Genomic DNA, 288,358 nt, shown 5'->3' with positions numbered 1-288,358 from the left:
GAAACCAAGGCTGAAATACTATGGGCACTTAGCACACAAGCCAGTTTCATTGAACCCTGTGAGACTTACTTCCCAGTATGTTTGTGTTGGAATTCTGGATTGCAGTTTAGGATCGCGTCAGGTCAAACTTGCCAAACTCACAACCATGTTTGGTATCAAGGCATTGACACAAATGTCTAAGCGTAATCTCAAAAGGATGTATTTCATGAAAGGCAGGCCGATCCTTAAGTACTCACTTATTGCCTCTTAAGAGGGCCTGAGACAATGTCTCAATGGATGCATAAACTACCGCAAATAAGGGCCAGTGGGTTCCCTGGGATTTAGTTCTGAGCAAATATGGTGTTGGATAAGGCTTAGGCTCTGATCCTAAGTATAGCTGTCAACTTTTCCCTTTTCTTGCGAGGAATCCTATTCGGAATAAGGGAATTTCCCTTTTAAAAAGGGAAAAGTTGACAGCTATGATCCTAAGTCAATTTACCCGAGTGAGCTGAATAAAATATTGTGGGGGGGGGGAAGGTAAGTCCCGCCCACATAATCGATCACATAATGCGGTGCACACACACCATTTAAATAGCAATGCCCATCAATTTGGGGGGGGGCGTCCCCTCAAATATTTTATTGGGGGGTTGAAGACCCTCAGCACCTATGATTTGGTTCCTATGCGTGAGCCCTACTGAATTCAATGGGACTTACTTCTAAGTAGCCATAGTTAGGACTGCAGCCCAAGTTTATCAAGTATCACTGATTTGGGGGCGGGGAAAAGAGAAGGAACGCTGACGTTTTAAAGACTCTTAACTAGGGAGTTAGTCCCCCAGTGAACACAGTGGGCTTACTTCCAAGTACGCATGCCTAGGCTTGCTCTGCAATTGTCCCATTGAAAGCAATGCGGCTGCTGAGGAGAAGAGAAACCCGCCTGACTTTGTCTAGAGGGGAAAGAAAAAAGGCGCGGGATCCCGGTGGCCCATGTAAAAAAAAAAAGTGTCCGAGGAGCGCAAGGGAGGGGGCGGGTCAGCAGAGGGCAAAGGGCAGGGTTTGATCACTCCTCGGGGTAAGTACTAGAGGATGAAAGGCACATGTCAATCAGCGCTCTCCGTGAGCTAAACAAATACAAACAGATGATGGTAAATCTCGAGGACTTTCCTTTCTTCCTCTCTGACTCTCCTTTTCGCCCCCACAAAGGAGAGAGATATTGATTGTCAAGAGAAAGGGCACGGCAGGGTCTTTCTGTCTCTCCCAGGGCCTCGGATTCGCAGGGCAGAGAAAGGAGGAGGAGGAGGGTGCCTGGACGTAGGAATGGAGATGCAGGAAGGCAAAGCCTGGGCTTGTTGCAGCTGCTCTCTCTCAGGAAGGGCTCCCCCAATTTGCTTAAGGAGTAGACAGGAGAAGATTTCCGTTCCCCAAGTAACTTTGGCCACAAGCACACGCGCGCACACACGAAAGAAAGAAAGAAAGAAAGAAAGAAAGAAAGAAAGAAAGAAAGAAAGAAAGAGTGCGCTAATTTCCAGACAGTGCCCTCCGGGGAAGTTTGCAGGAGAAACTGGCTCTCGGTGACTTTATCCGGCTGCAAAACTTTTGTGTGCTGCAAAGCTAGATTCGCTGCGAGCCTCTCTCCTCCCTCTTTGAAGACTGTCCCAGCAAAGAGGGGGTCCTCCCTCTCTGCCTTCCCCAGGCACTCTGCCAAAGTCTCAGGCCATCATCACCCTTCCTTCTGGAGATGGTGAGGAGAGCAGATCGGATGGCGTTTGGTGGGTGGGTTGGGAGAGAGGGAAGGAGGGCTGGCCGCCGCGTTGCAAACCTTAGTAGCAATTTTCAGAAGGGTTCTCCAGAGGAGACAGGGGAGCAGCGCTCGTGGGAATGCGGCGGGGATGCGGAGTGAGTGAGCGGGGTTGCGCCGGCACAGGGATGGGAGGGAGCTGGGCAAAGTTCCTCAACTCCACCCCCCGACACCATTCCCGGGGCTGGGAAAAGGTCTGCCTTGGATTAATCCTGGTACGATCTAGAACAGCTGACCCGAAAGCTCTAATTCTAGACCTTGTTTGGGACGGGAAGTCGCTTTGCACACGATCAGAGGCACCCAGGCCAGCCTAGTTTCGCCACAGGCTGCCAAGCTGACTCGTGCTATTGGCAACAGGTTCCTGGGCTGAGCTCTATCTAGCTCAAGCCAAGGCCTTGTTGGGGGGAAGGTTTGCGATGTTTTATGGCGCTGCTTTCTTGCTGAGACTCTCACCCTGCAAATCCCCAAAGGAGCTTGGGGAGTCCATCCAAAGTTGAGTTGGAGGTACTTATCACAGAGGAATGACGGCGTGGGGAAGAGGGTTGCGTGAACTCGGGACCCAGCGGGACAGGCGGTGAACTGGCAGCCCGTTCCCTGACTTGAGACGGACAATGGGGAATATTCACGTCTTAATCGAGCCTTTGAAGCTGTGGGGGAAGGGTGGGAGGAATGGAAACAAAGGAAAAACTAGGCCTGGGGGCTGTTTTGCACCGACCCCGCCGTTTTTTCTATTCACACAAACAAGCACAGACACGTGTCCTTCCTCCCCGCCTCCAGCTGAATTTAGAGGAATGTTGGCCCAAAAAATATGGGAGAAGGAAACAAGGCTGGTTTGTTCCTCGCACTGTAAATTCCAGTATCCCTCAACCCACGCGCGTATGTAACATCTCGTGCATATACAGGTATCATTCCCTCAGTCTACTTTCTGCAGAAATAAGCTAGGGAAAACTCGTAACAAGCCACGCCCCTTCTAAGGGACTGGATGTTTTTGCCTAACTTCATCCAGTTGCTCTAAAGGGAGCCAAACTGGTGTCGTAAAGAGCAGGAGCTACTGACCTAGGCGGTTAAGGATATGCAAAGCGCTATACTACTAGTAGTCTTAAAAATCGTCCCCCCCTCCCCCTCGCTATTTGAAAGCTAATAAATTGGATAGACTCAAGGGAAAAAGAGGGCGAGCATTACTACTGTTAATTTTTTTAAGAAATAAATAAAACGCAATAGGGATTTTGTAATCTCAGCTTTAATTGATTGCAAGTCGCTTTGGACAAGATAAAGCGACTAACAAATTTAACATATAATAATTATAAAAATACCCCTTCCTCCAAAAAAGGGCACGATTAACAAGAGCCATTTACATCTGCCAGGTTTTCTTCCAGGTACAGCTGTCACCTGTGTAGTTTTTGGAAGAGGGCAGGAGAAGGAGGCAAAGAGGAAAAGGTGGAGCAGGGAAAAAATAAAAGAGAATTGCTGGGTCGAAACCGAGAACGAATGTAAGGCGCGCAGAGAGAAGAAATAGTACCTAGACCCCAAGGCATCCGTTCGGATTTGGATGCCAACGCCCTGGCCTTCCTTTCCAAGCCAGGGTGCTGGAAGGGGTGGCGGTGTCTGCATTAAGTGGTCCTCTAGCGCGCAAAGTGTGGCAGTGCTTGAAGTGCGCCATCGACAGCCAACCCATCAGGGAACCGAGCCAGCCTTCTTGTGTGGCAGCACCAGAGATGGGCAAGGGCTGTGCGCGCCAGCCAGCCTGAGCGCACATTCGCTGGGAGGCAAATTCCATGGAAACTACGGAGACTTACCTTCCGTTCGCCTTAGGAGGAGAGAGAGAGAAAACCCGTAACCGGTCCCTTAACCGGAAGAGGAGAACTTGAGCCAGGCAGTCAATCGCACGTGCCTCGATTCGCTTCCCCTTATTAGCTCTCAAAAACACAGAACAACTCTTTAGGCCTCTCGTCTCCCCGCCTGGACAGAAAGTAGACAGCTGCCCTTTTGTTGCGAAGACAGACAGACACACACACCCCGTTTGTGGACTGGATAAGACATGTACTACTCTTAAGTAAGTCTCCTTAGACCTTCTTTCTGAGTAAAAGTGCTCAGGGTGAGAGGGAAGATCGCCAGTTACAAATTGCCCCTAAAACTCTACTCCTAGTAGTACTTCCGGTAACTAATAGGAAAGTAATTAGTGGTGCTACAAGTGCTTTCTAGTAGTACTAATGATAGGTCTGTTACTCCTACTACTGTACTAAACTATGGTGGTGGTTATGGAAAGTGTTTAGGTTTTTAACAAAGATGGAAAGAGATTGTAAGCTGTTAAATCAAGATGCAAGGGGGGGGGATTGCTAGGAGCACGGTTGCGCCAAGGTGATTTCTCGCCCCGGTTCCAGTGTGTGCTTTGGGTAGGAGGAGACACTGAGGAAGCCCTGAGGAAGCGAACGAGAACGCGAACCAATCCGGCAGCTCGTTTCAACTGGGTCAAGCTGTCGGTGCGCGCGTTTCTGCGGACTTTCCGCGCGCGCGCTACCCTGCCGGAGCAGAGCCCCGCCCTTGATTTGACGCCCCGGTGTGGCTGCGGGTCACATCTGCTGCCTCGCGTGAATCCGATCTCACTCGGGTGTATGCGCGCGGTGTTTGCTATATTGCTCTTCAGTCCTCCTCCAAAATCTGACCCGACAGACACGCCTTCAGAGAGCGCTCCCCTGGCACGAGCGTGCAACCGGAGTGACTCTGGAGCGATCGATATTAAAAAGAGGGGCGTGTGCCAGCCGTAGGGGGAGAGGGAAACGGGCAGAAAATTGTTGGAGTTTAAACCCTCCGTGTCTCTTTGTGTGCGTGTCACACATACACACACAGCTGGAAGGGGGAGAAGGGACATGCAAGAGAAAGTTCTTGACCGAGAGAAAGTTCAGGTACCATTAATAAGAAATTGATTTTATAAAAATAAATTACAACAGACCTGGCTACCGGGTAATCTTTTTATTAGTTCGGCTTTTGCCAATGACTTTGTGTAATCAGGATTTCCAGATTGTAAAGGCTTCAGCGGGCAGAAATTGCTCCAGAGGAATTGTTGAGACTGCCCTTGGCTTTTCTCCATTTGAAAGCAGCCCAAGGCTGGGCGCGGTTTGAAATGGGGCACCTCCTTCGAAGAGGGGGTCCCATCCGGAAGGGCGAGCGCCTCCTTGTAGCCAGATCCGCGCTGGTCGTAGCAAAACAGCCCAGCCGAGCGCAGCTGGAAGTTAGAGTCCAGTCCCTCTTCCCCTTCACTGGAGCCCTCGGAGACGAACCTGGAGCCCCCAGGGGGGGACTTGTCTCTAGAAACCCTCATTGGCTTCTTGGGAGAGTCACTGGTTTAAACCCAAGAAGCCCTTCGCTGTGCCACTGAGCGGAGGAAGGCGAGAGTTTGCTTCTCTCTCTGGGATCAGACAGACAGGTCACTCGGAACTGGATGTCCGGGTGGGGGGCTATTGAGAGCGGGGAAAATACCCGGAGAAAGTTGTACTCGATGCGCAGGCAGTGTTTCACTTTCCAGTTTCACTTATTCCCATCGGATTTTTAGATGCACCAATTAGGACCTCATCGGGCCCCATCCCTGGGAACATTTTTTCTGCGCAACACCTGAAAAACATAAGGGAAGGCGCTTAAGAAGGAGAAATTAAGAGTTCAGGTGCGTAGGCGCAAAGAAAGAGTCCCGCCCTTCCAAATTTGAGACGACCCAAACAAACTCTTCTTTTATGCCATCTGCTTATGGGATAAATATTCCCTGGATCAGGGAAGTAGCTGGCGTGGTGCGCGCATCCTGTCTGGAGCGAGCACGCGCAGGCCAACAGAACTCGGAACCATTTCACACGCAACGCAAGGATCCTCTACACACCTTTCTGTTGCAAACTGGCTCGGACTCCGTGCCTTGTGACATTTTAAAGTCTAAAAAAGATGGATCATCCGGGTCCGGCGCATGTTTGCTCAATAAAAATATCCTACTGATTTCACTGGGACTTGCTCCCAACCACTTAAGTCAGATGGGGTTCAGCAGGGGTGCCGACTTGAATAAAAAATTGGGATGGTGGATTGGTAAGCCCCGCCCCGCCTAATCGATCCCAAGATGTTGAGCACGCGCAGCATCTGAGTGGCAAGGCATCAACTTAGGGGGGGCTCAAATATATTTGGGGGGGTTGTAATGGATCTCGGCCCCTAGGAGTTGGCTATTGTGCAGGGTTTTATTTGCCTCCTTAGTTCGTGGAGTAGAGGAGTCAGTCTTCCTGTCATCACCATCGTGATTTGTTTGATGACTAGGGTGGCACAGTCAAAACACCTTGGGGAGTCACCGCTCCCCTTGAAAACCGACGAGATTCACTTCCAGGGGCAACACGGTGCCCCTTCATTGACCACCCATATCCCTGTGAAAGCGGAGACCCTTCTCAGCTCTCTCTCGCACCCAGCTCAAGGTGTGTGGATGGGTGGGTGGGGTGTAAAGTTTTAATTTGGGGCTGCCTTGTGTAAGTCTGAGACACGCGTCGTTGTCTGCGTTTAGGAGCTAATTCTGTTTAATAACGCAACACTGGTGGGAAGGAAAGAATTCCCCCCCCCCCAAGTTCCCGGTTTTTCCTTAAAGAAATGCTGTGAAATAGTGTGCTTTCCAGTTCGTTTCCTGCTCGGGGCATCTAAAGTGTTCTTTCCCACAACCGAGTTATCCGGGAGTAGCATTTAATGGGTTCATTGCGCTCCGACGTTCCGTTGAAAGGCGCGAATCAAGACGCTCTGTGTCCAAGTGCGGCGCATTGAGCGTTTGGCTACCGATCGGTTTTAATAGGAGGATAATGTAAACCGGTAACAACCACAGAATCTGGAATCTGGCTGCGGGGAAAGCAACCGAGCAAAACCATTGGTCTACTTGTGTAAAAATGACATTCACCTGTTCTAGTTAAAGCCAGGATATATGAGTGTCATCTCATGCGATTGGCCACGTTTTTTGGTGGGTGGATCGTGGACGGGGATAAAATAACCTATTTAAAATTACAAACCTCTCCCTCTTCAGAGAACGTTTCCTATATATATTTATGTTCGAACTGGAGCGAGTTCTTCACGTTTACCGGTCCCAAGAAGAAAAAGCCAGAATTTTGAGCGCAGGGAAAACAAAGAAATCTATTTAGGTGATGTCAGGATAATTAGCACGGAGTTTATGAAACCGTTTACATAAATGCTTGATGGGGAAACGCGGGATCTTGTTAACAAGTCTGTACCGTTTGATGGGTAATACATGGGATATTTCAGAGGAGGCAAATCTAGACTCTTAAAATCGGTGGCATTTTCTGCTGCAGCTTGCCCCGTCCACTTATTTCCCCCTCTCCACTAGCGAGATGCATTAAAACGGAGCGAGACCAGCTTGGCAGGATCTGTCCTAAGCCGAGTCACGTGTCTGCGGGCTTCCAAATAAACAGAGGGAGATCAAAAGTCGCGCACATGCTGAACAAGAATTTGGGGAAAGTAGGAGGGAGGAGAGACGACATTCCTCCCCCCCTTTTTTCCGCCTTTTTCTTTTTAAATGCGCTTTCAAAACAACAACCGGTTAAAATGAGCTGGGGGCCGGAGAGAGAAGAGGCGAGGTCGAAAGCGGTATGGGGAACTTCGTGGGAATGACACGACCTCTTCTGAAATTCCCCCCTCGCCAGGCCAAAATGAATCTGGAAACGCTGCTTCTTCGATCCTAAGCGCCTTTACTCGGTAGCCATTTCTCTCCCGGTGCTCTTAAGGGATCCCAGTGAGGGGCAACATAAAAATAGAGATAATTAAAAAAAATAATTTCTGGCCCTTCCCCAAAGGGTAAGGATTCAAACGGTACGGGGGGGAAAACAAGGAAGAGACGGATATTTCAAAATAATAATACAAGAAATATGGAAAAAAGGATAGGATCCTAAGCACCTCGCTTTGCTTACCTACCAGTCCCTGAACCTCGTGCGCTCTCGGGCCAAACCTCGTGCGCTCTCGGGGGCGCAAAGAGAATAAACGAGACAAGGGAGGTCGCTTCATTTTACGTCTCCATCTCTTTAGGAGGAAGCGACTCCCCCCTCCCCCCAAATAAACTCCCTGGAACAAAATAATAAAGTGGGGGCAGGGAGCGAGAGGGTCCCACTATCCTTATGAAAAGTGCTCCCCGAGGAACAAAATTGTGGTTGAAAAAATATAAAGATGCGCAAAGCGGAGCTGGCGCAGAACGACCCACATACTGTATGGACTAGGGCGGGGATGCGATTGTGGTTTTGGGGGGCTTTCCCTCATTCTGCTTCAGCTTCCCACTGCAAAACCGCGAGGCAAATTTGGTGAGGCGGGTCTCTGGGCTGGTGTGTTCCTCCTCCCTCCCTCTCTGTGTCTCTCCCTTTTCTCTCTTCCCCCTCCCCAGTAACTGGGACGGTGCCCCGGGATAACCTGTTGCTCTCCTTCATCTTCCCAAACTCTTGAGCCCGGGACAGATTTACAAGCCGGCCATTCTATCCTCTGGGTAATTTAGTCCCTAAAGAATCTTCTTCCTCTTCCATCGCCTCCCCCGCCCCCCCAAACTTTCTCTTTTTAGGCCCCCCCTCCCCCACCAGTTCTTGCCCTTTGATAGAGGAAAGGAGGGGGCGAAATAAATGTAAACGAAAGACGGCGGCGAATCTGCTCCAACCCCGCGCTAAGGGTATCAGGTTTCTTATAGAGATCCCCACATCGAGCTACAATTCCCATAGCAAACTACAGTTCCCAGGATTCTTTGCGGGGAAGCCATGACGGTTAAAGTGGTGTCAGAGCGCTTTCAGCGTATGGAGTGGGTGGGACCAAAGTGCCTGCTTTCAAAGGCTTCTTGACACGTCTTCTTCTCTTTCTCCTCCTATTATTATCATCGTTATTATTAGCATTTGTATTAGCATTAGCATAAATACCTTCCAGAAGGGTACCCGTGTTACTCTCTCGAACAAAAGCAACAGTCCTGTTGCATCTTAAAGCCTAAGAAATTTATTACGCCCTGCGCTTCCGTGGACTTGCATCTCAAGAAGTGTACCATGAAAAAAACGGATCAGTCTTTGAGGCTGATGCCATCAGGCTTGATATTGTTGTTATTAATACATTTGTTTTGTAATTCCATCGGCGCACAAGGGGGGAACATTCTCGTCCAAATTAAACGCGCAGAAGTCCCATTCATTTCCGTGGGGAGAATTTAAGCACCTTGTTCCTTCTCTAGCTGGACTCAATGGCGCTTAAATTGGCTTCCTTGGCCTGGGTCCTTTTTTAAAGAGGTGAGGGAAGTAAAACGTGGGAAGCTGAAATGCATCCCGCAGATTCGTCGGCGCTTAGGCGTCTAGCATTCACTACTGTATTTGGCATTCTCCGGCTTCTGCATCCAGCAGATTCGTCGGTATTAATTCTTAAGCAGCTCAACGTTTGCCCAGCTTTACACTGTTCTACGCGGTATCTTGGATTTCAGCCGCTCGTTTTTATCTTTGAAATGGAACGAAACTGGTTTAAAGGCGGGGTATTCAAAGCTACTTGGAGCAGATTTATTTTACTCTTTTAAAAATACATATTAAAAAGGGACTGTTTAACTGACAAGACAATGTTACTTTTTTTAATGGTGCAACGCTTTTGCCAAAAAGACCGGGGATCTATGCCCATGACGCCCGCGCGAACGCGCGAGCGCGCGCTTGCAGGCACTCGAGACCCCCCACTTTCTATATCGCTTTTGTGCCTTGTGTAAACAAATTGCGGCTCAAATTCTAAAGGCGGCGTTAATGGGCTGGATCCAGCTCATTGACCCTTTGCTAACAAATTGGTTTTTAACTGGGATTGGGGTAAAATGCACGGATTTCCCTGCCCCTCCCTCGCGGTGCTTTCAACTATCTCTCTCTCTCTCCCCCCCCCTTCTTATCACGTCTCTCCAAATACCTTAATATGCACTCGGTCCTTAACTAATAGGTTTCAGTAGTGAGAGAGGATGCATAACGATTCAGTCTCATTACAAATCAAGAAACTTGGCTTAACGCTGAAAAAACAAACAAACAGAAAGACACCTTCACCCCACCCCCACCCCCCAAATATATCCTGGCATGTCCCAAATCTACAGTGTATTAGGTATATTAAAGACACCTTTTCTTAACTAGTAAAATAATTAGATCTATGAAGTTAATTGTAGATCAGCTATATAAAGTCTGGTTCTATTTCCAATGTATTTTCTTGTTCTTAACACACTGTTCGCCCGTCACTATTCTCTGTCTAGTTCTCTAATGCATAATCTAGCCAGCTGTATCTCAACGTACGTATATAAACAGATGCTGTTTAATTAAGATACAGTGGTACCTCGGGTTACATACGCTTCAGGTTACAGACTCCGCTAACCTAGAAATAGTGCTTCAGGTTAAGAACTTTGCTTCAGGATGAGAACAGAAATCGTGCTGCGGTGGCGCGGCAGCAGCCGGAGGCCCCATTAGCTAAAGTGGTGCTTCAGGTTAAGAACAGTTTCAGGTTAAGAACGGACCTCTGGAATGAATTAAGTACTTAACCTGAGGTACCACTGTATATTATTAAGGCATTTGTCTTGTTTGACAGAGGATTTTAGAACCATTTAAGAGAGTTTCTTTCTCATTCTCTTGCTCTGAATAAACCCTTAGCATTTATTGAACTTGTTCAGAGAGCTTCTCCTAGTAATCTTTAACAACGGCTCTGTAAGGTAGGCCAGTATTCTTTGCCTCATATTATTGAATGGGGGGGGGGAAGGTTAACTAACAGTGGCATACCTAAGACCACCCAATGAGTCTGAGCACAGATTTGAAGTGGTGACTCTGCAAGCTTATAGTGTGTACTATATAAGCTTATGGTTTATAGCTCATGCTACCCATAAGAAAAGGTTTAGATTAAGTGCTTGAATTGGCGGGGGGAGGTAGGGGCCTTAATGAAATCAACAAGCGCCATCCTCTCTCCCCACAATTTTAGCCATATTATGTCCCTGCTGGTAGCTTTCAAAAACAGTAGCTAAGGGAGCTAGCAGAGAAGGTTAGGGGGCTGTTTCCCTTTTAGTCCCACTGTAATTAAAGCACTAGTCTTCCCACTTTTCCCCAAATACGCTGCTGAGACCCCCATTTTCTTTTGGATGTTCCATTCCACCTTTGTTTTCATTTTTTTAAATCTTCGTTTGGTGAGACAGAAGCCTAGAAAGTTTGTGCTATGAGGTTTCCTGGCTGAACGTTCAGCATCTAACCTGCATCTCAGCAGCTGCTTAACATTTCCTTGCCTTGTTATTAAATGCGAAAGGCATGGAAATGGCAGAGGAAAACGAATTAAAAGCCATCTTTTGCTCTCCACCAAGGGACAGTGTCTAATTAAGGAATACTGGAATCCCACAAAAGAAAAAAGAAAAATTGCAGACTCTCCACGGTGAAATAAAAGTTCCCTTTTTAAAAGCAGGAACGAAAACAATAACAACCGAGCTAGGGCCAGACCTAAAGGGCTGGTCTTTAAAGTCTCTAGTCTTTAAAAACAAAAACATAAGGAGAATTTCTTTCTTTCTTTCTTTTTTTGGAAAGCCTTTCGCATCCCTGGAGGGCTACTGTTTATTTTATGGGACTAAGGAGCATGAACCTAAAGCAAGTATTGTGAGTGTGTGTGTGTTGCGGAGGGGGGTGGCTGAGCCAGACTAGAAACCCAGACGGTGTTTTCTGCTGCACTGCAAATGCCAGCATAATTTTGAGAGTGGGAGGGGAAAGGCCATTTTATTTTGTTTCCCTCTCTTCATTCCGCCATAAAAAGCCTCTTCTCCTCTCCCCTGTGGGCATAGTTACAGGTGGGGGAGAGGCAGAGGACCAAAGGGACATCCCAGGATCTGGCCCTTTTGATTACAGAGGAATAAACAGAAACAGGCTTGCTGCAGAACTAGGTCCAGTTGTTCTCTTAAGAAGTCAGAGCTTGCTCCTAGGATGCTGCCCAGTGAATGAATTGCATTAGGAATATTGAGAAGAAAAGGAAAGATGAGGTCATCTGGAAACTGGTGTCCAATGAGGACGTGATTAGGAAAAATACGCTGAGATTGATTATGCCTGCTCTGCCCTTCCAAACTCAAATGCTTGCAAGTAAATTGGAAAAGCATAATTCAGTATTGGTGAGATACTGATTTGGTAGTTTTATTGCATAAAGGTCGTGGTGGTGGATTTCTGTGGCAGATAAGCCACCATTTATGCTGTCTGGGGCTGAAGGGATGGCAATCATATTTTTCTTGGCCTCAAAGGAGGAGGCAACATCAGCTATGCCAGTTTAAAAGTGCTGGTGACTATGTTAGGTTGATTAACTTCAGTGGGCCTGCTGTGAGTAAAACTTAGTTGAATCCAAAGAGATTGAAGAGGAGCGTAGGGCAACATTTATTCACAGCCACAAATGTTGTGCTCATGGCAAGCGAACAGGTGTGATGGCTCAGGTCCATCCCTGGCATCTCTAGGTATGGCTGGGAGAGAATCTGGCCTGAAATCCTGCAGACGTGTTGCCAGTCAGCAGTGGTGTAGCGTGGGTTGCTGGTGCTGGGGGTGGGCAAGCTGCCAATACTGCTAGAGCGACCCCTCCACCAGAGCCAAGCAGGGCTGTGCTGTGCAAATATTAACTTGGCTGACTGACACGGCCCTTGATGGGTGAATCCCCCTGGCACCTGCAGAGAGGAGCACTGTGCTGTGCTGGGGATGCCCCTTGCCCACCTCCCTTAATCTGCACCTGCTCACTGTGAGCATGGGCTGCTCCTGCCGCTGTCTGGGGAGTGCAGTGTGCTGAGTGAGGGAGCGCTGGCTGGGTGGCCATTCTGCGAGAGTGCCGGCCTTGGCATGGCCCAGCCTGGAGACCAAAGGGCAGCCCAGCCTCAGGAATGTGACCTTGGAATTGCATAGAATTGTAGAGTTGGAAGGGGTCCTGAGGATCATCCATCCCCTGCAATGCAGGAATATGCAGTTGCGCCCCATATGGGGATCAAACCTGCAACCTTGGCATTATCAGCACCACGCTTTAACCAACTAAGCTATCCAGGCAGATATAAAGCAGCTTCTTGGGTTCCTTTCAATGGACTCGGACTTCCCAGGAGCACAGTATCTCTGGCTTTGGGCCTCCCTCTGCCTTCCTGCTCCTTTCTCTTGCTCTCTTTTTCATCAGCCAATCACTGAAGACTGTGGCCTATTTTTTTTTAATGCAGTTCCACTGCTCTCAAAGCAAGGAGCCTCTTTCATTCCTGTTTACTCTGGTCAGTGCTCAAATCTCTCTGGACAAGGCAGGCACCATTATTGTGTCAGATACATTTGTTATGTCCTGCAGAGGCTGTGGAGAAATCTAAAAAATGATCCGTTTTCAGAGTGAATCCCAGCTTTTCTTTAATTGCCACTCCAGGCATCGGGTGGCTTGGCACTTTGAATCCTCCAAAATCCAAAGCATCCTCCTTTCCTTTCCTCAACCCCCTAAACCCACCCCTGCCAAAAAGCCTTGATAGAGGTTTATATTATGATGATCCTTCTGAAACAGGCGTATTTAGAGGAAACAGAAAAAAAGATGTGGTTTATCCGAAAAATGGAAGGCAGAAAGGACCTTTACAAACCTGACATTTGAAATGCCATTTTTACCAAAATGCATCACTTCTGAGTGATATAAACACAATATTATAGTGGAAGACTGTCTCTCTAAAATGGAAACATGTGGATCATTTTGCAAATGCAGACACCGTTCTCAAGCTGTTCTCATGCATGATAGATTGCATAAGAATACATGTCTGGAGGCTCTCAGTCCAAAGTTTGCATCAGGCTCAAGTTCACTTAGGCTATAGACATTTTTTTAAAAATTATTTGAATGGTGGGGCTCCTTCACAAAGAGCCCACCCATCACTCCCTGTGCAAATAAATTTCTCTCTGGGGTCCTGCTCTGTGTATAGCGAACATAACGCTGGTTAGTTGAAAATTTCACACCATAGTTCACCTTTCGTAGAACTGTAGAGTTGAAAGGGACCATGAGGGTCATCTAAGTTCAACCCCCTTAAATGCAAGAATCTTTTGCCCAATGTGGGGCTTAAATCCACAACACTGAAATTATGAGTCTCATGCTCTACCGACTGAGCTATCCCAGTTTTAATTCAGCCCAGTTTGTAAAAAGCTGGTTGATCTATCTGTCTGCCAGCCTATCATTATCATCATCTATCTGTATAACAGCACATGGATTTTTAATTGCATAAATGTGCAAGCATTGCCTTTAAAGGTAAAGGGACCCCTGACCATTAGGTCCAGTCGTGGCCGACTCTGGGGTTGCGGCGCACATCTCGCTTTATTGGCCGAGGGAGCCGGCGTACAGCTTCCAGGTCATGTGACCAGCATGACTAAGCTGCTTCTGGCGAACCAGAGCAGTGCACGGAAACGCCATTTACCTACCCGCCGGAGCGGTACCTATTTATCTACTTGTACTTTGACGTGCTTTCGAACTGCTAGGTTGGCAGGAGCAGGGACCGAACAACAGGAGCTCACCCTGTCGTCACGGGATTCGAACCGCCAACCCTTCTGATCAGCAAGTCCTAGGCTCTGTGGTTTAACCCACAGTGCCACCCGTGTCCCTAAGCATTGCCTTAATCCCACCCTATTCCCAATGTTGCACAGCCCACCTTAAGTAATAGGGGGAGAGCAAGATTGATAGCTGATCCAGCATTCACCTGAATGGTAGTGGAATGTGGGGTAGAGCCATCTGGACTCTTTCTTTCAGGCATCAAAATATTTTGAATCATCTCTGGTTTAACCCAAAGACTCATTGACTTTCCAGGGCTGTTTTGAAGGATCTGGGAATAGCAGGTGGTGAGAATGCTGTTGTCCTCATGACGTGCTCCTGAGCTTCCTGGTTGTCCACCATGAGAACAGAGTGCTGTATTAGATGGACCTTTGGCTAGCAGGACTCTTCTTATGTTTTATTATTTCTGAGAGAACCTCTGAAAGAGTGTCTGTGAAGGCATTGGAACATTGAGATGTGTTAGGTATGCACTAAGCATGATGACGATAGTGCATAAATCTCAGAGCATGGTCTGAGGGTGCGTGGCATTGTTACCTTGCTGAAGTTAAGCGGGTTTAAATCTGGTCAGTGTCTGGATGGAGGACCACTGGCTGCTACTTTGACTTCCACGATGGAAGAAAATCAGGCAATAAATGCTGTTTAAAGTTTGAGAGAGCCCCAGAAGCTCTCTCACTATTAAGAGTCATTTTGGTTGACTAATAAAAGTATTTCCCCGTTACAGTTTTTTTTCCTTATAAGTTTTCTTATGGATCAACATGTCTGCCTTTGTTTTCTTTCTGCATTTACCATGTCTCTAATTTAAACGCAATGCCAGCATTGTCTACAGTGTACATTTGATTTTAAAACTTACCGTACTCCTTTAAGTTTTGAAGTTTATCCCCCCTCTTAACTGCGGGACACAGGTGGCGCTGTGGGTTAAACCACAGAGCCTAGGGCTTGCCGATCAGAAGGTTGGCGGTTTGAATCCCCGCGATAGGGTGAGCTCCCGTTGTTCTGTCCCTGCTCCTGCCAACCTAGCAGTTAGGAAGCACGTCAAAGTGCAAGTAGATAAATAGGTATTGCTCCGGCGGGAAGGTAAACGGCGTTTCCGTGCCCTGCTCTGGTTCGCCAGAAGCGGCTTAGTCATGCTGTCCACATGACCCAGAAGCTGTACACCGGTTCCCTCGGCCAATAAAGCGAGATGAGCACCGCAACCCCAGAGTCATCCGCGACTGGACTTAACAGTCAGGGGTCCCTTTACCTTTACCCTTAACTGCAGTCTTACTTGTGCATGTATAGCAAAAGAGAAGCTCAGAGGCGCGTTCAGCACAGCATCTTTTCAGGGGCAGACTTTGGTATTATGGTGCCCTGAGCGAGGACAAAATGTGGTATCCCCCTTAAATATTTCTTATTTTTGCACCAGTTCCTTTTGGTACTGTTGCTTTGTTATGGCTCTTCTTGTGGGTGACTGTATAAATATAGGTTTCATTGTTGTTGTTATTGTTTTGTGCCCCCTCAGCTCTGCGCCCTGTGCAGGAGAACCACCTGAAACACCCTAAATCTGTCACTGCATGCATTGTTTGCAGACTCTCTAAGTGTCACTATTTTCCAGGATTTATAGAAGCTGTCCTGGTTTCTGCTTTGATCCCAGAATGTCCCGCTTTTCCTTAGGATGTCCCTATTTTCATTGGAGAAATGTTGGATGTTATGGAGTTATCCAACCCCCAAGCCATCTGAAGGCAGCCCTGTATAGGGAAGTTTTTAAATGTGTGTTTTATTATGTTTTTATATATTTTGGAAGCTGCCCAGAGTGGCTCGGGCAGCCCAGCCAGATGGGCAGGGTATTTTTATTCTTATTATTGAATAGGACATTTCATTGGATAAATGTTGGAGGGTATGTGCTTGTGAGACATTCCTGGTTCAGCACTCATGCCCTGCAGTGGGTTTCCTGGTGGTGTACTTGACAACGTTGGGAAACAAAATACTTCACTGCATTTTCTTAACATAGGACCTCCTGGCAGAAGGAGTCTGCAGGAATAGTTGCACTGCAGTCATAACAATCGTAGTGGTGATAGCGGCAAGAACAAGCCCCCCTTCTTCTGTTCTTCTTACACTGCGATAAAAAACAACAACCAAAGAGAATTGCCAGATTCCACTAAGCTTTGCCTCATAACCTTTTACGTGCAACATTCCCCATCTCAAACACCAGATGGGTCAAATGTGATCCAAATATCCTCGGGATCAGATTCATTAGAGATGCGGAACCGTGGCTGCAGTTCCAACAAGAAGATACATTAAAGAGAATGAACTGAGGCTGTTTTGTCAGCATCCATCAATATTATCCCCATGGCTGAGCCCAAGAGATGATTCCTCCCTGGAATGCCACTGAAAAGGTCCTGCAAAGGCCCAGCAAGCCTTGCAGGGAAACATCGCTTTCAGAGCAGATGCACAACTGTTGTCCCTCAATCGGCTGGGCCTGGAGAGTTGGCTTTATTGCTCTGCTGTTCAGCAAAGCGAGTCAATCCCTAGTTCAGGGCATCTTCTCTTCACCTCTCCCCTACACCCCCTCCCCCTTCTTCCTCACACACAATGGCTTAATTGCCGCAAGAGAAGTAAATGTTTTTACAATGGAAGCTTCTTTGATCTGGCTAGAAAAAGGGAGGGGGAAATAAAAAGAGAGGTTTCTCCTCCCCCTTAAAAAATAAAAATAAAGGAGACTTCAAACAACCGTTGTAAAGCTCAAATCAAAGAAATGGATGGCAAGGCAGAGTTTTTAACTAACTAACTAACTAACTAACTAACTAACTAACTACCACAGGGAAAGGAGTGAGGGAAGACATTATAGAAGCTGGCTTTTCCTAGCAACACATACAGACATACACACTGCTTAGCCCTCCCGGGCTACGTACGGTTTTACTGAAATAAACGCTGTCTGTAATCGGTACAAGTCTATGTGGTTGTACCAAGGCAACGTGAGAGTCGCGTCTTGCTTTCAGCCTCATGTCCAGACAGACAAATTATTGCCTCCAGACCTTGGGGTATTCTTAGCAAAGGCTCTTTGGGAGGAATATAGTATTTGCGATCCAGAGGCCCGAGGTCTGTTCCTCATTGCTTTGAAGTCTTGCTTGGCTGGGAGGCATGGCTTTGTGGCCAAATCTCTCTTTCCCTGCCCCCACTTCATTAGTACGGAGTTCTAGTAATTTCCTGAGGCTGAGAATGGGGCTGGAGAATGGGAAAGGGCCTAATAATTCATTAATAATAATAACAACTCATTATCTTAACATTCTACTGTATGCACCATTGACAGATTACCACTAACAGTTAAAGGAGGGATCGAGGAGACCACCTGGTTGTGTGGGGCAGTAGCTGAATGGGTGGGGGAAGGAACAAGGAATATAAATCATCACCTTCATCTTCATCATCATTTGTGCATTCTATTTCTTGCCAAATTCTGGTTGTGCTTAGGGCAGGGGTGATTAATGGCCACCCCATTCCAAGTCTTCCCGGAACCACATTTCAATTGTCAGCATGGTCCCCAAAGGGGATGTGGCCAAAAAAGTAGGGGCCTCCCTTAGGGCCTTAATGTGGTTTGATTGGTGCTTCTTGATTCCAGTTGAACATAACTGTTGGAGAGGCAACCATGTCATGTGACAAGGGCTTGCCTCATAGAGCGGTGAGGGCACACAGAGTGCCTCCCCGGACTTGTATCATGGCTCTGCCACCTGAAATGACAGCTTTTGAATGAAATCTAGGTGGGAGGTCAGTATGCGGATGATACCCAGCTCTACCTCTCTTTTAAATCAGAACCAGTGAAGGCGGTGAAGGTCCTGTGTGAGTGTCTGGAGGCGGTTGGAGGATGGATGGCGGCTAACAGATTGAGGTTGAATCCTGACAAGACAGAAGTACTGTTTTGGGGGGACAGGAGGCGGGCAGGTGTCGAGGATTCCCTGGTCCTGAATGGGGTAACTGTGCCCCTGAAGGACCAGGTGCACAGCCTAGGAGTCATTTTGGACTCACAGCTGTCCATGGAGGCACAGGTCAAATCTGTGTCTAGGGCAGCTGTTTACCAGCTCCATCTTGTACGTAGGCTGAGACCCTATCTGCCTGCAGACTGTCTCGCCAGAGTGGTGCATGCTCTGGTTATCTCCCGCTTAGACTACTGCAGTGCGCTCTACGTGGGGCTACCTTTGAAGGTGACTCGGAAACTACAACTAATCCAGAATGCGGCAGCTAGACTGGTGACTGGGGGCGGCCGCCGAGACCATATAACACCGGTCTTGAAAGACCTACATTGGCTCCCAGTACGTTTCCGAGCACAATTCAAAGTGTTGGTGCTGACCTTTAAAGCCCTAAACGACCTCGGTCCAGTATACCTGAAGGAGCGTCTCCACCCCCATCGTTCTGCCCGGACGCTGAGGTCCAGCGCCGAGGGCCTTCTGGCGGTTCCCTCATTGCGAGAAGCAAAGCTACAGGGAACCAGGCAGAGGGCCTTCTCGGTAGTGGCGCCCGCCCTGTGGAACGCCCTTCCAGCAGATGTCAAAGCAATAAACAACTGCCTGACATTCAGAAGACATCTTAAGGCAGCCCTGTTCAGGGAAGTTTTTAACATGTGATATTTTAGTGTATTTTTGGTTTCTATGAAAGCCGCCCAGAGTGGCTGGGGAGGCCCAGCCAGATGGGCGGGGTATAAATAATAAATTATTATTATTATTATGTCCTTCCATTGTGTCTTGTGGGGCTTTAGCACGCTTCCACCAGACTCTCAGATTGTCAACCATTCTCTTGTACTGTCTGCTTCTCGAGTTCTAATGAAATGTCAACAAGTTCCTTCCTTATTGTTGCCATATATAGGACACTGTGGAATGGCAAGAGTGAAGGGTAGGGGAGAACATCCTTGAGAATCTAGAAGTTCTGAAAGAGATCAAGGTGTATATGTGATGTCATGGTGGGTGCATCCAGATGGCCTGTTTATCAAACAATGTTCACGATACCTTTGCTGGGAGAGTAACCAACATTAGCTACTTGATGAGCGTCCACTCTGTGGGGAGGTTGGATGGCAGTTCCTTCAGTCCCACACTTTTAAGTGAATTTATTCATCACTTTCCTTCTTGCAAACAGCCTGATCTTTGAGGCAAGCTGGTTTGCTACATAAGACCTCTAAATCGGCTTTAACTGCACAACCCAAATTTGCCAGTTTGTGACTAAATCCTATCCCCAAAATACCAATAGCCTGGAAGTGCCCTGGCAGACAAATGCATCAAATTGTTTTACAAGGAGTTACTAGAGCTTCTACATCATGCAAAATGATTCCATGGCATGGAGAATCTAGTGCTGGAATAAATGTTACATCTTCTGGATTTAGGTAAGGAAATGTAGTTTACTTCCTCTGCTTATCTCTATATTCCTTCATGATTTTCACCTTGTGCCTTCTCAGTTAAATCATGATACAGGTGCTGTGTGTACTTTTAGATGCTTGCCGAAGAGAGGTGATCTGTTTGCCTTGAGTGTTAATCTTTGCATTTAGAGAAATCATATGTTACAGCTTTGTTGGTATGGTACCACTTCAAGGTTTTCTGCCCTTGGAAAGCTAGCACAGCAAGGTGAATGATGGGAGCCCATCTGAATGCTGGACTTAGACTGAGCTGTAGTCTTACTGGATAGCCTTGGTCCATTTGTGTTCTCTCAGCCTAACCTGCCTCACAGAGTTGTTATGAAGATATATAAATAATAAGTTAATAATCACTCCATCAATTATAATAGGAAAAATGCTAGAAACATGATTAGCAGTAGGTGAATAGGCTGGCTGGATAAGGAGGTGGAAACATGCCTGGAGCAAAGAGTTTGCAGAAATTGGAGAGAATATTTTTTTAGGAAGACCAGCATGTGGTTGTAGAAAAAAAATGAATAACCTGAAGCCCTCAATGCCCAGATTTGAATTTTTATATATGAGTTTTAACTTCTGAGTGAGTTATTAAATCTTTAAGTAGAGTCCATTCTTAAGGTAATGAGCCCCGAGTGCTCACTGGAAGGACAGATCCTGAAGCTGAGGCTCCAATACTTTGGCCACCTCATGAGAAGAGAAGACTCCCTGGAAAAGACCCTGATGCTGGAAAAGATTGAGGGCACAAGGAGAAGGGGACGACAGAGGACGAGATGGTTGGACGGTGTTCTCGAAGCTACGAACATGAGTTTGACCAAGCTGTGGGAGGCAGTGGAAGACAGGAGTGCCTGGCGTGCTCTGGTCCAGGGGGTCTCGAAGAGTTGGACGCGACTAAACGACTAAACAACAACATAAGTAGATTCCAGCTTTTGCTGAGTGTGTACTTTCAGTGCTCACATTTTGGTGATTGGGATTTCAAGAATAGCCTTAAAAAACAACAACAAATAATTTTCAGTCTCAAAACATCAACATCTCTCTGCTCTCGAACATCAGTTATCCCCCAGAAGCTTCTAAAATATTATTCTTCCTGATCAGGAAGGCAGGGATGCCAATGCTTTTTCAGTGACATCTGCTGTGTTCTCTGTTTTCAAAGTAGCAGTGAAACAAATTTAAGGAAGAAATTCTTGCTCAAATTCCAAGTTGGCAAAACATGCTGAATTTTGACTATGTTCAATGTTTTATTTTTGTCAGTTAATGTAAACCTCATACTGGGCCGGGGGAGGGGGAGGGAAAGGAATTTGTTTTTCATGTAGAATCATAGAATCATAGCATTGTAGAGTTGGAAGGGACCATAAGGGTCATCTAGTCCAACCCCCTACAATGCAGAAATCTCAACGAAAGCATCCATAACAGCTGGCCATTCAACCTCTGCTTAAAACAATCATTTTTAGTAAGGTTGAATTCTTTTTATTACAGTGTGATTGACTTCCAAATGTGTATGTTATGTGCACATACTTTTATCCAGGAGTAGGTCCCATTGAACTCAATAGGACTTAGTTCTGAGTAGACCTTCATTTGGATCATACTGTTAGGCTACCATCCTGTAGTATGCATGCTTACTTGGGAGTAAGACCCACCAACTTCCTTCTGGCTACATATACAGACATCTCTCTATGGATTATAGAGATTCTGTATTAAATGTATATAATGTTATGAGTTTGTGGGTGTCAGGCTCCCCTAAATTCCTGGATCCAGTAGGTGTTAAAATTTAATCATGGCTTGGGGAGTTAAACTGGATGCCAGGCTTGTAATCCCTGGACCCAGCTTCCTATGTCCTATGCTTGGGAGATGGGTCATTAAGAGAACAAAGGCTTTGGGCCAGATGACAAATGAGTGGGGCCCCTCTCTTCACTGGGAGTTACTTAGAAGAAGGGTCCGAGAGGTCAGATATGGAAGTGGGGGTGCAGGACAATCTAAAGCAAGAGGAAGAAGCTGTTCAGGCTGTGAGATATTTAAAATGCAGTCAAACCAACAATTCATGTTTTGCTAGATAGGCACATGGTAGGAGCTCATATTCCCTCAGAAAACGGGGTGAGGGGGGTGGGAATAATCTCACCGAGGTTCAAAATTTGCAAATGGAGTGTAATTGTTTAGCCTAGCTTTTTCATTGATGTAGTCCTCCTACCCTACCCAAAGCGCATTGAGATGCGTTAGCATTCGAATACGCAGCCTGAAGCCGGTTACTCCAAGAAGTTGCTTCCTACACAGATCTTTCTGCAATGTCTGATTGTTGCACCAGGGCAGCATAAGGAGACACCCAGGCTCACTGTGGCAGTTTGTCAAGCTGCTATCGGGGCTTTAATTGGCACACACTGTGGTTACGGCTGAGTTTTATCAGTCAGTTTTATAAGAGACGTTGCTACGCATGATTCTTTTAGCAAATGCCGTAAATTCCCTTAGAGAAAGGATGGGATAGAAACAAGATGTCTATAAATGCACAAGAGCCATTAGATCTTAATACTGAATTGTGTCAAAACATTCCAGGAGCCAAATAGTCATAGCTAAACTTTCACCAGGTGTAAAATGAGGAGGTAAAAAAAATCAAGGCATGACTTTGATCCACACGGCCCTTTTAATATTTTCCTAACAGAGTTCCTTCATAGAATCATTGGGTGAGCAACACAGCCAAGCAACACAGTTGGAGACTCCCTCCTCCCTGGCCAGCAGGGAGGGAGGGAGAGGAGCTGCTTCCTTTGAAACCCGGGAAATTTAAGGGACATCATCAATAAGGGACAGCAGCGGGACACAGCGCTGGGATAAGGGAGTTTCCTGCCAAATAAGGGACGGTTGACAGCTATGCTCATGGGCCAGTTAAGTGACCCTCATGGACTGCTTCCGGCCCATGGGCTTTAGGTTGCCGACCTCTGCTATAACAGCAGCCTCTCAACTGTATGGAAACAGGGATAGAACGCCTGTCTTCTTTATTACTTCATATGCTGCTTCATCAGCACCTCACATTTACCAGGAACAACGTTGAACTTACCCTTTTCTTGAATCTCCTTGAACTTATTCAAAAAAACAAGAAAAAACGAAAAACTGAGTCAAGAATTTGTAAGAACCTAGTTAAATCTGATAAATCTGATATAAATCTGATATAAAGTTCACTTTATTTTAGGTAGTTTGTAAGTTTTCATCGCACTTTGTAAGCAATTGTCTCTTTCTCGCATATTTGATAAATGGTGTAGAATTATTTTTGAACAATTGTGTGAACATTTGCTGCGACCTCTGCTATAAATCATCTGTCGGGCTGGCAGTGGCTGCCCAAGGACTCTTAATGGCAGGAGGCTGCCTGGTGTCAAAATGCAGAAGCGTCAACAGAAACCCCAAAGCAGCTATTTCAGGTGCTTTCACTCAGCACCCAGTGGGCTGGTGCATGAAGAAGAGAGACTCGTGGGAAGACCCTAAACAGCACTTGAAAGTGCATTTTCCTCTTCCTCAGAGAGCCTTTCAGAACTATGTCAGGGAGCTAACAAGAGAAAAGGGCCCTTTGATTCCTCCCCAGCCCCTCCTCCTCCCGTCTAAAACAAAGCACTGAAACTTTTGGTTCAAATATAATGAGGGGAGATGAATCGAAAGGGAAAGTGGGCCATAGCTTCCAACCTGGCTGCCTTAGCCATGCATTTCACAGCCTCCCATCTAAACCTGGGTTTGAGGGCAGCTATATGAAACCACACTGAGTATATCAAGCCTAGTGGATACAACGTGAGCCGTTGCTGTTGTTCTTATTCAGCAGCATCAGAGACAGTGTTTGGCATGGGCATTGGATGAAGAACGGATTAAAACTGGGGAATTCAGGTGTGTCACTTTCCTTACAGTTTAGCTATAAGATGAATGAAAAAAGATATTGGGAGAGGACTCAAGGTATAGCAATATTAGGACTGGATGTTATTAAGGAATATGTCCAGCATGATGCACACAGCTTCCTATGGAGATGCGAGAGTGTGCAAGGATTGAATTGTGCTTCTCCTGTGACTGCGGCATCCAATGCACTATGCCCCCAACAAAGTATATCTCTGCTATTTGGCTCTAGGCTACAGGGAAGGCCATGCACAGAGGAACATCAGAGGATGCAACTGCATACCTGGGAGAAAGGCTGGGAATTCATAGTGCTAAGAAATAAACCAAGCCGTGCTTTTTGTGCATGGGAGAAAGGACAATTCTTCCCAAAAGGGATGGAGAATCTCAGGCCTGGGCCCCAATCATGAACCTAGCCAGGATTTTTTTTTTGAGGGGGGGATGCAGAATAAATGGGATTGGTCAGTTAGTTAAGTATTTCTATTGTTTTACTTGATCTGGGGGTTGCTACGCCGCTGCTCATGATCCAATAGGATCTTCTGTAATGTTACAGGGATTGGGGGGAAAGGAAGTCTCAGGTCACAACATTGCTGTGTGAAGCCTGTTGGAAAGTTGTATTCAGCTTCCTCTGTGGTTTTTGCGCAGCAGCTACCAGATGGCACACTGCTTGCTTTGCCCCCCCCCCAAAGGGCTGCCACATGGGCACTTACAATGCTTCTGCATTCAGGCCGGCTTAGTTTGCACATCGCATGCCTCCATGCATGCACACATCTACACTCAAAACTTAAATTAGTCAGTGGGTCTTCTCTGTATTCCTAGTTGGATTTAGAGCGGGGCAGAAAAGCAGCCCATTTGGGAATCATCCCCCCCCACCCCGGTTTTGCAAGTTAATCTCTTTCATTTCCCATGCACTGTGGGGAGAACGGCTAGCATTTGCTGTTGCCCCCACCTCCCCAAGTTTCAGAAATAATTAAGAAAAATGCACCATCACCTCTTGTCTGATCTTAGATCCCCTGCAGTTTCCGACTTGTCAGTCTGACTTGTGAACCAGGCTTGAAGCATTAGCAGTTGTTCAAAAGAAATACCTTTAAACATAAATAAATTGTGGCTCGAGCTATATGTGTGGGAAACCACATATTCTGCATCTGGTAACGATTTTTATTTTTTTGGACCAGATGTTAGAAAGGCAACTTCACGATGATGTTGTGCCAAGAGCAGTAGCACAGGAAACGTGCAGCATGGGCTTTAAGCATCATTTGTATTGTAAATGCAACCCAGTTGGGTGATGTAGCCACAAATGCATTGGCTGGCCTCCGTTAAGGCATCTGTCTGCTATGGTGTCAAGAGAAAAGGGAAACAAATTGGATGGAGGAAATAAGAAATTAAGGAGAAGCAAAGAAGCAAAGAAGAAAGCAATTTCTAAATTGCTAAAAAAAAGAAAACAAGCAAAAAACAACAACCAACATGAATTTGGAGAAGGGTTGCCGAGGGGATATGGGGAGGTTTCTGTAGTCACTACAGAAGAGTGAGATTTAGATGCAGCAACATTGCGTTCTCTCAGCATGGATTCCAGGAAAAGCGAAGTACAGTGGTGCTGTTACGTAATACAGTGGTACCTCGGGTCACAAACACCTCAGGTTACAAACACTTCAGGTTACAGACCCCGCTAACCTGGAAGTAGTACCTTGGGTTAAGAACGTTACCTCAGGATGAGAACAGAAATTGCGCAGCGGCAGCAGTGGGAGGCCCCATTAGCTAAAGTGGTACCTCAGGTTAAGAACGGACTTCCGGAATGAATGATGTTCGTAACCAGAGGTACCACTGTATTAGATAGCAACAACAACATTTCTTATAATATTACATTTACATTTATTACCACCTTTATATTCCAAGGATCTCAAGGTGCTGTACATGGTTCTCCTCCCCATTTCATTCTCACAACAACTCTGGGGGGTAGGTTAGGCTAAGAAATGGTGACTGACCCAAGCTTCATGGCTGAGTCTCCCAGGTCCTAGTCCAACACTCGTAACCATTGTTGGGTGGCTTCCAACAAAATGTGTGTGTGTGCGGGGGAACCCTTATCAAATATCAAAGGCTTCTCAAAACAGGGCTGCCTTCAGATGTCTACGAAAAGTCATATAGTTGTTTAACTCTTCGACGGGAGGGTGTTCCACAGGGTGGGTGCCACTACCAAGAAGTCCCTCTACCTGGTTCCCTGTAATTTCACTTCTCGCAATGAGGGAACTGCCAGAAAGCCCTTGGAGTTGGATTTCAGTGTCTGGGCTGAACAATGGGGGTGGAGATACCCCTTCAGGTATACAGGGCCAGAAGGAGCAATGGACTTAATGGGCTTATGAGAATGCTCCTGTTTAGAAGGAATGTATATTACTTCAGAAGGTAGTGAAGTATCCCTGCTACATTTGAGAGCCCTCCTAATCACTCTTGTTGAGTGGGGCCATGCTCCTCTGCTCCAAAGTGACCTCTGCTCTGGGGGTGAAGTCAAACCACTGGATTAGATGCACCAAAGTGACATCCCCAGGGTACAAACCTAGGCAGTGTGTATGGAGATAACAAGACCTCCCTCTCTGCCTCACTGATGTGGTTCAAAGGAAATACCTTTGGCACCAGTTTAGCTGCAGGAGTTGCTGGAAGGAGGCCCCATCCAACCATCTTAGGGACTCCACTCTGGATTTGTGTAGGGTTTACTCCTTAGCCTTGTCTTCTCCCAAATATATCCCGCAAGGCAGCGGAGGTTTAGGATCAGAGAGTTTTCCTTCTCCTAGATGGGCTACGTTCCCAGGTTGACAAGCCCAATCTGCGCCTCACTTCCTTCTACAGCTTGTGCAGAAACCTTCTTCTTGACTGTTGGGTCTCATCTGCTCAATCTGCCAGAGCCTGTCTTTGTATGCAGGGGGAAGTCCCTAACTCATGGAGGGTTTAAGATCCATCAGCTACCCTCACCTGGTTTAGCTAGCTAGTTGAAACTGTTTCCTGGGGGTGGCTGCTGTTGCATGCCGACAGCTTCCAGGAGCCACAGGTGAGAGCTGAGTGCAGGGTGGGGACAAAGATGGACAAAGAAGGAGCACGACAAGTGGGTGGTGTTGTGGTCTAAGCCACTGAGCCTCTTGTGCTTGCTGATAGGAAGGTTGACGGTTCAAATTTGTGCGATGGAGTGAGCTCCCGTTGCTCTGTCCCAGCTTCTGCCAACCTAGCAGTTCAAAAGCACACCAATGTAACTACAGTGGTTAAGCACTTAATTCGTTCTGGAGGTCCGTTCTTAACCTGCAACTGTTCTTAACCTGAAGCACCACATTAGCTAATGGGGCCTCCTGCTGCCGCTGCGCCGCAGGAGCCCGATTTGTGTTCTTATCCTGAAGCAAAGTTCTTAACCTGAAGCACTATTTCTGGGTTAGCAGAGTATGTAACTTGAAGCTTATGTAACCTGAAGCGTATGTAACTCGAGGTACCACTGTAGATAGATAGGTATTGCTGCGGTGGGAAGGTAAACAGTGTTTCTGTGCACTTTGATTTCCGTCATGGTATTCCGTTTCACCAGAAGCAGTTTAGTCATGTTGGATACATGACCCCGAAAGCTGTCTGTGGACAAACGCTGGCTCCCTTAGCCTGAAGCAAGATGAGCGCCGCAACCCAATAGTTGCCTTTGATTGGACTTAAACATCCAGGGGTCCTTTACCTTTTACTACCCCTCCCTTAACACCCCTCCACTCTACACTATACATAACAAGATCCCTCCGATTATCACATCTTTTAACTTCTATGTTACAGTGCTGTATTTCATTGATTTCTTTATTTTTTCATCTGCTTTTCTCTTGTTGAGATTAGCTCTTATTGAGGTAGTAACCGGGATTTTCTTCAGCTATGTTAACTTCCTTGAGGTTTAAATAGAAATGTAATTCTGAGATATTTCTGCCTTTGACTGAGAAAATCGGCGCTTAGCAATTGGCAAATCCTGTTCTGCTCCTGCTGAATAAATTGGAGCTTGAGGTTGCAACCTGTTGTCTGAGGTTTTTAAGAGTACCCTTGATCCTTTTGCTCTATGCAGGCTTTGGAACACTCCCATCAGGGTACATGCTGCGTGCACAGTCATCCATTATGTTCACCCGATCTATTTCCTGTACATTGACATATCAATGAATACCTCAAATGGAAACCAAAGTACATATTAAAATTTCACCGAAGGGCTGCTAAAATAAAATTTTGAAAACCATGTTTTTAAAAAGGCAGATAAAAATGGGTAACAAGCAAGTTATTTTGCACTTTGGTCCTGCGGTTATATTCATAGTAGTGCTGGGTACCAATCTGGGTAACACAAAATTGTACAAAAGAGACATTGGCACAAATAGTAAAATGTCATATATATACACTGCCCCAGGTACAGAACATTAAGACTATATTCCTACGGATAAAAGTGTTCTATGGCTCTTTAAAGATCTTCTCACCTGACAAGGCAATAAATGCAATGTATTTTATCCGCAATTATATTGAAAATAAGGCTAACTAACCTAAAAGTGAAAGGTAAAATGCCCGTGAGAGTCTTTCCAGGCAACTCAGCTGAGATGTACAGAGAAGGCAGTTGTACTACAAGTATAATTTGTAAAGGCGTTCCTCCTCCTTTTGCAGCACTCAAACCACAATAGACTAAAACTCAAAGAAATGCAATTCTTTCCCCATTTTCATATGTCAGATGCAACTTGACACTGGGGCCAGAGATTGTGGTAGAGTACATATTCTGCATGCAGGAAGTCACTAATTCTAGAGTCCATCAAAGAAGGACTGAATAACTGCACCCTTCCAATTCAAAATATTGTTACAAAAGATGGGTGCCTCCTCCTCTCTCTGCTGAGTGGCAGAAAGAGTCCATGAGGTCCCAGGCATTCCCCTAGGGTCTGTGATCCTTTGGAGAATTGAGAAATGGCGGGGACTGTAGTCGCTTTAAGAAACATTGTTTATTCACCTATTTACACCTTCGGTCTGCATGGAGGGAGTCCAGATCTTACAACATGGTCATTTCAAGAGGGGTTTGTCCCCCACAACAGTGCAGCCCTGGAGTCCAAGCCAGGAGTCCCTCCCAGCCAATCTTCAGCCAGCCTGCCCAAGATGGATCCCAGTCTTTCTTTCTCCCCCCCTTCTTCCCAGTACACCTTGCTAAAAACTCTCTTTGCCTGTCACTTTGAACTCACACCCCATCACCTCAGCAACATCTGTCTCTCCAGGCCAAAGGATTCCTCTCAGATGGCCCATCAACCCCTTTTGCCATGTTAACAGATTTGCTCTTTGCTAGAACAGCCAGGCTGGTTTGACTAAGCCAGCTCAGGGATTCCTTGTCTGGCACAGCTCTGCAGCTTGTACTTTCATCCATATCCCAATTAATCAAAATCCTACCAGTTATTAATTTCCAGGGTTTAGGGGGGTTCCCTCCCCAAATCTACAACAATGCTAACCATCAGTGTATCTGAAGAAGTGTGCATGCACACGAAAACATTTATCAGAACAAACTTATTTGGTCTATAAGGTGCTACTGGACAATTTTTTATTTTTTTATTATTTTTAAATCAAAGAAATGTAATTCTTTCCCCATTTGCACATGTCAGATGCAATTTGACACTGGAGCCAGAGATTGTGGTAAAGTTCATGTTTTCATGCAGGAAGTCACTAATTTTGGAGCAGGGCCGTCTTAAGTATATCTGGCGCCGTGGTGCAAAGATCCCTCCAGTGCCCACCCCCCCATTTCCCAGAGTTGCTGACCTTTTTACGGCACTGACGGCAGCTTTTTGGGGCTGGAGGAGGTGGGCAGCGGCTGGAGGGCAGCTCCTCCAGCAGGGAAGAGGCAGAGGCTCCTGGTGCGGCGCTGCTTCAGCAAGGCAGGCGAGGGCAGCGAGCTGATGCCAGGAGGCACCGCGCCCAGCCTCCGCCTCTTCCCTGGCACCCTCCAGAACTTGGTGCCCCGGCGCCCCGTGCCACCAGCCTCTATGGGCAAGACGCCCCTGTTCTGGAGTCCATCAAAGGAGGACTGAATGACTGCACTTTTCCCATTCAAAATATATATCTAGTTAAAGCACAGGTGGGATCCTGTGGCCTGCAGACCACGCTTGGCACGCCAGGCCATTTATGGAGATGCTATGACCACCCATCCTACACCTGATTACCAGGCATGGGGCTGTTGGCTGTTTGCAGTATGGTAGCGCTGCAGAGAGCTTGCTGGGGAGACCATGCATTAAAAAAAAAAGGACTCAAAAATAACTTAAACAAGGTTTTAATAAGAAAAACAAAAACTCCTTTTACACTAAATACATTAACAACCAAACCAGACCCAACCACCAACCCATCCCCCAGGGTAATGGGAGAGCTAGGTGCTGCTCCTTATATACTACACCCAAATGCTGACACACCTTAATCAAATACAACTCAGCAGCACCTGCTATGTTTCACAGCTGTAAAGCTGGGTCTCGTTATCTTGCTCTGGCCCTTGCTCTGGCCCCTTAAAGACATACACATCGGGTGGAACAATGATGAACCTTTACATTTAAAGAAACCATTCAACAACTTAAGGCAGGGCCCCAGAGGAACAATTGGGCGCTTAAAATGGCTTCCCAATTGTTCCTTTGCTGGAGCAAGGCAGGCTCCAAACCACCCATCAGATGATGCCAACTGCTTAAAACCTCCCTGAAACCACAAATAGGAGCCACACAACAACCAGGGTTCATAATTAATCATTACTATGTTAGATCTCAGTTGGAATATATCTTAGGAAATAGTGCAGGAGTCAGCATTTTATAGAGCGCACCTGGATTATGAGGGGGGAAAGGGATCTTTAAACTCAAAACGAATTCCTCAAAAGAAAAGGAACGTTAATGTGTTGGCTGCGAGTTAATTGCAAAAGGTTCTGCTGAAAAGGTTTCTTTATGAGCTTGTGGTTTTTGCTTGGGGTGACAGGAGTCTGTAAACACCAGGAACTCTAGGATTTTGGCAGGGTTACGCTTCTCTCCTGCTCGCATATAACACAGTGATCAGCGTTTTAAGGTCACCCGAGCTTCAGTCTGGATCCTCACAAGCACCATATAAGCAGAGCATCCTTTTTAAATTGGTTGTGAATTTCTAAACCCTTAAACAACTGGGAGCTGCCCCAATACAGATTACTTCTTTCTCCTGTCAGAAATGGTAACACCGGGTTCCATGTGGCAGAAAGGTTCACGGATTTGTTTGTGGCCTTTGTATGGCCACTGAGTAACATTGTTCCCGGGGTGGATCACAAGCACAAAACCATAAAATGCAATATTAAAATACTAAAATATTGAATCCAAGAAAACCCAACAGATTATCAACAGAAAAGAAGATTAAAATGAGGTTTTCCGCATATATAACAACGGTGAGAAACCTATTTCAGGCAGAGGGCCAGAGTGGAACTTGCCTAATCTTCCAGGGGCCACGTATGAATGGTAAGCAGGGCCAAAGTGGATGGGGCAAACTACCTCCATCCCCACCCAAGAAGAAGAAAAATGCATGTTCCTCTATCTCCTTTCATTGTCATAGACACTTGACACACAACACTCTCCCTGCCATATACCGTGGTACCTCAGGTTAAGAACTTAATTCATTCTGGAGGTCCGTTCTTAACCTGAAACTGTTCTTAACCTGGGGCACCACTTTAGCTAATGCGGCCTCCCGCTGCCGCCACGTGATTTCTGTTCTCATCCTGAAGTGAAGTTCTTAACCCAAGGTACTATTTCTGAGATAGCGGAGTCTGTGACCTGAAGCGTCTGTAACCCAAGGTACCACTGTATATAATGTACATATGGTCACATCCTCACCTGTCTATTATCATTATCTACATTTCTATTATGCACCGAAATGAGCTTTTCTCAAACTTGGGTCTCCAGGTGTTGTTGGACTACAGCTTCCATCATCCATAGCTACCAGGACCAGTGGTCAGGGATGATGGGAGTTGTAGTCCAGCAACATCTGGGGACACAAGTTTGAGAAAAGCCAACAGTTCTGCTAGTGCAAGCACTTTTGTCTCGACAATGGAACTTCCTTTCTATTAACCAGGGGTGCCAACTTGAATAAAATATTGGGGTGTTGGCAGGTAAGCCCTGTCCCTTATAAATGATCACAATATGCAGTGCACACACACCATTTGAATGGCAATAAAGGTAAAGGTAAAGGGACCCCTGACCATTAAGTCCAGTCGTGACCGACTCTGGGGTTGCGGCGCTCATCTCGCTTTATTGGCCGAGGGAGCCGGCGTACAGCTTCCAGGTCATGTGGCCAGCATGACTAAGCCGCTTCTGGCGAACCAGAGCAGCGCACGGAAACACCGTTTACCTTCCCGCCAGAGCGGTACCTATTTATCTACTTGCACTTTGACGTGCTTTCGAACTACTAGGTTGGCAGAAGCAGGGACTGAGCAATGGGAGCTCACCCCGTCGCGGGGATTCGAAGCGCCAACCTTCTGATCGGCAAGTCCTAGGCTCTGTGGTTTAACCCACAGTGCCACCCGCATCCCTTGAATGGCAATGCCCATCAACTATTTGGGTGGGTGTGTGGCCCCCTCAAATGTTTTATTGGGGGCTCCAAAGGGATGCCAGCCCCTAGGAGTTGGATCCTATGCTAACAACTCTCCCCTGCGTGCCCCTTAAATATGTTCTGGGTTCTCCCCAAAACCCCTGGAGCACCTGAAGGGTGGGGGTGGCACATAGGGAGAGGAGAGGGATGGGATATTCCACTGTACAGTCAAAAGCGCTTTCACTAGCAGCGCTGTTTAGTTGGATACCCACTTTTGGTCTCCGCAGCCTTGGTCCCAGATATCCTTTTCAAAAGATATACATTCTTTTAGTTTCGTGTGTCTGTGTGTGTATTTAAAGCAATTCTAGCACCAGCTGGTTTTGAAAGAATGCAGGAACCGACTCCTGATTGTTTTGCAGCAAGGTTCTGATTTCTAAAGAGCAGGATGGGGCAAATTTGATTGAGAGCCTCCACCACAAACCTCCCCTGTTCCTGAGAGCGGTGCTAGAAATATCAGTTTTCAGCAAAAAATGGTAGCCGCCAGCAGGAACCTCGGCAATGCAGATTTTGATCACAAATACAATTCCAAATACAATTCACAGTTTGTCCGGGGTGAAAAGTGCCACTCGCTACTGGCCTCTGCTCTGAAGAAAATGAACTTGACATGCACTTTTCAGCTCAAGCCAACCTACTACAGAAGCACTCAGCACAGTTTTGCTGTGGTCAAAATAAAAGCCTGACAGATATATATAGAAAATAAAAACTCAGAATTACAATTTCACCAAGATAAATAAATATGTTGATGATTTTATCGCATGATTGAGTTTTATATTGAGTTTAGACTGAAACTGGCTGAACATTAACACTTGAATATGTCCAAGATAATCAAGTTTTTCTAGCTTGGCAAAGTGGAAGTAGACAGAAAATAACGGCAATCTAAACCATTAGGTGAACATAATTGCTGAATTTGAGAGAGGTTTTAAAAATTCATGCCACTGCAGCTGATGTTGGTAGGATGATTGGTAGGTTGAGTCATTCATATCCAGGCAGACCAAAAGAAGGACTCTGATTCCATACTAGGGTGATTTCTTTGGTAATATCAGAGGTATTGCCTTGTCAACTGGAACATTACAGTTCAGTGGTACCTTGGGTTACAGACTCTCCAGGTTACAGACGCTTCAGGTTACAGACTCCGCTAACCCAGAAATAGTACCTCGGGTTAAGAACTTTGCTTCAGGATGAGAGCAGAAATTGTGCTTCGGCAGCGCGACGGCAGCAGGAGGCCCCATTAGCTAAAGTGGTACCTCTGGTTAAGAACAGTTTCGGGTTAAGAACGGACCTCCAGAACGAATTAAGGTCAATCCCCACTAGTCCACAGTCTTGTACTGTACAAATTCCCAGATGATGAATCGGAAAATGACAAGGTTGCAATAAGTTTCTGCAGCTTCCTTTACAAATGTGTATACTTTGTCCAAAACCAGCAGAAAGGATTGGAGGGGGTCTTATGAGGAAGTGTAATCTGTGGTCTCATCCCTAAACAACATTTTTCTTCTTATAAAAACAGGTCTGGAACAAATGCATTTGTATACAAGCAGCTACCCTAACCTTTTCCTCTCTTCATTTGCAGCTAAAAGCATATTCTGATATTTTTACTGGTGCCTGACTGTCAATATTTTAAAGTGACCAGTTGATAAAGCTATAGATACCATGGAATTAACTGTGAGAAATTGCAGTCAAATATAACTAGCAATCTTAGGGCTAGTTAATGCATGAAGGGGTTAAGACCATAGACTCAGTTAGGTCATGCCTCCTCACCTCCTTTTGTTCATTCTCTTCCACCATGTGAAGCTAACCAGACAACAAATCTGGGCTTGGCTGATTCAAGCCCAAACTGCGTGCTCAGAAATGTTTTTCTGTACAGTCACACCTCATGTTATGTTAGGTTCATGTTGCGTCTTTTCAGCTTGCGAACACGGCAAACCTGGAAGTTTATACTTCTGGGTTTTGCTGCACGTGCAGAAGTGTTCTGCGTGCTTCGCGCATGCACATGCGCAGAAGCGTTCTGCACACTTTGCACATGCGCAGAAGCGCTCTAGCGCGCTCCACGCTTGCGCAGAAGCACCGCTCTAGTTGTGGACTTTTCAGGGTGCAAACGGCACCCCGGAACAGATCGTGTCCACAACTAGAGGTACCACTGTATTTTATAATCCAATGATTTTCTACCTGTGTTCTTCTTGCTGCTGCGTGGAATAGCACACGAATCTTACCTTCAGAGTTTGGAAGTATAGCATTTAAACATACTAACAGTGTGGTCTGTTCATCGTGAGAGGGGTAGAGAGGGGAAGCACTGTAAGCAGATTAAACGAGATATTTAAAGAGTCTAGAAAGCTATATTCCTCATGCTTCACTGTGCTGAATAATTCTGTGATTTTAATACTCTGCTGGGAGCTCTTTACAGTTTTATAAAAGGTAAAAATAACACTTACACAGTACAGTGGTACCTCGGGTTAAGTACTTAATTCATTCTGGAGGTCCGTTCTTAACCTGAAACTATTCTTAACCTGAAGCATCACTTTAGCTAATGGGGCCTCCTGCTGCTGCTGCGCCGCCGGAGCACGATTTCTGTTCTCATCCTGAAGCAAAGTTCTTAACCCGAGGTACTATTTCTGGGTTAGCGGAGTTTGTAACCTGAAGCGTATGTAACCTGAAGCGTATGTAACTCGAGGTACCACTGTACTCTCTTCCTGTCAGGGCAAAAAGGGAAGTGATCTCACAGAGTTCTCTCTAGTAGGATTACAGGAAAGCTCTGTGAGCCCCAGCCCCTTCATGCGCCCATCTGGCAAAACATTAATTGTTGGTTTGACTGCATCAAACATCCCACACAATCAACCATACCATACTGGCTCATATTTTGCACTGAGGATTTCCAGATGATTAGATTAGGGCAGGGCCTGTCCTGTAAAGAACCTTAACTTGGTTGATTTATCTTTGCTTTGTCATGTGCTACAAGCATTTTTGCCTAAACTTAAGTAAGGAAAATTACAACTTGGTTGTTCATCATATTAAGTCAAAAGAGACCAAGCCTGACAAATGGAACATGAAGGAAATCTCAATTTAGAGATGGGGGGCGGAGTTTATAACATATGAGTATTAAGATCATCAACAGGTGCCCTTCTGGGTGTCGCAATTTCACATTTGACCGGGGTTGTGGTTTGTTTTCAATCGAGAGGAATTGCACAAGGAAATGAAGAAAGCCTTTACATAATTTAGATTCTAGCAGATGCCAACCAGCAGATAGGTGGATAGCAGGCACTGACGTATCCCAATAAAGATAGAAATAGAAATGGTTGTATAGAGGATTTAGCTCATTTACTTCTCTTCCCACTAGACGCCAGTTCCAGAAATAAATTACCATGTTTGTGTTACGGTGCAGTGGGTGGTCGATACAGCATACAGTGCATCTTTTTTGTTGTTGTTTGGTAATCTGATGAGTGAGTATATATCTTACCTAGTTGCACACACTGTGTGTGTGTGTGTGTGTGTGTGTGTGTGTGTGTTTGCTTAGCTCCTGGTGCTGATGGGCTGGAGACTGTCTATCTACTAACCTGCCCAAGCGCTCAGCGCTCCACTCTAGGAGACTTGTCGCTGGAGAGAGACATTATTGTTGTACTGTAACGAGTCTGATTAACATGCTCTCCACACTTTCCTTTAGTTTTCCGGGCTCCTAGCAACAGCACACAAAAGCGGAGGGATTGTTCTCTGGCTCTGCAGGGACACGGGGCGATCCTTTGATCTGCCACCATTACACTCAAGACAGATACACGCAGATAGACACAGAGGCTGCTGGCACATCAGCCAGAAAGAGAGAGGCAATCCATCAGTATCTGGTTGATCACTGGAATAATCCCCAGAAAACACAGCCGTGGCCTGGCTAGGTGTGAGCTAGCAAACTCCCCGCTCTACCTCTGATGTAATTGAGGTAGGGGACACCTCTTGCATGTGCTTTCTTCTTGGAGCCTCGCCACCTCTTCTAGTCACAGCCATTTACTTCTTCTTCTTTGGTGATCACTCGTAGCTGAGTAAGATTGTCTTCCATAAACACTGTTTTAACAATGACTCCGTATGTGACTGCGGAGGCCAATTCTGGATCCACACATCCTTCCGCAGTGGGGACATTGGTTTCCGGGTGGGAGTTGATCACAGTGTGGATTTGCCAAGTGTGCCTTCCTCTTAGCACGTTTCTCCCTTGCGTCCTGAGTTTGAGCGTCTTCAAAGCCCATGACACCTTTGGTAAAGGCTGTTCTCCAATTGGAGCACTTGCAGGCAAGTGTTTCCCAACTGTGTTTATACTACATTATTAAAAATTTGCCTTGAGACAGTCTTTAAACCTCTTTCCATTTTTAAGTTCGGAATAGAGTAGTTGCTTTGAAAGACGATCATCAGGCATCCGCACAACATGACCAGTCCAACAAAGTTGATGTTGAAGAATCATTGCTTTGACACTGTTGATCTTTGCTTCTTCCAGTACACTGGTATTAGTTCGCCTGTCTTCCCAAGTGATGTGTAAAAATTTTCGGAGACACCATTGATGGAATCTTTCGAGGAGTTGTAGATGGTGATTATAAGTGTTCCACCCCTCTGGCCATGCCCTTTTCTAAAAATGGAGTGGGAGCAGTATTATGCAACAAACCTCTGAGCAGGTGCCCAAGTGGCTTTCTCTTCCTGCGGAGAAACTGCAGCCTATCTGACGCAGCATAAAAGAGAACAGGGTTTCTTCCTCCCGCAGAGAGGAACCTGCCTTATTCCCAAGGATGTTTACACGAAATTAAAGCCGCATTGGATACTGTAGGAATGTGAATGGAAGGTAGTAAAGGATATATTAGTTAGATATTATCCTTCCTTACTCACGTTTGTGAATAGAGCAGAGCACACCCTTTTGCAGCAAAATAGGAAACTGTTCATTAGCTGGTTTCAGCTTTTTGATGAAACAATCCAGGAAGCCTTGGTGCAGCTTGGATTCTTCCTGGTATTTTCTCCTTTTATCCTCCCTTAGAACAATAACCACACAAAAACAGTCTTCTTAGAATAAAAATACAGTGGTACCTCGAGTTAAGAACTTAATTCGTTCCGGAGGTCCGTTCTTAACCTGAAACTGTTCTTAACCTGAAGCACCACTTTAGCTAATGGGGCCTCCCGCTGCTGCTGTGCTGCCGCCACACAATTTCTGTTCTCATCCTGAAGCAAAGTTCTTAACCCGAGGTACTATTTCTGGGTTAGCGGAGTCTGCAACCTGAAGCGTCTGTAACCCGAGGTACCACTGTATAGAGTTAACTCACAGTTCACGTTCAGTAGCAATCTGAAGGCAGGCTTAGGTTGCAGTTATGCAGGTAGGTGTAGATTAAAGTGAAGTCTGAGCTAAGTCTTAGAACATGGGCCTACATCTCTGTAGAGATGCAGTACATGACGGAGAGTAGGACAGCAAGACGCAGAGGCAGGAGCAAGGGAAGGGACATGGCTATGTGTCCAGCCTTTTCTCTGAGTCATGCCCATCTACCTGGCCACACCCAGGGGGAAGTGGCTCCCACAGGTTTGACAGGAAGTCCTCCCTGTTGGAGTCACATTTTCCTAAGTGGCCATTCTAGCAAACAGGAAATGTTGGACTGCTCTTTCTGGATAACCAACAGATACACAGACTTTCACCCAAAGAATTCTGGGCACTGTAATCAGCCCCTCATGAAGTTACAATACCTCTCTCCATCTTCCTTGTCCAGCTGGATGCCAGTAGCGGGGCAGAGCTCTAAATTACTTGTCTGCAGAGGACTTTTTTAATGAGGCTGGGGGCTGCAGTTTGAGCAACCACAGTCTACTTTGACCATCTACTTTGACCCATGCACTCCAGCAAAGATCCTTGGCATCACCTACGACTTTATCCTTTTAACTGGAGAGGATCGAACCCGAAACTTTCTGTTTGAAAAAGAGATGCTCAGCCACAGACACGATGGTCCCTCTCTATAAACGGCAAGGTTTCTGCCTAGGCCCAAGTCCCAATATCTCTCTTTCTAGAAATGAAGGACTGTTCCCAGCTCCCTTGATAGCATTCACACCTCTAAAGCTTAAATTGGTTTTATTTCTGTACCACTACTACTAATCTTGTTCTTCTCACTGAAGATCACCACTCAACAAATGATCTTCCATCGCAGGAGGAGCATTTTCTCCTTTCTCCCTTTGGGAAGCTGTCTTCAACAGGGATAGAGTTTCAGAGAGGGGCTATCAGTGCCGGCTCAACCATGAGGCAAAGTGAGGCGACCACCTTGGACGGCAGTACCACAAAGGCAGCAAATTCCGATGTAGATATTTATCCCTCCTTTCTCCCGATGTAGCTCTTCATGCACCCCTTCTTCCCTGGTGAGAAGGGGGGCACCATTTTGTGGTTTGCTTCAGGTGCCAACAAGTCTTGGGCCAGCCCTGGGGACTACTAAGTTGCAGTGCCCATTTCAGACAAGTTGACCCACATTTTCCTTAAAGCAGGTTTAGGGTTGCCAAAATGGAATGATTTGTTGCCACTTTGGGGCCAGCCAGCTTGAAAGTTGTATTTTTTCAATAGGGCTTTTTGGTTCCTGAAATTCCGTCTGATGGTGCAGATAAAATATGACAGACAGAATTCTACAGGATGTGTTGCTAACTGTGTGAAAACAGTCCAGATCCGAGGATCCCCAGGCATGCACCTCCTGGTGGGTGGAGATGTCAGCTGCTATCCTGGCATCTGGGCATCTTCACCTGGTTGCAAGTGGCCTGGCAAATTTCGACCACTGTTTGGTTGCACCCACCTATGCTCCTTATAAGGCTAACTTCCCCCTCCTCCTTGCTCCATCTTTTTAATAGGTACAGTTTGAGAAGCTTGTGTGAGTTTGTATAACCTTGAAACAGCTAACAACCTTCCCGTTTTAATTCTCTGCTGGCAATGCAACCAAAAATGTAATTTTTCTTACTGCGTAAATAAAACAAATTATATTCATTTAATACTTGCATTTATTGGTTCTTGCTAATTTATCCAGGTGTTGGTGCTTGGGCGTAGGCAGGATTTATGTTGTGGGAGGGGAACAGGACCTCAGTTAAGTATTTTTATTGATTTACTTCATCTGGAGAGGGGCAGGAGGGCAGCTGTCCTGCGTAGGAGAGTTGAGATGGGTAGTACCCTAGCACACCACCATGGAACACAGTTGCCCCCAGAATTAAGGTGCCAGAGGGCTGCTTTCGAGAACAGTTTAACTTTCCTGTTTGGTCGCTGCTTCTTTAAGAAAGGATAGCAGAAGCGTCTCGATGCCCAACAAATCAGCCTTCCGGCGGTTCCAGCTTCATCAGTCGCAAATTATTCGGTCTTTTCCTGATATTTAATCGGTCGTTTGCTGATATTAGCCAAGGAACGCCGCTTAGGCTGAACGAAGGAGGCACACACCAGGCGCGACTGATCCGGCGTGAAGCACTTTCAAAATTCCACCAAGTTGATTCGGAGTCTGAGTACAGTACAAGGGATAAGGGTACCTCCCAGTGAAATCGACGGCGCGTGCCTTTGCTGGATCGTGCCCAGCAATGCGGGAGGAAGCAAGAAAGGTTTCCAAATGCAAAGGCTCCCCCAGCCCTGCCTAAATTCTCAGATTGATTTGCAAACTAAAGGGCACGCACGGGTCTTGATATGAATTCTATGAGGTGTGTGGAAATAGGAGGACGGTGTGTGTGTGTGTGTGTGGGCTTCTGCTGCTTTATTTTATTTTATTTTATTTTATTGTTTTACAGCCTTCTCGGTAGTGGCGCCCTCCCTGTGGAACGCCCTCCCACCAGATGTCAAAGAGAACAACAACTACCAGACTTTTAGAAAACATCTGAAGGCAGCCCTGTTTAGGGAAGCTTTTTAATGTTTGATGCATTACTGTATTTTAATATTTTTTTGGAAGCCGCGCAGAGTGGCTGGGGAAGCCCAACCAGATGGGCGGGGTATTATTATTGCGTGCCGGGGGTGTGTGTTTTGGCTTGCAAATTATAACGGGAGTCCTGAACTGGAAATTAAAATCCGGCTCCGTCCTTAAACTCGCTTACTTGCAATGCCCTGCCATTAAAAACAGGGGGTGCTTCGGAGATCGCAGCTTGCGGTTGGAAGCCTTTTCCAGAAATCAGAATCATAGGATTGTAGAGTGGGAAGGGACCACGAGGGTCATCTAGTCCAGCCCCGTGCGATGCCGGAATCCTGTCGGCAGTCATCCCAGAGGGGGCTCGAACCAACAACCTTCTAGTGGGAAAAGTCCCCCAATCCCCTGGAGGCGCTTCTAAGGCGCTGCTGCTGGTGTATCAGTCTGAGATTGGGGCGCAGATTTTTCTGCTGAGGCTGCACCGGCGACTAGGAGGAGGAGGATTAAGCTTATTTGGTTTAATCGGCCTGTAAAGTGCAAAAGGGGGCATTCTGACGCCTCGTTGACTTCAACGAGTCCAATGTGCTATGTTGGCTAGGCGCTGGAAATATTAAGCTCGCCACTCCAAGTACGCTTACTCGGAAGTAAAGCCGCACGTGCTTCCGTGGGGCTGCCCCCCAGGTGCGCAGCGGGATCGCAGGCTTCAAAGGTCTTAAACGCTGGCAGATCTTCAGGGACTCGTTTCTGCCGGCTTCCTTTGAGTGAGTTGCAATGGGGGGGAAACAAAGCCTTGCACATTTTTCAAACCCCGGCTTGCCAAATCGAGGAAGGCAGAAAAGTTCAAATCCTAAAGGATGACTCAGTGGGGAGTAGCAAGGCTTGGTGGCCCTCGTCTGAAGCCGCCCAGAGCGGCTGGGGAAACCCAGCCAGATGGACGGAGTATAAAAATATTATTTATTATTATTAAAATGGACAGCCTCGTTCAGCTCGCGCTTTCTTGATTTAGTGCGCGCGTCCTTTGATGTAAGAGGAGATTAAGGCGCTGGGAAGGAACCAGAGCAAGCAACAGAAGAAACGGGGGAATAGGTTTGTTTTCTATTAAATAAACCTCAGAAACATTTCAAACACGAACACAATGCATTGTAATCCCTGCCCTTTCTAATCCCCTCTGTTGTTTCCCTCTAAAAAGCTGGTCGTTGCGAAAACTCTATAATTAAGAAACAAGTTTGCTTTCCCCTCCTCCTCCTCTCTCCCCGTCCCTTTTTCCTTTTGTGCTGTGTCATTTAGATTCTATACCTGAGGACAGGGGAGAACTGTTTTATGACTGCTTTATTAGCTGTTTTATTAGCTGCTTAAGAAGCCTCTGCTGAAAACTGGGCTAAAAATGATTGGGGATATGATAAAATAGAACAAAACAACCCGTCTCACTCACGTTCGAACAGCTTTTAATGTGAAAATATTAGGCGAAATTCAGTCTCGGGGTTTCCTCCTGAGCAAAACTCCTATATCCGTGTTTGCGTGAGCATCCTTACTTTCAAGGGCAATTGCTAGTTCCTACACGCGTGCGCGCACGGTCTTCTGTCGCTTTAACCACCCTGCAATTGTCTGCATGCAAACAGAAGCTGAGGCTGATCTGCTTTCCTGGACTCTGGGAGTTGAGGACCACAACTCGCATCATTCCTGACCATTATCCGGGCTGGCTGACCAGGAGCTCAACAGCAAGGCACAGGTTGAGGAAGAGATGGGGGAAACTTAACCCACTGATTCTTCTACTAAAGGTGTGGAGCTCTAGAGAAAGGCTGTAACCCTCACGCCCCCTCTCTCTCCCCATTTCCAAATTACTCTGGGCGACCCTGAAGAGACCTACTTAGAGAGAATTCCCATTAAAATGGATAGGACCTGCGAGTCCAAGCGCAGATGGGAAAGCAGAACTTTTTGGAACAACGTTTCCCTGGGGGCCCCAAGCCATTTCAGATCGCCTAAAAAATTACCCAACTTTTCATTGGTTTAAAAACGGCTCTCTCGACTAACTATGCGACGTGAGAAACGCGTTGTCCGTTTTGGCATCTTCCGAAAAAGAAAAGAAAAGGCAGCGACTGTAGGTCCACCCCCCCAATCCCAGATTCAACGAGACTTGCGCGCGCCTAACCCAACTCTCCATGCTCATTAGTTGTCATCCGTTATTTATTTATTTGCATTTTAATGATAAATCCTGCTGCTTAATCCTATAATCTGTTTTGTTTCACCAATTGGATTCGTAGCAATAAGTATAACGGAAAAAGGGGGGGCGAAACGATTTAAAACAGACACACTAAAGTCTTTGAAACCTTCTTTCTGTGCGGGAAAAAATCGGAAGGGGCTGAGAAGGAAGTTGGGGGGCATCGTAAAGAAAACTTAAAAAGTATGTACAACGCACAGCTCCATCCAAATACACTCCGAAAGTTGAGGGCGCGATCCAGCCGAAGTTATGCACGTTCCGTTCCCGTTAATTTCAACAGGACAGTAAAGCTTTCAGCACCTTCAGTGCACCTTCTCTGCGAAATCAGAAACTACATAAATTTGGCTAGAACCTCTGCTTTCTTCCTGTCGCCTTTAATGATTATCTGGAGTTCTTTTTTTAAAAGTATCCCATTATATTTTTTTGCAAACCAAAACCTGGTAGGGAACGCAGGTTTTAGAAACCTTCTCAGCACCCAGAAATTCTAACCATTCCACATAAAAGGCTATATTTTAACTCTACGGTCCCTGTCCCATATTTTGCCGCCTTCTGGAAAAAACATTCCTTCCATATGCAAGAAAAGCAGGGTTTCACGCCTTCCCGCCCCCTATAAATGCACCCATTGCTTGCTGTTGAAGTAAAGACGGAATGTCCCAGGACAGTCCTCAACCTTGCAAAAACCCTTGCAAAAATTCCACCATTGCTCATATGCCCCCTTTTGCTCCTGCAGTTAAATGAGGGATGTCCCCAGTTGTCATTAAGTTCTCCAAAAAACAATGAAGACATGATGTGGTGTTTTGTTTTTTTGCGGGGGAGGAAATAACCCCACCAGGCAAGGGATTAGGAGAATACCACAATCAGTATCTCCAGGGTACAATTGAGAATAATGAAGAAGAGAAAGGAAGACAAGGAGGGGAGAGGAGAAAAAAAAATCCATTTTCATTTCCTGTTCCCTGTGGGGTGCCTTACCTCCTCACAGTCTGCGATGAGAGGGAGGCTGACAGAGGCTGCAAAGCGGATCACCTATATCAGTCTTTGCCAACCTGGTGCCCTCCACATGCTTTGGACTACACCTCCCATCAGCACATACTGGTGGGGAGGAGGGGCTGTTGGGAGTTATAAAACATATGGAGGGTGCTAGGTTGGCGAAGGCTGACCTATCTTAGAAGTAATCTGCATTGATAATTTGATGGCAGTTACCGTAATTCTAAGAAACTAAACAGGTACAGAATCGCCTTCCAAGGAGAAGAAGAAGAAGAAGAGGAGTTTGGATTTGATATCCCACTTTATCACTACCCGAAGGAGTCTCAAAGCAGCTAACATTCTCCTTTCCCTTCCTCCCCCACAACAAACACTCTGTGAGGTGAATGGAGCTGAGAGACTTCAGAGAAGTGTGACTAGCCCAAGGTCACCCAGCAGCTGCATGTGGAGAAGCGGGGAATCAAACCCAGTTCACCAGATTATGAGTCTACCACTCTTAACCACTACACCACACTGGCTCTCTAGAAATTATTCCTAGAATAATTTACCCCCTCCCCTGAGTCAATACTAAACGAATAAGGCGGGACAGGGGGGAAACGGTCCAGGGAAGATCAGAAAAGTGCTTACACCTCTGCTGCAGGAATATGTCCCAGTGATTTTGAAATTGGCAGGCTCAGTGATTACGGAGGGTAAGCAGGTAATGTTTTTATGGCACAGTGACACCCAAACCATATTTCACCAGACATCACCTTATTTCCATATTAACAGAATTCTGGACTCCAAGGGCCTTTTTCATTCATGGGCCTGGGTTCTGATACCAAACATCTCATATATATAACCCCCGAAGTGCTGTATAACTAATTTAAGGTGATGGTGTTAACAATCAAAAGCCTAAGATTTTGGGACCAGGCAATCTGAAGGACTGCCTGCATTGATGTGTGATTGCCCCAGAACCAGATGCCCTGCCCTCTGGCCCAGCACTGAGAACTAGTGACTATCGGGGGCAGGGCTTTTTCTGCAGGGGCCCTGCATCTCTGAAGGAACTGCAGACACCTCCAGCCCAGTTGGTTTAATCTGCTGTGTTATTTTTATCAGTTGAAATAGTTGCTGCTGCTGTTTTAAATGAGGTTTTTGTTGCTTTTGTGCAATCTTATCCCAGGTTACATCTGCATCAAACATTTGAAGCACAAGGATGCTTTAGCTGAGATTCATGCACTGCAGGGGGTTGGACTGGATGACCCTTGGGGTCCCTTCCAGATCTACAATTTGCTCTTTTACCACTTTTCAGTGCCCAAGAGTCTCCATGATTGTTCATTTGTTAAAGGTGCTGGGAATTGTAGGTCTGTAAGATTGGTACTATTAACAAAGTGTTATTATTATCGTCGTCATTTTTAAAAAAACTGAAAGAAGCTTACAAACCACTGCAAGATATCATTCTCTCTCCCCCCCACTCCCCACTTCTCTCTCCCACCAACCACCAATGTAGAAAGGACTCTATGAATTGAAAACAAGAGTCAGGTGTACCTTTGTTATCCATGATGAAAATCTTTCAATGAAAACATTTTTTTAAAGAATCCACTTACAAAAAACAATTCCCAGAATTCTTTGGGGGATGCAATGATTGTTAAAGTGTGCTTTAAATGTGTGTTGAGGATGTGGGAACATTGTTTTACTGCCTATTGTAAACCACCTTTGGGAGGGTAATTTATCCCGAAAGGCAGGTTTTCAAATCCATTAAATAAACAAATAATTTCCAAGCCGTGGTTTGTAAACTAGTCCTCAGTGAGGTGGAAAATCACAAGTCGCGGCTGTATCACTTCAGTCTGTACCACAAGGACAGGGATCCCATTCAGTCCATGCATAAAACTGTGATGAGCCTGTTACCGCTTCTCATGAATTCCCAAAATCTTAAAAATTAGGATGACAAAGCAACTGTTTTTATTAGACATGAAGAAAACACATGATCAAGAAGGAAGCTTTTTGAATAGCCTAAAAAGCAGGAAGAAACCACTAACCAAGGACCCCTCTAGTAATGTTGGACTCTTGCAGCTGAGTATGCACTCTGCTTCCATTAAAATAAGTACTGTAAATGAAAACGACTTTTTTTCAGGGGGGTTCCTGCACACTGCAGATCCTCTGTACCAAGAAAGCAGCCCATTACTGAAGATGAAGAAGAGCACGTGACGTTACTTTTGTAATTGGAGCGACGTGGGACACACCACCACTTGGGTAAACGCGAGAAACGTGTTAAGCCAGTAAAATTTTCGTGTGAACTTGGGTTGGCCCATCCACACATTCCACCACTGCAAACTTACATGATTTGCTGTCCTTCAGTCGACAAAGGAACAGCAGCCAATCCCAACCCTCTCTGAATCTGGACTGGAGGAATCTACTCAAAAACACCTGGGTGCCAAATGGGGCGCATCACTTGCCCAGGGAAGGAGGCGACACCCCGGGATTGGACCGGGTCTGTATAATATATTTTTTTTCCTCCGGCTGGTGCAGAGCTCGCTCTCCTCGCCTCAAAATAACCTTCGGCAAAGTTTGTCGGGACTTATTGAGGCCTTGGCGCGCGTTTTGGCCCTTTCGCCCGGTAGGCGCCTTGCTGCGCTTGAGTCGACGACGCCACCTCCTTTCCCCCCCCCCTGAAGGCGCGAACGCCTTTGAGAAGACACGGCCAAAACAACGACGCCAGAGCCAAGGGGGCAGGCAGGAATTAACTGCTTAGCTCGGTAACTTAGCAAGCCAGTCAGTCCATGGTTGAGGTGGAGGAGCCCAAATTATCATGGCCACAAAACCCTATAATAATAATAATAAACTCTGCAACCCAGACAAAACATTTATCTCCTCGCTGCTCTGCCACAAGGACCCGCGTGGTCAGGATTAATGGCGACCCTCCGATTCTGTGGAGAATTGTCTTTCCTCATGCGCGTGTGAGAGAAAAAGAGAAGGAAAGGTGGAACCGTATTTCGGACACTTTAATAAAGACTAGTTAAACTCTGGCAAGGGCTTGCGGCGCCATCTTGGATTGCGTCCAACAAGGGCTTAGGCAGGACGCAGGAGCGGCCTCACAAACTAGTGGGAGACATTGCCCTGGTCCAGGGGTTCCCAAACTTGGGTCGCCAGCTGCTTTTGGACTACAATTCCCATCATCCCTGGTCTTGCTAGCTAGGGATGATGGGAGTTGTAGTCCAAAAGCAGCTTGCGACCCAAATTTGGGAAACCATGCCTAGTCGGTGCCTTTTTTTCCCCTTCTTCTTGCAAATCGTTCGTTAGGATCATCCAGATCAGCCCCCCTTCTTCATTTCCCTTTCCCCAGCCGCCTTTATTTCTGGCACCGGGATGGCTGGTTCTCCTCTGCTCTCAGTTTCCTCCTTGCTAGTAGGCCAACGCTGGTGCAGCATATTTTACAAGAGGTTACTCGAAAGGACGCCCCTTCCACTTCAGTGGGACTTACCCCTAAGCGTTCATAAGATCGAGACTTTTAAAAACAGCCGGTTTTTAAAGCGGGGGGAGGAAAGGAGGCGATGTGGCCGACGTCCTTTGGAAGGCTACACCCTCCTTCGTTAAAGCCCCACCTTTTACGCTAAATGTCTCTAGGGATTGGCCACTCAGAGCTGAAGGCGCTCTGTGCATGCCCAGGAACATTCAACTGCAGATAACTAAGAACAGGTTCATGGTGCTCACATTCAGCGTTGTTTCCCTAACACGTGTGCGTGTGTGTGTTTTTAGGGCGGGGGAGCCACTTTAAATTTAATCAGTCGACAGGCTCAATGACTCCTCCCCCCGCAAGTGTTTTCTATTTACCCGTTTAAGCAAACAGAGCAGCTTTCCCGGAGCGCCCGTCTTAAGCGCAGCTTGTAGGTCATGAAAAGGTTGGGGCCCGGTTTGCAACTCCGCATTCTGCTAATTTCTTAAGGAACACTCTTTGCGGGGCCCCCGCACAAAAGGCGATGATTTAATGAGGAGGAGAAACAAACTGGCTGATTGTTGGCGCTCGCAACTTCCTCGGGAGTCCCCCTGGCAGCCACAAGCTGATCTCTGCGCCTTCAATGCGGCTCGCCTTCGGGAGGAGAGGCCGGCCTGAATAGAGGACAAAGGCGGCTTGTTCTGTTTATTTACCCTCCCTACAAGCTGGGTTAACCTCTCCCAAACAGCCCAGGCTAAGCCCGTTAGCCGCACAGCCCAGATGACCCGCTGCAGAATCGCCACTGTCATGCAAACGAGCCTCCTCGGGCCCCGACGAGAAGATCCACCAGCTCCACCCTCTCCCCAAGCAAGCTGGAGGCGGGGCACCCAGGGGTGGGACAGCGAGGATGCCTCGCGGGTAAGTCAACAGCCCTTTCCCACGTGCTTGAGATCACATTCCCTCTATGGGGGAAGAAACGATGGTTGCTTTATTGGGGAGAAGGTGTGGCAGCTCCCAGGGTTCATCTCCAGGTGAGAAAGACTGAAAACCTGGAGGGAGTTGCTGCCAGTTAGTGGATACAATGGTAGCCTGCTTCCTGAGTTTCTACTGTTTTAGGGGAAGGTCTTAGGTCAGCAGTGGACCATTTGCTTTTACACCCAAAAGTCCCCAGGTTCAAATCTCCAAACCCATCCACCTACAACTCTGGGAAGGATATAAGAGATAATCTGAGTACTGGAGCAAGTTCAGGGTCCCAGCCACAACACTATTTTAATCCTAAAATTGTAGAATTGAAAAAGGACCCCTAGGGTCATCTAGTCCAACCCCCTGCAATCTTGTTTACTCATTAATCATTACTACTAAAGACAGTGGGGTTTTCTTCTTAGTGAGCGTGTTTAAGCTTCTGACTTTAAATAGGTCTGACCGTAAAACACTTTGAACTTGCCCCCTTTTTATTTAGATGATGCTTAGAGAAGCAAAGGTCTGTCAACGCCTCCAGCTCAAATGCTCTTAAAAGAGGACTCTTGACTGCATTAAAGATAGCCTGGATGGAGGCTAGAGAGGAAGGTGTGAATAAATTAGCATTTGTGGCTCCACCCACTTTTACTTTCCCCGCCCACCACTGCCCTGTGGTCTCTGGAAGGTTGCCTACAAGGGAAAGTGGCCATGGGTTGGAGAAGGTTCCCTGCCCCGGCGTCATAGTTGGGCTCTTGCGTGGGTTGTCTGGCCAAGCAGCAAGGCAAGGTGACATGCTTCAGACAAGCCCGTTAGAGTGGGGCTAGATGAAGGCAGTAACTGGTGCATGAATGGCCTAGCGAGTCTGTTTAAAAGTGTTGGTCCTAGCAAAGGTGTGTTTGGGCTCTGACTGCGGTAGCAAAATGCCTTGGGCTGGCCTTGAACTCTTGGCCTGGTTCTATCTGGCATTGGAGGGGAGCTCTGGTGGTGGTGGTGATCTGTCTTGGGAGGCAATGGAGGAGTGCGCCTTTGCGGGTGGAATCAGGCTGTTGGATGGTAGAGACCGACATGGGAGAGACATGTTTTGTCACAGCTGGGGCAGATGAAGGCGTCCGGTTGTGCTGCTGCAGATGCACCATGGTCTTTCTTCTCTCTGCACTCCTCCCAGTGGTCATTCCTCCTCTGGTCACTGATATGGATGCTCGACTTGCCAGTCTCCAGGCACTGCAGTCATCTGCAAGGGCAGAGTTGATGTTGCCAGCCTTTGTGTCACGTTCAGTGTTCAAAATTAGCCAGACGCATTTTGCACCTGGCTTTCAACCACTTGCAACCAAGTGAAGATGCCTGGGTACCAGGATGGTGCCTGACATATTCACCACCTGGGGATCCTTGGAACACAGTCCAGTGTTCACACACCAGTACTCCATCCTGTAGAATTCTATCTGTTATATTTTATCTGCGTAATCAGAATGAAGTTCTGGTACCAAATTGCTTTTTCTGTGTAGCCTGAGCAGGAGCAATCACCATTAAGAAAGAGGTCGGAGTAGGCCAATATATATGTGGACTGTCCCTGGATCATTACTTTTCTCCTTTAAGTTCTCAAAGATCATAACCTAGCTCATGGGCGTAGACAGGATTCATGTTGGGGGGTGGGGCAGAACCAAGCTACCTGCAATGTGTTTGGTTAATTATTTTTATATACCGTATTTTTTGCTCTATAAGACTCACTATTTCTCTCCTAAAAAGTAAGGGGAAATGTGTGTGCATCTTATGGAGCGAATGCAGGCTGCGCAGCTATCCCAGAAGCCAGGAACAGCAAGAGGGATTGCTGCTTTCGCTGCGCAGTGATCCCTCTTGCTGTTCTGACTTCTGGAATTCAGAATATTTTTTTTCTTATTTTCCTCCTCCAAAAACTAGGTGCGTCTTATGGTCTGGTGCGTCTTATAGAGCGAAAAATACAGTACTTGATTTGGAGGAAGACAGCTGCCCATGACCTAGCTCAAGGTTGTCCTCTGAACTAGCCAGATGTTTAACCGTGAATCAATCACAGGCAGTCCATTGTTTGAAATGCTCCTCAGTTTCAGCTCTGTTAAATCTGGTAGCAGGGCTGGGATGGAGTTCTGCCCCAGGCTGAAGGTACTACCTGTGAGAGCACATACTACTGGGCTAGATTCAGGATGGGAAACACCTGGCACTCCAGATGTTGCTGGCCTGTAACGCACATCGTCCCTGACCCACTGGCCATGTTGGGGGCTGATGGGAGCTGGAGCACCACAATATCTGCAGGCCACAGGTTCCCTACTCCCAGCCGAGGTGGATCAAGGATCTGATAGTAGTCAGGCAGTCTCATGTGTTATGCTTCTGGATCTTTAATCTCTCTTTCCACAAAATGTTTCTGAGTACATACACAAGGTCACGCACTGCTACCATGGATTAATCAATATTGAGCAATTACCACCCATAGTTCTCTACTCCCAATTGTTTATGCATTTCGGAATCTGCCCTTGCCAATAAACTTTAATGGAAAAGCAGACCAAAGAACTGTTTCCCCACAAGGTTTGGGAGGTACTGCAGTCTGGCTATCTGGAGGGGCTTAAGTGGCATGAAAGTTTGGAAAATGCTACTGAGCCCTAGTTTTCAGAAAGCTAGGAAAAAGTGCCTACCAACCATTGGAACTTTTGAGATTCAGCGGCTCTTTACTTTTGCGGGAATTGTGAAAAAAAAGCAGGAGATGTTGAGGGAAACCTGATGGTTTGACTTAACGGGCAGAATAGTTATCTTTAAAGGCTGATTTTAAAAACCTTTTCCCATGTACATTATTAGAGAGCGAATTGCTTGCCATGTACGGATCATGCAATGATTCGAATTGCTTAATGTGTGTCTGTCGCGGCAGAATGGTGAAAATGTGCTGCTTCCAGGTCTGAGTGTTCAAAATTAGCCAGGCACCAGATGCATTTTGAACCTGGCTATTGGCCACTTGAGACCAAGTGAAGATGTCTGGGCGCCAGGATAGCACCTGATACCTCCATCTTCTGGAGGTGCATGCCTGGGGATCATTGGGTCTGGACTGTTTTCACACACTAATACCCAATTCTTTGGAATTCTATCAATTATATTCTATCTGCATGATTGGAATGAATTTCTGGAACCAAAATGCTTTTTCTGTGCAGCCTGAGCAGGAACAGTGAAAAGCTTATAGTTAGTAGTTGTAGCTTGTCTTCACTTACCTCACCCCACTGCCCTGCTCACAGATGTGAATAATATTCTTATGTTATGAATGATCCTTTTCACCATTAAGAAAGATTGGTAGGAATAAGCCAATATCTTTGTGGACTGTGCCTGGATAAAGTGACTTTTCTTTAAGTTCTCCAAGTTCTTAACCTAGCTCAAGGTAGTCCTCTGAATGTTTAACTGAGAATCAATCAGTCAGTCCATCATTTGAAAAATAAGACTTTAGAACTGTCTTACCCCCAAAATGGCAACTAGATATTCCATTTTGGCGACTGTAACCTTGGTTTAAAGAGCCATTTGGTGCCTAACTCACATATCTGAGCTTCTAACACTGTTCCTGACTCAAAAGCACTGTCGTGGGCAACGCTAATTCCGCTCTAGCTCCCTTGTGATGCATCTCCAGTAAAGCAACATTCGTGACGCACCCATCATCGGGAAGGATTAGAGGCAAAGGGGGTTGGTTGCAGGCTTCTGAAGGGGTTAGCTAATCCATATTAAGTGGATTTGAGTTTGCACGCTTGGTCTTAATTGCACGGATGGTGAATCAAATCCATTAGTGGTGATCATTACAGAAGCAAGTGGTGGTTTATTTTGGATTAATCCAACAGGCAACGGGCCTTCAGATTTAAGTGACTTAAATTGGGAAGAACTATGGAGGGCAGAAACCTAGTGGATTCCTCTACCTTCAAAAGTTGCAGTGTGGAACTTCTATAAATATGGCCTCCCTCTCTGAATTCCCCCCTTTGCAACTTTTAAAGAGATTGCAGGAGTCCACTTGGGCTGGAGTTGGGAAACAGCTTACCATGGCTTCAAAGGAATCTATGAAGGAAACTGCAAAATGTTGCAGCGTGGACTGCTCCTCTTCAGGGTTCCAGCGAGCCATTCCTTTCCCCAGGATACTCCATTCCATTCTGCAGCCCCCTAGCATCCTGTTTTCTGTCCTCCCTGCTGCAACAAACTGTCAGCATTCCGTGACCCACTGAGCATGCTCAATTTTCATTTGGTTTCTCCCCACCCCCTGGCTGCTTTCCCCCCGTAAGTTTTAAACTACTGCTGCAAACCAAGTCCCCCCAAACCTGCTAATGCCTCCCTCTTATATGTGGATGGGGCCGTTCTGGTTGCATACAGACCAGCACCCCGAGAGCTCAGATCACTATTTCTATGTACTTAGGTCCTGGTTTCCTTCTGATAAGTGCTGCTGTGGCCAAATGTATTGCTGTTTTCCACTGGAGTGATTGGCTGCAAAGGAAAACAGAACTCTTGTAGTTTTCATACACTGCAGTCCTATACAGTACATGTCTAGTGGTGGTTCCCTCACTGCGAGAAGTGAAGTTACAGGGAAGCAGGCAGAGGGTCTTCTCATTAGTGACGTCTACCCTGTGGAACACCCTCCCATCCAATGTCAAGGAGATAAATACGGTAACTATACAACTTTTAGAAGGCAGCACTATATAGAGAAGTTCTTAATGTTTAATGTTTTCTTATCCTCTATATTGGAAGCTGCCCACATTGGCTGGGGCAAACCAGTCAGATGGGTGGGGTACAAATAATAAACTCACTCCCAGATAAGGGAGTGTAGAATGAGGTGCAGAACCTGTGACCCTCCCAGATGTTGTTGGGACTCCAACTAACTCTTCTCATCCCTACCCAGCATGGGATGATGGGATTTGTAGTTCCACATCATCTGGCGGGCCACAGGTTCCCTACCCCTGGTGTACAGGATTGCTGCCACTGTTGTACAGAAGAAGGACTTTTTGGAGGGATTGGTTTTCTCTTTTGTATGACAAACTCTACTTCCCCCTTCTATGCCTATACAGTCGTACCTCGGTTGTCGAACGGAATCCGTTCCAAAAACGTTTGACAACCGAGATGCTGCTTCTGATTGGCTGCAGGAGCTTCCTACACCCAATCAGAAGCCACATCGGACGTTTGGCTTCCAAAGAACATTTGCAAGCCGGAACACTCACTTCTGGGTTTGTGGCATTCAGGAGCTGAAACATTTGAGTCGCAAGGCGTTTGGGATCCAAGGTACGATTGTAAAGGGTATGAGAACTCTGCCCTCTTTTTTTTTTTTTTTTTGCCGCTCATCATTCCCCTTCGCCTGGAAATCTTACAGTAAAAAATTAATCACACTTGGGTTTCTGCACCAATTTCATTGGTTGTTGTTTTTAATGGATCCGTTCCCCACACAAGTCAATCTCTGTTTTCAGCCGAGTCTTAACAAGTGAGTACAATGGGAAAAGGGCTCTGATCTTTCCAATATATGGTCCATGACAAGGAAGAAAAATATATGGCAATGTTCAAGGGCAGGTAAACAGTGTTTTGTCGAAGTGTGAACGGTTGCATTTTTCTTCCTCCCAGTTATCATATTATCCGCCTTCAAATCGCTCCTGGAGCCTCTCTAGGGGGAAGCTTCATTTAGCAGATCATTTTTTCTGAATGGCTGTGGCAAGACTAACAATGTTCTGGGCTTGCTTCAGTAATGGCATGTCTATCATGCTGCCGCGGAAAGTGAAGGCACCCTGGAAAAAGAAAAAAGGAGAAACAGAAAGAAAATACCAAATGCCAGACCATCAGCATCTTAAAAGGGACCTTGGGAAAGGAAAATTGCAGGCTTGGGTTAGCTTTTCATACATTGCCGCAAGACAAGAATCATTAGATCCCACATGAATCAAACCGCGTGGTCTTCTGCTGGCTTTAGAAAAAAAGCCAAGAGGCACTGACAATAATAAAAGGGAAATGTACGAAAAACAAACAAAAGATGTGAGCGTGTGAAAGACCAAAACAAAAAACCACTGTGCGTAGAAAAAGACATATATTTACCTCCGAGCCAGAGTCAGAAATGACCCATAGGATGAAAGACACTGGCTTTTGGGATGGGGTGGTGGAACTGGGGGTTGGAGGACTCATATAATTGATCCTGTCCCTTTCTTGAAGAGGGGGAAGCAAAGAGCACACTGCTGGCCTGGACCCCCGAGTCAGGGAGCTCTCCCTTCATACTCCCCAGGAAAAACTGAGCTGAGATGGGTGAACGAGAACAGTAGCTCGCAATTATCACAGATGATGTCTAGCCCATGCCAGCGTTAAGGTGTCCTGGCAATTCTCTCCCCTCCTGCGGCAAAGTACCTGTCTTTACCAATTGGGAAAGTGACGTTTAATAATATACTACTGCTACCCACAGGGAGCATTTTCTCCAGCAACAGAACTTTGAACTAGTTAGAAGGCTGGCGAAGCTGTGTTGCCATGCAAAAATCTGCCGCGGGATTGGAACCGGCAGGAATAAGGGGACTTGGTACTCTGTTCCAAGGCGCAGTGTTGTTGCTGCCAATTTGCGATTTTCAAACTGGTTTGCTGGTTACCTGTTGTATTAACATTACTGATTACCTGCAACTCAGCAATTACAGGGCAGGCGTGGGGAATGTGTTGCTCTTGAGGTGTTACTGGACTGCAACTCCCATCATCCTTGGCCATTGGCCATGTTGGCTGGGGCTGTCCAACATCATCTGAAGAGTCTTGGGTTCCCTGTTTCTGTTTTAGAAGGGTGTTTGGGGGTTTGTCTAATATTTATGAACCTGGTGAAATTTCTAGATTGGTATACAGTGAATCTTCCCTGCCCAATATGTTGCCATTGTACATACCAGGCCTTGCGAATGGCTAAATTTAGATTGTGGGCTCCCAAATGAGTTCAAGCATAGAAAACTCTGGTTGGATTTCAGTCGGCTTCTTTCTATAAATAGCTATGAGTGTGGTTCATTGATAATGCTGATCTCTTTCTCAATGTAAGAGAAAAAGTTTTGCCACAGTTGGAAAAGGAAACAAGCCACATCTTGTGAATCATGGAATTGTAGAGTTGGAAGGGACTAAAAGGATCATCTAATCCAGTGATGGCCAAACTTGGCCCTCCAGCTGTTTTGGGACTACAACTCCCATCGTCCCTAGCTAACAGGACCAGTGGTCAGGGATAATGGGAATTGTAGTCCCAAAACAGCTGGAGGGCCAAGTTTGGCCATTACCGATCTAATCCAACCCAACCCTCTGCAATACCCTACTGTTTTGAAAAGGCACAGGGCTAAGGCACATCAGTGGCATAGCATGGGTTTCCAAACTGCTTAGAAAAGCCAAATGGCTAATGCAGATGGATAACCTACAATTTCCTAAAATGGGTGCACAATAAAAAATAAAAATTATGAAAAACAGCACAACTGAACGTAATTCACTTTATCCAAATGACTATTTAATGCAAGATGTTTTGAAGTTTATTTTATTTTTTCCCAAGTGCACATTTTTTGTAGATCACAATTATCATTTAGTATGCAATAATCATTTATTACTGCTATATTAAGACATAAAATCATAGAACTGTAGAGTTGGAAAGGGACCATGAGGATCATCATATCTCTCTCTTCTTTCCTTTCCTCTCTCTTACTGGATTTTTATCATTATTTAACATTCTTGTTTGAATACAAAGAAATACAAATAAATCCTTAAGCCTAGCTGGATTACTACAACAAAAAGTTAGCCTGAAACAAAATATTATAAAATAGATTTTTAGTTGCACACACCTTCAGAACAATGCACAGATCTACAGATAGGAAGAACAATCATTATTCATTATTATTTATCTCTGCCTTTCTAGGCATTGTACGTTCAAGACGGCTAAATCTTGCCCTCATAAGTACAACTGGAAATTTTGCTGTAAATCCTCACTTCAGTAGCTGAGACTGTTTTGTTTTTCTTTTTTGTGGGTGGTAGTGGGGAACGTTGCAAGAATTCACATGCAATGTAACAGTGAAAACTTGATCCCAGTAGTATCTGCCGTTTTAGAAAGCACCAATTTAAGCAAACTGCACTCCTGGAACCATATTACTAAAATAATAGGTTGGAAACCTAAAGGAGGAAACTGTAGTGTAGAAAACATCAAGGAAATCAAATGAGGGTTAAAGTGCATACATGTTCGGTTTTCTGGTGGGTTTAGATAAGTTTGCTGGGGGGCGGAAATCACTAAAAATCCTAATAAGAGAGTAGGAAATATATTTTCCTAGCATTGATCTGCAGTATTGAGAAGGTTGAGTCAATAATGTTTTAAGTTTTGTTTCCTGCAGCAAACTCAATTAAATTTATTTACAGTGCAATCCTATGACTATCTACTCAGAAGTAAGTCCTATTAAATATAATAAGAATCATATAATTGTACAGTTGGAAGAGACCACGAGGATCATCTAGTCTAACTCTGCAATGCAGGAATCTTTTGGCCCAACATGAGGCTCAAACCCACCACCCTGAGATTAAGAGTTTCATGCTGTATGGACTTAGCTATATATTTTAGTGTTGCAAACCGCTTTTGAGACCTACATTTTGAGAAGTGGGATAGACATTTGTAAGTACAGTGGTACCTCCGGTTGCAGATGGGATCCGTTCCGGAGGTCTGGTCAGATCCCAAGGTTTCCGCAACCTGAGGACCGCTTCTGTGCAATTGCAGACCGCTTCTGCACATGCGCGTGGGGCGAACCCCGGTAAAATACTTCTGGGTTTGCCGTGCGTGCATCCCAAAGGTTACTTAAACAGAGGGTTACATAAACGGAGGTACGACTGTAAACTAAGTGCCAGTGACATTGTCCGCTTGGGCCTTTTGGGCACTTTCCTTGGTAGATTCTACCAAAATTGAAATGCTACCATTTGAGATAAAAGACTGGGATCATGGGTGCTGCTGTTGGGTTCTAAGCACAAATGTATTTAATCATAACTGCAGGCTGCCCAAAGGGCATTCAAGTGCCACTGATCATGGCTGAACCAATACTACATCTGGGACACATTGAATGGTGAAAAGGTTCCTACAAAAAGCCAGATTTCGATAAAGGGAGCAGTATTGTACAAAATCAAAAAGATGTTATATTTTTACATTGGCATAATAGGAGTATCAATGGTGGTACATGATATGGATTTCAGGGCAAAAAGCATAAGATTAGCACGGAGAAGGGAATTAGGTGGAAATAATGCTTCTAGGAACTGAACTCAGGGAGTTTCTACAAATTCCATAAGAGAAACTAGCAAAATACACGGATTGTAATTTGTGTTTATTAGGGATCTCCTATAAGTGATTAAACTGCTTCTAGGAACTCCACCCTGAACTTCTGTTTAACATAAATTGATCTATGAATGACTCAAGGTTTTGAAGCTTGAGATTCTAAACATTATTGCTTATTTACATAATCCTACCTTAAAGCCAACTGGCTTTAGGTGGGGGAACTGGTCCTTCAGTCGTTGTTGGGCATCAGCTCCAGCCAGCATGGCCGATGGCCAGGGACGAGGGAGGCCACCCGGAGGGGTTCAGCGCCCCCATCCCTAATCCAGGCCAGAGACCCAATGAAAGCATATAGGGCATGCTCTTTTTGAAGAGGTGCCAGTATAGGCAGTGCACAGAATCTGAACATCAATATTAGTTTCCCATAACTGGACTGTTTTTATTCACACGTGTGCACCTAAATTATGAATGTAACAGGGGTAGGAAGTTAGCAGTTGAGGGTGGGATTCGAGCTCAATGCAGACCGCCAATGGTTTTGTTCTAACCCTGTCCTGCAGTAACACTGCCTCTCATGTATACTTCTGGATCTCAGCTACTGTTTTATTTTGTAACCCTCATTGAGGTGGTTTTTATCTTCTCAAGGTGGTATAAATATATAGGAAATAGGTATACATCTTAAGGATCCCAGTCCCCAAAATTTAAACTATTGATAGTGTTATTCCAGGGGGGCTGAGATAGGGATGGGGTTCAAGGAAATAAGGCTAAAGTAGTGACAGGCAGGACAAATGTCTTTGTAAGCCATTCTGAGTCTCCTCTAGCTTCAGAGTCATCTTCTGAACCACAAAACCGAATGTGAACAAAACGTTGCAATTTTCGGCCGATAAAGCTTTGTGGCAGGCGCGGGCGCTTAATTCTAGCGAAACCCATGCCAAATACAGTGAAATGAAAAAAACAACGCAGGATTGCTGCCACTTAAATTAGCTGAAATGATATTTAGGCTGTATTGCTTTCCTTTGAGTGCTCTCAGTATGCCCCGAAGAAGGCCATCTGGCCAGAACATTAGTTCTTTTGTTACACCCTGCATTGGAGGAAGAAAGAAAGAAGGCAGCTGAGCACCATTGTACCTGTGAGCACTGGGGGGAAAAACACACCAGATATTTAAGGTTTGGAAGGTATGCTTTTCCAGCGCTCTTGCTGCAAGCCAAATCTATATCCTATCATGCTCAGCAGCTCAGCCTGCCGCCATGAGCAGAGTGTGAAATACACATTTCCACCCCCACACCCTTGATATTTCTCCAGTCCTTCAGGGATCCAAGTTTGGAGGCAAGGGAGGGATAGAGGGAAACAATATCAGGGTGAATACATTTTGCATGGTTCCTCCGTATTTAGGCTCAATGAGTTTGCATGCAGAAGGGCTCAGGTTCAATTGCTATTAAAATGGCCAGATAGCCAGCGCTATGAAATGCTGAGAACTTGGAGGACTGTTGCCAGCAATGCTGGCATAGATGGATCCATGGGTTCACTGGCATAAAGCAGTTTCACATGGTAATCTTTGCTACCTGAGGCCAGTTAACCCATTACCCTACTGTATAGAATAGGGCACCAAGCAGATTGTGGTTTCAGTTTCCTGGGTGTGTTTCTCTTTGTTGATGAGTGTTTCTCAGAAAGTAGTGGCTGGTCCATTATGAGATAAGGAGAGCAGTGGCCATCCTGGGATTTAAGAGTAGATCACTGGTACCCTGGTCATGGTTTTAGCTTAGAAACAAGGTTTTCCAAATACAATGAAAACCATGTATTTTGGATTCAGCCATCCAGGTATGATGGAAGTGGTTGTTGGTTTCAAGCAAAGGTTGTATGGTGGCTTGTTCAGTCCCACCACACCAGTTCCCTTCATTCTTCTGTGAGCCTCTGAAGCCTAGTAGGCAAACGAACCTTGACTTGGATAGACCACATTGAAGAGAAGCTTGCAAACACTTTGCTCCTATAAAAATGTAAATGGACCCCTGACCATTAGGTTCAGTCGTGGCCGACTGTGGGGTTGCGGCGCTCATCTCGCTTTATTGGCTGAGGGAGCCGGCATACAGCTTCTGGGTCATGTGGCCAGCATGACTAAGCCACTTCTGGCGAACCAGAGCAGCGCACAGAAATGCCGTTTACCTTCCCGCCGGAGCGGTACCTATTTATCTACTTGCACTTTGACGTGCTTTCGAACTGCTAGGTTGGCAGGAGCAGGGACTGAGCAACGGGAGCTCACCTTGTCACGGGGATTTGAACCGCCGACCTTCTGATTGGCAAGTCCTAGGCTCTGTGGTTTAACCCACAGCACCACCCATGTCCCTTTGCTCCTACCTTGTCCTTTTTGCTGTCCTGAGCTAAGCCAAGGTTTGGCTTACTGTATCATCTGAACTGGAACTCAGGGTTAAGCTGCATGAATGAATATAATTGTTGGACCAGTATCCAGGAGATACGGGTGTGAAACACCTTTCACTGTGGATGTGTTTGTGTAAAAACTACTTTCTCGTCTTCTGTCAAGAAGAGGTAATGTAGAACATGCTGAAGAAGGCAGAAAGGTATGATAAAGTGGCAAGTCAGGGTATGACTCCACAAGTGGTAACAGGATTCAGTATTCAATTGTCTCTCCCAGATTTAACAGAAAGCAATAGTGGGGCTGGCTTTCCATGTACCCCCAGAAGTATGGCACAACCCTCTAACTAGCAGCTGATAAAGCGATTATCCTTTATATATCTTCCCACACCACAGTGACTCCCGTATGTATTATTTTATTTGTGAAGACGTAGAACCAACTCCATCCGTAAGGATCAGAGTGGTTCATAATTATTATTTCCCTTATTTATAATTTTCATAGCTCACCAGTGTGGCAATTATTTCCATTTTACAGATGGGAAACTAAGATTATAAGATTGCCTGTTGCCCATTGCTACCCAGTTTCTCTGTGGCTGAGTTGCCCCAAGGCTGTGTGCACCCCAAACAAAAAGCAAGTTTTTGAGCTAAAATGGATGGATTCTGTAACCAATATATATTATACAGATTAAGTTCATTTACTGCATCTGCATTATTTTGTATAATGTATTCTGTTGTTTTTACTCAGTTACATAATTTAGTTTGAGAACTTTAATCTTGGGGAAGGACAAGGATCTGTGTGGAGCCCTGAAACCTTACTTAGTGATCACACAAAATCTTACTTGGCCAAGTATTCAAGAACTTGCCCCATATCTCCTGGTGTCCGGCTCACTGTAGGAACAAATGTGTGTTACTTGACTGACATGGTACCATTTGTCATAAAGTTACCTACATATTTCCATTGTAGGTTTTTATTTTACTGGAGGTACTTTGGTTTAAGTGAGCAGAATCTACTTGTCAAATGATAGTTACACTACCTTGCTTCTAAGCTTTTTCTGTCACCACGTATTTTCCAACTTTCACTTTAGATTGTTAGAGTCTTAGGCACAACTGTCAACGTTTCCCTTTTTTAAAAGGGAAATTCCCTTATTCCGAATAGGATTCCTCGCAGTTGACAGCTATGGTCTTAGGATCCTGGTCTGCATTCATATCTAAGACTTTCTTCCTCAGAATAATGGCCCTGATCCATCCCTAGTCAGGTGTAAATAAGTTTGCTAGTATATTATGCAGGTAAGGGAGTACAAATTCAGATTAACATCAGAATGCTCATCCTCTCTTTGTAAACAGCTTTGATAATTTTTATGAAATAAAAATAAATAAATGTGACTGTTCCTCTGATTTACGTCTATGGCTCCCAAAATATAAACCTGTTTCTGCATGAAAACCTTCTTAGCTGGACTAGCAAATGATAACTTTTGGTCAACCCGAGCGCATTGCTGTTCTCTGTTGAAAATGAGTGACAATTGATTCAAAAATAGATTTTAAAACTTTATTTCAAAAGGTAACGGGTATGAGTCTGTGTAGTTATAAAGGTTATTAAAGATGAAAACAGAATAGAACATGCATAAATAACACAATTTTTTTTTATAAAAAAAGCATAATTGCATATTCTTTTCTAATTAAAAAATTATTCTTGCACTTCTATTGTGCATTCCTATCATAGTGAAAGGCAGTACAAATTATTACAAATAAAATTCTTTAAAATGCTTAGTAATATTACCTCTGAATATATTTATCACTGTATTGCTTACAGCTTAACAGAATTTGTACTGTGATGTTTTTATGAGCTTTAAAAAAAAAGGAAAAGGGAGAACTAAGCAAAATTAGTACTATAATACAGGTGAAATATAGTGTTTGTTTATTGATCTCTGTCAATATGGGGGGGAAGCTATGTGAATATGGGATATAATGAAATATATGAGCTATAAATGAAACACAGACATAAGTGATACATTAGTGTATAAACATTTCAATATTTTGTTAAAAGTAACTGACTGGTTTGGCTGAATGATGGGTTGAATTTTTCCAACATTCAAAGAAACAAAAACATTTTTTTTTAATCCCATTTACATCAAATCTGAAGTTGCTACCTGAACATAATGTAAGTCGTCTTCTGTTACTGTAATAGCCATTTATTTCTTACTCAATTTCTTTCTGATTTCCGTTAGTACTTCTTACTACACCAAATCTTTCAGTCACCTAAGAGGCAGGAGGGTAGCTTGGATTCTTTCAACAACGGCTGCTCTGTACTTTCCAAACTCTGATAAATTGTGTTACCCGATTGCTGTGTGTTAATATAAACTATTGTTGACTGAGGGCATCAAACTTTGTTCACTAAGAACTTTCAATTAACAACAAACTGTGATCCCAGAGGCTCAAGACCAGCAATTTATCTCTGAGCAAACTAGTCACTCTAATCCTTTGCATTTCAGGTTTTCTTTTCCAGGCTTTCAGTTTTGATTAATAACACACAGACACACCATGGAAAGCTTAACAGTGTCAAGCCAGAACAGTATTTTAGCTCTGCTGAAATTAAAGATTTTGTTTCGTGAAAGGAACAGGAAGGAATAAGGTGGAGACTGCAGAATTGTTGGCAATGTGGTATCTATGCATTGGTTTTCTTGTAAGGAAAATAAAGTAATATATTAGCAATACATAACTAGAACCTTTCAGGACCAGGAGGCTCAAATCATGATGAAAATTTTAATGCCTTCTTTGGACATGCCACACAAGTCTCCTGTTGTGAGAAGTAGTTCTTTTGGAAAATTAAGCAATCATACGTAACCAGATTTCTTCTTAAGTGTCAGGTTTTTCAATATAGCAATACACACACTGATAAGATGTTTTAAGGAAATGTTGAGCAAGCAGCAGCCTCTATCTTCTCACTGGCTGAGAACAGGTCTTTGCTGAAGTCAATGGCAGAGCTCTCACTCGCTTTGATGAGGTCAAAATTTAATCCTACAGTGAATGGTCAGTGTCATATTTATAAATACTGGGAGTTAAAGGTGGGGTGGCAAAGAACTTGCGTATTTCCACAAATTGCATTCAATTGTCAGCAGGCTAAACAGGGTTGTGTGCATTGCAAAAGTGTTTCTGAACTATCAGTCTACCCTAACTGCGTGCCACATTCCTCAATTGATTCTAAGATCGTTGCAAATGAGTTGCTGCATCTAAGAAGCAATTAGGGTGGTGAGTACAAAAGTCTTTGGAAGAACTTAGGAAAAACAATGCAAGTTTCTTCTATGTCAGGTGTGTAGTGGTATAAAATGATAGCCCAGCAAGGCTTTTCATATGGAAAATGTTTATGGCTCCCCAGTGCAAAAGCAGTAAATATAAAGATTTTGCCCCCTTGATCACTCCCCACATTGTCTTTCTGTGTAGTCTTCATAAGTCCCTGGAAAATGTTAGCTGCCATATGTACACCCTATTGGCACTGTACACACACAGATGGGTATAGAGAGATGGCTGCTAACAGGTGTACAGAGAAAATGCAAAAAAATAAAATTAAAAAGCTGTTAGCATATATATTTTTTAAAAAATGTTTCACTCATTAGAGGCTTTAAACATATGAAATAAGGTGATCAAAACGAAAGTTATGCAAATTGATATTTCTATAAACCTTAATATAGCATCTGGGTTTGACATTAGAGTTATAGTTATGTGATAAACTATGGCTTAAGACAGAAGGGAAGCTTCCTTATGGGTATATGGCAATCAGTTTATCCTAAGGAGCAGGTCTGATGATAAAATGGAAATATGGTGGATTTCTGAAACAAAGTCATATTGCGGGAATGGGTCATTTGGCACGCACTAGCAGGATAGAAACATGTGAAACTATCGCCATATATTTTCGCAATGCAATCTATGCGTTAGTGGGATTTGTAAGGGACGGAGAAGTGCATACGCATATACACACACAAATATCTCTTGTGTGCGTTCAGATTTGCTAAAGATGTTTCCTTGGCAATTAAATATTGTGTAAATTGCACAGAAAGAATCACACGTTCTCTGCTGCACTTCTGGACACTGAAACTTCACTGGCTTGATAACCATTTCAGATTTTGGCTCTTGCTAGAAGAATCACATTTAATTGCAACTTTCCCCTGCCCCTCCCCCCCCCCAAAGTGGCAAACTACATTATAGCAAATAACCTTTAAGATAATTAGCCGACAATGCTGCAACGAGCATAAAATTTTCCTTCAGGCGACCCCTAATTTAAGTGTTACTGGCACAAAGTGAAGACAGATTGTGCTTCACCACCGCAATGTTTACATAGCAGAAACCCACAGAGCAGGAAACAGGAGACTCAATGATGCACTAAATTAGGAACAATCATATTCAAGAAGTAATTTGCTTTCTTTTCTATCCAAAAAAACCCCTCCAGTCCAAAAATAAGTTCTGAAAAATAATAATTCCAAATTTCCACCTGTACTTTGCAATCAGCTGATGTCCAGTTCTGTAAGGAGTCTTGTAGCATGGAAAACTTGACTCACAAATGAGCTTTACACCCAGAAGTTTCTCAAAGTGTGAAAAACAATAATTGGTCTCTCCTATTTAGGAGTTGGGTGGGAAGAAGACAAAGAAAACCCAAACATGATTGTTTTCTTGAAGTTAGATGGAAATGAAAGCCGTCTGAGGAATTAATAAATAATACAGCGGCACAGAATTAGTGGGGTTTTTTTCTTCCTTTTTTCCTTTATAAAAGATCTTAGTCAGATATAGTATTATTTGAGTTGATTAAACTAACTAGATCCCTAGGTGCACTATCTACATTGTTTATTTACTTAAAAGCATTTATAAACCGCTTAATATTTTTTAAAAGAATCTCTTAAGTGGTATACAAGATAAAAACAAAAAATAAAACCACTAAAACAAAAATGCAACGCAATACGACTTTTATACTGAACAGTAGTATAAAAAGCATTGGAAACAAATGAAAAGAAGAACCCAGCTAATTCCAACAAATCTTATGCATCAGGGAAATCACAGAGAAAAAGGCATGTTGTTAGAATGCATCTGAATTTAAGGTGTATCATTTAAAGGACGAACGACAAGAAGCAAAACTCAGGACACATGACTGAAACTGCCATTTAACATGAACAAGTCATAGGTTTTGATAGAAAACTGCTTTTCTCTCAACAAAATGCAAGTTACTTATTTTTTTGAGTAAATATATGCTAGTGTATATTCTATATAATACATGTTATGTAATGTACCCTTTATGATAACTTGAAAACACTTTTAAATTTTCTTCCATTTGAAACATTACATATAAAGGAAACATAGTATGAAAAAAGGGGTTTACCTTCCCTATGCGCTGATGCTCTTCAAATGCTGTGATAAGTTCTTCTGCCCACATAATTTTTTCAGGGCTTGGTGAGAACTGTTCCTGGACAACAGCAACTTGATTAGGGTGAATCACCTGCTTACCTACAAAGAAGATTAATAACCCCAGAGTTAAGCATTTACTAACAGATGCTCCAGCAAAATGTTCCAATCACTTGAGGCTTTCAAATACTGCACCGACTCTCATTTTTCGATGGTTCTTTTTTAAAAAAAACACCACACCATTCATTGTTAAATTATGCATTTCCTTACCCTAAATGAGCTAAAAATAGACATAACAACTCTGTTTTTTTTAAATAGATGTGATTAGCATTTCAGGGTTTTTTTTCCTCCCTGCCAGCTATTCAAACATAGTATAAAAGATATAGCCAGACTTTAGAAGATCCTTATTCCTGTTAAAAAGGGAAATGATGGAAATAAGATCTATCACCAAAGCATAAAGCTTTTATGTGGTTTGCACGTTTTTCTATTTCCAAATAATTATTCTCTAGCAGTGCAATCTTAATACATGACTAAGTTCCATTATTCCCAGTGGGGCATATTCCCAGGTTCATGTTTACAGGATTGCAGCCTAAATTGTCCTCGTGTTAGGATTTACATTTTAGCAACATTCTGCACCAACTTATTATTTATTAAATTTATAGATTGCCCCATCTGCAAGTCAAATTCGCCTTTACAAATATGGGCTATAATCCACCAAAAAGTTCTCCTTCATAAGCCCCATTGAAATGAATGGGAGGTGCTCAAGAATTTGGCTATCACCAGTGAGTGAAATCCAACTTTGTTGCCCACCAGTGAAATTGACATCGGTGATGGAACAGATTCCTTGTGAAACCCCTGCCCTTGCCTAAAATCTAATGGATCCTCTAGAACAGGTCTGGGCGAACAAGGTGGTGAGATCAAATAGAAGTCTTTTTGTATGAAGTTGCATGTCACCCAGTGGGGTTTGCACAGAGGAAGTTTCCCTGTGGGCTTGTGTCTTTTAAAATGTGACCCCCATTCCAGTCCCATCCTACTGGCTCAGAAAAGTTAAATAAAATTAAATAAAAAGGAATCCACATTTATTTGAATTTTTCATTTGACAATTTTATTAGTTTCTCTAAGATATTCTGTGCTCTCCTCGCCATGTGTTTATCTTTTAAACTGAGTAATAAGTACTGTGCTACTATAATGCTTTTCTTGTGGAAGTGAGGCTAAAAAGAAGAAACAAAAATCTTTTAGAACTACATTAAACTGGTCTATGCTGTGCTGTAGTTTAAGAAAGCCTTAACAGACAGTACCCATTACAAGTAATACGATTTGATGTTCAATGAGAAAAATATAGATTTCTTTAATAAATGGAATTCCTGTAGATCCTTACAACATTTTTATTCTTCTAACAGTGAATAATTGTAGAGGGGAAATCATACAGTAACTTTTTAAAAAATGCTACACCTCTTCATGTGAAAGGGACTTGGCTTCAAAAAAAAAAAAATCAAAATAAGAAAAATAGCAACAAAATCAGAACTCAGGTTGAGCTTTCTTTTCTGCATACATGTTTGCATATCATGAGTATCCTAATATTTTATTTGGTTGCATTAAAATGGATTCTTACACCCACACCTGAATCTTTTTCAATAGACTCTTAGAAAGGTTTTACAAAGAACTGTCAATAGATTTGCCCTCATTAAAAATTTTATAACGACATGGCTCATTATATTGAGCATTAAACTCAAACTCTTATTTTTGGGCGCAAACAATATTTCAGAAATTTCCAGTTGCCATAAATGAGTTGTGTGTGTTTTGCAGAAGTACTTTACATTAATGTGCAAGTCCCAAAACTGTTTTGAAATGTGCTCATTTTCAGCTGGTACAAAACCAGGGAAGCAATTAGCAAAAAGTCATAATCTGTTAATTCATTTAAAAATTTTGCAGCTCAGGGAGAGGCACATTTAAGCAACACAAAATTAGAAGCTCAATGAAAACTGGAAATTACTATGAATAAGAAAGTAAAGAAAAAGAACTGCAAGAATGTGTGCCTTCATTTCTACGATGTGTTGTTCAATGAATTTTGATGTTTTCCAGTTTTATTCTTGCTAATAAAAATAAAACTGAAATCAATTCTATGCAAATAAGGTACTTTTTGTAGCTGCAGCACATAGTTTAGAAAGTTACACCACAAGATGCTTCATCATATTTCATTTTTAATTACATTTTCACTTTTCGCAACCTGAATATTCATAACGTGCACTTGAGATGCTCTCATAAGTTTCACATCTTTAAAAATCCTAATTTTAAAAAAGAAATTACATTGAATAAATTAGTGTAATTCAATAATCTGTTCTATCTGCAGAAAGAAGTGTCATTTTCTAAAATTGAGAGAAATTTCAAATTACGACTATGGTGAATATATCATAGTTTTTAGTTTTTATTCTGCTTTACTTGTAATAGACAAAATGTAAATTTAGAAACTGAATTTCATATAAGTAGTTCATTACAAAATATAGAAAATATACATTTAAAGACAAAGTTCAGCACTGTGAGAAAGAAGGCCTGAAATACTGGTCAATTAGTTTTTTAAAAAAGGTATATTGCAGTGATGGTATATAATGTAAGGGCTTTAACCTGTTTAAATGTGTGACCTCAGTAAAAAAAATAAAACGCCATTTGATTTATGGCCTCGGTTGCCTTTTGTTACACCTTGTGTACCCAAACAAGTGTATAATGGACGTTAGTGTCATGGAGAAACAAGGGAAATATTATAAACCAAACAGTTGTTATTGACAAGTTAGAGAGAGATTGCAGAGTGGGAAGGCATTAAAATTTATGGCCATGAAATCCTTTTTGCAGTACCATTTGATATATCATGCTTTAAATCAATACCTGTCAAGTCTTTTATGTAATTCTATGATGGTGTCATTTTTTGTCTTCTACAAAAGCTTGTAAAAAAAGGGGGGGAACCCTATAGTGTTTCATATTTATATCTAGCTTCCCAGCATGTTGCAATGGAGTAGCTATAATGACTAAGTCAGCTGCTAAAGTGTCATTCCAGGGTTTACAATTTTTATGTATGTAAACATGATTACAGCCGATAAGACATTTATACAGAGAGCATCCCGAAATAAAACTCGTGGGTTATGCAGACTCGTAAGTGGTAAACAAGACCCTTTAAAAACAATGACTGCTCTTCAAAATGATGGCTGAAAACATGGGTGCAATCCTATGGCAAGATCGGCTGGGTTGAGTAGCTTAGGATGCAGCGGACCTCGTGACTCAGCTGGGCAAGGATGCTGGAGTAGCAAGCTTATCCCAGCTCAGATGAAGCTTGGCTAAGACTGCTGTAAGTCCCCCCAAAAAGAGTGTTTCAGGGGTGTCCACTGGTTGGATCCTAAGGCAGAGCTGTAGCTATTGGGGGGGGGCTAGCCAGGTGTTTTTGCCCTGGGTTAAGCCTCCAGAGGGGTGCCACTGAGGCTCCCAGCCTGTGTGTGTGTGTGTGTGTGTGTGCAAATGCACAGGGGTGTGTGTGCCAAACTGGATATTTGAAATAAAGTGAAATAAAACCTAGTTTTGCCCCTGCCTAAGGCTGGACGCGGGTGGTGCTGTGGGTTAAACCACAGAGCCTAGGACTTGCCGGTCAAAAGGTCAGCGGTTCGAATCCCTGCCACGGGGTGAGCTCCTGTTGCTCGGTCCCTGCTCCTGCCAACCTAGCAGTTCGAAAGCACGTCAAAGTACAAGTAGATAAATAGGTACCGCTCTGGTGGGAAGGTAAACGGCGTTTCCGTGCGCTGCTCTGGTCCGCCAGAAGCGGCTTAGTCATGTTGGCCACATGACCCGGAAGCTGTACGCCGGCTCCCTCGGCCGATAAAGCGAGATGAGCGCCGCAACCCGAGTCGGCCACAACTGGACCTAATGGTCAGGGGTCCCTTTACCTTTACCTTTAAAGGTGTTCAGCTTCGTCACATGGCCTGGTATATAGCACTATTTTAAAGGCTTGTTTCCCCCCTGTGAGGATCAGGCAGAGCTGCAGCAGCCCCACTGTTGAACAGGTTTTGGATCTGGTATAAATTTACACTGGCTTAACTTAGACCGGCTTGCTTTAGGCCAGCTTCTCGTGCATAGGATTGCTCCGTATACAAGAAATGCATCGTTTATCGTTTAGGGGATGCCAAATGAAACTTCATGGTCACGTCGCATGAAGTCTACCATAGTCCTATTGTAAATATTTTACTAAGGCACTTCTGATTTTTGAGAAGTGATTCCTTTTGAACTGTTGTTGTGTGGACTAAACATTGTGAGAGATTGAATTTAGGCACTGTTGAATGTTTTGCTTGTAACGTTTGGAAAACACATTTCTATATCCTTTTGCATGAAAACCTGGGAGACAAATTCATATATTTCTTCAATGAGGTGTCGGAGCCATAATTCTGTGGCTTTTCCCAATGCTGATGTGGTTGTAGGGCCAATAATTAAGTTCTTTCCTACACAAATATAATTGCCATCCACACATTACCGGAGGGCATGGGAAGCAGAGAGCGCTGGCAACAACTCTACACCTGTCTGGATATAACATTGACTAATACAGCTAACTCACATTTAGCTTAATCCTAGAGTCAGAGAGGCCTAACGCTGCATAGGATTAAAGCCACATTTAAAAGCTATGAACATAACCAAGCAAGAGAGAGCAGGTAGAGGAGGTTTATGCTAAAGAGTTCTCCTTTGCGAGTACGTTTTAAATTTTGATTTAGGGATGGCTGGTTTGCTAATTATCCTGAACTGCTAGAGGTAAGATAACTCTTAGGGGCGGGTTTTCAAATGGCTAATCTGATTATTACATTACAGTGGACGCTCGGGTTGCGAACATGATCCATGCGGGATGCATGTTCACAACCCGCAGCACTCGCAACCTGTGTCTGCGCATGCGTGGGTTGCGATTCGACGCTTCTGCGCATGCGCAAAGAGCGATTGAGTGCTTCTACGCATGCGCGACCGCTGAAACCTGGAAGTAATCTGTTCCAGTACTTCTGGGTTTCGGCAGTCCGCAACCTGAAAAAACGCAACCTGAAGCGGCTGTAACCCGAGGTATGACTGTACAGGAGAATCTTTACATTAACCTTCCCCAACCTCAGGCCTTCCAGATGTTTAGGACCACAAGTTCAAAAACTCCTGAACGTTGGCCATGCCAGCTGGGGTTGATGTCCAGCAACGTTTTGGACAAACACTATCCCTGCCATCTTGCATTACACAGATGAACATTTATGAAATGCTTTGCTCATTCAGTTCTGCATGGCAAAAACATTGATAATGATAGGGATTGGTAGGAGGATATTTTATATTAATTATATTTAATCCTCTCGAGACCCACGTGTTTTTGCCTGCGAATATCCCACAGATAACAGCTAAGGGCACAATTTAGTGATCTTCTGTGCCCTTAATTCATACACAGGTGCCACTGGGATGAATGGGGATTCACTGAGTAAATAGCAACAACACCACTCATCTGTTTTTGCTTTAGATATCTTGCTTGTCAACATTTATTTACTGGTTTATTTTTTTTATTATAAAAAATTCTGTCTTGCCCTATAAGCAGATCTCTCAGAGCAGCTGCCACATGGACTCCACTTCAAATCACTGTAGGTGGTGGCTGTTATCATATGATGAGCCATTTGTGTAAAGCGGTTTACCCCACAGATGGTGTTAGTTTTTCCATGCCACGGCAAATGAGGGTAAAGAAAAGTTTGCAGTGGCATAGTGAAATGCATTTAATCCACACTGGAACAGCTCCTCATATGATAGCAGCTGCTACGTGGAGCAATGCTTATCACATAGAAATCCTAGTAACTTCAACAGAAAGTATTCATCATGCCTTTTAGCAACATAAGCTATTTTTAATTCCAATAGATGAAAATGCCAATATGTTCCTAGTAGAAAATTTAAATTTATGACTTTGGGACAGGCCATTTACAAGAGCATTTATGCAGATTGGTTACGGCTTAACACACTTTAGTCAAGATGATTTGAGGGAGGTGAAAAGGGAGAATTTGTTCCTTTCCAAATCCTTCAAAAACACCATCCTTCAAAATGGTGCTGAATTTGCAATGCGCCATATTAATTATTCTAGAATAAAAATTTATTACATAAAGGATTATATGCTCCCCAAAACATTAAGTGGAAGGCTGCTGGGGTCGGGGAATCCAGCCTTTTATCACATTTTAAATTGCTTTGATTGTGTGAGCACGAGGTTAACTAAAATTCACCTTCTCCACTTAACCTGGGTCTAGTGATCTTGATATTATATAGGCAGCTACATACTCCAAAACTGTGCACTTTGGAGATAGATTGCCTGCTTCATTTTCACAAGTAAAAAGTTATCATAATTTATTGTATTCACTCCAAAGCATGTGGAATAGTGACATTAGTGAATTTGAGATACATAACCAGAATACACTTTACTTAGTCTGGAATAAGATAGTTTGGGCTTGTCAACACTTAGTTCATCAAAAGCAGGTGATGGGCCGAGTGACCTATTACTACATTTTCAGTATTCAGGCTCTAAAGGGGCCTGTGCAAACATACAAAGCATTTCTGTGCTCAGAAGAGGAGATGATGAATAATTTTTAAAAAGCTTTCAGTAGCATTTCCTTGTCTCATGGGAAGGAACCATAGCTCAGTCATTTCCTGAAGGTTCCAGCTTCAACCCCTGGTATCTCCAGTTAAAAACAAACAAATAGGTGATGGCAAAGACCCAGAAGAGCTGTTGCCTCTTAGTACACAGTCCATACTGGTCTAGATGAACCAACACTCTGGCCTGATGGAAGACAGATTTCTGTGTTGGTATGGTCCAAAGGGCCTCCAACTTTTAGAGGGAGTCTTCAAGTGGTATTCTAATCTGCTGCAGACCGTTGAGAGCAAATAAGCTTTTGTGCATGTGTACTGTTTTGGATTTCAGCCATTGACTTTAACAGGAGTGTGACAAAGCCTTGAAAGTTGGTTGGTTGGGTAAAGGAAACAGCAGGCACTTTGATGCATGCCTTGTGTCTGGAAAGTGCCCCAAGTAATTCTCGTAGTAGTATTTGGGATGGAAGAGTATTAGCCTGTTGTTCTTGATAATATTTCTGGCAAGCAGTGATCTCTGGCGGCAAAAACAAGGAAGAGTCTTGTGGCACTTTAAAAACTTAACATATTTATTATGGCACAAGCTTTCAGGGACAGAAGCCGAAATGCATTAACACCATTAAGTTGCCACAAATCTCCTTCTCCTTGTTCATTATTGATAGCTAGGTTGGTGCTTTAAATGGTTCTTCAAGTTGCATTTCCTCCAGAAACCAAGAGGGATTTTGAACTTTTTATTTTAAGAATGCACTTCTTACTAGATTAAGAGCTTCAGAGAGATCCTTGCTCCCCAGTCTTACAGACCTGCCTATCTGTAAAAGTGTCACAAACCCATCCTGATTGAAAGGTATCGCTGAAACATTGGTACTGCTGTTCTTTAAAGAACGCTGTAATCTTTGTATGCAAGCCAAGTAGCTGATTCCTATCATAAAGCTGCAATCTTTGTTATGTATCGCATCTCATAGGGGCGCCTGCATGATCTAGCGCACCAATCATTGGCGAAATGTCTGTGTTACAGGGATTGGCTGCAAGAAGCCTGCTGATCACACTGCCTTGCCAGTACCATCAGGTGAACAGGCAATTACTGGGAAGCAAGCCAGAATTGGGGAAAGCAACTCAAAGGAAAGACTGACAAGAAAATAACTATCATAGCCTAATTAGCATATCGGGTTGTTGTTGTGGTGTGTGTGTGTTTTTTAAGCTCCAGCACTTCATAATAAAAATGTGGACTATCAGGATTTTTGACCATTTATTGAAATGAATGTATAGCTGCGATTAGCAGATGTTAGAAGTAGAGGAGGTTTTATTCAAATTTGTTAAAAACGCTTTTTAAAAAATGTGATTCCCAAAATGCAACGGCAGAATTATTTTATTTTTTGCATAAATGTACATACATGAATTGGAAACTGAGTGGTGTGCAAGGTTTTCAGCCGATATTGTGTTTCCTCTAACCTGCGAGAGCAGGAGGGTTCTATGTTTATACCGCAGCCTTCATTTATACTTTACATTCCCTAAATCATAAAAAGAGTAACGCACTTGGGTGTGACTTGTTGAAAGACTCTTTAAGGGCCTAGTTTTGCACTTGGAATTTTCCGCCTGCCGTTTTACAGGCAAAAGTAATTGTGAAAACGTTTTATAGCGTTTGGACTTCTCTGCTCCTCCACCAGTCAGCGTAAGGAGACGAACAGGGAGTCCGTGCTGCAGAACACGTCTGTTTTATGATTAAGGAGAAGAGATAATACATTTTAAACCAAGGGTGAAGGGAGTCTTCTTTTTAAATCTTTATGGGTAGTGTGGGGGCGGGGGAAGGGAAAGCAGGATGCTTTAAGGGGAGATATGTATAAACCACACCTCCTCCCATCTTTTAGTGCGAGTTTAAATTTGAGAACGTAGATGCAGAAGTGAGAATGCTGCAGCTCTCTATAAATATATTCTTGAATATTGGTTGGGTGGGGCTGGTTGTCCCTGCTGCATTTCAGTATTTTGGACCTGCTAGCAATTATTATGATTCCCATTGGTTAGTTATTTCAGTATAAAACACACACACCACACACGCGCGTGCACACACACACACACACATACAGAGTATATATATTTTTGTAAAAGCCATACCGGTAAAACCCATTAAGGCACCCTCTCTTGACTGCTTACGGAGTCCCTCTTCATCATGAAAGTCGATATATACAAGGTCAATGGCCTGCAAGCCAAAAGCCTTTGCTGTGACAACAATTTTTTGCCTGGCATATAGAATATCGTGGGTTTCTTTACTACTTGTTGAACCTGAAAAGAAATAGCAGACAGTTGAGAAAGCTGGTTTTTAAAAAACATTCGCAGCAGAAATTTACTTAACGTTACCTTTGTCGTCCTTTTCCCAAAAGACAGGCAGGAAAATATTGAAGAGCTTTGTTCCCCAAATTTCTGTGCAGCAGCTGCAAGGATAATATGCTGCTGGAGACAAAATATTAAAGCTGCTTCTGCCAAAAAAACCTTTTCTTTCTGTTTCTGAAATGAAACGTTGGTCGTTTTTTAAAAATCAAGCCTTGGTGCCCGAACATTAAGCTCTGTGTAGGGAGCAATCCTACGCACAAGAAGCCAGGCAGAGGGAAAACAAACCATTAAAATACTGTAGTATTTTATGCTGGATTGCCAAGGCACATGACTGACCTGAATGGACTTAGGATCCAGCCTGAATTCCTTTCTCTCTTGTCCTGCCCTTGCCATGCCCCAGAACGCCCTTTTGGGGGGACTTGCACAGGCCTTGGCTTGGCTGGCTGAGCAAGTCACACAGGACAGGAATGCCTTCAGCCGAGCTGGTTTGGGGGAACCTAAAGATGGTTGAGCCCAACTGAGCCACAAATAAGCGAGTTGAGTTGGAGATAAACTGCATCTGAAGATGCTCTTCCTTCTGGATCTTGCCAAAAGACTCCCCCCCCCCCCGTGCTTTTCTTTAATAGGAAATATGAATTAGGTTTTTCAGTTTATTTTACTGAAAACTTATTTCTATACTGCTTAATCAGCAAAGCCTCTAAGTGGGCATAAAATATATCTTTAAGAAAATCCGATGAGTTGACCTAGAAATTCTTAACGTGTAGATGTAATCAGCAGTATAAAAATATACGTAATAAAATGCACATTAAAATAAATGTCAAATTTATAGACTTGCCTAAATGAAGCTTTTAGCAAGTTTCAAAAACAAGACAGCAAAGGCACCTGTCTAATATCAATGGGCAGGGAGTTCCAGTGGATGGGTGCTGCCACACCGAACCATCATTGAGCATGTGGATTGAACGTTACGCGGCACTGATTTAGCAGATTGAAGGAGTTGAATGGACATATATAGGGGTAAGACAATCCTTCAGAGAAATTGGTCCCAAGCTGTTAACCACTTTATAGTTACTGGTACTAATAGTAACACCTTTAATTTGCTTTTGCATATCTGTAGCAATTTGCTGATATCTATAAGTGTTGCACCAAAAAGCACCAATTTGATGGCCACTGAGATGTTCCAACCTTTTAATCTAGAGTAGTCCCATTTATTTCAGTGGGGCTGAAATAAGTGGTAGAAATACAGCTTTAGGCGTTTTTTAAAAAAAGATTTCTGTCTCAGTCTAGTATTTTGATCTTACGCACATTACTTTGAAAGAAGTCCATTGAGTTAAAATTTTAGCCCAAGATAAATGTTCATGCTCAAATCCTTGGATGAAACATCCGATAACTATGATTGACGTCTGAGATTTTTTTAAAAAAGCATCCACAAAACCTGCTGAACCCAAAGAGTATCTGATACCTCCTAATGCATCTATTCTCACATGTACACTTGTGTGAAAAAATAATAATCTGTTCCCTTGTCTTGAGCATCACTGTTTTTGACCTTGCTTGCCACCTTATCGGGAATAAATGAAGGCTTTGTTATGCCTCATTATTTAAAATATTGCTTCCTTTTATGTGAATTGCACTCAGATAGTTGTGATTAGATGAACCAGATCAGAAGGTTGCATATTTAGCAGATATGTCTGTCATAGAAACGTAATACAGAAATGAGATTCTGACATTGACGTTGTTTTTGGAGAAGTTGTGACATCACAAGGCAGAAAGGCACTGACGTGTGGTTGCTTTCCTGGAGGAAGTATTAAGATGCATGCACTAAAACAGAACTAAGCATGCAAGAGATTGTTAAAACTATCTACAGTATTAACAATAGGCTTCTTTGTGCACCAAAATTACAAAATTAGTCTCGTGATTTCAACAGTCACTGCATTTAATTTTTTAGCTGGAGAGCAATAAGCAGAATATGTTTCTATAAAAGCACAGCTCTAATAGGTTTTAGATTTCAAAAAACGACAACTGAATTAGGAAGATGTACAGGAGACAACACAAATAAATGTATACCCGCTAAGTTAGTAAAGGCAGAGCAGTAGACTCCATTTTTTAAAATAATGGCCACAATTCTGCAAAGAGTTAGATGTATTTAATCCCGCTGATTTTAGTGGGCTAAATGAGACAGTACGTATAGGTCTGTGGCAGAATATCTTATTGTTGTTAGCACTGTGGCCGTTCTGTTATTATAATACTGTATTGTTAATTTAAAAGGGGGGGGGGAATGGGAGCACCTATGCTGGCACGGAAATCCTCGCCTCCAAAGACGACTCCATCCAAACGAAGGCCAATTTGGGGTCCTTTCCTCAGAGTTTCTTCACAAACTTCCTTTGAATGGAACAAAAATGTTAAACGCAAGCAGCAGGCTGTTTAAAATCATTTTCACTACCAGAAAGATACTAATCGTCAGTTACATTAATTCCTTGGGGAGAGGGTCTGCTGTCAAGACTCTTCTTGCATAATGTGCGAGAAATAAGTAATAATAACAAATTACACATCGGCACAAAAAGTATACTTTGAATGCAGATCTTTCCAGTATAGCTTAAAGCACAGAATACATATATACATTTTTGTCCTTGCATTTAGGACAAAGCTTTGTCATGTGCCAACAACCTCTGAATGATAACCGTAAACAGTGTGTTATATTTATGAAAGTGGACACTGCATATAGCTTAAGAATCCTTCCTGCACCCCATGAATACTACCTGCATAGAACCATGACTGGAGTATCTTTGGTTTAATACATTGCTGATGGACCGTCATGGCGGATGCAATCTTCTAATTGCTATTTAATCGGCAGCGTAGGGTGGGGCTCCTAACCAATGGTAAAACTGCACAATGAAACTAATACAATTCTAGGATATATAATGTGCAACAAGTAGCAAAGAAAATAATTTGAAAAGCATCACCTTGGGATTTGCTAAATGGATTAATCTTTGTGTAATCATTGTTCTTTTTTAAAAAAACATAATGTTGCAAACTTAAATGCTTCATAGCTAGCTAGAATTTGCCTGCCAAAGCACAGAGCTACAGTTTATTTTATTATGATCACTGTTGCAAAGATACCTATTTTTATACACTGTGGTTCATACAAATCATGTTGCACCGGGATATTGGATGCTAGCAGGTATTTTCCGGTGCTGACTTTACTAACGCTTTTTCCTTCTTTGTGTGTGTGAATTTGAAAATAAAAACCAGTAAAAAAAAACCAAACCAGTAAGTAAAATCTTGGCTAGATATGAACATGTATAATTAGAAATCCTTTAAATTTAAGCCGAAAACTATCTTTCAAACATGCTGTTAAAAATGCGGTGCCTATCAACATGGTGGCCACAAGGGCCTCCCAGCAGCTCCTTCTAATAGCACAAAACTTTTCCAGGAAACCTTGGCATGGCTGTGGCGCACTCTAGTTTCAATTTCATCATTGTTAATATCTTTCCTCCACAGAAACACACAGGCTGGATGCCAAGAATAGGAGGCCATTTGCATGTATTTGATCAACATCAAGTTCACGTTGCAAAAGATGGGGGAAGAGAAAAGAAAAAACATTTTTGGAGGGCAGATGAAGAAGAACTCCACAATCCTTAATGCCATTTTTTTGTGCATATCCAGTATTGGGCTGTAGAAAACAGAAGGTACATTTTTTTACCATTGACTGCAAAGGGCTCTCTGTGTGTGGTTGTAAATGTTATCAGTTCTCAGAACTTCATAGAAGAGGTGCTTTTAAGATATTAGAATAAGACTCCTGAAATAATAAAAAAAATTTGACAGCCGCTATATCTTTTCACACACGTTTATTGGATTTAAAGGAAATAAAAAAGAAATGCCAAAATAGGACAGCGAGAACTATTATGTAGGATGTGACTGTATTATGTGGCACTGGAATTTCAGCAAATATTTTGGATGATGAATGCATTCATATAAAATACAAAATGGAGTGGCGTTTTAACCCACCTTTTTCCAGTTATGTGACTTATTCAATGGATATATGGCTTTAAGGAGAAATGCCAGCTAAATTATATTGATGTTTCTTACCTTAAAATTGAGTAAGCCCATTGCTGTTTCCACAAAAGGGAGGAAATTCATAGGTTCTACAAGCACCCGGCCTTTTAAGTGGTGTGCAAATTTCTCTGTAAACTAAGCATCGCAGAGGGAAGTGATCAGTTTCGTTTTTATAAAAAAATAAAATCTATAAAATGGTACGACTATCTAAACTTTCCATTGAAGTGAAATACAAATAAACAAGAGAAAACAAAGCCTGGAGTGCTGAAATAAAGAAAACTGCCAAGCTTTCAAAGAGGTCTGTTCTCTTAGGCCTATCTTCTTTAGAATGCCCACATTACTGTATATTTTGAAGTGTGAAGTTTTAGTTGCAAAAATATTTGCCTAACACCTATCACCCTGACTTAGTTAAATGCAAATCAGCAGGCTCTTAAAAACAAAGTAGTATTGATATACCTGACATTCTGTTTTGTTTCATGTCTGACACTGACAACGGCTGTGAATGTTCCCCAGCCTTCCAAACTGGGACTCGCATTATTCATTATGGCACCGTCACCCTTTGTTCCAGAGGTCTTTTCTTCATAATTTTTTTTTAGCTTACCTAGGAAGGGCCTTTAAAAAGGAAGTTTAATTCTTTGAAGACCAAAGCTCTCCAATTTTTTCCATGAGACCAGTTCACAGCTAGCTCTGAGCTGCCGGTGGGGTAGCCCAAATTCCAAAATCTATCATCTGGAAACATTACAAAAGCTCTTGTACAGATTTTTTTTCTCCCCCTCTCTCTCCCTTTCAAAAGAGAAGGGAGGGGGAGGAAAAGCTACCTCTGTATATTGTAAATCTATTATGTCTGTCTAGATCTAGTAATGTGTTGGGAGATAAACATATCACAGGTATGCTAAAGAAATTTTAGTCAATAAAGACGGGGGGGAAATGCATCAATTTTATATTTAAGGAATATTTAACCATTAATGGATATCAAAGGAAAAGGGAATTTTAATCATCTCTCCATTCAGTCTCAGTTGGGTAAATCATATCTAAGAGATTTGCATAAATATAAACCATCAAAGACTTTTCATCTTCAAAGGGGGTTTCAAGACCCTATAAGCTTTGTACTGTAATCATCGCAGGTCACAACCCTGCAGGAATAAGGCTGCTATGGCAACATAAAAAACTAATGCTTAAGGCTTAGCATAATATTCTGACTAATAGAAAGGAAACTCATTTTAAAAGCTGGCAGCCTATTTACCAGAAGCTGGATTAGAGGTGTTATTTCCTCTTTTAGCTCCCCCTCCAACTTCACCCCTCCCCAAAAGAAAGGGAAATCTAATCACCGAAATCTTTAAAAAGCTTCCAACCAATTTGCAGTAACTTTACATTAAGCCCAAAATAAATCATACCTTGCTGCAATGCTGGGGGTTTTTTTGGAGGGTGAATCCTCACTCGTGTGTGTGTGTGTGTGTGTGTGTGTGTGTGTGTGCGTGCCTGTGCCTGTGGTGTCGTCATTGCTGCCACAGTTGCCTGTCAAACCTTTCCACAGGCCGGTGTGCAACAGAATATATATAAGGAATTAAGAGAGAGCCTGCCATTCAAATGTATGGCGTGAAATGCAAAGGAATTGCAAGAGGGGTGGGGAAGACACTTGCAGCCTGGCCTTACCCGTGTTTACGTGGCAGTAAGCCCCATTGTGTTCAGCTGGGCTTACTCCCAAGGAAAGGTGTACAAAATCACAGCACGATAATAATAAAACAAAGCCAACATATGCCTTTGTCCGGCCTTGATAATTAAAAAAAACAAAACAAAACAAAACAATTTAGCAGGTATGGTTAATTTTAAGTTGGCAACAATTTTGTGTGCTAAGCCATTGAAAGATAAAAAACACCCATCTGTTTGTTTGTTTAAATCTTTCTTTTTAATGCATTTTATTTTGCAACTTGCAAGGGAGAGTTTTTAATCAAGCAATGTTTGTCCTCCATTTCCTCCAATTTTTTAATTGTTTTTTTTTTTAGCACCAAATACAAAAGGCAACTAGTTGAGAAGTTTCAATTAATTTTTTTCAAAAGGAGACGATTAAATGTTTCCGGCCTGGTAAAGTGTTCATTTCAGTGAGAGGGGGTAGAGGAAAAAAGGGGGAGGGGGGAAAAACAAAGCTCTGGGAGGGGATGAAGTAGCAGCCTTAGCAATGCTTTCAATTCCAGTGCACACCCGATAGTGTGTGGGGAAGAATGCCCACTGTTCAGGATTTGTGGGAGAATTGTCCCATGACAAAGGAGCGAGAGTTACGCTTGTTATAGTCCAATAAGCCATGCCAGTCAAACAAGTACCCATACTAGGGACAAAAGGGAAGCAGGAGATTCTCACACAAAAGAAAACAAGTAAGCCCATCTTTTAGTTGTGCATCAGCCTCCAGGTTTTATGCTTCACATAAATAAAAATGAAGGGGAAAAAATAAACAGCAAAAAAAGAGGTAGCTTTCCATTTCACTAGCCACTTAAAACAAAGCCAGAAATATCACTGAACTTGATCGGTCTCCCTAGACAGAAGACTTTAACAGAGGTAGGGGAAGTGTCGAAAGGTTGACGCTGGTTTATTTCCAGAAGGGGAAACGGTTGGAAATTAAAAATCAGAGATGAGGAAACATGGAACATGTTCCTCTTAGCATGAATTAGAAAGAAAGCCTGAAGTTCTCACATCAAGGTAAAACATATTGGGTAACACCAAAGGCCTTCGCTGGAATGGCAAGATGAATATTCATAACCAGCAAACTCCAGAAGTGTTAGTCCGCTGTACAAAATCAACAAAGAGGCCTTGTGGATCTTCCTTAGTAAAAGATTGTGCCACTTTGGAGACAGTGTTACTGAAAACAGAACTATTCTTTTTGGATGTTTCTACGTAGCTGGACTTCAGTTTTCCCAGCCTCTGAAAAAGGTTGTGTTTCCTGCCCCCCACTAACATGTAATGAATTTAACAGCCGTCAATGGTAGTTCAATGTTACCCATAACGTCTTGGGTATGCAAAAACAGCCAAGAGCCTCATGGAACCTTAAAGGCTAATAAGATAAGTTTAGGGTTAGATGTGGAACTAGTTAGGATAGAAACTACCAGATTTGTCTAAGTTTGTTTTTCTTTATAGACCCTCTATGGATCTCTCCTCGCCATGCACTCAGTGTTCCCCAAACTATGAAAACAGGATAAAGAAGCCTTACGACTTTAGTGGTATTTTTCAGAAATAATGGTATCACTAAATAAAACTTATCCCTCCTTAACAATTTGAACAATTATAGCATAATTAGGCCCATTTCAAAGTTTTCTTAAGTAATTTGACATGCCAACCATTTACATTTCAGGTTTTTATAGGCTGAAAAGTCAGTCATGAAACGCAAGCACACCTGTCAGCAATTAAAAAGGAAGAAATAGAGAACTGGACAGGAAATAATATCTGTGCTAATTAAAAACACTAGTTAAAAGCTTCCTGTTTGTTCTTCTGGTTGCCCTAAGGAGTGACCTTTACTTTTTGTCTCCACCATAATTTTTTCATATGTTGCTAAAATGTTTCCTCCATCTACTTATGGTTTCCAACTTCCAGGGCATGTACGCTATACGTTTACATGACAGTCAGTGAGGTTGTACTACAATGAAAAAAACTGGTCTGATTTTAAAACATTTTTAGTTTGCCTTAATGGCAGCACAGCTTATTAAAGCAGTATGCTAGCCAGTTAATTCTACTTAAAAATTAAAATGTTTCACACACGTTCTGCATGTAATTTCAATCTACACCTCTTATCCTGAAATGGTTGATCTTTGAAATATGGGCCAAATTTGCTTAATATATGCAAGAGGCTTCTAGGATTAATTGATTAATTGCTTCTAGGAGTGATGTGATTGATTGATTGATTGATTGATTGATTAATGTTTACTAATAAGCAGATGATGGTGAGGATGAATTCAACTAGTGACTAGAGATATTTCTTACTTGCCTCATGAGCTAAATCCACAAGTCCCAAAGTTTCCTCTTTCTAAACAAAGTAGCAAAGATCTTAATCTAATGTTGAGATAGTGACGAATCCCAATTTACTCACCCATCTTATTTCTTCGACACTTTCAGTTTTTGGCAGCATCAGGCTTGTAGGGAGAACCTTGGATTGCAAAATGACCTTTATATCTTCTTCAGCAAGACCACTGGATACCGAATTGATCCTAACACACTTCTCAGTCCGACCAAACTCAAATTCTTCAAGTGCTTTCACACTAGTCGTTCTTGCTTCTGCCTAGAGTTGAGAGGGGATAAAAAGTAAAAAGAACCCTTAATTTCATTTATTGCAGTTTTCTGAATCTTGAGCATCTTTTAAATAATAATGAAAAGCCATTAAACTGATTCAGCGTGTTATGATTTTAATAGACCCAATGTCTTTAACATTCCATTTCTAAGTCATCATTACTAATTTTGTGGGGAAATATATACAATTACAAGACTGGAAAGAATCTAATATATACTCTGCTAACAGCACAATCTCCTGTATTTCTTCTCGGAAGTAGTCCTATTTAGTTCAATGGGACTTACTTCCAGGTAAGCATGCACAGGATTGTGGTCTGAGTTGTGTCCAAAAGGGAAAACTTAAATGTCAACATTAAGAGAATATTTCCTCCAGTATACTTTCTTGTAAATACTAGCAATATTACTATTTGTATTTATTTATGCATTTTGTTATATACACTCTCCTAACCTGCCCATACATGGACTTCTCTCCATCTTTCCATTAACTTATAACAGAAACATTGAAGGGAGAGAAGGATAATTGCAGGAGTAAAAAATCTCTCACAAAGGGCACACATGCATTCTGCTTTTACTGAAGCAATTTGAAATAAACAAATCCAAACATATATGCTCAAACTGACACACACAGAAGAAAACGTGGAAGAAAAAGTAAGCGTATCTGAACAATGTTTTCCTTCTGAATAATTGAGCAGTTGCTGAAATAAAACATTTTTATTGGGCCAGAGACAGAAATTCAGACAGACTGAAAGCAAGAAAGTGCCTGGACTCTCGACTTCCTGCCAATTTCAGTTTCAAAACACAAATTCCTTCAACTTGGCAACAGCCCTTAGCAAATTCTCATTGTCAAAATGAACACTTATCAAAAGCAATTTCATTTGTGAAGAGTTTTTTATAGTACTAATAAAACTTTAAAGCTTCTGACTGATGAATGTTTTAAAGAAAGGGGGTGGGGGGGAGAGAATGGATAATGGTGTTAACAATATGCAGCCATTTGCCCCCCAAAATACTTATCAAGGAAACAGGCAAACGAAAGGGAGGAGGGAGGGAAATCATCAAAGTTAGTATCCAGAGCAAAGCCAGTCAGCGAGACAACACAAAACATTAGATTTAAACCAGACGGATACCAATCCGACCTTGGGAGTAGAGGCAGAAGAGGCTGCAAAATGTGGTCCGAGTTAAACAGTGTGAGGAAACAGTAGCTTACAGTTGTCAGGACCGATCAGGATAAGGTCTCCAAGACCAGTTTAAGACAGCTGTATGGTGCACTGATTTACGAGACTAATAATTAGGATAAGTTTAGACAGAAGAAACCAATGGCCCCTCACCCGGTTAGTGTGACAGAGGGAGAAAGTTAATGACACCCAAAACAATCATCAGCTTGGAGCTACCACCCCTATATCCCCAAACACTGGCTTTAATATGTGCCTATCAGATGGATAGAGAATGGTAGTGCTTGTACATAGAATTAGGAGTGCAGCTCATTACGACATACTATGTCTGGGAGATGGCTCCCTTTGCTTTAAAAAACCCAGCAGCGGGGTTTCTTCCAATAAGAAAAAGCAGCACATTGTGATTTAACACTCAAATAACCCTCCCTCCAAAAAATCTTATTGTGAGATTGCTTCTCATTTGCACCGAACATTACGTGACATCTTATTTGGCATAAGATTAGCCACATGAGACAAAGTATGCTCCGAAGGATAAAACATGCCCTATTTTACTTTGCTAAAAAAGCAAAACAAAACAAGAAGCCAATCTGGTTTGATCACAAGTGGCGTTGAGCCCCCAAATGATATTTTTACAGTCTTGCTAGTGGTACCTCTGCCAAGTCTGGGACAATTCGTTTCTGCCACTGCAGTCCCCTGGGACATAGCCCGCACTCTTTAGGAGTGTCCTGGTCCTCTGGAACGGCTTTTTTTGGAGTCGTGCAGGGGGAAAGCAAGACATTTTGCTGCTTGAGTCAAAAGTGGGAGTAGGCTAGGCCATGAGGCCTGCACAACTCTGTTCTCAGACTGAGGAGAGCGGCAAGAGGGCTTAAAAGGAACAATGAGAGGGCTGCTGCCTGAGGCATTCGCCTCACTCTGTCTAATGGTAGAGCTGGACCTAGTCATCTTTCCACTTTGGATCCAATCTATTTAAAATATTTTTAATTTTAATTAAAAAGCATGTTGCCCAATTAATTGAGGGCAATTCAAAGTTTAATGGAAACAATTTAACAACTAAACGCTGCAGCCCTACCAATCTGCTACGCAGAAAGAATAGTTTTATATCGGGAAACATTTGATGATCAATTATTTTGGGCCCCCACCAGCAGTCAGAAGAATACAGCTCAGACCCAGGTTTACTGCCTTAGTAAGAACTACGGCCTCAGTCTGCTGTTGTGAGTAATTTTCATAAACCAAATATGTACATCCTCTGCTACATACCTCAAAATAACCAGCCAGCAATCAAGTTACTCTCCTACTCCATATTTCAGAAGAAAAATGTGTTACTGTGAGAGATTATACGCTCTTGCCATCTGTTGGGTGGATAATAGATTTTCATAGAAACATTATATTTTAGCTCTGTCCATTTAAAGAAAATTATTATTCCTTAGCAACAAGTCCCACTATCACTTTATCAGATGCAACTTTATGTGATTTACAAAATGTTTTTAAGCTCTAACCATAAGATTACACCGCTTCACAAGTTTGAGGATTTCAAAAGCTCCAGGTATGTTCAGCCTACATTCCTTTTTGTTATCTCCCCCTATAGATCACTCTGTATGGAGCGACTCATATGAAATGAACTTGAGAAATTCCATAGGGGGAGGCTTGAGGCTAGATCCTTCCATGTGTCATGGCTCCAAAAACTACTTGGTCATTGGTCTTCCATTGTAAACCTGAATTGGAACTGACTTTCCACACCATCAGGAGTTTTGAATCCCCCCCTGCCCAACGTGTACATTCTAAGGTGTTTTGTCCATAAAAGTGTTGAGGTTTAGCTGCTGTGGACGAGGGTGATTTGAAGCTCTTTGCCTGATTTACCAATGTGGTGAACATCTTTTCATGGTCCTGCTAAAATTTTTGAAATTATCTCTGCTGTTTCTTTCTATTTAAGTGTAAAAGAGGTATAGCACTATAACACGACAATACTATTTTTTTTTGTATTATGGTGTTACAGTGCCTAATAGTAATAGTAATTTATTTCTATGCCGCCCATTTGGCTGGGTTTCCCAGTCATAAGCATGCAATAAAACAACAACAACAAGAATTAGGGAAAGTTTCTGATCACTACCATTATTATTATTATTATTATTATTAATATTATTATTATTAATATTAATACCCCACCCATCTGGCTAGGTTTTCCCAGCCACTCTGGGCAGCTCCCAATACAATATTAAAAACACGATAAAACATCAAACATTAAAAACTTTCATAAACAGGGCTGCCTTCATATGTTTTCTGAAAGTCAGGTAGTTATATATTTCCTTGACATCAGATGGGAGGGCATTCCACAGGGCGGGCGCCACTACTGAAAAGGCCCTCTGCCTGGTTCTGCCATCTTAGCAATATAGTTAAAGGTAGTTAACAATTTTTTTTGTATAAATCATTTCAAAAATATGACACCATGGGTGAGATTGAATTATTATTATTAATTAAATGTATATGCTGCCAATTGTCAAAAGGCCGCAGAGTGGATTACAAAATGGAACACAAATGTCAATATGTAACAGAATACAGTGGTTCCTCGCAAGACGAAAAGAATCCGTTCCGCGAGTCTCTTCGTCTTGCGGTTTTTTCGTCTTGCGAAGCAAGCCCATTAGCGGCTTAGCGGATCAGCTGATAAGCGGCTTAGCGGATCAGCTGTTAAGCGGCTTAGCGGCTTGGGAAAAAGGGGGGGGGGAGGGAAAAAACCCCGCAGGAACTCGCAAGACATTTTCGTCTTGCGAAGCAAGCCCATAGGAAATTCGTTTTGCGAAGCACCTCCAAAACGGAAAACCCTTTCGTCTAGCGGGTTTTCCGTCTTGCGAGGCATTCGTCTTGTGGGGCACCACTGTATCTATACAGTATCAAAATCAAAACATTTATATAAGAACAATTACAATAACGAGAAATGCATAATAGAAGACATTCTCATAATAGCATCATCATCAAAAAATATAGGAGAAGAAAATCATCATCATCAGCAGCAGCAGCCAGCGTAACAGGGTTTTTCTTCAATTTTCCTGCATAACCGCAAAAAATGGTTTGGAGGGGTTGTGGAACCCCCCAGAACAGCATGCAGGGGGAGAATATGACTAATAGGAGAATTGTTTGAATGACAAGCTGAAAAACTTATGCTGATGGAACAATTGCCACACTGAATTTTCCCCTATAGATTTATGGTGTAATAGCTATACCTCTCTCTCCCTCTCCCCCCCCTCTCTCTCTCAGCCATTTTAGTGCTATTTAAACAATTGATTAAAAAATAATGAACAAGTTCATAATGAGAAACCCTCTGGAACAGGGTGCTGTGTTTTAATAGGGTCATTTTCTTGGCAGGTCACTTTCCTGCATCAAATTGCTCTCTAAAAAAAGATGGCAGATCAGTGCAAGAGGCATCTATACCTGCAGACATTGTGCTGCTCTTCCATTCTTAAAAAAGATGAGAGTTTCGGCATTCTGAAAAAAGTTGGAAGAACCATGTGGAAAACGCAAGACACACGCAGGTGTCTCGTATAAAAAGAGAGTTAATGAAAGAATGATGGTTCTGCATTTATTGATGACACAATTCTGCTGCCAAAGTTTATGGGTATATTTTCTGAATTATTGTACAGTGGTACCTCGGGTTAATAACTTAATTCATTCTGGAGTTCTGTTCTTAACCTAAAACTGTTCTTAACCTGAAGCACCACTTTAGCTAATGGGGCCTCCCGCTGCCGCCGCAGCACAATTTCTGTTCTCATCCTGAAGCAAAGTTCTTAACCCGAGGTACTATTTCTGGGTTAGCGGAGTCTGGAACCTGAAGCATATGTAACCTGAAGCGTCTGTAACCCGAGGTACCACTGTATAGTTTTTGTTGCAATGTATTTTTCCCCTGATTTTATGTTATGTTTATTGCTTATGCTTTTAAAATTTTGCAAGCCACTTAGAGGCTCAAAAATGAATAACAGTAATAGTATTAGTAGCAGTACAGTGGTACCTCGGTTGAGTACTTAATTCGTTCCGGAGGTCCGTACTTAACCTGAAACTGTTCTTAACCTGAAGCACCACTTTAGCTAATGGGGCCTCCTGCTGCTGCCACGCCGCCGGAGCACAATTTCTGTTCTCATCCTGAAGCAAAGTTCTTAACCCGAGGTACTATTTCTGGGTTAGCAGAGTCTGTAACCTGAAGTGTCTGTAACCCGAGGTACCACTGTAGTAAGAATAAATTCCATACTAAACACTCACTATGGATGCACCCTTTAATATAAATATATTTGAAACTCTCAGCTAAAAAGAGAACAGGAGTAGCCAACCTGATGCCTTCAATTCCTATCAAACCTGATGGTCAGGGATGATGGGAGTTACAGTCTGGAGGGCACCATGTTCACTAATCTGGATAAGAAAATGTGCTCATCAACTGTTTCATTGTCAGAACATTGCTTAGAGTAGAGTGGTCTTCAGCATCTGTCACTGTAGGGAGTATAACTGAAGCATCCTTCATAGAATGCTAATAGTGAGGACTGCGTCTTTCCCAACCCCCTCAAAGACACCAGAGGAAAATATTCCAATGCCTGTACTGTATAGCTACAGTTTATTTTTCCAGTCAGGGGGAAATGCAGAATATAGTCTAAGGCAGGGACTCTCAAGCTTTTTTCTCTAGGCCACACTTTCAGAATAAAAATTTGCGCACGCCACACCAATTTTTCATACATTTTGCAAAAATGTATAAATCTTGTGGGAAAATTGAAATGGAAGAAGGAAAGGTTAAACAATGCATGATTAAATGGGCAATTTTATTTGTTATATAATACAGATAGAACAGTGGGAACATATGTGGAGTAAGGGGCTAAAATTTAAATTGTGTTACAATCTTAAAGATAATTTTTGTAAAGTGATGTATCGGCCTTTAAGTCCTGAGAAACTATTCAGGAATTTGCTGGAAGAAATGCCAAGAACATGAAGGGACTTTTTATCATGCCTGGTTGACATGTAAAAAAGGCTAAAAAATACTGGATACAAATACCTAATTGATACAGCCGATTTTAAAGGTTAATACAGCTGTACCTTGGTTCGTGAATTTAATCCGTTCTGGGACTCCATTCGACTCCCAAAACGGTTCAAAAACCAAGGTGTGGCTTCCGATTGGCTGCAGGAGCTTCCTGCAGCCAATCGGAAGCTGCAGAAGCCGTGTCAGACATTTGGCTTCCAAAAAACGTTTGCAAACCAGAACACTCACTTCTGGGTTTCCGACATTTGGGAGCCGATTTGTTTGACAACTAAAGCATTCGACCACCAAGGTACCACTGTATTCAACTGAAGCCAGGGTTATTGGACATACAGTTAGAAAAGAAGAAGAAGAAGAGGAGGAGGAGTTTGGATTTGATATCCCGCTTTATCACCACTCTAAGGAGTCTCAAAGCAGCTAACAATCTCCTTTCCCTTCCTCCCCCACAACACACTCTGTGAGGTGAGTGGGGCTGAGAGACTTCAGAGAAGTGTGACTAGCCCAAGGTCACCCAGCAGCTGCATGTGGAGGAGCGGGGACATGAACCCGGTTCCCCAGATTACGAGTCTACCGCTCTTAACCACTATACCACACTGGCTATGGAAGATTACTCCAGTACATGTCTACAGTGCCGACACTGCTACATGCACAAAAATGGAAAGATACAGCCCTACCTGCTATAGAAGAATGGCTGATAAAATTATTGGATCTGGCTGAGATGGCAAAGTTAACATGTTTAATTAGAGAAAAATCATTACTGACATTTGTCAAGGATTGGAAATTTATCATGGATGTTTGTGTGAGAGAGAAAATGAACAGGCAATATTAGGATTTGAAGATTGAAGATTGAACATAGAGTGGTTGGATTTTAACGGATGAATATTAAATGCCACTGCAGAACAGAGAGCTGGAAGTCCTTTTACTTTTTTTACTCTTTTCAAATTTTCTTCACTTTCTCCTTCTTCCCTCTCCTTTTCTTGCTGTATCTTCTTTCTGACTTTGTTCTTTTTTAGGCTAAGTAGCTATTTTATCTTAGTACAGTGAAACCTCAACTTACGTGCACCTCTGGTTATGTATCCTTCGGGATACGCACATGGCAAACCCGGAAGTATTTTTCCGGGTTTTGCCGTGCACACATGCGCAGAAGCGCTCTACTGTGCCACGCGCATGTGCAGAACAGGCACCTCCAGTTGTGAAAATCTTGGGATCAGACCGGAGCTCTGGAACAGATCCCGTCTGCAACCAGAGGTACCACTGTATATTATATAAAATATATTTTGTAATGGGTTTGTATAGCTGTGAATAAGTATCAATAAATAAGTTAAAAAGGATACACTGGAAAACAAAAATAAACAACTCCTAGCAGTGCTTGATAAATAACATAGACCACAACTACTTTATAATATATGATCATGGGATATCAAGAAAGTATAAAGCCATGCAGCTACATAATAACATTAATAAGTGAGCCTCTTACATATGTACCTTTGGTATGCATACAAGCTGAATAAGAGGTGTGAGCTTGCATTTGTCAGGTAATCTCATTTATATTAGGTTTAATCTGAGACAATATGTCATGAAGAGCTGTAGAAGAATAGCCAATGCTCTTGAAGAGAGGCATGGATACTGTTTCTGGTTCTATATAATTTCTTAAAAATAAAAAAAGACTAGACTAGACTTTTACTCTACTACACTGAAATGTTTAAATGCTTCTTTGCTTATCCTTCAAACTTTCTTCCACACTTGCATACCCTCCAACATGTCTTCGGTGAAAATAGGGATGTCAATAATAATAATAAAATAATTATTATTATTATTATTAATAATAATAATATCCCACCCATGTGACTGGGTTGTTGCAGCCACTGTGGGCAGCTTCCAATATATATAAAAACATAAGAAGAAGAAGAAGAAGAAGAAGAAGAAGAAGAAGAAGAAGAAGAAGAAACAACAACATTAGAAAACTTCCCTATGCAGGGCCGCATTCAAAGGTCTAAAGGTTGTATAGTTACTTATCTCCTTGGCTTGGGGGTCACATAACTCCATACCCTCCAACATTTCTCCAATGAAAATAGGACACCCTGAGGAAAAGTGGAACATTCTGGGATCAAATCAGAAACTGGGACTGCTTCTGTTAATTCGGGACTGTCCCTGGGAAATAGGGATGCTTGCAGATTCTGCATTTGCCATCTTTTGCTGCTATGCCAGTGTGTCTTGCCACGCTCTTTGAGAACCACTGATCTAAGGCCTATTGATACTCTGGCTTAGAAGACACTTGTAGCTGCCTTATACACGTGTTGCTTCTTCTTCCACCACTTCCCAGCTCCTCCTCGCCCAGTCCACTGCTGGGGACAGCTGCTTTGCAGTATGCATTGTAACTCTGATGATGATTTGAGCAGCTGCAGTGTTTTGCATTGGGTTGGATCCTAAATATGTAGGCCTTGATTCTGGGCACATTTACAAAGCAAAGTCAGTGGGGCTTATTTCCCAGTAAATGTGTTTAGGATTAGGACGCCAGGAATGAACTGCTAGAAAACCGAGAGAAGTTCTTAACACAAAGGCTTTTTGAGTTTGCTCACAAGCATGCAACTGGAAGGACAAGCTTCTCAGCGCAGCAAGAAAATAACCCCGAGTTCTTTGCACAAAGGGTGAGACACAGATGTAAACGATAAAAAAAACAAAAACATTTCCCTCTAATTTTTACAGTTGCCAAGCTTTTGTGTCAACTTGTGTGTTATTTATTTTCCATTTACTGTATTTACAGGATTCCATTTCTATCCCTCTCTTATTCCCTGATGAAACCCATCACAGTCAACATGGAGTTTATGCTCTTCCATCCGGGCACTGAACAGTCCAGACCCAGATCTGCTTAGCTTCAGCAAAGAGGCCTTACCGCACTATTTAAGACCATTCTATTAAACTTAAGACTAAGCGCTACGCAATGGAGCAATTTAAAATTTGCCTATACTTAAATGAATCCATGTATACAAAAGAACAATGATCTTTCCCCTTTAAAACACTGAAGAAGTAACAGGAAATTCTAGTAGCGCATCTTGTAGGACCATTATTACAAAGGCAACGAAGGAATTGCTAAATGAGAGCTTTAGCTTTTGCTAAAGTTACCCAGGAGATTCTGATTTTGCCAGTGGCTTGCTTGCATACAAAACCGGCCAAATAGAGAAAAGCATGTTGTACAGGCAGAGAGCTCTTACTGCAATAAGACACTATTAGCATTATCTTATCCACACACAAGTTTCGGGTTTAAACCAGAATCAATGAAACCAGAGCTTTATACTCAGAGCTTACTCTGAAAAATGTTGCCTGCCTCCCATTCTATAGTCAATAAAGAACCCTTACCAGGACAGCTAGAATATATTTTATAGTTAGAAGAACTGTAAATTCTCCAAACAGCTTCATAGTGCTTCATCTAGCAGGTCAAATGACTGCAAGTTTAATTAATTGGGATGAGCCTATGAAAATCATCATCCTGGTTCCATACTCTATAAATGTGGAGATTGATGGCAAAGAAAATGTGAAGTATGCACATTCATCAGCACAATGTTTACTTATAATCTGTTTGAGGGGATCCTTAAAATGCAAATTTATACCAATAATCATATTAATTCCCTCATTTTAATACCTAACTCTGAATTGATGAGAAGCTTGGGTGATGAGAAGCCTGTGAGGTCTGTTACTAAATGGGGGGGGGGGGGGAACGCTGTGATTTTGGCCACATCGGCACTGCTGATAAATCAAGCATCGCTACAACGAACAGACACTGAAATTAAAAAAGAGAATATGCGTGCAGTTGGTTCAACTGGCATCCATTAAAGTTAATAACTAATCATCTTCACAAGTTACCAGCTCTGAATTATCAAATCTGCAAAGAAAACAACATCCGTCCACTTTTACACTCCAGTGGAAGAGGTGGTCCCTCGCAGCGGGGCAGCAGAGACTCGCCATCTGGAGAATAAATCGAGTGTGAAGTACAGTATAGCTTGGGACCAAGCTCCGTGGCAGCAGCTCAGCAGTTAGTTCATTAGTTCCAAACTTCTAGGGATTAGAGTAGTCTCAATTCTACTGTCGGATAGGATAAGACAGAATGCAAGATTGGGGGGAAGTAAGTGACAACTAAGACAGAGCCCCTTAGACTCATTTATAAAACTATAAAGGATAAACAACCCTAAACAAATGCCGGCAATGCACAAATGCATTATTACAAAGTCCAAATGTCTGAATTAGCATTTTGTAAAAATAAAACAAAACAGCAATGTAGTATGAGAGGACGGGTGTAGAACTGTAAAGGGAAATACAAACCGTAACTGTCATAAAGAAATGACTTGATAAAGATGTCTTTATTGAGAATTGTTTTCTGGACTTGGAACAAAAGGAGTATAGTCTCGTTTTCTGCTCTTGGATATATCACCCCGATACTTATGATTTGCCCCGCCTCACAGATGCTACAACAAAAAAGTGCCTTTATAAATACACCGTTATGTATTTGAGTTGTCTTTTCACAGGTGCTTTTCCTTCTCAACTAGAGTCTGTTGTTGTTTTTTACTATATAAAATCAAGTTGCAGGGGGAAATCCAAAAGACCATTCTATTCTTCTATTGCTGTGTAGCGAAAATGAGAGAAGACACGCATGTGCAAATGAACGAAGAACAATGTTGGTCTGCACCATGTGGCTTTTGCAAGGCTGAACGCAATAAGCACCATAAAGCCCTGGACAAATTAAAAGTGCTAAAAATAATAAAGCAACGTGGATTTAAAATCTAATTTTGTTGGGGTACTTAAGGACCAATTGCTGTACAAAGCACCACCCCAAGACTGGTTAATTACAGTACCTTTCAATTCATGTAATGTTAAAAATCTGATCTAGTACTGTGGCAAGCAGATTGTAGCTTCTGCCTGATAGTTAAGGGTAACTCCATATATTTCACATGGCAGTAGAAAATTAATTACTGTAGTCGCAGCCAGAGTTAGCTGTTTTGTGACAGTACTGACATGATAAAACATGCAATTATGATTTAATGTTAGTCCCCTGTAGTGGTTTGTTTATGCAGCCTGACATTGCTGATGCTTTTGTCTCTTGTCTGTACCGGGTGCCACCATACCCTGGGCTTTCCTTTGTCAAAGTCAGCCTACATATTTCTAAGGAGGGTCATTACTCTGGCAGGATTAGTTTGTGCCAAAGGAAGAGAACTTGGAACTTATTTTACAAGCTGTTCCCCTTCCCCAGAAATGCCAGTGTTGAAACAGGCTAGGCCGGGTCATTTTGTTTCAGGTTTTCAGCTGAGGATTCAACCAGGACAGATAATCGCTATTACTGTCAAAAGATGCTAAATGGGGGATGCTAAATTTATAGACCACTGTCTATAAATTTCTTCTGGAAAAATGTAGCGAAACAGAGTTTGTGATGGTTATTTCCTATCCTCCCTGTTATTCCAAACTGGAGACCTTGCCCCAATGGTGTGTGTGTGTGTGTGTGTGTGTGTGTGTGTGTGTGTGTGTGTACACACACACCCACACACCCACACCCACATATATTCTCCTCATTATTCCTGCAAACAATTGAATTACAGTGGTTCCTCGGGTTACAGATGCTTCAGGTTACAGACTCTGCTAACCCAGAAATAGTGCCTCGGGTTAAGAACTTTGCTTCAGGATGAGAACAGAAATTGCGAGGCGGTGTCGCGGTGCCAGCAGGAGGCCCCATTAGCTAAAGTGGTGCCTCAGGTTAAGAACAGTTTCAGGTTAAGAACGGAGCTCCAGAACGAATTAAGTTCTTAACCCGAGGTACCACTGTACAATTTGTTAAGGGATTCAATATTATCACTTGTGGGTTGAATTGGGACAAAGGATTTTTATTTTTTTTAAAATCACACTACAGGTGTTAATTGGCTTACCAATGACAAGATGTCTGTGTTATAAAACAACTTGCTCTTTTGTGAATGGCGTTGTTAATAACATAATTATACTTGTCTGTGCTTTTCTGCATTCCCTTTCCTTCTAACATCACTGTTTAGAAGCCCCCCCCCCCCGGGGGCGGAGGAAGGGGTGTGTGGTGGGTGCGGGCCGCCCCAGGTGTCACCACTGAGGGGGTGACAAAATGCCAGGCAGCACTCACTGCGGGGTTTGCAGCACGCCGGAGCCATCCGTCTCTCCTGGGAGTGACGTGGTGGCTTGGGCGCGCACAGGCTCTGTGCTGTCCAAACGGTCTGCCCGCTTCCTCCCCCCCCCCCCAGCTGTAGGGCGGCTGAGTGGGAGGAGGTAGGCAGAATCCGGAGGCCCTGTAGTGCGCCCAGCCCCCATGGGCGGCTCACCCCACCCTCACCCTGCCCCTATAGGCGGCTCCCGCTGCCCCAGGCACCTGAATGGCTTCTTCCACCACTGCCTCCCCCCACATGTGTTCCCCATGTAAATCAGGATAATACTTCATGCAGTAGATGATGTGGACTGTAGTCCACATAACCTTATGCTATAATACATTTGTTACTGCTTCAAGGTGCCACAAGACTATTGCTTTTGCTGTACCACTCCCATGGCTACGCCTCTGGGAATTCTTCCATTTGGTTGCTTTTTCTAGTGAAAACTCTTACAACTTTCGAGTCCTGAATTTTGTTCAGCAGCAGGGTAATAGGTGGCTCTTCCAAAATCATCACCAGACTAAATCAATCTTCCATATGGTTTTATTAAAACCTCCTCTCTCATTTCTCTCATACTTCAGTTAGTTACATGACCAATATGAATTCTTTTCACAGTTTTGCTTGCATTAACTTGTTCTTTCCCCCTTTTAAAATAGTAAGAAACACAGTAAGAAACCACACCGAGTAAGAATGGAATAAAAGAACCCCCCCCCCCAATGTATATGCCACTGACACAGGATGGCGGAACACAAGTGTAATGACGTGAACTATGCTGAACTACACATTACTGAAGGAAATGTGGCTGTTGCTTTCAATGGCAGTTCTGCTTTTTTTTTGCAACATGTCGTTCCAGAAATTAATTTTGGAAGTTGGAACTGGTAGCTTTCTCTCTGATAGCATGCAAGCTTATTCTCAGTTTTACAAACGCTCTGTTACATTAGCGCTTTGGTATCTCTTACAGATATAGCCCTTTTCCAAAACACAGTACAGTGGTACCTCAGGTTACATATGCTTCAGGTTACAGACTCCGCTAACCCAGAAATAGTGCTTGAGGTTAAGAACTTTGCTTCAGGATGAGAACAGAAATCGTGCTCTGGCGGCGCGGTGGCAGCAGGAGGCCCCATTAGCTAAAGTGGTGCTTCAGGTTAAGAACAGTTTCAGGTTAAGAACGGACCTCCGGAACGAATTAAGTACTTAACCCGAGGTACCACAGTATTGTGTCTTCATACTTTCCTCCGTCTGTAGCCCCTGCTTTTCCCGTGTTTGACCAATTTTGTGTGGAAAACGGACTATTGTCAGAATCAAGAATCCTAGGTTACCTTCAACAATACTTCAAAAAGCTTAAGTTCTCATTTAGCAGATTCTTCGTTGCCTTTATAATGGCCCCACAAGATGTGCTACTTTAATGAGTTCCTCAGTGCCTTTGGAAGCCTGAGCTTCCACCCACCTCCATTGCAGGATACTCTTGTTTGAACTGCAAGCAGGAATGGCAGGGCCACAGTGTGGGGGCACTGCCAGCTCCCAAGAGCATGGACTTGATGGGGACTTGATGGGAAGGGTATCTCCTACACAGGTTCCCAGGACATGGAGGGGACTAGCAGGAGCTGGCTCCCTCTAGTGGGGACTCCAGGACAGCCTCTCTAAAGAACACACCACCAAAGGACCCAGTTAATTCCAGGAACTCAGACATGTGACTCCTTGCCATATTCCCATGTGGTACTCACCCCTCATCTCCTCTGGTCCCCAGGGACACAAAAGTGGTAAACCAGGATGGAAGCATGAGATGGAACCCTTCACTGAGGTTCAGAGACATTTTTCTCATGTACAGGTGCCCCCCCTTTACGTGCTGTCAGGGGCTCGGGAGCAGGAGCACAGGGGAGAGAGGAAATGGAGAGCGAAGGGGAAGAATCCGAGGGCAGCGTAGGGGAGTATGACAGTGACCCGAGAGATTCCATGAGCTTCTCCAGCGAATCAGAAGATTCCCAGAAGGGGGCGCCGATGGTCAGGGCAAGGGGGGTCCCAGGGGGGACGCACCAAAACAAGGAGCCAGCGGGGAACCCCAAAGCAGCAGCGGGGGATCAGGACCAGTTTCCCCACCAGAGCGTAGTGGGGGGAAGAGTCACATGTGTCAGGACCAGCGTCTCCTCCAGCGGGGAGAGAAGATGAGTCAGGGCTGACCACGCCTCCATCGGAGAGTGGGGGAACGGAGGGGAGGTCAGTTGCAGCTAGCCTCCCCGAAGGGGGAAGCAGTGACAGCAGCAGTGAAACGGTCAGGAGGAAAGTTGCTGGCTGGGCGCGCGCGCCAAGTTCAAATGTACAGGCGCGGGGAACAGCAGGAGACCCGGATTGGGAACCAGCTCCTAAAGCCCGCCGGAGGGAGGGCGAAGGCTCAGGGGATTCAGTGTCAGAAGAGTCCAGAAAGGGCGAGACCCCGACGGACAGGCGGAACCAGAGGCGGAAAGAGCAGAGGAAGAGGTGGAGCAAAGCTAGAGTCTTAAACTGGTGTCTGGGGGGAGGAGACTCAGACGGAGCATCAGCGGTCTGAAGTTTGAGACGTAGAGCTGCACGCTGCGGCTCTGGAAGCGAAACTGAACTTCAATAAAGACTTTTGTACTTAACAACGAAGCAGCGTTGGTCCTTTGTGAGCTGGGACCTCGGGCAGCTCTGACACGTGCGGTCGGCTTGTACATGACCGTGTACATGTGTGGTGCTGAGAATAAACAAATAATTCAATTCAAACCCGGAAATGGTAGGACAGACCTGGAAAGTTCTTGTAACTTGTGAGGAGAGCCTCCCTGGAGACCGGAGAGGACATCCACGAGGGTGGAGGAAGCCCCAAAGAGACATGAGCCGCAGTGGGGCTTGCTTTATGATGCTCAGCCTCCCCACCTAACAGCCAATGTGCAGGGTAGTGTTGTAGCTGCAGCCATGTTCCTGCACAACATTCAGCCTTCTGCCAGCTCAAGTGCTTCACTTCTGGTTGTGAATATTTTTGGATACCGTATTTTTGGTCTGGACTGAAGAGAGCGCGACAGAGAGGGCATTTAAAGAGTGTTTGGAGGGTGCTCTCCAATTTTCACAATTTCACTTATGCATGTGGGGGCCCCAGAACGTAACTCCTGTGTAAGTGGAGGGACATCTATATTTCCAGGATCAGGCCCACCACTGATGAACTAGGATCAAGGCCTCCTATAAGGATGCTCAGTTCGTACTTGGACCAACATCTGTAATGCAAACTTTTAAGTGTGACATCAATCTACACAAGAGAAAAGTTCTCCTCTTATTGGTCTTGTAATTACCTCTTGTATTCTCCAAAGAAGCTGAAATACAGCTACAACTCTAAGCCTTCTCTCCCTCACCCTCAGTATTGCTTTATCAAGCACTTGTGTCTCTTTTCAAGCTCTGTATCTCACTGCAGGGCCCCAGAACGAGGACCACAACCATGTCTATGTTCTGTCCACAACTACACCTTTGCCACGGAATAGTTTAGTAGTAATAAACATTGTCGAATGAACAGACACCAGCAAGGAAAAGCAATGGCACAGATCCAATTTTGGTCACATATAAGAACAGGTGCCCCCAAACAAGGATGCATATTCTTATACATTTAAAAAGACCTACAAACTGCTTAACATTAGAAATACCAAAGTATGTAAGAAAAAAATAAAAATACACTACATTTCCACACTGTAATAATAATTTCACACAGAGATTAGCAGTGCGCTTGACCAACAAAACTCCCTGTAATCAGAAAAGTAGTCAGCATGTACCAAAAATAGTATTATTGGATGAAGAATGTTCCAATTAGTAGGTGCCGTCACAGTAAAGGCCCTGCTAATTCAAATCCAAAGGAAGAAACTCAGGACAACACTTCTGAGTTCTTGCCAAACAACCAGTATGTTGAAAATACTTCAGTTTGAATGCCGTTGTTAAATAATCTCTGTTCAAGTTCACATGCCTCCTCATCCCTTTGTGCGATGTTGTCGATGTGTGTTTTCCCTAGCTCCAGGGCCGTCTCACCCATAAGGATGGGTAAGGCAGCCGCCTCAGGTAGCAGGTGGGAAGGGCAGCAAATCCAGACTCCAAGGAGCATGCGGTTTCCTACCTCCTGCTCTGTAGCTGCTGTGGGATATGTCTTGTTTCTTCACACATCTACTGCTAAATGGCAGAAGTGCACAACATTGACTCATGCACCCATCTTTTCCCTTCCTCATATGATGTCCGCCTTTTAAAAAAATCATGAACTGCCTGACTGTTCATTTGTTCATCTATGTACATATCACCTTATTAAGAAAACATTTTTTATATATTAAAAAGTGCAATTTTTTTCCTGTTGACAGAGCCAACTAATCACCACCATGTATAGCTAGGTTTTCTTTCAAACTTTCAGGACTGCTTCCCCCGCCAGGTCAATCCTGGAGAGGAAAAGAGACTTTTAGACTTCATTTAGAGGGGCTATTCTGAAAGTGGCTCCACTTCTCTAAACATGTTACCTTTTGTCTTCTCTCAATTCAGTTCAACTCATTCAATTTGAAAATTGCTTCCCACAGAAAATAATAATAATAATAATAATCCTGAAGTGAATTACAGCAATGTACAATATTATTATAGGTTTTGTTTGAGAGGGAGAAACCCCAATAAATCAAGGAATCTCAGAATCTAGCTAATATCTGAGGATAGGAAGGGAAAGTGTAGAACTGTGCTAGACAAGGAATCCCTGGCAAACCAGCCTAGCTGGGCTACTTAAGAGCAAAGCCATTAGGCCATCAAAGGAAGGGTCCCAGGACTGTGAAAAACAGGGGTTGCCAACTGACAGGGAGGGTTGGGCCGTGACAGGAAAAAGCGCCATTTTACAGGAGGGTTGGGTTTGGGGGAGAGGTGTGCTGGGAAGAGGAAGGAGAACAAAGGTCAGACTTGCATGAGCTGCTGTGCAGGTCAGAACTCCACACAGGGGCTAGAAGTCAGGACCATCTTGGCTGCTGGCCGGAGAGGCTACAGCCGAGAGACCGGGAGCCATGCCTGACTGCTGCTTTAGACCCAAGCTTGCTGAAGCTACGAGAGGGGCAATGAGACGCACTCTTGGGGTATAACGTTCTGCACCCCCTCCATTGCAGACTTCCAGGTGTAAATGTGTGTTACTAAAACATGTTTCTTAAAGAAATTAGGCCCCATTTTGCTTCGATCTTCCCCACAGAAGCATAACCCAGGGTGAATGCCCAGAACCCCTGGGATTTCAGGTTACTCGTGGAGATTGGGATAGCCTGTAATAATATATACATAGTAAAAAAAATCCTAAGAAGCCCAAACATACTGAATGTGTTCATCTACAAAAGCCCACCTAATGACAGAAAAATATCATGACTTCCATCCCGTTTCTACTTGATCTTAGCCAGACTTGGGGCAACCTAATGAACCTAGGAGCAACCTTGAAAGGCCTCTCACTAAATACATTTAAAGCACATTTGTAGCACTTTAACAGTCATGGCTTTTCCCAAAGAATCCTGAGAACTGTAGTCTATCCGTCAAAGAGCTAAAGGTAAAGGGACCCCTGACCATTAGGTCCAATCGTGGCTGACTCTGGGGTTGCGGCGCTCATCTCGCTTTATTGGCCAAGGGAGCCGGCGTACAGCTTCCGGGTCATGTGGTCAGCATGACTAAGCCGCTTCTGGCAAACCAGAGCAGCGCACAGAAACACTGTTTACCTTCCCGCCGGAGCGGTACCTATTTATCTACTTGCATTTTGATGTACTTTTGAACTGCTAGGTTGGCAGGAGTCAAAGAGCTACAGCACCCTTAAAGAAAAGAAAAGTCCCCATGATTCTTTGGAGATAGCCCATGTGGTTTTAAAGGCATGGTGTGGCTGTAGCCCAACCCTGGAGAACTCAGTTTCTGTTCTGTGGGTAAAAACCTGCAGCAGAACCATATGAGTTAATTCGCTGTCAGTGAAGAACCCAACCCTGTACCTCTTCACCCTTATTCATTTTCACATTGCAGCGATACGTGATAAATACGCTTCCTAGGAAACGTTCCTTTCAAAAGGGAAGTGTGCTTCTGGGACACTCAAGAAAAGATCTTTCCATTCTTGAGCACTGTTGTGTGCTCTGAAGTTTGACAGTAATGTGTAACAGAAGAAGAAACAGAGTCAGCAAAAATATACCCTGGCTCTCTTTCTCTCCCTGCCTTTCCCAATTTCTTGCTTGAGCTGTTAACTTTCAAAGAGGTCTGCAAATCTTGGATAACCTTTAAAATCAGATGGAAAATGTAACCTTGCCCCACAAATAAATGCTTCATACCATTTCTGACCCCGGGACCCCCAGGAAGATGAAAACAGTTCTGCATGTTTTCAGTAAGGTCCAGTTTGAAAGAGGGCAGAATGGTCTTTGAAGGATACCAGTCAGTGCTGACATCAAAACTTGCAATTATCTTATGCAGATGTGCAAAAATTTCAAATGGCTCATATCAATTATGAAGAGACATCAGGAAGAGGCATCATCACTTCCTCCAGAAGCTCTTGTCTAAGTGCCTGTGATAACAGTGTCTCATACCAAATGTAAACAAACTGTGAAAACGACTCTATGAATTGAACGCTGTATGTACTTTTTTTGTTACACAAGAATTTTTTTTAATAAAAATAAAATTTAATAAAAATTTAATAAAAATTAAAAAGAAAAGCATACTGAGTGTCCAAAGTCTTCTAAATGCATGCACACAAAAGTTTTTTATTGCTAGCTCTGTTCATTCAGTAAAACTCTCATCGATTGCTGTGAACTGTTTTGACCAGACCAGTGTTTTGGTCTGGTGAAGAACTTCCCTATTTGGGTGAATTCTCTTGATTGTTTCTTGCAAACATTTCGTGTGGTCAGTCCTTTTCCCTATCCAAATCGAAAATGCTTTCTTTTCCCAGGGTGTTTGTTTTGCTGGCTACAGTTGAACTTCCAAGAAGCAGGGTGGGTTCAGTGCACTGAAACCAAACCATAAATCTCAGAGAGCAGACCCTCCAAATGTCCCTATTTTCCAGTGACAGTCCCAGATTTACAGAAGCCATTCTGGTTTCTGATTTGATCCCAGAATGTCCTGTTTTTCCTTAGGACATCCCTAATTTCATTGGAGTAATGTTGGAGGGTATGGAAGAGGACGTTCCCCAGGGCTTTTTATCAGCCAGAACTTGCCGGAACTCAGGTGGGCAGCATTGCCATTCTAAGAGAACGACGGAAGCGTTCATTGTGAGTTTCGGCATCTCTTTTTCTGGAAAAATAGCAATAGACATTCCTATTTTCATTGGAGAAATGTTGGAAGTATGAGAGAGCAATATGAAAATGCGCAGGCACGCAGCACCCTCAGTGCAGTTACACCAACTCTGCAAGCTGAGGGTGAACTCTTATGAAAGCACTAAGCTTTTTCTGTTAAGGAAGCTAAACAGGAAAGGAATGAGCTTTGCACAGATTAACCCTGCCAGCATCAGCCCCCATCAACCCCACCAATGGCGATATGGGGGAGGGGAGTGGCTAAATTGGCAAGCAAGCAAGCAAACAAACAAACAAACAAAATCCCCCCTGCTCCACTGATGGAGCTTCCCTTGGATCAAAGAGCCTCCCATTTGTGGAGGGACATACAACCCTGAGCTGGGTAATTGTTTGCAACTGTCTGTCTCAGGAGAAAATGGAGTGCGCCTCCAGGGATGAAGTCATACCGCATAGTGACTTCTATGGGGTGCAGTGCAAGCCTGGACAGTGTATATGGAGGTTCTGGGCTGCCCATAGGAGATTATCTCATCCATCACTACTGGTGACAGGCTAATAATATCTGTGATGTCACTACAGCACATTCCCAACCGTGCCTCATTTTTTAAAAAGTAAAATGAAGGATGCATGCATAAATCAATATATACTTTGCTTTTTAAAATTTGCAGTTTCAAACAGTAAGAAGCCTGCCTGAAGTAGGAGGAGAAGAGGACAAATCAAACATCTAAATCAGCATTCAGCTCACTGGTATCTATTGCCCATCCTGCGAATTGCAAGTCTGGACTCATTACACCACAGCTGAAAAACCATTGTGGCTGTTTCTTTAACATGATGCCAGTCTTCACTCTGAGATTTTATCAGGCATTTTTCTGCACCCCTTTCAGACATATATTTGCAGAGATAAAGGCCAGAAATCTGATTTTTTAAAAAAAATAAAAAGCAAACAAAAAACCAAACCTGAGATCCTTCAGACCCTGTATTCTAAACACCAATATCTGCAATATTGTGCAAAGGGATCCCGGCACTGTGAAGCACAAACAGGCTAGGTTTTAGTGTATCATCCTCGTCTCCTTCCTTTACAGCATTTTTATATCACTGTAGAACAGAATATTGACAGAACAGAGAAAAACACCTCCTACCCTGCAGAGTTGCAATCTATTCTGACTGCATTTTTCAGCTGCTACACATGTGACCTAAAAGCTCAGTTCAGCTCCGTTTATTTGATGCTTTCTGTGCTGCTGGTCTCACAGGTTGACAATGCTTGCAAGATCCACACTTTTAATTATTTTCTGGTGCAGCAGCCATTGAGTCTGCTTGTTCAATCAATTTAATTTTCAGCGGTTCACTAAGGCTGAAAGTCTTTGTCAGAAGATCTCCCGTTTCATTTTACTGTAGGGGTTTCTTTCATTCAGCGTTGCCCCACTGCCTTTCCTGGGCACTCTCACATTCCAGGAAAGCAGGCAGAGACCCAAAAACGTCTCGTTTCCATCCTGCCATTCTGTCTTTTGTATTCCCAGGCAGCTTCCCTTCCTTATTTAGCTTCTGCTATTTTGCTTTCAGCGAAGCTAGGCAAACAATTTATCGAAGTGTTTTTGTTTGTTTTTGCCATTTCCCCCCTTGCCTCCAGTCGGTGTTTGCAAAGCATTTAACACTACACTAGGCGGGTTAATTTACTGTACTGGTAAAAAAAAACAGGCTATTTGGAGTGTCTCGCAACACTGACATGTTTTCAGCTTGAAAATCAGATGTCTCCATCCCAAAGGAAAGAACTCTTGCCAAAGCTTTGTTTATACTGCTGCCAGGTGCAAGCTGGCACAACCGTGATAGTGACACATGAACATTAAACAGTTTGAAAAAAGGGATGCTCCAAAATGAAATCCATATCCCACTTTAGAGAATCAGGTTTTAAAATATCCTACAACACTGAGTGCAGAAAATCATCCCAGCTTGTGGCCACTTTTTATGGTCTCTTCTTATTGGTTTCTAAGATCCAGCTTCCTTCACTTGAACAAATATTTCTATTGTTCCATGCACCTTGGTCGAAGGACCTCTACTCTGCTGTTGCGGGAGAGCAAAATACTTGACGCCAATGCAATTATCCCTGCTGATTATGCATCTCCCAACACGTTTTGAGACAGAGAAGCAAGCCTTCCCAATCTCATAGTTTCCTACTCTCTTTTCTCAATCTTGGTCCCAAGGAGCCCAGAAACAGCTTCTCCAGACCGATTCCCATTCACTTTTCTCCATCCACCCCCCAACTGCCCCATGTCTTACTGTCATAGCACTTGGGAGTTAAATTCTCTCCTCTCCCTCCTCTCTCAAGTGAAATGAGCCATAAATTTAGGAACTATTCCTACTGTAAATACCATACGGAGCTTCCCTTGGTTAGCACACCAATTCACATGTAAAGAATACAGATACTTTCACATTAAGCTATCTCAAGTCAAAGTCTTAAAGCAAGCCCAGCAGTATGGAACTGTGCACCATATTAGCCACAGCTTTATTTTGGAAGCTGCCTGAGGCTGATGGGAGCTGTGGTCTAAACTGTCTGGATGGCACCAGATTGGCAAAGGCTGGTCGAGACTTTTTGAACCTTACACCACGTGGTTTGGGCTATCACTCCAGTGGAATTTAAACTAGTAGCTTAAGAATGTCTCATACCAGTTTAACGCAGCCAGATGGGCGGGGTATAAATAAGCTAGCAACATCATCATTCAGCAAGCATGTTTTTTTCCAGCATCTGTAGTTCTTCATTTCGTTCTAGGGACTGTGGTTCTGCATGATATAGCAACCACCACTGCCATATCCTAAAATTCATTTGTTCATATGATTAGCAACTGTATGTTCAAGCATTGTGCCCTCCTTTGCTGTAGTTAGAAATACAAGCTCACAGAACTTGACTTCCCAATGAGTCCATCAAGTTCCAGCGCTGTACTGTTTTTTTAGCTGAAGCAGTTTCCCCTGCCTTCAGAAAGGTCTCTTACATTGCCTTGCTGCACGGCTGAATGTAGTTTGATTTTCAATGCGTAGCTTGCAGGTTTAAAAAGTTGTTATGTTATGTTTCCAACAGATAAGATGAATTATTGCACATTGTTTTGGCCATTTTATAGAGAAGTAACCAACAAGTTTCATAAGCAATTTGGTCAATCAAACTTGCAGTAACCCTGTAAATAAAGATGGCGGGGTTAAGAGATGGGGAGCTTTATAGCAGATAAAAATTGGAATTTCGATTTCCCCATACGGAGACCAAACACTAGAGCCACTAAACCATCCAGGCTGCGATAATTCAGCCGGCTTATTTCATTATGCATGCACAATCGCAATGAGGTCGTGCTAAACAAACCAAGAAACAGAAGGTGTGAATAACTAAGGATAACAAGGAAGAAAGAGATATAATGTATAAGTAAGCTTTGAATAATGCAAATATAAAACTTCAAATAATCACAAGATTATTCATGAAATACAGTTCAGCATCTATGGATGAGGATCAACACCTAAAGATTATGGAAAGACAATTCTAAGGTTTATAGGGGCTTGGTGTGTAGACAGGCAATTTCTTGAGATCTTTATCAAGAGTCAATTCATAGGCATAGCTTAAACAATCCATAAAACGGCAATGAATGTCCTGAGACTTCCTGTTTCCTTGTGGTAATTTGAAACCAATTGATTATATATATTTATAGGCTTGCAACTTGTGGAAGTTCCCTTCTTCTGTTTCTAGCTTTGTTATGCATACATACTGTAGGTGTTATGCTCCCTAAATCCGGAATCCAGAGGATTCAGACTGGGACATATCACAGGTCACTGTATGTAGGAGGAAAGCTAGCTGCCCCCCTTCTATAAGACTTGAGACGTGATCATTACATCTTCAAATCCTGGGGGTGAGTCTCCTGTAGCTTCTCCTACTCCATAGCCATGCAGGAGCATTGACTGTAGAATCAGCCGTGGGTCTTTTAAGGGTTAGTAACAGTTCTACAGAGCCTAGGACTTGCCGATCAGAAGGTCGGCGGTTCGAAGCCCCGCGACGGGGTGAGCTCCCATTGCTTGGTCCCTGCTCCTGCCAACCTAGCAGTTCGAAAGCACGTCAAAGTGCAAGTAGATAAATAGGCACCGCTCCAGCGGGAAGGTAAACGGCGTTTCCGTGCGCTGCTCTGGTTCGCCAGAAGCGGCTTAGTCATGCTGGCCACATGATCCGGAAGCTGTACGCCGGCTCCCTCGGCCAATAAAGCGAGATGAGCGCCGCAACCCCAGAGTCGGCCACGACTGGACCTAATGGTCAGGGGTCCCTTTACCTTTACCTAACAGTCCTCCAGTTGGTTGGCACTGGGAAGTCTGGCCCTGGCAGCCTTTCTGAGACTTCCGTGGACTCTAGTTCTCGCTGAGACAACCTTTTCTACAGCTCAGCTAGTAAAACACACTTGAAACTATCCATGGTCCTGATTGCTTTTCAGTAGCATCTAGCAGCACCATCCGAATCATATCTACTAAGAAGCAACCCCTAATGAATTCAGTAAGACTCACCCTCAGATAATGGTAGTTGGGATTGCAGAGTAAGTCAGATGTAGACCAAGTTGCCTTAATCTGATTTGTCTTACTTGAATTCACCTCAGTCTGACAAACTTTGGCCTCAACTTGCTTGACCAGATCTGTTTTCTGAGCCATCCTGCTCTGCTTTTTGAATACTGATCACAGTTCCATAACATATATTATGGCAATGGCCTCATCATTTTAGGAGAGGTGGAGCCCAATGACTGTTCCACTGCCCCAAGGGGACATGATATTTCTCAATGGAGCTCTGGCAGTGCCCAGAATCTCCTTGTTTATTTCACCCAGTACTAAACTAGTGGGCCTGTCTATCTTCCTGTTTATGCATACTGCCTTTCTTGTTTTCAGGTAGCAGGAACGACACTTCTATTTGCTGTTCTTAAGGAGTGCACTTTATTGCCTCCAAAACCTTGACCTGCGCATCTGTACTGAAGGATGCCATGAATGTCTGTGATAGCAGGCTATGAGAGGAGCAGTCTTATTTGAATAGCTCAGTGGCAGAGTTGGCAGAGTGTCAGACTCAGACAGGAGACAAGTGGACTCAAATTTCTGCTCAGCCAGGAAGGAGGGACAGTGTGGTGTGGCACTGAATAGAAGGTAGATTAGGATCTACTGATACATCGCTGGATGAATTGCAGTAGATACGCAAGAGTTTCCAAGTCATCGCTGTTCAACAATAGCAAAAAAATATTAGAAATAATATTAGAAACACTGTAAAAAAGGGAATAAGGGAATAGGTTTATTTAAAATAAAAGGCAATGTTAAATTTAGAATTGCGGATAGAAGATTAGAAAATGGAAGATTCGCGGATGAGCTGAAGGAAGTCAAAATTACGTATTTGTGATAATATTGAAAATGTATGTTTAAATCTTGTATTGGAAATTGAATAAAAATAATTTTAAAAAAATAGCAAAAAAATGAAATATTTATTAAAATCATAAATTAGTCTGCTGCAATGAAGATACCTTGAAGAATGAATGATTTTTTTGTTTGTTTGAAAGGACAGTGAATTTGGTATTACTATAAATAAATTTATGGGATGAGCATGTGCTTTGAACCTCATAACTCCCTGTGTCACCGTTCTGTGCCTGGCTGTGGCTGATGGAGATGTCTCAGCAAATAGCCAAGTAGATTTCACAAGCCTGAAGTTTGACCACCATTGGGATAGTGTTGCTGTTCAGATGAGGAGACCTACTTTAAAACCCTACTTTAGTCAGCTATGGAACACTGGGCAACTTCAGGCTAGTCACTGAATGGCAGAACACATGCATTGGATGCAGAAGGTCCCAGGATCAACTCTTGGTATATTCAGTTAAAATAATTAGGAAACAAGGAAAGGGAAACACTTTGCTCAAGACCCTGGGGAGCCATTGCAAGCCAAGTGTATCATTTAATTAGTTAGTTGAATTTAGCAGACTCCATACACAAAAAAAGTCCCACGGCGACTTACAAAAAGTAGAGAGTGCTGAATTAGATGGACAGATAACATGGATGATTTAAGTTCCCTGTGTTCTCATATCTTAGCTTAGGTTTCATTTCCACTGGCGTGGCTAGAGAACTGCCCTTTTTCCTTTGCACCTGTACTGATTTGATTGCTTAACTGAAAGTGATTGGGTTTTTCCCCAATGACACGCACCATTTAAATCCATTGAACAGCAAATTAACAGAAGGATATCTCCCCCCACAACCCTACAGGCATTAAGAAGAATGAGTCACGGCTGCAAAGCCAAGGAGGGTGACATTGGCCAGAAGAAAAACAAATCCTGATGTGGGACATCATCAACCACTCCCTGCTTGCATGACCAGGGAAAGGGGAACCAAAGGCAACTGTGAACCTGGCATAGGAGTCCCATTTCCCTGGAACTGTGGTGTCAAATTCCTTGATGTGGCCCTGTGTGGCCATGATGTCTGCTCTGTGTGATTTCCCTTGTGGGTGCAGTCAGTGATTTCAGCTCAGATGAGGCAGCAGTTCCCCAGCAGTGATTTCAGCTTGTGGTAGCTAGCCAGGGCTGCATACCTAGCCTAGCACCCCATCCTCGTCGCCAGTGAAGTGTAGGTGGGTTCCCATAAGGGAAGACACAGTGATGACAGCAAGAACCTTTACTGAACTACATAACTGGGAAACAGGGGCAAAGCAACTGCTTATATACATTCCTGAAAGCCTGGGCCACTCCCACTCCCAACAGGATTGGCTGTCTAAACTTCCAAGCTGCGAATCATGATTCAGAGTTCAAGGGCCAGTGTCAGAGGCCCAAATCCTGAAATGTTCTGTGACTGGACATCATGTATCAAATCAGAACACAGGAGCTCAGAAACCTTAGTCCGGACTCAAGCTCAGGCAAACACAGACCACTGAATACATAACAAATACTATCTCAAAACCCTATGACTGCAGACGGAACAAGGAAGACAGTTTGTCCCCAGTCTATGGTCAGAAGAAGAAAAAGGTCCCCCCTCCTGGCAAGACACTCATTCATTTAAAAAAGTTCTAAATATGCATGCAAGTCATTTCATCTTGGGATGGGATGGGATGGGATATCAACAGAACAAAATGATTGATACTTATTTGGGGGAAAACTTTTGATTACTGTAACGGCTACTACTACTACTACTACTACTATTATTATTATTATTATTATTATTATTATTATTATTATTTCCCACTCTTCCTCCCAAAGAAGCTCCTCCCAGAAATGGCAAGAAAGGTTTTTTCCTCAAATGTGTTAGGAAAACAGTTCTGCCCACCCCACTTCCCCCAAAGTTTCCAGTGCCCTAGACAAAGGTTGCAGATGAAACAAGAATGGAAAAGCAAATGACTGTATTTATACCATCACAAAAAGTGCACAGGCTAACAAACTGCAGTGATTTGACTGGCTCCCCTCTTGCCCATGACCAGATTCTCTAGGGAGATTTGCAGAAGAAAATCTGAAGATGGGACAGTAGCAAGGATTCATTTGTCATTTGTTTATTAAAAAGCAAAATGCAACATTTAGGATTTTGGGAGAAAAGGCATAAAACATGAATTTTGAATCATTGCCTCAAGAGAAATTGAAAGACTTGGATTTGCAGATGGCAAGATGCTTACTGCAATCTGAAAGGGTCTATGCTATAATGGCAGGAAATAAAGACTATATACACTTTCTTCCTCTGTCCATCTGCCACTGTTATGGTCTTGTGTGGGGGGGGTGATATTATTCTAATTTGGACTGTTTGCAGGCGGATTTCACTCATTTCTCTGCATTTCTATGTGTCACAAAGAAAGCAGAAGATAGATAGCTAGATAGCTAGACAGATAGATAGAAAAAAACTACTACTGCTTTTGCTGCTGCGTAATTTAGACAATGAAGCCATTGTACTGAACTACAACAGCTTTTCTCTGAAGATGATCTCCTGCAGTTGAGCGTAGGATGACTCTTGGGGGCTGAGTGTTTGCAGATGCTGTTGAGTAGACATGAGACATCTCAGCTACCGTAACAGAAGCAGCAGCCCCAGCGCAAGGAGGTCAAATCAGAGCAAACATTAGTCATTGCCAACGGAGTCTTAAATACCATTTTACATACCTAATAATTAGCAAGAAAAGGCCACACGAAAAGAGCCAACCTATCGCAGAACAGTGCTTTCTCAAGCAGCGTACAACAGTGAGACAGCTCACACACTCATCTGGCCAAAGACAGTGGCGTAGCGTGGGGGGTGCAGGGGGGGCGGGCCGCACCGGGCGCAACATCTGGGGTTAGGGCAAATCCATGGGTTAGGGGGCGCAAATCCACGGGTTAGGGGGCGCAAATTACTTGCCTTGCCCCGGGTGCTGACAACCCACGCTACGCCACTGGCCAAAGATCATCTTTGCATGGTAGAGAGTGGGCCTTTGAACAGAACCATTGGTTGCTCTTTCTCTTGCCTCTTCTAATTTGCAATGCTGGGAATGTAATTCTAGGATGCAAATCTCCAACTGCTTGACAGCAGAGATATAGTAACCTGTATGTTTTGCTCATGGGGCCAACAGCAACTTGGGTAAGGGAGGGATTTTCATCCAGGAAACAGCATGGAGGGGAAAAGTTAAACTACCCTTCCCCAGCACTGCAGTCATGATCAAATTTATGCTCCCCGCCAGCAACCCAGTCGGCTATTTGAGGGAAGAATAATTTGTGGCAGGAGTAGCCTTGAATGGCAGACCCTCCAAGTATCCCTATTTTACAGGTACAGTCCCGAATTTACAGAAGCTGTCCTGGTTTCTGATCTGATCCCATAATGTCCTGCTTTTCCTTAGGATGTCCCTATTTTCATCAAAGAAGTGTTGGAGGGTATGAAGTTATGTGATCCCTGTGCCAAGAGGTAAGTAACTATACAGTGGTACCTTGGGTTACATACGCTTCAGGTTACATACGCTTCAGGTTACAGACTCCGCTAACCCAGAAATATTACCTCGGGTTAAGAACTTTGCTTCAGGATGAGAACAGAAATCGTGCTCCGGCGGCGCGGCAGCAGCCGGAGGCCCCATTAGCTAAAGTGGTGCTTCAGGTTAAGAACAGTTTCAGGTGAAGAACGGACCTCCGGAACGAATTAAGTATTTAACTTGAGGTACCACTGTACAACCTTTAGAAGACATCTGAAGGCAGCCCTGTAGAGGGAATTTTTTTAATGTTTAATGTTTAATGATGTTTTTATATATGTTGGAAACTGTAGAGAGTGGTTGGGGCAACCCAGTCAGATGGGCGGGGAATAGTAGTAGTAGTAATAATAATAATAATAATAATAATAATAATAATAATAATAATAATTATTATTATTATTATTATTATTATTATTATTTTAGGACGTCCCTATTTTCAACATTTGGAGAAACGTTGGAGGATATGGAATGGATCTTCTTATCCGAAAACAGCAACCAGATTTGGTCTGGGGAGGATGAATGCTTCCAGGCATTGTGGATGTTCTCTGCCCTACTGCCAATGCCAAGGCAGCTAGAATGTGAGTTCACATCAATGTAGAGTGAGAAAGCCTGTTCCTTTGTTACACGACTGATGATCTACATGCAGAAGACAACAGGCGTAAACCTGAGATTGAAAACATTGTTTTACAAGCATGCTTGCAAGCTGCTTTGAATACCTAATAATGGAAAAGGGAGTGTGGGCGGGGATCTCTTTAAGTACACAAATGGTGGGAGGTCCAATCATGGGTCTGCCAATGTCACGAGTTTGGCTTGAAGGATACACGGGTGAGCTCATACACTTGTTTTCGAATACAATTGTGCAACTCAATAATTAAATGTGTGTGTTGTATACGTGTGTAATTTAAAAGAGGAAATCCTGGTTACATTCTCCCACAGTTGCAGTGAAAATAATGGGTATTAAAAAATATATATATTTGACTAACATTCCATCAAGCTGTTGGTCAGTGTCTGCACGATACCTTCGAAACGGAGTTATTTCCATTTCCATCTATTAGGAGCAGGGACGGAAGCAGCAATGTCTGTTTCTCTCCTACAATTTTTCAAATATGGTCTCTTTTTCTTTCAGCTGAGTAGTGGTGATGGAGGAAATGAATTTTTTTTTGCCAAGATCACCACAAACCACAGGCTTCATATTTCTTCTCAACAGCAATCTCAGATTTCCGCCATGCCTAATGTTGAAGATGTAAGATATTTCAGTATGGGAGTGGAACACCAAGATAAACAAGTTTAACCGAAAGAAATCACTGAAACGCTTTGGGTGGGATCCCCCCAATGAGTCGCATTAGTGCAAGCAAGAGCTTCCATTTGCACAACAAAGATTTACCCCCTCTCCTCCTGTGCCCCTCAACGTCCCCGCCCCCCAAATTGCCTTGGCTGTGTGGGTGTGTCAGGAGAACTTCCAGTTTGCTCCATCTGGCTTGCACTGGTGTGGTGGTCACCTTAGCACAACACAGAATCCTACTCTTTATTCAGAAACCAGGAATGTGACAGTGATGGCTGGTGTCCATTGGGGCACTGGTAAGGCTGAAGGCATGGAGGCTAACAGTAGGTGGCGCCAGAGCCAATGACAGGCAGATTCAGTTAACTATACAATGGCAACACTAAGTCCACGGAAGAGGAAGCTGACATCCAGTGCTGTCTACTGGCTGTAAGTAAGGAGGCAGAGCAGACTGAGGTGCCCCATTCACACAGTCCACTAGAATGTGCTTCTCTTTTTACATGTGAAGGCTGAGCAGAACTAGCCTTCCAGTGATTTCCGAGAGATGACTCTTGATTTACAAGAGTGAAAAGAAAATCAGTCAGACACAGCACTAGTTATGGGAATAAGCTTCCGCTCGAGCTAAATTTAGCTTACTAAGAACAAGCGAAAAGGCTTTCTCCACCCCCTCCAAAGGAGGATGAATAGACAGGTCAGCTCTGTACCTGCCTTGTGCTGGCGGCAGGTAAGGACCTTTCTGTTTTAAGCAGCGTTTGGATTTTTCTTAAGTGGAGTTCAGAATGTTCCACTCGCTGATGTTAAGAGAGGGAGGGGGTCTCTTTTGGGCTCTCTGCCCTTTGTATGGCTTGCCTTCTTTCTTTTATGTTGAGAAGTCTGCCAATATGGGATTTGCAAACGGCTGCCAATATGGGATCTGTGCCGTTTCTGCTGCCAATCTTTAATTTAGCATATGTACAAAGCTAATTTTTGGACCAGATACCGAAGCTTGGCATCCCTGCAGGCGTCAACCAGGTTATTGTGTTTGCGTCGCAACTGAACCAGATACGATAGATTGATAAATAGATAGATGGATAGACAGACAGATATAGGGAGGTGCTTTTCGTTTCACCATATAGATATGGTCTAAACAAATGGGTGCCACGTCTTAAATCACCTTTTTCTTATCTCTCTCTACTGTATAGTTCAGCCTATCAAATTCCCTGTCTGTGTTGCCTGGAGTATGAGCCAGCACAGACAATGAAAAACTCCCAACTCCCTACTGAGAACGTCTTGGAACTGAAATGTGAAAATGTTTCCCTCCGAAAAGGATAGCAAGTTTCTTCATAATTTTATTCAAACTATAGAGTTCCAGGTAAGAAGTAAGTCTGTTGGTTTTCTAAAAAGAATTTTTAAAAAGAATTTTAAAGGGTGAAAAGGACACATATTTTCATATACAAAACAGAACTTTTTGAATCTCCACCTTTCACTCCAGCTTTCCAACAGGAGCATTTGTGACCCACAAAGAAGGTCCTGCAAGGAATTCTCTAGAATGTACAGAATTTTACCACTGGCTCTGCTGTCCAATCAAAATGCATGTGCTTCTTTCCTAGTTATAGGCTTACAAAGACTCCAGATAGACATTCCACACATTCCTTTCTTCTTGCGGACTCCAGAATTTATAGTAGGAGTGCAAACAAGGCAATGGATAAATGATTATGGACTATGGCTGGATCTCTACATGCAGCTGGATGTGGTGGGAACAAATTGGCAGAATAGATTGTACCACTTCTGATTTCAGGTGGAGAACTTCACATTTGCATGTAAAACAAAAAACAAAAACAACTAACCAATCAACCCTCCCTGCAAACAGAAAATCAGTACATTAAAGAGTGGGGATTTAACCCAGTCTTTTGATGTGCTCATTTTCTATTCGCATTGATTTTTATTTTATTTTTTTGTAACGGAGAACAAACCTGCAGACACAAAGTGGTACAGTCCTCAGCACTATGTTACCTCATTTTGAGGCTCTCAGGGCCAAAATGTCAAAGAACATGGGGTCCAAATTTTGTGGTCGCTGTCTGAGGTGAATGTGGACAGAGGGGGCATTTTCAGAGAGAAACTGGATGAGAGGGGAAAGAATTGGACTTGCCCTTCCTTACTGCAGCTTCACTGGTGAAAACACCCTCCTCTGCTCTCACATGCTACCCACCTGCTGCTCAGCAAACCCATTGTTGCAGACCTATAATTGCCATGGTGAGAGTTTGCTTAGACCAGGGGTCAGCAACGTGCAGCACATGGGCCGGATGTGGCCCACGAAGACCGTTTTACCCGAACTGAGCTGCCTGCTCAGTGAGTTCCCCATGTGCTGCGCTAAACTGGCGCAGTGCGGTACGGGGGCTTGCTGAGTGCCATGGGAAATTGCGTCTGCGCACACGCAGATACTGGAAATCATGTCTGCGCATGTCCAGATGCCGAAAATCACTTCTGCGTAGGCGTGATTTTCGGTGTCTGGGCATGCGCAGAAGCAATTTCCGGCGTCACACTGCGCCAGTCCGGCCCACGGTGATCTCCGTGGGCATGATCCGGCCTATGGCCGGTAAACCTTGCCGACCCCTGGTTTAGACTCTGGATAAGAACCTGGAGGTTGCAAGGAAGGAAGTGTCAGACAGAAAATGAATTGACACTGTTTTATAAATATTAGTAACTTTGTATTAATGCAAGATATTTATATGCAACTGTGTATTTTTGCAATATTTTGCTTAAGTTGACTGTTGTTGCTTCTGTTTTTTGTGTACTGTAGGATTTCCCAAGTTTGAGTACTCTCTCCAGCTGTTTTTGGACTACAGTTCCAATCACCCTTGACCACTGGTCCTGCTAGCTAGGAATGATGGGAGTTGTAGTCCAAAAACAGCTGGAGACCCAAGTTTGGAAAACCCTTTTCACACACACACACACACACACACACACACACACACACATATATAGTACATTAAGTGATACAGAAATTAAATAAAAAATTAAATAAAAATCAAACCAAAGTGGGGCACTACCAGACTCTCCTCAACCAGCCCCCACCTGCCTACTTCTTTACTTACAACTGGTTCAGGGAGTTCTATTGGTGGCCAGCCGCCTCCTCCTCCTTAGTTTGTGCTGCCCTTACATAACTCAGCAGCATGGAGGAGGAGGGCAAAACAATGATTTGTGGGCTCTAGCTCCACAGCCATTTGCTCTGGCTACCCCTACTGTTGGCCTCCCTGCCTTCTACCCTATCGGTACCAATGGGCACCAGCCTCCCCTGCATAAACCTTGTAGCCAAGGTTGGTTCTTGGCTCGCTGGCCATGGTTTGTTAAGAGTGAAAGAAATCACAATCACTGGTTCAGACAATATGTGGTAAAGCTCCTCCAGCGTGAGATGGGAGGAGTGGGAAGGAAGGAAGTGGGAGTGAGTCACTTGTGTACAATAAACCATGGTTTCTTGCTCACAAGTGATGTGTGAACATGGCCAATGCTTAGCTCCACAACAGATACAAAAGCAAATTTAGAGCGCAGTCATTATACCAGCTCCCCCCACCCCACCATAAATCTTTCTGCACGGTGCATTCTACCTTGGATTTGTTTAATTTTGTTGCGTGTGATGTTTATTGTTGTGTGGAATAACCTCCATGCAAACCTCGCTTCTGACTAAAACAGCAAGATCGTACATCCTCCTCTCTCTCCCTGCCTAACTTTGGCATAAAGAAAAGGGTTGATTAAAAAAAGAAAGTAAAGGCAATTTTATGCACAAAATGTATTAACGATTTTTTTTTTTTAATGCTGTGTTGAGAAGAAGCTGGCCTACTCTCACAGCAGCAAACAGTGAGCCCCATAATGAGAAAGGATTATCGTTGTGCCTGCTCTTGGAGTCTCGCTCCCCAGGCAGCCCAAAGAATGACTGAGTCATGCAGGTGATGCATTCACTGTAATGAGATGGACAAAACCTCAAAACCCACATCTAGGCTTCTAATAGAACTCCTTGTGTACCCATGCCTCTGGCAAAAGAGAAAGGGGGAGGGAGTAGGGAGAAAGAGCAGTAGCAGGAGATGAAAACAAACCCACCCAGCGTCGGGAAAAACCAAATATATATAATATTTATAAAATGGCCTGCTGTTCATACACACTGCACAGTCATGCAGAAAACCACAGTTTGATTTCCAATCGGAGCCTCTTGTTCCCTGGGCCGGCAGGGCTTGTGAGAACTATGGAAGCAGCACACTGAGCCAGTCCTTGGGGGAGGAAAGTGCCCCATCTCATTCAACAGCTAGCCCTCTGGCTGATTAGTGAAAAGGACTGAAAAGGACTGACAGGCTCTTAAGGGAGCTGTGTCCGGTTCTCGTTGGCTGGGAGGCTGATGGTCCTGGCACAGACAAACCCCAAGTCACAGGAGGGGAGGCTTTTCCCAGCTTTCTAAACCCCGTTCTCAAGGCTCCGTTGTCACTGTCACAACAACTTTTCCCCATCAAGGACCAGTTGGGGCTCCCACAGGAGTCTGGAGATGGCCAGACCCCCGACCGAGAGCCTCCGAGCCTCACACACGGCATTGCCCAACTCTGCAGCACCAAGACCAGGGACAATGGAAGCCCGCTTCTCGATTGGGGTGAAAAACACAAACTTGGGAAGGAAATCCTCATAAGCCAGCAATTCCTTTTGTTTTTGTCTTCCTGGTGACAAATGACAATTTCAAAACTTCAAGTTTTTAAATCGTGTCACGCAAACAGGCACTTTTGCTTCAGCCCTACAATGTCTCCTGCGGCGGAGGTGGCTCAGAATTTGTAAGAATTTCCTCCCCCTGTAATACTGGTTGAAAACATAGCTATTGCAAAACCACATTTCTCTAGATTTCTCATTTCTCTACAGATGGGGAATCAGCAGCCCTCCCAGAATTTGTTGGACCACATCTCACACCAGTTCCATTCAGAGGGGTGATGGGACTTTTAGTTCAGCAATATCTTGAAGGCCATAGATTAGCCATCCTTGCTCTTTATGAGGGGTGGCTAACCTTTTATGGCTCAAAGGAGAACTCACCCTTGGCTCAACTCCGGGGACAGCATACCAGTAGTTGGTCTGCCCCAAGGTGGGTACTGCCTCCTCATCTTCTCCTATGCCTATGTACACACACACCACACATACACACAGCCTTCTCAGCTGATCCACACAGATCAAATGAAAGCATCTTTTGTTCATCTCTCTACTCATCCAGTGATCAATCTGCTGGCTGGGGAGGTGGCAATTTGCCTGCCCATCAGGGTGCTAGGTTCCCCTTATCCCAGCACTACGTTTATTTGTTCCCCTTTTTGCTGCAGTTGCCAAATTCAGTGGGGTCTTAGGGGGCCATAAAATTATGTTTGAGGGCGCCCAACATCAGTATACAAAGAACACAAAGCGAGAGCAATGCACTGCAGCAATGCATAGCACCCTGCAGATGTTGAAGAAATCTTTACCTTCCCTTAGTATGCGCCATGTAGGCTGGGGTTGATGGTATTTGTAGTTCAACAATGTACGAGGAGAGGTACTGTGTTGTCTACGCCAAGCATGAAGGGAGAGACAGACAGAATTAATGTGTTCACTGCAATTAGTAAGTAGAGGAACAGCAGTAACAGCCAGGAAATGGTTTATAACCAGCCACAGCCACTTGTATTGCTATACTTTAAGAAACAGGCACATTTCCCATGTGTTTGGTTGGCTACCTGTATTCACTTACAGATTGCTTTGCTTTTGAGTCCAGTTTTGTTTTGTTTTAGAACACAGCTGAAATAGCTGGTTGATCTTACAGAGGAGGCTTGCTTTCTGGTGGCAATAAGGCTTCTTCCACTCACACTGTATTTTGACACTTTGGATGCAGAAATAAAACCCCAACGACTCTAAGGCCTCTTCTTCTGCATGAGGTATGCTGGGTTTTCCAGCAACATGGCTCAAAGGCAGATCAATCAATAACAAAGCAAATCTAAAACCATGCATGTTTATAACACCCACTCCCTGCAAAGTAAAAAAATGCCACACAATGAAGACAGTGCTTAATGTACCCAATTTCCCATCCCTAAGTTGGAGGAGCCCATTGTGGATTACTTCATGGGTGCTTGTCAGCAATGATCAGGCCGCACAGTTTCATGGTGGGGGGCACATCTGCACCCCAAACTGTGTCCCAGTTGGAGTCAGCTTGCTTTGTTGCAAGGACTAAAGTCAGCCAAAATGTATTAGGTAAAGGTAAAGGGACCCCTGTCCATTAGGTCCAGTTGTGGCCGACTCTGGGGTTGCGGCGCTCATCTCGCTTTATTGGCCGAGGGAGCCGGCGTACAGCTTCCGGGTCATGTGGCCAGCATGACTAAGCCGCTTCTGGCGAACCAGAGCAGTGCACAGAAATGCCGTTTACCTTCCCGCCAGAGCAGTACCTATTTATCTACTTGCACTGGTGTGCTTTCGAACTGCTAGGTTGGCAGGAGCAGGGACCGAGCAACGGGAGCTCACCCCATCTTGGGGATTCGAACCGCCGCCCTTCTGATCGGCAAGTCCTAGGCTCTGTGGGTTAACCCACAGCGCCACCCGTGTCCCCTCAAAATGCCCTACTTCCTTAATTATTCCTTCCATCTTTCCTTCCATCCATCTACCCACTGTTACAGAGTGACTGTCATAAATGGTTGTGCATTTAATGAATAGTCCAGTTTGGCAGACAGCTTGCAGCATTTTGAGTTTGACTAGAATTACCTTATCCATGTTTTACATATTTCACTACCTGCTACACCAGAGACACAATGTTGTCTAGAAACAAGGACTCAAGTTTTTTTGACTTTTTCAGCAGTGCAACACAAATACATTTTGTGACGTGGAACAAATTTTTAAAAACTTATCGAATTTTCCAACCAGCTATTTCTGTTAGTGTTAGCCCAGTAATGAGGCAGAATGAAATCACTGTCTCAGGCAGTGGGTGGCAAATTGGCCCTTCCTCAGTCCCCTGCTCACCTCATTATTAGCTTTGCCCACCCATCTACCAAGGCAATATAGATTGGGCGGCTGTAACATGCTCTCCATTAATATATTTCTGAAGACCCTCCAGAAACTCTTTGATTGTGGAAACTGAAGTTAGTATGGTTAATGGTGGTGCTCCATAGATACCTCAGCAGACCACAGACCACCGTTATTCTCTCAAAAACAGAGTAAGCAAATGTAGCTCAACCTATCTTCAGATGTTTCCAAGCTGGCTGGGGCTGATGGATGTTGGAGTCCACCACAGGCCTCCAAACCTGCCTTAAATTCACTCCACCTGCACTTGACTTCAGCTGAACAAAAAATGGTTTGATTCAAATCACAGAATATCACTTCCTCCCTAGGTGAGCAGATTCTCCTGATTCAGAACCGACAGATTCTGTAACTTGTGAAAACTCCTTGTTGTGATTCTAAAGATATCAAAGTGTGGGCAAGAAGCATGGAGTTGCCCTCCCTTCATTTTCCAGAGTGGTCACTTTGAATTAAAAGTAAACTTGCCATATTTCATCTGCTAACAACCTGAAGTCTCCGTCTGTACTTTTCTAAGGAGGAAAACCCTAGGAGGCTGAAAGTTGGCAGCCTCAAAAGCGTAGCCTGGGAGAACAAGCCAAATCCCAACACCCTGAAATTCACAAATTCTTGTCTGCTAACCAATTATGCCCAAGAACAAACATGTTCATGAGAACCTTTTTTCTTTTCTTGCATGTACATCATAACCGGAGTGACATAATTCTTAGATGCCTTTCTTTTGGGTTGCTCAACCGCCGCAACAAGCAACGAAGCAAATTTCAAAATAAACCCTACTTTTCCTAGTGATGTTGACAATTTCAGTCAAGCATACCTTAATGAAATTAGAGATGCAGAAAATATTTTTTGACAAGAGTCTATGAACAAAACAGCCAGAAGTGACTCCAGTTCTGTGAGAAAAGCTCACGCCGAGTGAGTGCGAAAGAGAGAGAGAAACTGGGGAGAAATGTTGATAATTGGATGGTATGGTTTTGGCAGGAAGAGGCGTGCTTTATTAACCGTCCACACTAGAAACATAACTTTCCAACTATTAACAGTTTTTACTTGCCAAGAGAAAATTATCAGTTCTGATTAAAATATAGTTCCCTCTACCTACAATTAATGACTACATAGTCTTATATAAGCAAATGAGTATTCCTTCATAGCTACACCTTAAAGCACAGCATGAAAGGCAAGTGCAGAGCAGCAAAGGGAAAAGCCAAATGAAAACTTCTTAAAAGTATCACTGGTGTGCATAGAAAGGATACCAAAACAAATAGGGGAAAATCTTATATAATTGAACCGTTTGTAAAGCTAACCAGACACATTTACACAGAAATCCATTGGTTCCCGTGCCACATTGCCTATCATATTGCTCTCTTTATAAAGAAACAACATTTTTAGAGTCAATTCTAAGAAAAGGCTTAGTTTCACACCCTTTGCCTTTGATGATTTCTTGTTAGATGACACCAAAGTTGCAAAGGCAGTGTCCATATTTGTTTTGATAGCTTCAAATAAAAGGCAGAAGCTTAAAGAAGTTGGTGTGGGGGAAGAGAAAGCATATGAAAACGGTAAAAAAATTAAATATCATAAATGGCAAAATTATATATCTAGATATGGAGAAATAAAGGTTTTGAGATACGTTTTAAACCCAACTGAGTGTACTCTGGCACATTCAATCTTGTGTGCTATTGTTTTATATTTTTGTCACGGTTTATGCGGTTGCTTTTGTGCTTGTGTTTCCACAGATGACGTGACACAGGGATATGAATAACTGATTTCAGTAAAAACATCCTCCCACACTTACTTGGGAGTAAGTTCATTTGGATTCAGTAAGGCATACTTCTGAGTAAACATGCCTATGAGTGGGGTGCACAACAGATGGCTTGGCTGTTACTGATCATTCAGTTATGGCTTTTGTCATTGAAAAATGCAATTTTGCATTGTCCTGAGCATTAGAACTTAAGAAGACCATAGAAAAGTCCTGCAGGATCAAACTAAAGGCCAGTAGTGATTAAGTGGGGCCACTTAACTGACCTCCTGGTGTTGCTGTGGCTGCATCCCACTGACCGCTGCTTCCAAAGGCCTGTCTGTTCCAGCATTCAGTGGCCAACCTATACGAAACTCACAAGCACAACATGAGAGCAACAGCCCTTTCCTGTTGTGCCCCAGTGAGTGCTATTAAGAGGCAATGCTTATTTATAATCTTATGTTTATATATCCCCAGTTCTCTTCCATCATGAAATCCTCAGCAACTCGTTTGGTCATTTTTTGCAGCAGACCACCTCTCCAAGGCTCTTCCAAAGTCAAGGCTGTGGCAAAAAGACTTTTTTCAAATACTGTTTATCCTTTGCTGGTATCAATCAGAATTATATAGCTGTATTAGGTGGCAATGGATTATGAGTTGCAATTTAAAGCATTAACTAGAGTTAAAGCAATTTAAAGCATTAACTAGAGTTATTCAGCATATTCGTCACTTAGACAAATTACTGAACTTTAATTGGTTCTGGATTGTCCTCTTCAGAACTACTGACTACCATTACAGAAGTGATTGTTGCCTTCCGAAGTAAGAGTTTTGGAATCCATTTTCTAGCACTGCCAAAATAATAATGATGATGATGATGATGATGATGATGATGATGATGATAATTCCTTGATCAATCCATTCTTGCCAAAATCTTTGCCACATTCTCCCTGCCACATTCACAAAGGCTGAGATTACTGATTCCGAGCGTTGGAAAAATATCCCAAATTAAGAAATGAACCTGAGATTACAGAAGGCAGATTAAATGGGATTAAGATCTCAATTCCTATCTCTCTTTAAAATTCCTTTGCCAAGGAAGGGGATTCTGTGGGATAAATTACATGGCTTATTATGCTGAAATGCAAATCTTATTAAATACACTTCAGTACTGTGGCACAGGGCCTTAGAAACTTAACTGGCAAAGTGGTTAAGTGGGTGGAATGACTAAGATTAGCACAGACCCATTTTCCTCTTAATGAAGTGGAACCATATCCTCAGAACGAAATAATCCCCTTCAAGAGAACATTTTCTTTTAATTTGCAAATCTTACTGATTTTATTATATATACAGTTTCAAACTAGGCAGGAGCTTAGAACCCAAGAATGTTCTTCCCAGCAAATGCCCCCATTCATTACCTTCAGAATTGAATGTCCCACACAATAAGCAGCAAAAAGGAAGAAATAAAATTATAATATAAAGACCACTTGGGAGGCAGGAGACAGAAGGAAAAAGCAAAAGTGGCTATGGAAAAAGTAAGTAGGAATTATGCATAGGAGGTTACAAAACCCTCACCCAAATTTCTATAATTTGCACAAGTCTGCATCACCAGTGCTGTAGTGTGATCCTTTTTGCTAACACAGCTTGATTTACTAAAGCCTTTTCTAGATAAGGCCCTCATGACTGGAATATCATTGAGCTTTTGGGTAATGGCAGAAGAAGAGCTATGTCTTTTATCTGTTTTTGTGCTGGGTTATTCTTTAGATATGCTATGTGTGCATTTCACATTCTGTTTATGAGTTGCTCTTATCTCCACTGATGTTAACCCACACCCTGCAACCTTAAGGTAAAGAACATGATATGAATCCCAATAAAAACAAGTAAAATAATACTAAGAGAAGATTGAATTTTCATGAGGTACATTTTGAAAATGTAAAAAGCAGTATTATATTGATCAATTCTTTTTTTTCCTTGCAAGATGCCTGTCTTCCATTTTGTATGTTGTGATTCTGAAGTGAAACTACATTTCAGATTTGAAATCAATATATTGTCAGTGTCCGTTTTTTTTACCAACCTTTCCCATAGCTATTCAGGCTCTTACTTGGCTACTCATGAATTCCCAAACGTTCTGTATGAAAGGACATACTATGGTATTTCTTGCTGTGTATCTGATGTTCAGTGCATGACTACTAAGTTTTCCAGGTAGCTTTTATTGGCTTGTTCCTCCTTGCCCTGACGCAAACATTTCCCATCCCTCCCTCTAGCCTACTTTTGTCAGTTTAGTTTATTATATTAATATATTGCTTCAAACATCCATAGGCACCCAAAGCGATTTTACAATATTCAATATTCAAATACAAAATACACACGAAATTCAATAAAATTGGGAATTGGAACAATCAGAATTAGAACTGTGGGTGTTGGTTGTGAATCTAAATTGAATTAATTCTTCACTTTCCTTGCATTATAATATTTTGCTAGAACATTAGCAGTGGCAAAGTTTTTATCGGTGGTTGCAATAACAAATGATCCCTATATTCTAAACAAAATGCTTGTTTAACCTGGAGGTAGGCTGTATGAATTGTGCATTGATTTGTAATGATTTGTTGGGTCTCTGGACCATAATAAAGATTGTTGTTGTTATAATATTTTAAAGAATATTTATTTATTCCAATCGTTTATATACCACTTAATAACTACCATATTTCTCTAAGCGGTGTACCATAAAGATACAGCTTACAATTTTTAAGTCAGTTAAAATAAGATATAAAAAAAGAACTCACTGGAAGGGAAAGTGAGGCAGAGAGAAGAATACATCATCAACATCAACAACAACTGGTACCCAAGTGCCTAGCAATATTGGGTGCTTTAGAAACAATAATTTCTTGTTCTTGCTAGGTAGAAAAAGCAAGCTTGCTATGGTGGCAGCTTCTTGGCCAGGAGCAGAGGGCAATGGAATGCTGAAGGAAGCCCTCCAGAGCCTCGGTTGGTTATCAAAACCATTGACCACTACAGGCCCAAGGAAGCCTTTCTACATGCGGTGCCTCATTAAGAGGCTAATTTGTGAACCTGCCGAGAGAGATGTTCCCTATCTGTTTTCTAAGCTAATGTTTCTCCATTATTACTGGGAGGAATGAGTTATTTCCAAATGACAGCAAACCACTGACAGCCTGATAATGTCTACTAGGGACCTCAAGGGAGCATTTAGTAGCCGTGTCCCTCAAGCTAAATCACAAGATCTTAATAAAGGTTTGGGCATGTTCCTAAAAGGCGGCAAGTTTTCCCTGTAGGGAGATCAGATGCTCTTAACATCTCATAATTTTATGCCCTAAATTATTACACCACAGTAACCTCAGGAAGTTACACATTAATTGCAAAATTAGCGTTCAAGTTTTGCATGCTAATTAGCAGTAGCAGTCTATTTTCTTTATAGTCAGTATGTTATGGCCTGCCTTATCACAGACTCAGTATTCACTGCTATTTTTTTCCGGGTATTTCCAAGCTGTACATTTTTGCTATTTACCCGATTGCATTTCCTTTCCCCACAACCTTTGGGGAAAATAACTAAAAATTTCATAACCATTCATGTTTTTTGTTCACATTAAAAAAAACAACCCAGCCTATTAATCCATATAGACTCCCTAAATATTAAGCTAGCTGTCTTTTTATAATAATATTGTTTCCAAGGATTTAAAAATCTCACTTGTTAGCCATAAAACAGATTTCTGCTAACAGCTATAAAATCTAATTTAAAGCCTTCTGGCATTAGCTAAATAGCTGAAGCAAATTTCTATCTAGCTATGCTGAACATCTTGTTACTGCTGTAAATATATAAAATTCCCTTTGAAGTGATAAAGGTTCAGTAGGATAAATGGGGTCTCTGGAGTCCAATCATTGTAACATCTCTGAGGCCTAACAAATGTTGTTTACATATTTCAAGGATTATGTTTCAAGTTTAAATAAACAGATTAACCCATGTTTACATGCATTAATTTACCCTTTTATATTATAAAAATGTAAATTTAATTGAGCTGTATTTTCAGGATGTAACAAATGGTTTTACGTTTTCTTTTCCCTAGAGGAATGAACTGCATTAAGTTGGATGATCCAGTTAAAATAACGGGCTTGCCAGATCCCATAATCAGCTCCTGATCACAGGATTCAGAAAGATCGCATCCTGCCAAATTGTCTAGCGCATACTTGTTCCTCCCCAGCCCTGGAAACACAGCCCAGTCCCCCAGGAAGAACAATGGGATTTCTGAATAGTCAATAGGATTTGATAGGACTCAAATCCCCAGTCATGGCTGGGACATGCCAGGTCCTACCATTAAGCACAATGATGCAGCTGCCTCAGGAAGCAGATATTTTGGGGAAGCAGCATGGCCTGCCCTATATCCCCGTAAGTCAGACTACTGCTCTCAGTGGAAGACACTGACCCATCATCAGATTCAGTTGTCATTCTGGTCAGATTTTGTACCTGGAATGGGACGAGGTGCCATCTCGACTTTCCCCTCGGGCAGCAAAATGTCTTGAGTCAGCCTTGACTCTTAAAAGTAGGAGTAAGCTGCAGTAGCATTTCCTAACTTGGGAGGTGGCTGTCACTGCCATCGCCATAAAGTCTGCTTCATTTGTATGTTTCTGGCAAGTTGTGACTGAGGCTCTGGGTGCATGCTGGCCCCTGGCCAATGCTTGGTGTCCATTTGAGCATGCGAAGGGGTCTGCAGCTAGCCCTCTACATTTGGAGCCCAAAGGGTGCACCATGCTTGATTTTTTGCATCAATTTTGTTCATTAAATAGACCCTCCAGGGCTCCTAACATGGCCCAGAGTCAGCACGCAACAGCCTAGGCAGGTTGCAGAGCCCCAGCAGCTCAGTAGGCTCCACTCCTGTGCAAAGACCTTTCCTGGATGCATTCCCACTTTACCTCCCTATTCTAACCAGAGAAATGTTGGCATTATGGAGTTATGAGATCCCCGAGCCAAGGAGTAACTATTCAACCTTTAGAAGACATCTGAAGGCAGCCCTGTATAGGGAAGTGTTTAATAACATCTTTAATATTTTATTATGCTTTTATTGGAAGCCGCCCAGACTGGCTGGGGCAACAATAATAATAAAAAAATATAATTATTATGGAATAGGATGTCCCTACTTTCATTGGAGAAATGTTGGGGGTATGCATTTGATCCTCCAAATGGTCATTCAAAATTATGCGTGGAAAATATTTGTAAGTATAAACAGTTTTTCTAGCTAAGGCACCGATGAGCACGTAACAATACTATTTTTATGTGAGTAAGTGCTGCTTTCTCTGCTCTGAAGCTCCCAGTCTCCCCTTTCCTTCATGGTGGCTTCCAAAAAATAATCGTTGTTAGAGGACTAGCTTGATCACAGCAAAAAAATAAATAAATCAGAACTGTAGAGCACTTCTGTATATTAGAAAGTGCTACAGGAACCACAAATAAAAATAGAAGTAGTGACAGTGACTCACACATACCTTCATTGGACCTTAGATTATGTGTTACAAAATAATTCAAACTGACTCAACAGTTCAAAGGAACTACACAGGTTAAAGCATAAAGGAGCAGGGATTCCAAATCAGGAACCAGCAGCTCATTCTCAGCACCACAAGAAACTATGGCGGGTTGCTAGAGGATGGCGTCTGTACATTGCTGTTTTTCAGCAGATCTGCCATGGAGGGCACAGAGGAATGCCAAAACCAGCTCTGGAAGCAGTGCCAAGTAACATTTGGAACCAATAGCGTTTCGCCTGTTCTTACAAGGCTGCTGACTTTGGCCTGGATCCTCAATCTCTGCAATGGATTCTCGAGTCCAGACAAAGCTGATCTGCAGCATACCCCTGCTTCTTTATTCCAAACTAACAACCCAGTTAAAATAGTGGCGGAGAATTCTCATTATTTCCTGCTTCCACGCTGCAGATGGAAAGCTACAACCGAGAAAGGGAAGTTATAGAAGATCGCAATGTTAGTTCAGTTGTCAAAATGTCACTGGGAAACTTTGGACAAGCCACAGCCTCTAACTCCCAGAGCTCTGAAGACCAAGACCAACACGACATGACTACAGTATTCTTCCTGTTTGTGCCATAGAGGAAAGGCCAATGATATAACGCTAAGAGACAGCAGGCAGGCAGATCTGGGTTGGCTAGCACCCCTGCTGAACCCAACATGTCACTTCAAAGATCTATCTAGGGAACTAACAGAACACAATTTTTAAGGGATATCCTAAACTCAAGTATTACATCTAGTTCAAAGACAAGAGTTTTGTTGCGGCAGAAATCATTACAATTAACTGTTTTATTGATGGGTGTTTTGTGTTCCACTCTTTCTGAAGGTGGCAACACAAAAACAGTGTTAATATAAATTAGTATTAAAAGCAATGTAATACAGTGGGGATCTTGAGTAATTAATTACGTGACTGCATTACCACAAAGTATATCCTGCCTTCAAGAAGTCAAAAAATAGATCTTCATGCAGTCAAGCCTCCTTTTAGGTGCAAACACAGAAAACAGTAGGGTTCTGCTTATCCTTTCACAAAGGGTGAAAAGTACTTTTCAGATTCCATGGCTAGGCTGGCGACTTTGTTTGCAATAAACAGGAAGACAGTTGAGTAATTTCCCCAAATAGCATTTGGAGACAAAAGAAATGGTTGGCAGCCTTCATATATTTCTGAGATACAGCACTAACAGCAACACTGACAACAACAACTAGGACCGATGGAAGGCATGCATGAGCTTTGCCATCCTCATATGCAGAGAGTAAGGTGGGCTAAAAATGATAGTGCTTGTTTTAATGGTATCTAGAGATGCTTGATAAGTGCACCCCCCCATTCCTGCATAAAGCATTCTCTTGGACCAATGTGCAGATTGGAACTTAGGTATCCCACCGATTTTGTACTTATGCAATGCAATTTTTGGCAGTTTTACCACATCAAACCATGTATTTTAAATATAAACTTTGAGAGGAAATGTATATCTCAATATAAATGGAGACTTCTCCTTCTTCTTTTTCTAAAGTAGCTTAATGCAGAATCAGAAAGCACTGGAACGATATGTGCAAAAAATGCAAAAGCCAGAAATAGACAGATTAATCTAACCCTAGTAGTAACAGTAGAAAGCATACAGTATATAAAGAATGAATGATGAAAATATGGTTATATTTAACTGTGGATGTTATTTTAAATCACGGTGGTTAAAAAAATAAATCTGTTATTAATACATATTTCTTATTAATAATGATAGTAGTAGTAACAAGGATGCAATTTAGACATTTTTAATTGTGCTGCTTTACATTACTTTTTATTTTAAAAAGTGTTTCCCTTCCCTTCAACCACTGGTCCATTTTCTGCACTGATTGGCAGCAGCTCTCCAGATGTTCAGCTAGGCATCTTTCCTAGGTCTATCTGGAAATGCCAGGAACTGAACGCAGGGCCATTTGCATGAGAAGCACGTGTGCAAAGTTTTCAGGCATAATATATGACTGGTGGGTCCCATTTATTGTGTAGGGTCATGAGCTACCTAGTCTATGTTTCAAAGGAACGGTCTAAGCATTGCTCTAACACACGATAATATAAGAATGCCTTCCGTTTTATTTGTATAACCATACAAAATTTTCTGTAAATTTGTACCAAGCCTTTTCCCCCCGCCACTGCATTCTCAAAATTATATCCATTGTGTCTCAGTGAAAGTCAATTTGGATATTTCTGAACCTCCAGGGAAGTGCCAACTAAAAAAAAAAATGTAACAGAAATAAAGTTTTTTGTTTTTTAAAAATAATCAAGCCCCCCTCCCCCAATTTAACTCGTTAAAAAATTGCTGATATTCTGACCTTCTCCCCAAATTCTTTCAAGAGGAAGATGCTGAGTAAAACAATGGGAACAAAAAACCCACCAAACATTTATTGTCAGCATTACCAATCAGGAATGGTGCGCTTTCTAAGGCCATTCAGGGATTAATAAGGTCATGAAGACACTTTACAACCTATGTGAAAACATATATTCAACAGAACGCTTCATGGATCAAAAAAAGCGTTGCAGTGTTTGCCGATATAGTTCACTTTGCTGAGACTTCGATTCCCCAAATCGGATTGAAGAAATTTCCCCAAGCTGCTTTTAATAATAGCAAGAGACCTGGGGAAGTCCTGCTCCCATTCCAATTTTCTATATCGTTCGGAGCGTTGTTACCGCACCATGTGTCTGTGTAGGTTTAATCATTCTCTATCTTCTGCTCAGCTAGCTTTCTCCCGGTAGAAAGGTACAATTAGCTGCTGCACTAATTTATAATAAATAAAACAAAGATCTTGTTAAAAAGAGAAAACCCCTCCAGTTATCAGTGACTCTCGTTGTGAAGTGCTCACTGAAATTCTCACTATGGGCCCAGAGAAATACCTGATGCATTGACAAATCCCAAGCATTTGGCTTTGTTATAAACAGATTATCATCACATAATACAGGAAAACGGTCGGCTTTAATTGAGGTAGCCAGAGATTTACAAAGCCCACCGCAGCTTTTTCCTATTGATGCTGATAAAGCTCGGAATGAGCTTGCCTGCATTTTCTCTTACATATATCACAACTGACCCAGTTTATGATTTTATCTCATGCCTGCTATACGCATTCCCCTTCATGAGCCAGGGATAAGAAACGAGACATTGGAGGACTCCACATTAAGACAGCGGGTGGTGTAAGGCAGAGATGGGGAGCCTTTGGGCCTCCAGATGCTGCTGCATTCTAACTCCAATCAGCCTTACCCAACAAGGCCAATGGTCTGGGATGATAGGAGCTGCAGTCTTTGGAGGGCATCAGGTTCTCCATCCTTGGTGTGGCTCTACTTTCAGCTCTCGACTGGCTCTAGTAGGGCAGGGGTAGTCAACATGGTCCCTTGCAGATGTTGCTGGACTACAATTCCCATCATCCAGGACTATTGGCCCTGCTGGGGCTGATGGAAGTGGTTGTTCATCAACATCTAGAAGGCACCATATTGGCTTCCCCAGCGCTAGTAGTTTACCTGACTGTCAGTAACATGCACTGGAAGAACAGAGCCAGTTTTTCATTTCTGGAACAAAGGGTAATAGTCAGCTAGATTTTACTCAGAGTAGGCCTTTTGAAACGAATGGTCCTAACTTCCTCATGTGTATTAATTCCAATGGGACTACTATGAATAAAACCTACAAACAAGTAGAGGCTTTAAATCAGGGTTTCCCAAAATTGGGTCTTGTTTGGGACTGTTTTGGGACTACAATTCCCATCATCCTTGACCACCGGTCCTGCCAGCTAGGGTTGATGGGAGTTTAAACGGACAACAAGAACATAATGATTTTATTGAGATTTGGTACTCATTTATTTGCCTTTGACAAAATGTTCTTGCATTTTTTATTTGGGAGCCAAGGGGGAGGAGGGATATTACTTTGGTTTTTGCAATGATTGTTATTTATTGTCTTGTAATAAATAATAATAATAATAATAATAATAATAATAATAATAATAATAATAATAACAACTTGCAAGAGAAAGCCAGCAAAGCACACTTAGCTGAATGCCACCCATTATCTGGAAGTAGCAAGCAAGCCCCAAGTGTCGGCAAAATTCTGCTGGTTGGTTGGGTTTCCTAACAAGTTGACAGGTGTGGTTCTAAAAAACTTGTCCTTGCTTAGTGGGCTGCCATCTGTCCTTCCCTATACAGTGGAACCTCGGGTTAAGAACTTAATTCGTTCTGGAGGTCCGTTCTTAACCTGAAACTGTTCTTAACCTGAGGTACCAATTTGGCTAATGGGGGCTCCCGCTGCCGCCGCACAATTTCTGTTCTCATCCTGAAGCAAAGTTCTTAACCTGAGGTACTATTTCTGGGTTAGCGGAGTCTGTAACCTGAAGCGTCTGTAACCCAAGGTACCACTGTGGCCCACACACCTGATGGCGCGTATTATTATTAATTAAATTTGTATACAGCCCTTTATCTGAAGATCACAGTGTGGGTCAAACATAAAAATTCACAAGGAGGACACAAAATACATCATAAAACAGAAACAAACCAATAAGCTCCCTCCCACAAACAAATTTAAAAGGTCATAGAATGTTTATCAACCAAAGGCCTGGTCATAGAGAAATGTTTTCGCCTGGCGCCTAAAGATATGTAATGAAAACACCAGGTGAGCCTCCGTGGGGAGAGTGTTCCACAAATGGCGAGTCACCTCAGAAAAGGCCTGTTCTGATGTTGTCACCCTCTGGAGGCACACAAAGAAGGGCCTCAGATGGTGATTGCAGGGTCTGGGTCAGTTCCTATGGGGAGATACACTCCCAGAGATAATAACTATTTAAAAGGTAATTTGCTTTATTAAATGTGATAACTCTGTACTTGGAGCTTGCTGGGCTCATCCGTCTCAGGACCATAATGCCACAGTGCCGAGTTCTTACTCCCTAGGCCCAATGAGAAGCAACCAGCAATTCATTTAGCACCAAAGTAAGGACTCGGGCAGAAATATTGCCGTGTTGACCTTATCTAGGAGCTGTAAAGAATCCTTTCTGCTGCTTTAAAGGATTGAAGTGTTAACAATAGAAGACGATGCTGCCCTAGAAAGCATTCTAATAAGAGCAACAGTTTGATCCCTAAAGGAACGAACAATGAAGCCTCTATTCAATCCACTCTGGAAGAAGAAAGAAAGGATGACATACGGAAATGGACACACTCTGCAACAGGAGAAAAGACTATTTTCACTCGGGAAAAGAGAGAGTTGGGAGAGAAATAAGCATACTAAAAATCCACTGCTCCACATATCTGGGTTTATATTCCTGCAGCAAAAGAAACCACCGATTCAAAATTAGCGTCTTAGCAGTATGATGGCTATTTAAAAACGCCGACAACAATTTGCTGCTATCCCAGTTGGTGCATGTGTCTTAGACAAACCCCAGGCTTGACTTTGCTGTCACTCCTCATGTGGGCATTCTCTGATAGTCTGAACCAGGGTCAAGATCACAAAAAAACACAAGAGAGGGGGTCATAATGAGCCTTTGCATTTAAGCATTTCTGAAGATCAGCAGCGATATGAGCACATGCCAATGTGCAACTGATCTGCGAGATCTGCACTGATACGCTCCTGTACAACAGCCTTCCAAGTACTGCTTGCAATTGGAAACAGAGCTGACAGCACCAGGACATAAATTTGTGTGAAATGGCTTGATTTCTATGCACAGCTATATTGCGTGATAGAATAATCCCATGTAACATGATGGAGAATGTATTGCTTACCTTCCTATTTATAGCAACACCATCTTCACAATCCAGCACAGCACAATCCACATCAACAGATGAGATTTTCCGTATCTTCCTCTCGTCGTCAGCTGGCACGTAGAGAACAGCCCTTCGGGGTATGTAGCTACGAGACGGTGTCAGGCGATAACCAAGCTTAGGAGCAGGAAAAGGCAGAAAAGGACTCCTCCTGTAAAAAAAAAAGATGAGATCTCTATTAACCTCAGGCTGTACTTCTTAAACGCTTTCAAGAAGTTCCACTGCCACTTTAATTACTGACAAGAACGGCTTACTTTGTTAACATCTGCATGCTGCCTTAACTCCAAGGGTAAGTAAAGGTAAAGGGCCCCCTGTCCATTAGGTCCAGTCGTGACCGACTCTGGGGTTGCGGTGCTCATCTTGCTTTATTGGCCGAGGTAGCGGGTCATGTGGCCAGCATGACTAAGCCGCTTCTGGTGAACCAGAGCAGCGCACGGAAACGCCGTTTACCTTCCTGCCAGAGCAGTACCTATTTATCTATTTGCACTGGCGTGCTTTCAAACTGTTAGGTGGGCAGGAGCTGGGACCGAACAACGGGAGCTCACCCCGTCGCGGGGATTCGAACCGCCGACCTTCTGATCGGCAAGTCCTAGGCTCTATGGTTTAACCCACAGCGCCACCCGCGTCCCTAACTCCAAGGGTATGGGTAGCCAAAAGGTAAATCCCAGGTGATGTGATGTAGATCAGCAAACATTTCTGACTCCCAGTTGATTAACCATGGGAACAACAAAATACACGCACTTCATATCACTTTGCTGAAATCAAGAAAGCGGGGTTGGAGGCGGGGATGACAAGGAATAATTTGTGTGTGTGGAAGGACACTCAGTTCAGTTCTGGTAATCAAAACAAAGTCCTGGATTCAGAATCGTATCACGCTAAGCATATGTCTCATACAGCACTTCTTCAAACAGCACATAGTTAAGTTATGGAAGAGAATGCAGTGATGACCACCAACTTTGATGGCTAGTGTAGGAAAAATTGGAGTAGCTCTCATGAAGTTGATGTCACTGTGTCACGGAAGGCCCATAGCTCAGTGGCAGAGGGCCTGCCTTGCATACACAAGGTCCCTGGTTCAACTCTTGACACCTCCAGTCAAGGCCAGTGCTGAAGAACTGCTGCTAGCTCAGTGTAGGCAACACTGAGCTGGCAGGACCAATGCTCTGACTCGGTATAAGGCATTGTTCTTTGAGTTCAAGCTGATGACTAATTGAGACTGCACACACATCTACCTGCAAGTGAGCATCACTGAATTATGATGGACCTGACTTCCAGTAGACATGCATAGGATTGACCTGTAAATTTGACAGCTAACACTGGCCAAGGACATGTGATGCCACTGCTGCCCATCTGCCCATTTGCAAAGCCCAGAGCAATATGGGTCCAGGATATCTCAAGGACCGCCTGAACTCTTATCATTCAGCTCAATCACTGAGATCCTCTGCAGGAGCACCTTTGGACGTTGCCTGAGTTGGTGAGGTTTGTTTTGACAACGATGGGGAATGAGCCTTTAATGTCATCAGCCCAGTCCTGTGGAACACCCTGCCAATAGAAATTCAGCAGGCATCTGCTGAAAACCTTTCTAGTCTGCCACGCCTCTGCAGGCAGTTAAGAATACATCCCAAACAATGGTCAACTGATGCTTGCTTTTAATTATTTTTACTTTTAACTTGGTTTTAACTGATTATGATTTTATTGTTTGGTTTTATCTTTATATTGTTGTAAACTGCTAGGTTTTTTTTATGATACAGCAGTATATAAACATTTTTGCAAACAAACAAACAAATGCAAACCATGACCTAGAGTCATCATCACAGCAATTTGCAATCTTGTGATCTCCTCCACTGAAGACAGAAAGCATTACAGGGCCACAGATGTGATCATTGGGCAAATTAAGGGGAATAGTTTTATTTTACCTATATCCCCACCCAAGTCTCGTCTCCTGAAGTTTCTCAGGATGATGGGTTTATACCTGGTCCCTAGGACACCGACTTGTTCTCCCCCCGTCTCTCCATCTCTATAACCAGGGCTTTGCTGCTTTGGCAACTTCAAAATTCTGCACTTCAGTATTTCAGATTTTTTGCTTAGAAGAGCTGGGTTCTGCAACCTGTGGGAAGTGCTCAAATTAAGCACCTACTTGCTGGTTTTGAGTAACGCATTTTCATTCTGCAGTTAAGTCATAGCAAAGGGAAGATGGTGCATCTTGTTCCAGGTTCCCTCTGACTTCCCCTGCCACTTTCAGAGATTCCCCAGGCATTGGCAATGACATGAAATTATAAAATGCCCCCATTTACGCAACTCTCTCATACGAAAAGGAAGAAGAACATTTAAATGGTTTGTAACAAACACCAACAAGGCCTGGGCACACACGCAGGTGAGCCAACTAGAGAATCAGACTATTCAGAGCTGCAGAAAAGGCTGATTTTTGCAGACTAATAACCCCAGTTATTGGCCTAACATTTTAATCATTTTATTCCAATGGCTTGTTTCTCACAGAATTAGCAACAATGAATGGCTAAAATACCTCAGATCATATATGTCTAATTGCAGTCAAGAGCAGCTCTTGTCTGCATGTACATTTCAATTTACCTCTGGGGATAATGTTTGTTAATTGTATTTCTTTTATATGCTGGTGGTGGAGGGGGGAGAAAGCTGCTTACTCAAAAAGGGGCTAAGTGTTCCCTTCTATCCCTTTGTTCGCACAAGAAGCTAAAGTCACTTCAAGAGGCACTTAATCCCATCATCCATGGTTACAATTGCCTTACAGCGTCAGTCAAAAAGAATCCGAAGTAAATGCAGCTATATTATGTAATTAAAAGAAATTCAGGTAGTTATTGCCAGGGGCACTTTCCAGGTCCAAATACGTAAAATGGCACTGCAGGGATCCTAAATACTGTAGTGTTTTAAATCTGGTCAACCACAATATCGCACAGATCAAGAGGAGGAATATGCAGAAAAGGAAAACGCCTCTCTCCTAGTGTGCATTGTGAAGCAAGAGGAAAGAGGAGGGACTTTCTGACCTTTGAAGTGGCAAGAACCTACAGAAGCCCATCTGAAAAGGGAAATAAAAATATCAAGAGGAAGAGAAACAAACAGACTTATTACAGAAGGCCCCAGTTCCAATTGTAATTGTTAAAAACGATGTAATATATAAAAAAAATTGAATCATCTTTAATGCTTTTGTTCAGGTTATCCAATGTTCAAAATACATATTTCCTTCACTATTGCAGAGGAGCCTGGCATAGCATTTGATAGCTGCCTGTAAAGCACTGATCTTAAAGAGATTTACTAGAAAGTTTAGCGTCACGAGTCTAAAGTTAATTTCAAGGAATTGGTGGCCAATTAAGGAAGCAACATGTTTGATATCCAGATGTTTCACAGCAGTTGATCTAGCAACTCCAAATGGTGTGGATTTAGCAACATTCTCTAATTAAGTTGATACAGAAACCAAAACCATGCCAACCAACATATCAAACACACACCTTATATATATATATAGTTTTCCTGCTTTTCCCCCTTATAACAAACAACTGCTTGGAAGTTTTGTTTTTTCAAAACAATGTCACAGCCTCCTTTTCCATCTAAAAATGCCAATCAGATTGTTTCAGTGGAAGATTAGAAGCTGGGTTCTGAGGGTTTGGGGAACTTGAGCTTTTAAAAACACAACCTTAGAAACACGTTTCAGTTCATAATATGGCCTCCATAATGAGCCTCATATTCTGCTGCAAATAAGAGATTGACGCTGCTAAAACAGATGGGCACAAACAGGTTCAAGCCGACTGTAAGTGAAATCAGCACTAAGGACAGTGTCTCCAGTTGAAACTGCCTACAATGATTAAAATAGCTATTACAAAAGCCCGAGAAAGTACACAGTCCAGTGCAAGCAACAGAAAAACACGGGGGGAGGGGTTAGTAATGCTATTTTTAAAAATTAACCCCAGCAATGACAAACCCTGGATCTCAAAGGAACAGATTGGGATCGGTGACACCACAGAGCTGTTGCCTGCTGGAAAACCAAACCGGTAGCAAGAGAGAAAAAGGGAGGCTTCCAAGTGACCCTCTGCAAATAAACTGCTAAAATAGGTAGGTTTCTTCTTACTGGAGATATAAGAATATAAACGGTGCATGAAACATCACTGGTTACCTTGCTGTTGTTTTAAAGGATGCACAACAAGGCAGCAGAGAACCCGAGCTGAAACAATAACACCAATCAAATGTTTTAATCTAAAGTCTTTGTTTATTTTTTTGTGACACTTTAACAACATCCTCCATACATTTACTTGGATGCTAAGTTTCCTGATTTCAAATGGAACCTAAGTCGGCTTATAACTGTAGTCTTCAATTATTTTCTCCCGCTTGATGTCACAATATCATCAATTTAAAAATGATGTATATAGAAAAAAAGGGTGGTGAAATCCTTTCAAGGAGTGATAGGACTAACTACAAACCGATAGAGAACTGACAAAGGCCTAGAATAATTGATCTCAACCATAAAATGATGAAGTACTACCATAGGTTAAATAGTTAACCAAGACCACTCCCCTCCCACTAGGTCTAACCCCTATGACCTTTCCTTTAACTCATCAAGTAAATAATCTCCATGATACTGACATTGCGGTTTGCAAATATCAAGGGCTCTTCCAAACATCTTTTCATTTAAAGCAGAGAAGGACACAATCTGGAAGCAGTGCAATTTCATCAAAGTTGCTTTTATTGAATTGTTTTCAATGAAAGCTAAGCACTCTCACACAGGAGACCGAGGCAAGTAATTTGTTGAGAAATTAAAAAAAGGAAAGCTGTAAGACTTGGGAGTAAGAGTCCTGGGTTTCAATAGAATTTAATTAAGGCAGTTCTCTTTAGCCCTCTAGGAAAGTAAGTTGAGATCAATTACTTCCAGGTACAAATTCTTTGATATAGATTGGTATGATTCTTTTAACTCAGGAGTCACCAACCTTTCTGGACCAGGGACACATTTCAATTTTTGGGAGTGTTGGGGGTGCCAGTCACAAAATGGCTGCCATGGGGAAGGATGGCATAACTCAAAATCAGAGAGAGAACTATCCTGACAACCTTATGCTTATTACAGGAAGTAAGCAGTGCCCTGACTGTGGACATCAAACAATAGTGTTTGCACACACACACTGATGGTGTTGCTGCCTAACAACAAGGGAGAGCGTTTCTTGGTACCATGGAAAATGGCATATCACACTCTAATTTCACAGAAATCTCTTAGAAGGTACATGCACATTTTGCTCCACAAATTTATTTTAAGAGAACTGCTTTTTCTTTAAAAAACAAACTAACTCAAAACTGGGGAACTTCCCTGGGGCATCAATTAAATCCTTCACAGGCACCACGGTGCCCACAAATGTCAGATTGGCAACCCCTGATATAACCCAACAAAAATACCATTTAGGCACCAATCCTATACCCACTTACTTAGGAGAAAGTCCTATTTAATTCAACAGGACTTACTTGACTAGATATACATAGACATTGTTAGCTGATGTGCCACAATCTCTCTCACCCATTTTTAACAATTTCACCATTTCATTAGCTTCTATCTGATTAAACTAGAAGAAATGAAGAAAACATGCATATGTATGACCATGCTATTTTCAAATAAAATACCTAATAATGGACATGAATCTGATATAACTGAGGATCCAGAATATATGGTCCTGTTGTTTCAATTCTCCCAAAAGCTGCAATTCTGTTTCTATTCTACGTTGCCCACTCTATTCAAATGCCGTGCAGTCCTTGCTTGCATCAGTTTAATTCTTGCCACATAAGTTATATCTAATATGAATGGACATGGCCAATTTTGTGACATGAAGCTATCCACCAAAATGTTATAAATTTGACATAAAAAACAAGTTAACTGACAGAAAGGTTTGTTAACATGCTGATGATGTTATACTATGGCTTCCACTGCATATGTAGAGTACACAATAATACAAGTCACCGACAGTCATAAACAAAAGTCATTCTGTATTTTCATTTACCACCTGCATTTTGAAGTAATTTGCATTGGTTAAATCCATGTAGGTTAGAGCTATCAATGACTACAAGCCCGGTTGGCTAAGTGCAACCTCTTTATTCCAATTTAACATGCCTCTGATAACCAGATGGTTGGAATAAGTTTGAGATGGCTATCATCTCTGTAGCTTGATTGTGGATTTCCAAGGGCATCTGGCTGGATGCTATTGGAAAACTATGGGAAAACTGGCTGGAAGCTATTGGAATATTGAGCTAAACTGGCCCTGGTGTGATCCAAGCAAAGCATGTTCTGATAACTGTAATAGCAATGCATTACCATACTTCACAAGTGAATAAATGGAAACATATTTTTGAGGGGGGGGAAATGTATTGAAATGACTTAAATTCATTTACCACCCCCCATATCCAAGAACTGAAACAAGTATGAAGCAATATCCTCACATATTTAATAAAATATTATTTTATCTATCGCACGACTCTCAAGTACAATGTAACAATGGCTTATCAAATCCCCAAGGCTGCTAAATTCTCAATTAGCAATTCTCAATCAAAAGGATCCTTCCCCTTTCTTTCTATCTATCCCAAGAGTCAGTCTCTCATTGTAATTAATTTTTCAGGGCTTTTAATTATAGAAATGGAAAATCATACTCAAGTCGTATTAACTGGAAAAGAATGATATGATATCCCATGAGTTTACTACATACTTCGCAATTCACTCTTTACAGAAACCTTTTAATAATAATTACAGGCATAATAAGGAAGATAACTACCATATTAGGCTCCAGAACTGAGCCCCAATAGCATATTATGAAGATGGATATTCTGGATCATTTTATAAGAATACTGAGGTGGTACCTGCTCTGAAATAACTGCACCACACGTAATACCAAGGTGACAAAACAGTGCAGAATTAAGAATGCATAGTTCCAGTTATTTGTTTGAAAAAAGAACCTAGTCTCAAGAGTGCACAGCAAAGTCCTGAAAACACAATCCTGGCTCAAACAGCATAATGCTCATCTCAGTAATTCTGACAACAACCCTGTAAGGTAGGTTAGTAGTATTACAGTAACTTACGAGGGGGTTACGTTCTGGGGATTGTACCTAATGCCAAAATCGTATATGGTCAAAGAGACATTGGGTGCAAGGTAGGTGAGATTGCCAAAGTCTCTCCCCCGATGCCCGCCCCCTTCCCAGCCCCTTTTAATTAAAACTTCTTTTTTTGGCCAAATATGTAAAGCTGAATGTGCACAAGTAAAATGCATGTAAATTGTGGGCTTATTGTATTCCCATTTAGCAGCTCAAAGCTGAGGGTGACAGAGTAATGACTTGCAAGTTGTACGTTGATAGCTGATTAAATGAAGGGAGCAACCCCACACACAAGAAGCTGACATAAAGGTAAAGGTAAAGGGACCCCTGACCGTTAGGTCCAGTCGTGGCCGACTCTGGGGTTGCGGTGCTCATCTCGCTTTATTGGCCGAGGGAGCCGGCGTACAGCTTCCGGGTCATGTGGCCAGCATGGCCACTTCTGGCGAACCACAGCAGCACACGGAAATGCCGTTTACCTTCCCGCCGGAGTGGTGCCTATTTATCTACTTGCACTTTGATGCACTTTCGAACTGCTAGGTTGGCAGGAGCAGGGACCGAACAACGGGAGCTCACCCCGTCACGGGGATTCGAACCACCGACCTTCCGATTGGCAAGCCCAAGAGGCTCTGTGGTTTAACCCACAGCGCCACCCGCGTCCCACCAGCATAAAGTAACACCAGATCCAAAGTCCATTCAGTATTGCTGGCTGAATTGGTCTGAGCCTGGCAGAAGAAAAGCAAGACTTTAAAATAGGGTTTTAAGTTACACCTGCCTTTTTTTTCTCTGGCTTAACTTACTCCTGGTTGCCAAGTCACAAGACTGCACTGAATAGGCTTAGGATTCAGCCTAAGTCCCTCTGGTCCCACCACAACCCTTTTGGGGGGTTTACAGCAGCTTAAGATCCATCAGATTCTGCTCTCTCAAGTGGGTACTGGCTGCACCTGGATGGGGGAGATATGGGAGCGTTATCTCCAGATAAGCTGAGGATGAGGGAATTAAACCAGTGTAGCCTGGGCTGGACCAGGAATCTCCAGGTTCAGCCAGAGGGCTGTTGAATCCTAGCCTTGCTCGTTAATTTTATTCCATAAAATAAACTTGGCCCAGTGGCAGATTGGCAACTAGTGCCAACTTCTGAGCACAGGTGTTATATGCTTACAAGACCTCATTCCTGTCAGCAATTGCACTGCAGCATTCTGCATTAACTGCAGCTTCTGGATGAAGCGCAAGGGAAGCAGTAATCCACACTGTAGTAATCCACCCTTGATGTAATCAGCTCATGAACTACTTTGGACAGGCTCTCCTGGTCCAAGAATGACCGTAGCTGTCGAACCTCAATTCCCCAGAAACCCAGAAGCTCTTGGTACAGGATTGCTCCCTAAGGCCCTCCAAGTTGACGATTTAGTTCCTTAGATAGTCAATCAGTAGCAAAGCTAGAACTGAATCCATCAGACTTATAACTGTTTTCAACCCTTTTAAACTATAATTGTTCCAGGGAATTACAACCAAAACCAAGACACAAAGTAAGCACAAACACAGATGGTGGCCAAGGATCAATATAATCTACAATAATAAAAGTAGACACGGCTTGATGAAAACAAGTAAATTAGCAATTAGCAAATTTTTAAAACCACCCCCCTTCAGTCCCAAGGGTCATTTGCAATAAAAAGAATAAACAAACACTTGTGTGTGTAAGGTGTTATTTTTTAAAAATTAAAACTAAACAGCTCTAAAGGCCAACTTGCTCACCACAGCTATTTTTGTGTGTCAACTTACAAAGTACATATGCCCCTATTATGCACACAGTGGGAGTCTCTTATCTGTCTTTCACAGGTGCCATCAACTTACGTGGCTATGATTGCTACTATCCACATCCATTTGGGTGACAGTGGAACACAATAAAAACCAATTGAAACTTGCTCTAAATGTTAAGAACCAAAAGTTGTTCTGTTCCCAGCAGGTCCCAGTTTCTTGGATCTTCTCTCCTCTTTTTTTAAAAAAACCACAAACCTATAGGCAGAATTCCATCATCAGCACCTTCCAACACTGAATCTGTGATAGTCCCCTTTCCTTTTTTCTTCCTTAAAAACAGATCTACAAAGCCAACATCCTCTTCTTCTAGATCGTTCTCAGTGACAGAGAGTGAAGGAGACGGAGACAAGCCCATTGCACCGAAGACATGCCTAATTTGCCCATGAAAAGTGTTAAAAAGTAATCCAGCCTCTCTAGGGAGTAAAGGCATTTTAGGCACTCACTGTCATTAATTTAAAGTGCAAAGGATGGGGCCCAGTAACAACCGAGGACACAAAAGACCCTGGGATAAGAAACTGGCTGAAGAAGAACACAATGTGATTTTTGTTTCTGGCTACACACCCACAATGCTGGCTGCCAAACTTCTTTCCAAGTGTTTAACATTGTGGGTTGGAAATCCGATGATTTCGACAGGACTGACTACTGAGGATCTAGGATTCAAAGAATGAAGCCACTAGTTCAGGTCACCCAAGGGTGCTTTCGAGCTCAGGGCTATCAAATTGCAGCCCACACTGCAAAAGCAGTTCCTGGGAAGGCTTAGAGGACTGCAGTTCAAAGAGGGGAAAGGACAAAAGGCTTGTCAAAAGTCTTGGCTGTGCTTGAAGCAGAGGACCATAGAGAGCTTCCTTGCACCAGATCAGACTATTTGTTACCCTAGCTCAGCATTGTCCACTATGGTCTCAGACGGGGGTCTTTCATCTCATATTCTATCTGACCCTTTCAACTGGAGATGACAGGGACCTTCTACAAGCAAAGCATCTGCACTGAGCTATGAGCCCACCTAAATACGATGGTCAGCACTTTGGGTTCTGCCCACAGTATTTAAGCTTGTCGGAATGAATAGCAAGGCTTTACTTTTATGGAGGAAAGGCAAAAGGTGAACACAGGGACATCATTGTGTTAGGGGGCTTAGGCTGCTCCATGCCTCTGATATAATAATAATAATAATAATAATAATAATAATAATAATAATAATAATAAATTTATACCCAGCCCATCTGGCTGAGTTTCCCCAGCCACTCTGGGCGGCTTCCAATCGAGTGTTAAAAACAATACAGCATTAAATATTAAAAACTTCCCTAAAAGGGGGCTGCTTTCAGATGTCTTTTAAAGATAAGATAGCTACTTATTTCCTTCTCATCCTTGCCAAACTTCCTCCTGCATGTGTAGCCTTTATCCTGGGTTCTTCATGATGCCAGCCTGTGACGCAATGTTGGGAGCAACTGGGATAGGTAGATAGGTAAGATGTATTGGAATTATACTGCTGTACTCAGATGGCTTCTCCAAGTAGCAAAGGGGCAAAACACTAGGTTTGGTTTTCCTTGGAAGGAGCTCACTAGAGGAATGCCCAGTTTCAAGTATTTCCTAACCATTTGCAAGACTTAAGGAAGGTCATCTAACAATTCTTATAGAAATACATCCAATGGATGTGGCCACTGGAATATCCCAGGCTATTAACACTCACGACTCCTAAAAAAGGCTGGTTGCGAGATGTAGAGTGAAGGCTGAGAAATCCCAAAATGGCCGCCTTCTTCAGGTGCAAACTTGCACCGGGTCTGTAGTTTAGTGGCAAAGAATGTGATTTGCATACAGAAGGCTCCAAATTCAATCCCTGGCCTCTCCAGTTACAAAAAGGAACGTGGGTAGCAGGATTTTGAGGTATTGGAGAGCCACTGCTAGATGGCTTAATGGTAGTGCCGTATTTACGTATAAACTAACAAGCTATAGCTTAGGGCCCCACTCTCTTGGGGGGCCCCCAAAAAATTATGAGTCTTTGTAAATTGTGTTTCTAAAGGAACTTTTGTTATTGCCAAATGCCAATGTGTTTGCATTATTAAGTTTATATGAATAAAAAATCATTTGAAGTTAGAACTTAATAATTATTTCACTATTAATATACTTCTTCTTAATTGTATTTCACTATTAATATACTTCTTAATGGTATTTCAGCTCAACAATTACTTTGATAAAATACACATTTTGTTATGTGCAAATGGCTTTAGATACCTGACAGGTTCATAAATTACCATACAGCATATATTCAACACAAAAAACAGCGACAATTTGTTGTTGATAAAGGACAGCTGGACATATAAAGGGCCCCATTACCTTCAGTAGCTTAGGGCCTCATCAAACCTAAATTCGGCCCTGGTTAATGGTCTGATTCAGCATAAGGTGACTGAAAGTATCTACTTCTTCATGGCTTGTTCAAGTTGGTCCAATTACTGAAGCCAATGCATTCTTATTACCTTGGATGCAATCCACAACAGTTGCTACCTGAAAATGTGCAAGGCAACCTACAGACAAGGTCCCAAGTAGCTCTGTTTGTGAAATTTCTCACAACGTGCTATCAATTCTTTGGAATAACCCAATCTGGAAGGACCTGTCTCTTAGGGTCCGTACCTTTTTGTCCTTTGCCTGTCCCTTAGTAGATAGGGTAAAGTATCTAGCCCAAAGTTAATCCACTGCAGACTTTTTCAAGTATTATTGCAGATGACGGCTGGAAGCAAGAGTTTATGTGGCTTCACAATGTTTGCTGTGTTGCTCTATGGCATTGCAGGAACCTGAATAATTATGCAGATTCTGGTCATGTGTCTCTAAAAGGTGTACCAATTCTGACTTGTTGCCTGCACATATATCATAGTTGCTGGAGAGCACAGGAGGAAATAGATGATTCTCATGTTTGAAGAACTGCTCAATATTAATATCATACCACAGACTCACCAGGAAAAGCCTTGAAAAAGAGTCTTCAGGTAGTTTTCTTATTACTTCCTTTCATCTAGTGCACTGAAAGAAGACATTTTCCTGGGTGTAAGCTCCTGTTAGCAAGTTGTTCCTCAACAAAGGGGCTGTACAGATATATTTTTTTAATGTTATTTTATTTTACCAATTCTCTCTGTGGAAGCTGTGCTCTCAAGAATTTCTTTGTCTGCAATGACCCAGATGCCAATAACATCAAGGTCTTGACCAGTTTCCATGAACGGATTGCCAAGCTCTGCGAAGCAATCCCTCACATATTTCCCCCCTTGCTGATTTAAGGACACTACAACTTCTCAGTTAGTTCATGTTTTTCTAGACTACCAGAGAAAAGGCACACACAGAGGAATAATAATAAAATGGCATGAAGGGGTGGGAGAGCAGGGGGGGGGGGAAGGCCAGCAGCCCTCGTGAGAGTCTTTGGGTGTAGGACAGGTTGCTAGAGACAGTGATCAGAGGAGGCACTTGTGGAGAGGTTTGGAAAGACAATGGAGGGGTTTGCAGTGCAGAGGAGGTGGTTGGCAGAGCTTCAGACTGCAGAATGGCCTCAAAATGCAAGACATAATGACTGTCATCAGCTGCTAAGAAACCAAAGAAGAAGAGAAGTTGGCTGTGCTGGACTACTTGAGGGAGGGCAAATATGTGCGTGTTGTGGCATGCAGGTTCAGCTGCATGAGGAGATCTGTGGGGCTGTGGCAACAAGTGCAAAGGTGACCAGCTAGGTGCAGGACAAGGCTTTGGTGAACATGGAGAAGGCACTGAACTTGTGGCTGGAAGAAGAAGAGAAGAAGAGGAGGAGTTTGGATTTGATATCCCGCTTTATCACTACCCTAAGGAGTCTCAAAGCGGCTAACATTCTCCTTTCCCTTCCTCCCCCACAACAAACACTCTGTGAGGTGAGTGGGGCTGAGAGACTTCAGAGAAGTGTGACTAGCCCAAGGTCACCTAGCAGCTGCATGTGGAGGAGCGGAGATGCGAACCCGGTTCACCAGATTACGAGTCTACCGTGCTTAACCACTACACCACACTAGCTCTCACGACATGAACCAGAAACATGAACCAGAAACATACTTCTGTGGATGGCAGCATCTTGCACCAAAAGCCTCTATGACCACTTCAAACCTTCCACCCACAGATGGGGACCAGCCTGCCAAGGAATTGAAAGCCAGCCCAGGTTGGCTTAACGGCTTTAAGTCCCATTTCAACCTGAAGAACATCCAAACGACAGGGGAGGTTGCACCCGCAGACAGAGAGGCTGCAAAGATGTGCAATGCACCACTAACGTGGCTGCTGGATGACAAGGCAAACCTTCTAGAGCAAGTCTTCCCATGCGGGACAGGGCTTTTCTGGAAGAAAATGCCTGAGCAGACTTACATTGCCAAAGCTGCAAAGCAAACCCTTGGTTTCATTGCTGCAAAGGATCAAGTGACTGTGCTGCTCTGTGGCAATGTGTCTGGTCACTTAAAGGCAGGCTTGCTATACAGGTCTCAAACCACCCTGCGCCCTAAAAGGCAAGAACAAGAATCTGCTTCCTGGGTTTTGGCAATCCAACAAAAAGCCCTGGGTGACTTCATCATCATTTCTGGACTGGTTCCACTACATCACTCCAGAGGCATTACCTTGAGGAGAAGCACCTGCAGATTAAAGTGATGCTACCAGTGGACAGTGCTCTTGGGCATCCTAAGAGACTCCACTTTGCACACAGTAAGGGAGAGGTTGTCTCCTGCCCCGTATCCCCCAATACAACCTCCCTCATCCAGCCTCTGGATCAAGTTGTGATTTGCTGCTTCAAGGCTGCTTACGCAAAGCTCACCTTCTCCTGAATGATCAACGTGATGGACGCCGATCTGGATCGTCCATTGCATCACCTACGTCAAGCAGGCAGTGGATGCAATCAAGCCTGAAACAGTGAGTGCATGCTGGTGGAACGTGTGGATGGAATGGGTGCACGAATTCAAGGGATTTCCAAGCATTGCCACAGTGGTGGAGAACATTGTGCCAGGCACGTTGCTGCTGGTGGCTTTGTTGACAACATTCAGTAAGAAGTGGAAGAGCTAATGGAGGCCCAACAAGTATTGAAGAGTTGCAAGAACTTGCCAGATCAAGCTCAGAATACAAAGCTGAGGATGAGGATGGTGAGCATGATCCAGAAAGCTGGAACCTGCATAAAATTTTCCAACTCTTCCAAGTCATAAATCATGCAAATGATCTGTTTGCACAGTTTGACCATGGAGAGCAGCCTTAAGACGATCTGTGGCATCACAGGCACTCTGAGATGGTACAAGGAAATGTTTGATGAGCTCAAGAGACAACAGCAGCAGCAGCAGCAGCTGCCAATCACCACGTTCCTCACAAAGAAACCAGCAGCAGTAGATGTGCCCAGACAACCCATCTCTGGATCTGAACCACAGCCAAGCACTTCTGGCTACTGGTCAACCCCCTAGTCTTCATATCATCTGCAGCAGCATCCAGTGAGGGAGAGGAGAAAGAAGACTGAGAAGACTGAGAGCTGCATTTGTCCTTCACCAGTAAGTGTAGCGATTTTTTTAAAAATCACAATTTGCTGGGAGAGAAACAAAACATGAGGGCTGGTTTGCTAAGTCAGTACAGTGGCTTGTTTCCTCTAGGCTTGGCAAAGGGTGGACCAGGGTGGGTGCAACTTGAGCAGAATGCACCTGCGCATTGTTTGTTCACCGTAAACCATAGTTCATTTCAGACTATGGTTTCCCATGATGTTTGGATGGTACCAATGCCTTGTTTATATTAATTTTTATTTGTCCTTACCATGATAATTTAAAGCCAGGAAAACTACCTGTATTCATTATCACCTGGACTAATGTATGTCAGCTTATTTGCACCTATGTTTGATGAAAAAAGCTAGATAAATTTTAGGGTCATGGGTATTTCCAATAGCAAACAAACAAACAAACATTTGTATGAGGTCTGATACCATACCTCTGCCCCACATAAAAACAAAGCCTAACTAAATTTCCTGTCAGCTCAGAAAATACATTTTCATCATATACAGGTATTATACAGCTATCTCACTTCAGACGTTCCGAATGCACTAGCAATGGTACAAATGCGGAAGCAAAACAGTTGGTATCTATAATATATGGGGTTGAGCTGCCGGAGCTTGTTGAGTTTTTTGTTTTTGTTTTTTAAGGGGAAGGACTTCTCTTCTTTGCCCGCTTGCCCCACCGTTGTGGAAAAAATTATAAACTTTCCCTGCCACCCGCTGCCTCTGCTGCACAGCCCCAAACACAACACTACAGAGGTGCCGAAATGCACCAAAGAGGTGCTGGAATGCAACTCAGTTCCGGACAGGTTCAGCTGAGAAAAAACCCTGCATATATGTATGCAAAGTTCCAATACAGTGGTACCTCGGGTTAAGTACTTAATTCATTCCGGAGGTCCGTTCTTAACCTGAAACTGTTCTTAACCTGAAGCACCACTTTAACTAATAGGGCCTCCTGCTGTTGCCGCGCCGCCGCAGCACGATTTCTGCTCTCATCCTGAAGCAAAGTTCTTAACCCGAGGCAATATTTCTGGGTTAGTGGAGTCTGTAACTTGAAGCATATGTAACCTGAAGCGTATGTAACCCGAGGTACCACTGTACTAGGTATGAATTCAGTTGTGTGGTAGCAACCAGTACCCATGATGACAAAATGTCAGCAGTGTTACGTGCTAAATAGGTAGAGCTGAGGTCGGGGCTGGCCCAGGACATTTTGCTGCTTGAGGCAAAATGCCCCCCATCCCACAGATCTGAGTCTGCGCCACTGCACTCTCTCTGCCCATGCCACGCTGCTGCCGCACCCATGCTGGCACACCTTCCCCGCTGCCATGCACTGCCACAGCCCAGCATGTTGGTGCAGCAGTGGTGAGCGGCACAGTTCTTGGGCCCATATCTGCCGCCTGAGGCAACAACCTTATCTCACTTTATCAGCGGGCAGGTCCCTAGTTGAGGTCAGGAAACCGTTTTCAAAACCTTTTGCCGTTACCTCCGCTGCTTCTGCTTATGAAATATCTACAGTAATGGTGGCAAGGACACATGAGGAGGTCTGTGGGTACTTAAAGGCAGGTGTTTATTGTAGTATTGGCGCTCTTCTGGTGTGCAAGTTTTTTGCAGTGTTCCCACAGTGTCATTGTCATCAAGCTGCCAGCGCGTAGGCATTTAATTTGGATTTACCCTTCCCAGAAAAACATTGATAAGGAAATAACATGTTTCCAATTTTCCAACAACCCATTTACAGTATTAAGCTGTCATCTGGAAGAACCCTGTGAGGGTATTCATATTTCAAAGAAAAATGTCTCTAAGTGACTTACGACATACTAAAAAAAAAACACAAATGAAAGTCATTTTCAAAAAACACAGTAAAAATTCTACATTTCAGAGCAGTGCTAGTAATAATTAGATAAAATATTCTCTGGATTATCAGTATAAATTTAAACAACTAGCAGATGTAGAATACTGAAAGACAAATAGCCCCATCCATCAAATATACAAGCATATATTTATTGGTAGCTGCACTCTCACTTCTGTTATCTCCCCAACTTAAACTCACACTAAAATTTTATGCTGTTTCACTACAGATAATCCTTTCAATAATACTTCGCGTTGGGTAGACAAACAGCACAATTAAAAAGTGGAACAGATGGCTGAGCAAAAACAAAACTATATTTTTTTAAAAAACTGCTCAAGGAAGCCAAACCATGGATTTTTGAGTAGAAATAGTAAGACAACTACATTAAGCAGACATTTTTGTGTTTGAGGGGCACTGGAAATGATGGGAAAATAGAAGACACAGCAAAGTATCACAGAGCAGAGATTGAAGGATGTGATCCTACTTCCTCTTACCTATAGGTCCCACTGAAGTCAATCAAAAATTCATTTGAAATGCAGATGCAAATGTCATGATTTCAAACAACTCCTGCCTAAACTGTGACTCACAAAGGAAACAATCCAATCTGTGAGATCATATCACAGTCAGCTGAAGCAATGTTAGGACTAGAGTCAGGGTCTTGAATAGTCAAGACTGTTGGACCCAAACCGGTGAGACTCGAGTTCAAATCTCCATTTAGCCATGAAGCTAACTTGGTGGCCTTCAGTAGGTCACCATTTTGCAATCTTACACCTTACAAGGTAAAAATAGAAGAACCTCATATAAATTCCTGTGCAAAATAGGACGAGCCGAAGGAGTCACCCTAAAAGGATCACAGAAGAATGAAGAACCAGGTACAAATGTGACAGTGGGGGAAAACCTAAATTACAGAAACCTAAATTCACTAAATCACCCAGCTGAAATTAGTGTGATTAACACAAAATCAAAATTTAATTCATTCTATGTCTGTTGTTCAGGGCTACAGAAAATATGGTCTACAGCAGGCATGTCCAACTTCTAAGAGACTGCGATCTACTCCCACTATAAAAAAAAACTGGCAGTGATCTACCCATTGGATTGACCAGGGACACCTCACGATCGACCAGTAGATCACGATCAACCAGTTGGACATCCCAGGTCTATACGAAATATGGTCAACAAAGACCAAGCTAATGGCATAATGGTCCACAGTACAGCAGATGTAAGAATTACTGGATTACAAGTGTGACCTCTTAAGAGTTGAAGAAACATATAGCTTCCCTACAGTTGTTCTTTTTTAAAATAATAATCCATGTACACATCACACCAACCATTACCACCACAATATCCAATCCCTGACTTGCAGGAAGGTCAAAATCCACAGTTGGGCAACACCTTTACTGGACCAACAAAAATGTCACAAAATAGTAGAGTGCCCTTTCTTATGGATAATAATAATAATGGCAGCAACGACGATAATAATTGCATGGAATCTTGACTTTCCCCTCCTTGCTGTTCCAATGAGACTATTTTCAGAAATTTAAAATCACAACATCTTTTCACTCAAGGTTGAACTGCCCTATCCAGCACACATCAGGTTTTTTTATTTATAAACAAAGACATTTTTTTTTTCTTTAAGAAGTGCATACACATTTCGTCTCTGCACAAACCTGGTTCCAGTTTGCTTATTTTTTATTTTGAAATAGTTTCTTCTCAGTAGTGGCACCCGTCCCGTGGAACGCCCTCCCATCAAACGTCAAGGAAATAAACAACTATCTGACTGTAAGAAGACATCTGAATGTGTTCAGGGAAGTTTTTAATGACTGTTGTCTTATTGGTTTTATTATCATCATCAATTCTGTTGGGAGCCGCCAAGAGTGAGCGGGGTTTAAATAACAATTATTATTATTATTATTATTATTATTATTATTATCTGTGCACTATTGTTTTGCCTGTCTGACAAGACTGTAGAAAAAGTATAGGGAGTGGGAAGTTTTCTTCTGTTAGAGTTATCAATAACATAGCTGTCAACTTTTCCCATTTCTTGCAAGGAAATTCAGAATAAGGGAATTTCCCTTAAAAAAAGGGAAACGTTGACAGCTATGCAATAATCCTATGGCTTTTTTTAAGTAGTATGTATAAACTGGTCACAGATTATAAACCAGCAACACAGAGTGCAGAGAGCGTGTATTTCCTAATAGATACTGCATGCTTTGCATCTTCACCCAAATAAAAAAAAACCCCTGAAGAATACAATATCTCAAACAGCACACCACCTGAGACATCCGCATAATCCATAGCTGTCAACGTTCCCCTTTTTTTAAGGGAAATTCCCTTATTCCGAATAGGATTCCTTGTAAGAAAAGTGAAAAGTTGACAGCTATGACATTAATCGGGGGGGGGGGGGATCCCACTTTCAGTAATTGTCTTTGTAGGCCAACATTTAAGGCCTACATTTCTATGTTCTTCTCTTAATATACTGCTTTGATCCACATCTAGGAGTCAACTTGTGCCTCAACCTGCCTTACTATCAAACTCTGCTATGTCCTCTACCTAGACTTTATCATGGTCCATCTTGCCCCCGGCCCAAATTTCCGTTGTCACGATCCACATGTTGCTGTTCCTCAGCAAGCACTTAGCTTCACCCCTTAGACCTGCAAGTCAGAGACTTGAGTTTAAATTTCCAATACTGTACTACTTGGCAGTGCTTTTTTATGGGGGTACGCATACCCTTAAACATTTTGCGAATCTAAGTTTGGCCTCATTGAGGGGCAGTATTTCAGTATGAGTAGGAAAATGGCAGTACCCCTAAACATTTTTTTAGAGAGGGGGGAAGCAATACTACTTGGACTTATATTTCCTTTCTGACTGGACTTCTCAAGCAGTTGCTCTAGCATTGCATTCCCTCATTACTTGTTTTTATCCTGTATTTTATTCTGTGAACTGCCCTGAGATATTATGATGAAGGCTGGTATATAAATCTAAATAATATGAATATGAATATTAACAACAGCAACAACAACAACACCTTCCTGATTTGCCACTAGGCCCAGTTTTCCACATAAACTAGCCATCCTTGCCCAACCCAAATCCTGATTAAAAGCCTCTGGTAGGTGCATCTCTCTTGACAGGTTACTTCGCACTTTCCATTAATGATCTGAACAATTAATATGTTAAAAATCAGTTGGGTGTTTTTTAACACGATATTTTGGAAAGCCCGTTATCCACAGTGCTGTGAATTACTGTGAAAGGGGGAAAGCGACTGCTTAATTCAGTTGGGGGTGGGGAGGAGGAATTCTGAGCATGTATCCTCTCCCCCCCCCCCCAACAACAAAAATTCCTTTGAGCTTTTCTTTTTTCTTCTTCTTTTTTAGGTACAAAGGTTGCAGACGCATGCGCAGCTTCTGGATTAACGCAACAGACCATTACAGATTTAAGAGCCGTTACGGTATATCAAGTGAGTAAACAAAAAAAAACACTAAGGCAGATTTATACAATGACCACAGTGGCACCCTGGGTGCCATTACGGTCCATCAGGTCAAAAATCCACTTTTTAAAGAGCACCTAAATATGTGTGTAACCAATAGGCCTCAGGTCTCCAGAGTAACAAGCACACAGATTTTCAATAACAAGAATAGAGAGGAGTTATGGGATGGTGGCAGTTTGGGGGGAGAAAGTAAGGTAAATCACCCACAATTTAAATGCCTAAACAGTAGGTTTCTGGTTCAAATAGATGCAGAGTGAAACAAGTTTAAAATATGGGTTTTAAATAAACTTCTGGCCTCCTGTGTACAATTTTGCAAATACATTTCTGCCATCAATACAGTGAAAACAAAGTTGTTTAAAACTGCAACCTAAGTCACATATTTAAATTTAATGGAGGTCACACCAATAAAACTCCAAACTTGAATACCAGGCTTGGTAGCAACTAAACTCCATATTCCACTTCTCCTGCCAAAAGGGAAGTCAGGTCTGCATGGTTAACTTTCCCTCTCATTGCTTTTGTTGCATCACCTCACAAACCAGAGAATAACACTCCTATAAACATCTAACTTAAAAGGCCAAGTGCAATGTTCCAAGTGAATCATCTACTTACAGTTTATTCTTGGCCTTCCCCTTTTTAACGGAGTATTTGTTCCAACGGAAAACTGAAGAAGAACTTCATCTCTCCATATGACCTGAGATAACAGTAACGTTGAAAGAATGGCCTGGCTTGTCAGGGATAATCCAAGGGCTGTCCGCAGCTACGCCTTTTTAAAAAAACACATGGGCCCAAAAGGACTAATAAATGCTAACTCTCAGCATGACACATCAGGAACTTTAAGCCCCTAACACCGACTAAGAAGAAAGTCTCCCAAATTTACCAAAATTATCTGCAACACAATGGAGAAGAGAAGGAATTAATCAAAGTCTCTCTCTTAATGCAATGCTTGATTGTACTATCCCAATCCCTTTTCAAATGGGATAACCAAGTGGCAAGTGACCTCGATGAAACATCCCAGAGAGGTACACAAGTACCACTTGTTCAATTTTTTCCCTTTTATGACCTCATTAGGAAGGATTTTGAAGGTTGCTCCTGAATATTAGAACAAAGTGTCTCAACACTACCCCTCTAGGATTCTTACGTCTCTTGTATATGTGCTTTGTTTTTGTTTTGTTTTGTTTTCCTCTAGCGGCGGCTTTTTGAATGGAATGTTTGGAACACACACACACACACACACACACACACACACACACACTTCTGGAGAAATAATCTACCATGCAAAAACAAATCCCTCAAAGTTACATTTCTTTCCCTAAATGGAGAGCCTTGGAAAGAGACTAGGGCTTTTGCCAAAACCAACTCACGAGTCCATCTTTCTCTCCATCTCCCTTCCTGTTAATAGTCCCCATTAATTAGAGCTGGCTGCGGTTTTCACTTCCTTATCAGGAATGATGCAGAAGCTGCCAAATCAGCTAGTGTGAAAATATTCCATTGCCAGTAATGTGTTCCACCCCCCCCTTTCCCCTCTCCCTAAGTGTTTGTTGATTCCATGCTTGGATTTAATTTGGAGGATTGTATTTTATAACCAGAAACAAACAAACAGATTTATAACCAAAGATGGAAAGGCAAACAGCAAAAAAGAAAAAAGAAAAGGCGAGCCAAGCACTGCAACTAAGCCCACCACTTTTATTGACTTCTTAAAAACCAAATAACCTGGCATATTAGTGTGTGCATTCTGCAACAGACATTCAGCTCCATTGTACTACTTAGAAGGGAATAAAAGGAAACCCTACTGTTTGAAATCCAGCGGAACATCCCCACAACAGAGCACAACTGTTCCCTCATGCATGAATGGGAAGGAGATGAAAGAAAAGATGGACTTCTGAGGTGCAGCAAAAAACAAAGACAACAAAAGTGCTGATCATGAGGGAATGACACAACTCATTGCCGCAAAAAGGATGAGAGAAAGGAGCTCAAACAATAGTGTAGACAGCTAAGTGACATGTAGAAGAATTGAAAAATCTACAGAAGTGCCTTTTCTCTCCACACTTGACGAGAAACAATTAAATGTTGGTACATCTGTCATAAAAAGGATAATTGAAACCTGTTACCGTCATTATGGACAGCAACTTAACTACCAAAACTGTAACTGTCCAATTAAATGTTGCCCCCTCTGTTATCTACACCACTTGCTAAAATGAAAAGCTTTGATTCCTCTGATAATTTGCCATGTCTGAATCTGTTATAAATTATATACTTGAACAGGCACATTCTAGAAGGTGCATATACACACAGAGAGAGAGAGACTGGATAGAAGGATAGGCAAGGAACAAAACAGGCGAGTTCCAAGCACACAAGTTGCTTCTCTGCCAAATAGTTAAGGTTTTCAGCAGAGAGCCCAAGAACAGGATAATCGCCCCAAAAACTCATTAGACTTTGTTTACCCGTCCAGATGTCCACCAGCCTGCGAAAACAATGATGCTCTAAACTAATCTACTGACTGTTGCTACTTGCTTGAGAACATGCGGCGGCCAACTAAACTGAAGAGCAGTTACTGACCCTGTCAGGATACCTGATTAATGGATAAACGCTGTAATTGATTAGCGGAGAAGTGTGAATTAAAATGGAGAGTACAGCATCAATAATGAATCTCTGACAAAAGAGAGCTGACATAAAATGTAAAACGATTGCCTGCAGCTATATCTCATCAAAGACACACTTTTTCTTAAAAACAGAAGAAGGAGGGGGGGAGATTTAGCCCAGGGTCCTGTCCTCTGCAGTTCTTTAGTCTTTTCTCTTGGTAATGATGCTGTGTGTTAAACCACCAGCAAAATGTTATGGGAACGACTCATCAATCCACCTTCATACTTCAAGCTATGTGAGGCAGTTAAATGACTCCATTATCCTCCCACTTCTTTATCCCTTCAAAGATACCCTAGACTTCCTTCATTTGTTCACCCTGAATTCCCTGCTATTATGTCGGCTGAGAACCGTAAATTTTGCATGCACCCAAGCACCCTGTTCTACAGGTTGTTGCAGCCGCTGCTGCTGTAGGGAACAGGCCTGCCCAACTTTTGTGACGCACTGAGCCAAAAGCAAGTCAGCAGCAATATATATGTGCTCATGGCCCCCCTGGAGCCCAACAGAGTTCCCTGATTTTGCAACTGTGGTTGGACCTTTGACTGAGGATATCCAGGTTTAAATCCCCACTCAACCACTAGGGATGCTGGGTGACATTGGCCGCTCCCAAATCACTCTCTAGATGCCTAATCTGTTGTGAAAATAAGATTTGGCCTAAGGAAACAAGCGTGCTGTCCCGGGCTCCTTAGCAAACAAAACAAATAAATAAAACAAATAAAACTGTTAAGCAGCAAGCGAGGAGCATATGTTTATATTACTTACTATTTAATGCATTTCATAAATGTATACCCCACTTTTTGAGCAACTTCCTCCACAAAGCACCTTACACTCTCCAATAAAAAAACAACCCCAGCCAATGACAAAATGTAAAAGTACATAATACAGTACAGCCAAAACAATAAACCAGCATAAAAAGTGAAGTACAGACATCGAATTTAAAAATGTAATACAGATCATAAACAACATTTAAAACGTATACAAACAAGCAAGGAGTAAAACTGCAGAAGTAAAGTTTCAGAAATATCATGGGATCGTTTGGAAAAGTTTAAGAGAAAATTAAGTTTTTGACGGAAATAAAGAATTTGTAACAATAAGCAAAAATTGTAACTACTGTATAAGCAAGAAATTCTGCTGGTTTTTTTTAGCTCAGCTCTTAAGAATTACCAGCTGTGCCCCAAGATAAAAATAGAACGTGTGTATGTGTTATTGAGGAAATCCCACTGAATTCAATAGGAACTCAATTCTAAGTTGACTTTTTAAAGACTGTGCTGTCGACCAATCATATTCAGGAAGAAATATGTGAGCAGGATATGATCAGTGGTGGCTGGTGCCCATTGGAACTGCTAGGGTAGAAGCAGGGAGGCCAACAGTAAAGGGAGTCAGAGACAATGACAGGCAGAACCCAAAAATTCTACTTTTCTTCCCATCATCCTCTCTGCTAAATTGAAGAAACAACATGGAGACTAAGGAGGCTGACTCTGACAGCTAGGAGCCATTCGTTTATAAAATGCATAGCACCTTATTAAAAAATTGCTTGGAGGTGTGTTTTGTTTTGCTTTTATATCCAAGAGGTACGTAAATTTTGTTAATAAAATATTTGAGCCCAACATTTTGTGTCAAAGGATTCGGTAATTTTTGGCAATTCACCTTGATTGTAACATACTGGCATAAGAACTCTGTAACATCTTGCGTTTCAGTTGCAGTAGGGGTGAAACAGTCCAAAAGCACAACCTGTTAAGGAAGATGATCAAGGAGGTGACATTTCCTGTGGTTCTTCAAGCCGTTCAGCTAAAGAACAAACTTCACCTTCCCTAACAATGTTTGAAAGGACAGAAAAGGTGACTGGCACTAAGCACATTTCAGAAGCTCAAATGTGGGGGTATTCAACGCAAGAGAATAGTTTTATTAACTTGCTTTTAGCGGTTATAATTTTGTGAAACATAGAACCATGCCTACAGGTATTACTGTATGGAACATAATTAACACACTTCATTAAGTTTATCAAATATCTGAAACCATATGTTTTAGACCAATCCTACAAATGCATACATCTTTTAACCATTCTAATCTGCAGAAAGATGTCCGTTGCAGTAAATGCTTTTAATTCTCAGTATGAAATATTGTCAGGTCAGCTTGAGACAGTAGTTAAAATTAACAAAAAGCACTGTAAGTGCAAGTTTAAAAGCAATAACAATAGCAACAATAATAATGGACAACAACAATCACTCCTTTTGTATGCTGACAGGCCTTTGTAGCTGTTTTTTTGTTTTTGTTTTAATAACCAGTCATTTTACTAATTATCTCTCTTGTTTTAATACTGTTTTTTGTTTTAATTTTGTACACTTCCTTGTATGCATGGTATGATTGGTGGAATAGAAATACTTTTATAAATAAAATAATATACAAGATAGGATAAACAGTTGCACAATGTTTTCAAATGTCACTGTAAATAAAATACAGTGAGAATGTAGTAGTTTAATAAGGTAATTTTCTGTATTTAGCTTACCTAAAGGTTTTAGCAAATGAATAATTTAGCAAAAGGTTTCACATCAGTTTGTATGATTATTAAATATGTATCTACAGGGCAATGTGTATCCCAAAAATACCAAAAAAAACAAACAAACAGGAATTTCTGGCATAAACATTCAGTTTAAATCTATACACAGGAAAACCAGGGCAACCATCTTGTGGCAATGCAGATATGCTATTTGCTAGTTGCCATGATACGAAGAACCTGCATGGCACAAATGACAAAGGAATGCCTGCAGAACTATAGAATTACAGACATGTAGTGTCTGCATTTGAAGTGCCATTCAACAATCCACCACAAGATTCAATGCTATCCAATGATATAACCAATTTCTTACCCCTTTTGGCTGAGCCCCACTTTTTACATGATGGCATATTTCACTAATGATATGCAGATCAATCTGTAAGAAAACCAGAATACTAAAACTTAACAAGAGCAGCAGGAACACATTTACGTATATATGGGCTTGGATCCAAAGCATTCTAGTAACTTCCACCCATTCTAGTAACTTCCACCCATTCAAGGTGCTCCAAGATTTCCACTGACTCTCCTCTACCTGAGAGTAGACACTTTGAAATTAAAGGACCTATGGTAAGTTACTCATGTCCATTCGTTTCAGTGGGCTTGCCAGGTAACACTGGATTCAATTCACTTAGCTTGACAATGTGAGAAGGCATGTGTCAAGTAAAAAGGATAAGTTGAATCAAGGGTAAAAAGATAAAGTTGCAAGTCAGGTCATCCAATATTTTGGAAAGTAAAGGAAGTAGGAAACTAGGATGACAGGAAACCAGAGGGATTTAGAGAAGCGTTTTGAAAAGGGGTACAATGCTTAGAGCTTCAAATCTAAACACAGTTGATGTGGATGAAATTGTTTCTGTTCTAAACATATTTTCCCCCTCCACATAACCCTACTTTTGCTCTCCCTCTCTTATTCTCTTCACACTTTCCAGAAAAATTGAATAATACGTTATAAAATCAAACCATACATGCGGTATAAAGTATGACTTCTGTATAGTATAAAGCAGGGAAGTGAAGGAATCCAAAAAGCAGCTGCTTAAAATTAAATCATCATGTTTTCAAAAAATATGTGTTAATTTCTAAAAGTTTCAGTGTATTCAAGAAAAGGCCTGTTTAAACTATTCTCTATTATTTTTCGCTGCTGACTGAGAGTTCAGCATGATCACCAGAACAATTTTAAAGAATATTCTCTCTCTTAGCCATTGTTACAGATAGAAGCAGGAATTAAGCACAGTCTTTTTGGCAGCTGAACTTGGATCAAAAAGACATTCATAACTCCTGCAGGGTTTTGCTTTCTTGGGTCATGGCAACTTTCACAAGGCTTCTTTCTACCCTTTACCTTTTTTCATAGGCGATTATATCCCTGGTTAAAATCCAGACATTTACTGCCAGACAAGAACAAATTACTTTGACCAGGGACACTCCTGAAGGTAAAATTCTTCAGCAGCAGGTGGGTCTGACCCACAACCTTTGCCTGAGCTCTCTGGTTCATTAACTTGTAATTTCTCATACCAAAAGTGAAATATTTTCCCTCTGACTTGCAGGCTGATGTATTTATTCAGATTAGGAACAGTGTACCAGAACAGGGATGACCAATATGGCGTCCTTTAGATGTTGTCAGACTCCCAACTCCTATCGGCCCCTGCAAGCATGGTCCAAGGTCAGGGATGATGGGAGCTGTCTAGCAAAAACTGCAGGGTACTACATTGGCTATCCCTGTCTCTTGGTACATGTTTTCCTGGTGTCTAAAATACAACTGGGTTGCCATATGTCCGGAATTTCCTGGACATATCCAGAATACTGCAGTCGGAAGCAGTGTCTGAGCGGAAATTGCTAAAATGTCTAGGGAAATCGGACATTTTGGCCAAAACGAAATACAAGGAAAGGGAGGTGGCTAACTCAACCTGACATGACTAAATGATGCTTCTGACTCTCAGATTGAGGCCCCCAGGAGGATGCTTCTCAGTCCAGAAGGATTTCATGATCTAGTCTAATGTCAAGACTCACCTCAAGAAGCAAAGAATCCACAGACATTGGTAAAAATTGGTAGAGAAGGTAGCAAGTCTACCCAACCTCATAAAAGTAAAGGACGGTTAAGTCCAGTCAAAGGTGACTATGAGGTTATGGTGCTCACCTCACTTTTCAGGCCAAGGGAGCTGGCGTTTGTCCGCAGACAGCTTTCTGGGTCATGTGCCCAGCATGACTAAAGCCCTTCTGGCACAAGAGGACACCATGACGGAAGCCAGAGTGCAAGGAAACACCATTTACCTTCCCGCCAGAGCCGTACCTATTTATCTACTTGCACTGGTGTGCCTTCGAATTGCTAGATTGGCAGGAGCTGGGACAGAGCAATGGAAGCTCATTCCGTCGTGGCCTGGGGATTCGAACCGCCAACCTTCCAATCAGCAAGCCCAAGAGGCTCAGTGGTTTAGACCACAGCACCACCCACTCCCTACCCAACCACATAACATCCCTATTTCCATTTTGCATGGGGGGGCGGGTCTCTTTTTCCTTCCTTCATCCCAATGGACCTTGTGAGAGTCTACTGCAATTTGCAATTGAATTCCAAAGAACTAGTGTTAAAGGAACAAAGGAAGCATGGATTTATCTAGTCACTCAACAGTGAAGGAATTCAACTGGCAATTTAGTCAGACTTTCTAGTGTGGTGTCAGAGCAATGATTCCCTAATGGTGGCTCATGGGTGCTGAGCCAGTTTGTTGGCAATGTGTGATGTATGAAGCTACTTATTGTAAATCATATGAGCCTCAGGTAGCTGAGAAGGAATTTCAATTTGACAGGAGGCCTCAAGCATTGTAGGTTACATAACCTCCAACGTTTCTCCAATGAAAACAGGGATGTCCTATTCCATCATCATCAACATCAACATCATCATTATCATCATCATTTTTATTTATTTATACCCCACCCATCTGACTGCATTGCCCCAGCCACTCTGGACAGCTTCCAGTATATATAAAACCATAATAAAACATTAACAAACTTCCCCATGCAGGGCTGCCTTCAGGTATCTTCTAAAGGTTGTATAGTTACTTATCTCATTGGCTCAGGGGTCACATAACTCCATACCCTCCAACATTTCTCCAATGAGAACAGGGACATCCTAAGGAAAAACAGGACATTCCGGGATCAGATCAGAAACCAGGACGGCTTCTATCAATCCGGGATTGTCCCTGGAAAATAAGGACACTTGGAGGGTCTGAGGTTAGACAGGGCACTCTTTTGGTGAAGGCACTTCCTATGTCTATTAAGCAGAAATAGGGGAGCATATTGAAGATACTTGTTAATAGGGTGACCAGGTGCAAAAAAAGGCATTGTTTCTTTACAGCTATGTAAAATTATTATTATTATTTGAATTTATATACCACCCTATATCCGGGGGTCTCAGGGCGGTTCACAAAACAGACTATTTCATGGTCAAACCTGGGCATATGTGATTGGTTCTCCCAATTTTTCTTTTAATGGGACACTCTGGTTTTGACTGGAGGACAGGTGAATTAACCCTTTCCCCCTCCGTTCACAGTACACCTGTATGGTATCTCCCTGCATTAGTGTATTAGTAGCTTCAGGGTGAGGGGGTGCAGTTTTGATTGGGAAAACAGGATAACCACACCCTCCCACAGCACCATTGCTTCAGTGACAAGCAGAGCTTCCATAGCTGCTTTTCAGTTCAACACACAAAAAACATGCACCAAATAATTTTGGGATGTTCTGCTCATGGATCCCCAGGGGTCTAATGGGGCTTCTCAGATGTGCTGCTTATTCCAAAAGGCTGGGGAAAGCTGCTGTACTCGTCATCCCTTCTTCTGCACAATGGGATGGAAGGAATCAAGCAGAGGTTGAATAGTCATCGGTTGGGGATGCCTAGTTCTAGATTTCCTTCACCAAGAGGATTTGGATTTCCTGCACCAAGTCAATAATTCTATGACTATCACAAGAGCTCTGCCTTCCTTTGTACCCAGTCACCCTACTTGTGTGACTCCCAGCCAATGTCTCCCACTTTCCAGTTGAAGAACTGCCTTGTTTTAATTTTTACGATGCACTTAAAAAAAAACCCTAGATCGTAGGGTTTGCCTCAACTGGTGATAAATCTTAACCTTCCTAGCATGGAAATATTATACCCAGACTTTTGTTATATGCTTTCTCTTCTCCCTTTTCCTAAACTGAACACCACTGGCTTGAGAACGAAAACTTCCTCCAATATACACACATAAGGAATCAATTAGCTTGCAAAAACATGGCAGAACCACATTTGATTTCTTTTCTTCCAGATAAGTAGAAAGCTTTAATGACAGTCACATATAAGGAATAATAAAGTGTATTTATAGCATTGCATGGCCCCTTGACATAATTGTTGTATAGAGCGGCATGTAATGTGGTCATGCGAAAGATTGGTTTCACTTTTTGTGGGGGTTTTGTGGTTACAATATCCATGTCTTTGGATCATAACATGTAATCTGATCAATGATCTGATATACATTCCCAAAACCAGAAGGGAGAAAAACTGCTTGCCTTTGGTTATACATATATTTTAAAAAAATATTAAGCAGTTTCACACATTTCAATTTTTTAAAAAAGGTTAGAAGCTATCACAACAATTTCTTATAATTAAGTGATTACTAGTTATTTCTTATTTTTAGTTTGAATGGTATCAAAAACTACATCTCATACCTCAAATTCTTCTTTTATTAACTTGGAAGCAAGTTGCACTGGTGGTTTTGACCAATGAAACATTCAGTAAACATGCTTAGGATTGAAATCCTCTGTATCTAAGCTTGCATCTGTTATCTTGTTCTGCAGCATGATATATAACTCCCCCATCCAAGAAAAACCCACCCTTGGCTATTTAAAATGAGGTCCTGCCAATTTCCTTGCTTTTCCCAAGATAAGCAGAGTTTAAGACATAACAAGATGGGTCAGTCTCTGTTGCTTTGGAGTATTTGGAGTCTGCCAAGCCATAGGCAAGTGCTATCTTATTCCCAAGTGTTACCTATGCAGATGTTTCAAAGTGACCTGCTTTGCTCCAGCAATTATGTAGCACAACTGTGCAGTCCAGATACAGCTTCCAGATGGGCATGTTGAGATCCTTTTCTGCTATTAAATATGGACCATTTCTGATTATCAGCCAACACCATGGTGAAAGATGTTGTGAAATCTGCAAGCAAGGAAAACCTGGCGGAAGACATCTTCCAAATACAAGCAAAGTCAATAAAACCTGAGTTGCGTAAACATTTCTGCAAAATCAGTCACCATAGCTATCAAAGTGAATTATTTATTTCATTTATTAAATTTGTATAGAACCCTTCCTCCAAAGATCACAGGGCGGTTCACAACATTAAAGTGCAAAATGCAAAAAAAAAATACCCCAAGTTTGAGATTTATAATTCTATTTTAAAAAAGCTTTAGATTCCATGTATATATTTTCACGATCGATAACACGCATATATCTTCATGGTAGCCTTTGAAACCAGACATGAGGAAGCTGTGGTCCTCCAGAGGTCGGGACTCCCAACACCCATCAGCCCTGGTTAGTGTGCCAGTGGTCAGAGATGATGGGAGTTGTAGTCCAAATTTTGCAGGGTCACAGATTCCTTGTACTTGCTATAATCACATGGTTCATATCCACCTGGAATCAAAACTGGGAAGTTCTGTTGACATAATAGATAAAGATGGAAGCTAAGATGGGGGCTTCTGATTAGATGATCTTTAAATCATTAAAATAAATAAATACTCAAACTGAACAGCATGGAATTTTGCTTTCATGAATATTTTTTTCTGCTTTGGTAATCTTATTTTGGAAAATGTCTGAGCACTTCAAGACTAAGTAAGTGAACTTGATAGGTGCATGGTGTATGGAAAAAAAGAATATAATGATGTCAGTGTGCCCTTATTCCTATGGTAGGAATTGGGGAGGTTGCTTTATCATTCATTCGCTCCACTAAGATGCATTTTCTCCATAAAGACAGATTTGCACATAAAGACCCCAATTCAGGTAAAGTTAGTTACATTATGTCCCCTTTAAACGAAGAGGAAACCAGCAGGCTCCTTTACAGAAGCTGATGGAGAAGCTTCTCGACTCGTAGTTGAAAACTATTTATTCAAATTTCTGTCATATATTACAATTGGAACTTGTAAAAAAAAAACACGTTTCAGTATGGACAACTCCCTGTTTTGGATTCCAGTTGCTTTTGTTCATTCCCATTCTCCTCAGTTTTCTGCCCCCCCGCCCAAAGAAAATTCCAAGCCCACTAAACATGCTGTGTTTTTTTTTTGAAATTTTCCTCTGAAATATTTCCTTTACTTCTGGAAACCTCAAAAGTTCCCCAAGCCCCCCGATATTCTTGTGCACGGCATTTTGACAACAATAGGACTGTCATTCACAGTAGGAACATCAGATACAGGGGGAATGATAGCAGAATTTAGGCTAGGTTGCCATATAGTCTCCCCTCATTCTATTACCGTATTTTTCTGTGTATAAGACAATATTTTCCACCAAACTTTTTAAGTTTAAGATCGGGAGTCATCTTATACAGTGGTACCTCCAGTTACAAACGGGATCTGTTCCAGAGGCCCAGCTGTATCCCAAAGATTTGGTAACTGGAGGACCGCTTCTGCACACAAGTGAGCGGCAAACCCATTTCCGGATTTGCTGCGTTCACAACCCGAAGGTAATGTAACCCGAGGGTCCACTGTACACGGAATGTTGCAATTAAATATATAAATAAATACATGCCACCATCCATATTCTTTTCCCCCAGCCTCCCCTCACTGTTGGCGTCATGAAAAAACCCTGGTCTGGTACTCCCCAAAGCAGCCCCCACTCTGGACATTGTCCCTTCCACCCGGTTCCCTCAGCCACCCCCTGGCTACCCAGACTCCCCATTCCCCAAGTGCACTCACTCAGCCGCAGCTCCTCGCAGCGGCGGAGGAATCCACTCCGGCATCTGGGGTGGGGTGAGCCACCCATAGGGGCGGTGCGCACCACAGGGCCTCCAGAGTCTGCCTGCCTCCTCCCACTCAACTGTTAGATTTCTGTTATGCTACTGTGCAGTTTTTGGAGTCACAAGACTCTGTTTACATTCCAGACTGTTGGAAGTCTCACGCGATGCGGGAGACGGATGTTGATGTTACTGGTTTCCTGTTTCTTTGTGCTAGTTGTTCACTGCCTCTCACAGAGAGCAGATGCATATTCTTTGCTGTCCTGCATAGTTAGAAATAAACGTAGTGATGTAGCACATATTTTTCTCTCCTTCTGCTGCTGTTTGGATACTCTGCGTAATGGGAGCGTGCCAGAAGCCTCATCAAAGGCTTAGGTCGTAAATCACCGTCGGAGCAGAGGTTGATGGATTCTGAAGATACGACGATGAGGAGAGCTATTACAGCATGGTCGTACGCAAGTTCTGACATTAACCACCCTACAGCTGGAGGGGGAGAGGCAGCGGGCAGACCGTTTGGGCCCAAGGGGCAGAGTGCAGTTCGCTCCCCTGGATGTTTGAGAGTGGAGCAGAAAAATGAAATTTGATTTCTGCAGCATACGAATTCCCTCTTAAAGGGTTCTTTAGCTATGATTCTTGCATTGAGGCGCCGACCAGTTCCCAGCCGTCGGGGACACGCTCTCATTCCAGCTCAGCTGCCCGGCTCCGCATCAGTGTCGCCGCCGCTCCAGTTCTTATACAGTACGTTATAATAATGCTGACTAGCCCAAAAATAATAATAAAATTATCTACTGTAATTACGATACTAATGTTGTTCTGTTTGATGTTTAAATATATGGTACTAAATATAACAGTGTTTTGAATATTTAATAAAATATCAAAGTTGGTCAGTTTGGTGTTTAAAATATTTATTTCTTAATTTTGGGCTCAAAAAATAGGGGCCGTCTTATACATGGGGGTGTCTTATACACGGAAAAATACGGCATTTAAGCACCTCCTTTCCTCAAAAATAAATACAATAAATTGCAATCATACTATATACGACAATTTTGGAGAAAAGCCCACAGAACTCTTTCCAGAAAACATGCATTGGGTTGCATTGTGAGTGTAGCAGAGCAAACTACACTGTAATGCTAAATGTGTTTCTCTGTGTGATTCTTTTGGGAAATGCAAACAGCAGCTGCCGAAGCCCAAATCAGGACTGAGATGGGGCTGTTTAACCCTTTCTCCCCTGCCATTAAAGGTAAAGGGACCCCTGACCATTAGGTCCAGTCGTGACCGACTCTGGGGTTGCGGCGCTCATCTCGCTTTAGTGGCCGAGGTAGCCAGCGTAAAACTTCCGGGTCATGTGGCCAGCATGACTAAGCCGCTTCTGGCGAACCAGAGCAGCGCACGGAAACGCTGTTTACCTTCCCGCCGGAGTGGTACCTATTTATCTACTTGCACTTTGACATTACCCTAATAAAAAATCCACTTCTCAATGCTGCCCTTTGTACTGGCAGGGGAGAAACATCACAGCACTTGGCCCTAAGAGTCTGAGATGTGAACCTGGAAGCCCTTGAAACAAATTTCACCTAGACCGTGAATTTATTAGGTAGTCTTAAACAACCCGTTACCACTCAACCTTCCTCAACCTACTGACCGACCCTATAAGAGTTGTAGGGATTAACATATGCAACATGAAAGCACTAAATAATAAACGATACATATCAATATCTTTTACACGGTATCCAATCATCTCCATAGCTGAGCAAGGTAAGAGCCATTTAAAAACTGGGTGAATTTGAATATTTTATCACCGTACAAAGGCGCCGTGTTAATTAAAGTCACATATTGCTCTTCTGCAGCACGCCTTCATCAGCGCAGAAACACAGAGGCTTCTAAAATGCCAGTTTCAGAGACCATCAGGGTTATTTTCTGAGTGGCACGTTTCTAAACAGTTAATCACTGATTTGAATATATGTCAACACATTCTGCTGGAGTGCTATAAAACGTGTCAACAGCAAAAAGAAAAAAATAAGGAAAAAATTGGTGACACACTTGGGACACAGAGTTTTTGTGCTGACACACCGTAATATATTTTTTTTGAAAAAAATATCATCTGTTTAGCTATAAGCAACAATTAATCTTTTCAGTCATAAATACAGTGTTTTAAATAACACCTACAGAAGCAAAAACACACCCAAAGTGCTATTTAATCTTACTTTCATTGCCTTTCTGGCCCTGCCGATTTAAAAATTCCTAAAATGCAGCACGCAATAAATTTTGCAATTAGGAGAAAAACGTGAGCTATCAATATTTATTTCCCCTTTCCTCAGTTAATAAAATTACTTAACTCTAAACCTCTAAGTGAAAAGAAATCCTGGGAGCACTGCAAGCCTCAGAGGATTAATTTCGCTTCCATGAAATGACATTTTATTCCCGAATCATTTAACCTCTGACTTTTCATAACTAGACATTCAGCCCTTGAACTGTGATTTAGTGACGCGACTCAAAGGTGGCAGAACAGTCCTGTCATGTATGTGATATTAACAGCTTTCTCTTCCACCTCCCCACGCAAGCAGATGATGAAGACCTGATGACTGAAACTTTTTAATTATTTTTTAATTATTTTTTAAGGAAAGTTTTTTACATCCCACAATGGATTATTGGAATTTCCTTGTAGAATCAGCTTATAGGAACCCTAAAATATGCACAAATTACATCTGCACATGTTTGTTGTCCCATTACTGTTACACCACTCCCTTTCTTTTATCTTTTCCCTGTGTTATAGTCAATGTTTTGGGGCAGGGGCATGTCCTTCTTAAATTTCATTTTGCTTATCTTACTCGGTGAAGTGCCATGGACATGGATAACCCTATATAAATACTAAATAATTCTTGTTCTGTTTTAACGAGGGTAAAAGAAATATGTAAAACACAACACGACAACGATGCAAAATCATCCGCATTCATTGGTCAGCACCACTTATTTAACCACTAAAAACGCAAAAGACATATCAACCCAATTGGCTAGGAAAATACATCATCATTCACCTTGGGGTCTCTAAGTTCAGTGGCGCCAAAATTCAGGTTCCCCCCCAGCCTGTCTCGCTTCATTTTAAATACAGTGGTACCTCCGGTTGCAGACGGGATCCGTTCCAGAGCTCTGGTCGGATCCCGAGGTTTCAGCAACCAGTGGGACCACTTCTGCACATCCGCGCGCGGCAAAACACTTCCAGGTTTGCCGCTTTCGCAATCCAAATTTTACATTACCCAAGGGTAACGTAAGGACAGATCGTGAAGCTGAGGCTCCAATACTTTGGCCACCTCATGAGAAGAGAAGACTCCCTGGAAAAGACCCTGATGTTGGGAAAGATGGAGGGCACAAGGAGAAGGGGACGACAGAGAACGAGATGGTTGGACAGTGTTCTCGAAGCTACCAGCATGAGTCTGACCAAACTGCGGGAGGCAGTGGAAGACAGAAGTGCCTGGCGTGCTCTGGTCCATGGGGTCACGAAGAGTCGGACACGACTAAACGACTAAACAACAACAACGTAAGCCAAGGTGCTACTGTAATAGTTGCATCCAAACCACTAAATCCACCTTTGTATCATGTGACTATTTCAGTCATCAATGTTTGATTTGCCTTGGCAGAACACACATAAAATGCCCTGAACCGATTAGTCAGGTTGATTTATCAATCTCTTATCCTGCCCACTTTGACACTGGTTTGTATCCAAAAGCAGGCCCTCCAAGTGTCCCTATATTCCAGGGACAGTCCTGGATTTACAGATGGTGTCCTGGTTTCTGATCTGATCCCGGAACGTCCTGCATTTCCTTAGAACGTCCCTATTTTCACTGGAGAAATGTTGGAGGTTATGGAGTTATGCAACCTCCGGGCCAAGAAGGTAAATTCTGTATAGTTTTATTATGTTTTTATATATGTTAGAAGCCACCCAGAGTGGCTGGGGCAATCCAGTCTGTTGGGCGGGGTATAAATAATGAAATTATTATGATTAGGGTTATAGAATAGGACAACCCTATTTTCATTGGAGAAATCTTGGGAGGGTGTGCGAAAGTGGTTTTGCCTTAGCAGTAAGTGTTTTAAGGCACCTATTTTTCACTGATCTGGCCCTATAGCCACCTGTGCTAGTATCCTGTTTTGACAGTTCCTCGAGCTTCAGGGGCAGGTTCGGGAGGGCAGAGACATGGGGCTTAAACAAGTAGCAGGGAAATCAGCAAAAACTGGATGCCCAGACTTTTTCAATCAGAACTACATTCTGTTAAGACACAGAGCCATCATAGATACAACCCACTGTTTGCCCAGATCCTTTCCCTGGGATTTGAACGACTGTATTCCTTGCACTGTGGGACACAGGTGGCGTTGTGGGTTAAACCACAGAGCCTAGGACTTGCCGATTAGAAGGTCGGCGGTTCAAATCCCCACGACGGGGTGAGCTCCCGTTGCTTGGTCCCTGCTCCTGCCAACCTAGCAGTTCGAAAGCATGTCAAAGTGCAAGTAGATAAATAGGTACCGCTCCGGCGGGAAGGTAAACGGCGTTTCCGTGCGCTGCTCTGGTTCACCAGAAGCGGCTTAGTCATGCTGGCTACATGACCCAGAAGCTGTACGCCGGCTCCCTCGGCCAATAAAGCGAGATGAGCGCCAGAACCCCAGAGTCGGCTACGACTGGACCTAATGGTCAGGGGTCCCTTTACCTTTATTCCTTGCTCTTCCTATGTCCATTTATTGCATGTAACCACCAAATTTAATCCTTGCTCAGTGTCTTCTTTCAAACATGTACACCTTCATTGTGATATAATGGACTGATACCACCTATGCAAGGCTGTACAGTCATCCAGTTTGTTTTTCTTGAAATTAATTCTTCTATTGCCTTTTTGGCCACAGCAATTCTAACAAATGGCAAATCTTTCAGGTTTTTTTACTGGATATTCAACTGGTCAGTTGTGAATTCTTCACTACCTGCATTCTCTCCTGACTGGGCCACAGGGCTTCGTATTCTCCCCACCTTCCACCATTTCTGGGAGAAGTGCACAGATGAAGCAAGTGTTTTACCTCACAACGTCGGGGAGTACGACTCTGGTCTGTTTCCAGCTCTCCTCGGCAAACCCACCGAACTAGATTGTGTTAACATAGCAATTTAGATAAAGGAATGGACTTTGGTGAGGAAAACAGTGGTTGCTTGAACTGAAGTGGAACCAGGGGTGCCAACTTGAATAAAATATTGCAGGAGGGGGCAGGCAAGCCCCACCCTACGTAATCGATCACATGATGCAGTGCACACACACCATTTGAATGGCAACGCCGATCAACTTTTTTGGGGGGCTGGCTCCCTCAAATATTTTATTTGGGGAGAAGAAATGGAACGTCAGCCCCTAGGAGTTGGTTCCTATGAGTGGAACGAACTATAAATTAATTTCCCCCTTTTCCTGTTGAGTAGTTGCAGGAGGCATGCTCTGAAATGAATCTGTTGGGAAAGATCCAATACTTTAAATAGGAACCTTGAGGCCTTATTCCCTCAAGAGAAACTCTTCGGGGGCCACATGTTGACTGTGGGACAGGCCAGGGCTACAAGCATACACTTTTCATCATCCCTAAATCCAGTGCTATTTTTCTAGAAAAAGTGGTGCTGGAACTCACCATGAACATCTCCTTCATGGTATTGGAATGGCCATGGCGCACACCTGAGGGGGGCCGGAACTGAGTTTCGTTGAGTTCTGGCTGAAAAAAATGTCCTGACTAAATCCATAGTCTCTTTAGCTGTACAGTGGTACCTCGGGTTACATACGCTTCAGGTTACATACGCTTCAGGTTACAGACTCCACTAACTCAGAAATAGTGCTTCAGGTTAAGAACTTTGCTTCAGGATGAGAACAGAAATTGTGCTCTGGCGGTGCGGCAGCAGCAGGAGACCCCATTACCTAAAGTGGTGCTTCAGGTTAAGAACAGTTTCAGGTTAAGAACGGACCTCCAGAATGAATTAAGTACTTAACCCGAGGTACCACTGTATTCAGGCATTCACCTGAACAGTGGAAGAGCTAGATGGGGCCAGAGCAAAGACGCATGCACAAGCTCCTTAGATCCTTGCATAATTTACAGTGAATTTGTAAAGGCTGTTTTTTCAATGTGCTTAGAAACTGTCCCTTTGATTGAAACCCCCTGATAAACCGAGATTCCTGCTTCCAGGGAGATTTTGAAGCATGCTCATTTGAACACATTTGGAAAACCCCTCCAGACCTTTGCACTAACTGCATGAAGATCTGAAGAGCAGTCAACATGACCGGAGAAGTTAAGACTAGTGGGTGCTTGTGTCATACCCTCCAACATTCCTCTGATGAAAATAGAGACATCCTGAGGAAAAAAAGGGACATTCTGGGATCAAATCAGAAACCGGGACGGCTTCTTTTAATAGGGGCACTTGGAGGGTCTGTAATGTATTGGTGCCCCCAGCCCCCAATTATAATCTTTACATGTTCATGCAAATGACAGCACAGAGCTTTTATCTCTTAAGAAGCTTGAGAGCAAGAAAGTGTGGGTGCTGCAATGATCTTAACAGATCTTTCTTAAATTCCTCCATCAATCCATCCTCACACTTCATCTACTCATACACCCCCACACCCTTCTTTCCATATTTTCTCTTTCACCCCAATTCAGCAATTCAGCTTAGGGAACTATTATTGCAAGTGGGAGCTTTCCCCCATTATGCCTTAATGCTATGATGTAGGAGACGGGCTCATGGGGATGAGAGAACATGGTAAGGTTATAAACTATTACGTGATCCTGTGAGCCACAACAGGTGCATATTTTGCATATATCCCTACCTTCTCTTGGGATGCGGGTGGCGCTGTGGGTTAAACCACAGAGCCTAGGACTTGCCAATCAGAAGGTCGGCGGTTCGAATCCCTGCGATGGGATGAGCTCCCGTTGCTCGGTCCCTGCTCCTGCCAACCTAGCAGTTCAAAAGCACGTCAAAGTGCAAGTAGATAAATAGGTACCGCTCCAGCGGGAAGGTAAATGGCGTTTCCATGCGCTGCTCTGGTTCGCCAGAAGCGGCTTAGTCATGCTGGCCACATGACCCGGAAGCTGTACGCCGGCTCCCTCGGCCAATAAAGCGAGATGAGCACTGCAACCCCAGAGTCGGCCACGACTGGACCTAATGGTCAGGGGTCTGGACCTAATGGTCTTGGCCCTGCATGCAGGCCAAGAACAAGGGCAGAATCCAACTGAACAGCTCCACTAGCCAAGCACCTTGGGCTGTGTAATGGAACTTCTCCTCCCTCTCCTCTTCCTGCACACCTCTCCTAAAGCCCTTGTGAGTTTCCCTCCAGCCCTCTGGAGCAGATTTTGGGGGCACACAGGGAGAGGAGAGAGGGGAAGTTACCTTGTGCAGGCCAATGTGCTAACACTAGCAGAACTGTTTAGCTGAATGCTGCCTAAGATCTTTCCCTGCCGCACGCATAGGCATCTTTCAATTAATTAACTAAAACCGAGTCAAAACCAGTGCTGAAATTACAGCTGCGGAAAGGCCAGCAGTTACTATGCTCCCCGCCTGTCAAGGCAAAAACAACCAATTCCAAAACATGATCTCAGTTACAGTGGTGCCTCGCAAGACGAAAAGAATCCGTTCTGCGAGTCTCTTCGTCTTGCGGTTTTTTCGTCTTGCGAAGCAAGCCCATTAGCGGCTTAGCGGATTAGCGCTATTAGCGGCTTAGCGGATCAGCTGATAAGCGGCTTAGCGGCTTAGCGGATCAGTTGATAAGCAGCTTAGCAATCAGCTGTTAAGCGGCTTAGCGGCTTAGCGGATCAGCTGATAAGCAACTTAGCGGCTTGGGAAAAAGGGGGGGGGGAGGAAAAAAAAACCCGCAGGAACTTGCAAGACATTTTCATCTTGCGAAGCAAGCCCATAGGAAATTTGTTTTGCGAAGCACCTCCAAAACCGAAAACCCTTTCGTCTAGCGGGTTTTCCGTCTTGCGAGGCATTCGTCTTGCGGGGCACCACTGTACTATGCTCACATTATGGGGTGTTTCCTGCCCCCCCGCTTACACAGATTTCACTTCCATGCAGGAAAATATGTGTTCAATGTCTATACATACAGAGACCATAATCGCACTGTCTAAAATTAGATCCTAAGACTTTTGTACCTGGCCTAATAATATTAGCAGTAATAATGAAAACAAGGTGTGTGGTAAAGGCACACGAGTCAGATTTGCTACATGCATGTGTGATGTTGTTGTTTAGTCGTTTAGTCGTGTCCGACTCTTCGTGACCCCATGGACCAGAGCACGCCAGGCACTCCTGTCTTCCATTGCCTCCTGCAGTTTGGTCAAACTCATGCCGGTAGCTTCGAGAACACTATCCAACCATCTCGTTCTCTGTCGTCCCCTTCTCCTTGTGCCCTCCATCTTTCCCAACATCAGGGTCTTTTCCAGGGAGTCTTCTCTTCTCATGAGGTGGCCAAAGTATTGGAGCCTCAGCTTCAGGATCTGTCCTTCCAGTGAGCACTCAGGGCTGATTTCCTTAAGAATGGAGAGGTTTGATCTTCTTGCAGTCCATGGGACTCTCAAGAGTCTCCTCCAGCACCATAATTCAAAGGCATCAATTCTTCGGCGATCAGCCTTCTTTATGGTCCAGCTCTCACTTCCATACATCACTACTGGGAAAACCATAGCTTTTACTATACAAATGTATAGTATACATGTACGGATACACATGTGTGATGGAAAGACATAATTAGCTATTTACCTCTGGGTTGCCTCTGGTCAAGGAGCTGCTCGGCCTCTGCTGGCACCAGTTTGACTATCCAGGTAGCATTCTAATTTCCATAACAAACTAGATTTCCCTACAACAAACTAGGTTTTCCCTGTGGTTACGAGATGACTGTTCTGTCTCTCTCTGATTCAACATACTTTGACTCTTACAGAACAACCACAGTTTTTATGGAATGCGACAATCTTGTGATATATCCCCCTCCCAATAATCTGAGAAACATGAAATCGAAGAATCACATACAAATCAGGTTGAAGAGAAGAAGCAGCAATCCCCAGTTGCACTGATTATCATAAAAGGTAATAATGTTTGGTGTGTATGTGGGACATTAAAACAAACAAAAAACAAAAAAGCCCCAAACTCTTAAAATGTGTTTAATTAAAGGGAGATCCTCACAGCATGAAATGGGGGCACGTGTTCCTGGAAAAGCAATTTTAATTTTATAGCATGCTCTTAACTAATTACAACATCAAGCTTGGGAGTTGCGGTTAGAAAAAGAGACATGGGAGAGATGGCTGTACTCAGAAGAGAAATTATGTTTGTACATGGAACTGTGTGTGTGGTGGTGGTGGGGGGGGTGTGAGTGGAAATCTTGGGCGAACACAAATGTGCTAAGTGAACACTTCCACAGCGATGCTGTTCGATGGATGGCTGTATGGATGCTCGGTGGATGACACTTTGCCCCTTGCTTCATGGCGGAAGCATGGAAAAATGACGGCCATCTGTTGTTATATTTGCAGAGATCCCCATCCTTTATTACCAGGAAATTAATATCAATGCCGCTCCTGTGGAAGCTACAAGAAACTGATTGTTTGGCATTTTCAAGGAAGCTGAACCAAAGCAATGGGGTGTGTGTGTGTGTGTGCGTGTGTGTGTGCTTGTGTTCTTCTGCTTGCCTACACATTCCAATTTTAATTCAAGAGTACTGTAGGATATGAAGAGAGGTGACTAATGCCAGGAGGGAAGAAAGCCCTGGGATGACAAATGAAGTATTCACAATGCGCAGGAAGAGGTTTAAAATAACCTGATGTAGGTTTTACATTTTCCCCAAACTGGGTTTAGCTTCCTACCAGTTACCTTAAACACACACACACACACACACACACACACACACACACCTCCATTAACATTTCTTTTGTGGCAGCCTCTGCTGAGAACCTATTGTAAATTTGGGCAATTAGGACTTTTGTTCCATCAGTCCCTCCCCTCAGTCAATACTATAGCATCAAAGAAAGCTGATTCAGTGTTGGCTGGCTGCAGCTCTAAAATCCAAACTAAAAAAAAAAAAAATGTTAGAATTCACCACTGTTGTCTGTGTAAAGGATTTTTTTTTCTTCAAAAAAGCAATAATTAAAAAAATTGCTGTTTCAGGCTTGTAAAGTTCTTAAAATAATCGGTTTTAAACCTCCCACACAATACTCACAAGTGAGATCACAGTAATAGACTCCAGTATAAGGTGGCTGTCTCCCTCTAAATCCAAACTAAATAGATGTTAGAAATCGTTACCACAGTATGTCAAAGGCCAACCAGAGCTATTATCGGGGAAATGCAGCTTTGGGTTTCTTGGGTTCTGAAAATAATCTTCTTTAAAGCTTCAGCATTAGTCAAGGCATGGTCGTTCATAATATTTCACAAAAATATAATAAAAGCAGGAAAATCCGGAGCCTCAGAGCCAGTTCCTACAATGAACGGAATCAAGTGATAAAGCTTATCCTAGAGACTGTACCATTTCAGGCTACAGGAGGAAGGTTGAAGGGTTGACTTGCTCCCCTCTGGGAGGAAAAAAATATCCCTAGTCATAATACTGGCATTTCAAAAAGAAAACTAGACTGAACCATTATCCTGGGCATGCTAGTTTGCTGTATCCAGGTATTTATTGATTTTATGAGACTGCATTCAAATATTCAACCTCCGACTTGCAGCAATTATCTCTGCACAACAGAGCATGGTTTGGAATGACTAGACAAATGGCAGCCTTTACTCCAGGGGCTGGCTCTTTGCCTCGTGTGGGCTGTAGGAAGGGGGCAGAATAGGCAGCCAGCAACCTAAATGTAGGGCCCAACTTCTTCCTAGCATGTCTAGACCAGAAAAATGGCTGAAATGTGAGGGGAAGTGAAGAAGAAGAAGAAGAGTTTGGATTTGATATCCCGCTTTATCACTACCCGAAGGAGTCTCAAAGCGGCAAACACTCTCCTTTCCCTTCCTCCCCCACAACAAACACTCTGTGAGGTGAGTGGGGCTGAGAGACTTCAGAGAAGTGTGACTAGCCCAAGGTCACCCAGCAGCTGCATATGGAGGAGTGGGGAATCGAACCCAGTTCACCAGATTATTAGTCCACCACTCTAACTACTACACCATGCTGGCTCCTGAAAAGGAGGAGTGCCTGTTCAGGAGGTGTAACTCTGGAATTGGGGAGGCGTCTCAAAGGATCAGAAAGGAACCTACAAACATATGGCAGAACAAAAGCACATGATAATAATAATAATAATAATAATAATAATAGTAATAAAATTTTATTTATATCCCGCCTTCCCCAGCCGAAGCCGGGCTCAGAGCGGCTAACAACAGTAAAATGATACAACATTCTAAAATCATATTATTATTATTATTATTATTATTATTATTATTATTAGTCTTGAGCAGGGAATGGGTGTGGGTGCTGGCTCAGCTATAGAGCTTGTGGTGGAGTGCAATAGCAAAAACATTCAAGCCAGGAAGAAACTAGCATGCTCACTGGGCTTCCAATTTGACTCCCCCCCCCCCGGATACCCTGTAAAAGTCCTACAATTTCAGGTTAAACACAAATGAAGAGATGACCGGAGGCACAACTTATGGTAAACTGCCAGAAGTACAGAGGGAAAGCACGATGCTAACAAAAAGATACTGAGTGATGTACAACAAAATTTCCCAGATCCGTGCATAACTTTAAAACATCTTGCAAGCAAAGACCTGCCCAAAAAGCTGAAAAACATCTTCATGTATGCGACAACGGCTGCGAGAGCACAGAGGTGAGCTGCACCTAAAGAAGCCATTTTACATTTTGTGCTGAAGAACACTTGACCCTCATCAAGTTGGAAAGGTAATGGCATGGCACTTTCTCCCAAGTAACCCTTAAAGGATTTAAAATTAATCTATTTTTTAAAAAATCAAAATTTTAAATTAACTCAGAAACAATGACCAGGAAAGATCAAGTTGGTCTGCTTTCAGAGCAAACACTGAATTTCACAACTTTTGCCTTTGGACATTCATTCCAGAGAGTGCAACTTAAAAAAAAAAGAGTCTTCAGCTAAATTGTATTACGAATCTGCTTGTTTGGTATGGATCAGGGACTGGATGAGATTGGACAAGCAAGAGGCACTAGAACTAGAAGGTCATGACAACAGATTTGGTTGGCATGCATATTTATGGTACGGGAAAGGGAAGATTCATAGAAGCTTTTACAACGATATAATCAGGAAATCATTAATGAGAGTATGGGAGAGATATAAAGACTTATTGGAACAAAAGACTCCGTGGTGGCTTTCACCACATGAAGCTCAAACCACTTGGAAAGAAAGGAAAATGGCTCACATATGCTGATTTACTAAAGGAACATGATGGAAAATGGAAATTAAGAGATTATGATGAGATCAAAGACCACTTTCAGAGTTGGTTGCATTATCGACAACTACATGAAACATATAAAGAAGACTGTAAGAAAGGATTTAGTTATACTAGATCTAGGTTTCAAACGGAAGTGATTGAAGGGAAAGTGAAACTACTGAAGGCCGCATATAGCATACTATTAGAATGGGAGACGAAAGATGAAGAGGTAAAATCAGTTATGATTAAATGGGCACAAGATGTAGGTCACAACATCATGATGGAGGATTGGGTTAAATTATGGAAAACTGACTTAAAATTTACAGACTGTTCCCTATTGAAGGAGAATTACATGAAGATGATGTGCAGATGGTACACAACACCAATGCAGTTAGGGAAAATGTACAAAACTAGTTCAAACATATGTTGGAAGTGTAAGGAAAAGGAGGGAACATTTTATCATCTGTGGTGGGATTGTAAGGTAATTAAAAAAATTTGGGAAATGATATACAATGAACTGAAGAAAATGTTCCATCTAACATTTGTTAAAAAACCCGAGGCATTTTTGTTGGGGATCGTAGGGAAAGACCTGCCAAAAAAGTTGAAAAACATCTTCATGTATGCGACAACGGCCGCGAGAGTTCTGATAGCACAAGGATGGAAGACTGAAGAAATCCCAACTAAAGAATTATGGCAAGAAAAATTGATGGACTATGCAAAACTGGCAAAACTGACATATAAGCTATGGGACAAGGATAACTGTGACTTTAAAGATTAATGGGAACCCTTTAAAAAGCTTTTGAAGATGCAACAAAGCAAACTGGACTCCTTGGCTGGCTTTGAATAAACATTCACAAACTTTTTATTGATAATATTCAGCTAAATAGTTTGAGGATCTATACAACTTTGTAACATGCAGAAAACAACATTCTCAGAGAAACCAAAGACTGGAACTGAGGGAAGTCAGTGGGTGGGGGGAGGAAGGAAAAAATGGGGGGGGGAATAAGGATGATATGTTTTTGGATAATATGTTTTGTTTTAATTTTGAATAAAAAATTATAAAAAAACACATCTTGCAAGCAGCCCAATTTCCATGAAAAGGAGCAGCCTAATTATTTGTTTGTATCTATTTTGCACAGTGGTTGTGGCAGTGACCTCACTGGCCACTGGTTGGCTGAGCTGCTGTGACATCCCAGAACAAATTTTAACATTCCAACTGCTCAAAACTAAATTATGTATTCAACTGCTGCAGGGGAAAGGGAAAATGCTGGAATTACTGTATTTTTCGCCCTATAGGACGCACTTTTCCCCCTCCAAAAATGAAGGGGAAATGTGTGTGCGTCCTATGGGGCGAATACAGGCTTTCGCTGAAGCCTGGAGAGCTTCAGGAAGCTCTGCGCAACCCTCTGTGCAACCAAGCCGCGCCGGGCTCCCAAAGGTTGCGCAGAGCTGCCTGCGCTCCCGGGCTTCGCGCAGCTCTCCGCAAGCCTGGGGAGACCGGCGTGGCTCCCTAGGCTTGCGGATAGCAGGCTGTTCTCGGGGCTGGGGTCGGGGGAAGCTCGGGCTTCCCCCGCGCCAGCCCCGTGCCTGGGGGGGAAATATTTTTTTTCTTTATTCCCCCCCAAAAAAAACTAGGTGCGTCCTATAGGGCGGTGCGTCCTATGGGGCGAAAAATACGGTAACACTTCACATACTGACAGAAGCAGCGTTTCCCAAGCAGAACAGTAAGAAGAAAATTCCAGGAAATAGGGAAGCTAAGAGACAGGGAAGCCAGAGGAAAAGGAAGAATGCAGGCTCTGAGGGAAAGATTGACGATGAAAGACAAGGTAGGCAGAGGAAACAGAGAATGGATGCCAGGGAACTGAGGCTAATAAGAAAGGGACAAACCTTATAGAGTCAAAAATCAGGAGGGGCTGCATATGAGGTCTATTGTTTCTAAAAAATTGTGACCTGGAAAGGCTAAGCGAGCAATGGAGTCCAAAATTTCACATTTTTATTTGAATAACTGCTCAGTTTGCTGCATGCAGGGTTCTAGCATTAAACAAAAGGCACAGGTCAAGCCTTACGCCACGAGCTCCAGCATATCAAAATAATTCATCAGAGCCGAATAAGTATGCCACAGTAATGATGTACAAGCTGTCCTTCAGATGCTGCATGGACTACACCACCTAGATCAGGAAGACAGATTCAGAAGATGGTCGTGCTAACTAAAAGCAACAGGCCAAATGCAAGTGGAAGAATATATTTTGGTTCCCACCACTCTGCCCTGCCCTAAACACAGAAGGAATATATCAGAAACATGTGATTTGGTTTTAAGTAGCATCTACTCTACTAAAGCAGAAAGGATCTGCTCTGGAGAAATTGCACTATAAACCTTGCAATTTTACAAGCAAAGTTTATATTAATTCTTTAGAAGCCCTTTGTGCTTATAGTTTCAGACAGAGTCTAAAATACACCAAATAAATATCAGCACAAAATTGCATGCAGCTGCTAGATAGTCTAAGCATTCCCAAATCATTATAATAAACATAGCGGGCCCAGGGCTATAACCCCATCAACCCACAAAGAAGTCGCCATCCAATTCTGTCTTGTCCTACAAGCTGTGCAAAATTAAACTGCTGCTAAGTTACTTGTAAAAATTTAAAAACTGAGACTACAGTACTTTTTTAAAAAAACAACAACAACCCACTCTTAATATCTTAAAAGAAACCAACGGTTTAAGAAGACAGGTTTTGGGGGGTTTTTTGTAGGAGGAAATGAAATAAATAAAAATAACCACCATAGAACAGGAAATGAATTCAAAATACAGGAGGAAACATGGAAGGGGCTTCAACGGAGAGGTTGAGTGCCTCCCCTCCAAGAAGATGTTTGCTTATTTGACTTACACTGGTTAGAATAACAAAAAGAGCACATATCTAACACCCAAGAAATGCCCTTCTAGAAGCTAAGTAGGTGGCAGGATCAAAGAAAACCCTTCTCTCAAGAAAGGAAATTGAGAGAAAGCTTCTGAACACATGTTTCTGAAAGGAGGCTATAAAATGCCTAAATGCTCCCGAATACTGTGAATGTTCAAGGAGTCATAAGCAGTGTGTTCAATACAAAGTAAGCCTTATTCGACCTCATGTTGGAATCCTTCCTTAGCCATGGGACTTAAAAGTCTCCCCCCCTTGCCCGTCTCTCCTGACCCTCTCTCACCTGTAGAACCTTACACGGCTGCAAAGATTTTGGCAGCTAAAGTTCCAAAAATGATGCAAAAAAGTACATGGAACTTCCCATGCCTTTTTTTTGTAAGTGGATGCATAAATCACCTTTATTTAAGTGTTTCACAACAGATAGAGTATTGTGTTCGTTATTTTAAGTTCTGCTTGCTGTCTGCAGTTTTACTCTGAAAATCTCAGAGAGTAACGCTTTCTTGGCTTCCCCAATCTGATGGTGTCACATTCCAGCACACCCATCACCCTATGTATATCTCAAGTCTAAGAAAATGGGGCCTGCAGCAGTCAGGTAGCTGTAAACCTACTTCTTCCAGCAATTTTAACAAGATCCTATGTTTTGGGAAATCCCTAGTCTTTAAACATCAGCTCCCAAAAAGAGAAGCCCTCCTCTCAATGTATATACACTGCTCACATTCCCAGCATCTATGCCTCTTGTTTTAGAAACGCTGCTTTTTACATCCTTTTTGATTATTGTAGGACAAGCCCAAGAAGAACTCCTGGTCAGAAGTATGGGAATATCATGCAAAGGGGATAGTTTCTCTCCCCAGACGAACCACAATCCCCATTCCTTTTAATAAAAAAAAAACCACACACACACATTTCTAGATTTTGTGGAATCTAAGGTATGGTACAAAATGTTCAGGAACAATTTTTTTCATTTGTTTTGAGGAAACTAGCTGGCTGGCTCACACCCAACAGTGACTTTAGCCAATGAAGTCATAGCAATGACTGACATTTTTAAAAAGCAGGTATAGCCTGTTAGACAAGGATAAAACTAGAGAGACACACTCATTCTCTATACTCCTGGTTTGTTAAACATTTTCTGCTGCATTTCTCCCCCTGCTCCATAGAAAACAGTTCAGGTATTCAGGATTTTAGTGTAACGGTAACTGGGGAATAGTGTATCAACTCAAAAACAAAAGGGAGCGACAAATACAGGAGCTCTTGATTAATCTTGCTCATGTTTTGAAGAGGAGATAAAGTATCCCTAAGGGAAATGGTAACTTTTTCATGCTTTGAACATGTGCAGTCATTGAGAGAACTATTGCATGGGGTATTTTTTCTACTATGCCGGAGCTTAGAAGGCTGGAACCGTCTTCCTCATTTCTCAATTACCTCCTTACTACAATTTAATTTATTGGTTATGAATGAACATTATTTGTTGTGATGTCTAATATTAGGCAACTATCACCATCTTTTACTATCAGGCCACATATGTCCGTTTCCTTCCCCTTCCTTCATACAATTCTCACTACAGAGAAGTCCTATTGGGGAAAAACCTGCAACTAGGGTTGCTGGACATATGGCAGCCCTATGTAAATAGAAGCTAGTAGCTTGCTTTCCTCTTAATACCTGTTCTAACTTTATTTTTTTATTTTAAAAAATGCATTTTACTGAAACTGAGTCATAATTCACACTGGGCTGGTTTGCCAAATAATAAAGTCCAGGTACTAAATAGACACCATATATTTCTATAACATAAGTATGAAAGAAAAACAACTTGATGAAGAATCAATCTATGGCCTATAGGATATACAATAAAAACCCAACACTCTTACGGGGCTTCACAACCCTAAAATACAGACAAATGCAGTATCACATCAATGTATTCTGAAACATCTAGCTGTGATGCCTGGATACATCTTTCAAATTCTGACTGCACCACAGCAAATAAATACAAAGATACGGTTGCCCAAAACCTTGATATCCTCAAGATTAAGACTGTTTACAACAGATGTGTTTCAGAAAGCATGCCAGAAGCATTTTGACTTACAAAGTCTTCTTTGGTGGTGTATAGCTGGAAAAAGGGCATCTCTTTGTGTATGAAGAACTCTAAACACAAATTCATGTGATATATATTATGCTGCTGTAGACTTTGGTAGTTTAAGAAAAAAATGATCAAATGCTCCAAAACAGTACAGCAGTGTCCAAGCCCCAGTGACTCTCAGCCTTCATTTTTGTCATAAGGATACACTCTGAGCTGCAACTTTACCACAAAAGTGAAGACGGTGAAACAACCTTCATCTTCAATACATCAAGGTTTTGGGAATCTACATCTTTGCAGTTCATTGCTGTGGTGAAAAACACATGCAGCCAGCACAGCTAAATATTTCAGAATACGTTGTTGTGCTATTATATGCTGTGTCTGCATTCTGTGTTTTGAAGCCATGTACAAGTGGTACCTCGGGTTAAGAACTTAATTCGTTCTGGAGGTCCGTTCTTAACCTGAAACTGTTCTTAACCTGAAGCAGCACTTTAGCTAATGGGGCCTCCTGCTGCCACCGCGCCGCTGGAGCACGATTTCTGTTCTCATCCTGAAGCAAAGTTCTTAACCTGAGGTAATATTTCTGGGTTAGCGGAGTCTGTAACCTGAAGCGGAAGCGTATGTAACCCGAGGTACCACTGTACCTTTGTTTGGTCATTATAGGCCGTGAGGGGCAGACTTTGGTCTTTCAAATTTAAGTGGTGCCCTGTGCAAGGCCGAAATCCAGTGCCTCTCTCCTCTCACCTTCTGTTCTGCTCAATTTGCTATGTCATAGTTGTCATGCCTACAGCTTGGCTCCTAGCCTGTGTGTGTGTGTGTGTGTGTGCGCGCACACACAAATGCACGCACGGGGTGTGAGTGTGCCAAACTGTGCAACTGACCTGGATGAAATTAAGGCTTGTTTCGCCCCTGCCAGGACCCACTTGAGATGGCAGGAAGTTCTTGAGGCCCACCTGTCACAAAATGGTGGTGCAGGACCACTGAGTCCACACGGCCAGGTTGTGACCAGTGGAGGAGAGGAGACGCTAGTCATGACTGCACCATCAGGTCAGATTTAGGAAGCTGAGGGGTGATAGACAGGGCAGGCAGGCAGTGGAGTCCAAGTCCAGGAACCAGCAGTGTGCCCAGTCTCTTACCCACTTTTAAACTCTAAACTGTACTCACATTACGAAGTCGGTAAACCCAGAAAAGTACCAGAGCAGAGGTAGTCAACTTGGTGCCCTTCAGATGTTGGACTATGATTCCCATCATCCTTGATCATTGACCACACTGGCTGGGGCTGATGGGAGTTGAAGTCTAATAGTATCTGGAGTGTATCATGTTGACTAGCTGAATACTGGAGAAAATTTATTAACTATAATCATTTTCTTATTCTTCAGCTGCTTAACAAGAGGAGGCTGCATTCTAAAACTGAGATATAACATACACATTCCACAAGTACATTGCACCAACATTTCACACTTGGGAGTTGTTGGCCCAGAAACAAGTTAAACAACTCCTGAGATTTCATCCAACTTAGCCCCACTGATGGCTATGAAACCAAACTGGTTTTAATCCAAACTTTCTGGCCTTAATAATACTCTGGTATGCAGTGCAAAAGAGTAAATATGGTGAAGCAGATTGCCCCAAAACATATATGTTCATTATGATACCAGACAATATAACAGGAAAGAAATTAAACAATGTGATTGAGAGCAGAGAATTCAGTGGGTTTAAGACTTATATATTTCTTTAGAAAGTGGATCTTTTAAAGCAAATTAAAGCTTACATATACAGTTACAGAGTGACAACTCCTCACCATTTCAGACTACTGCTTTAGATGGATCTGACTGTCTTTAACAAATTTCTCCATCTCTAGCTGCTCACATATGCTGCATTTCCTAATTATCACCTTTAAAAGGCCATCTGGGCCCCATTCCCCACCATTAGGGGGCAATTCCATTTGCATTGTTCATAGGCTTAGTAGGAACTGGTGGAAAAGTTCATTAGGAATTTGAGGAGATGTATTAAAACGTAGCATGGCAAATCAAGTATCTGATACCTAGATGCCCACAGGAGAGATAAGCATTTAATACATATTTGCATACAACTAACAAGTCATCCATGGTGTCTTTAGCTCTGAAAACTGCTTCAATTTAGGCTAGTCTCAAGCATGGGAAAATGGGGAAAATCTGACTCTGTGTGGATCTTACATTTTTCTCCCAATTAAATAGAGCACATTCACTCCCCATGGTATTTTTAAGTCTAATTGAAACTAATTTAACCCTTCATTTCGCAATACAACAGTGAATTTTTGTAATGGCCTCTGGTATAAATGGAAAAGCCACCACAGATAGTAGCTACAAAGACATAATCAATGATTAGCTGATTCAACTGGTGCATAGTGTTTTAGATCATCATGCATCCCCTGGCTTAAGCAACAAAACCAAGTCTTAATAACATGAGGGGAAGTAGCACACCTTTATCTGGCCAATGACAATGTAGGATATACTCTTTAAAAAAATTACTCATTTATTAACATTTGAGAGGGAATGACTGGAAGCACCAAAAGGACAAGGAGCTTAAAGAAGTAAAATTGATTCAGTCTCAAAGTGATGCTCAGAGTGAAAGTTCTTATTATGATTATTACAGAGTAATAATTATGATTATTACTGCTCTAATTCAGGGGAATCTCTAGATGCTCATTTACATAATTTAACAATGTATATACTGCTTAACACTAGTTTCTAAGGGGTGCACAATGAGAATACAAAGGAGATACAACAGTAATAACTTTAGTTAAAAAACCATAAAAGCTTACTTAAAATGTGTGCTGAAGCACAGAGGTGAGCTGCAGCTAAAGAGGCCAAACGACGTTTTACATTTTGTGCTGAAGAACACTTGACCCTCATCAAGTTGGAAAGGTAAGGGCATGGCACTTTCTCCCAAGTAACCCTTAAAGGATTTAAAATTAATCTATTTTTTAAAAAATCAAAATTTAAAATTAACTCAGAAACAGTCACCAGGAAAGATCAAGCTGGTCTGCTTTCAGAGCAAACATTGAATTTCACACCTTTTGCCTTTGGACATTCATTCCAGAGAGTGCAACTTAAAAAAAAACGAGTCTTCGGCTAGATGGTCCAAAGGAATTTGGGTTTATTGCTAACAGTAACAGCCCCATTGCCCCTCCTATCTAACATTACAAGTAAGGTGGTATGACCTCACACTGTTAGCAAGTTTCCTGCACAAGATAAAGATGGACAATAGGTAAAGGTAAAGGGACCCCTGACCATTAGGTCTAGTCGTGACAGACTCTGGGGTTGCACGCTCATCTCGCTCTATAGGCTGAGGGAGCCGGCATTTGTCTGCAGATAGCTTCCGGGTCATGTGGCCAGCATGACTAAGCCGCTTCTGGCGAACCAGAGCAGCAAACGGAAACACCATTTACGTTCCCGCCGGAGTGGTACCTATTTATCTACTTGCACTTTGACGTGCTTTCGAACTGCTAGGTTGGCAGGAGCAGGGACCAAGCAACAGGAGCTCACCCCATTGCGGGGATTCGAACCGTCAACCTTCTGATCGGCAAGCCCTAGGCTCTGTGGTTTAACCCTCAGCCCCACCCACATCCCTAAGATCGACAATGAAATGGGACAAAATCCACAGTGCACATTGTTTTTCATTACTAGATCTTCCCTGGGTGGTGGCAAGCGTTTTCTCTGGCAGCCACACATTCCACCTAGCATCTAATTGTGGCCTCAGAATCAGCCTAGAAGTCTCCTATTCTTTGCCAACGTCCATTTGAAGTGGTTACACTTGATTGCAGAAATTTAAAATACGTTGCTTTTTCCATTAACCTATACCTAGCAAGAGTTTAAAATGTTGCATTGCTGTTAACTCCATAACAAGCGGATGTCAGTGATTTATCTTTATTAATACATAGGGTTGGAGGGGAAAGGGGGGGGGAGAAAGACAGGTATATTATATATAAAGCCAAGAAATACACTACAAATTCCACTAACATGTCTGGAAAATTACATCACCACTTACCACCACACCAGGAGTATGTTTTGTGGGTTGTATTGGGTTTTACGTACATGGCTCCTACTGGCTTTAATGGGCATCACACAGCTAAATCTCCATGCATCACTTTGACACTTCAGAATAATTGTTCGCTTCCATAAGAGGGTCAAGGAAAGGTTGAAGAACTAAAAGAATTCGCCGAGGAGCGCAGATTATGTGTACAGGATTGCATCTGCTTTTGAAAAATGATTGGCCAAATGTATATGATGCATGCTAATGAACACACTGTTAAGCTAGTCCCCTTGGTTAAATGCAGCAGAGAGGCGTTTTGAAAAGCAGCAATAAGAACATAAAATTGACAGGTAGCATAAAATGAGATGGCATAAAGAACACAGTTTCTTTCCTCCAAATATTACACTGCAAAAAAACAAAATAAATTAAAATTGAGTAGTACTGAGTGCAGTTAAATTTGGTATTAGTGATGTCACTCAAATGCTCCATCTGCCGGGATGAGCAGGGTTAGGATTTAGCGGGTGTCTGGCTGAGCTGAGAAGTCCCTGGTGCAGCCAGGCTACAACAGCTTAACTCCTACATCCTTAGCTCAACCAGAAAGGATGTCAGTGTATCTCCAGTGAAAAAGGAACTTCCAGGGGAGTGATGGAGGTGGAAAAAGAAAAGAGAGGCTTAGGCTGGATTCTAAGACCATTTGACTTGCAGCCCAGCAAAAAAAGGGAAGTGTAATTCACTCACCATTTAAGGGAGAAATCCTATACATAATAAGTTTGCATAAAGCAAGCCCAGGACAAGTTAAGCTGCGTAAAGTATACCAGAATCAAACTGTTCAGGAGCGGGGCTTCTGCAGGTTGAGCCATCCTAAGCCTGGAAAGGGAAAACCAAGCCCTTAAAAATAACATCTGAGTTAAAGGTAAAGGGACCCCTGACCATTAGGTCCAGTCGTGGGGTTGCGACGCTCATCTCGCTTTATTGGCCGAGGGAGCTGGCGTACAGCTTCTGGGTCATGTGGCCAGCATGACGAAGACGCTTCTGGCAAACCAGAGCAGTGCATGGAAATGCCGTTTACCTTCCTGCTGGAGCAGTACCTATTTATCTACTTGCACTTTGACGTGCTTTCGAACTGCGAGGTTCGCAGGAGCAGGGATCGAACAATGGGAGCTCACCCCTTCGTGGGGATTCGAACAGCTGACCTTCTGATCAGCAAGCCCAAGAGTCTCAGTGGTTTAGACCACAGCGCCACCCGCATCCCCTGAGTTGCACCATCCTTAATGACCAGCCCAATACATTTTGGCACCTGAGACAAACCACAAAATGTTGCCCCCAAGGAAGAAGGGGTGAGTGAAGATCTACATCAGGAGTTGGGTGTGAAGAGATTGGCAGCACCTCCTATTTGCCAAGAGGCGACTGCAGAAGTGGCATGTGGGGTGATGCCAAGGAGGTGGCAGATCCTGTCTCTAAGGAGCACAATGCCACCATGGCAGCAACTACAGAAGTAGGTGATGCATTCCTTGGAGGTCGGATCTTCTACCCCTATGAATCCTGCCACCCAAGGCAGTCACCTCACCTTGCCTCATGGGTGGGCCAGCCCTGCTTAGATTGGGTTGCCAGGTTGCATGACTCAGCTGAGTGGGCTTAGGATCCAGCCTAAGTTCTACCTTTCTGGTCCTTACCCTATGATGCCCACAGAACACCCATTTTTCAGGGCTTAGGTCAACCAAAGAGCTGTCAAGCTGTTCTGAGCTGGGATGGGGAGATACGCTGGTATATCTCTGGTTGCGCCAAGGATGTTAAGCCAGCACACCTGGGAGTACCCAGGCTCATCCAGAGATCTGCTGGATCCTAACCCTGCTCATACTGATGGATCTTGCTATAGTACTGCTTCCTTAAAGCCTCTGCCAGGCTTAGGCCTGCAGGGTCAGTGGTAGCCACCCTCCTAAATTTATGCAGGGCTTAGTTTACACCAGATTCTTGTCTATAGGATTGCTCTCTGTTTTTCCAAGGCTTTACCTCTGTGGCTGACTCGCAGTCTACACAACCTCCAAGCCAGAGTAGCTTTGCTCAGCCTTGGCTTGCATCAGTCATAGCTCAGCTAATTTTAAAATAATGAAAAGGAGCACCTCAGAAGAAGAGACAAGCAAATGGCGGTGGCGTGGGGTGGTGGAAATCAACAGACAGGATCCCCATTTGGTGTTTTTGTGGGCACTGCCATATTGAACAAACTTCCACTGGCAAATCAGTTTCAAACTGGCATCGCCGAAGAAAACAGCAGACAGCAAAAGCTGTAATACAATAATGCTGTTTTCAGCTGAAGCTGCAAAGGCGAAACAGTTTAGGCACAAATACAGAAAAATGCAAATTGAGCATTCCAACTTTAAAATGCCTGCACGGAAATGATGCGCAAGCAATAAAACAGACTCCCCCCCCCCCATCTTGGGCCTACACATAGCATTTCCATTCAACTATTAATAAAAATACACCAGTGCTCAAAAAGTTATTGGCCTGCTCTGTCACTAATCTTCAAGAAGAACTGGAAATGTTGCAGACTTGAAGCTTGAGTAGTTTCATCTATATCTTCAAATCAACAGCTGGCCTTATTTGCAACACTATCAGGACATTAAAAAACCTAAATGTCCAAGCAGCTGCCTAAGGGGCAAACGATCGGCAGTAGATTTTATCAGGATTGGAAAGTGTACAAAATATCAAACAGCATGCAATGTACAAAAGAGTTTCCCCACCGTTATTGTTAAATGCAAATCATAAAGTACAAGGCTTCACATCATGGTGAATAGACTGTTTGCAACATGCCCATATGAGAATCTACACTGTGAGTCATACAGAGTGCTTTAAGAGATCGGTATCACTGGAAAGCACGAAGTTGTAGAATTCCTTGGTGAATGATGACGTTCTCTTCTTAAAAATGAAGTCGAAGAAAAATAATGCCACAACAAATCAGTTAGTAGACAGGAGTCTTAGGGATCCACAGCAAGCAAGCAAAACAAATGAGGCCTGTTTCATACATTCTGAGGCTGCAAGTCTACAACACAGTCTGTGGGAGACATGAGTTGTAACCAGCTCTGGTTCCACAATGAACCAACAGGGGAATTCCCAGTTATGCAGGGTCCCCAAGATGCACAAAAGTGGGGATTCCCCCATTCTGCACTGAATATGCTCCATATATGGTTCTGCTATTGTTTGTGTGGTTATGTTAGTTTGTACATATGTTTGATAAATCAGTACCTTTTAAAAAGGAAAAGGAAAAAAAGAGCAGTATGAAAACGCATCTTTATGTTACTTGGAATACTTCGTATGCTGAAAGGCAGTGTATAAATGTGTGTGTGTGTGTGTGTGTGTGTGTGTGTGTGTGTGTGTTTGTATTTAATTCTAGTTACCTTGCAGAATACACTCACAGTAGCACAAGGCTTTTCCAAAGTTGTTAGGCAGAAAACACTGCCCAGAAACTGGGGGTGAGGGGGGGCTGATTGATTTTTAACAAGAAAGTATGTGCTCAACACACATTTTCATTGAAAACAATGACAATGGCTGAGGAATAATGCTCTGCCTCTTTTTCTTGATCTGTATTCTTAATTGATGTGCAACATAAGATTAACACTGAATTCTTGATAAAATAAGCTACAGATACCCCCCCCCCCATTTCCTAGATTTAGCATAAACCATTTGTTTATTTTACACCTTCTGGTACCCCTTGTTCACTGTTTACCATTAACATCCTTAATTCTTACAAAATAAAAAAAAATATGTACCAGTCATCTAGTTCACAGTCTTTCTAATTAATTTTCTGTTATGCTCGTCTCTCATACAGCCTGCATTAACTTATTCATAATCTTTTTCCTCCCCCTTTTTTTCCTTTGGAAGGTGCTCATTCTAAGCTCAAAAATAACATCCTTCAACTTACATGTTTCTGAAACTAGCCATTTATGAACGCTAAAATACATATTGGGCTGGTTCAGATCAGATGTGCTAAACTAGGGATGCTAAACTAGGGATAGGCAGCAGGTAGATCAGCCTCTATTGATAGATCTCTGGGTGATTTGCAGCAGATCAGCAAGAAGTGTCTGACTCACAATTGCTTAACAATAGCAAGAACAAAACCTGAGTTTGGTGCAGTTCTGGTACTGTACTGAAAACCAATTTCTAGGCTCAGACTCCACTCAAGAGTCAACCTGGTTATTTAATTCTAATGCTACATCTTTTGCACGTAGCAGACGGTGTAGGGTTCTAGTGAAAAACAAAATACCTGAGGCCAGACTGCTTTTATAGCGCCCAACCTAAACCAGCTATTATGAAAATGATCCAGGTAGCGTCAGGTTTGCATACACACCTCCCCATGTCCCCTCCAGCATGTTGACGTCAAACCATTGTTTAAATGATCGAGTCAACAAACCACAGCTAGAATTAAACACAGGTCCAGAGGCAGATGTACTGTATTTTTTGCTCTATAAGACTCACTTTTTCCCTCCTAAAAAGTAAGGGGAAATGTGTGTGCACCTTATGGAGCGAATGCAGGCTGCACAGCTATCCCAGAAGCCAGAACAGCAAGAGGGATTGCTGCTTTCACTGCGCAGCGATCCCTCTTGCTGTTCTGGCTTCTGAGATTCAGAATATTTTTTTTCTTGTTTTCCTCCTCCAAAAACTAGGTGCGCCTTGTGGTCTGGTGCGTCTTATAGAGCGAAAAATACGGTAACTCTAAGCTGTGGTTTAAGGTTCCCATCTCCTCCTTGCGGTCATGCCAGGGGAGCAGAGACTCATTATCTAATATGCAAATCAAGTCACACACACTTGGGCTTGGGAAGAGGGTTATAGAGGATTCTCTCAGCTATGAGGAAATGACTGCTTTTCTAGTCATTTGTTTAGAAAGGTGGCAAGCCCACCTTGAGACAAAGGCTGATTCTGACACCTCAGCTGACTACATTTCTATGTCTTCCTTGATAAAGATCTCCCACTCTAAATCAATTTAAATACACACAGTAACTGCTGTCACATTACCAAACTCACATAAATTAGACCTGTCAAGCCCACATAGCTTAATGGCCTTCTGAGACAAGAAACTATTCCCTTTGAAACTACGTGGGTAATAACTGAAGCTATAGAGTTTTGAAACTATGTAAGTAATGGCAACATGCGCCGACATCCCTGAAGCCTCCATTTTGGAGAGGGAAGGGCAGAAAGACTCTCTACCCTTGCAGAAAAATAACAGGGTGTTGAAAACAGGGTCCCCTTCCACCCTAGAGTTGCCATATTTCAAAAAGTGAAAAGCTGAGCTATTTTTAAGGAAATTCGCCAAAATCTCCACTTTCGACATGGGTTGCCAAACGTCCGGACTAAGGGCCACGCATGTGCATTACCCATGTGTTGTCAGGGAAGATCCCCGACCTCAGAGAATAATTTGCAGGTGCCAGCCTTCAACTAATGAAGACCAGGAGTTGGATAGGCTGGAAGGGAAGTAAGGGGTCTACTGCTTGCTTCTCTTTAGTCTGGGGCCCAAAGCAGTCGAATGAAACTGGGTGCATGCCCTGTGACACGTAACCTCTGTGCCCAATTCCTCCCACAAATAATCCTTCCAGCAGTAAAGGACTGGAGATTGGAGGGAGTGAATGGGCCGTGTGCACCCCCTGAACTCAATTCCTCTACCAAGGGTATTTTCAGAAAGGGGAAGTTGTGCTTTCTTCCCTCTAAAAATTATTTGTGGGTAATTACTTGTACACACTACTAACAAAAATGGAACATTATTTGCTTTTCTCTCTTTTTGGTCACAGGGAAGGTAAAGTGATGCATAATTAACAATTGACTGGTACAACATTCTTTTGCATCTTTTAATTGGTGTGAATTAGATTAGAATTAAAATGTCTTTTCTCTCACCTTTGGGGGATGCAATCTAATCTTCTCAACAAGATGTCAAAGTTTCCCCCTTAATTAAACTTTTCAAATAAGAACTTCAGGCATCCTTTAGAAACCAAAATATGTTTGTGTGTATATAAATTATAATTATTTGGAGCTGTGGCACACAGATTTTTAGCCCCTGGAAAAGAAGAATGACATAAGACTCCTACTAAAACTGAGAGAATATCAGGCGAAAAAGAATATTAAAGGCAAAAAGTTTTGTTGTGGTTTTCAAATGTTCTGTGTCAAATGTCCCTGAAAACGGAAACCAAGAAGGTCCTGCATGTCTGTCACAGAACCCAAGCAGAAGCAGTCATTCTGCACATTCAACTGACATGGGGAACTGGACAGGTCTGCTGTGCGCTGAAACACACCCAACACTTCCTTGCTTCTGGTCAGTGCTGGGGATGATTGAAAAAGAAATTAAATACTTTTGTTGATACCCTTTCTTGGCACCGCAGATGAGGACCACCAACTCTCCTTGCAACATGGTGCAGAAGATTCAAATTCTGTTGAGTCACAAAGTTCAGCAGATGGTGGTGAGGAAATATGGGGAAAATTCTTGGTGTCCAAGCATAGGAACAAAGTTGTCATGAACTGATGCCATGTGGTGTTGGTAATTAATATATTTATCCAACAGGTACAAGATTAGGTCTCCAGCAACTCTGTTAATGAAAAATAAAAGCAGCCCAGCAAACCTGTCATTTAAGAAGTTTTTTTTTTTTTTACTGTATATTGCATGTTATGCTACTGAACAGAAGTGATAAAAATAGCTGTCAGTGTAGCATGCAAAGTGCTAGCAGCACATTCACATTTACAATGGAAAAGTACTGCAAAGTGTAAAACATCTTATGTGAATTAAGTTCTCAGTTTCATAAACTTTTTCAAAAACACTGTAACCTTCTAAAATTGCTAATGTGTAGAATAAACCACAAAATACGTTTAATATCTTTTATGGGAAGTTGACCTGAAATAAAAAGTTATGTAGTTAAAAGATTTTTGATAGTTCTTCATCCAATTCCACCCCCCTCTCTGTGGAGCAACAATGATTGAAACCTGATGGCTACTGTACAAAAAAGGTCATAAAATGTTTTATGTAGAAGTAAAACAGTAGCCATTAAAATTATGCTCTGATGTTGGAGTAGATGTGTAGCATGGAAACAAGATAAACTACCATAAAGTGAATGTGATCAAATGCCATTACAATGACTAGTCTCAAACAAATGACAGATACTAAAATACAGTCACAGTCTTTTTGCAAAATTACTTTGGGCAAAGTACCAAGAAAACACTATATCCTCTCTGCTAAAGGCAGTTTGCCAAAGAAATTGCAAATACACAAGCTTTAATATCTATAGCCAAAAAACACTTGGAAACTCATTATGGAAAGGCTTAAAAGCCAACTCATGATAAAATTGTTTTCTTTCACAGATTATCACAGCATCCTGAAGAGAGAAACATCAGGGAAGAAGGTGTGGGTTGCATTTTAAAAAAAGAAAGGAAGAAGAAAAAGAAGACCACTAGAATAAACTCCAGTGTGGTCTAAAACTCTCACCAGACTTTCCCTAGAAAATGTAATACAGTGGTACCTCGGGTTAAGAACTTAATTCGTTCCGGAGGTCAGTTCTTAATCTGAAACTGTTCTTAACCTGAGGTACCACTTTAGCTAATGGGGCCTCCCGCCGCTGCCGTGCTGCCACCACACGATTTCTGTTCTCATCCTGAAGCAAAGTTCTTTACCCGAGGTACTACTTCTGGGTCAGCGGAGTCTGTAACTTGAAGCGTTTGTAACCCAAAGCTTTGTAACCCAAGGTACCACTGTAATGGATGTGAGCGACTGAAGGAGGGGCAAAGCACCCCCATTTTTTTTCTGGGTTGCACTGCTCAACCACCCAAGGGACATGCACTGCACTGCAGTATCAAGCTGGAACAGAGAATCCACATAGCACATGTATACCAGGAAACCTCTGTCATTTTTAAAAGGGCATGGGGTCTTCTGTGCCAAAGTAATTAAATTTATTTATTTTAATTCATTTATTAAATTTGTATACTGCCCTTCATCCAAGGATTACAGGGTGGTTTACAGTATAAAAACACAAGCAAACCTAACATAAAAAAGGTAAAGGGACCCCTGACCATTAGGTCCAGTCGTGGCCGACTCTGGGGTTGCAGCACTCATCTCGCTTTATTGGCCGAGGGAGCCGGCATACAGCTTCCAGGTCACGTGGCCAGCATGACTAAGCCGCTTCTGGCAAACCAGAGCAGCGCACGGAAACGCCGTTTACCTTCCCACCGGAGCGGTACCTATTTATCTACTTGCACTCTGACGTGCTTTCGAACTGCTAGGTGGGCAGGAGCAGGGACCGAACAACGGGAGCTCACCCCGTTGTGGGGATTCGAACCATCAACCTTCTGATTGGCAATTCCTAGGCTCTGTGGTTTAAGCCACAGCGCCACCTGCATCCCTAAAACCTAACATAGAAACAAACAAAAACAATACCCCCTCCATAGTTTGAAAGGCCATGGATTGTACAATTAGCCAAAGGCCTGGAAGAAGAGGAATATTTTTGCCTGGTGCCTTACGGTGCCAAGTGAGCCTCCCTGGGGAAAGCATTCCACAAACAGGGAGCCACTGCAGAAAAGCCCCACCTTTGTGTTGCAACCCTCCAGAGCTCTTGCAAAGGAGGCACACAAAGATGCTCAGGTGATGAGCGCAGGGTCTGGGTTGGTTCATATGGGGAGAGGCAGTCCTTGAGGTACAGGCAACTCACCATATATGCAGGGGTTACGTTCCAAGGCACTGTATGTTTAAGTGAAATCTTGTATACCTGAAACATCACTGGAAAAGCCCACAAAGACCCTGAGAGAGTGGCTGTATTTTTAAGAGACCACTCCCTGATTGTGAGCTCTGCATATCCTCCAACATCTCTCCAATGAAAATAGGGATGTTCTAAGGAAAAGCTGGACGTTCCAGGATGAAGTCAGAAACCGGGACGGCTTCTGCAAATCCGGAACTGTCCCTGGAAAATAGGGTCTGTAGTCGCTGATAACTACTTTACAATCTGTTTGGAAGACACCCCAAATGGCATCCGCACGGAAGGCTTCTTCATGCAGTGACGATAACAGCGCTGCTTACCAGGTGGATCCTCCATATTCTGTAGGATCTCCATAGCAACACCGAACTACACGATATGCCCCTTGCTTGCGGAGCTACGCAAAAGCATCTTTCAGCAGCCTCCACATGGCTCCTGTATAGTGTAGATCAGTCCTTAGATGAAACAAATCAGAAGTAAAACTACATGCCACTGCCAGCTGTTGTGATTATTTGGGCTGTTGTTGTTTCAGTGACAGACCAGTACAAGAGAAATGTTATTCCAGAGATTTCAGTGCACCTTTAAACAACTTCACACTAGAAAAAGAATGGAATTGCAGCCTTCTAGTCTGTACAACAAAGTAAGAAGTCTTGACAGCATCGAACTGACTCATTTAAATACCTGCTTTTCTTAGGAAATGCCAACGGATGCTTTACCCAAACAGAATTATTTATCAAGAGGCGAAAGCAACTGATTTCCATTTCTGACTAACTGTGTAATAACTTGCAGTGGAGGAAGAACCTCAGTTTGTTTAATTTATATAGACTTGTGCACTGCATCTATTTTCTACTGCAGACTGCTTTTTTTAAAAAAGAGTACCAGATATAAAATAAAAGGGCATTAATAACAACCATTCCACAGTTGGCAGGTTGTGGAATGGCAGTAGTTTTAGGACTGTATGAAAAGGAATGTAAGTATCAGTTGATTTTCCAACAATGTAGCCCAGGCATAGGCAAACTCGGCCCTCCAGATGTTTTGAGACAACAATTCCCATCATTCCTGACCAGTGGTCCTGTTAGCTAGGGATGATGGGAGTTGTAGTACCAAAACATCTGGAGGGCCGAGTTTGCCTATGTCTGATGTAGCCCATTCTGTCAGTTTATGCTTTTTATATGATTTCTTAAGCAACTACACAATCACCTCAGAGCTAGACAAGTGTTCAAGTTCCTCTTAAGCAGTAGGGGTTATTTTGCACACCTTATCCCCTTTCTTTCCCCATACTTCCTAAAAGGGATGGGTTTTATAAAATGGTGTATTTCTGCTACCAGGGCACCTGATATTTGCCAGTCCCTTCCATGCCCTCAGGAGCTTCTTCTAACAGTTGCAGAAGCATCTGGAACAGTGTGATGAGGGCTACAATTAGTATGGGGAACCGGTGAGGAAAAGGGATTGCGCCTCACTTTGCACTAGTGGAAAGCAGTTACACTAGTGCAAAGCCGGCACTAGATATAACCATTGCTATCTTAGCTTATGCCGAGCCTACTTTGTATTCATGGTTTAATTAAGAACACATGAAAAGCCCTACTGAATCAGGCCCATTTGGTTCAGCATTCTGTTCTCCCAGAATCCCACAAGAAGGACCAAGGAGTACAACAGCATTCTCCTCACTTGCAACTCCCAGCAGCTGGTATTGGTTTTAGAAATGTGCATTAATGTGTTTTCATATGTTGTACACAGCACCACATGCTGAAAAGTGGCATAGAAATACCTAAATATAACCGCATAATAATAACGCAACATTCAGCTAAGTGGAGCGTTAGGTATCATCATCTAACTAATACAGTGGTACCTCTGGTTGCATACGCTTCAGGTTACATACGCTTCAGGTTACAGACTCCGCTAACCCAGAAATAGTACCTCGGGTTAAGAACTCGGCTTCAGGATAAGAACAGAAATCGGGCTCCGGCGGCGCAGCAGCAGCAGGAGGCCCCATTAGCTAAAGTGGTGCTTCAGGTTAAGAACAGACCTCCGGAACTAATTAAGTACTTAACCCGAGGTACCACTGTACTTACACGTGTCAGGTGTCAAAAAGGCACATGACCCTTGAGCATTTAAAATTACCATATGGTGTCAGAAGCCTTATGCTACAGACGATAAGACCTGTGGCCAGTGGCAAAGGAAGCCGCTCGGCCATCTGGGGCTGTGCGCCCAGGGGCGGGCGCACCGTGGGGCCTCCGCAGTCTGTCTGCCTCCTCCCACTCAGCCGCCCTACATTTGGGGGGGGAGGCAGTGGGTGGACCGTTTGGGCAGCGCAAAGCCTGCGCACGCTCAAGCCACCGTGTCTCTCCCAGAAGAGACACGTGGCTCGGACACGCTGCAGGAACCGTGGTGAGGGCCACCTGGCATTTTGTCACCTCCCTCAGTGGTGACACCCGGAGCGGCCTGCACCTACTGCACCCCCCTTCCTCCACCCCTGCCCATGGCACATTATTTCTAATAAAATTTATTTCTACAGGGCCTACAACATGCATGCTGCTTTACAGGATAATATATACACAGAAGGGGACGTGGGTGGCGCTGTGGGTTAAATCACAGAGCCTAGGACTTGCCTATCAGAAGGCTGGCGGTTCGAATCCCCACAACGGGGTGAGCTCCTGTTGCTCAGCCCCTGCTCCTGCCAACCTAGCAGTTCGAAAGCACGTCAGAGTGCAAGTAGATAAACAGGTATCGTTCTGGCGGGAAGGTAAATGGCATTTCTGTGCGCTGCTCTGGTTCGCCAGAAGCGGCTTAGTCATGCTGGCCACATGACCAGGAAGCTGTACGCCAGCTTCCTCAGCCAATAAAGCGAGATGAGCACCGCAACCCCAGAGTCGGTCACGACTGGACCTAATGTTCAGGGGTCCTTTTACCTTTATACACGCCGAAGAAGCAAGTTCCTCCCTCAAGAAGTAAATTTCAAGACTGGGGGAAATATAAAGATTAGGGGCTGTGTCCAATTCTGAGTACACCTATTGAAACTAAAAGAACTAGGAGGACTAGTCTATTGCCCCTAGTCCACTAGCTGCACATCACTGGAGAGAAATGGAGGAATCAGGGGTAAGAAGCCAGGAATGCAAGCAAATACAACCATTTATTTAATGTTTTGCAGAATTTCCTACAGTGCCAGGAACAAGCATACATTTGGAGAAGGATTTGATCTCCTCCTTTGTTCAGTAGTTTGGAAGCGTGAAGGAAAGGGTCCTTACTAAATATAACCAGCATGCTTTAGTTTCTGGTACAGCTAATACCAACGTTGTTCAGTATGGTCTGGACCGTTGAGATGGGACTGAAAAAGCTCAGTTGAGGGAAGCATCGTTTTACTGGCTCTGGTTCACTTTCCCAGCCTCCCCCCCCCCCAGCACACGTAGCTTCCTCTCTTTGGGGTGCATTCTGGTAAGTCACTGTACCAACAGGCAAAACTAGATCAGTAATTAATGACTAAGAATTGCTCAATGTGTTTGGGTATAAAAATCAAAAAAGTAGGGCTGTTAAAAAACAACAGATTTAAGCACCATCTGGGCTCTCTGGTCACAGTGGCACAAATTCCAAAGAAAGGGTTAACAGTGCATGATCTGAGAATCCCATCTGCTTTATCTAAAAATGAATCAATCAGACATACTTTAGCCATTTTTGTGTAACATGGGAAGAGAAAAGCCCATCTTCTCATTGACAGGTTCCCATAAATTCACTCTGGAATTTTTTTTTAAGTTCTTTCTTTTTTTTTTTACACCCAGCATTGAGAAAGAAAGTAGATACTACAAAAGACATTGAGAGCTACTGCCAACTCATTTTTATTTCTTCTTCCTCCCTTCCTAGTTTTGCATAGGATAACATGTGATGTCACTGCATTGTGTGTTTCCCCTCTTGCTCATCACATCCTTGGCTGTTGCCAGGGGAGAGGTAAAATGCACAACAGTGACATCACGGCACAGGCAGGACTAGGAAGAGAGATATCAGAGCGGTACCGAACCCAGCTCTCTTGTAACATCTAGATCTGCTTGGAGGAAAAGAGGAGCCTAGATTGGCATTTATTTATTTATTTTGAAACTCTAACCTTTACTATAAACCTCAAGAAAAAAATAATTTTAAAAAGCAGATGGATCTAGTTCAAGACCATTAGAATGATTTAAAATATCTGAATAAGTAGCTGGAGTAAGAACAATTATCTTTATACTGCTTATTAAAATCAGGCCTCTCCTGCCACCACACTACCTGCTCTATTAGGCAAGATGAACACTTTGCTTCTTTCCAGACAGAAATCCACCTTAATGACCCTGAAATTTCGCTTCATGCTGTTTTGAATAAAAACGGCTCTTAGGTAGAGCAGGTGAAGAATTTAGACTGCATACAAAAGGCATTTGAATAGCAGAACAGCTTGACTAATAACTGGGAAATCCTACCGAAATGCTTCTTCTCCTAGAAGGTATATGAATAAAGTTATGATCTAAACAAAAATTGTCACAGCTACCAAGTTGCTTTCAGTTCTCTTGACCCAGAATCACTTAAAGTTGTGTACCGTATTTTTCGCTCTATAACACGCACCTGACCATAACACGCACATCGTTTTTAGAGGAGGAAAACAAGGGAAAAAACATTCTGAATGAAACAGTGGATGTATCATTTTTGTGCTTCATGCTGTGGCCACAGACATGTGATCTGATGGTGAATTTGGGGTGACCCAATGCAAAAATCCTGAGAATTCCTGTGGATCCATGCTTTGTAACCACGTTTTTGCACCATTGCAGCCCCAGGCAACAGTGGGTGCGTGATTTTTCTGGTGCAGGCTGTAGCCATGGACATGCTATGTGATCTGATGGTGAATTTGGGGTGACCGAATGCAAAGATCCTGAGGATCCCTGTGGATCCATGCTTTGTAACCACATTTTTGCACCATTGCAGCCCCAGGCAACAGTGGGTGCGTGATTTTTTTGGTGCAGGCTGTAGCCATGGACATGCTATGTGATCTGATGGTGAATTTGGGGTGACCCAATGCAAAAATCCTGAGAATTCCTGTGGATCCATGCTTTGTAACCACGTTTTTGCACCATTGCAGCCCCAGGCAACAGTGGGTGCGTGATTTTTCTGGTGCAGGCTGTAGCCATGGACATGCTATGTGATCTGATGGTGAATTTGGGGTGACCGAATGCAAAGATCCTGAGGATCCCTGTGGATCCATGCTTTGTAACCACGTTTTTGCACCATTGCAGCCCCAGGCAACAGTGGGTGCGTGATTTTTCTGGTGCAGGCTGTAGCCATGGACATGCTATGTGATCTGATGGTGAATTTGGGGTGACCGAATGCAAAGATCCTGAGGATCCCTGTGGATCCATGCTTTGTAACCACGTTTTGGCACCATTGCAGCCCCAGGCAACAGTGGGTGCGTGGTTTTTTTGGTGCAGGCTGTAGCCATGGACATGCTATGTGATCTGATGGTGAATTTGGGGTGACCCAATGCAAAGATCCTGAGGATCCATGCTTTGTAACCACATTTTAAATGGAGAGCGAAGGAAAAACAAAGAAGGGACATGAGGTGGTGTGCAGAGAAGCAGCTGGCTAAGAATGCAGGAGAGGGATTTAACGGGAGGGAGAAAAGAAAGGCAAACGTTTCCCCCCACCCCAGCCATTTCTTTCTTTCTTTCTTTCTCTCTCTCTCTCTCTCTCTCTCTCCCTCCCTCCCTCCCTCCCACCCTCTCTCTCTCTCCCTCTCCCCCAGCAGCACCGGAGCACAGAGAGGAAATAGAAGGAACACAGTCTGCTTTCCTCTCTGCTTGCCTGGAGGGGAGGGGCTTTCCCTGCTCTTTGTTCCGTTTCAGCAAACACAGCAAGGAAACAGAGGAGGGTGGGCAGTAAGACCCTGAGGCAGAATGCAGGAAAGCAGCCACTTCCTCTTTTCAGATTTCCCTTCTCCGTGAAGCGCGATTTGATTTTTGCCTGATTTTTCGGCTCCAGGGACCACACATTCGCTCGATAACACGCACACACATTTCCCCTTCCTTTTTAGGAGAAAAAATCTGCGTGTTATAGAGGGAAAAATACGGTATCTTTTCCCAAGTTACCTTACAGCAGTTAACTTTCATATTTTAATTTAGTTTTGCTTTCCAACACACATGCACCCACCTTGCCCTTCAAGTGCTTATGTTTTGGGTTCAATCGTTGTGAACTTGCTAGTAAGGTGGATAGCTCAGTTGGTTAGAGTGCGGCGCTGATAATGCCAAGGTTGCAGGTTCGATATTTCTGTATTGCAGGGGGTTGGACTAGATGATCCTCAGGATCCCTTCCAACTCTGAGTCTGAATCTATGTCTATGGGGCGCATAATGTGGGGAAGATCATGCATACAGCATCCTACATGGATTTATTAATTCAAACTGTTTTTGGTCCGCTTGTGAAATGAATTATGTTTCTTTAAAATATAATGAAATATAAAATCATATAATAACTTAAAAAAACATACAGCAGAATTACAGTCAATTTAAAAACAAATAAAAACAGCAGATTTAGTCATCAAACACCTGGAATAAAAACGCCGTATGAAAATGGGAAGAAATGAATTTATGAACTTCTCATAGTAGGGCAAAATAAAATATTAGCTAGAGAACAGGACCTCTGAGACGGAACTTAAGGCTTGGGTGAAGACAGTCCCTATGGCATTTGGGTCATAAGTCATTTACAGCTTTAAAGGTTATTACCAGTACCTTTAACTTATCCCAGATGTGAACTAGTAACCAATGTAATTGATCTTAGTTGCATGTATATGAAGCAACTGCCTTACTCCTACCAGCAACCTGGCCATTGCATTTCAGCTATCAGTCAAACTTTGATGTCTGTACAACCTAAGCATGGTACACTGGAACAACCAAGACCCTATTTACCTTGAACAGAAGGAGGCAGCAGCAGCCGCAGCCGCAGCAATGAAAACCATACAAGATGATGCCTTATATTAAGTCAGTCCCTTGGTCCACCTACCTCCATACTGCTACACTGATTTGCAGTGGGTCTTTCCCAGTCCTCGCTGGAGAAGCCACAATCCAGTGAACTGTATGTTTCTTCAGCAGCAGGTCCCACTGTATTCAATGAGGCTTACTCCCAATCAAGTGGACTTAGGATCAAAATCCAAGGCGCATGCATTTAGTATCATTACAATCTGTGGCCAGCTACTAAAGTAGTAGGAACATAGTAACAGCCCAGGTAATCCAAGCATCCGATTCTATGGTGGACAACTAGATGCTTGTGGGAAACCCACAAGGAAGACCTGAGCCCAAGAGCACTCTCTTCTCCTGTGGCTTGCAGCAATTACCGTGTTTAAAGCATGGAAGAAAGAAGCAGGCAAACTGTCCCCAACCCCACCCTCACTAATCCCCCCAGCTCACTGCCCACTATTCCATCATGCAGCACAAAACTTCCAGATAGAAACCTGGCAAGCCAACGTCTTATATTGCCTAGCAGACTTCTACAAAAATAACAAACCCAAATCAACACAAGAAATACAAGACAAACTAGTGGACAGTCAAATGCCCTGGATAACACACCACCAATTACATGCCTTCTTAAACAATCCAGTAGTAAAATCAGCAGCAACTAAGCTCTGGACAACCTCCGAAAACCTCCTCCTAACAAGAAAGGGACAAGGCAAGGGGATGGTATCCACAATACAGTGGTACCTCAGGTTACATATGCTTCAGGTTACATACGCTTCAGGTTACAGACTCCGCTAACCCAGAAATAGTGCTTCAGGTTAAGAACTTTGCTTCAGGATGAGAACAGAAATTGTGCTCTGGCGGCGCGGCAGCAGCAGGAGGCCCCATTAGCTAAAGTGGTGCTTCAGGTTAAGAACAGTTTCAGGTTAAGTACGGACCTCCGGAACGAATTAAGTACTTAACCCGAGGTACCACTGTATACAAAGTACTGCTACAAAATCCCACAAACCCCCTTGGCATAATCAAAAAACAATGGGAGGAAGACATAGGCTATGAAAGTAACCCCACGCAATGGACTATAATGTGGTCTAAGCCTCCCTTTAAATCCATCTCAACTAAAAGAAAAGAAATCACTCTGAAACTCACTTACAGGTGGTACCTAACACCACAGAAACTAGCGATGATACGTCCAGGAGTCTCACCAAAATACTGGAGAGGCTGCACCTCCAGAGGCACATACCTCCACATGTGGTGGAAATGTCCCAAAATCCAACTCTTCTGGAATCAGTCATAAAAAAATATGCAACAACAACAACAACAAAAACTAAGCAGGTATTAGAGGTCATCCCAGAACTGGCCCTACTGAACATCTTCCAAGATAATAATGCTCACTCAGCAGCCAGAAACATCATAGCCAGACACTGGAGAGACCTGTCAGGAGTAAACATGAACCAATGGTATCAAACAGTATGGGAAACAGCCTTACCAGAAAAAACTAACCAATAACTGAAACTGACAGGGGGACAAATAGAAGACAACGCCTTCACCCCAGTATGGTTCCCCTTTATCACATACATAGTCCAATAAGACAACAACAAGAATCCACCGACAGCATATGAATCAATATGGCTAACCTGACCCCAAAATCCACCCTCTGACACACATAAACAAATCTCACTACAGCCAACCAAAGACAACCAACCACATCCTAGGCCACCCCCAACCTCTCTCACCACCAAGGAAATATAACAAGCGAATAAAAAGAGAACCCACACAAGTGACACTGACACAAAACTCCACTCAGTAGAAAAATTGAAGCGTTGCCACCTCACCCACCCTCCCCCGCTTTCCCCCCAACCTAATACTGCATGCAACATTAATGTCTCACAACAAATGTAACTGATCTGTAGAAAACACAACTTGCAAAAGGAGACAATGCACATATTTTTGTAAACTAAGAAATCTTTAATAAAAATTCTTAAAAATAAAAATAAGCTATATGAAGTATTTTCTTTTATCTGTGCTGGATCTTTCAATCATTCAGCTTCATTTGATCTCCAGAAGTTCTGGTGCAATAAGAGAGGGAGATAAACTTTTAGCTATCCATGCCACAGAGTTATTTTATAAGCTTGTATCAAGTTACCTCTTTTCTCTAAACCCCAAAGTCCCAAACCCTACGAATGTTCTTCATAAAATCTGCTCCAACCCCCTGATGATCTTTGTTGCCAATCTCTGAACATTTTCCAACTCTGCAATATCATTTTACACTTGCTTACATCATATTGCATCTGCCATTTTAAACCATCCATTCTCTCAGTTTGGAGAGGTCCTTTTGGAGCTTCTTTGAAATCTATTTTTTTTTAGTAAACTTGAACAATTTAACACAGGTAGCTACCAATTTGCACAGGGACAATGCTCTGGACACCTGTGCACGTCGGCGAAGCCCATGTAAGGCTGTCCCGCCCTGGGGCTTTTTTGGGTTACTTCTAGGTTTGGCACAGTCACACACATATCAGATGCACCTAAAACGGCCTGTATCATCAGCAAATTTGGACCTCTCCCTGCTCATCCAAATCTAGATCGTGTATAAATATGTTAAAAAGCACAGGGCCCAATACCGATCCTTAGGAGACCCCACTTTCTACATCCCTCTATTTGGAAAAGTGTCTGTTTATTCCTACTCTCTGCTTGCAGCTATTTAACCAATTCCTAATTACTATTAGGGACGCGGGTGGCGCTGTGGGTTAAACCACAGAGCCTAGGGCTTGTCGATCAGAAGGTCGGTGGTTCGAATCCCCGCGACGGGGTGAGCTCCCGTTGCTCGGTCCCTGCTCCTGCCAACCTAGCAGTTCGAAAGCACGTCAAAGTGCAAGTAGATAAATAGGTACCACTCTGGTGGGAAGGTAAATGGCGTTTCCATGCGCTGCTCTGGTTTGCCAGAAGCGGCTTAGTCATGCTGGCCACATGACCCGGAAGCTGTATGCCGGCTCCCTCGCCCAATAAAGCGAGATGAGCGCCGCAACCCCAGAGTCAGTCACAACTGGACCTAATGGTCAGGGGTCCCTTTAACTTTAATTACTATTAAAGGTAAAGGTACCCCTGCCCGTACGGGCCAGTCGTGTCCGACTCTGGGGTTGCGCACCCATCTTGCTTAAGAGGCCGGGAGCCAGCGCTGTCCGCAGACACTTCCGGGTCACGTGGCCAGCGTGACAAGCTGCATCTGGCGAGCCAGCGCAGCACACGGAAACGCCATTTACCTTCCCGCTAGTAAGCGGTCCCTATTCATCTACTTGTACCCGGGGGTGCTTTCGAACTGCTAGGTTGGCAGGCGCTTGGACCGAGCAACGGGAGCGCACCCCGCCGCGGGGATTCGAACCACCGACCTGATGATCGGCAAGTCCTAGGCGCTGAGGTTTTACCCACAGCGCCACCCGCGTCCCTTCATTAATTACTATTACAACTATTTATTACATTTATCAGACACAATCTTTTGAGAAAGAAAAACCATTCTCTACGTGGCCTAAAAGGAAATTGTAAAGATATGCTGAACTAAATGGTACTGAAATGGCGCAAAGAAAGGCTTTTCAAACCTCTATGCCTTTTCAGCTACTGCTGAATAAGTGCTCCTAATGGCCAATGAGCACATTAAAACGAAAGAAAACAAAGCAAGCTCTCAAAACGGAATTTACAATACAACCCTGCACATACTTACTCTGAAGCAAGTCTCACTGTGTTCAGTGGATTTACTCCCAGGTAAGTGTTCATAGGATTACAGCTTTAGTCTTGTTTGTTCACAAGTCTGTATCTTCTGAATGTGGTCTTGGAAGTGAATCAGCGCCAGGGTGAGCTGTTTATTGCTAAGTGACCTCTGCATCAGGAGATGAATACTAGTTTAGCAAGTGCCAAGGACTAAACTGGGGAGGTGTCTTGCCACATCTCACAACTGTCCATCTAGGAGTGGCAACCAAACCTTTATGAAACCTCTTCTGTTTGGAACTGTGTTTCGTCGAGAGATGGTGGACTTTTCTTCATTGGAAGTTTTTAAATAGATGTTGGGTGACCACATGCCAGAGATTCCTTAGCTGCCATTCTTGCAATGCAGGGGGTTAGAGAAGTCTCCTCCAACTCTACAATTCTATGATTCTGTGCATGGAAGGGGGGGGGGGAAAGCCCTCTTGCCATTAGCAACATCCCAACCACAACCACCATCCAATATATTGCTTAGGGCAATAATCAAGGGTGCCAACACATTTTGTTAGGCATAGTACACTGTTTTCTGATTGCGTTTGAAGATGGCAGACAGATAGGATATCAACAGGTGGCTCTTTCCCCATAATTACATTTCCAATACAATTTAAGGCTGAATCTATTGAATCTTTGTCTGCCAAACAGCTGTTAAAGACACAGCAGCTCTGCTCTTCCAAAATGCCAACCCAAACCCATGTAAATAACTCAAGATTTGTGAGTTGTCTTTCATCCACTGAAGTTAAACTGATAATTCTAGATTTGGTGTATGGTATTTCTGGCTGAAGGGGAGGATCAAAAGAGATACAAGATTTACAGCCACCAGATTTCAAGTGGCCATGCCTGGATAAATTCAAAATTACCGTATTTTTCGCTCTATAACACGCACCCGACCATAACACGCACATAGTTTTTAGAGGAGGAAAATCCGTAGGCATGCCACCCGTAGGCATTCCCTCCATAACACGCACAGACATTTCCCCTTACTTTTTAGGAGAAAAAAAGTGAGTGTTATGGTGCAAAAAATATGGTAAATTGTGAAGAAGAAGAAGAAGAAGAAGAAGAAGAAGAAGAAGAAGAAGAAGAAGAAGTTGTTGTACCCTGCCCATCTGGCTGGGTTTCCCCAGCCATTCTGGGTGGCTTCCAGCAAAATATAAATAATAATAAAATGTCAAACATTAAAAACTTCCCGATACAGGGCTGCCTTCAGATGTCATGTAAAAGTTGTGTAGCTCTTTATCTCCTTGACATCTGATGGGAGGGCGTTTCACAGGGAGGGTGCCACCTCCGAGAAGGCCCTCTGCCTGCTTCCCTGTAATTTCACTTCAAGCAAGCAACGGATGATATCCAATTAAGTAATAGGAGACCCACTGAAATTAATGGCCTCTCACATCACCCACTTCAATGTTTTTTTGCCATGAAGATTCATACCAAACAGGCTTTCTGCAAATGACAAGGGCCACAAAATCAAAATAGCTGATAGTGGCAACCAGAAATTTAATTCTGCTGACCAGCAAGGAATGCCTCCAGAACGCTTTGCCACAGGGCAATTAAACAAACAAACAAACCTCCACCTACACAGCATGCAAATGGTGCCTCTTTGAAAGTTGTGTCAGGAAAAGTCTCATGCTACTTGCTAGCATATATTCATCCCTAGGCAAATTCAAAAGAGATGCACTTTGCATCTGTGAAGCCAGAAGCAAGAAAACTAAGCCATGCTGGTTGCTAGAACAATAGTTTGTTACCAAGCCCTGCATAAATGTGTGTATCCCTGTAATGAGCCCAGGAACATACCGATCTACAGCTACAGAAATATTTTCGCAATGGAAAATGGCCATATATGATTTCCAGATTTCACAATGTGTGCTATTGGTATTACACACAAGCATGTGTACAAACAGAGATCAGTCAAAGCCCTCATTTTTGCAGGAGGAGTCTTGACTGCAGATATCGTTGTATCTTAGCTGGCAGCTTGTGCATTTTCAAGAACACATCAGAGCAATAACCTTAAAAGTTTATGTTAACATGCATCTTGCCTCTGTACACTGGCATTCAAAAGCTGTCCCACTGTTACATATTGCTAAATATAATTTTGGATCCAGACTCAGTCATGCTTAGAGGCGACCCAACTAAAATTTAAACATGACCAAGTCTGGATCTAACCCAAATAAATCAGTGGGACAACTTAGTCAACATTAGTAAGTTAAGTCCCAGACTAAATTGAACTTCCTTTCAATTCAACCCACTGCATTTTACAAAACACCAATACGCATATTATATATTACGGGGGAAATCATTTTCTTTATTTTTTAAAAAATTAGCCTATTTTATTTTTTTAAAGTCCTAGTTCACTCTTCTGCTCAGAAGGTACGCAAAGCATCTAACAAGGTAAAGAATTGTGCTTTCGTATCACAGTGCGGGCTTAACTCACTGGTGCCCATGGGGCATAGGATTGCAGCCTTGAAATTATGTATTTCAAAACAGAAGCAGCCACAAATCAAGACGCCTGTTGAAACAATTGAGTTTTAAGAAGACTTTCAAAAATATAAAGTGATGATGAGGCTAGACAGTCCTCTCTAGGGAGGCAGCTTCATGACAGCAGTGCGACACTGCACAGAGAAACCCAGCCTTAACCTTTAAAAAAGGGAGAGTAAGGAGAGAGCCTTACACATCAATTAAAAACAAACAAACCAGGAGACAAATGTCGGTTCATATGCCAGAAAGATCCATGCAATATGGTGCTCCTGTGTCAAATAGTGAGGTAAGTGCAATGTTCAGACAAGCAATTTTAGCATGTTCATTAATGTTTTATTTCCTTCACTGCTTCAGCATACATAAAACCTAACAATACCCTTGAGATGACAAAGGTGTTACTTTCATAATGTTTCTGTCATATTCCAGAATTTATTGCAATGGAGAGACTGGCAAGAAGGCAGAATCCACAAAGGTAGCGATGCAACATTTCATTTGTGTCTCTCCCAATGGCAGACTCTGTCATCTGAGTAAAAGCCTTATTAACATTTCTTTTGCGTTTTAGAGCTTCCTCTGTTTAGAGCTTCTTCAGTTTTACGGATGGAAAATACAATTTTTCTATATGCCGCATAGCTTTATTGATGATAGCAAATTTCTTTCGAGATTATTGAATGAAAACTGCTGCGAGAGTCAAAATTATCAGTATGTGTTAACTTTATAAGCCTACCTACCGCTCCCTTTATAGGGAATCACGCAAAGTAATGTTGAATTGTTTTACAAAAAAATCAACACAAGGACCTTCATCTTAATTTATAAAGCTTTACAAATTTAATATTTTAAAAATATGATTATCAATCCTGGTTACTGCTAAAGTAGATGGAATAAGACTGTGTTGTGTTGACAGGTGCTGTTTCTCTAGGGGATCAACAATAAATTTGAGAAAAAGGATTTTTGAAAAGCAACGTAGATTTCCTCCACATGACTGAATGCTCTAACAGAGCACGATGTGGGCACAATCCACTAGCATGTTCTTCCCCATTGAAATCTGTGGGAAGATTATGCCATTTAACAACTTGTTAAACGTAGGGAAGAAAATGGGTGGAGGGGGAGGAATTCTTTTCCCTTTCAAAACAAATTCTACATTTTAATCAATACGCTTTACCCAGCGCAACAATTCAATATCATTTCAGGGGAGCAGACTTTTTTAAAAAAATAAATCACGAAGATTAATAGAAATTTAAACTAAAATACATCTTAAATAAACAAAAGCTTTTGTCCCTGCATTGAAAGAACTACAAAAGTAAACTACAACATAGGAAAAGCCTTTTAAAACTGACAAAATGGCAAGTCAGAGGTCAGAGAGCCAAGGAGGGCAAGAGAAAGCCCTCCCTCATAATGTGTGGGTCATTCTTCTAACTTCTGTGTCTAGATTCGCCTAATGATAAATTCCACATTAGCTCCACCCCTCACATGGAGCAGAAAACACTTGAATTGCTGGCTGCCTCAACAGAAGTTTGGTTTGCTGATCGGACATGAAACAAAAGAAAAACAGCGGGACACAATTTATAAGGGGGCAGCGAAGGCTGACACGCTATTGTACTCCTGAGGTACCCACAAGCTGTTAATTCCATTTTAACATTGTTAATAAGACTGTTAACACATATGACTTTGTTTAGAGACCTTGAAAACATCAACAAACTAGTGGAAAGACCCTCCAGAAGTAAAATATGATAAGGGTAGAAACAGAAAAGAATTGCGCTTGAGTGTTCTTCAATATTAAAAGACACAAGCTTTTATTTTTTACCTGCATGGGGTGCTAGGCACAATTAGTCATCCAGGTCTCTGACCCATGGAATACATATGTTATTTGGTCAATATTTTGCTTATCTTTTAAACTTTTATTTCACAAAAAGCAACAACACACACAAAAATGTAAATCTTTTGGCTCTGCCTACGTACATCTTCCACCACCCCCTAGCCAGATACTTGCACTTTGTGTGTCTCTCTGTGTGTGTGTTGCACACAAATGTGCAGATTTAATCAGTGTGGAATGCTTTAAATGAATAAATTGGGTCTGACAGATTTATTGCAGTTAATTTTGCAACAGAATGGGAAAATGTTTGGATCACAGCCTTTTAAGTATTAGGAACACAATTAATCCATCACGTAACGGAAATTCCTGCATTACACCCTCATGTCCAATTAAACAGCGTCAAGTAATTTCATGTAGGAAAGCAAGAAAAGTCTCAAAACCTTGCATAAATAAGCTGCACTGTGTTAAAATAATTGTTATTGATATCAATTTTTAAAATCAAAAATATTCATTCTTTGGATTAAAATAAACTATATTTTTCAAAAAATCTTTATACTCTTCTAGTATATAAAGAAAGTTACATTTCCTGAGGAAAGTCAAAGTTGTTTTCTCTTTTAAAGCTATGTAGGGAGGTAGGGCAATTCATTTAATTTTTGTTAAAAGTATGTGATCTGAGGGTCAAGTGTTTATTCAGGATTACAACTCCCTTTCAGTCATTTATTGAGAAAAAAGCATGGGATCATTGCCACAGCATCTAAACATGATCTCACCAATCTTTAATTTAAAGTAATGTCATTTAATCAGTGATATAAAAATTTAAGATTATACACGTTTGCACAAACGCATGCACCGACTCAGAACAATAATAACAAAAGCATGAGAGAACTAGAATTGCATGTGGAAAGTTACATTTTGCAAATCAACTTCTTCTGGATTATTAAATACTTATAAAATACACACACACTGCCTGTTATGAAAATATCTCAAAGTGGTTTACAATAAAGTATGTTAACAACAGTAAAAAATAAATCCAGTTGAATTAGCAATCAGTAGAAAATTGAACAATTTTTTTTAAGAATTAGCTGGCATGAACATTCAGCAAAGGCTTAGTGAACAAGTAGATTTTTAGTATGTGCTGAAATTGCATCACTGCTTGTACTTGCCGTATATCTAGGAAGCGGCGGCAGTGTGTTATTTGTTGCTAGAGAACCCTGCAGTTTTGCAGATCTACTAGCATTTGTGCTAAACAGCCACACCATTTCGGGGGGGGGGGGGGAGTTGCATATCAGTCCCAGACACGTCTATGGAAATACTTGTTCCATTAAATTTCAATGCAATTTACTTCCATATTTCCAAGAAGGTTTATGTGTGGTGGCATTCTGGTACCCCTGTCTTAATTAATGACGCTGTGTGGAAGTGCCGTTAAAAGTTTAAAGTCTAAGGTGGCTCCATTACATAATTACATTTCCTGCATTTGATAAGTGAAAATAAGAGCTAATCTTTCATCCATCTATCCATCTATCCATCTATCATCTATCTATCTATCTATCTATCTATCTATCTATCTATCTATCTATCTGCTTTCTGATCCATTTTGATGTTTCAATGAGGGGGGAGAGTGATTACGAGAGTAAGTTAAGCGACTACATAGTATTATGTTTTCAAAGATTCTGCATCAAAAACACAGTACCGTAAAGAAGGATGGAAAACTACAATGCTAAAATTCAAAAAGTGTGTATGTGTGTGTGTTGGGGGTGGAGGATGACACAGAACACCAGTTCTGTGCAGGTTGTTTGATTATTTAAAAAAGAAGAAAAAGAAAATATTGAGAAGCAAAAAATAGGGTTTGCTATACAAACCATAAACGAAAGTCCATAAAATGCAGGGTACGACTTTTCAATTCATTCACACGCACTACAGTACAGTGACTGTTTTACTGGTTTCTTACAATCTTATGTTCAAGATACACACATTCCAGTCTAAGTAGTTCAGTTGCCATAACAACCTCGTAAGTTTGTTCTCCCATTCTTTCATTAAAAAAAATAAAATTATTTTTGGTAAATTCTAGGACAGCCAGCGCGGTTTCCGAAATAATTTATTTCTCATGTTGCTCTTCGGAAGTCTGTTTCTCTCTCTCTCAAAAAGCAAACAAACCCCACTCTGAAAATAATGAAATCACCTCCCATTTCCCATTGCTGAAAAGAAGTACATTTACACTCAACTATCTTTTGGCATTCACTTCAGCTCAGGTTTTTAAATAAATAAGTGATTTACTTATTACCTGTCTCTCCCTTATTTTTCCTCTCCAAAATAGGAGCAGGGGTGGAGGGTGGGGTGGAGCAGGAGGGGGGAAAATGCTGCTTATATAAAAGTTACTAAATGAAATGTAGTAAAGCTCTCAGTGCTACATCTTTAAAGGGGTTTATAGTTCCATTATCATGCGGTAACTATAACTGTTTGTTATAAGGGGTTATTGGCTGACCAGGTAGCTTTTTAAAAGGTGCGTTATATTATTTGTGATGTTTTGTTATAAAAAAGTGGAAAAGCTAGCACAACTTCCCTTCAAATAAATTGACATTCCTTAGCACCAAACAACAAAACAGTGGACGACAGGATGTGACTAACAAACACTGGGGAAAAGTCAAGCTGTGCTTTTAGCATATGCAGTGAAACTGAAGACCTTTCTTGCTTTTTAACATGCTTGTGCATCTCAATGAGGAGGTTTTTTTTGGGGGGGGGAAGGAAGGCAAAAAAACACCAGTGGGATTATTTCAAAAATGAAGAAAGAGTGATATATGTTTTCTGGGGGATGAGAGAAAGGAAAGCTACAATCCTATGCACATTAAGTTGAGCACAGTGGGAATTGAGTAAACTGGCGCAAGCTTGTGTTTTTAAGTTTAAAAACTAAAAATCTCAGGTACAACAACAGGGCACAATCCACCTAAAGTTAAGCACTTTTAAGTCTCATTGATTTAAGTGAGAGAGCTAAGCTCTCTTATTGCAACGTAAAAGACTTCAGTGCAGTGCTTAACTATGGCCATATCGCGCCTGAGGCTACATCAACTGTTATAGATAAATGGATCATAACACTCTCTTATTAAGGGCACAGCCAGGTAATGTGAGGAAAGCGTGTTACTCTGTGAAACGATTTAAAACTGCAGCCTTCTTTTAAGACACAGAAGCACACAACAAATAAAACACCTCACATACTAATTTCAACTAGCACTTGAAAACTGCCTGCGTTTCCTATGAGAAAAAAGAGAGAGGCTTGCTTCGAATTAATAAAGAAGATCCTTTCTCGAGTCTGCACACCCTCAAAAAAACATTAAGGACAAGGGAAAAGTAATAATAATGTGAATATAATTTCTTTGTCCTTGAATGGAAATGTAGGCTGACACCATATCGAAGCGTCATTCATTTTACCTGGACCCAAAAAACCACCCCAACACCCAGCCCAATCAGACTTTACAACTGTTCTGCCGATATTTGCACAGTATTATAAACAGAGGCTGACACCCACTGTTCCCCGAACAAAATGCAATGGCGCTTTGTTCTTTCTGGGTCTCTCCTTCCGAGTTTTCTCTCTCCCTACCCCAAATTCACCCCAGCTAATTTGGAGTTCTCTCCTTGCTTGTTTCCGTGTCAATACCACCACCCACTGGCCAGGAAGAGAGACTGCCATTTGGCTGCAATCTCCCGCCTGCCACAAAAGCCCCTTAAGATTTCTCATCTCAGCCTTGCAAAGGGGGAAGGGAGCTCAGGAAAGACATCACCTCAGCATTCCTCAGTTGCGTTAGATCTTTCTCCAGTTGTTGTTTTTTCCCCTTCCGTCCTGGAGGGGCGAGGAGAGAAAACAGCCACTTCAAAGGAGAAACTTTCTGCTTGATGCAGAGGCAGGGCTGTTGTCCTACTGTTGCCATTATTATTTATTATCATCATCATCATCATTATTAAAATCTTCTCATTCTTCTTGTCAGCTTGCTAATGAAGCTGTCATTATTACTGAGGAAAACTAGGAGGCAGTACATGCCAGGGGAGGCGTTCGCACACTAACAGATCCCTTTCCAATTTGTTTCCCCTCTGAAGAAAATGGGGGGAAAATATCTATGGCACAGAAAATTACAATGAGCAGCCTTCTGCTGTCTCCATTTTCATTCCCCACCCTGTGGTTTGTGCACATTATAAAATGTTGGCTGGCTTTATTCAATACAAGAATGCTTCCCCACTTCCCCATCTGCAGATTTCAATGCAACATGTATATTCGCAGCACCTCTATCAGGTGAAGGAATAATTCCTTCATATTAAAGATTTATAATTGGAGGAATAGCAATGGGAGTAGGTCACCAAGAACCCTACAGAATATTCAGGAATATGGCTGCAGAATAACTTACCTCGTATGGGATTTGAGTAGGACGTAGTTGTCCATTTTTTCTAAAACCATACGTAAGAATTCTGGTCCTTCTGATGTTAATCACAGGGGAAAGCCTACCCTCTGCCATGTTCCCATTGTCTGGAGTTATTTCTTTATTTTATATATCTGTACCCCTTTCAAGATTATGTCCTCTTAGGGTGGAATCCAATATATTAAAAAACAACAGTACAAATGGAAAATACAAATTAAAACTATACACCTAAGTAAAACCAGGATCAAAATAATTAAGAGTCATCGTATCACCTTTAAAGAGATTGTGTTATGCTTATCACAAGGTTTAGCATAAAGGCCATAAAGGGAAAGAGAAAATAATGACTTTTTGAACGACAAGGGTAGCTTTCTGTGCCTAAGAAACAGTGGATAATGCTGGCACTCTTTGCAACCTCGTATCTCAGCCTGTTTTGATCCGTTTCTTCTGGATCAACTAGATCGCACAATGCACCGCAGAACTGCACGACCCCTTCACACGATGGCAGAGTAAGAATGGCAGAAAATAGAAGGTATGAGCGAAGGTGATGAAATGCAAGATATCTGAGGAACGTCTGAGGGTTTTGAGGAAGGTGACGTTGGCAGCATCACTCAGATATGACGTTAATGGTGCAGTGAACCGGTACAAATGCACAGGCTGTTTGGAAGGGGAAAGAGAGAAGGCAAACGTCATCATAAAGATATAGGAAGCTGCTTTTTACAGAGTGGGCCCACTGGTCCATTCATCTACTCTGATTAATTGTGACTCTCAGGCAGCCCCACTGCTTGAGATCCTTTTAACTGGAGATGCCAGAAACTGATGCTGGGAACATCTTCATGAAAAGCATGTGTTCTGCGGCTGAGTTATGGGCCCATTCAAACATGCTCTGAAGCCGTACACGAAATGATAATCATCTACAAAGGGGTAATGATGCCAAAGAACAAATGATGAACCCAAACCTGAAATAAACAGGGTAACAATGAAGTAAAAAGGAGATGTCTCTGAAGGAAAGGGACAAGAATGCGCTTGTCTATAGGCATAAGGTAATCACAAGTAAATTATGGGGGGAAACCTGAATATAGAAAGAAAGAATGAAAACAATAATGGGTTGGGCTCCATGCTTTTTCATCATACTTTGCATGCATTCATTTAAGCAAGCTTTGCCCTATTAACTAACAACTTCTTTAAAACCACCTAGATATCAGGTGCTTAGAATGTCAGTCATTTCCATCAACTTCAAAACGTGTTGTGGGAGTGGAGAATATGATGGGGGGAAAGACTTCAGCAAACGCTGGTGTAAATCCACAGAGATTCTAGAAGTATCCATCTAAAACAATATTTATAAAGGATTTTAACATGGGTAGCTAAACCGACACAGCAAAGCCATTGTCTTTTTTCTTTTAAGAGCCAGGTTTGTTGTTTTGCTATAGACAGCTGTGTTTTTACAGATGCAGAGCCATGTGTCTCCAGTGAAAAGGCCTACTCTTCCCCTCAGATGTGAAAGAAGATCAAAGGTTTAAATACAGAAATACAAGATCCTTTCCCCTTTGGAATGAGCTGGTGTGTGTGTATACATGCAGTGGCAGAACACCAAAATCTCCATCTGTTATCCTTATGCAGTGCACAGGTTAACCTTTGCAATAGGGTTTGCAAGGCAGTTATCACAGCTCGGGAAAACAAAGCTGAATTGGGTTCACGTGCGCGCTCTGAACATTTCACCAAATGGCATAATCAAAACTAATAGACAAAATCTGAATCCTCTGAGAGCTGGCGGCTGAACACTTGTTATTAGGCTTCCTTAGTAAAGAACGATGTCTAATTTAAAGCCAGTAGGTTTAGGTTTTCTACAGCGTCAACTCCGGGAGGTGGTTGATTCTTTTTATAGAGTTATTAACATGGTGGTGCCTAGGGCTGGGAGAGCTCAACTCATAGGATAACAAATAGAAATTGGACTACTTGCAACAGAAAGAAAAACCATCACATTGTTTGGAGCCTGCACAGAGATATGCAAAGGCACGGCAGCCACAGTTTCTCACCATCAGTTTATGCAACAAAGAATTTGGGTATCACAAACTACACCTCCCTTGATGGCGAAAAATCAGACATATTATTGGGGGTGGGGTCCTGCTTTCAGAATAAGCACCATGAGGCTATCTGAGGGGTAAGTGTTATCGCATTGTGATGCTTCAGATCAGAACCAAAGGTCTCTAGGACACCTTTGGGAAGCACAACATTCAAAAATCGCACAAGGGTTTTTTGCCATCCTTTACACATCTGGAATATTTTCAGAGAATATGAACAGCTCTACTAATAGTCACTACATTCAATAGTGTAACAATATAATATCTGACAATCACAAAAAATGCAGCTGATTGTGAACATTCAGTCATGGTTCCTGAGTATTTATTCATTTGTAAACATACATACATCATTTAAAAATGGAGAAAAACAGCTTTAATCTTTATTGGCAGCCCTTATTGCTAATTATCTTGCCACCCAGATGATGATGATGATGATGATTGATTTATATACTGATTACATGCCAAAATGGCTTCTACTCCGAAGTGAAGAAAAGAAGCGATGCTCTTTTGTCCATGAAATAGGGCCCATTACCCTGTGAGCGAACCACAACTCCCATAAGCCCCAGTCAGAACAGGCAATAATCAGGGATGATGGGAGCTGGAGATCAGTAACATTTGGCAGGTTTCAGGTTAGCCACCTTTCTTATAAAAGCATAAAGTCCTCTTCATATATCAGACTAACACATTTTATGCCAATGGGATGAAAGGATGCAAAGATGTTTTGTTATTTCTATCTTCAGCTCCTTTGAGAGCAGAAAATATATATTTTTAAATCAGCATGGAGTGATCAATAGGGATCAAAGAATCAAGGCTTTCACCAGAAAATCTCTAGCAGTTTCTTGCTGTCTATGGAACAACCCTGGTTTGAAAGGAAAGGTGTGACTGCCATCTAGTGGATAGCTATAAACCATAATTTTTGAATTTTTTTATATATAAAAAATCTATTCATTAATCATTCTAAAATATTCCCATGTATTTTTACAGATCTATACCTGTAATGTTGAGTAACATCAGTGAGCTCCTCTTAGGCATTTCCTGACTGCAAGAACGTTTGAAAACGAATAATTCCTAATAGTACTTACACATTTCAACATATTTGGTACAGATGTAGTACTTAACCATTTCATGTTTCCCACCAAATCATACAATATTGCATCTAGGTCACAATTGTTATTTGAATTCAGCAATTGTTCAGGGTTCTGGATTCCAAATATTTAATAAGAAATAAATATTTCTTCACAAAATGGAATTTTGACCATGGTGGAATCTGCTACTAGGCTCAGTGGGCCTCCATCTCATTCCTTGTGTGGAATTAGTCCAGTATCCTTTGTGGCCTGTCTCACTGATGTGTCCTAACCAGTTCTTCTTCTTCTTCTTCTTCTTCTTCTTCTTCTTCTTCTTCTTCTTCTTCTTCTTCTTTTTTGAAGATCAGGCCATAATTTTCCATGTGTTAGAATGATAGGTAGAAGTCAACCTTAGGGCTTACTGTTATGATACATTTGTAGGAGTGTAAAAGGTAAAGGACCCCTGGACAGTTAAGTCCAGTCAAAGGCGACTATGGGGTGCGGTGCTCATCTCACTTTTCAGGCCGATGGAGCAGGTGTTTGTCCACAGACAGCTTTCTAGGTCATGTACCCAACATGACTAAACCGCTTCTGGTGCAATGGGACATGCCAGAGTGCATGGAAACGCCATTTACCTTCCTGCCACAGCAGTACCTAATCATCTACTTGCACCAGTGTGCTTTCAAATGGCTAGGTTGGCAGAAGCTGGGACAGCAACAGGAGCTTATTCCATCGCATGGGTTCGAACCGCCAACCTTCCGATCGGCAAGCCCAAGAAGCTCAGTGGTGGCACTGTGGTCTGTAGGAATGTAAGGTAAGTCATATTACGGAAGAAGAGACTATTGCCATCACAGGCCAGTCTGTTTACAGTCTATGTCAGTTTTGTATATGTTCATTCAAAAGTCTATTCCACCCCCTTCATTCCACAATTTGATTTTTAAGAAAAATCTGCACAAATATTCATGCTGAAGTACTTATTTAAATATGCATTTTAAATCTCAATGCATACCTTTATGAACATATTTTATTGGAAAATACACATTCTAAAATGCATTTTGCTATATTTTTGAGCCGAGAACTAGGTTACACAATTCAGAGAGGTGTGAAATCCAAAGTATAATTACATTCTGATCTGCACATTAGTCTGGGAAGCACAGATCAGGCTGGTTTGCATCAGAATTCACAGATACTGAATTCCTCGAGCATCCCTATTTTTTTTAACACCTCCCAATATGTGTCTCCTTTCAGCTGGGGAAACAACAGTGCCAGCTCAATGCCTCCTTTTCAATGTAAAATAGATGGCTGGCTGGCTGCCACACCCTTCACTGTCGTCCTCAGCAAGCGGAATGGTTTGTGCTTTCCTGGATTTCTTTGGAAAGCAGATTAAATCATTCTGTAGCCCTAGTCCTTCTCTTGCTTGCTTTCCTTTGAATCATAGGCAGAAGTGATGGCATTCTTGATGGCTGTTTTCTTGATTTAGAGGATGACATAATCTGAAAATTCCTGAGTTAAAGAGACCCTGTGTGGATTCCAAATCAGTTCTATATCATTCAGACTCGGATAGAAGCGCTTAGGATGAACCCAAGGCATTTTCTCATCTATCTGAGCACCAGTCAGTTTCTTCCTCCTAAAAGGAACACACAATAAAGGCTTCTAATAAAGGTAAGTGTTGGCCAAATGGCAGCAGAGATGTCTCAACTGTATTTGCAGCACTGGACAGTACAGTAGAGCTCTATCACTCACTTGACCCACCTCCTGCTAGAGAGGGGTGCAGCAGTCATAGTTCATCTACGTATTACCATACATGAAAGAGTGGCCAAGGCCAAATTTGTGCAGAGCGCCTTTTCTCACCAACACTAAAAAAACACACGAGCCCCCTCATCACATCTGGGATTTGAAGTGAGCTCCACAAATGTTTGACCCACAACCGCACACCTTTTAGAAATGCAGCATTGTGCAGCTCAAAAAACCTTGATGTTTTCTCTACCTGTATTTAAGGCATGTGCCTGGTGTTGAGAGATAATGTATATCCCATTTACACTGGTAAGGTAAAGGTAAAGGGACCCCTGACCGTTAGGTCCAGTCGTGGCAGACTCTGGGGTTGCAGCGCTCATCTCGCTTTATTGGCCGAGGGAGCCGGCGTACAGCTTCCAGGTCATGTGGCCAGCAAGACTAAGCCGCTTCTGGCGAACCAGAGCAGTGGATGGAAATGCCGTTTACCTTCCCGCCGGAGCCGTACCTATTTATCTCCTTGCACTTTGATGTGCTTTCGAACTGCTAGGTGGGCAGGAGCAGGGACCGAGCAACGGGAGCTTACCCCGTCGTGGGGATTCGAACCACTGACCTTCCGATTGGCAAGCCCTAGGCTCTGTGGTTTAGACCACAGCGCCACCCGCGTCCCTTATTTATTTACACTGGTGCAGCTGCACAATTAAGGAGTGTGGAAAAGCTCTAGCAGTCCAAAATTATAAACAATTTATCATCATCATCATCATTATTATTATTATTATTTTAAAAGTCCTATTAATTTTACTTTATGTATGTTTGGAATGCAATGATGTCTCTTTTGAGGAAACATGCATAGGATTGGGCTTCAATCTGACTCAAAGCAATGGGACTGGACTTAATCCAAATGTCAATGGATTTGGGGCCAATTCGCATTCATTTACAACAACAGATTTTCCATCCCTTTAAGACTCTCACCCAGTTGCTGGAACCCTTGCCTTTGAAAAACATTAGATTAGATAAATGTTCTCTTTTGCAGTGGCTTCTTCACACATGGAAGTCAGCACCACGCCACAATGCAACAAAAGCAACAACACAAAAGCTAAGATACTGCACAGGCACATTCATTCTTAAATGAAAAACTGTCATGTACGAAGTTTAGCCATAATTCAGTGTCCATCATTCCACAATGCAGACAATAGACTGGATCCAGAGAAAGCCTGTCATGCTTTAATCCAATTTAAATCAATGGGGCCAAAGTTGGTCATGACTAACTTGTTCCACTGACTTATTTGGGACTAAAGTATGACAACTGTCCTCTTGATCCAGATTATATACTTTACCTTACAATTGAATATTTTACCAAAAATTGGTGATTAAAAAAAGTGTTAATTTCCCCCCATTTATGTTGATTTCTTCATATATTTAAACAATCTAATATCTATGTGAGTCCTTCTGAAAACCAGTGTTGTTCTTGCATATGTGTATTTTGATAATGTATTGTTGACCTCATTTGACCTTCTTGTTATGCCATAACCCCAGAACCCTTCAATTAACCACCGCTTCCTGTTACTTTCAAACTAGGAGAGTATTTACTTACTTACTTTCTATATTGCCCTTCATCCAAACACCACAGGGTGGTTTACAATACAAAGATACACAGTACAGTAACAAACAAAAACAATAAAATTCCCCCCACGGTTTAAAAGGCCACAGATTGTCTAATTAGCCAAAGACCTGGGAAAAGAGGAATGTTTCTGCCTGCCGCCTAAAGATATGTCGCGAAGGTGCCAGGTGAGTCTCCCTTAAAATGGTTTAAGATGCTGGCTTGTTCCAAACTTAGTAACTATAGTTTCTTGGTTCAGAAGAAAAAAGAAACCATGGTTAATTGAACACTTCCTATAATAGATGGAACTGGCATTGCAAAGATGGTTTGTGGGCAGAAAAAGTTTGTGCATTTCTTAGCTTACAATGCTATAAGGACATTAAGTGTTCAGTATTTTGTTTCCCCAAGCCATTTTTAAATTATGATATTGCTAATCGTCTAGTTATTGTTGAGAGTTATTTTAATGTTCTTGCTTATTGTGTTTTATATTGACTTGCTTTGCCGTAAACCATACTTGACACCTCTAAATAAATAGATAAGTGTTGCAAAAAAGGTGACAATGTTATTTACCCCTTCCATTAAAACAGGTTTACAAGGTATGTTCCTGATTTTTATTCCCTGATTAGGGAATAAAGCTCACCCTGTTCCAGCCATCCTCTGAAAAAGAGCAGAGGGGCTTAGTTCTTCCAGTAAAACCTTATTTCAACCTTAATTTCACTATATACTGCTTTGGCTACTGTTGGCATGATTTGTAAGGGTAGAGTAGCTGCTTACTTCCACCCCACCCCCACCCCCCACCCCAGCTCCCAAAAAAAGAAAGCACCCAATTTTTTTTTGGTACATTGCATTATAGAAGCTGTTAAACAACATTTTCACAGTCTTGGTTGGTTCCAGCACACCATTGTTTTGTGCTGGTAGTAAACCGTCATGAATGTCTAAATTATGCTTTTAATAGTACAACACACACATCAAAAATTTGAGTTGTATTTTGAAAAAATCCGTATGCTGTGCCCAGAAGAAAAGAGGACAGACTGTGAAGCATCTGTGGCACTGGGAGGGGGAATGGAGGGGGGGCAGAGGAAAAGAGTGGGAGACCATGGAAGCATTAAGTAATTGCTGCTTTTACTGAGCAAAGTACAGCTTAGCTTGTTTTGTATCTGGAAAGAACTGGGTATATTGCTATCTGATCTGGGTGCTATTTCATTCTGAAGGCTCTGCCTTAGCAAAAGCTGAAATGCTTCATTTTACAAAATATAATAAACACTGGGATATTTGGGGCAGGGAAATTTGGTAAAAATAAAGTTACATTTTTTGCTTTTACATGATTATACAAGAAGCCTTTAGGAGACCAAAACATGAGAGTGGAAATCCTAAAATGAGCCATAATCTTGTGACACCCCCCCCCTGGACTATATGTTTTCTTTAAAAACAATGGCAGGGCACATGGCAAAATACAATGTCCATTATATTCTTTCCTCTTCAATAAAGAGAGGCTACCAGAGAGCTGTGCAGCTTCCTCAGTTTTCAAAAGAATTTAAGACATATGAACTTCCACCACGCCATGCTAAGCCTTGTTAACCACTGCCTCCAAAAGATGTTGCATTTTAAGAACAAAATCTAGGCATGGAGGAGGAATTGCAAGCGTTTTTAATGCCAGAGCTTTCAGAAAATGTATGATGTACATATATCCTGGGTGGTAACATAACTCAAATACCATAAACACTTCTCTGAGGCAATTTCCCTTCTCCCCTTATTTTTTATTTTACTCTGAGTAATTAAAAAACGTAATTCAAAAAGCTTTCTATAACTCCCTCAGGAATTCCTGTAAGGATCTCGAAAGGCAGATCAGTCTTATTATCACCATATTTTAAGAGAGAGAGAGAGGGAGAGAGAGAGAGAGAGAGAGAGAGACACCGTGGCTGAGAGTTAGCATCTTGCCTACATGAAGCGAGTTCACAGCTGATACAAAATCCGACTATGGAGCTTCACAACTTACAATTCACACAATTAGCAATTGCAGTACCCTCCTTATAAGCAGGGACATCACAGCGTTATTACTGGCACACACCTGTAACCCTAACTAACACAGCAAGCAAAGGGCTAAATATTTAGGCACCGAATATCGAAAGAGGTCAGGAACTGAGCCCCAAATATGCAGGATTCAGTACAGCTTTCAAAACTCACTTCCAGCTTTCAGGCAAGTGTAGCCAGCTGTTTCTAAAAGCAGGTTCTCCATGAATGGACTTGCAGGAGTCAAACTGGGAAGTGTGGGAGAGGCGGAGAAGGAAGAGAGGGTTTTCTTCCAATATTCAGGATACCCCACTGCATCAGGAAAGCACTGGGGGAACCAAGTGATTCTCAAATCGCCCAATATTCCCCTCTCCGCTGGAAAAAGTGGGCTCCAGTTATGCTGGTGGAAGTGTACTGCCTGCCTGGAATATCCCTGGACACGGTGTTTTTGCATAGGTTCTAGCCTTGAGCAGGGGTGAAGGGGTTGGCAAGCAAAGCCCTTCCCTTAGCCAACATGCAAAGAGCGATAATTCATGTCCTTGGTGGTAGCTTTGGGTGAGCCCATTCTGCCCCCTCCCGGGGGGAGGAATCGGCTCAGAAACTAACACACACTATGTTGTCTGTGGCCTTATGATGCTGAGCCATCCCTTCTTCTCCAAAGCAAGCACAGAGGGTGGAGGGACAAGCTCAGAGGCAAAGATAGCCTAAACCACCCACTGCAATGGAGCCAACTCCACTTTCTTTAGCCTGCCTCCATTGCACACAGAAACAGGCACTGGGGCGAGTGATATCCCCATACTGGTTAACGTTACCCTTGATCTAAAATCAGAACTATGAGGATTCCTTTGATTCTGCTGATTTTCTTATGCTCTGCCTCCAATTAACAGTCCCTTGTATCTAAGAAACTGGTCATCCCTACACCCTTTCACTATTTATTGATTTAGTTATTTGTTCAGACAGCAATTCTGGCTGAAGGCTGCTTAAATCTCCCTGATTTTGACAGGAGTTAAGTCATCTTAAGTATGTGCAAACATGCAGCTCTGCAGAACAATCCTTTTTTGCACGTCTACCAAGATGCAAGTGCCACTGTGTGCCTTGGGACTTACTTGAAGATAAGTATACTTGGGATTCTGCTCTTACGACATTTAAAGATGGGATCAGTGGGACTGAGCATACTGCTTGCGCACCGACCATTTAATTGGAAGAAACTTTGTAATGTTTGCTGAAAAATTACAACTGCATGCGAAATAAAAACTGTTAACTAAGTACATCTAATATAAAAACACATTTTGAAAGCTACTAAAAATCTCTACATGTATTCTAAAAATAATCAACAACACACAAAAATAGCATGAACTTTTTAAAGTTCAATCGCTTTTACTCTTCTATTGCAATGCTTTTATTGTTTCACTCATCATACAAATAAAAGACAAGCTGTGTCCTCAGAAATGCTAATGAAGTCAGTTTTTGTGGAAATACCTTTTAGAAATGTTAACCAATGAGTTGCAAAATGCTCTCGACGCTGGGAAGCCTGAAAATATGAAAACTACAAGTAAAACGAAGAGCGGAGTGGCTTCAGGTATGGCTGGTGTATGTGTTCCATTTATAAAAACATGCACCCCAAACTCTGCGACGAAAGTGCCTCATAATCACTACCAAAAACGAAAAGCCAGGCGTGAATAAAATAAGTTTTAAAAGCCGGCGTGTTCATATAAGAAATGGCAGAAACTCACCAAACCTTCACATGTAATAGGGTTGATATGAATCCAGAAAGGGAGCGTTTTCAACAGTCAATTACTTTTCCATTTTGTCCCAGGACTTTAAAAGTTAAAGGCATAGTTCTGCCAATTGCGAGATGCCCCATCCAGCACAGACCACCCACAAGTACTGATTTTCCATCTGGTGAACAAAACAGACATCTCCCTAATTATTTTTTAAAAGGGTTTTCCCCCTCCTCCCCTAACATGCTTCCTTTATTTGTCTGTGACCTGGAACTTAATGGAAAACCTGGTAGATGCCAACCATATTTCTTGCAATGCAGCATCCTATTTTTCCTCCCCTTAAAAATGCTTATTTGAAGCTATTACATATGCTGCTTTGTAACAATCCAAATCATTACACAATTGAAGCCTGAGATTAGCACAGTTTTGCACTTAACACTGAATATTTTAATCAGTACATTAAAGCAGAACAGTACTCGGCTTACAGTCTCTTACGCTGAGATCCCATATTGCCAGTGTCAAAATTTATGCCTTTTTTCAGTAAGATTGTCTCCACTGCCAGCAATACACTCAGAAATGCCAACTGTAATTAAAATCTGGCACTCTATGCAGTCACAAGCAGACTTTTTAAAGCCCTCTTTTAAAACTATTTTTATTGTTATTTTTAATGATTGTTATTATTTATTGTTAGGCAAAAGGACAAGAGAAATTATATGTGCTTTCCAAAACTGACACAGTGAACAATTGTGATCACAACTGTCCAGGAAACTAGCCTCGGAAAAGCCATAAACTATGTTAATTATGGAGTGTGTGCGCACAGAAAGAAATCCCCACATGCCAGGATCACAGATTTCAGTCTTACATATAGTATCTATATGTTATTATGCTGGATAAAATTTACATACTCTACAGCATGCAAAAGGAGATAAACTAGGCACATTAAGCAAGCAAGCTGCTCACCAGGAAAGGAGGATATGAAGCAAAAAGGAAAAGCCATTTGTAGTGGGAGTAGGTTTGGTAGCGTTTTCCCTCTCCCATATAGCTTCAAGCTTCAAAAATATTCTGCAGTGTGGGTATCTTACAATGCATCCTATGTAAGTCCCACAGTGAGCTTAATGAAGCTTACTTCCAAGGAAGTGGGTTCAGAACTGCAGCTTACTTAAACTATGGAACTCCCTGGCACCAACTTGGATGGCTTTAAAAGAGAACAAGGCCAATTCATGAAGGACACAAGGCAATGACTACTAGTCATGATGGCTATGTTCTACCTCCATTTGCAGAGGCAGTACTATTTTTCTAGAAAAAGAGGTACCGAAACTCACCATGAACGCCTCCCTCATTCTCTTAGAATGGCGATGGCAACCACTTGAAAGGGGCCAGAACTGAGTTCCGGCAAGTTCCGTCTGAAAAAAATCCCTGATCAGAGATGTTGATAAACTATAGCTAGAATAAATAATACATTTAGGGGCATCTAGGTTTGCTCTACAGTGTAGCTACAGAAAAGAATGTAATGTCACAGTGAGTCCATTTTATGTGTTGTTTCTGAGCCTAAAGGATGTATAGGCAAGATGGGTATTGATAATCAAACACTACTGAATTTCCATTTTCTCCCAACCCCCCCAGGGGAAATAACCCTATGTCTTCAAAATGTTCAGAAACAGATTACATCTCCAGGGCTGAGACTTCCTGCCATCATCTCTCTCGCCTTCATCTTGATGCAGAATTTCGAGGTAGATTTTAGAAATCCTAACAGAGATGAAATCCTCCAGACTGACTTCTGTGTGGAAATCAGCCTTTAGCAGCAACCCTTGCGGTGCTGTTTTCTCAGTTCAGAAATGTTTTTCAAATATGTTTTTCTCAGAACTTTCAAGATGAAATATACTTAAAAGAGCTAGACAACTCGGGGAGCCCAGCATTCTGTAAGCAAACTATATATTAAAAGGTGGCTTTTTACTTTTGTATCCCTCTTTGTCGAAAAGCAAAGGGGGGGGGGCGCTTTTAAAAACAGGGTGTCTTGCCTATAATGGCACCTGTGTTAAATTCTAGACAGGGGACTATGATACAGTTGGGACAGGAGGTGCCATTTCAATTAAATATAAAAAATAAACTCAAATTGTACAGACAAGCTTTGTAGTGCATGCCCTCTACCTACCAGCACAACTCCCATTGAGTTTTAAATGGAGTGGGATTTCTGCAGACAAATGTGTAACCATTGTCCAGCTGTCTAATAAAGACTGAACTTGTTGTTTTGCTTGTTGCAGACAGAAAGGACTCCACTGTGAATACAAGCAGTGGATAACAACAGTCCACAGGATCGGATCATTTCTCTTCAGACTCTTGGAAGATGACACCTAATATGCCATGGCAGAAAAATTATTTCATCTCTAATGCCATCAACTATATATGGAAGCCTGTTAACATCATTCTTTGGGTAGCCTGTCCTGCCTTAAACTGTTATGGCTTCCTAGAACTTATCCTGATGCTAATTTAATAACCCTATATGAAAGATTAAGTAGATCCTGTCTATCCAAAAGGGTCCATAATGAAACAACATCATCAACAGGAAAAGCTATAGTTTTCCCAGTAGTGATGTATGGAAGTGAGAGCTGGACCATAAAGAAGGCTGATCGCCGAAGAATAGATGCTTTTGAATTATGGTTCTAGAGGAGACTCTTGAGAGTCCCATGGACTGCAAGAAGATCAAACCTATCCATTCTTAAGGAAATCAGCCCTGAGTGCTCACTGGAGGACAGAACCTGAAGCTGAGGCTCCAATACTTTGCCCACCTCATAAGAGAAGACAAGACTCCCTGGAAAACGTGATGTTGGGAAAGATGGAGGGCACAAGGAGAAGGGGAAAACAGAGGACAAGATGGTTGGGCAGTGTTCTCGAAGCTACCAGCATGAGTTTGACCAAACGACGGGAAGCAGTGGAAGACAGGAGTGCCTGGTGTGCTCTGGTCCATGGGGTCACAAAGAGTCGGACACGACTAAACGACTAAACAACAACAACAACAAGGGTTTCCATATGTCCTCTTTTCCCAGGACACGTTCTCTTTTTCATGGGTATGCGAAATGAGAGCCATAGCGATCCATTGTTAAAAGCAGAAGTCGGCAAATGTGTCCTCTTTTTTGCTCTTCAAAATGTGGCAACCCTAACAACAGATCGAAGACTTACCGTGAGGTAATCAATGCAATAATCGACAACAAAACAAGAAAAATGAGGTTACAACATAGCACATAAACAAGATCAGGGAGAGCTAGGAGTTCACGAACTGTAAGATGAATGAAAAATAGAGCGCAGTGGGAGAATTGGACGTTCTACTCCTAGATACTACTGTTTGGAAGTGAAGTTCTTTGATTTTACTCATAACTAAGTATGCTTAAGGGACGCAGGTGGCGCTGTGGGTTAAACCACAGAGCCTAGGACTTGCCGATCAGAAGGTCGGCGGTTCGAATCCCCGTGACGGGGTGAGCTCCCATTGCTCGGTCCCAGCTCCTGCCAACCTAGCAGTTCGAAAGCACGTCAAAGTGCAAGTAGATAAATACCGTATTTTTCGCTCTATAACACGCACCTGACCATAACACGCACATCGTTTTTAGAGGAGGAAACGGGGGGGGGGGGAATTCTGAAGAAACGGTGGATGTATCATTTTTGTGCCTCATGCTGTGCCACAGACATGTGATCTGATGGTGAATTTGGGGTGACCCAATGCAAAAATCCTGAGAATCCCTGTGGACCTGTGCTTTGTAGCCACATTTTTGCACCATTGTGGCCCCAGGCAACAGTGGGGGCGTGATTTTTTTAGTGCAGGCTGTAGCCATGGACATGCTATGTGATCTGATGGTGAATTTGGGGTGACCCAATGCAAAGATCCTGAGGATTCATGTGGATCCGTGCTTTGTAACCACGTTTTAAGTGGGGAGGGAAGGAAAAACACAGAAGGGACAAGGAGCACGAGAGAGGTGTGCAGAGAAGAAGGCTAAGAATGCAGGAGAGGGGTTAACAGGAGGGAGGAAAGGAAGGCAAAGGTTTCCCCCCACACAGCCACCCAAGCCAGCCCTCTCTCTCCCTCTCCCTCTCTCTCTCTCCCACCTGCATGTTTTCTGGCTGCCTGCGAGTTCCTAAAATGCTTCCCTGGATGCACAGCACCGGAGCACGGAGTGGAATTAGAAGGAAGGACGCGATCCTTTCCTTTCCCCTCTGCTTGTCTGGAGGGGAGGGAATTTGCCTGCTCTTTGTTCCGTTTGAGCAAACAGCAACCGAAACAGAAGCAGGTGGGCAGTAAGACCCTGAGGCAGAATGCAGGAAAGCAACAGCTTCCTCTCTCGCGCGATTGGATTTTTGCCTGATTTTTGCCCCTGCGCTCGGGACAGTCGGCTCCAGGGACCACACATTCGCTCAATAACACGCACAGACATTTCCCCTTACTTTTTAGGAGAAAAAAATCTGTGTGTTATAGAGAGAAAAGTACGGTAGATACCTCTCCGGCGGGAAGGTAAATGCCGTTTCCGTGCGCTGCTCTGGTTCGCCAGAATCGGCTTAGTCATGCTGGCCACATGACCCGGAAGCTGTACGCCGGCTCCCTCGGTCAATAAAGCAAGATGAGCGCCACAACCCCAGAGTCGTCTGCAACTGGGCCTAACGGTCAGGGGTCCCTTTACCTTTACCCTTAAGTATGCTTAAGATCAGATATTAAACATACAATAGCTCTATTCAGGCATTATACCCACAGCTGAGGCCAACCTATGAGCAAGGCCATGCCAACCACCCAATGCTGCCATCATGCTTGCTGCCTAGCCCCGCCCACCTGATAGCCACATGTACAGCACAAACTTCACATGTACAGCTGTAGGTGTGGATGGCAAGGGTAGAGTTAGATGGCACATGCAACATGGGGGGTGGCTATAACTGGTCCAGCCATTTCCCCTGCCACCCATTGGTCCTCTCCATGGGTATAACACTTAATGAGAGTTAATGCCAATACCGTATTCAAATTTGCTGTTCCTGAGATGGTACAGTCCTCATACTGGGCTTTACTAATTTAGAATGAACATGAAGGAATTGCTTGTTTGAAAGTGGGCCCACAAACTTCTATTATTAGTAGTACAGCATTTAAAACAGTTTAGGACAAATCACAATCACAACTAGACTGTGTCCTAATATATAAATATATTTGAAGGGTCAAAGGCAGGGGCAAAAAGCTGCATCTTCAGCATTCAATGAAAGCTGTACAATGAAAGTGCCTGGTGGGGAAGGAATTCCCCAATTTAGGGGCTGCCACAGAGAATGCCCTCTCCTAGGTCACCCCACCCCACCCCTCTGAGTGAAGAAGAACTACTGAGAAGGCCTCCTGTGCTATCTTAAAACCCAAGAGCATCTGTAGCGAAGGAGGTGGTCTTTCAGATATTTGGGACCTGAGTCATACAGGGCTTAAAACACCAATGTGTTTAAACCTTAAATTGGGCTAAGAAATGAACCAGCAAAACTGTTTGAAAACGGGTGATATGTGTTAAGTTGTGGGTGAACATATCAGACAACACAGCGATTCGTCAAACAGCTCTTGTTTATTCACAGGCCAGAACAGAACTGAACTGAAGAGTTCAGCCAACCTGCTTATATAGAGCTCAACTACAAAGCAACAGTAACAACTTTCTGTAACTATCCAATCACTGAACGTCACTTTCAATTCCTTATTTGAATATGTGGACCTGAGTGAAAACTATCTACAGTATCCCCCTGCTGGCCCAGGGTGAGAACTTCAGTACATAACCATATGAGTTCTAAAAGGAAGATCAGCCAGTAATTTTGGCCCAATTAAAGTTTCCGAGTCATCTTCAAGAAAAGCCCCATGTAGAGCACATTGCAGTAATCCAATCTGGAAGGTACCAGAACACAAAGTACTGTGGCCAAGTCCTGGAGGAGGAAACTCTGCAGGGAGGGAAAGGGAAGGTATGGTTCTGAGGGGAAACTGAAATGAGCAAGAAGGAGATATTGTGATCCTGGGGCAGGAAACTAAGGGAGGGGAACTTTGGCAGAGTGGAGAGGCTTGTCAAGTGGAGTGGTACATCCTAGTGTAGTAAAAGAACTGGCACAGTTCTTGGGCTCTGAGGTTTCTCTTAAGGCATATGATGAAGTTTTCCAGCTGAAGCTAAGCATGTCAGACCTGTAAGTTGCTTGGACTTGAGACTGCCTTAGAAAACACATTAAAGCTGCTCTGAACTCTCAGGAGACAGAGGAAGAACCAGTATGATGTAACAGGATAGTGTCTGACTTACATACCAGGGAGACTAGGGTTCAAACACTGGTCAGCCACTGCATGACCTCATTTAGCTCAACCTGACGGTGCTGCTGGGGGGACACACCTTGAGCTCCTTAGAATGTCAGAATTAAAACAAACTTATGAAAAACGTGCAACACTGCAGGTGAACGGATGAACTCGCAGCACAACCCCATGCATGTTTATTGAATCCAACTGCAGCTTTAGTAAAAAGATGAGAATTGCAGGGGGTTGGACTAGATGACCCTTGGGTCCCTTCCAACTCTAAGATTCTATGGGGGTTTTTTAGGTTCTCATGTGGCATAATTGTATAATGCTAGCTTACTTATCTCAAAAGAGGATAATTACTGAGAACAGGATTAGAATACAAGCAGATTCTTAAACGCTTGTAGGAAGCTTAAACGAAGAGACTAGAATTGTTTTCTTCATAAGAATGAATGCATTGCAAATAAGCGCACAACATATAATTAGAAACTCCATCTCAAAATGCTTTACAATATTTATGTCTTCTGCCCTATGAGACTAGTGAAGATAATAAGGGAACTCATGCCGGAAGCCAGTGCAGACATTGTTTTCTTAATATTTTCCATTTGTTTGTTTGTTGTTGAGTTTCAATTAACATTGAAGTGGGGAATCATGGAAGAGAATAGTCATGGCAGCTACTTCTGTGGGAAAAACCCCCCAGAATTTTTGTCATTTCCCCCCTAACCACAGAATTAAGTACCTGCTGAGGTTTTCTGTGACTCCCCAGTTCAGATATTACACTGCTCAAGAGCGTACACCACACACTTGAACAACACTCTATGCCGAACAAACACAGACAAGGGCTCTTACGTAGAAGTAATAAAGAGATCTTTATTCAGGCAAATCTCAATACAGGCTTAGAAGCAGACACAGGAGTTCAGGAGTCAAGATTCAGAAGTTCTGGAAAGCAGGCAAGATGCTCAGTTGGTACAGCATGACTCTTAATCTCAGGTGGCGGTCCCTTCCCACTCTGCAATTCTACGAAGAGTTTCCACATCCACCAAGCTTTTAAAATGAGGCAAGATTTGCTCACTGTATGTGAATATTGGGATTGCAAATGAGCACTACTTTGGGGCTCCTATCTGCAGAAGCTGGCCCAGTTCTAGGCAACAGTGCTCCACTCTCCCTCTTCACACTCTTGAGCAATGCCGCTGCCTCCTGAGTTGCCTCTCCCCTCAGGTGCCCATAGCCCTTCCCCACTGCCAGAGAGACCCTCTACTCTGCCGCGAGGTCGGAGCTTGAATCCCTGTTCCCCCTTCTGAAGTGGCTGGAGTTAAGGCACAGATGGGAGAGCTCCTCTCCTCCAGCCCCAGTTCCCACCAAACTGCCTTGACCCCTTGGTTTCTTCTTCCTTCCTCTCCTATATTGGGCCTGACAATGCAAGCCAGACCCAGACAGAGGCAAAGGACAGGTGCGGAGAACCTGTGGCCCTACATAAATTACAAGCTCACCATGCTGGCTAAGGGTGTCAGTATTTGGAGTTCAGTAACATCTGGAGGGCAGCAGGTTCACTGCTCTACAGGTTTGGCAGCTGCAGGAACATCAGAACTGGCTGTGACACAGTGACTTGCCCAAACTTCCCAGTGCATGCATGGGCAAGCAAGAGCTACAAACCCTGACTTACTGGACCAAACTGGACTTTTGCATTGATTTTAACTGGGTGCAGAGTGCACCCAACATTTTGGAACTGAGGACCCCACACGTCAAACTACAACTGTCAACTGAGGGAACCACTTGGGCTCTGAGGAAGGAATGGAGAAGCTGTGGCTCTCCAAGTCTTTGTTGGCCCCAACTCCCACCAGCCCAAGTGTCTAGCCAACGGTAAGAGATGATGGGAGTTGTAGTCTAGGAACAACAGCCATACTAAGACCTGGGAGACCACGATGCAAATCCTCACTCATCCACAAAGCTCACTGGTTGACCTTTCAGCATAAAACAGGCATTCCCAACCTTCGGCCCTCCACATGTTTTGGACTACAATTCCCATCATCCCTGACCACTGGTCTTGTTAGCTAGGGATCATGGGAGTTGTAGGCCAAAACAACTGGAGGGCTGCAGGTTGGGGATGCCTGGCCTAAAACTACCTCACAAGGTTGTTGTGGGGATTGAATGAGGAGAATCATGTGTGCCACCTTGAGAACCTTTCAGAAAAAGTTGAGATAGAAATGCAATCAAACCAATCAAGGATACAGGAAGAAAAGAAAATAGTATCTTATTTTAGACAGGGGGAAACAGAGTCAAGGGGAAGAGGCTCTCAATGCACTGTAAAGGCTGTACAGTTGTTATATGTATTAAAATACGATAGTTGTCTCACACAGTAAATCCAACCTTCAGTAAACCTTTGCCGTAGGACCCGCCAAAGCCAAGCAAATACTTATATTCAATTCATTAACAGGCAGAGTTGGGTTCAATGGAGAAGGGAAGCTAGGGCAATATTGAAGTGTTGTGGGGAAGAGTTCAAGTTATAATCTAATTATATGTATTGGAAAGATACTTTGAAGCATGGATTTTATTTCTTCAACCCACTTTTATGCTGCAAGCGTAGAGCAGGGGAAGATGGAAGGCTGGCGTCTTTGATGAAGAACCTTACGTTGACTTCAACCCAAGTCTATTTCAAGAGAAGACTCTAGAAACATAAAGCTATTCCAGAATTCCCAGTGAATAATCCATTCCATTTCCATATGCATGGAAATGATGCCTAAAAACCAGCAGACGGAGTAGAGTCTTATCACTGAGGAGAGAAATCTGCTTCCAAAAGTCTTAACGTTTTACAAAAAAAAAAGTGGAGAGATTGGTTGTGCTTTCAGGGTGTTTTTTTGTTGTTGGTTTTTTGCCACTACTGTACTTTTAGCCTTTTACGTTAAGGAAGTAGTAAGTCAAGTGAGAGCAAAAGGGATTTGAGCAAATACTGTTTGTGGGATACATTTTAGAAAACGGGTTGACGTGACTTTTTCTTTCTTTCTTTTTTCTTTAATATCCTGAGCAATAAAGATCTGACAAAACCTTAGAAAGGGGAGGGGAGGGAGGGAGCGAAGGGGAACTGCCCCATAACTTATCAATTCCAGGCCTTGGCTTCCCTAATTGACAACCTCAGGGCTACTTTCATCACTTGTCGACTTCAAACCCACACTCAATTTTTCCTTAAAGGTGACGGTACCTCAGTAGCTCAATGGTGTTTCGGGACATATTGCAGCATATAGGAATATTTTCCTCTGACGCTTGCATATTGAGAGGGTAGAAGAGAAAGGCGGCCTCAGGGTAGGGTGAGGGGAGGGCTGAATCTTTCACATCTCTCAGCAGCTCGGAAGAGCATGAAAACAGTTCTTCAGCTGCAGTCAAGGTTTTTGGTCTCACGCCCAAATTATTTCAAACCATGAATAAAACTGAAGCTGTGTCATAACAAGATGGAAGTTGTACATAGGTACAGTGGCGTAGCGTGGGGGGTGCAGGGGGGGCCGGCCGCACCGGGCGCAACATCTGGGGGGGCACGCGCTCGCACTCGCAGCTCTCTGCCCCTACTAAAATCCACGGGTTAGGGGGCGCAAATTACTTGCCTTGCTCCGGGTGCTGACAACCTACGCTACGCCACTGCATAGGTAGTTCCCTGGGTCCTGGAACAGGGAAATTTGCCTGTTCTAGATTGGTTGCCCTGAAAGGAGCAGGTGGATAGTCTGGGTTGGGGGGGGGGCTGTCCTTAATCCACTTTTGTCTTTATCCCTGTTTGTCTTGACCGGCCTTAAACTTGGTCGAGACTTAAACGTATGCATCACTTCTCTGACTGGAGGACACCGAAACATGCGATGACAGTGGCTCACCACAATGTCTAATGGTTAATACCCGTATCTTGGACACTGTGTGGAGATTCTCCACACTAACACTTGGAATGTCATGGGGCTCCTAAGCAGAAGAGATGGAGGATTTTTTTATTCTTTTTGCAGCCTCCACAGATTGTGGTCTTGGATGATGGCAATCCTAGCCCAACAATATCTGGAGGGCACATATTGCCTATCTTTGTGGTAGGCCAGAACACAAAGACTGAACCTATGTCAGTTTATTCTCCAGAAAGTAATTATCTATTTTACTAATGTATATCCCACCCTTCAATATAAATATATAAACATATGAATACAGCATGCAGTATTAATAACACACACTCAAAATTAAAAGGTCTGAGAAAATAAGATCCTTGCCTGGTGCCAGAAAGATTTCACAGTGTGCATGAGTTCCTAGGACAAGCACTCCAAAACAAGGGCACCACTACCAAAAAGGCTCTGCCCCCATTCATTATGCACCACATCTCAGCCAGTTGGGGAAAGTCTAAAGAGGAATTATGATAACAGGCAATGTATAGGAGAAAACAATCCTACTCCCAACCTTTGCTTGCACGTGTACTTGATTTTAGATTTTAAAATTAAGAGGTTAATTAATAATACTACGAACAACAAGAGACTTCAGCATTAATGCTCGTAACAATGTACCATCCATTTATACTTAGCTATGCTGCCACCTAAAAAGAAGTGAAGGTTACATTTATACAGATAGCTTAAGATCATCAGCTCAGAGGGAAAGGACCCGACACTCACAGATGTTTGAGAGCGCTCAAGTTGGAAGAGAACAACCAAAGTGCTTTAAAAAGAACTCACTTCTCAGGGGTACAGGCAGAGTTTATCACTTAATGCTATCTCAGTGTTTCCAGTAATTATTTCTGCTGCAAGGCATACAATAACATGTTATTTCCACTGCATCTTTAAAATACAGGCAGAGGATGCTAAAGGAAGTTTTTGCATGTGCCCTTACCCAAAAGAATGCAATTTGTCCACCACAAAGAACGGGTTCGGAAACATTAAAAACCAGAGAGCTGCATCTAATTTGTACCTTCCAATTCCATGCTGTTTCCAAAATCTGCATATCATTTGGATGAATGTTACAAATACCAAGTAACATGCTTCATGTATTCTGTTAAATTCTTAACTCTGGGGTTGTTAGCTCCAGATGTGAAGAGCCCTGGAGCCAAGCCATCCAAAATCAACATGTGCATTTTATGAAACAAGAGGACCAGAGAGCAATATTTCGGAATCCAGTTTAACTGATTATACTTCGGGCTTACTGCACATTGCCATCATGTTGTCAAGCCTACTTCTACAGCCAGAGGAGATTAAAATGATGTACTTGTTTAATGTAAAAGCTGGGAGTCTCAAGAATATAAATGAATCCCCTGGGCCGTACAAAACAGCCTTGGGCAATACAGAGGCCGTATGTTACCTATTTCCGCACCTTAATTTTCCTCGGGTACTTTGACCACAATCATTCATTCAGTCCTTTTGCTGCGACAGTAGAATGCAAACTGTGCAGGTCACACCCTACCCCTAGGACTCACAGTGAACCCCAACATCCTCGACAAAGTTTTACACAGCATTTGGGAGCAAGCAGAACAATGTGACGTTGGGATTTAGCAGAAGATATGGCTCAAGTAATTTTACTTACACCAATAATTCCACTACTGCTCGTGGGTGTCAATAGTTCAAGAAAAACCACCCGCAGATGAACTACAGTCAGAGAGCTGGTTCCCAGGTTCAGAACCCTGTTGAGTCATGAATCTGTCATTTGTACTCAAGTCGCCATTTCTCAGCCTAACTTGCCTTCTTGGGATGACATATGAGAGAAACGTAAATCCCTTTGTATACTGGAAAAGTGCTTTAGGAAAAAAAGATATTCCTCTTCGCAATACTAAAAAACAAAACATTCAAGCATGTAAACCAAGGCTACCCTCCTATATATACACACTCCCTCAGGAGTAAAACTCATTAAGTTGGCCTTACTTCTGAGCAGATTAGTCTGAGATCGTCATGAACAGAGATGAAATATTGTATAAATGTAAGTATTTAAATCCACTGCACAAACTGAAAGCTCAATATTGGGGGGCACACAGCACTGGATTCTATTCATTTACTTTCTTCTCACAAAAATACAATATCATACCCCCGCAAAAAATAAAAGAACTATGGCATGATAGGCTATCCTGTCCACTTTCTGCAGGCAGATGTTTCCTAGCTTTCTTTTAAAAAACGTAAATCACATTTGCAGTGTTAGTAATCTAGGCCTGTAGCTTCCATTACAAACCGGGGACCTTCCAGGGTGTAGAATTTAAGTTTACAAGCCTGTTTTGCTTTCCTGCAGGCGCTTAGAGCTTGTAAATGGCACCTTTCAGTGTCCCGAAGAATGAAGGGCAGCTAGTCCCAAATTCTCGTGTTGCCTAATGGTCTCACATAAAACGAGGTCCACAGAATTTTTATGGCCATCTCAGGGCAAACTCGCAGGTGAAGAACCACTAGGGAAAGGATGTCTTGAGCTTTGTCCCTCTGAGCTTTCCAGGTGCAGCAATTTTCCCCCCACCCGTTGCTTGAACGATTAATAGAACTCTCAATGTAAAGTCTGTAGCCCGAAAGTTACAGCAGTGAGAAGTAAATCAGATGGAGAAATTCCTCTGGGAAGAAAAAGGGGGAGAGGGAGAATAGAGATCAATATGCGTTGACCTCCAAAGTGAATAAAACTACAGAACTTTTCCGCACAAAAATGAATAAACAAGGCTGAAACTCTATATCCACTTACCTGGAAGTAACCCTCCATGAACACAATTGGACTTACTTCTGAATATATGTATAGGATTTGTCCCATGAGTCACTTTTTCTTTCTGAGTCCGCATGCACAAACCCCGACAAAATAAACAAACTCTCAATAACCACAGGAATTGCATGTTATTGTTTTCAAACCAGTAAGTATAGAGCCATTGTGCACAGGAAGTGATATTCAGAGCTTTGATGAGGACCGAAATATAACCATTTGGGCTGCAATCTACAAACAACAACACGGTTCAATCTACAAGATTAATCTAAAAGACTTTTCTGGAGTAAGGACTTTGTGGACAGTAGTCTTTAAATGCTACAAATTGCTTCCAAATTTAATGACTCGTGACTTGCCAAAAACAGCGCTAATGAGCTTTAGGATTTTTTGCTTTTTTTAAAAAAAAGTAGAGGCCAGCAAATGAAAGGAGAAACCAGTAAAATGTAAGTAAAATTGCTAATTTGATTCATGCACAGTTACAGCTTGGCTGTGGGTGTGCCAACACCACTTGCATCTTCCCCAATCAGGAAATGGGATTAAATGTTTTAAAAATATTTTACTGCAGAGCTCGATTTTCTTTCAATTAGAGGGCAAAACAAAATCCCACTGATTCAAGGCACTTTAGTTAAATTAGTGCCTTTCACTGATCCTCTACATATTTAGGTACGAGACGTTGGAATTAACAGGAAATGTGTGTTCTCCAGTCAGTCTCATTAGCTGGTTGTGCCACACACATCTTCACACATATGTTTTCAATGCTTTCCCAAGGAACCAAAAATGTACCCAAGCTTAAAAGGCAGTAGTAGAATATTGGTGCCACCTTGCTTGCGGAAAACGCAGGACAATCCGTTCTCAGGACTTCACAAACTGCACAAACATTTCTACCTCGGATACTGCAATTCTAGTAGTAGTAATAGTAGTAATAATAATAATAATAATAATAATTTATTATTTCTACCCCACCCATCTGGCTGGGTTTCCCCAGCCACTCTGGGTGGCTTCCAACAAAAGATTAAAAATACATTAAAACACCCGTCATTAAAAACTTCCCTAAACAGGGCTTCCTTCAGATGTCTTCTAAAAGTCAGTTAGTTGTTTATTTCTTTGACATTCTAGAACTTTGACACTGGTTTGTATCACTGTCCTTTTGCATACCTACAACATCTATATTACAGTGGTACCTCAGGTTAAGTACTTAATTCGTTCCGGAGGTCCATTCTTAACCTGAGACTGTTCTTAACCTGAAGCACCACTTTAGCTAATGGGGCCTCCTGCTGCTGCGCCGCCGGAGCACAATTTCTGTTCTCATCCTGAAGCAAAGTTCTTAACCCAAGGTAATATTTCTGGGTTAGCGGAGTCTGTAACCTGAAGCGTATGTAACCTGAAGTGTATGTAACCCGAGGTACCACTGTACTCACTTAATATTCAGAGAAAGTGGCAGTTGCACTTATGTATGTGTACTAAAAGTATGAACTCTTAATGCATCTTCCTGTAAGCATACTATGGACCCTGCAACTGTCCAGCGGTTGTGGGTGTTATGAAAAATCATGTCTTTGTGTTGAATTGGTGGACATGCTATAATAAGAGAGTGGCTGTATTTTTAAGAGACCACTCCCTGATTGTGAGTTCTGCATACCCTCCAACATCTCTCCAATAAAAATAGGGACATCCTAAGGAAAAGCAGGACATTCCGGAATCAAATCAGAAACCGGGCCGGCTTCTGTAAATCCAGGACAATCCCTGGAAAATAGGGACACCTGGAGCATATGAGTTCTGGATATATTAGCTGTGTGGTGGCAGGTGGTGAGAGGTGCTGGCTTGCTTGCAGCAAGTATTCTTTGATCTATTTGGGTATTTTTGGTTTGTATTTTGGTGGTCTCTAGCTAAAATGAGTCCGAGACCTACAGAGATTGTTTTGTGAATCCTATACACTATACACTTGATTACTGGTTCCTCAATGAGACCATGGACATGTGTACTTGTACATGTGGAATTCGCCTGTGTCTGCACACACATCCTGCAGCCCCTGGACTGGCGAATTGCACTGGCAACCAGTGATCTATCTACTTCCGCTTTCTGCCTTCCCAAACTAGGCAAGCCAAGTGTCTTGTAAAGGTTCAGAAGCAGAGCATGCTGCAAATGTCCACCCCCGTTGTGAATCGCTGGCATCTGAGACTCACGAGGCATATTGGCTGTGTTCACACCTAATGATAAGCCAAGAAACACTACTTAAACCACACTCTACAGAAGCTATGTACTAGTGCATGTAGCCCAATTGTTCCCACTTTGCTCTTCCCTTTGGGCACACAGGTAAGAAAACCAGGAAAGGGGTAGCTTAGTATTGTGTCCAAACCCGAGATCATGGCTTGTTTCTCCTTAACAAACAAGGATTTGTAATGCATAATCAATTACATATTGTTTGCAGATTGAAAACAAACACAGTATACACCTATCATATTCACTGGGTTGAATATGATGTTCTGGACATGAGATAAGTAAGTGAAATTTGGCAATTTCCACTCCCGTTTCAGGCATCCCTACATGAGGGATGAGTGAAGGAAAAGCCAGGCTCTGTAGTGTTTTACTCTTCAGTTGCAATGTAGACCCCTACGAAGTTGCATCCAACACTGTGCATGAGTGGAACAGACCCCCACATATAACAAGATTTACTTCTTCTCTGCCCTGCAACCCTCTGCACAACCTCAAACTTCAGAGGGTTGGAAGACTCTCCAGGGCAGATACTGGGCACGGCGAAGAGAGGCTGTAGGGGATGAGCAGAGGAAACTGATGTCGCATTGCACAAGTAGAAGCTCACTCACAAAATGTTAGATTCCACCCTTTCTCTGCAATTCAATTAGTTTCTTTACCTGTACCATCTAGTAAAACATCACCAAAGTCGACTGAGCTATTCAGATGAACGAAGTCAACTGTGGGAAACCACTTATAAAGTGATAAAGAACAACTGACACCATCGCTTCTTCCTACGAACAAGGCATAGCTGCAACTGCACACCTAGGCCTGATTCAATCATATCAGCTTAATAAACCAAGATCAGAATTAGCCTTCTGCCTGTCCAAACAATCCCTTATCTCCTCTCTTCTCAGCATGTCATAAGAGTTCAGTAAACTATAGTTTCCTCTTACACTCAAACAAGGAGACTATGGTTATCATGTACATATCAAGACAGGACCTTAAAGAAACTCTGAACCATAGTTTAAGATCTCAGTTAGTTCCTAACCTAGTAGTCATATGTTTTCCAATCTGGATGTAAATTCAAACGATGGTTAACCAAAGACTTACTAGCTTTTCACAGCACACCAAGAAGGAATAAAGATTATTTGTTAATTATCAGGTGATACACAACAGAACAAATAAAATAACTTAATCCCACATTTAAGACACAGCAATATGTGACTGTTTTGCTTCCTCTCTCTCAGTCATATAAGACAGAAGACCTACTGTAAAAACCTCATTTGGGAAGATCTTCCCTAAAGGATTTCTGCACTCCTGGAGGCTGAAGTACAGACTCACCAGTGTTTATAGAATCAAAGAAAGGAAACCAAATAAGAAACGTAATAAGCTGAGATGTGAACATCATAGGTGCAGCAGCATTCTATGAAAGTCAAGTGATTTAAGTCTACAGGTCTTCACTATGTGGAGTCAGCTGCTTTCCTCTTATAATATTGCACATTAAGGGTGGCAGCTCCAAACACCCACTAGCAGCTCCAAACAGAAGATGGACTAAATGATAGCTTGGAAGTATCTGCCAGGAAAGATGTGCAAGCAGCCACTCCAGATGTTCTCTGGAAGCGATGAAAGAGGACATGCAAGTCACCTGAGCATCCTCTTTGTAGCATTTCTGGGTTAACAACTGAAGCAGCCTTAGGTGTGTGTTGATTTGCACTAATGTAACTGAAAAAATGGGAAGATGCTCCAACAATTCAAAGCCTACCCACCATGCAATGAGGCGGGGCAAGTCCAATGGTCAGTGAGAGCTGGACCATAAAGAAGGGTGATCACCGAAGAATTGATGCTTTTAAATTATGGTGCTGGAGGAGACTCTTGAGAGTCCCATGGACTGCAAGAAGATCAAACCTATCCATTCTGAAGGAAATCAGCCCTGAGTGCTCACTGGAAGGACAGATCCTGAAGCTGAGGCTCCAATACTTTGGCCACCTCATGAGAAGAGAAGACTCCCTGGAAAAGACCCTGATGTTGGGAAAGATGGAGGGCAGAAGAAGAAGGGGACGGCAGAGGACGAGATGGTTGGACAGTGTTCTCGAAGCTACAAACATGAGTCTGCCCAAACTGCAGGAGGCAGTGGAAGACAGGAGTGCCTGGTGTGCTCTGGTCCATGGGGTCACGAAGAGTCGGACACGACTAAACGACTAAACAACAACAACTGAAAAAATATACCGTATTTTTCCCTCTATAACACGCAGATTTTTTCTCCTAAAAAGGAAGGGGAAATGTCTGTGCGTGTTATTGAGCGAATGTGTGGTCCCTGGAGCCAAATGGCAAAAAAAATCAGGCAAAAATCAAATCGCGCGTCTCGGAGAAGGGAAACCTGAAAAGAGGAAGTGGCTGCTTTCCTGCATTCTGCCTCAGGGTCTTACTGCCCACCCTCCTCTGTTTCCTTGCTGTGTTTGCTCAAACGGAACAAAGAGCAGGGAAAGCCCCTCCCCTCCAGGCAGGAGGGAGAGAGGAGAGAGAGAGAGAGAGAGAGAGAGAGAGAGAGCGCGAGCTGGCTGGCTTGGGTGGGTAGGTGAGGGAAAACTTTTGCCTTCCTTTCCTCCCTCCCGTTATACCCCTCTCCTGCATTCTTAGCCAGCTGCTTCTCTGCACACCCCTCTCGTGCTCCTTGTCCATTCTGTATTTTTCCTTCCTTCCCCACTTAAAATGTGGTTTAAAAGCATGGATCCACATGGATCCTCAGGATCTTTGCATTGGGTCACCCCAAATTCACCATCAGATCACATAGCATGTCCATGGCTACAGCCTGCCCCCCAAAAATCACACACGCACTGTTGCCTGGGGCTGCAATGGTGCAAAAATGTGGTTAAAAAGCATGGATCCACATGGATCCTCAGGATCTTTGCATTGGGTCACCCCAAATTCACCATCAGATCACATAGCATGTCCATGGCTACAGCCTGCCCCCCCCCAAATCACGCACCCACTGTTGCCTGGGGCTGCAATGGTGCAAAAACGTGGTTACAAAACATGGATCCTCAGGATCTTTGCATTGGGTCACCCCAAATTCACCATCAGAGCACATAGCATGTCCATGGCTACAGCCTGCCCCCCCCAAAATCACAACCCACTGTTGCCTGGGGCTGCAATGGTGCAAAAACGTGGTTACAAAGCATGGATCCACAGGGATTCTCAGGATTTTTGCATTGGGTCACCCCAAATTCACCATCAGATCACATGTCTGTGGCCACAGCATGAAGCACAAAAATGATACATCCACTGTTTCATTCAGAATGTTTTTCCCCTTGTTTTCCTCCTCTAAAAACGATGTGCGTGTTATGGTCAGGTGCGTGTTATCGAGCGAAAAATACAGTATATCATTTTGTCACACACGACACCCTGGATCTACTCACGGCTATACAATGGTCACTACTCTCTATTCTAGTCATGTTATTTGCTGCTACAACAACCCACAGGATCAGGTCCTAAAATTAGATGTCAACATTGGGAATTAAGAACATAAATGTCTCCTGGTTCCTACCCAAGAACGACGACACTTGTACCTTCGGTGTAAATAAAGTAGTCAAGTTTTATTCTGACAGACTGATAGTGTATAATCAGAAACAGATAGTGTATAAGGAGACATTAGTCCAGACGCCCTGAGGCACTAACAATGAGGCAAGGATCAAAGCAACTCTGGAGAAGAGCTTCAGGGTTCCCTAAACACAGTTCAGGGACAAAGACAGGGGCCCAGGATCAGAAGCTGTGATTTGAGACTGTACAGGAATGGGAAGATGCTCCAACAATTCAAAGCCTATCCACCATGTAATGAGGTGGGGCAAGTCCAACTGCTCACCTGTCCTACTGAGACCTCCTGGCCTGAAGAAGGGCACTCCTTGTGGGCTTGGGCCCTTTCCTCCTCCCCTAGCAGAGAAGGGGCCTCCCCGACACTGGAAGGGCCCACCTCCTTCTGAGCCGAGGAAGTGGGTGTGTGAGACTTCCAGAGGGAAAGTCTCAACAGGAAGGCCTAGGTCCAAGTCAGGGGCAGGTTCTCACCCATGACCTCCCTCTAGTTGTCCTCATCAGAGTCTTCAGGAAAGGCCATGTCACAACCTTGTAAGTCGTTCTTATGACATGCCCATCACATCAGGTACTACTTTTGGGTTTTTTTTAAGGCTGACATTTTGAGGAGTAGAGAATATTTAAAAACACTTTTAGTACTATTAAATCCACACTGGACGAAAGCAATAATTGTGCTCTCGTGAAGCAAACCAAGTAGAGCTTCAACCTACAATAACAGCTTGTTAGTGTCCTTAGTTTCAAGGCTTTGGAATGGCATCTGTCTTGAATTATATCCAGCTGGGATCATGTTTCAATGACCAATATGGACAGATTACTGGAACTTTAAAACCTTGCCCTCTTTGTAATTGATGTTTAAACTGTTTGAAGTTTCTCATTAAGTCCATTTTACAAATTAGGTGCAGATGTATAAAGCTAAATGTACAGTACTAGGGGAAATTAGGTCACCTGAAAGCTCAATATAAAATGTCTCTGTTAACTGTTTAACTACAATGAGTACATTAAATTTTAGAAAATCGACTCGGCGTGTCCCAAATTCTTCAGAGTTTCATCACTTCCTTTTCATTGCGGAAGAGACTTCACAATGGCCAGCCACTGTGTAATGTCATTACAATAAAAAATATGAAAGGAAAGGCATTTAGTTGTATAATCACCAGCTGAGATGTTCTTTCATTGCAGTATAGTTATACTATAGAAACAGGAAGAAAAGAAGACCTCAATACCATGATAACAAGTAATTCAAATTTACACCTGAGTTCAAGCAGATATAGTCTTGTCATTATATATTTTTTAAGTTCCCCTAGGTTCTATTATACTGTGCCGACTCTGTCTGGGAAAAGAATATCAGTACCTAGCATTCATAGGATTCTTCTATTTGAGTCATTGCAGGAAGGACCAAAAACACTGGTATTACTTGCAACGGAACAGTTTTCAGTGATTTAGATGTTAGGGAAGCTTCCTAGCTATTCAGGGGAAATGCTAAATATATTTTCCTGAAGTTTGAGCACATCAGTTCTACAAAGTTTATCTGTTTTATGCCAGTTTAGTTATGTCTTCATCACCACAACCAAAACAAATACCATGGGAACTTTGGGTGAGGAATGCTGGAAATTCTGTTACAAATCCTGATCTCTAGCTTTCCACCCTTGAACTACACATCTAAGGGTTCCTAGAGAGTAAGGGCTATTAAATCTGTTTTTAAGTCTGTGGCACAGGTTTGTAGCAAGCAAAGACTGCCTTGACTGATATACTTTAGACCCAGTAAATCTTTTCCAGCCCAGCAACCTTAAACTCCAGTTCTATAGCTTGAGTATCAGCTATACCTGACAACATTACAAGCTGCATATGGGAACTGCACTTATCTGAGACTAGCAGAATCAGAGCGCATGGCACAGCCCCAAAGAACAACTGATGCTCCTAAGCCACTCTCCCAATTCCCAATTATATTTCATCCTTTAATAATACTTTATTAAGTACTTTATCCACCACCAGTGCAGTGACACACACGCCCTTCCTGTTTAGTACCACATCACAAAACAGCTTGCAAAAACTGTCAAATTTAACACATTTCAATAGCCAGTCCTGATTCTCAAGAACATCAATGACATAAATCACTGAGAAACAAACTTGTTCAAAACCTGAAAAATGAGCTGGTGCTTTCAAATGAACATTTTCCCAACAAGGTTGTAAACAACGAACTCAACACAATTTCATTTTCATCTCTTTCTGCTGCATAGTAATAAAATGAATTTAAGATTAATTTAAAATGAAACAGTACAGAAAAGACATCCAAGGGATTTTACAAAGGCATGGGGACAACCAGCCTTTGGAGCCAAAATCCTCAAAATGCACCAAAAGCAAAAAAGAGAGAGAGAGCTTTCACTCTTACAGAACAACTTTTAACAACTGTATAAAGCAACGTTTCAATTGTTAAAGAAACAAAATAATAATAATTCCAGGTAAAAAAGAAATACCTCATCCTCACAGAGATTTTTTTAAATTTTATTTTCCCGTCAACGGAAATCTTGTATCTGTTCAAGATTTGTGCCTGCTAAAATGTTGCAAGACAGGGAGAAACTTTTCTGATTAACAAAGAAAACGTGTTTGGCTATATTTCAGCTTTTGTTGCATTAGCACCCTCCAGTGTCCAATTTATGAAAACACAACACCGGTAACAGCTTAAAAGGGCTCTAATTGTGACTTCCTAGTCAAACAGAAGAAGGTAACGGACTATGGAGGTTGAAAGGTTTACCCTGACTTATCAATTCATTGGCATATGCCACCACTAGGGACAATGATAAGAAGAGGCCACCCAGTTAAAGCCAAGTTCTGTTCTTCTGCCCACAATGCTACCACATTATACAACGAAAAGGTTGAGAATGTTAACAAACTGTCCTAATTCCAGCTGTCAAGTTCAACCCACCATACAATGTGGACAGAATTTCTGCTAAAAGCATCTTTGAAAAGGGCTTTGGGTGTTCAGGTAACCAAACCATGATGCTCAATGTACTTGTAAGGATGCTATGAATCTGTCTTAACTTCTGCAATGCAAATCTAAGCATTCTTACTCAGAAGAAATAAGGCTCACTGTAGAGGCGATAACCATTTTGCACAGGGGTTCTGTTCCCACCCTCTGAATGTGTCGGCGGAGTGCGATTAAGTGTGTCCCACCCTTATACACCCCACCCCATTATGGCCCCGATCTTCCCTCTTCCAGGTCCAAAAGGAACCATGCATTGGCAATCACACATCAACTCGGAGAAAGTCAGGGGAAAAGCTCCGCCCCCCAAATTCATGCTACAGGGTCAGGGGGTCATCCTGAACCAGGTGTTCCTGGGGAGCGACCAGAACTGGGTGGATCACAATCTGATTTTGGGAAATCTCCCCCTCTTCCAGCAACCCCCATGGTAGGCAGGGGAACAGGAAACTTTATTTTTGTCAGTTTATGATAGGATCCAAGTAGGGATGAGAGAGAGATTCAACAAAAAGTTAGTTTTTAAAGGCAAATCCACACTTCCTGAATCAAGATGCAAACTGAAACACAGCCATCGTGCGCAAAATTGTATGTTTTAAAGTGTGGGTAGAAATGCGCATATTAGTGAAAACAACATACAAAAGTGCATTATATACAAAAGTGCATTAAATTAGGAGAATCTGCTTTACAAAAAATGTGTACGTGACATATAAAAATGTTTACTTGCAAAAATTTGTACTAAAATGCTGACAAATTTTCAGGAGGAATATATATATATATATATATATATATAAATATATAAAAATAAAAATAAAAAATATGTCACAGGTTGGTCCAGAAATGTGGAGAATTAAACTTAAAACTGGAAGAAAGAGAAACCGAGGGAACCTAAATTGACAAATCCATCCAACTTTAGATCCATGCCAGAGTGCTAAGCCCTGGCAACCAGTGAGTGCTATTTTTCTAGAAAAGGAGGTGCTGGAACTCACTATGAACACCTCCCTCATTCTCATACAATGGCAATGAATGGGAAAAAAGCCCTACAGGAAACCACATGTGGGATTAAAGCCTTCATTAAGCTTGCTCCACTAGCTCTTTTTCTGTCTTCTGACATTGTAGGTGAAGAATTGGTCAATAATAAGAATCCAACCTTTACCTTCAACCACATTTCAAAATATTGAATTATAAACCCAAAATTCCATCACAATTTTCTGTCTCAAGCCATCAAACTCCTCCCTTTTATAAGCAAGGAATTCAGAACGGCATCATAGTATGACAATGACCATCTGTACAGGTAAGGCCTACAACATTACAGATGCTGGGAACAAAGCACTTGTCTCAGTGATACTGGTTTTAATGGACTTCCTTTTATCAGAGTAAGATGTGCTTGTTTTTAATGTTTGGTGTTCATTAGCAGCATTGTCCAACAGGTCAATCGGGATCGACTTGTAGAACATGTGATTGTTTTTCCTCAATCTCTGATCGCTCTCTCCCTTCCCAAACAGCCCTTTCTCTCGAGGAGCCAGCTTGCAGGGCTCTCTCTCTCTCTCTCAGAAGGAGAAGGAGAAGCAAACGGGTGAAAGGCGTACACAGATGGAGATGCTGGGTGAGAGAGAGAAGTGCTGGCTACTCGAGAGAAAGGGCTGGTTTGGGTCCAGAGAGAGAGAGAGAGAAAGAAAGAAAGAAAGAGAGAGAGAGATGGTGCTGGACCAGGGGTCAGCAACCTTTTTCTGCCATGGGCTGGTCCACTGTCCCTCAGACCATGTGGTGGACTGGACTATATTTTGAAGGAAAAAATGAACGAATTCCTATGCCCCACAAATAACCCAGAGATGCATTTTAAATAAAAGGACACATTTTACTCATGTAAAAACACGCTGATGCCCGGACCATCCACGGGCCAGATTGAGAAGGCCATTGGGCCACATCCGGCCCACGGCCCTTAGGTTGCCTACCCCTGTGCTGGACATTCCAGGATCCTCTCTCACTGAGCGCTGCAAGGCTTACTCCTGAGTAAACATGCACGAGGGAGTGGGGGACCCTTCCTGGCTGCTGCCATTCCGCCAACACGGGGAGGGGTGTGTGTGCTGCCCTACGTACTGACTCCTCAGAGAAAGGGCTGGTTTAGGTTTACTGAAAGGAAGGGGTGGGTTGGATCTAGGGGAAATGGCTTCTACAGGTTTCATCCAGTCTTAAGGTGGTGCTTGAAGGCTGTCAACTCTGCAGTTGAGTTTACCCAATTTCTGTTTCGAACTATGGGGGAAACCGCTGTGGTTGACTCATTTCAAAAACAGCAAGAGTCTGGGGCATTTTAAAGACTTAACACATTTATTATGACATGAGCTTTTGTGAACAACAATCCGTGCATCATGCTCTGATTATGTAGGACCTTGTCCTCAATGTTATTTTCTTATGTTTTTACAAGTATACAAAGTATGTATTTTTTTTAAAAAAATATTTATTTATGATGAACTTTTCAGGTTTTATGGAAGTAACTATCATTTGTTATTATTTTTATCATAAGCTCAGCCAAATATAATATGTTTAAGTTGAAGAATAACAATGGGACCTAATGGTCAGGGGTACCTTTACCTTTACCTAAAAGAAAGTGCCACCTCAGAAAAGAACCAAACTATCAAGCAAGCCAAAATACCTGATAACTAATTAAAACAGAATTAACGTTGTCTGTCTGAAGAAACCTAAGTGTGTTATTTGCTACCTTGGTTTTAAAAATAAATTTTGTTATTTATTTAAAGTGAACCTGTTTGAGACTCCGACTTATTGGTTATCCCCTCATAAAGGTCCCCCACAGATTCTCTGGGATAGTTAGTATTTGTTTTCAACCTTTGGGTTTTAATGGACATCCTTTTATCAGAGTAAGATGTGCTTGTTTTTAATGTTTGGTGTTGTTCAGGGTTGTTCAGGGAGGTGCGGGCAACATAACTGAGAGTGGGCACATCGACGTGAGAGTGAAACAGTGACATCGAGCCCACCATCAACACCCCCCCAAAAAAACTTGCCCATACTGTATATCAAGATACTAACCAGAGGCATTCTGCATGTCCCCACACCTTCTGAGGCCAAGGGTGACTTGTGATAGCCTTTGGAACTCATTTCCTAAGGAAGCTGGCCTTTTCAATGCTCACTAAAGACCTTGGTCCTGGACTTTTAATTTGACAGGTGAGTTTCTGGACGTTATATTTACCTTTACCTGTTACCATCTCAACATTTCGTAAACTGCTTTCGGAGGTTGCATACTCAAAAGAGTGGCGTAAAAGTGCTCAAAACATACATACTAAATTAAATCCTGTTAATTTAGCGTTTGGGGATAAAACCCACTTAAGTGGCTATGAAATAATCCTAACCTTGAAGAAGACTGTAATGTTTTGAACTTTGGTGAATTTACTTAGTAAGATCAGGCTGCTGTTATTCCTTGCAGGGGTTGACGGTCCTTCTTTTAAAGCAGGGATGAGGAGGCTGTGGCGCTTGCAGATGTTACTGGACTCCACGGCGCCCCTTTCCCCTTCAGTGCCCTTAATGAAGGTTGAAGAGTGGGCTGTGGGGTTTTTGTTTTGTTTGTCTGTTTCCCTCTCTAAGAGACGGCCCAACTTTCGAACGCTTACCAGACCACGTAGCTATTCGGAACTCGGCAGCACAAGAGACGCGTGTGCGTGTGTGCACGTGTGAATGTGTTTTACTGCAAGGGTGGCAGTAAAAAGCGGGGAGGAGAGCAACCGCTCTGCGAATTTCTTCCCAACCCCGACAATTCCACACCCCCCCAATCTTCAGGGAGGGGGGGGGGAGCAATGTCTCCCCCACACACACGCACGCGCGCGTTCCCGCCTCCCTACGTCGCCGTCACTCACATTCCCCGCCTGCTCAGGCTCTGACCAGCCGCCAGGAGACGCCGCAGCCCGAACGCCGCCGCCATCGTCGCCGCACTTCGCCTCTTCCGGGCTCCGCCCACGTCCGGCTCCCATTGGCGGAGGACTTGAGCGGAGGGAAGCCACTTCTCTGTCGCCTCGCGTTTGGATAAGTTACCCGCGTTCTAAAGGGGCGGGGCCTGGAGCGCTGGGTCGTCGGAAAGCGCTACTCACGTGTTACACGCGCGTGAGGGCCCGTCCAGGCATTCTAAAGGGGCGGGGCCTGGGGCGCCTAGTCGTCAGAAAGGTCTTCGGGGGCACGAAAGGTGTAGCTCAGTTCGGAGGTCCGCTATGCCCCGAGTGGAGGGAGGTCTTGCGAGAACAGCTCCTCCTGGCTTATGAAATTTGAAAGTGCCTTCAGCATGTAGCAGTTGGTAAAAAGAGGCAATGCGTATCATTTGGGCTTCTGAAAACAAATGACTGCGTTCAGGTGGGGAGCAAATTGAAATACAGTACAGGTGTATTTGAGGCCATCTACTGAAGCATCTAGTGATGTATGGAATTGAGAGCTGGACCATAAAGAAGGCTGATCAACGAAGAATTGATGCTTTTGAATTATGGTGCTGGAGGAGACTCTTGAGAGTCCCATGGACTGCAAGAAGATCAAACCTCTCCATTCTTAAGGAAATCAGCCCAGAGTGCTCACTGGAAGGACAGATCGTGAAGCTGAGGCTCCCAATACTTTGGCCACCTCATGAGAAGAGAAGACTCCCTGGAAAAGACCCTGATGTTGGGAAAGATGGAGGGCACAAGGAGAAGGGGACGACAGAGAACGAGATGGTTGGATAGTGTTCTCGAAGCTACCAGCATGAGTTTGACCAAACTGCGGGAGGCAGTGGAAGACAAGAGTGCCTGGCGTGCTCTGGTCCATGGGGTCATGAAGAGTCGGACACGACTAAACGACTAAACAACAACAACAACTGAAGCATCAGTACAGATGCTGCAAACCACCAACTTTGAAAAGTTCAATATCAAGCTTCCACACTACTACTGACTGCAGATGTGTAATGGATTTTTTAAAACCTATTTCGTGGTTTTTTTCGCTGTATGAGGAAATCCATTTTAAATTGGGGGGGGGTGGAGTGTAGGCTGCCATTTTTTAATGATACCTGCATAAAAACCTGTGCACGTGAGCAACAATAAACCTCCATCTGGAAACACCCCTAGAATCATTGTAAAGTCTTGCATTCCTAACGTAACATGAAGTTTAAGTTGTTTTTGAGCATGTAGAATACAAATAATTTAAGGTACATACTTTTATGTGTCCAAAGGATATCGATTCATAAAATTAACTTCCACTTAGCCCAATGGGACTTATTTTATTAATATTGTTAGCCACCTTTCAACCTGCAGTCTTTTCTCAATGTGGCATACAATGTATAGCGAATTAAAAATCAGTTTAAAATATCTAGAACACTCAAATTCAACAATAAAATAACAGTTCTATTTCTGTCAGCCTGTCCACAAAAAGGCCACCTAATCTACCCCCTCAGTTACAAAAAATCTGAAAGAAAAAACCCTTTTAGATCCATCCAAACAATAAGGGAGCTGATCATAAGTGAATAGCGGATTGGATCCTTCATGATTTATACCATTTTAAGCTAAAAGGACTGGTTTACGTGTTTGTTTGTAAGAACAATCAGGGGTTCAGGCAAGAAAATAATAATCTATTTCCCCGTTATTCAAATGAGATTATCAGGAAGCAAGCAGAGGACTCGTATATACAGTCATACCTCATGTTAAGTTTGCTTCAGGTTGTGCGTTTTCAGGTTATGTCCCGCGGCGACCCGGAAGTACCGGAAAGGGTTACTTCCGGGTTTTGCCGCTCGCACATTCGCAGACGCGCAAAATTATGTTACGCGCATGCGCAGAAGCGGAAAATCACGACCCGTGCATGCACAGATGCGGGTTGCGTTCTTTTCAGGTTGAGAATGGGGCTCCAGAACATGACAACCAGAGGTACCACTGTATTCATATTTTTAGAAATGTATACAATATTGCAAAATTGCAAATAGATGCAGTTAGTCTTGCATAAACAAAGAAGAGTGCAGGGCACTGAGAAAAAACATTAATAGGGAATTTATTAATGACCCTCGAAGGTAAAGATTAACACAAATCATAACATTGGGCTTTGAATATAATATGAAATGACCTCCTGTTCTGCCTCAGGTTGGCTTAAGACAGCTTCATATTAACATTTCTTTGATGTTTATTAATCCTGAATCATGAAAGAGAAATGAGCATCTTGGCAGTCAAAGAATGACGTACACCTGACTATCTGTAAGTGGATATTTTCTTTGGCGGGTTTTTTGTGGGGGGTTTTTCCAAATCAGGAAACAAAAAGCTGCCAAGGTCAATCTTGAAAATATTTTTGACATTTTGAGTTGAAAAGTCACTTTGGAAACAGCTCCGATACAGATCCTTCAAAGGAGAAACATTTTCCTGTTCCTGTAAGCTTTACCTTGTACATTGGTAGAACATAGAAGCACCAGTAATATTACCCCAAAACTTAGAAAGCATTAAAAATAATGGAATGGGAAAGCAAGGGTGCTTCTGCGCTCACCTCCTTTTTCAGCAGTATATTAGCTGTGTTATAAACATAAAGTTGTATTAGCAGCCTGGTGCTTCTTGTTCCGTCAGAACAGATTGATACACAGAAATCAGCAAGTGAAGCTTTTCACACCATGGAGATATTCACCACCTATTGATATCTGCACAAGAAAGGCAGAACAGCCTTTATAAAAAGTTTGCATGGGATACATAGTTGCAGTCTGATCCTTAGCATGTTTACTGTGAAAGAAGTTGCACTTTGTTCAAGGAGGCTTTGTCCCAAGTAAGCATGCGTAGGATTGTGGCAATCAAGCCTAGTACTCTGGCTCCCACATATCTCATAATGGCAGGAAGGTTTAAGAGCAGCAGGTTGCAGAGCTCCACAATCAGGGAGCATCTCCCTGCCCTCCCCACTGCATTGCTCTTGTAATATTGTGGGATGTCAAGCTGCACGTGCCAAAATTCTCCGCTGCCTTGTGGGTCGTCTTCAAGAGAAGAAAAGGCTAAGAAGAAAAGCCTACACAAATGTGGAGTGGAATCCCTAAGACTGTTGTATGTCTCTTTCCGGCAACTCCTGCAGCCAAGCTGGTGTTAAATGTAGTCATACCTCATGTTACGTTTGCTTCAGGTTGAGCGTTTTCAGGTTGCATCCCGCAGCCACCCGGAAATACCGGAAAGGGTTACTTCCGGGTTTCACCGCATGCGCAGAGGCACAAAATGACGTTACACGCATGCGCAGACGTGGGTTGTGTTCTGCTCATGTTGTGAACGCACCTCCAGAACGGATCTCGTTCACGACCAGAGGTACCACTGTATTGCTCTGCTTTCCTTTGAATCACAACAGTGAGGACGGGGGTGAGGGGTCGGGTCTTGTTGTCTGGGCAGCCAGGACCTCCATACTCACTGCCCAGGCTTACGCCCTGAAGAGGTCTCTTCGGTGCTGCTAATGCAGCAAAAACAACACGGCAAGTAGTTACAAGCTACCGGTCTCTGCAGCCACAGCAGGCACTGTGATTCTCCAGAGATCTGACCACCCCTCGAGGAGAACTCCATGGTCTCTTGGGCCAGACAGAGATCCAGGCTGTGCACACATTACCTGCTTAAAACACAGCTAGGTCATTCTTTTGCTCATTTCAAACTGAAGCTTTTTTGTGGGGGGAGATGCATTTGAGTATAGTATTTTATAATAAATGACCGGACAGGTTCAGCGAATGGCTAATATGCATACAACGCTTCCCAAACTTGTGGGAATGCACTGGATGTAAACAGATACAGCCCCCCACTTGAAAATAATTTTGGAAATCTGTAATCTTAGAATGCCTGATTAAAAAGAACTATTTTTCTCCTAAAAATTTCTTAGTAAAATATAACATGAACTTTTTGCCTTTTGATTTTCATGCTTGTTCTGGTGGGAACTGCAGGATACAAAAAACAAGACTGGTAAATCTGACTGAAGCAATCTCTATTTTGATGTTGATCTGTAACCAAAATCAGAATCAGGCTTACTGTTCACATATACATGCCACAGATCAGCCTGATGGCTTAGCAGGAAAGTGATTGCCTGATAAGAAAGGCTTTATGTGTCATTTTCACATGAAATACTTTCCCCCAGCAGACTAAGCACAATTTTGGTATCAAATGTTTTGTTTTCACCTGATGAGTGCTTTTATATATCCTGTCAAATCAACAGGCTGAACACCCAGAAGTAATTGTGCCTATTCCCCTCATGATATTCTTTTTATATGCACATTTCTGAAGTTCCTGAAAATGTTTAATGTATGCTAGGAACATAGCTGTTTTAGATTTAATGCATTTAAGACTCCTTCAAACGTTTCTTTCATTTCCCCCTTGTTACAAAGTCAGTATTTCACATTGTATTTGATGCAAATAGAATTAAATTAAAAGGCTTTTAGAAGAGGAGGAAAAAAGTAATGTCACACTTTAAGTTTCAGAAACACTTCTAAAATGTCAATCCCTGGTGACAGTTGGTAGGGTGAAAACTTTTCTTTAATTCTTAAAAGCTTTTTCATCAAATATTTTTGTTCAGGCCTCTGATATATATAGCTGGGTTCTTACAACAGAACTTCTGTGGCTGAAAAGATCTCAAAATGATCCGCAGAATTTTCAAAGGTCTCCCCTCATTTCCATCTCTCCTACAAACTCAGGTTATACCTTTTAAAGGAGATGTAACTCACCTCCCAGAGTGCACCTAAGTCATATTCTGGAAAAGAAGAATTTACCTCAGAAAACCTGATTTGTGAAGTACGTAAAGCTTAGTTTCTCACTTGTCACACAGCTCTATCTCCAACTCAGAAAACTGGCAACTTCATGGTAATGCTGACTTTACATGACTCTAATGCGTATGAGAAAAACATGTTTCCAAGGAAGACACAAGAGGCAAAGGGAGCACAGGGGTCAGGAGGTTTCTTCAGACAGGATAGGACAAAGACCTGAAATGAAAATGATGGCTGGAACAAGACAAACGGAAGGAGCAGAAGGACAGAAATGGGGAAAGGATGCGGCTATGAAATGGATAGAATTTTAAGCATAGCAAGATATTGATAGAACAGAACAATCAGTTGGGGGCAGCAACAGAGAAGCCTGGTATTCTTTTGGAATACCTTCCCTAGGTATTCCCTACCAGGTCTTCTCATTGCATTCATGAACATGGCCAAATTATGTTCAGTTAGGTCAGGCTTCCTCAAACTTGGCCCTCCAGATGTTTTTGGCCTACAACTTCCATGATCCCTAGCTAGCAGGAGCAGTGGTCAGAGATGATGGGAATTGTAGTCTCAAAACATCTGGAGGGCCAAGTCTGAGGAAGCCTGGATTAGGTTTTAGGACAGACTTTTGGTATTTGACCGAAGTTTGATACTGCTTGGCCAGTGGGATTTTTTGGTGGTTTGAGTTTAACTTGTGTACTATTGTTATCAAAAGTCATTTTACCAGTTTGGTCGAAACCAAAAAGCAAGATAAAAACAAACTGCCACATAAATGAAAGAGTGGTTCACACTTTCCCCATCAATTAAGTCTTAAAGGATGGGAGGGAACCCTCCACAGCCGTCCTACACTATAGAGCAAAGTATGAGATTTGCTGTTCCCTAAACCAGAATATACATTTGCTGCATGTTTTCTTTTTTGCTTTTTGTAACATACCAAGTTTAATTACAGAGTTGTAATGCTAGATTACAAGACCAAATTCAAAAGCTATTAACAAAAGATACTTTTATTGGATTTTAATATTCAAGCATTAGTTTATGATCTTTAGAAAGAACATATTAGAAAAAACATAGGTTCTTTTCTCCAATCAGAATGTCTGAGCCCAAAACATGCAGTTTAACTTGGTTGCAGATATGCTCTTGTGGGAGACATGCAGGCATTAACGTAAACTCAAACCAACTCAACATGATAAACATGTTTCCATTGCTTTTTTCCGAGGATGCATATGGGTTAATGTCAATTCCACATCTAGCAAATTGAACCATTCTATTAATACAAGACAAACAGCATTTCTGCTTGTGTATGTCCAACCCCTCCCCAATCAATTCTACATAATATGAATCATTAAAATCTGTTGTGAGCACACTTGACAGTGCGTCTTCCTTCTCTGTATGCAGATCTTCTCAACATATTATCCAGTCTCTTAATCTAGTTACGCTAGCGGATTAGAACTGACAGTGTAGTGCAGTTATGAACAGTTACATCTATATAGGGTAAAGCAGATTAACAAAACAAAACAAAAAAAAGGTAAACCAACCTAAAATTTAACAAATATAATCTACATATTTTTAAAACATATCAATATATCTGTATTTACAAAATTTCATGGGTTTATTTATAATATGTGATGATCCACTGAAAATGTTGATAGTAATTATTACAATTATGAATGGATAGATTCCCAAGACTCAAGAGGCACATGGTTCCAAAGGCCAACAACACTGGAACCTAATGAAGTCACAGAAAAAGTGAGGTGGATTTATGGCCATAACTCCAATATAAAAAAAAATCAGGGGAAAAAATCAAAAGCAACACACGAGTCAACCTTCCAAGTCATGATAGAAAGAAGTTATTTCACTGGGGCAGGGGGATAATTAACCCCACTCAACAAGCCTAGAAAACTGTATTTACACCCGTTATTTATTTAGAAGTATCATTAAAAATTCTGTAATGTACTCACTTCTAGCCAGTCATTTAGAATTTAAAAGTTCTACTATAAGCAACATTTACAAACGCATACAATATTTAACTTCAACCTTCAGTAAGAACACCCAAGTGAAAACAAATTGCAAAGTTATAATACAAATGTTTTGGGTGGGCAAAATGTATATTCAGTATCATTCACAAGGTACAGAAGTCAATACTTCAGATAAAGCTTAAATTCTTCTTCAGAAGCATATCATTATATTAGGATGATGGCTCCTATATTTTACAGTTTCTTCAATCCACTTTTACAACGCTGTATATTTTGGTCACAAACCAGAAGCATGCGAAGAATCCAATTGTTCCTACAAAACAGAACGTGAATTTTAAATTGGCAGAATAAACATCAATGGATCTGTTACAGCAGGGATCCTCAAACTATGGTATGTGGGCCAGGTAAACCTGGCGCGGCGTAGGAAGGTGGGTGCTTGGGGAGCGGTGTGCAGCCTGGGGGGGCTCCCTGGGGGAACAGTGCCAGCCTGGGGGAGTGGGGTGACAAAATGGCGGGCGGCACAGGCTCCACGCCGTTAAGACATTGAAACAAGAAGCTTCTGTGCCTGAAAGAGAAGGTATTGTGTATTGCAAAATAGGGTTGTGTTGATGCAACACAGCTGTTTATGCAGGAAGCACAAAAATGCAAATGAGCAAAGGATCCATGTGGCCTGGAGAAAGTGTGGAAACCACATATACCAAGGATGAGTTTACATTTCTGTTAGATACTGTAACACAGGGGTCCTCAAACTTTTTAAACGGGAGGCCAGTTCACTGTCCCTCAAGCACTGTTGGGGGCCGGACTATAGTTGCCCAGAGTTGTTGACCTTTTTTTAGGGAGGAAACCTCAAAGGTATTGACCTTTTTTACAGAAGGCTGCCCTTTTATGGAAGGTTGCCTCTCAGGACAGGACCGGATACCAGCGCTTGGAGCACAACATGGCATAGTTTTGATGCTGAAAAGCACAACCAACCAGACTATTTGACTTCATAATTTTTGGCTGATTTAGAATCCAGGGTAGCTGAAGGATATTGGAGAGTGGAACATTTGGTAAGTCTTTCATGGCTGGAAGATAACCATGTGCTCCAATAAACCAACAGAGACTACTGCTTTTACAGCCCTTTGAATATGTAAGTTCCTGAGCAGTCAAAACCTGCCTGACAATGGCACATTGATTTTATGCACCTGATTATTCACAAAAAGTATGTACAAATAGACTTTTTAAAAAATGTCACTTGAAGTCTGTGTTTCATGTAACTGAGAATTAATGAGTGTGAATTTTTGCAACTTTAGATGACTGAAGATAGGTATTGTTCCTTTACATGTTGCAAAGCTTTTCTATGTTTATGCGTCTGGTTCTAATTCAAAGTTATGTATGTAATGTGTTTGTAGTGAAGAATGAAGATTTAGCAATGGTTCATTCATGATGAATAAAATTCAGCAAGAACTGTGAATGATATCGTATTATTTTTTTCCATAGTAGCTAAGCCACTGATGTTTAACTGACTCATTTACTCCGATACAGTATTGTGGGCCCAGCTGTAAGTCAGATTTGTCACATAGCTCCCAGTATTTTGCCTGCTGTGTCTGATCAATGACCCGGAATGCAGTGTGAGAAGCAAGTGCCCCAAGCATGTGCTACACCGTCACAGCAGCAGGGCACCGTCAGAACCCTTCTTGAGGCTGACCATTTTTAACAGATGAGTAAGCAGCAGTATAATAGTTTTGATGCAACAATTATGAGTTTCTCTTTTTAGCTTTTATATCATCTTGACACAGGAAGCCAGATGCCTTCGGGGCTTGTGTGTGTGATTTTGATCACTTGCTAGAATGATCTCATCCAAGCTTAATGAAATTTACTATGTACGTATCCCTTAATACACAGCCTCTTTTTTCTTGTAAACAGCTACGTTTCTGGGGGGAGGGAAAAGAATCCCAATGCACAGTTATCGGCATATAAAACTGGAAAACGTTACAAAAACTGTTCCAGAAAGCAACAGTAACTTGTGCAAAAGAAATTTAAAAATTGTTTAAAATACTAAAATGGAATCCAATTAAATTCTTATATTTTATAGCCGTCAAGGTTTTGACGCTTTTTCTCTAAACCCTTACAAGTGGAGAAGAATGTTCTCCAAATAGTACAGCTCTCTCTGTATAAAACTTCTAACAGTCCTTAATAGGTAAACAAATGCAAGCATGCAACAATACAGATTAAAAAGCAGAAGGGTTTGTATTTTGCATTTTCAATCAAATTCTGAAATGGCCCCTAACTGTGTTTAGGAATTATACAGATGACTGCCAACGTTCAGCAGCCAGAGATGCAGGTAGAAAGCAGAGGAGCAGGGAAATGAACATAAAGATGTCCTGACTACAGTTAAACATCCCACCTTTATGTCACGACAACTTGAGGTCCATAGTCCACATTAAAATAGATAGGCACACAAGTTTGTTTTTTAAACAAGCAACCATAGGGATGTCCATGAAACATTAGTATGAAAAAAGTCTGCACATGGCTCTAGAACTCTTAAACTGTATTGTGTGAAGCACCCCGGAAGCACTCTAACATAAAGTCTCAGTACCAAAAAATATATTCATATTTACCTGTGAAAAGGAAGAAGATCAGTACCATTATCATAGTGTACCCAAAGTATAAAATGGTGCTTGCTGTACCCGTAATTTGAAGTTTGGAAAAGAAGTAGTGTACTGCGTATATTAGGAAATAAACAGCGGTAAAGCCACTGGTGAGAAATGAGCGCCACTGCCAGTGATAATCCTAGAACAAAGAGAGAAATGGTTGAAAAACCTGCTAAATATTTGTAGACCTTCTGGGCTACAATCAATCAACTTACATGCATGAGAATATTTACAAACCAAAGCAACATAAGACTATATATTTCATATCTAATAATGATGACCCTTTATAAGGTTTTAATCATTTTCTAAGATGAGCTACTGGCAATTGATTGTGTAGAAAGAGACCATTTGCGAATCAATAACTTACTCAAATAAAATACTACAGGGATGCCCTTCTGAAGGGAGCAAACACATTCTATGCTGACATTTGGAGGACATGCATTTTGGAGCAGATACCACAAATGTTCTAGGACAGTGCACAGTGCTAGGCATGTAAAGGTGGGGTAGAGGATTTCCACCCCCACCTTCCTATCTCTAACACAGCAGGTATGCACTGCAGTCCAAGTACAGATTCACTTGAAATGTAAAATGGGATTAGCATTAAGAAAACCAATTGAAACCATGGAGCCTGTTTTTGGTAATATTCCACAGCTAGGTTCTTTTGGTGATCAGCAGCAAGGCTCCATTTACTGTATCTGTCAATCACACCATGGAAAGTTTTAGTGTCAGAGAGGACAAAGCTGTCTTTAAAAAGAAAAAAAGAAGAGGCACTTGACCCCAGCAGCTGATACGATTTTAAAGACAACCTGTTGGGAAATTGATGGAGATCGTCACCTAATCGGGTTAAAACGATTCAAAATATTTGAAGGTACAAACATTTGATTTATTTAAAAAGATGCTTAGGTTGCCTCGTAGGATGTCTTCTCTAAACAGCCAGCAATGAAAATGGCAAGTGTAAGCAAGCAATAAATACAGATTAGAATGCACAACCCATCTTAAAAGGGCCATATATTTCACATTTCTCGGCCCCAGCAAGTTTTAGCAGTTATTACACGATCTATTATATTTGAGTCAATACACAAATCTGGAGTATACCCTATGCTGTCCCTAAAACATGAAGTAAAAATTAAGGAACCTAAAAATAAGGTTGAGCAAAAAATGGGGGTGGATGATATGATGATGATGATGATGATTCCTATACAGTCGTACGTTGGATCCCAAACGTCTTGCGAGTTAAACGGTTTGGCTCCCGAATGCTGCAAACCCGGAAGTGAGTGTTTCGGTTTGCAAACGTTCTTTGGAACCCAAACGTCTGACGTGGCTGACCCAGCTTCTGATTGGCTGCAGGAGCTTCCTGCAGCCAACAGGAAGCCGCGCCTTGGCTTCCGAACATTTTGGAAGTCAAATGCACTTCCAGAACGAATTCTGTTCAACGTCCAAGGTACCACTGTATTTATAAGGGTACCTACTCAAAGTGTGGTTTTTTGGGGGGGGGGATTTTGGCCTCGCTCCGGGCACCATAATACCAAAGTCTGCCCCTGGTCCTCAATACAAACATAAGTGGACAGAGGCACTTTATGAAATCTCCCTCCACCGTTGTGTAAAAGGAATAGCAACTTAGGAGCCAAGTCACTGATTGAATACTTTTTCCTAATAATTTAAATCCCCCCAAGACAGGACTGTTGCAAGAAAGAATTCTGTAGGCTTACCTCCGCACACAAGTGGAAATAGCAAAGTAGAATAGTAGCCTCAGAACACGTGATAACCAGAATAATGAACACCAGAAACAAGAAGCCAAACATGTAATACATCTGATGAGACCTAGAAAACAGAAGTTTAAGCATAACAAAAGTAGTCTTGGTGAAGTTTACCTGGCCATTCTAGCATACAAGTGGCAAATATTGTTGAACTCCAGCATCTGAAGACTGCTCAACCAAATCCATTAAGAGTTTATGGCATAAAACTACTCCCATGTTTAATTCATCTCACAGTTCCCCATGGACTTTAGGGCCATAGACAAAGATTCCCCACCAACGAACTGTCTCACCTAAGACTGGTAAGACCTTCTGTGACATAAGAACACTAGAACCAATGTCAGACAGAGGTGTCATGACACTCCAAGACCTGCATCAGGCAACTTTTGGTTGGGTGGTTTCAAAAGCCTATGGCCAGACAACTACATACTTGCAAGTGTAACACAGGCTTTATATGACATTAAAGCAGAACAGTCAAAAGCTCTGATAATGGAAGAAAGCAGAGAGAAGTGCAGAAAAACAAATACAAGCTCTTTAAAAAAAAAACCCAGCAAGTTGAAAAAGTACTTTAGAAGGCATCAAACATTTTTCAAGAAGCGTACTGGCTTACCATATGCTATTAAGAATGAAGAAAAGTTGTATGAAGATGCATCCGAAGGGCAGAATGCCTCCCATAATGATACCAGGTAATGGCTGCGTGTAAAATGACTGTTCAGGAATCTGACGAGGAATCTGATTAGTACGAACTGGATGTTCTATGGCCTTTAAAAGATATAAACAAGGGTGGGGAAGAGACTTTCTAAATAATCTAAATTCTACTAAACACCACAAACAGAAGGAAGTACTTAGTCAAAAGAATTTACAATCCTATGGCTTTCTAGCACAATAAAGGAAATCCAAGCTAAATCTCATATAACGAGGTCTACCACATTCAGAATGGTTTTCTTTGCTTTGAATCCTGTTGTTTGACCATGCTTTATATATACACAACTCAATCACTGAAGTCAGGCAAGACCCCAAAATCCACAGCCTTCTAAAGGACTTGACCCACCATTTGTTTTCAGGCAGTTCAAAAGGTACGAGATATGTGTGCAGAGAAGGTGAGTAAAACATCTTAAGATCAAAAAGACAAAGAACTTACATTCTTCTTGAAACCAAAGTAGGCCCCAATGAACGTCAGTGGTACAGATATGCAAAACCAGAGGGCTAGAACGGCAACCAAAGTACCAAATGGAATGGCTGCAGAGGAATGTTCTCCCCAGAGAATCAGATTCATGATGAAGAAATCGGCAAACACAATGCTAAGAGAGAAACGAGATTTAACAATTAACTCACACTTGATTAATTTCAATGTTATTGAAATCATATCACTATATGTCTAGCTTAACGTTGAGCCCAGGTGACATGTAGAAAATATCAGGCAAAGAGGTCAAGCAAGCCTTTCTTCCTTAATCTAACAGGACTGAGCTCCAGCAGGAGTTGACGTTTCAGTTAAATAGCTCCAAATATATGTCTGTCTTAGCTCCACTTCAGGGGATGACTGCTTGCTGTGATTAAGCAGAAAGATTTGACATAGGCATTGTATAGTATATGACACCACAGATGCAGCGTGGTCTGAGAAGCAGCCCAAGGAGTAAAATAAAGAATCAATGAAGAGAACCCCTGTCTTTTTAAAAAGTACTTCTGTCATGCTGGCACTGCTTAATCAACTTTTTTCATGTGGCAGAAGGAAACAAGGTTTACAAAAAAACCAAAAAAGGGCACGAACTGTGCATAGCTCTGGCATGCAATGATGTTGCTGTGTTTTACTTATGTTGTTGAAGACTCACCAGTTTTAGCCAAGCTTCTCATATACCTATTTTAATAGTAATCATAGGAATTAACTTACCCAGGGCAAAGGAAGGCTGTCAGCAGAACATTTGTCTTCCATTTTTCACCCCCAAATGCTGTATGAAAAGAAACCCAAAACAGCACCAATTAAATGACAGGTACTGTACAAACATAATTCCCTATTTATTAGAACAGTTTAGACAGGCACTTGAACTTAAAGTTCAGTTTTGTTATTTGTTTCTTCATCTTTATTAAAACAAAATTTTGAAAAATTAGACTGATTCAACATACCGTACTGCATAATATTAAAAGTGCACACTGATTCAGAAGCTCAGTAAATAGGTTTAACTTTTGTTTTATCTCCCTTTCAAATACATATGGACCAAAGCAGACAAAAGCTGGATCAAACTTCATATGTCAAACAAAATGCAATTTCAAAAGCCACTGACAGTCTGATTTCCATAACAGTATGTCAGTTACCTCTTCCCCTGCAAGCAGATCCAAGTAAGAACAATTGACGTTAGAGTTAATACAATAAAAGAATATCCAACTTGAAAGTTTGCTAGCTTGAGAACAATCTAAACCTGCATGTAGTCTCTCTTCAGTCTTAAAACATTTTTCCATCTTGCCCAGAGGGCAAACAGGATCAGAGGGGAAATCACTGCTGTGATGATAATTTAGACTAATGAACTTAAGTGCTGTCACGTTAAATGAACTTTTGTACTTACATTTGTAGAATCTGGCAGCAACGTAACCTGCTGGGGTTCCAAGCAGCACCCACAAGACCACAGCACAGGTCATTAATGCCCCCCGATTTGCAGGTGACAAAAACCCAAGGCAAGCAAAAACTGAAAAAGGAAATACACAATATTTAGAGGCCTCTTAAAGATGTGTGTGCTTCACATGTAGACTACCTTATTCACATCTGTTGTGCACAGTACCTAGGAGTGGTGGCACAATAGTATATTTCCCCCTTTTTTCCAGAAGTTTCAGATTTTTTACTTTGTGAAATGCAATATATTTAGGATTTGTGCAGACGTAATGCTCCCTGATCTCTTCATCTATCCACAGTTCAAGTAGCCTGAAGAATACTGCAAATCACCTATGTGAACTTCCTTCTGGCCCCTACAACATCCATTTTCACTTTTGGAACCCACTACGATAGCACTATCTGTATACTGGCATAAAATGTGATAAAATGTGTTAGGGAGGGGGGATTATTGGGTTGTTCTTGTTTTTATTTTTATCATGTGTTTTGATATTGTGATTTTATGTTGCGAACTGCCCTGAGACTCGCGGGTATATGGCGGCATTCAAATTTAATTTAATTTAACAACAACAACAATAATAATAATAGTAATAGCAGTAGTAGTTACCAACCAGAATTCTTATTATTTTATTTTTACATTTAGATTCCATGTTTCCTGCAAAGAGCTTAAGGGGGTATACGTGGTTTCCTCCACGTTTTATTCTCATGACAATTCTGTGATGTGTATTAGGTCGAAACATGTGACTTGACTGATGGTCGGCCAAAAAGCTTTATGGCTGAGTGGGCATTTGCATGAACCCTGGTCTTCTGGGTCCCGATCAGTTCACCACTGTAGCTCTCAGCATCAAAGCAGTTTGAGAGTCAAATCTCCTATGTGTGTTTATGTTTTGAGGACCTTGTGAACATCCAGCACCAGCAAACATGCCTCAAACCAGGAGGGGGGATAGATACATGCAAGGGAAGGACGAGGAGAGAACAAGCACATTTTGCGTTGTTGATCATCTAACCAAGGTTAGGCAGAAGAGCTTTTAGAATTAAGGGGCACTGCTTCACCCATGTATCCCATTATGTTATACTTACATAGAGTAACAAAAGTCATAATTAAAATCTGTGTTCCAGAGCCCAGAAACACTGAGAGCAGCATTCCTTTTCTTGGGGGCCTAAATATGTCACCATGAACCAGTTTCCAACCAAATTCTTCCTGGGCATCTTCCTGAAAATTAATAAGCCAGTTGAGGGGTTTATACACACAATTATATATACCTCTAACTTCATCCCTCCAAATACACAAACTCTGCGTATGGTTTATATAAAATACTGAAATAGCACACGACACCAAACGTTCAATCTTTATAACTCAGAAACCAACGAGTAACATACAAATGAGATCTCAGAACTTTGTTCTTTTGGGAGATAGTAAAGTTGGGACACTTAGTGTGAAGGTTCTTGTTGGGGGTGAACTGAGCATTTAGAAAGGAACGGGCAAGCCCTACTGCTGCCCAGGAAGGCATGGAAAATGTGAGAACTCTTTATATGCTGTCTACGGTCTACAAGGCTCCTCCCCAGTTCTGTCCCTGGCCAAGCTGAAGCAAGAATGCCCTGAATCATGCAACCATTTGTAGACAGAGTCACTCCCCAACAGGAAGAAATCCAGCGTGTGCTGGGATGACAATCTGAAAATCTTACTAGTCTTGGCAGGGTAATTCATGGGATACATCAGGCTTCCTCAACATCAGCCCTCCAGATGTTTTTGAGACTACAATTCCCATCATCCCTGACTACTGGTCCTGCTAGCTAGGGATCATGGGAGTTGTAGGCCAAAAAACATTTGGAGGGCCGAGGTTGAGGAAGCCTGGGATGCATCATCCATCAAAAGAAGTCAGCAAAATCATGGTAATCACCCAGCTCCCCTTGGTCTGTTTGGGGTAACCTTTGAGGGGGGATTGCATCTGTGCTCAGCATTACCTTATGGAAAACATATAAAATAGCTTTGTACGGACAAGGCTCGCAATTCAGATCCCCTGTGGGCTGCAGTTATTGCAACTGGGAAGGCCTCTTATTAGTTAACTGTCTAATTCCAAAGGTAATTCCTTCAGGTGTTCAAGATGCCTGTGATATCCAAGATTAATCACACTCAGACTAGATCTAATGAAACCAATGGACTTGTTATTTATGCCCATTGAGTTCAATGGATCTACTCTTGAGTATGACTTAGATTAATAGCATCCCTATTAATATGTATTATTTTCACAGAAATTGAACAGACTGTGTTCCACCTTCCTTTTTGACAATATTATACGCTACGATGTCCTAACACAAAATTCTGTAAGTAACTATTGTTGCAAAAGGAGTATGTTTATATCAGTTAATACAGTTGCGAGATCAGCTGGTTTTTATTTGCTGTAAGCCACAATGAGTGGTGTATTTATACTGTACTTGAAGGGTAGCATATAAACATTGTAATAAAATGAATATACGTAAAAGCTATTTGGGCATAATACAGATAAAGAATTAGGTTGTGGATGTGCTTATCAGAACATGACTCGGGCAAGGACATTCACAACATTTCCAAACATGCATATTTAGAAGGCATCACAAAAAAGTTATATTTAGAGACCTGACAATTTTAAAACATTTCTTCTCCAAATTGTTTTTAAAAAACTTATACTTACAGTAGAATCCATCTGATTATATCTTGCAATGTCTTTATGCAAAGTTCTTAGCATGATCATAGCAACCATCCCAGACAGGAAAAGGACAATCACAAGAGAATTCATAATGCTAAAAGGAAACATGATAGCCAGTTGTCAAACCATTATCTTTTTTTACCAAAAAGGGGCTCCAATATGTTGAATTACAAAATGAAAACATTTCCCTTACCTAAACCATTGTATATGTGTGTGAGGCATGGATTCTAAAATGTAATCCCACCTGGAGGCCCACCTGATTTCATCATTTTTCTGAAGAGAAAATGGTTAATTATTAGATGTCATACAACTGAAATAAAATTATAACAGACTTGCCAAGTTTTTATACTGAGAATGGCAGCATAACTACTAATATATATATATATTGCATAAATAATTCTTGGGGATCATGAACAACTTATTTTCTTCTGATCTTATTTACATAGAAACTAATGAGAATTTTATCACTATTTTCAGTGGAACCGAGATATCACTAGGATTCCTGGCAACCAACATCATTATGATTTTCGTCATAATATTGAATATTTATATAATACTTTCAAGTCTTCATAAATGCTCACAATATGCTCATTATCTTGTTATAATGCTTACAGCAAGCCCTGTAAGTTAAATCAGTATTATGACCCACCACACTGCTGAGGAAGGACAACTAAGGCTTTGAGTGCCTTACTTAAAAGTTTATCTAGTGAGTTCATGACAGACACAATATTTGAATTGTGGATTTCTAACTCACCATGCGACACCTCTCACGTTCAAGATCAGATGTCAAGAATGTCAGCTAAAACATATTCTTTTTGAGCAAGGAATTGCTTCACTAAAATATCAGACATGATAATGAACAAATAAAAGGTGGCAAGCAGCTACCATTGCCTCTATACTTCTTGAAGGCTATATTCTGCATAGAGACTTCTCATTGAATCTGCAATCCTCTACATAGAATCATAGAATTGTAGAGATGGAAGGGATCCTAAGGATCATCTAGTCCAAACCCCTGCAGTGCAGGAATATGCAGCTGTCCCATACAGGATTTGAACCTGCAACCTTGGCATTATCAGCAGTGTGTTCTAACCATCTGAGCTATGTGCTTGCCTAGAAGTAAGTTTCACTGACCACAGTGGAACTCATTCTTGAGTAAGCATGTATAGCATTAAGCTGTAAGGTAAAGGGACCCCTGACCAGTCGTGGCCGACTCTGGGGTTGCGGCGCTCATCTTGCTTTATTGGCTGAGGGAGCCGGTGTACAGCTTCCGGGTCATGTGGCCAGCATGACTAAGCCGTTTCTGGCGAACCAGAGCAGCGCACGGAAACGCCGTTTACCTTTCCGCCAGAGCAGTACCTATTTATCTACTTGCACTTTGATGTGCTTTCGAACTGCTAGGTTGGCAGGAGCAGGGACCGAGAAACGGGAGCTCACCCCGTCGCGGGGATTTAAACCGCCGACCTTCTGATCAGCAAGTCCTAGACTCTGTGGTTCAACCCACAGCGCCACCCATGTCCCAAATACCATTTTAGTGTAGATCCAATATAGAGCAACCAGGGGCCTGCTCACCCAGTGGGACTTCTTTCCTCTCCTACCACTATGGCTCCCTGGCACACTTGCAAAAGTTGCTCCGGAAGGCAAGCAGATTTCTGTCGCTCAGGCAAGTGGCCATCATTGGCTGTCTTCCTTTATTAGAATTCCAAAGAATTTTAACTGAGTAACATGTATGACATTTTCTACAAAAGTTATTTCCCTAGTTAGCCTAGAATAATGCAATAAAAAAGTTTAGATGAATCTCCTTTCTTAAGACATTTACTAGGATTTCATTAGTATTTCATAATGCCACTTTTTAAAATTCACCTAAGACAGCCCAGTCAGTAGAGCACAAGGCTCTTAATCTCAGCCCCATGTTGGGAAAAAGATTATTGAATGGCAGGGAATTGGACAGGATGACCCCCATGGCCCCTTCCAACTCTGCTATGAATTTCCGGTACAAGAATCACCAACAGAGTGTTATTTTAAAAGCTCAGAAAGTACTTTCCAAATCATGCCCTCTCCAGGAAAAGAAATGGGAAAAGCCGACAAGCATACCAACCTCAAAAGTAACTGAATATGTGTAGGGAATTTTGACATTTCCAGAAGCAAGCTTGTTACTTAAATCCATAGGCGGTCCCGTGCAGTCTGGGCTGTCAGGATTAGTGTGCTTGTAACTGTTTAAAAAAACCAAAGACAATAGATTTGAGTGCAAAATGCAGTCGTTCTGGCAAGAGATTTTAAATAACAAAACTAGGAGGAGGGTATTTGGTGGCCTGAAAGAGACTAGCCCCCCTGCTTTAAATCATAGTTTAAATTATGCAATGGCTTAAAGTGCACATTGCTCAAAGGTCTCCACAGTGCTCCTTCCCCACTACCGTATTTTTTGCTCTATAAGACTCACTTTTTCCCTCCTAAAAAGTAAGGGGAAATGTGTGTGCGTCTTATGGAGCGAATGTAGGCTGCGCAGCTATCACAGAAGCTGGAACAGCAATAGGGATTGCTGCTTTCACTGCGCAGTGATCCCTCTTGCTGTTTTGGCTTCTGAAATTCAGAATATTTTTTTTTCTTGTTTTCCTCCTCCAAAAACTAGGTGCGTCTTGTGGTCTGGTGCGTCTTATAGAGCGAAAAATACGGTACTTCATTTAACAAATTAGGGCTGTACCAAACCAGAGACTGACTTGCTGTTATGTGTGAACCAGCACTCACGGTTTGGCTTTCCCCCCCTAACAAACCATGTTGGCAAGGCAAGGTCTGTTTTTTAGGAGAGAAACAAACCTCAAGGGCTGGTTTGCACATAATGGCATGGTATCTCTTCTACTAGGAATAAGCAGGGGAGGAGTGACTCGTGAACTTTGGGGCAGCAAAGCCATGATTAAATTGTAACTACGGTGCAGTTTGTGTTATGTGTGAACTGGGCCTATATAAATGGGATCACAATGGTAGCAATGTTTACTAACTAGTATCGTATATACTTGTCCAGTATTATTTTTCCTATTAAGAATGAAAACTCTAAAGTGTTCTCTCCCTCCCACTCCTATATCTTCCACTTAACATGAAGTCCACTGTGAGGAGCATGTTAAATTCCCTTATATCTTTCAAACCAAGTTATAACATTGCCAAGATGCCACGCAGATCTAGTAATAAAACTAAAGGCTCACCTTTTTGGTTCAAGTTTAGCAGCTACTAGTCTTGCGCTGGGAGCTTCATTTTCTACCATGTGGTAGGCTATTTTGATGTCCACATGGTTGAATATGTAGAAGGTGTCATGTTCATGGAACTCAGACTACAGAAAAAAAATGTAGAAAAAACTTAATCAAATAGGTGGATGGAGCAGCGCACAACTGGCTTATAAAATAACTCCCCTTCATCATCATCATCGTTATTATTAAAATTTATATGCCGCTTCTTTCAACAAACCACAGATAAGATTTACCACATTTTATTTTGGTTTGAAAATCACAACAAGCTGCATTTCATCTAAAATGGAAGTAAAAGCTTCCAAACTCCTTTTATAGTTCCACAGAAGGGGGAACACATCAGTCCACTGTTTGCTTCCTGCATTCTCATACCATATATAAAAATGAGGTAACTGTGAAAAGCCATTTCATAAGATTCCATTTTTACACAGTCCAAGCTTTAAAAATTGATCCCATTTCTCAGGTTTAAGAAATTAAGTCTAAAACCTTGCAGTACAAGAAACAGCATCACAATTTACCATTAATGCTAATTTATGAACTAAGCTGACTTTTGTATACAGAACCATGGATGCTGGGAATATCCCAACAGCAAAACTTTCAGGAACAAAAATATAACATTTTATGGGAGCTGAAATCCAACTCCAAAGAAATACATTCTGTCTTTCAGAAACAAATTCTCCTCCACGCGGAGACTGCAAATTAGTTTGAAAATTCAAACTGGTTCACCAGAATGACTAACGGATAACATTACCTGTCATCCAATTTTTCTTTCATGCAACAATTCATTTCTATGTTCTTTTTATGCTGTTCTAACACCAACTGCTTTAATAAAAGGGGAAGGCATAAGGTGTGGAAATTAATGGTTTTATGGAGCAGACTTAGCATACGGGAGGAAGATGTCAGGCTGAGAAGCACAATATTAAGCAGATTAGTTGCCTATTGTTATTAGAAATAGCCTTTGTCCATCTACGCCTCCTTCCTTCTCCTCCTCCATGATAACTTAGTCATTGCAATGGTGTCAATGCAGGCTCCTAAAAATAGCATACTTTCACTGATAACAGCAAAAATTTAGGAGGGAGGGGAATCAAGCAGCATAGTAATCTTGCACACATTATTTAAAATTTATTTATACATACATTGATAACACAGGCATCTTTGGGATGTCCATCTTCTGTTAAGTAACAACCAATGGGAAATCCAGGATTGCAGAACCTTTGGTTATCTTCCACATCATAACACCAAGTTACTGGCATATTATCCACAATCCTATAAAATGAGTAAGTAATACAGTATTTTCAATTAAGCCTGTATCATTAAAGATGTACCCCAGCTATAAATTTTGAGAAGAACTTTATCTGTCAAGGCAAAATATAGATTCACTAACAATGTTAGTAATAATAATGTTTAGGTGATAGCTAATGGATACTGCTTGGGGAATAGATTCTCTGTTTCTCCTGAATGCCTCCCCAAATTGGCTCCAGATGATTCGCACTATTACCATTTGCCCCTATAGTTTTTAATGCACAAAAGGATATCGAATTGCTGTTCCAGTAGATCCATACTTTTATTTTTTAAACAGAAAAAAGAAATTATAACTATGTTGTATTAAATGGAAGAAAACATTACATTTCTTTCCACGAATGTCCCGCATTTCTCATCATAAGCTACCACAATTCTATATTTTCTACTAAAAGTAAGCAATTGGTTAAAAGTTAAACATGAACCTACCAATGATGCTGATAGTTCAGTAGCATACTCTTTTTCAGAAAATCTAGTTTTTGCTTGTGATCTGGGTTTTTCAAATCATATTCTTTTGTACAAACATGCTTGCACGTCTCTGTTTTCTTAAAGGTAAACTAAAAAAATGAGAAAGAATTTAGAAACCTTTTTACACATTGCTCGCTCAAATTACTTAAAGATTTAATGCAAAAGTTCCCAAGATAATAACAGCAGAACATCAAAATGCACACATGCACAGTTTCTCAAATTATTACATACAACAATTCAGTTAACTTACGTGATTTTAGCGTGTGCCTAATAGCAACTTTTTTCTCCACAACAGCAAACCCAAACTCTCAATCCAATTTTTATTTTGTTAAGAAGTTCAACTATACTGAAAACTATTCCAAACTATTCTCTCTTTCACCTTAAACCAAAGGGAATTTTTATCCAAGTCTTTTAACTACCTTAACTGCAAAAAATATTTCAGGTGGCTAATTCAGAAGGATTTAATAAATAAAAACTTACGGGTAGAATAGGCTAGGTTGCCTCTTCTAAACAACAGAATTTTCTACATGGCAGTAATACCACAAGCACATTTAAAATAATACCTGAGTGAATTTTTATACATACTGATCTTATACTAGGCTTCTCTGTCCTAAGCTGCTTTAAGAGACTGCCTAATATGGTTGCGACGGGACGCGGGTGGTGCAGTGGGTTAAACCACAGAGCCTAGCGCTTGCTGATCAGAAGGTTGGCGGTTCGAATCCCCGCAACGGGGTGAGCTCCCGTTTCTCGGTCCCTGCTCCTGCCAACCTAGCAGTTCCAAAGCACGTCAAAGTGCAAGTAGATAAATAGGTACCGCTCCGGCGGGAGGGTAAACGGCGTTTCCGTGCGCTGCTCTGGTTCGCCAAAAGCAGCTTAGTCATGCTGGCCACATGACCCGGAAGCTGTACGCGGGCTCCCTCGTCCAGTAAAGCGAGATGAGTCCACGACTGGACCTAATGGTCAGGGGTCCCTTTACCTTTTTAATATGGTTGCATGACGTAATTGAAAACTATATAGTAAGATGAGGGTACAAAGAAGCAGGACCTATCTTAGTTTAGTGAGAGATTCTAGCAATACTGTAGCTGTAAACAAAGCATTACTTTTGGTGCAAATGAGTGAATGTGTGTTGGTACAAATGAAAAATATAGGACACCAAGGTGAGATGTTACCAGTTTGTTTGGTTTTTTAAAAAAACAACAACACATTCCTAATTTCATCAACTGGCACCCAACATGTCCGCAATTCCAATGCAGCACAACTGTTTCTAAGGTAGGAATATATTATCCAGGCAAGCCCTTTTCTTCTATAGTTTGGGACCCTTCCCTTGAATAGCCTAGGAACAGACTAAGGTTGTGTGCTTCTAGGGAGATCTGGCCAGATATAGGGCATGCCTATGAGCAGCATAGCTAGACATGTTTCTAAGATGGCTAAGCTGACCAAGCTTCTGAAGCCCAACCAGATGGTAGGTGAGGGCTGGGGGAGCGAGTGTCACTCTTATCAGCACTGCTAGAGCTATGCAACTGGAATCACCAGCCCGGCTATTATTTTATTTATTTTTATTACCTGCAGACTGTCTCACCAGAGTGGTGCATGCTCTAGTTATCTCCCGCTTGGACTACTGCAATGCGCTCTATGTGGGGCTACCTTTGAAGGTGACCTGGAAACTACAACTAATCCAGAATGCAGTAGCTAGACTGGTGACTGGGAGTGGCCACCAAGACCACATAACACCGGTCCTGAAAGACCTACACTGGCTCCCAATACGTTTCCAAGCTCAATTCAAAGTGTTGGTGTTGACCTTTAAAGCCCTAAACGGCCTTGGCCCTGTATACGTGAAGGAGCATCTCCACCCCCATCATTCAGCCCGGACACTTAGGTCCAGCGCCGAGGGCCTTCTGGCGATTCCCTCACTGTGAGAAGTAAAATTACAGGGAACCAGGCAGAGGGCCTTCTCAGTAGTGACACCTGCCCTGTGGAACGCCATCCCATCAGATGTCAAAGAAAGAAACAACTGGCTTTTAGAAGACATCTGAAGGCAGCCCTGTTTATGGAAGATTTTAATGTTTGATGTTTTATCATGTTTTTAGTATTCTGTTGGGAGCTGCCCAGAGTGGCTGGGGAAACCCAGCCAGATGAGTGTGGTATTATTATTATTGTTATTATTAATCATAAGTCAAGCAGTGTGGGGCTGGTGCTCCTGTCAGAGTTGAAGCAGGCTGTCTCCTTGTTGCCAGGCAAACTGTCCAGTAGGCAGCTCAGCAGCAATGGGGCTGTGCAGCAGGACTCAACAATACCCACAATGTAATGCTGACGTTGCAGGAAGTGCAGTGTGGGAAATGTAAATGATCTAATTTACCCACTTAGGGCTGGGACCCCTGTGAAGAAAAGGTAAGGCAGGGGGAGCAACACCAATGAGTCCTCTCCTGATCTTAATATTTCCTCAAGAATGTCATGTGCTAGGGCAGGCTTAACCAAAAGCCTAATAAAGTTTTAAAAACCTTCAGTCCATTTGTACAAATCAAAACATGCCAACAACTGGGATTCACTGCTTAGATTCGGCAAATTCTTTGATTTTCAAAGCAATTAAAATACCTTATATGGCGAGGGCTCAATCCGCTCTCCAAACAACACCTGACCAAGATTTTCAGATGGACGTTTCCCTTCAGATGCTTCACAAAAATCGAACCTAAAATCAAATTCAGCAAAACGTGAACTCTGTCTTATATTCTATATCTAAAATGCATACCTACATATAATTCAGGACAATTTAATGAATTTCACAAGAAACTTTTGAATCTTATTTAAGTTGCCTTATTTGAACACACCTCCCTGTTGACAATTATGTTCACTAAGTTGACTTTCAACCAAGTGTGCTTATGTCTGCATCGGTGAGCAATATATTTGAGATAATGCTCCACACAAATTATTTGCTTGTTACAACTCCCTTCATTCCTGATCATTGGCCGTGCTTTCTGCAACAGATGAGAGTTGGAGTTCAACAGTACTGGTCTATATTAAGCACCCCCAAAATAACATCTAATTATGTTACTTGTGCATGCCATTTAAAGATGATTGACTAAAAACTTTCATTGTTTGGGGGGCCACCAGGTGGCGCATTGGAAGATGGCCGACAATAACATCTCTCCGACCCACACAAGGTAATTAAGAGGCTGCTATGGGAAGTATGCAGCCTTCCCACCCCCACCCCCAAGGAGATGGGGGGGACTGCCTTGCCAGTGGTGGCCACAATGCACCCCCGAATTCAAAAGAAGGGGGTGCCAGGTCACTTGGCACAAGCCCTCGGTGAAGTCGGCTCTTCCTGATGCCGTCTCCAATCAGCGCCCGGGTTCGCTTTAGCTCGGAAATATAATTGGAAACATATAATTGGAAAGAAGCTAAAGCACATACAGCAAGCGAAATTTGGGAGATAAGACTGCTGATTAATGGATCTCTGTGACCGGAACGACGGATGGGACAAATAAATCAAGTGATGAACTACCATCAAGAGACTGGTATATTTTGGAGTGAAACGGAAGGGGGGTGGAGGAAAAAAGCTTTTCTTTTCTTTGCCTTATCTGAGTATTAATAACCCTCCACCCCAGAAAGAAGTTCGTGGCATTTTATATTAATCACAAGCAGGAATTTAAGAACTGTGTGGACTGAATTACAGGTCAAAGAGATAATTGCTAAACAAAGGAGAACGGAGGAAAGTTTTATGACGCAGTTTTAAATGGCGTCTCGCTAATGTTAGATTGGCTTAGTAGTGCAAATTGCAAAATTTGGGATTCTACGTTTTGAAACTTCTATAGCCAGCAAAAACCATTAGTTCAAAATTCTTCTCAAATTTTTTGTTTAAAATATATAATTGAATGAAAAAAACAACTTCTAAAACAGAGCAAAAGAATCCTATCCTCTTGGCAAATATCAGGAGCAGGATTTAGCAAGCTAAACCTTGGTACAAAGCAACTAAACCAAACACCAAGTAACACTGACACTACAGCTTGGACAATCATAACCTTGTCTACAAAATCTATCCTATCCTAATTCAAAGAATAATATTTCATATACTTACGCAGTATATTCATATGGAAGGACTGATTCCACAGAGTCTAGTCTATTCACAAATAGCTCTATCACAGGCTGCAAAAACACAATGAGACATTATTTATAAATTTAACAACATGTCTACACGTCACTGTAATAAAACCTTAAATTCTTTTTAAAATTCTTTCTGTAAACCACTTATCAGTAAATAACAGGTAAGAACAAGTGTTTCGGAATGTTAGTACTGTAGTGTTATACTGAATTAAGATATATACTTAATGTATCAGTCATCAAAGCTATACACACTGCAATTATAGAGTATTTTGACCATTATTCTAAATGTGTATGCTCTGCCCTTCCTTACAAAAGATGAATTACATTATGCAATTAGCATTATGTAATCAAGCTTGCCTGTGTGACTTCTACAAGTAGCTATAAATAATAGTTGTTTTGATTTAAAACCACTGTATATCAGCTTTCTGCATAGTTCCCATCTGCATAGTTGCTCCATCAAACAATAAAAGTAGTAAAATAGAATTGAGATAGGACAGATTTAATAAACAGAAGACTACATGCATCTAAACTACTTAGACGAAAGTGACAGAAAGTCAATGAGGAAAACGGAGAATTTGTGAATTTTTTAATTAAAAGAAAAGAGTTTGTGATACAAATACACTGTAGGAAAACTATATCGGAAATGAAAATGGCAAACAGTGCAAAACAGTCTTCCCAATAGAAAAAATAATATAAATTACACTTACAATCCTGACTTGGGGCCAGGAGGAGCAGAGAGGCTGATCAACCACCATACCCCAAGTCCTGATAGCATGTGCCAGGGCAAAAAGTGGTGGTAGGGGGCAGATCTTCCTTCCACTTTGCTATACTAGCTCTAGGCTAAAGCTTCCATTGAAAACTTGCCATTTCAAAAGGTGAAAGGATGCCAATAGCAAATGTATTTAGAAAGCGTGGCAATTTAAAGATTTACGCTTTCTTTCCTGAATACAAGGAAACTAAACATGCCAAATCAGCTTATTCTCTAGGACACCAACTTTTCATGGCAAATTGCCCTAATTTGTGTAGAAAGGTTTTCCCATTCAAAATTTTCTGGGAAACCCACATCACAGACCTCCACAAAACTTAGAAAAATAGCATGAAGCCAAAGCCTCTCTCCACCAAACTGCATCCAGTGTTCTGTTTTCCTGGAGGAAATGAATTAGAATTTTTTTCCAGGTTTGAAACAGATTTTTAGAGGATACTCTCTTTTGGGTTACTACCTTGTTTCATCTCATTTGGCAGAGGACTATTATAAGACACTCAGGGCTGAACTTTATACAGCTTTTGTTGACTTAGTCCAACATGATGAATGAATTTTATTATTTCAGTCACAGACCAGTTCCAGCTCACATACAATATCAAGGAAGTCATATAACACGATAGGGATACATTTGATCCAACATGATCGTTTATGGAAAAAACTGGAGGAGTCTTCAGCGGACAAAAGTCTATTATTTCTGATTAGGTGTTTTACTGTGAGACATCCTCACAAGCCAGCTATAGTACAAGAGGTCAGCTCTCAAAAATATTGTTGCATCAAGGGAGGAGAGTCAGATATGTACTTTGGCTCCCTTTCTGCTTGATCTGTCCTCGTATGATTCAAGTTCAATTCACTTGAGATGCACGCCCTCAAATTGGAAACCACCTCCATTAGTATATTACTGTAAGCAGATGACGCTCTATTGCTATCTTTAACAAAAAGTTTTAGAAGGGCTTTAAAGCAATTTTCTTCATAGAGAAACAGTGAAAAGATGGTTGTGATAGAACTAAGATCTTGCTGTTGTTGGTTTTCTAGAAGGGGATTGATTTCTAAGTCGTATGTGGATGACTATTTGTTGGAGTAATTGAGAGCCTTTTGGTACTTGGTGTTCTCTTTTTGGTTTTCCATTGCTATGGAAGACCCACATAAAGCAGGCTATAGCAATGGAATCTCTTACCTCTCAGACTTTCGTTTCTAAGGGTGGACAGTTTGTTCCAGCCATCTCCCAGGTCTATAGCAGAGCTTTCCAAACTTTTCATGTTGGTGACAAACTTTTTAGACATGCTTCATTTCACGGCACAGTAATTCAGTTTTACAAAGAAACTAGAGATTAAACTAACCCCTTTCCAGCCCGGGAGGAGTGCAGGGAGTGTTTGCATGACATACCTATACACTGCAGTTGACACGCTAACGTGCCGCAACACACAGTTTGGAAAGCTGAGACCTGCGGGTATAGGGCAGTTAGTTAAATAATTAATTAAGCAAGCTCTGGTCTCTATAGGGTCAAGATTGCAGCCCAACAATTGTTTGGAGTTATTTTTTGGGCAGAGAACATTGATGGCACTCTAGAGAGAAGGCACAAGGAAATTTTTTTGAAAATAATTTTTGGAACTCCTAAATGTATAAGGAGAGCATATTGAGGTGGGTTTTAGGTTCTTCCAGGCAGTTGCATGGAACATTGTTTGCAATTATTGGCTTCATATCCATTTTAGGAAATTTACACAGTTGATTGGTTTGATAGTCTGAGATTCTTTCATGAGCTTCTGGGGTGGAATCTGCATTAAATACGTCTTTTGGGTTTTTTTGTGGATATCCCCACTACTTTTCATTAGGAAACTAAGGTGTGCATAGAATTAAGGAGCTGAAGGCCTTTTCTGTCAAACTTCTTCCCCAATATATTTGGGTTTGGATAACTGGAAATGTTATTAGATATAAAAGTATTTTCAGCCCTCTTAACCTTCCTAAAGCTCAAAGAGCTTTTATGCTGGTGTGCTGCAATTCTCTGCCAGGAGCATTAATGGAAAGTAGATTTAACTGAACTTGATTAGAAGAAAGAGTACACCATTGCAATAAGGGTTGTCAGAAATTTATTTGTCATGTTCTGTTTCACTGCAAACACAACAGAGCTAGGAAGCATCTGATCCTCCCATAGTTAAAGCATCAATCTGGTACTGATGTCAGAACTCCATATGAAGGAAAAAGGTTATAAGAACTGTAGCCCTTTTTAAAGCTGGTGATCAAGATAAGGGTTCAGATGATCTCAGAGTGAGTTTGAAATGGATGTAAAGCACTATATCTTTTTCAATTATATTACATTATGTATGTAAATATCCATGATGTTTGGGGTCTGGTACTCCAGTTGTATTTTACAATGGCATATGACTTTATGAATAAATCTGATCTGCAACAAAACTATTTTGGGGGGGGGCAGTTGTCCTGTTGTTATTATTCTTATTTCATGGTGTACTTATGAAATAGAACATTTTCTGTGAAAAATAAAGCAGTGGAACATCCCCCAGATGTTTTATACTTGTAAATCACTTTGGCAATTAAGCAGTATATAACAACAACAACAACAACAACAACATATAGTATTTAAGTGCACTTGCAACATTCATTCGCTTTGCTACTCTTACATCTCTTTCCCCACAACTTCTGCTGTTTTATACTTCTTCTTCTTCTTCTTAATTGAATTTTTACACTTTATACTCTTTGCTAACTCTGCCCAATATGCAGCAAAGGTTTCAGGAATCTTAACTTGATTTCCAAACACAAAGTGATCCATTGGAAGGAAAAGACATACAAATGCAAAGAACGTGGTATGGCCTTTAGCCAATAGACCAGGTTGAAAAGGCATCATCAGACACATGGAGAACATCTTTCCTCCTGAGAACAATGTGGTAGCACCTTTACATGCCTAGGTTCACTGCAGTGCCTTCAATGTATCCATACTGGAGAGAAACCCTATTCTTGCCCATACTGTAGTCTGCCCTTCACAGAATCAGGAACTTTAAGGAGGCATGAATGGGTTAATCAAGTTGTCCAAACATAGTATTCATCACATTGAGATTATTGTTGTTTTAACTTTCTACAAACATTAAAAACTTCCTCATAACACTCCATATGCACAGACTATGGCATGATCAATGCATGCATCACAATGAGATGGTAAAATCCTCAGGTGATAAATGGAGTGCTCCGCTTTAGGTTACAGGTGGCAGTATTGTTTTCCCCTTGCCGAAGAAGCAGCCCCTTGCTGTTGTTTAACTCTTCCAAGCTCTATGTACACTGAAGGTGTTGCATGTAATTATAAATAGGCTATCACCAGTTTAAACCACCAGTTTAAACATACAGTATAATTTCTAATCTAAAGTCTGTGAAGCTGCATGAAATTTAAGGGCAGCTTAAACTGCAAGGAGCATTAATACCATGAACTTATTTATCATCATCACCATCTTACTTACAAGCATGTTTACCCCTCTTTAGCCAAAAGTATTCCAAGAGGAGCTTACAAAAATCAGTATAAGACTGAGGAGCAGGTACTACATAAGAGACATGTCACATAAGGAAAGAGGGATGGGTAAGGAAGAGGGAAAATGCAAGCCCATGTTTCAGTTCCAAAGTTATGATTCCTAAACACATGAATGCAGCAAAAGTGGTAATCATACTCCATTGCCAAATATTATTATTTCAACTTCAGGCATGTCCTTCATCAATTTATGACTCCAGAGAAGGAGAAGGGAAAATAACGGTACTTCAGGATGGAGAGAAGAGGAGCTAATCTTGGGGATATGCAATCTCTTTAGGCAACTCATTAATAAAATAAAATATTCCTCTAAGAGACCCCGAGTCACTAGAACATAATAAGTTACCTAACACTGGCCTACCCAATCACGTACCCCTACACAACTATTCAATGAAACATGGCTTCCTTACAAAGCAGCACTAACAGTAAAAAAGAAAGGAAGAAAAGGAGGGGTCTGAAGGAAACCCAAAGAGAAGATAAGACAAGTTAGGCTGCTGCCAATCCCACCACAGAAGTGCAAGGAAGTGCATTTTACACATACATACACACACACACACACAGAGAGAGAGAGAGAGAGAGAGAGAGAGAGAGAGAGAGAAGAGAGATTGGATGGCCACATGTCCTGTATGATCTAGTTGAGATTCCTGTATAGCAGGAAGTTGAACTAAAAGACCTTTGGGGTCCATTCCAACTCTACAATTCCCCAGAGGTACCTGCAGAGCATTCTTGAGAGTGGGATGGCTCCTCCCATCTGATGGGGCAGGCAAGGTTCATGAAGATCCTCCTTGTGGGAAAGGCCATCCTGCTCTCCCTGGACAGCCCCAGACAGTTGGGATTTCTGCTTTCTCAGCTACATAGAGCTCAGCTTTAGAGCCTTATTTTAGCTTCGTTTCTCCAACTTCAACTTCAACTTCCAAGCGCCCATCGTAGGAGCTGCTACATCCTAACATAAAGGTCTAAGGCAATGAGCAAGCCGCAACGGGCCACTAAGCCTGACCAGCTTGTTGGCACTTACACATGCCTGGGCGCAGACCCCTACAAGTGTCCCTATTTTTTGGGGACAGTCCCGGATTTACTGTCCTGGTTTCTTATTTGATCCTGGAATGTCACACTTTTCCTTAGGACATCCGTATTTTCCTGGGAGAAATGTTGGGCAGGTATGGAATAGGATGTCCCTATTTTCCTGGAAAAAATGTTGGAGGGTATGGAATAAGATGTCCCTATTTTCCTGGGATAATTATTGGAGGATATGGAATAGGATGTCCCTACATGCTGGCCACATGACCCGGAAGCTGTACGCCAGCTCCCTCGGCCAACAAAGCGAGATGAGCGCCGCAACCCCAGAGTCGGTCACGACTGGACCTAATGGTCAGGGGTCCCTTTACCTTTATTTCCCTGGGAGACATGTTGGTAGGATATGAAATAGGATGTCCCTATTTTCATCGGACAAATGTTGGAGGGTACGCAGGCACTGACAAAAGCAGAGATTAAAAGATGCAGTTCAGGGCATTCTGGAAGACTTCCTGCCTGCCAGCCAATCCACTCCTCCATCCCAAACGCAAGAAAGCCTAAGCAGACAGGAAACACTTTCGATCTGAAGGGGGGGGGGGTCCTGTCAATGCACAGTTAGTATGTATGTATGCATGGAGGGGGCTATTATGACATGACACGACACACACCCCACTAACCGACATTACTCGTACTCTGACACACACCGCCCCGGCATTTGAGGCCTCGCTCTCCGGACTCAACCGCCCTTCCCAACCCGCCCCTACGGACCTTGCAGTCGGATTTGTCCGGGTCGTCGCAGAAGTTGACGGGCGCCAGGCCGGGCAGGTAGAAGGCCGGGCCGGAGGGCGAATTAGCCACCAGGAGCGCGACGGCCAACAGCAGCTGCGCGCCAGTCATGGCGAAGGGAAGGCGGGTGGGGTGTAGGAGGGTGGGGGGTGAGGGAGACAGAGAGAACGGATACGGGGGGCGGTTTGTTGTTTTTTTAAGGGAAGAGGGTACCCTCCCCCGCGCCCAAGCACGAAACCGAGCCGAGCCTCCTCAGCCGCTACTTCCGGCTTCCTCAGACACGTCAGCTCGCGCACACGGAACTGCGAGGCACGAAGTTCGCGCGTGCGCACAAGCGAGCGAAGGAGCGAGCGGCCGAATCGCTTCCGCCCTCTTTCTCGCCCTTCTGTCCCGGTTGCCATAGAAACGGCAGGATGAGGCGGCTCCCCACAGGGCAGGCCTTTTGGGCCTAGCGCGGCCTCCCGCGTCCTTTGAAAATACGTCATTCGGACGGCAGGACACGTTTAATAGGCCGGCAGCCTGGTGTCCTGACGTTATAGAGTTATCAGGCTAAGGCTGAGGAGAGACCCCGCTTCCAGGCCCCGTGAAGAGTACTTGGATGACTTTGGGCCAGCTGCTCTCTCAGCCCAGCCTAGCCTGCCTCGCAGGGTTGTTGTGAAAATAAAGTTGCGCAGGGGAGGTTGTTCATTGGCTTCACTCCTTGGTGGGATGTAAATACAGTTCGTACATGAAAACAATAATATTCGCAGGTGTCTTATATGCATATTCCTGAAAGTGCTCCCAGATTAACTGACATGTTAAGCAATGGACCATTACAGAACATGAGCAGCAGTTAAAAGCTAAAACAGTAACAGAACTGAGAGTCCTGGGCAAAATCATCATCATCATCAGATATCTGAAGACAGCCCTGTTTAGGGAAGTTTTTAATGTTTGATGTTTTATTGTGTTTTTAATATTCTGTTGGGAGCCGCCCAGAGTGGCTGGGGTATAAATAATAATGGGTGAGGTATAATAATAATAATATTTATCATCCTCTTTAATCTGGCACTGAGATCATAGAGTTTCTATTAGGCAAGCTTGTCCAGTGATGAAATTTCAAAGACAGGAGGCCACTATTGAAAAGGCCCCGTATCGCATGTCAGCACCTGTCTTACCTTGGATAGTAGTGGCATGCAAAAAAACTACCCTGAGGACCAGATCAATTTATGTGGTTACAAGTCCTTGAGGCACACTGGTCCTAAGCCATATGAGATTTTGTTTTGCTTTCGTTAAAGCATTTCAGAACCACTTAGGAACACAGTTAATTTATACTGAGTCGGTACCAACAGTTCATCTGATTGAAAAGCTGCCTATAAGCTTATACACTTGCCTCAAGACTTCTTCAAAGAAACAACACAATTTTCTGTGTTCCGACATCTAAGGATCACAGCAAACAAAGCTGTAATCGTTAGGTCGCTTACTAGGAACATAGAAAAGACCATTATAGTCAGACCATTCGTCTATCTAGCGTAGTATTGTTTTCACAGACTAGAAGTGGGACTTAGGGTTTCAAGCAGCAGACATTTCCAGCCCTACCTGGATAAGTCAAGGATAGAAGTTAGGACCTTTTGCATGCAAAGCAGGTGCTTTACCACTGAGCTATAGCCCTTCTCTACTCCTGAGTACATATGCTTAGAATTCTACTCAGTACATATACTAAAATTTCTGCAATTAGAATATTTGTGCAACTGCAAAGACCAGTCTATATACACCAAGAATGGGGAACATGTGGTCCTTCATATGCTGGACTCCATGCTAGATGGACCAATGATCTGAATTATTAAGGTAACTTCCTACGTCTCATTCTCACTTAATAACTGCTTTATTGAATCAGGCTAAGGTCCACCTTGTCTAGCATAATTTGCAAGAATCTAACAAACAGGCACTCAGTTTCTACCAGAAATTAGCCAACATGTGAAGCCAGGTCTGCCTATTACAATACCATCCAGGAAATGCAGGAGGAAGGGATTTTTTTTTTAAGACAATAAACTGAAATTACAAAGTACATATGGGTCAAACAATTTTTATGTGTCAATACATTTCATATATTTTTACAGCCGGAAGTTATAAAAACACAATAAGCCAGGTGCTGAAATACATATTCAGCATGGTTTTGATGCTTTTGCTTTGCACAGCATACAAGTACTTCACATAAAATAGCAGAAGACCAGTATCTTTACAGTAAACTGTATAATATTTTTACTTGTAGAAAATGGAGACAGATTCTGGGCATTAGATATTGGTATCCATATCCACTGTGGGCATCACTGCAGAATGTCGTTTCCTACTTCTGCTCAAAAACAAAAGAAGGAAACGCACAATTATGACAAGTTATGGAGAAACTGAAAAAAGCAACAAAAATTAAACACACCATTGCTTGGATCATGTTTAACTACCATACAGCCAAGCCCATCCCAACATCTAGTAAAATAATCAAGCCCATCCCTAAGAAAGCAATGGTATTCTTCAACAAAACAAGTCCTTCTGGTTTTATGTGGGTAAACTAAGCTGATACATAGGATGAGGCTCAAAAAGCAAGAACAGAAGAACTAATATATTCCTCTAAGTATTGACAAATTATGTAAGATTCAAATCTCCCCACCTAAATAAATAAATAAATCAAGCCCTCAACCCAGGTGAATATGGGGAAAAATAAAAGTGATTAAATAGATTCCTTTGCAGTGGGAAAAACCCACTATCTACTGTACTGTTGCTGGTGTTACGAGTTTTTGGGGTGCCTGGACTCAACTTCTAATTCTTAGGTGCAAGCACTGGATTTAGCAAAGTGTTAAAACACAGGTGAAACCAATTTCCCGTGTTCAGGAGATCGCCTGAGAGATGGGCCATTAACAGAGAACAAAGACAGGGAGGTGGGATATCAGCAAAGCAAAGACTCTGTGCCGGCCAGCAAATGGGGGAAGCCCATCTCTGAGCTCAGAAGAGCCAATGCATGGTGGAAAGTTTAGGATTGCAATTTGGGAATGATGTGAGCTGGAGAGAAAAAAGTCAGTAAAAATTCAGCAAGCTGTGGAGAGTCAGAGCCATGACTGATGTCTATTTGAATCCCAGGCTGCAGCAATGGGAGAAAAGGGGCCCCCTTGGAGTGTTAATGCTGTGAGCCCCTCCATCGCAGGCTCAGGTTGTAGAAATATATATATATATATGGAAACACAAACCCTAGGTTTGTGTCAGGAACCTCTGAGAATCTTGCACATCTTGAAGATTAGGGTGGTGTGTAAAATAATATGCAGTCTCTTCATTTTTTTTACCAAGTTATTTCAAACCACAGTTGTCTCTTAAGTTTTCGTGCTGTTTTTAACACATTTAAAATTACTTATTATGAACACAAACATTAGAATACTTGTAGGGAACTGCCATCAGCTCAGAGGCAAGAGATGGAAGGGCAGTTGTGTTATAGGGAGCCTCCGAAAATCTTGTGAAGCAGTTCCTCTTCCGGCAAGGAGGGAAGCCCCACCTCCAGTGAAGAAGAGGTGCAGGGGCCAGAGGATGCTAGGGAGAGCCTTAACACTGAGCCTGAGCAAGCCAGAGAGGCCCTTGCCAGCGCCCATTCCGCACAGTAGTCTTTGGCGCAGGGAGGGGTGGAAAAGGCTGGGGGGTGACGTGACTTTTATGCTGGGGTGTGTGTACAAAAACTGACCACTCCCGGATTCTGCTAGCGATTGAGCCAGACATGAACTTACGACGCTCTTCACTGTAAATAGTTTGCACCAAGAATAAAGCCTGTAAAAGACAGGTTGGAGTCCTGCCTGGTTACTCTCGAGCAACCACCACATCCTTTGACAATACTGATAAATCTCTCTTCCTCCTCAGGGCTTCTTTTGCCTTTTCCCTCCTTGACTATGAGCTCTTCTCCTAGCATGCTCCAACTTCTCGATCTCCTTGTTTGACCAGCCTCTCTCAACCTTAAAATGGGGTTTTTTTGGTAAGAGCTGAAGATAGTATGATGCAGCATTGTTCATGGTATGCACACATCCTGCTACAGTCTCTTTTAACAGGGTTCACAAGGTTTTATAGTATTTCACACAGCGCATGCAAAACCTGCAGGCTCTCCCTATCCCCCAGCATCTGCTGCCCAATGGTAGGGCCGGGCTTACATATACTTTGGCATTCTAACTAGCCTATCTGCAATTCTCCCCCATAAACCTATAGCTTTCTTTCTTTCTTTTTAATAGTCCCATGCACACAATCACCTCTTAGCCTAGAAATAAGTCCAGACTGGGTGGGTGGAGGAAGAGGTTGCACAGGGAAAGGATGGATAAGTATCTACATGGTATCTGTCTTTCCTACAAATGCTCCCCAATCTCATGTTTGGAAACACACCTTTCCTGAGATAATGTGTTGTTTGTGCACTAGACAGCAAGAACATGAGTTTCCAAGGCATTTAGCCTAACAAGAGAGGTGCTTTTTGTAATAGATGCTAAGAAGGGGTGCAATAAAATGGGCTGCAGCAAATGCTTTTAAAATGAGCTAGAACAGATTAATTTGTCCTCAGTTTCCCAACCACTTAAGCAGCTGGCTGGATGCCTTGATTGAGCTCTCAAAAGTATTGTATCGGGAGCAATTAGGTAATTGAGAGGTGGAAAGATACCAGGAACAGATAGCCTTCCTATTGGTTTTTCTAATATATTTTCTGATAAATTGTTCCAGTCATCACCACCCCCTTCTCCCTGGCTTTGAAAATGTGTGGCCATTTTGTCCAAAATATTATCGACGATGGAATAAGCACAATTTTCATAACAATTTCCTAACTGCATCCTGAATCTAAACGTTAAGAATGATGTAAACGCTATCCCAGAAGGCTGGAGAGTATCTTCATTTTAAATTATTGTACTTGTCTCCATTCAGTACAATAACTGTGTACCAAATATGCCCTAAAGATTTTCCATATCTAAAACAGTGGTTAATTTTAATTTTCTGTAGTCTCACCATAGCCTTCTGAGATTATTAAAAAAATGATTTACTTGGATCCTTAAGTGGTTTTTAAAATAATTACTCTTGTTACATCAAACAAGGTTAAGAGGCTGGTGTACTGGGCCCTGGCAGCTGCCTGAGGATGGCTCCCGCTGACATGGAGGCCTCATCTGAGCCGTGTAATATCGGTGAAATTTACAGAATACATGGCAGCAACTTCTGTGAGATATTCCTGCTTGAAGAAGTTGCTACTGCGTCTTCTGCAAGTACTCGTCTCACATTATACTGTTGGGATTGTAAGTAGGCTACAGGGTAGTACTGCTGGTGGTGAATAATTGATCTGGGAACCAGACTCTTATTTCCTTTCCTTGGGAGTTTTTTTCTGAATGGCGCTCCAGCTAGCAGTGGTGGTTAGCGATCCTTAGATGAGATGGGTCTTCATCTTCCTCCCTTGCGCAAAAATAGTAGGCTTTTAACCATTGCCGTTTAGGGACGCGGGTGGCGCTGTGGGTTAAACCACAGAGCCTAGGACTTGCCAATCAGAAGGTTGGCGGTTTGAATCCCTGCAACGGGGTGAGCTCCTGTTGCTCGGTCCCTGCTCCTGCCAACCTAGCAGTTTGAAAGCATGTCAAAGTGCAAGTAGATAAATAGGTACCACTCTGGCGGGAAGGTAAACGGCGTTTCCGTGCACTGCTCTGGTTTGCCAGAAGCGGCTTAGTCATGCTGGCCACATGACCCGGAAGCTGTACGCCGGCTCCCTCAGCCAATAAAGCGAGATGAGCGCCGCAACCCCAGAGTCGGTCACAACTGGACCTAATGGTCAGGGGTCCCTTTACCTATTAAGCATTGCCATTGTATCTTTCTCCACAGCAGTATTTTATTCGTCAACCGTGTGTACTTCTAGAGATAATATAGTCTGCTATCCTATATGCGAAGGGTGGGAAACATTTAGCCCCCTTGATGTTGTTGTTGTTAATTGAATTTATATTCCGCCCTATACACGGGGGTCTCAGGGCGGTTCACAGAATAAAATCAAGATATAAAACCATAAAACACCTAATAAAAACAAAAACAACTACAATTCCCATCAGCTCCAGCAAGCATGGCAAATGGCAATGGATAATAGGAGTTGTAGTTGAGGGCCAAAAATTACTCGCACGCTGTGCTATGCACACATACCCATTGAAGAGAAAATGCATATATCAGAAGTAAAACACTAGAAAATGTTTTATCCCTTCTCCTGCAATTAGAAATATAGTCTTTAGTTCTGTGCATTGATTGCAACCAAGTATAAAAAGTTATCCATGGAAATTTAAAGTCTATCCGATCAGTTTAACACGCAATTCCCTCACCCCGCCATTGTTTCGACATGTCCAGAAAAGCACAAGCCTTTTAAATTCTACGTCTGACGGTGCATTCCAGTCAGTGGTAGAACTTGATCTGCAAGGTTTAAGGCAGAAGGTGAAAGACTTGGGAGACAAGGTTTCAGGTCCTCCATGAAACTTGGTGAGGCAGTCGCCTTAGGCAGCAGGCTGGGGGCTGCTGGGAGGGGCAGCAGATATGGGCCCCCAAGGAATTTGCCACCTGCTGCCTCCTGTATTGTCCCCTATCCCCCCTCCACCTCCGCCACAGACACACGCCTCCACCTGCTCCTCTCTGGCCTTTTTTCTCCCCTTTTGTCTGGGGCATCTCCAGGCCACTTCCAGTCAAGTCAGGTGTGGTTGCAGCATAAGGGAGGGGGGACAATGACGCATTTTCTATTTTGCCTCAAGCGACAAAACGTCCTGGGCCAGCCCTGCTCAGAGGATTGTTGTGAGGATAACATGGGGAAGAGGAGAACTATGAATGCCACCTTGAGTTCCTTGTAGGAAAGGTGGGATATAAATGCAATAATAAATGAATAGGAATATTAATAAGAAGTCTATCCCCCAGCCTCTTAAAAAGCAGAGACATCACCTTGCCGACAAAGGTCCGTATACTTAAAGCTATGGTTTTCCCAGTAGTGATGTATGGAAGTGAGAGCTGGACCATAAAGAAGGCTGGTCGCCAAAGAATTGATGCTTTTGAATTATGGTGCTGGAGGAGACTCTTGAGAGTCCCATGGACTGCAAGAAGATCAAACCTCTCCATTCTTAAGGAAATCAGCCCTGAGTGCTCACTGGCAGGACAGATCGTGAAGCTAAGGTTCCAATACTTTGGCCATCTCATGAGAAGAGAAGACTCCCTGGAAAAGACCCTGATGTTGGGAAAGATGGAGGGCACAAGGAGAAGGGGACGACAGAGAACGAGATGGTTGGATAGTGTTCTCGAAGCTACCAGCATGAGTTTGACCAAACTGCGGGACGCAGTGGAAGACAGGAGTGCCTGGTGTGCTCTAGTCCATGGGGTCACGAAGAGTTGGACACGACTAAACAACTAAACAACAACAAATCCCCCCAGTCTGCCTTGATGTAAGGATTAGAGGGTTGTGGGATTCTTATCAAACTCAGAACACTTATTTTAATAAAACTTTCAGATTAATTGACAGAGGTTCATATTTGTAAATTAGTATCCGACCTGTAGAACTTTGAAAAAAGATTAAATTGATTTACTGCTTTCTGCTTTTTTTCTGTCTTTCTGTCTGCTCTGGTTCACGGCAGTGTGCCAAAACAAACACTGAGCTATCAGACACCAGCTTGGTGCCTTCTTCAGCTCAGCAAGCCCTAAGGCTGACCCTAATAATGAATCTGCTTTTTAATAATCGTATCTTTCCCTTTCCAGTAGATGTAACTGGCCATTCAACACTGCACACCTGGCAGTATGGATAAAAGAGCAAGTCATCTACCTTCATTGTAAATTACTGTGATGGGAGAAAGAATGAATCGCCCTTCTTATTTTGATGGCCATTTCTGTGGTTCACTGAACAGCTGCCCTGAGATTTTGTCCTCTTGTAATTAATTAATTGTTCTGGGCTGGTATCCCATTTCATTCCAATACAGATTTATAAATTATTTGCTGTTAGAAAGTGGTCCTCTTAAAAGTGTGACTTCTGCACACACCCACACTCCATTTTGAAGAGAGAAAATTAAAATATAGAGCCATTTCCCCTGCTCCCTTATTTAAGAAAACCTGGCTAAGCATCACACAGGGGAAAT

At 42.5% G+C, this 288,358-nt stretch overlaps 3 protein-coding genes and 1 long non-coding RNA gene across 11 annotated transcripts; 2 read left to right on the top strand and 2 right to left on the bottom strand.

Annotated features, from left to right (window-relative positions):
• Positions 1–46,481: 46,481 nt before the first annotated feature.
• LOC310761287 lies at positions 46,482–77,258 on the top strand. Its single transcript, XR_014547328.1, has 3 exons — positions 46,482–47,463; positions 48,005–48,111; positions 76,931–77,258. It is a non-coding gene; the product is annotated as an uncharacterized lncRNA (long non-coding RNA).
• On the bottom strand, positions 52,869–248,735 carry CLYBL (citramalyl-CoA lyase). Of its 2 annotated transcripts, none has more exons than XM_083610973.1 (8): positions 248,598–248,735; positions 131,524–131,713; positions 81,558–81,746; positions 77,519–77,620; positions 75,718–75,811; positions 73,220–73,387; positions 64,479–64,603; positions 52,869–53,252 (listed from the first exon to the last, which is right to left on the bottom strand). In XM_083610973.1, exons 1-8 carry the CDS (start codon positions 248,660–248,662, stop codon positions 53,157–53,159), a joined length of 1,029 nt encoding a protein of 342 aa, XP_083467099.1. In that variant the 5' UTR covers positions 248,663–248,735; the 3' UTR covers positions 52,869–53,156. The 2 variants fall into 2 exon arrangements, with proteins under 2 accessions (XP_083467099.1, XP_083467100.1); XM_083610974.1 differs by having other exon boundaries at positions 131,524–131,710; positions 248,598–248,716.
• On the top strand, positions 148,496–191,373 carry LOC310761255 (uncharacterized protein). 6 transcript variants are annotated; one of them, XM_083611169.1, is made up of 4 exons: positions 150,648–150,762; positions 151,166–151,248; positions 157,815–157,893; positions 191,119–191,373. In XM_083611169.1, exons 1-4 carry the CDS (start codon positions 150,750–150,752, stop codon positions 191,256–191,258), a joined length of 315 nt encoding a protein of 104 aa, XP_083467295.1. In that variant the 5' UTR covers positions 150,648–150,749; the 3' UTR covers positions 191,259–191,373. The 6 variants fall into 6 exon arrangements, 1 of the variants encoding a protein (XP_083467295.1); XR_014547274.1 differs by lacking the exons at positions 150,648–150,762; positions 157,815–157,893; positions 191,119–191,373 and adding exons at positions 148,496–148,666; positions 155,622–156,185; XR_014547275.1 differs by lacking the exons at positions 150,648–150,762; positions 157,815–157,893; positions 191,119–191,373 and adding exons at positions 148,496–148,666; positions 155,619–156,185.
• A 5,677-nt stretch (positions 248,736–254,412) lies between the features above and the next one.
• Positions 254,413–280,631, bottom strand: TM9SF2 (transmembrane 9 superfamily member 2). 2 transcript variants are annotated; one of them, XM_083610709.1, is made up of 17 exons: positions 280,236–280,631; positions 274,145–274,212; positions 272,665–272,758; positions 270,034–270,161; positions 269,442–269,571; positions 268,267–268,391; positions 267,168–267,282; positions 265,266–265,345; positions 265,058–265,166; positions 263,466–263,598; positions 262,345–262,464; positions 261,675–261,732; positions 260,928–261,087; positions 260,397–260,548; positions 259,742–259,853; positions 258,000–258,171; positions 254,413–255,712 (listed from the first exon to the last, which is right to left on the bottom strand). In XM_083610709.1, exons 1-17 carry the CDS (start codon positions 280,362–280,364, stop codon positions 255,645–255,647), a joined length of 1,953 nt encoding a protein of 650 aa, XP_083466835.1. In that variant the 5' UTR covers positions 280,365–280,631; the 3' UTR covers positions 254,413–255,644. The 2 variants fall into 2 exon arrangements, with proteins under 2 accessions (XP_083466835.1, XP_083466836.1); XM_083610710.1 differs by lacking the exon at positions 280,236–280,631 and adding an exon at positions 279,842–279,962.
• Between the last annotated feature and the right edge of the window lie 7,727 nt (positions 280,632–288,358).

Source organism: Podarcis filfolensis (assembly GCF_964270895.1).
Source record: "Podarcis filfolensis genome assembly, chromosome: 4".
Lineage (NCBI taxonomy): Eukaryota > Metazoa > Chordata > Lepidosauria > Squamata > Lacertidae > Podarcis > Podarcis filfolensis.
This window is presented reverse-complemented; position numbering and strand designations above follow the sequence as displayed.

What these genes read in the sequence shown, in the direction of transcription:
- CLYBL (XM_083610973.1), bottom strand. Translation starts at nt 248,662, where the DNA reads ATGGCGGCGGCGTTCGGGCTGCGGCGTCTCCTGGCGGCTGGTCAGAGC. An exon ending in GTGTCGAAGAAATAAGATGG is followed by an intron (nt 77,621 to 81,557) that starts GTGAGTAAATTG and finishes TGCGATGCTTAG; the next exon opens with TTTACAGAGAAATTTGCACA. An exon ending in TGGGCTTACTCAATTTTAAG is followed by an intron (nt 75,812 to 77,518) that starts GTAAGAAACATC and finishes TTCCATTCAAAG; the next exon opens with GAAGTTTGTGAAGAAACTCT.
- TM9SF2 (XM_083610709.1), bottom strand. Translation starts at nt 280,364, where the DNA reads ATGACTGGCGCGCAGCTGCTGTTGGCCGTCGCGCTCCTGGTGGCTAAT. An exon ending in TTCATTCTTAATAGCATATG is followed by an intron (nt 259,854 to 260,396) that starts GTAAGCCAGTAC and finishes TCTGTTTTCTAG; the next exon opens with GTCTCATCAGATGTATTACA. An exon ending in GATCTTCTTCCTTTTCACAG is followed by an intron (nt 255,713 to 257,999) that starts GTAAATATGAAT and finishes TCTGTTTTGTAG; the next exon opens with GAACAATTGGATTCTTCGCA.
- LOC310761255 (XM_083611169.1), top strand. An exon ending in GAGCCGTTACGGTATATCAA is followed by an intron (nt 151,249 to 157,814) that starts GTGAGTAAACAA and finishes CTTTTTTCATAG; the next exon opens with GCGATTATATCCCTGGTTAA. An exon ending in GACCAGGGACACTCCTGAAG is followed by an intron (nt 157,894 to 191,118) that starts GTAAAATTCTTC and finishes TTGGCACCGCAG; the next exon opens with ATGAGGACCACCAACTCTCC.